General features: G+C 39.5%; 1 protein-coding gene across 2 annotated transcripts; it reads right to left on the reverse strand.

Moving 5' to 3' along the window:
* Positions 1–19,563: 19,563 nt before the first annotated feature.
* Positions 19,564–233,944, reverse strand: LOC126480995 (phosphatidylserine synthase 2-like). 2 transcript variants are annotated; one of them, XM_050104440.1, is made up of 11 exons: positions 233,673–233,944; positions 222,132–222,233; positions 218,723–218,873; positions 204,197–204,328; positions 190,042–190,206; positions 178,181–178,299; positions 153,386–153,500; positions 132,924–133,069; positions 32,552–32,662; positions 23,397–23,486; positions 19,564–22,904 (listed from the first exon to the last, which is right to left on the reverse strand). In XM_050104440.1, exons 1-11 carry the CDS (start codon positions 233,852–233,854, stop codon positions 22,841–22,843), a joined length of 1,377 nt encoding a protein of 458 aa, XP_049960397.1. In that variant the 5' UTR covers positions 233,855–233,944; the 3' UTR covers positions 19,564–22,840. The 2 variants fall into 2 exon arrangements, 1 of the variants encoding a protein (XP_049960397.1); XR_007587496.1 differs by lacking the exons at positions 19,564–22,904; positions 23,397–23,486 and adding an exon at positions 73,058–73,141 and having other exon boundaries at positions 32,627–32,662.
* Positions 233,945–288,358: the final 54,414 nt, after the last annotated feature.

Consider the following 288,358-nt stretch of genomic DNA (forward strand, 5'->3'; position numbering starts at 1 on the left):
ACTAGTACAGTGTATATCCACCTTTCGCAGCAATGCAGGCTGCTATTCTCCCATGGAGACGATCGTAGAGATGCTGGATGTAGTCCTGTGGAACGGCTTGCCATGCCATTTCCACCTGGCACCTCAGTTGGACCAGCGTTCGTGCTGGACGTGCAGACAGCGTGAGACGACGCTTCATCCAGTCCCAAACATGCTCAATGGGGGACAGATCCAGAGATCTTGCTGGCCAGGGTAGTTGACTTACACCTTCTAGAGCACGTTGGGTGGCACGGGATACATGCGGACGTGCATTGTCCTGTTGGAACAGCAAGTTCCCTTGCCGGTCTAGGAATGGTAGAACGATGGGTTCGATGACGGTTTGGATGTACCGTGCACTATTCAGTGTCCCCTCGCCGATCACCAGTGGTGTACGGCCAGTGTAGGAGATCGCTCCCCACACCATGATGCCGGGTGTTGGCCCTGTGTGCCTCGGTCGTATGCAGTCCTCATTGTGGCGCTCACCTGCACGGCGCCAAACACGCATACGACCATCATTGGCACCAAGGCAGAAGCGACTCTCATCGCTGAAGACAACACGTCTCCATTCGTCCCTCCATTCACGCCTGTCGCGACACCACTGGAGGCGGGCTGCACGATGTTGGGGCGTGAGCGGAAGACGGCCTAACGGTGTGCGGGACCGTAGCCCAGCTTCATGGAGACGGTTGTGAATGGTCCTCGCTGATACCCCAGGACCAACAGTGTCCCTAATTTGCTGAGAAATGGCAGTGCGGTCCCCTACGGCACTGCGTAGGATCCTATGGTCTTGGCGTGCATCCGTGCGTCGCTGTGGTCCGGTCCCAGGTCGACGGGCACGTGCACCTTCCGCCGACCACTGGCGACAACATCGATGTACTGTGGAGACCTCACGCCCCACGTGTTGAGCAATTCGGCGGTACGTCCACCCGGCCTCTCGCATGCCCACTATACGCCCTCACTCAAAGTCCGTCAACTGCACATACAGTTCACGTCCACGCTGTCGCGGCATGCTACCAGTGTTAAAGACTGCGATGGAGCTCCGTATGCCACGGCAAACTGGCTGACACTGACAGCGGCGGTGCACAAATGCTGCGCAGCTAGCGCCATTCGATGGCCAACACCGTGGTTCCTGGTGTGTCCGCCGTGCCGTGCGTGTGATCATTGCTTGTACAGCCCTCTCGCAGTGTCCGGAGCAAGTATGGTGGGTCTGACACACCGGTGTCAATGTGTTCTTTTTTCCATTTCCAGGAGTGTATGTAGCAATTCCATACACCAAGTGCAGAATATCCAGGAATTCGACCTCGGCTTTGGAATATTTCTTCGCTGGAAACAAGAGTTTCTTGAATGGCGACGACATCGATATTGTTGTCCAGCAAAAATTTTGACAGGTAGTCACACTTTGCCCTGCTAATGCTTTCGATATTCAGTTGAAGGAGTCTGATAGTTGGTCCAATCTTTCTTGTTAATGAGCTCTGAAAAGAACTGTTTCAGCTATTTAGTTGATATGTCATTGCCAGGAGATCCCATGGATAGTCTGGCTGCCTGTAATCACTGTTGCTCAATTAGCACTACCCAGGAGACACGTGTAGGGTATTTTAAGGTTAAACCTACAGACGTGAGCAACGCTACCTGCCGTCGAGCACTGTTAAATAAGTAATAAGGCAGTAACAATGTGCTGTGGCTGCGCGCGCTTTTGTATTTACGCGGTATTGTTTACAGTATCCATAGACTGTAGATACGCGGTATTTAATCCCAGTTCCACACTATTGCCAACTATTTATTTGCTGTGTCACATACACGGTATTGTTTTAGATAATTTATTCATGGCAAATAATTAAAAATTCGGCATTATGATGTTAAGAGCAGATGCGCGTACGGTCGACATCATCTGACTGAAAAACGAAAAATCGGCAATTTGTCAGTTACGCCGTATTGTTTCTTCATCGACGATATGTGAGTTTGACCCCATAAGAAATTATGATCGTAAGAGGAGAAAAATTGTCCTCAGTTTCTTACCTGTTGGTTTAATTACAATGAATCTACTCGTTTCGCATCAAGTTTGGTTAGTCCATTTGATGTAAGGTTCCATGCCACTCTAAAATTTCTTTAGCTAGTCACATTTGAGGCATGAACACAAGAAATTCTTCTCACCAAATGAGATAGGTTGGGGAAGTGACTACAGTTACGCTTTCACTCTCATGTGAATCATAGTTGTCACGTGTCCATTCAGGTGAAATACAAGTCAACCTCACCGGTAGACTGAATATGGCATGACCCACTCCAAAAACAGACTTCTTTTTACAAGTGATGTACTAGAATCTAGAGAATGCTATTATACGTTAGTTGTGGCAAGGCAGAACCTTAGTGTGTTTGAAGATGTGACTCAAGAAGCATGTGCTTCAATTCCAATCAATCCTATTACTGACAAAATTGTATTACACCTGCTAGGAACTTCAGTGTACAAAACATAAATATATTTATTTATTACTTAACTAAAGAGACACAAGAGGAAATACACAGCTGTACCAACACGAATGAAATGTTTGATAAATTCTTACATACCTTCCAGCATTATTTTGCACTATACTTCCCACTCAAAACCGAGAATCATGAAAAATAATACAAAAAGTAGTTGGATCTCTCCGGGCACATAAATTTCACTAAAGGGAAATAGATTTACATAATAGATAGATAGCCAAGCAAACCAAAACAACTCCAGAATTTGATGCTTATTTTAACAGATACAAACAGATCTTAAATAACTTTATCAGGAGCTAAGAAAAAAACCAACAAGTGAGAACTACATGGAAAAAGACACAAATAAAATGAGGTGTCAGTAGAGACATTGGCAAAACACAGGAAAAACACTTAATATTAATCTGCTTGGAAATGGAGACATATTCACTCTTATCATGCAGAGTAGCTGATTGTGTCATGTGTGTTTCAAAAGGAACTGCAAGCAGACTGATAAAAAGGCTTCTGAAAACAGAAATGAGCAAAAAATCTATTTAAATGAAATAACATTCTTTTGTATCAAACAGAAGAAAAGGAAATGCAAATATTATAAAGGAATTGAAATAAAAATTCTCTTCAGGCTTAGACAATGAGCCTGATTATGTAAACATGGCAACAGTATTGACTAAGCTCCCACCTCATCTTTGCAGCTCCCCATTGTGTATTGCTATTTTTCCAGAAAAACTAAAAATGTTGAAGGTAGTAAGACCTGTGTTCAAGAAGGCAGGAAAGACAAATGAAAAATACTACTGACCAAAATATTGGAGACGGTATTTTACCCAGCAGACTTATTATCTTCATAGAGAAAAATAATTTTGTATGAAATTCCCAACATGCATTCAGAAAACATTAATCAACAGAAACGTCCAGCTTTGATTTTGTTAATGAACCTTATGCAGTAGACCACAAGGAACAAGCATCAGCAATATATCTGGACCTCACACAAGCCTTTGATGTGACAGACTACATCTTACTGTTTCAAAACTTGGACTGTGTAGAAATTAGGGGGCTGGCACACCAGTGGGTGATGACATACCTGAAAAGCAGGAGCAGGGAGCACATAGTGTTATGGAAACCATGCATCAGGACGAAAACATGTATTCTTCCTTTCTCTCTCTCTCTCTCTCTCTCTCTCTCTCTCTCTCTCTCACACACACACGCACACACACACACACACACACACACACACACACACACACACAGTGCGCCCCAAGGTTCTTTTTTGGACACAGTTTTATTCTTGATAATTATCATCAATGGACTAGAGTCATCCAGAAACTTCCAGAAATGTCAAGAATTTATGGACGACACAAATGTATTGATATAAGGCAAAACTGTTCCAGAACTATAATATGAAATACAAAATTACATGTCACACATTGCTGGATGTTTGCCCACTAACAATCTTGCTGTTACAGTGAAAACTGTCGCAATGCACATTCATACCACACAAAATAACCATCCATTAACCCCCACTATAAGTCTATTTAATGAACAATTATACATTGTAAATTCAACTAAATTTCTAGGAATATGTATTTAGGAAAACATGAGGTGGGGCACGCAGATCAATTATGTCAGCAAAAAGCTAAGCACTATATGGTATAGCGTGAAACTACTAGCGAGATGTACAACAAAAGAAACATTAAAAAATGTATATTACATTCAAGGAGAATCACTGCTGTGATATGGTATAATTTTTTGGGGCAACTCGCCAATAACCAAAAGGTGTTTCACAGCACAAAAGAGGATTGTACGGACAACTGAAAATACAACAACCAGAAAGTCTTGCAAACCCATTTTTAAAGCACTCCGGATGCTACCATTACCATGCCTATATATTCTTAAGGTAGTTACCAACATAAAGAAAATTTCAGAGACTAAAAACAACTTACGATGTACAAATCAAGCTGACCACAAATATGACACAAGGCAAAAATTGCACTTTCACAGTTAGAAAACAAACGCACAAAATGGAACGTTGCAAACTGGAAAAAATCTTTGGAGTAAACTTCACAATCACATCAAGACAATAACAGAAACACAAAAATTCAATGTGGCTCTAAAAACAGGTTTATATGCTAGATGGTATTACGCTATAAGTGAATAACTTTTAACATAATTTAAATGATTTACCTTTATTATTAAAAGGACAGATGGCTGCTCATTGTAAACATGACACATTGAGTTGCAGACAGGCATGATGTACAGATTTTTGCAAATAAGCTTTTGGTCAAAGCCTTCTTCAGAAAAGAGAAAGACACGCTCATTCACACAAGCGTGTGCATCTCACACACACACAACCACTATCTCTGAGAACAGGAATGCGTTGAATGGGAGCAACAGTCCAGGGCAGGGCGGGGAAGGGGGAGGGGGAGGGATAACAGGGTACGGGTGTGGAAGAGGAATCAGCATTGCCTGGTGGAGCATGCTGGGACTAGATGCGATCAGGAGGCTGTGGAGGAAGGAGAGCGGAGGGGGGGGGGGGGGGGGGGGGGACAGGGAGTTGAAGAGAGAAGCAGAGAAGGACAAAAAATCTGTGGATGTGCCTGCAGAGAGCAGCACACAATATCTACATCTAGATCTACATCCATACTCCGCTAGCCACGTGACGGTGTGTGGTGGAGGGTACCTTGAGTACCTCTATCGGTTCTCCCTTCTATTCCAGTCTCGTATTGTTCACCGAAAGAAGGATTGTCGGAATGCTTCTGTGTGGGCTCTAATCTCTCTGATTTTATCCTCATGGTCTCTTCGCGAGATATACGTAGGAGGGAGCAATATACTGCTCGACTCCTCGGTGAAGGTATGTTTTCGAAACTTCAACAAAAGCCCGTATTGAGCTACTGAGTATCTCTGTTGCAGAGTCTTGCACTGGAGTTTATCTATCATCTCTGTAACACTTTCGCGATTACTACATGATCCTGTAACGAAGCGCGCTGCTCTCCATTGGATCTTCTCTATCTCTTCAATCAACCCTATCTGGTACGGATCCCACACTGCTGAGCAGTATTCTAGTAGTGGGCGAACAAGCGTACTGTAACCGACTTCCTTTGTTTTTGGATTGCATTTCCTTAGGATTCTTCCAATGAATCTCAGTCTGGCATCTGCTTTACCAACGATCAACTTTATATGATCATTCCATTTTAAATCACTCCTAATGCGTACTCCTGGATAATTTATGGAATTAACTGCTTCCAGTTGCTGACCTGCTATTTTGTAGCTAAATGATAAGGGATCTATCTTTCTATGTATTTGCAGCACATTACATTTGTCTACATTGAGATTCAATTGCCATTCCCTGCACCATGCGCCAATTCGCTGCAGATCCTCCTGCATTTCAGCACAATTTTCCATTGTTACAACCTCTCGATATACCACAGCATCATCCGCAAAAAGCCTCAGTGAACTTCCGATGTCATCCACCAGGTCATTTATGTATATTGTGAATAGCAACAGTCCTATGCCACTCCCCTGTGGCACACCTGAAATCACTCTTACTTCGGAAGACTTCTCTCCATTGAGAATGACGTGCTGCGTTCTGTTATCTAGGAACTCTTCAATCCAATCACACAATTGGTCTGATAGTCCATATGCTCTTACTTTGTTCATTAAACGACTGTGGGGAACTGTATCGAACGCCTTGCGGAAGTCAAGAAACACGGCATCTACCTGTGAACCCGTGTCTATGGCCCTCTGAGTCTCGTGGACGAATAGTGCGTGCTGGGTTTCACACGACCGTCTTTTTCGAAACCCATGCTGATTCCTACAGAGTACTTTTCTAGTCTCCAGAAAAGTCATTATACTCGAACATAATATGTGTTCCAAAATTCTACAACTGATCGACGTTAGAGATACAGGTCTATAGTTCTGCACATCTGTTCGACGTCCTTTCTTGAAAATGGGGATGACCTGAGCCCTTTTCCAATCCTTTGGAATGCTAAGCTCTTCTAGAGACCTACGGTACACTGCTGCAATAAGGGTGAGGGGAAGTGAATTGTCAGGAGGTGACAGAACACAGGGGTGGAAACAGTGGGGTGGAGTGTGTGGGGACAGTAGGTTAGCATGGGTTAACGCCAGGATGATTTCAAAAGTGCAGAATGTGCTGTAAGGATAATTCCCATCTATGTAAGCCGGCCGAAGTGGCCGTGCGGTTAAAGGCGCTGCAGTCTGGAACCGCAAGACCGCTACGGTCGCAGGTTCGAATCCTGCCTCGGGCATGGATGTTTGTGATGTCCTTAGGTTAGTTAGGTTTAACTAGTTCTAAGTTCTAGGGGACTAATGACCTCAGCAGTTGAGTCCCATAGTGCTCAGAGCCATTTGAACCATTTATGTAGCTCAGAAAAGCTGGTGATAGAGGGGAGAATCCAGAGGGCCCAGATCTGCTGCAATGATTGTTTATCTTTTTATATTGGTATGACTATCAACCATGAGGGTGACTGGCCAATGCCAAACTGTGTTCGAGAGCAAAGCGGACCATCCTCTGGCACAACATGCAACTGTATGAAACATACTTGATTTCAATGGCTGCTTCACAAACTGGGCCATCTGGATCCTCCCCTTCACAACCAGTTTTCCTGAACTACACAGATGGGAGTTATCCTTATAACACATTCTCCACTTCCAAACTCATCCTGGCTTCAACCTATGGTAACCTACTGTCCCCACCCCCTTCTAACAATTCACCTCCCCTCTCCCTTATTGTGTGCTGTTCTCTGCCAATGCATCCACCGATCCTTTCTCCTTCTCTGCTCCTCTCCTTCCCACTCCCCGTTGTTTCCTCCTGCTCTCCCTCCCCCATAGCCTTCTAATGTTGCAGCCCTGTACTGTATATCTAGAGCCCACATACTCCACCAGGCAACACTGATTCCTCTTCTCTACCAGTACCCTGCTATCCTTCCCCTTTCCCCATCTTGCTCCAGATTGTTGTTCCCATTCAACGAATCCCTACTGCAGTCTGGTGGGAGGTAGCAGTAGTAGTAGTAGTAGTAGTAGAAGAGAGAGAGAGAGAGAGAGAGAGAGAGAGAGAGAGAGAGAGAGTGTGTGTGTGTGTGTGTGTGTGTGTGTGTGTGTGTGTGTGGTGCATGCATTTCTCTGAAGAGTAGCAATCTATCCTTTTCAAGATGTTGATGACATCCCAAGCTGCCCTTTCCATTGTTTAATTATTTCCCTCTTTCTGTTGTATGAGGGTAATCTGGGAAGTAACAGATGTTTCGAAATAAAAAATGAACAATATGGGAAAATCAAATTTTATTATGTACGTTATTTTTCTGCACAATTGCCATCCAAACTGAGGCCCTTATCATACCATAGCACAAGTTTTTTGCTATCATTTCTAAGAGATCTGCTGCCTGTGATTTCAACCACTGGTTCATATCAGCCTGCAGTTCAGCATCAATATCAAAGCAGTGTGTAGCGAGACATGTCTTCATTGCTGGGAAGAGGTGGCAGTTGCTTGGTGTCAAATCTGTGCTCTATGCCCCCATGAACCATGGACCTTCCCATTGGTGGGGAGGCTTGCGTGCCTCAGCGATACAGATAGCCATACCATAGGTGCAACCACAAGGAAGGGGTATCTATTGGGAGGCCAGACAAACGTATGGTTCCTGAAGAGGGGCAGCAGACTTTTCAGTAGTTGCAAGGGCAACAGTCTGGATGATTGACTGATCTGGCCTTGTAACATTATCCAAAATGGCCTTGCTGTGCTGGTACTGTGAACGGCTGAAAGCAAGGGGAAACTACAGCCATAATTTTTCCCGAGGGCTTGCAGCTTTACTGTATGGTTAAATGAAGATGGCGTCCTTTTAGGTAAAATATTCCGCAGGTAAAATAGTCCCCCATTTGGTTCTCTGGATGAGGACTACTCAGGAGGACGTTGTTATCCAGAGAAACAAAATTGACATTCTACAGATTGGAGCATGGAATGTCAAGATTCATTAATCGGGCAGATAGGTTAGAAAATTTAAGAAGGGAAATGGATAGGTTAAAGTTAGATATAGTGGGAATTAGTGATGTTCAGTGGCAAAAGGAACAAGACTTTTGGTCAGGCAAATACAGGGTTATAAATACAAAATCAAATAGGGGTATGCAGGAGTAGATTTAATAATGAATAAAAAAATAGGAGCGTGGGTAAGCTACTATGAACAGTATAGTGAATGCAGTATTGTGGCCAAGATAGACACGAAGCACACGTCTACCACAGTAGTACAAGTTTATATGAGTACTAGCTCTGCAGATGACGAAGAGATTAAAGAAATGTATGACGAGATAAAAGAAATAATTCAGACAGTGAGGAGAGATGAAAATTTAATAGTCATGGGGGACTGGGAAGGTTGTATACATGGAAGAGGCCTGGAGACAGTGGAAGATTTCAGATAGATTATATAATGGTCAGACAGAGATTTAGTAACCAGATTTTACATTGTAAGGCATTTCCAGGGGCAGATGTGGACTCTTGACTACAATTTATTGGTTATGAACTGTAGACTAAAACTGAAGAAACTGCAAAAAGATAGGAATTTTGGATATGAGGTGAGGATAAACTGAAAGTACCAGAGGTTGTACAGAGTTTCAGAGAGAGCATTAGGGAATGACTGACAAAAACGGGGGAAAGAAATAGGGCAGAAGAAGAACGGGTAGCTGTGAGAGATGAAATAGTGAAGGCAGCAGAGGATCAAGTAGGTAAAAAGACAAGGGCTAGTAGAAATCCTTGGGTAACACAAGAGATATCGAATTTAATTGATGAAAGGAGAAAATATAAAAATGCAGTAAATGAAACAGGTAAAAACGAATACAAATGTCTCAAAAATGAGATCGGCAGGAAGTGCCAAATGGCAACGCAAGGATGGCAAGAGGACAAATGTAAGGATGTACATGCTTATATCACTAGGGGTAAGATAGATTCGGATATGGAAGAGGATGTAGATGAAGATGAAATGGGAGATATGATACTGCGTGAAGAGTTTGACAGAGCACTGAAAGATCCAAGTTGAAATAAGGCCCCGGGAGTAGACAACATTCCATTAGAACTACTGATAGCCTTTGGAGAGCCAGTTCTGACAAAACTCTACCATCTGGTGAGCAAGATGTATGAGACAGGCAGAATACCCTCAGACTTCATGGAGAATATAATAAGTCCAATCCCAAAGAAAGCAGGTGTTGACAGGCATGAAAATTACCAAACTATCAGTGTAGTAAGTCACGGTTGCAAAATACTAACACAGATTCTTTACAGACAAATGAAAAAACTGGTAGAAGCTGACCTTGGGGAAAATCAGTTTGGATTCCACAGAAATGTTGGAACACGCAAGGCCATACTGACCCTATGACGTATCTTAGAAGATAGATTAAGGAAAGGCAAACCTACGTTTCTAGCATTTGTAGACTTAGAGAAAGCTTTTGACAATGTTGACTGAAATACTCTCTTTCAAATTCTGAAGGTGGCAGGGGTAAAATACAGGGAACAAAAGGCTATTTACAATTAGTACAGAAACCAGATGCAGTTATCAAAGTTGAGGGGCATGAATGGGAGCAGTGGTTGGGAAGGGAGTGAGACAGGGTTGTAGCCTACCCCCCGACGTTATTCAATATGAATATTGAGCAAGCAGTAAAGGAAACAAAAGAAAAATTTGGATTAGGAATTAAAATCACTGGAGAAGATATAAAAACTTTGAGGTTCGCCGATGACATTGCAATCCTGTCAGAGACAGCAAAGGACTTGAAAGAGCAGTTGAACGGAATGGATAGTGTCTTGAAAGGAGGATATAAGATGAACATCAACAAAAGCAAAACGAGGATAATGGAATGTAGTTGAATTAAGTCGGGTGATGCTGAGGGAATCAGATTAGGAAATGAGACACTAAAAGTATTAGATGAGTTTTGCTATTTGGGGGGCAAAATAACTGATTATGGTCAAAGTAGAGAGGATATAAAATGCAGATTGGCAATGGCAAGGAAAGCGTTTCTGAAGAAGAGAAATTTGTTAACATCGAGTATAGATTTAAGTGTCGGGAAGTCTTTTCTTAAAGTAGTTGTGTGGAGTGTAGCCATGTAGGAGTGTAGCCATGTATGGAAGTGAAACATGGACAATAAATAGTTTGGACAAGAAGAGGATAGAAGCTTTCAAAATCTGTTGCTACAGAAGAATGCAGAAGATTAGATTGGTAGATCACATAACTAATGAGGAAGTATTGAATAGAATTGGGGAGACGAGGAGTTTGTGGCACAACTTGACAAGAAGAAGGGACCAGTGGTAGGATGTGTTCTGAGGCATCAAGGATCATGAAGTTAGTATTGGAGGGCAGCGAGGAGGTTAAAAATTGTAGAGGGAGACTGAGAGATGAATGCACTAAGCAGATTCGGAAGGATGTAGGTTGCAATAGGTACATCAAGATGGAGAAGCTTGCACAGTATAGGGTAGCATGGAGAGCTGCATCAAACCAATCTCTGTACTGAAAACCAGAACAACATCATGGCAGATGATCAAACACCTCTCTTCCGAAACTGCGTAGGAGCTCTCAGGTATGGCTGGCTGCGTGTATACATGCGTTTGTCAGGAAAAAATGACTTTTGTGCATTTTCCCCGAAACTTGTTTTGTATCGCCCACCTTAACTTTCTTGGTGTCTGACAGTATCCCTCTGAGTTTATTATTATGTTATGTTCAAGAAAATCAATGAGAATCACTCCCTTAGAGTCCCAAGACACAGTAGCCATGATCTTCCATGCTAACAATGTTTGCTCTAACTTCCCTCGTTTCTTGGGAGAATGTGTGTGTCTCCATTTCATTGACTGCTTTTTTGTTTCACAATTGACATTCTTCACCTGAGTCTCATGGCCAGTTATGACACAATTGATAACTTTGTTACCATGTATGTTCTAATCTTCGCCAAAGTCATTGCTGCAGCCAGAATCTGCTTTTTGTGGTTTTCCATTTTGGGAACCCACCTACAAGGCCCAAAATTTGTGGTAACAGATCTTCTCTGCCACAATTTCACCCATCAAACTAAGTGAAATTTGGGGAAAATGTTGCAAAGGTCCCGTAATTGTGAAATGAACATTTTCATGCATTTTGACATTGATTTACATCACCATTTTTTCAGTCACAAGGCTAGGCCTACCACTGTTTTCTCCTTCTTGAACACTGGTATGGCCATTTTTAAAATCCATGCACCACTGCCTCAGTCGGCTTTCACTCACTATTTCTTTTCCGTACACATCACAAAGGTTGTGATAAATTTCAGTTGGTTTGCAGTTTTTTGCCAACAAAAACCCTAATTGCAGAATGCACCTCACAAGTGGCAGGATTTTCTATTGCAGCACACATTTTAAAACATCACAGAAACCAAAGCAGCAGAGACACAGAACACATACTACCACCACTGGTTGTGCACTGCATGTAGGAATGTTATGGTACCAAGATGACGGCCCTGCAATAAACCAGGACATCTGTTATTGTCTGGATAGCCCTCATACATCTAAAATTACTTTTGTTATGTATTGTACTATATTTTAGATTGTACTGTTATTTTAATGTATTATATTACAATGCTATACTGCACTGTTAACAGTGCAGTTAACATCGAGTACAGATTTAAGTGTCAGGAAGTCGTTTCTGAAAGTATTTGCATGGAGTGTAGCCATGTATGGAAGTGAAACATGGACGATAAATAGTTTGGACAAGAAGAGAATAGAAACTTTCAAAATGTGGTGCTACAGTAGAATGCTGAAGATTAGATGAATAGATCACATAACTAATGAGGAGGTATTGAATACGATTGTGGCACAAGTTGACTAGAAGAAGGGATCGGTCGGTAGGACATGTTCTGAGGCATCAAGGGATCACCAATTTAGTATTGGAGGGCAGCGTGGAGGGCAAAAATCATAGAGGGAGACCAAGAGATGAATACACTAAACAAATTCAGAAGGATGTAGGTTGCAGTAGGTACTGGGAGATGATGAAGCTTGCACAGAATAGAGTAGCATGGAGAGCTGCATCAAACCAGTCTCAGGACTGAAGCCCACAACAAAAACTGCACTGTATTACATGCCTAAAATCATTTATGATATTGGATCAGTTTTACTGTAATGTACCATTTCTCAACTTCTGAGAAGCATTTAACTCAGTACAAACTCTACACTTATTATCAAAAGTATGATCGTATGCAGTATAAGCAAAATTTGTGATAGGATTGAGGATTTTTTGGTAGGGTGGGCGAAGTGTGTTATCTTGGATGAAGAGTCATTGTCAAATGCAGATCTAACTTCAGGAGCACCTCAGGGAAGCGTCTTGGGGCCTTTGCTATTCATGTTGTATATTAATTACCTTGAGGACAATTTTAATACGAACATCAGACTTTTTGCAAATGATGCAGTTATCTATAATCAAAAACAGCATGAAAGAATAAATATTCAGTCAAATCTTGATAAGATTTCAAAGTGACAAAGTTTTGTAACTTCCTTTAAATGTTCAGAAATGTAGAAATGTGCTCACAGAATGAGAAAACATTAGGTACCCTGTGACTATATTACAAATGAGTCACTGTTGTAATCAGCAAACTCATACAAACACCTGGGTGTACCAATTTCTAGGGATATGAAATGATCACGCAGGCTCAGTCAAGGGTTAAGCAGGTGGCAGACTTCAGTTTATTGGTAGAATGCTGGGCAAATCCAATCAGTCTCAAAAGGAGATTGCATAAAAATTACTAGTGTCACCAATTCTACAATACTGCTCAGGTGTGTGGGACCTTTACCATACAGGACTAACAGAAGATATTGAACTTATACAGTGAAAGGTAGCACGAATGGTCACAGGTGTGTGTGACCCATGGGAGAGAGGGTCACAGAGATGGTGAATAAACTGTACTGGCAGACTTCTGAAGAGGGATACAAATGATTCTGAGAAAGCCTACCTACGAAGGTTCATGAACTGACTTTAAATGTTGTCTCTAGGAATACCCTACAGCCCACTACCTATTGCTCCCACAGGTGTCATGAAGACAAGATGAGATTACTGCCCTCCACATGCAAATGGAACAGGAAGAAAGCCTAATAAGTGGTACAATGGAATGTACCCTCTGCCATGCATTTCACAGTTGTTTGCAGAGGACAGATGTAAATGCAGTTGTAGAAGCAGAATGTACAAATAAACCCCATCATGTATCAACGATTTGATGAAATAGATGTTTAATAATAATAATAATAATAATAATAAAAAGGAACACAGAACTGAAAACATGGCAATGTGTTTCCACATACAATTAGATTTGTGTGTGTGTGTGTGTGTGTGTGTGTGTGTGTGTGTGTGTCGCTTTGTAGTGTTTCGAGAATTTCTGCGTAAATTCTAGAACCACTCAGCCTTCCACCATCTCGAACACACGATATTTTAGATGTGAGAGTGGGATGATAGAATCCTACTTACTGCGCATCACTTGTTTGTGTGGGCAGGTTTTGAAGTTTGTTGTGAGAAGACTGTAGACATGGCGGTCCAACGGTATTTGTTGGTCGATCCATGGAAGTCGTAATGAAAGTGCAAGGAAGAACTATGGAACTTCTGGGTTATTCTGTGCTGTTTTGTAACTGTGACTATCGTTAGTGACAAAGAACAGTGAGTTGAGGAAGACTTTTAAGTAACTCATATTTTGGACCTGCTGGAGGCAAGACGTATTTTACAATTTGTTTGGAATAGAGTTGTGGTTGTTAAGCCAACTCTTTTCTAAATGTACTTAAATCTGTTTCTAATGTGAGATGATATGAGTGACTTACAAGAAGTCAAATGTTTGAATGCAAAGTGTGAATTTTGTTCATTATGAACCTCAGATACACCGATAGTTGTTGAAAAGTATTCTTCGAGTACCTAATTATTTCGCAAGTACAGAGAGAGTCTTTAGGGTTCCTGTAACTAGCATCATTCTTCGAAGTAGTTTACAGAGATTCCAGAAGCTGGCTATTCAGAGAAGAAGATCGGCTGTGTACACCAAGTAAGTCGACTCGTATAAGAGAAGTGGGAAGTTTGCACATACATTTCACACACTCTTAGTCGTCAAATTGTTAGAGCTTCAGCAATATAACTATAAATTTCTAGGACAGATATTTGAAAACTTGAATGATACTGGATATTTCACATTTTCAAGTAAAGAGGATGTAATATCGCCTGATAAAGCGCTACTGTTTTCAATTTTCTTTTTTCAATGACATTGCTTGTGATTAGCAAGGTTATATTAAGAAATACTTCCGTGGCAACCTGGCAGCATTTACGTCGGCTGACATAGAAAACTCTATGAGCTGGCGTTATGGTGAAGACAGCTTTTATCTAAGTCAAACATACAGCAAAATTCCATAACAGTTAATTAGAGACAACACTAATGTAATTATTCTTTACAAATAAGATGAACATATTTTGAGGCTTGTAATCAGCAATCATGTTAATCCTGATATGAATGTTAATGCACTTCTCAAAACATTTAAATGGACATTGGTGAAAATGCAGTTTTCTAATTATAAGCGAAGATGATGATTTAAATAATGAATATCCTATTAAATTTGGTAATGATATTTGTATTTGACATTGTCTGATACATGTGAGCAGTTTCTGTATTGTCATAAATTGAGATGTTTGCTTGTAAGCAGTTCAGACTCAGATCCTCAGCTTAAGCTTCTGTTGTCAACATGCATCTCAGTTCCTTGGTTGAAAGATTAAGTCTTAAAAGTAAGGTGTTGAAATCTCAACAAAATATCTGCATAAAAGTGTCGTTGCGGCACAAAAGGCAATCTAAGGCTCAGTTTGTACTGAAAAAGGTACTTAAATGCACTTCATACTAAAGGGACTGATTCAAGAAGAGCAGCTATTTTGAAAGGAGAAGACCAACCAAGATGAAGAAGATAAAGCCAAGGAAAAAATGTATTTATGAATGGTGGTGGTGGTGGTGGTGGTGGTGGTGAGGAGGAGGAGGAGGAGGAGGAGGAGGAGGAGGAGAAGAAGATTTAATAATTCACAGTGTAACATATCCAGGAATGAGAGGATTGTATGAATTATTATTTACAACCAAACCCAATAAACAGTTTTATAACACAAGATCTTCAAAACTGTGGTAAAGTTCTTGAGCCTATCAATTTTTATAAACAGAACTTTGTCCCCTGTAAACTACCAAATTACAACAGAGGCTATAAATATAGCCATAACATTAAGCCTTCATTAAATAAAAGAGGTGGATCGGTATAGGAGAGAATGAAAATGCACTTGATGTTCACTCTTGGAATACAGTCTCCGATGAACCATCAGCACATATCGATTTTGTTCACTGGAATAATTCAAATGAATTGGTAGAGTGATTAGTCTTCTTGCGAGCTTTAAAAGCAGCAGGCAATAATCGACATGATAGTGAAATAATATCAACTGAATAGGAACTTGAAATGCCAATACTACAAGCTGACCATCACAAAATGTTGGAGGTTAAGAGAATGGACACGTAAGTTGGTGTCCGTCAGCTTTGCCAAGTATATATCTTATCGCACCTTCTGGGACAGTGACCACTCAAAGTTGGCTGTATTAACACCTGAGGTAGCTTGACTTATGACACGCTCACACATCAGGCACCAATAGTTAATTTCCACCATGAAATTTTAGTTATTGCTATGTAAGCCTGTCAGTGTAACCATTTTTATTTGTTATGTAGCTTATGAAAAGGTGACTTCTGTATTTGAAATTGAACCACCAGTTCCTTGAATGTGCTTGTTCTGAGGACCAAACTTGCATTCATGATTATGTCTCCTGTTCCTTGAATGAGTAAGTGTTGGGAGTACATGCGCATATGAGTCAGCTCAGTGAAATATGATGATTCCTTCAAGGCAGATGTTTGTCAAAACAGGACTTGTCCTGACAAGTCACAACTTGCTGACTAATCGATTTTGCTTGTTGGAGCAAATTTCAACTTGTCAGAACTATTTTGAGCTAGTTGAAACTAGTTTGAACTTGCTGACTCAGCAGGAAGGTGGGTTATGAAACCGAAGCATAATGAGTAGCATGTTATTCATGCTTGACCATCATAGACATCACTGTTCAAAAATTTGTTTGTCATTTATTAGTTTCATTCCAGCCTATTTGTTTATTATCAAAGTTGACAATAACTCAAACTGTATCCAAGCTAGGGCAAAACTCACTGCACTTGTGGAAAGAGCAATTCCTTTTACATAAGGATGATGTGACATTTTTATTGTAAATTATTAATTAATGAAAGTATGCAATCATAGTGTTTAAATGGTTCAAATGGCTCTGAGCACTATGGGACTTAACTGCAGTGGTCATCTGTCTCCTAGAACTTAGAACTACTTAAACCTAACTAACCTAAGGACATCACACACATCCATGACTGAGGCAGGATTCGAATCTACAACCGTAGCGGTCATGCGGTTCCAGACTGTAGCGCCTAGAACTGCTCGGTCACTCCGGCTGGCCACAGTGATTAGTTTCTTGGTAATTGTAAACTATTCACCATATAATCTGCTGCAACAACTCTTTCTAAGCAGCTCAAATGTTTGAAACTGCATATGTAATTTGTTTTGTTCTAGATATATGCATACAGAATATGGAAAATTTTACTGGTGTATAGTTTAAGACTAACAACTGTCATTATGGGAGGTCCATCTCACAGCTATATAAATGTGACCAGAGGCTGGAGTGTGACTTTCATTTTGGGACCACAATTGACGAAGGAGCTACATTGGTTTGTGCAGTAATTCAGTCGTATATTTAAAATGGAACATAATTTTACATTTTGCTTTCTCAGCACCTGTCAATTTTTCAGAGTTGACTTGTAGTCCAGACTCTGAAAGTATTTTGTTGTTTCTGAACTTTTTCTTGATTCAGTTAGTGGACTTTAACTTTTACAGTGGGTGTAGAACTTTAATAGTAGTGGCTGAATAAATAAAATTCAATGGTGTTAACAATTTTGTCTTGGCTGCAGTGGTTTGTACAAGCATACCCATGACCAACCTAATGTTATATTGTGCGCTTACAGCTATTTTTAGGTACAGCTTATATGTCCCTTCAAACTGACAGCTACGGATGCAGCCACTTCCTACAAAACAAATAACCAGAAATGTAGGGCATTTAGAATTCAACACTCAACATAACATTAAATTTTAAAATAAAATAAATTAAGTTAATCACTGTTTTTGAGGCTGAATTAGAATAATTATGCCACTAGCAGCAAAACAAGATAAGCAAGCATGTCTCATCCTTGATGGAATGTTAAACCATAATCTTCATTTTTTTGTTCCTTACAAGAAAATAGGAATCTTCTGAAATTCATTCACAAATGTCAGAAAATATTTTTACAAGGAATGAAAAATGACAGGACTTAACATTGACAATGCTGTTACCAAAGATGGGTATGATGTCAGATGGGACAACTGTAAGTAAGAAAATTAGCTGTGTTCTTTTCCAATGAACCCTCCCCCACTATTCAAGCAAATGAATTTAGTCAAGCTGTGAAATGCTTAAATTTAAGATGTGGACAGGCATCTGAATGGCAATCCTTACATAACAGTCCAGAGCTTTAATCATTCTGCCATCTGACTCTTTCTTTCTTTCTCATAATTTTGGAATATGATGGGCAAGAAAACGACCCAATATACTCATGTAGTTTCATTACAAATGATAATGGAAAGTTCTTGGTGGAATGTGTGCCATGGAAGGAATACAAGTAACAACTCACTGTGTAGTTGAGTCTCTAGTTGGTACATAAATGAGACTGCAGATATTGTTAAGCTTCCAGGTTTATCCTTCTTCAGATCTACAAAAATATTTACATACAGCTGCAAAACTACTTTGTGCCAGCTTATTACATTGTTGCCTGAAATGGGCAACAAATGTTTAAATGTTTCATGAAGTTGAGTTGCAAGACTGAGGGGAAAAAAGTCAAATAAATGATTTAGATTGTTTGTCAATTAGAAATGAATCAGACAATGATAGCAGTATGCTTGTCAATGGTCAATGTAATTAACATGTGTTGGATTGGATTGTTTTGGGGAAGGAGACCAGACAGCGAGGTCATCGGTCTCATCGGATTAGGGAAGGATGGGGAAGGAAGTCAGCCGTGCCCTTTCAGAGGAACCATCCCGGCATTTGCCTGGAGTGATTTAGGGAAATCACGGAAAACCTAAATCAGGATGGCTGGACACGGGATTGAACCATCGTCCTCCCGAATGCGAGTTAACATGTGTTTTTCTCTTTTATTGAAGTATATATTTAAAACAGTCTATATACCACAAAATACTAATCATCATCTATTCAGCATTGGGAAGAAAAATTAGGCCTTTATAATTATATTTCCAACAATAACAACAAAGATTACATCAATTTACATACACAAAAATATGTTCCACAACACACAGTTTTGCTATATTTTGGTATGATAACTGCAATCTAGTTTTTAAAACTTAACACTTTCGAAATATAGCATGTGAAACTGATAATATAATGTTTTACTTCAATGGTCCCAACAATAATACTGAATAAAACTTGCTTTTATAACTAAAGCATTAAATGAAATTATATGTATGAGAGCTATTTTACCACAGAAATTTTCATTATTGTATTGTTCAAGTTCTGTAGCTTCCAAACAGTAACAGTTCATGACAGAAAAGCACTTAAGGTCATATTGAGGTACACAGTGTAGAGACAATAGCGAATAACTAATTTTGACAAGCTGAAGAACTTGAGAGAATGATATAACTCACCAAGAAACTGTCTTATTTTTACTAATAACAGCTAACCAGAACATGAAACTATGTTATCATTTTAGCTAAGAAGTTACAACAAATTTTAATGTAGTATTAATTATTTAAAAATATCTACTTCTCTGTTTTTTCCATATCCCTAATATATACTTGAACTTACTGAGCAATTAATAATATCAAATACACAATAAAACAATTATGCATGGGAGGATTCAATTTAGATGGTAAAATATAGTTTATACAATGTTCATTTCTTTTTCCTGTTTCCTTCATTCATTTACAAATTATCTGTAGTTTCGACACACACACACACACACACACACACACACACACACACACACACACACACACACACACACACCCCTTTGCTAATCAAGCAGACACTTTGGTAAAAAATAAATATACTGAGGAATAAGACACACTAAGTTATGTTCCTACAAAATCCAAATTTTATGGTGCTACATTTATCAAAATATTAAACATTTTGAATATGTAAATATTGCAGATTCAACAATTAACTCCACTGATAAAAGCAAGGAATCTCAAGAAGATATTTTATCTTTCAGCATTAAATATAATAACCTGAGCATATGAAACTTCATTTCTATAATTTTTGATCTAACTTTAGGTTCAAGTTTAAAAGTCTTATTCATATGATAACAAGAGTCATTTCTAATTTACATTCCTTGCTGAGCTTGGAAAAAATAAGGCTCTTGTACTCCACAAGAAATGTGAAAATTGTTTCAGTTTTTTTTGATAAAGATATTCTTTTAAATAAGCTATACTGCCATGAATTACCTCAATGGGGACAGTATCTACAATAATTAATTACATCACTAAGTACATTATAGGACATTCATTACAAAATTTGAGACAATTATTATTTTATTTACTACTACAGTACTTATCATGCACTAACGTTTTTCTTTTTAAAGTAATGCTGCTAACTCTTGTTTTGTCAAAACAGGCATAAAATGGAATGCTACACAGAATATAATGATGATGCAGTCAAATACATGACTAGTTTGAAAACAATCTTAACTTTTTTGTATTTTTAACGTCAGAGTACCAACATTTTATAAAGGTTAATGCCAACAAATGTTATACATGTTTAAATAACCACATTTAACTGGGGAATTATGTAACACTTTGCATGTCATACTCTCAATTCAAATTTATATGACAGTAGGTTTCTTACAAAAAAAGTTTCTTTAATGTCTTCTTAAACATAAAGGGCTCAACTGCAAATATCATGCTCCATTCAACACTAAGTGACTTTAAAAGTCTCTACAGAATGTAACTGTATAAAAATCAGAGTTCCTATCTAAAAACTATTTTTAAAAGGCCAATAGTTTAAATTTCATTTCACTATTTCCTCTAACTCGGCTTCAAATATAATTTTACTGTCAGTGTATTGATAAGCAGTTGTTATAGTAAAATCTTCATGTTTCTAGTTGCTGTCTCTCTTTCTAGCAAAGGGTATCAGACAAAAATGCTAGTAGGCACCTCATGTTAAGGCCTGTGCTGATGTGTTGTGTCAAACAAGTACACAAACATTCCTCTCTTAGCACAAAGAGACAGATGTGACTATGATGATGATGATGATGATGAAAAAAGGTGAAAATATTTCATAACCATTTACAGAAAATTAAAGAGATGCTTTCATGGTTAGTTACAGATCACAAGAGAAAGAAGATCTATTCATGTCCAACCACACTATTTCTATTGCATGTGCTGTGCCAATTAAACCTAATTGTGCAGACACTGATTGAATAGTTTGAGGTACTTTGATACATTAAGTTTGTTGAATCATGAAACTACTGGAGTGAAAACTATGGATTAAGTGTGGCAATAGTATTCTCCCTTTTGTTTATTCATGGTATGACATCTGCATGCTGTCAAAGATACTAATGAATCCCTTTTGTAAGCAATCTCATACGTAACTGATAACTGCTACTCAACTTAAAATTTTACATATTTTGAATTAAAATTGAAGCCATCTTCAGAATCTATATGGGCAGGTTTTAACGGTGAATTTCACACATGGAATCTTCTCATGTTGTCACCGGAGTTGTGGTGTTATGTTGCCAAAATATTTCAATAACAATTTTATTTGTCTTCAGTATCTGTCAGATAAAAGGACTATTGTGACGATGAAATATCACACAATGCTATAAAACAAGTGTAAGATGCACATTAGTTGTAAGATGTGGCTTATCTGGCCACAGCTCTGGAGTCAACACCCCAAGTAAACAGGATGGCGACAAGACGGTGACAACACAAATGTACATTTAATTTTAATGCACTTGCTACGTATTTTTGTTACTATGGTACATGATCCTTATTTTAAATAAATTTAATTTTTAAATACTTTTAAAAAGGACCTATGCTTCTTGTATAATACTATATCATATATTAAAATGGTTTCACCAGCAGACTAGTCCATAGAAAATTTTGTTATATTTATAAATTTTATGTAATATAAAATGACTGTATGAGTAATACTCAGAACTATAGATGCTATATTTGAAAGTCTGACAGCATTAACACCACCTAATGGCCACAGCATGTTTTACTTGAGGAACTCGGTGTCACTGAATGGTAGCAATTGTCCCTGGTACTTTTATATGCTGGATTTTTTGGTGAGATACTAGGTATTGATATTCTCTTAATATGGAACATCTCACTTTTTGTTAAATTTCTCAAATTTGTCCTTTTATCTGACAGATTCTGAAGATTGTTTAAAGGTGAAACAAGTAGAATTGTACGGTTTGTACAATAGAAAAGATATCAATACGGAATATTACAGAGTCTAATCCAGCTACGATTGTTGACTCTTTTAATGACTTTATGTTATTCTTTGACAAGAATGATTTTGAATCTATTAGTAGCTGTTAATACTAAAATTTAATTTTTTTTAACATAGAAAATACAAATTTAGAGCATTCCACAACATTAGAACAGGAATGGAACTTGAATATTAAACTACTTTCAAAAGCAGAGTAGCATATTATTAGCATGAACTAAGGATGAATATAGTTACTGCTACTCTGAAACACACACAACAGTCAATGAGTACCCTCATCAGATTTTTCAGTATGACTAAGTAAATTCTGACATAAAAATCGTAATCTAACTGCTGATAGCAGCAATTCATGGTGCTAATAGGCTCTTAAAAACAGGACTGTTCTTAAAATTTTTCCGTTTCTTGTGAATGATCAGAGCTCATAAACCACTTTGACACGAGGAAAATAGTGCAGCAGTCTAATACAATCACTTTTCTTTTAGTCCTCCTCCTTTTCACAACACAAAAGCTCAAACAGCTGTGAAATAGTAAAAGAAAGGCTTTGAATATCATCCCATTCACTTCGTGTCTTAAATTATATAAGGTTTGAACATGAATGACAGGAGAAACTTTCATTCTCTATCAAGGAATGAAACAACTGTTGCTTTGTCCTCATAATGAAAAACAGATCACGTCTCTTCTTTTTATGCCAGCAAATGAGATACAGATTCAAGGAGGTATTTCTTTCTTCCAAAAATGCACAATTCACCTGAATATCAGGTGTAAGTCAATCATTTCAAGTTCTTTACAACCGCCCACCTCATACGTCGCTGAGCAACATCAGCGACACTGCTTCTGGAAATTAAAAATTGTAAATCTATAACATGCTTTTAAAAAGGGAGGATATCTGCAACAGTTATAGTAAAAGAAAACTATTATGATTTGTACTTAGCTATGTGTCTATAAATATTATCACCATATCTTAACATAAATAATGAACAGTATTCTATACTTGTAGTAACACCAAGTATGCTCAGTCAAAATCCGTAGTTATTTACACATATTATATGGGCAATATAATTATGCAAAACACATGCATACTGTACAGGGACTTGTCATTATAAATGATATTACTTTCTGTGCTGATATTACAGACACCATACAAAGTATACTGATTTCTAACAAATTCTGTTATGAAATTAACCAATGCTGCCATGATTCCTTGAAACTCCAAGACAGGTAATATTTAAAGTATTATAATTTTATTTAAAAGTTACTCTTATTTAAAAGATATTCATGAAACTCCTCACAATTAACTTGGAGTTAGTTGTTAAAATCAAAACTCACCTTCTTGCTGTGTTCCTTGATATCAAGAAATTCCATATTGTCCATGCTACTAATGATGACAGACCAACAGCCCACAAAGCAGCTATATGCCTACAAAAAGAACAAAGGAGACATTGCAATTACAATTAATTATATTCTTCTAATTTAATCTCAACAGAATATAAATTTACTACTGATGCAAAAATTACTTGCATTTATTTGGATTAGCAATTTGTTGTGGTCTTCACTCCAGAGACTGGTTTGATGCAGCTCTCCATGCTAATCTATCCTGTGCAAGCTTCTTCATCTCCCAGTACTTACTGCAGCCTACATCCTTCTGAATCTATTAAGTGTATTCATCTCTTGGTCTCCTCCACGTTGCCCTGCCCTCCAATACTAAATTGGTGATCCATTGGTGCCTTAGAACATGTCCTACCAACCGATTCCTTCTTCTAGTCAAGTTGTGCCACAAATTCCTCTTCTTCCCAATTCTGACCAGTACCTCCTCATTAGTTACATGGTCTATCCATCTAATCTATAGCATTCTTCTGTAGCACCACATTTTGAAAGCCTCTATTCTCTTCTTGTCTAAACTATTTATCATCCATGTTTCACTTCCATAGATGGCTACACTCCATAGAAATACTTTCAGAAAAGACTTCCCGACACTTAAATTTATACTCGATGTTAACAAATTTCTTTTCCTCAGAAACGCTTTCCTTGCCATTGCCAGTCTACATTTTATATCCTCTCTACTTCGACCATAATCAGTCCTTTTGCTCCCCAAATAGCAAAACTCCTTTACTACTTTAAGTGTCTCGTTTCCTAATCTAATTCCCTCAACGCCACCTGACTTAATTCGACTACATTCCATTACCCTCATTTTGCTTTTGTTGATGTTCATCTTATACCCTCCTTTCAAGACACTGTCCATTCCGTTCAACTGCTCTTCCAAGTCCTTTGCCGTCTCTGACAGAATTACAGTGTTTTTATTTCTTCTCCATTGAATTTAATACCTACTCTGAATTTTTCTATTGTTTCCTTTAGTGCTTGCTCAATATACAGATTGAATAACATCGGGGATAGACTACAACCCTGTCTCACTCCCTTCCCAACCACTGCTTCTCTTTCACGTCCCTCGACTCTTATAACTGCCTTCTGGTTTCTGTACAAATTGTAAATAGCCTTTCGCTCACTGCATTTTACCCCTGCCACCTTCAGAATTTGAAAGAGAGTGTTCCAGTCAACATTGTCAAAAGCTTTCTCTAAGTCTACAAATGCTAGAAATGTACGTTTGCCTTTCCTTAATCTATCTTCTAAGATGAGTCATAGGGTCAGTATAGCATCACGTGTTCCAACATTTCTACAGAATCTGAACTGATCTTCCCCGAGGTCGGCTTCTACCAGTTTTTCCATTTGTCTGTAAAGAATTTGTGTTAGCATTTTGCAGTTGTGATTTATTAAACTGATAGTTCAGTAACTTTCACATCTGTCAACACCTGCTTTCTTCGGCGTTGGAATTATTATATTCTTCTTGAAGTCTGAGGGTTATACTTACTTCCAACAGGATGGGGCAATATGCCATAGGTGAGTATAGGTTTTTGAATGATGTGTTTTGTTTAAGATGTATTGTGCATGCAGAAATTGCATGATCTGCATAGTGCATTCTCCCAGACTCACACCCATGGACTTCTTTGTATGGGGATTTACCAAGCATGTTTGTTTTACTGACAATGTATCAAGTTACTGGTGGAGCTCCAAGATCAACTTGGAGAAGCTGCTGCAGCTCTAACACCACAAATGCTCTGGAGTGTCCATTATGTCACAGCCAGCAGCTGGGAGTTGTCTGGGGATGTGAATGGTGCTCATGTTGAATGTAGGATGCGATAAAAATATGCCATTATAAATAATTAGAATTCAGTCATTATTTCAACAAAATTGACAATTTATCGACACCCTGTTTTTAATGTCTCCCCTCTGTGAATTTAATTGTAAGAACAATTTTTAGGAAATAATTAAATTTATCATTTCCTTTGTGCTTTCGGTAATTTTCTTTCTGAAGTCTGTTTGGTAAATTCTCTCTGAACAGTATGACACTTGCTCCCCACAGATTTACTTGCAAATGCATTTCACACATTTACTGAACACATCTCCTCCTCCCTCTCTGTACCCACCTCTTCCTCCCCCATCTCTCTGTTCCCTCATCCTTCCACCTCTGTCTGTTTCTTGCTTCCCCCATCACTTTGTCCATTTCCTCCCCCCTCCAACCATATCTTACCACCTCCTCCCTCTGTCCATCTCCTCCTCCCTCCTGTTCCTCCTGCCCACTACCACTTTACCCCTTCTACCTGCCTCCCGCATCTTCCCCTCCCTCCTCCTCCCCTCTTCTCTTTCTGTCCATCTCCTCCTTCCCCCTCTCTAACTATTCGTCTCCTAACAGCCCCATTTGCTTAGCAGTGCCCATCCACAAGTGTAGCCCCTGCAAGACATGCCAACACTACCCACACAACATGTCTCCTCTCATTTCTATCCGTCCGTCTCCTCCTGCGTGTTCTCTCTGTCCATTCCCTGCTCCTCCCTCTCTCTGTGCATCACCTCCTTCCCCCCCTCTGCTCATACATGCCTAGCTGTACATGCAGCCCCTGCAAGGCAGTCCAACAGTATTTGCATATACATCTGTTGTGCAGGACAGCCTACATGACTCGGGTGTAAACACTTTTTTGATCATGTAGGCTGTCTCGCAGAGCAGGTCAATACAGCAAATTGATACTACTCCCATACAACATGCCTGTTGTGCAGGGCAGCCCACCTGTCAGGCTGAAAAAACGTTTTTTTGCCTGACCTCTGCTCCTTTGGAAGCTAGGAGGTTCTAACTCCCAATGTGCTGATACTTGTTTCTAAGCTGTATGCATACCAAATCAATGCAGTGGTTTCAGAGAAGATGCTGGAGATACACATGCTTTTCATTTGACAATCATAGTAGGCAAACTAATTATTGTGATGCTCACATCATTCACGAGAGAGAATGAAGAAACAAAACAAAGACACTAGCAGTAAAATGATTCAATTTATATAATAATTTGTAAATATATTACCAAAATACTTATGTAAACAGTAGTCTGATGCTTCCAGTGTTTTGTTTATGTATATATGATTTTAAGCATGAGCACTGCAATATGACACTGACAGCATGGAAGAAGGTTGCCTAGTTTAGTAATTTGCAGTAAACATTGGCAAATGCTGATGGCAATATACAAGTATGTTGAAAACCATGTACAGCGATGCATCCCAGTTAGCAACAAGGTTATTATTCTGGCAGGTGGTGGAGGTATTCTTGCTTGTGGATGTCTCTATGTGAACGAAAACATGGGGCAAATAGGCTGTATTCTGTTTATTATCTGTGAATGGATAATAAACAGAATACAGTCTACTTGGATCATGTTTTCATTCTAAAAACATGTTGGGGCTGTGAATCCCAAAAAATTTAAGAATGTTTCTACAGGGTGAAATGGTACCATTGTCTCTCACCAATTAATGATTCAGGGACCATCTGTAAAATCGAGTATATCCACTTTTACACCTGAAGAAGCTTTTAAATGCACTGTATCATGGTTATTAGAATACATGGTAGGTATCATGTGCAGAAGTGCTGTGTGCAATGATGTCACTGTTATCCCTCTCATCTCATCACACTAAACAGAAGCTTATAACCACACATTTTTAACTGATGCACAAATGTGAATACAAATGGTGCTTTTCATTTTATAGAGTATTATTGTTATAATTATTATTCATTTATTATTATTATTATTTAAAAGCACAAAAATTACCTTTATTTAAAAACGTAATGCTTTATAAGATAAACAATGTGAACTCGTAGCCTCTGCTATATCTTCAGATGAACAGTCAGCACAGCAGCCTCCATAACCGCTCATTGTTACTACACAGAAAAAGAATCCTCAAGTATTTTGTTTCAAGTAACTCAGCGTTACACAGAGAGAGATTAAGCTTTGGCACAAATGGGTGTTGTCGCATTTACACAACTGTTTGTTCTCATAATTACAGTTTTCTCTACTAGTAGTTTCTTAATTGGTTGGTAATATATGCACCTATAAAATGTCTTGCATTTATGTATGGGAGCTTCATTTTTGTGCCCAAATTTTTCTCTCATTATTAAACCAAATTTGGAGAATACGTGATACACAGTTGGAACAGCATCGTGCTTCAACTTGTGTTTCAGTGGAAGAGTCGACAGGTCACTTTTCAAACCCCTTTCATAATCGAAATCAGCAAAATATATTGAACACACACCAGCAACTGAAAAGAAGTTGACATATTTATAAGCACTTATCCTTTTTTGTTTCCTCACATTGTTCTTAGGAAATATGTGAAACTTAATCCCTACCTTTTTTTGTTACTTGCAGCGATTAGTACAACTAAGAATCACATAAAATCACTGTTTTTCACTGAAAACAATTCAAAACACACTCTCAGAGCCACTCAATACACTGCACTTAATCATCAGTCACTGATACGAACTCTTACTCAAGTAAACCACCTCATATTCATGTTCATCTTCATCTACATCTGTATATACATCGCTGCTCTGCAAATCAGAGCATTCATCAAACCACTATCACAATAATTCTCTATTACTCTGCCCTTGAAGAGCACGTGGAGAAAACGAACACCTGTGTCTTTCCCCGTGGGCTCTGATTTCCTTTATTTTATTATGATGATCATTTCTCCCTATGTAGGTTGATGTCACCAAAATGTTTTTGTATTCAGAGGAGAAAGTTGGTGATTGAAATTTCATAAGAAGATCCCTCTGCAATGAGAAATGTCTGTTTTAATGATACCCACTGCAAATCCTGTATCACATCTGTAACACTCTCTCCCCCATTTCTCTATAATACAAAATGTGCTGCTCTTCTTTGAACTTTCTTGGTGTACTCTGTAAATCCTATCAGGTAAGGGCCCCACAGCAGGCAGCAGTACTCCAAAAGAGGACGGACAAGCGTAGTATAAGCAGTCTCTTACATAGATCTATAGAATCTTCTAAGTGTTCTGACCTACAACTTCTTCACTTTTGAGGGCCAGACATACCAACAATTAAAGGGAACAGCCATGGGTACCAGGATGACCCCCTCGTATGCCAACCTATTCATGGGTCGCTTAGAGGAAGCCTTCTTGGTTACCCAGGCCTGCCAACCCAAAGTTTGGTACAGATTTATTGATGACATCTTCATGATCTGGACTCACAGTGAAGAAGAACTCCAGAATTTCCTCTCCAACCTCAACTCCTTTGGTTCCATCAGATTCACCTGGTCCTACTCCAAATCCTTTGCCACTTTCCTTGACATTGACCTCCATCTGTCCAATGGCCAGCTTCACATGTCCGTCCACATCAAACCCACCAACAAGCAACAGCACCTCCATTATGACAGCTGCCACCCATTCCACATCAAACGATCCCTTCCCTACAGCCTAGGTCTTCGTGGCAAACAAATCTGCTCCAGTCCGGAATCCCTGAACCATTACACCAACAACTTGATAACAGCTTTTGCATCCCGTAACTACCCTCCCGACCTGGTACAGAAGCAAATAACCAGAGCCAATTCCTCATCCCCTCAAACCCAGAACCTCCCACAGAAGAACCACAAAAGTGCCCCACTTGTGACAGGATACTTTCCGGGACTGGATCAGACTCTGAATGTGGCTCTCCAGCAGGGATACGACTTCCTCAAATCCTGCCCTGAAATGAGATCCATCCATCATGAAATCCTCCCCACTCCACCAAGAGTGTCTTTCCACCGTCCACCTAACCTTCGTAACCTCTTAGTTCATCCCTATGAAATCCCCAAACCACCTTCCCTACCCTCTGGCTCCTATACTTGTAACTGCCCCCAGTGTAAAACCTGACCCATGCACCCTCCCACCACCACCTACTCCAGTCCTGTAACCCGGAAGGTGTACACGATCAAAGGCAGAGCCACGTGTGAAAGCACCCACGTGATTTACCAACTGACCTGCCTACACTGTGACGCATTCTATGTGGGAATGACCAGCAACAAACTGTCCAGTCGCATGAATGGACACAGGCAGACAGTGTTTGTTGGTAATGAGGATCACCCTGTGGCTAAACATGCCTTGGTGCACGCCCAGCACATCTTGGCACAGTGTTACACCGTCCGGGTTATCTGGATACTTCCCACTAACACCAACCTATCCGAACTCCGGAGATGGGAACTTGCCCTTCAATATATCCTCTCTTCCCGTTATCCACCAGGCCTCAATCTCTGCTAATTTCAAGTTGCCGCCACTCATAGCTCACCTGTCATTCAACAACATCTTTGCCTCTGCACTTCCGCCTTGACTGACATCTCTGCCCAAACTCTTTGCCTTTGAATATGTCTGCTTGTGTCTGTATATGTGTGGATGGATATGTGTGTGTGTGCGCGAGTGTATACCTGTCCTTTTTTCCCCCCCTAAGGTAAGTCTTTCCGCTCCCGGGATTGGAATGACTCCTTACCCTCTCCCTTAAAACCCACATCCTTCCGTCTTTCCCTCTCCTTCCCTCTTTCCTGATGAAGCAACCGTTGGTTGCGAAAGCTAGAATTTTGTGTGTATGTTTGTGTTTGTTTGTGTGTCTATCGACCTGCCAGCAATTTCGTTTGGTAAGTCACATCATCTTTGTTTTTAGAAATACAGAATCAATTTGAAATCTCTTGTAACTATGACTCAACACTTTGTGTGAGTTAAGAGCTAGTTGTGTTCCACGAGAATGGTGTTTTCTAAATCCTTATTGACTATGTGTAAATAAATCTCTTCAAGCTAATTCATAATGCTCAAACACTATATATGTTCCAAAATTCTGCTGCATATGCAACTGTCCAGTCTTTGGATATGGGTCTTTTGTCAAGTGAGCAGTAGTATATGATTGTTAAGTATGAAGCTATTGCATCAGCATGCACTGAAAGGAACCTAATTGGTATATATTCTGGAATGGAAGACTTGCTTTTATTAAGTGACTGAAGTTGCTTCACTGAGGATATCTACTTCTAAGTTACTCATGTTAGCAGCTGCTCGATTCAAATTTTGGAATTTATTTCATATTCTTTTGTGAAGGAATTTCAGAAGGCTGTGTTTATTAACTCTACTTTTGCAGCACTGTCATCAATAGTATTACCACTGTTATCACACAGAGAAAGCATTGATTGTCTCTTGCTGATAACATACTTTACATACAACCAGAATCTCGTTGGATTTTTTGCTAGGTTTTGAGACAAAGTTTCATTATGGAAACTATTACAAGCATCCCACACTGAAGTCTGCACTAAATTTCGAGCTTCTGTAAAAGATCACCAATCTTGGAGATTTTGTGTTTGTTTAAATGTGGCATGCTTTTTTTGTTGTTTCTGCAACAGTGTTCTGACCTGTTTTGTGTACCACATGGGATCAGCTCTGTTGTTTCACTCAAATTTGCAATGACAATGCAGGAGCAGATACAGACCTAGTAGTTTGGTTGGATGGCATTGGGAGTTGAGGGGGTCCACAGTCTATCACAATATACCCCCTCCCCTCCCCACCCCCCCCCCCCACCCCCACCCCCATCCCCTCCATACTCCTCTACTAAATCCAGCTTGCCTAATCAGCATATTAACATGCCACAGATACCTAAAATTATAATGATAACAAGAAAATATATTAATGTAATAATAACTCCTTTACATGTGACATCAAACCTATTTAACATATTTGGGACTTCTTTGACAAGATGTGCACATCTTGGACTCAGCTCTGACCAGTCTCCCTCCAAGAGTTGCAGCTGGTGGATGAGTAACTGAGGGTCAGGGTGTCTCCCAACATTTTTAATATCTTGTGGAATTCGGGTCGGAATACATCAAATGCATTTAACAGGGAAGAAGGGAATGCATGTGCATTTAACACTGAAGAAGGCAACATAACCCATTTCTCAGTAGGTATGACTAATTAAATTGTTGATGATTGTAGTTATGTTTGATAGTTCTTCAAGCAGTAGAATTAACCACACTCACTTTATATGATACAAAGTGAAATTCTGTTCTGTCTGGGCAGTAATCTTATACATTGTGCACCACAGCTAACGAAAACTTAACCTCCAGCCCTCGCGAACAACAAGCACAAAGTCTCTCCTGTTTACTCCAATAATAATAATCCACCAGGAAAAATTAATCAGTTCACCTCCAACTGTCATTGTATCATTTGTATTACAGACTGATGTAACAGATTTGGAGTGAAATAAGATTCGTAATCATCCTAGACCTGGACAAAATATGACACAAGATTTTGCTTCATTAGAAGATTAGAAAAATGAGGTATGGTGACTACTGGAGAGTAGAAGCCTTGATGTACAATAAAAATTAAACTAAAATAATGCTAATCAGCATGGATTCAAGATGAAAGAAGTCAACACTAACTACAGCTGATGATATCAGTGTAGAAGTTATTCTTACAGACACTGCTAACAAAAGGGTTGTGAGCATGTAAGGTAATCTGTTATCTGTATTCTCATTCAAAAAGGTTATTATATTTTTCATACCCCTGGCCCTCCTCCCCCCAGAGAGAGAGAGAGAGAGAGAGAGAGAGAGAGAGAGAGAGAGAGAGAGAGAGAGAGAGAGAGAGAGGGGAGGGGAGGGGAGGGGAGGAGGGGAAGAGAGGGAGGGAGAGAGAGAGAGAGGGAGGGAGAGAGAGAGGGAGGGAGAGAGAGAGGGAGGGAGAGAGAGAGGGGGGGAGAGAGAGAGGAGAGGGAGGGGAGAGAGAGAGAGAGAGAGAGAGAGAGAGAGAGAGAGAGAGAGAGAGAGAGGAGAGGGAGAGGGAGAGGGAGGAGAGGGAGAGGGAGGGAGAGGAGGGGAGGGAGGGGGGAGAGGGAGGGAGAGGAGGGGAGGGAGAGGAGGGGAGGGGAGGGAGGGAGGGAGAGAGAGGGGGGGAGGCAGGGAGAGAGGGGGGGAGGGAGAGAGAAAGAGAGAGATATTTCACTCACCCCCCCCCCCCTCTCTCTCTCTCTCTCTCTCTCTCTCTCTAGGCTTGCCCATGTGGTCAGTTCGCTTCTCCATTTATTGCAATGCTATAATATTCTCGTGTCAAATAGTTATAAACTCAAAATAGTGAGCAATGTATTGCTACTAAACACTTACCTTGGAATGGGTATGGTAATAGTGTCCCAATCAAATCTGGCAACAGTAAGGAATTCTGTTGACACAATAGCCAATGTTATCCACGACTGCCTCCCAATCTTAGTACAATCACTGAAAAATAAAATTTAAAAAATTTCTATTAGAAAATGTCTCTATGATAATTATAAGCTATGGATGGTCAAATTAATTGTTTACTGATGCCTTCAACATCATCATGACAATGTCATCACCAGATAACTTCAGAATATTTCTTTACAAAATTATTTTGCTTTGTGATGAGCACAAAGAAAGGCTAAAATTCCATATTAGACTGCTTAATCTGTACGACATGGTCCACCTGTACTTAATTTGCTTTGCAAAGCACACCATCTTGGCAGAAATGTCAGTTCAATATTTATTCAAAATAAAGCAATATAAGACATATTTTTAAGTAACAGATAGTCATCAGGACCAATGATGGAATTAAATTAAATTAAATTAACAAGCTATTGTGGGATATGAGAAACTACAATCTTAAAAGTTTATCAGAGCTAATAAATAGTGTAATGGTGGAATGCTATGAAATAATGACATAAACAGTAAACATCGCTCAAGAATTAGGCCTCAGGCCTGACTATTGCCTACAAGGCTTGTAGATTCATCCAGTTCCTCATTTGGCCTCGCAAGGGCTGAATGGACCCTGTACCAAATCGCCTTGCCTCAGAAAAAAATCTGTTGTGGTACCATGAATCAAACTCAGGTACTTCCACACTACAGACCGCAACACTAAGCATTTGGTTACAGAGGGGGGTCAAATAAGGAAGTAACCAATTATCATCATCTGTTATTTTTGTTTTAAGCATTGGTCACAACTGACAACTCTCTGAAGCTGAATGCATCTGAGGGCTGCAAGGAGGATAATCATAAGTAAGTAATATTTACATGTAATATAGAAATTTCATTTAATTATTCTATCTCCATCAAGGTAAGAACATAGGAGGTAACTACTACTGAATTTGTTGACATTAATGTAATTGCTGCTTCATTTCATCACTTTCACGAACATTTGCCAGAGACTCTTTTGATTTAAAGAATATTGATATTAATAAATTTTGCTCAGAGCACCACTTAGACGCTTGTGCAACAGAAGTAGTATTTCACAGTAAGTCCTTTATAACAGTAAGCATATACAGATCACCTTCACAAAATTTTAACCTCTTCATTAAAAATCTGGAAGCTCTGTGTTTGCGTAATCAGTTTCTTATCAGTGGAACATTTCCAGACTGGCAAAAATATGCTGAAGATAAGGCTCTTACAAGAAGGGGGATAAAGAGATACCACCAATTTCACTTTTGCTGCCTTTTTCAAAAATATATGAGAAGGTCATGTTCAAGTGTCTCCTTAAGCATCTGACTGCAAATAATACATTATACAAGCCACAGTTTGGGTTTCTTAAGAGTTCTGATATAGAGAAAGCTATTTACACTTACTGTGAGAATGTACTTAATTTATTAGATAATAAATTAGAGGCTAAGGCTAATGGCATTTCCTATGTTCTGTCAAAAGCATTTGACTTGTGAACCACAGCATTCTCTTAAGTAAATTAGAATATTACGATGTCACTGGCAATGCTGCAAAATGGTTTGAGTCTTATCTAACTGACAGGAAACATAGGGTGTCATTGCAAATTACCTGTGCAGTAAGCAGTCAGTCTTCATCTAACGGGAATTAATTGTATTTGGTATTCCTTAAGGTTCCATCTTGGATCTCTTGCTTTTTCTTACGTACATTAATGACCTCTCGTGCTTTACATTGTGAGATGTTAAGTATGTTTTGTTTGTAGCTGATACAAACATTGCAAAAAGTAGCAAGTCAAGTACAGATTTAGAAATAGCTACTAATCAAATTTTCACTGACATTAACAAATGGTTTACAGCTAATTCACCACCATTAAACTTTGAAAAGACTAATTATATGCAGTTCAGAACCTGTAAGAGATTTCCTTGCAGCATGTGTATAACATATGAAGATATGCAGATCGAAGAGGTTGACAGTGTTAAATTTCTGGGATTACAACTTGATAATAAATTCGGGTGGGAAGGACATACCAAAGCATTGCTGTGGCACCTAAACAAGTGGGTATTTGCAGTGAGAATTATGCCAAATGTAGAAGATATAAAAAACTTGTGTATTTTGTTTACTTTCATTCTATTATGTTATACGAGATCATATTCTGGGGTAACTCATCAAACCGAGCAAAAGTTTTTTACGTGCAAAGGCATGTAAATTCAATATCATCATGTAGAAACCTGTTCAAGGAAATTTGTATTCTAACCACTGCTTCTCAGTATATTTATTCCTTAAAGAAATTTGTTGCAAGTAATATACCTCTATTTCCAACCAATAGCTCAATGCATAGTATCAATACTAGGAACAAGAATAGTCAGCATAAAAACCTAAAATCACTCACCTTGGCCCAAGAAAGGGTCCAATATTCAGGAATACATATTTTCAATAAATTGCCAGCAACTTTTAAGAATTTGGGTTCAGATAAAGCAAGGTATAAATAGAGTTTGAAAGATCGTTAGGACGGCAACTCCTACTCTTTCTATAGACAAACATCTTAGCAGGGACGGTTAGACCAGCTTAAGTAAAGATGTCTGTTAGATTTCAGTTCCAACAGCTTTTGGTCATAACAGTCAAGATTAGCTATTTTCTGCGTGATAAATTTATTAAAAGTGCATAACTACATTTCATTCTGACAATGTATTAATTCTGTAAATATTAGTAATTCCAGTTTACTGTTATGTATTCACATATTTTGACAATATCATGACAAATGATCAGGGTAGTATCATACTCTAATACTTTATGTTTTTTCTGTTATATTTTCTGACAAGTCCCACACCCACGAGAATCATCTAATTTTCTGTGTCTATGAAACGAAAACTGAATCTAATCTAATCTTCAAATATATGGGGATGGGGATGTGTATGAGTGAGTGCTCCAGCACAGCTGTGGCGTGCTAGAAGAAAATCTAGCCGAACTTGAAATGTACAGAGGAATACTATGGGTATGAGACATTCCTAGCAACCACCTCATGAGACATCAGTAGTAATTTCACGAAACAATATTCACAACATACATGAGTAAATGATAAACAGGTAACAGATGGGTGCAGTGTTGCTGAACTTTTCAATAAGCACTTCATAACTGTTACAACAAGATGGGGTTGTCATGTTCAGTATATGCTGCCATGGAATGTCCTAGACCAGTCACTACAAATAACTACAATAATATGAGTATGACCCTCACACCACCACTAAAAGTAATGTCCACCGTAAAATCCTTAAAATATAAAAAAAATGTAGTATCTATGATAATATAACTGGTTAACCAGTGTGCTTCTGAGTTTAGTGACATTTTAAGTTATTTGTGAAACCTGTCTTTTATCAGAGGAACATTTCCTGAATGGTTGACATATGCTGAAGTTAAGCCTCTGTACAAGAAAGGAGATAAAGAAATACCACCAAACTTCTGTCCAATTTCACTTTTGGCCCCATTCTCAACAATTTCAGAAAAGATAATATACAGTCATCTTTTTAATCATCTGACCACAAATAAAATATTAGTCAAGTCACAATTTGGATTTCTAAAAGGTTCTGATATTGAGAAGCCTATCTACACGTACAGTGAGAATGTATTTAATCCATTAGACAATAAATTACAAGCTACTGGTATATTTTGTGATCTGTCAAAAGCATTTAACTGAGTAAATCATAATATACTTTTAAGTAACTTAGAATATTATGGTGTAAGAGGAAATGCTGCAAAATTGTTCAAATCCTGTATCTCTGACAGAAAACAAAGGGTGCCAATAGGAAAGAGTCGTGTATTAAACTATCAGGCATCATCAAACTGGGAACCACCAACATGTGGTTTCCCCCAAGTTCCATCTTAGCGCTCTCACTTTTTCCAGTGTACATAAATGACCTTTCATCTTTAACATTGCCAGATTGAAAGTTTATTTTGTTTGCAGATGATATAAACATTGCAATGAATAAAAAAATCATGTATGGCCTTAAAAAGGTCACCTAATGAAATTTCCATTGGTCAGTTCTGTCACTAAACATTGAAATAATGTACTATATGCAGTTCACAACTTTCTAAAAGGTGTCCTACTAGTATATGCCTAAAATATGATGATAAGCAGATAGAAGAAGTTGACAGTGTTGTTATATTCTTGGGATTAAAGCTTGATAGTAAATTTAACTGGAAGGAGCATTCCACAGAACTGCTGAAGCACCTAAACAAATCTCTATGTGCTAGGCGAATGCTGTCAGACGTGATATAAAAATAAAAAAGCTAGCATACTATGCTTACTTTCATTCCATAATATGATACGGGATTATCTTCTGGGGTAACTCATGAAGCCAAGCTAAAGTTTTACGAACCCAAAAATGTGAAATATGAATTATTTGTGGCGTGAAATCAAGAATGTTCTCCAGAGGTTGTTTGAGGGACTGGGGATACTAACTGCTGCTTTATAATATACACTCCTAGAAATTGAAATAAGAACACCGTGAATTCATTGTCCCAGGAAGGGGAAACTTTATTGACACATTCCCGGGGTCAGATACATCACATGATCACACTGACAGAACCACAGGCACATAGACACAGGCAACAGAGCATGCACAATGTCGGCACTAGTACAGTGTATATCCACCTTTCGCAGCAATGCAGGCTGCTATTCTCCCATGGAGACGATCGTAGAGATGCTGGATGTAGTCCTGTGGAACGGCTTGCCATGCCATTTCCACCTGGCGCCTCAGTTGGACCAGCGTTCGTGCTGGACGTGCAGACCGCGTGAGACGACGCTTCATCCAGTCCCAAACATGCTCAATGGGGGACAGATCCGGAGATCTTGCTGGCCAGGGTAGTTGACTTACACCTTCTAGAGCACGTTGGGTGGCACGGGATACATGCGGACGTGCATTGTCCTGTTAGAACAGCAAGTTCCCTTGCCGGTCTAGGAATGGTAGAACGATGGGTTCGATGACGGTTTGGATGTACCGTGCACTATTCAGTGTTCCCTCGACGATCACCAGTGGTGTACGGCCAGTGTAGGATCGCTCCCCACACCATGATGCCGGGTGTTGGCCCTGTGTGCCTCGGTCGTATGCAGTCCTGATTGTGGCGCTCACCTGCATGGCGCCAAACACGCATACGACCATCATTGGCACCAAGGCAGAAGCGACTCTCATCGCTGAAGACGACACGTCTCCATTCGTCCCTCCATTCACGCCTGTCGCGACACCACTGGAGGCGGGCTGCACGATGTTGGGGCGTGAGCGGAAGACGGCCTAACGGTGTGCGGGACCGTAGCCCAGCTTCATGGAGACGGTTGCGAATGGTCCTTGCCGATACCCCAGGAGCAACAGTGTCCCTAATTTGCTGGGAAGTGGCGGTGCGGTCCCCTACGGCACTGCGTAGGATCCTACGGTCTTGGCGTGCATCCGTGCGTCGCTGCGTTCCGGTCCCAGGTCGACGGGCACGTGCACCTTCCGCCGACCACTGGCGACAACATCGATGTACTGTGGAGACCTCACGCCCCACGTGTTGAGCAATTCGGCGGTACGTCCACCCGGCCTCCCGCATGCCCACTATACGCCCTCGCTCAAAGTCCGTCAACTGCACATACGGTTCACGTCCACGCTGTCGCGGCATGCTACCAGTGTTAAAGACTGCGATGGAGCTCCGTAGGCCACGGCAAACTGGCTGACACTGACGGCGGCGGTGCACAAATGCTGCGCAGCTAGCGCCATTCGACGGCCAACACCGCGGTTCCTGGTGTGTCCGCTGTGCCGTGCGTGTGATCATTGCTTGTACAGCCCTCTCGCAGTGTCCGGAGCAAGTATGGTGGGTCTGACACACCGGTGTCAATGTGTTCTTTTTTCCATTTCCAGGAGTGTATTTATTCCTTAAGGAAACTTGTAATTTTTCCTACCCCCCCCTCCCAACCAACAGGTCAGTTTGCTCATCATTACTAGAAATAAGAATAACTTTCACAAAGATTTAAAGCCACTTACTGTAGTTCAGAGAGGTGTCCACTATTCAGCAATACACATTTTCAATAACATGCCAAAAGCCATAAAAAGTTTAGCTGATAATAACATCCAGTTTGAGAAGAGTTTAAAGGATTTATTGGTGGTCAACGCCTCCTACTCCATTAATGAATTTTTTAGCAGAACCAGTTGACGTGTGTATGGTATTAATAATATCACATAATATGAATATTACATACACTCTGACTGTTGTACAAATTTCGTAGTAATGTGGCCACTGTAAATAAGTACTGTAAAATGTTGTTTATTTTATTTTCTTTTATTTTTTAAATTAATGAAGCGTGGCTACAATAGCATAAGAATTATCATATGCATCTAAGTGTATCGAACATTTAATGTTTGGCAACAAGTTTTATAACCTTTTAAATGGAAATATGCTTCAGATTTAGGGTTTTTTGACCGACTTCACATCCACAAGGGCAGTTTCATTTGTAATCTGTGACAGGTACATTAGCATATTTGTTGTTATTTTGTAAAGACACACACACACACACACACACACACACACACACGAGACTACATTGTCATGGCCAACCACCCTGTCCCAGCATTTACGCATGAATGTGGTGAGCGGTCGTGTCGGGTACAGTAGCTGAGAGAGGCAATGAGATAGAGAGGTCACGGGAAGGGAGTGGTGGGGAGCAGAAAAAGGTTGAGGAAAGGGAGGCTGACAGCTGGAAGGGAGGGACACCAAGTGAATGGGATAGGAATGAGGCTCGAGTAAGTCCATGTTGGTGCAGGTAAAGGAAATCGAGTGTAGTCCACAATGAAGCGAAGGAGATAACTTGAAGGGAGGGGGTAAAAGTAAAACAACAGAGAATGAAGTCGACTACACATAGGTAAAAAGGGTCATTATTGATTAATGGAGTGATGTGGAGACTGCAGTAAGGGTGGGTGTGGGTCAGGGGTTGGCGAATATTAAAACTGGGAGATGTCAGAATCGAAGGCTGTGTTGTAATGACAAAATGATGATGTGCATCGTCATAATCACAGAAGCTACTATATGAGAGGAAAGAGGGGGGTGGGGGATGGGGAATCCAGAAGACAGAGCAACAGGTTCCACCATTGGTTAGTCAACTCTTCTCTTGGCCACAGTTTAGCACTGACCATTGATTTTGGAGGATAAGTGGTAGGTCATACCTAGCACTCACAAAGACAGACTATATAGAAGTGTGAAAGTCCCAATGACGTTTTACATCTAGCTGCAATAGTGGGTGGGCAAGAAAATGGAAAAAATGAACACACATTAGTGTCAAATTTACACTTTTTGGGGTCAATGGACTAACTAATGATAGCCTTGACGACATATGTGTCAAATTATTTTTATAGTGAATATGAAAGTGTTTTTCCTTCTTAATTTATATACTGTATGTCTACTTCTGAAATATCAAACAGTGGAAAATCCAGGACGGAGTGTAACAATATTATGAAAAGGGAATTTTCTACTCACCATATGGTGGATATGCTAAGTCACAGATAGGCACAACAAAAAGACTGTCACAAAAAGCTTTCGGCCAGCAAGGCCTTCGTCAAAAATAGACACCACACACACACACACACACACACACACACACACACACACACACACAGGCACGTGCGCGCGCAAACGCAACTCACACGCACGACCGCAGTCTCTGGCAACTGAAGCTACAGTTTGAGCAGCAGCAGCATCAGTGCATGATGGGAGTGGTGACAGGGTGGCGGTGAAGAGGAGACTGGGGCGGAGAGTGGGAAGGATAACAGAGGAGGGGTGGGGGACATTGAAGTGCTGTTGGGGAGCGCGCAGGGACAAAGAGGGTGCAAGGTAGGGCAGGTACGTGCAGTAGGGAGGTTAGACGGATAGGTGCAATGTTGGAATGATGGCTGTGTAGTGCTGCATTGGGAACAGGGAAGAGGCTGGATGGGCGAGGACAATGACCCAGGAGGGTTATGGGAACATAGGATATATTGCAGGGAAAGTTCCCACCTGCGCAATTCAGGAAAGCTGGTGTTGCTGGGAAGGATTCATATGGCACAGGCTGTGAAGCAATCATTGAAATGAAGGATATCATGTTGGTCAGCATGCTCAGCAACAGGGTGGTCTACTTGTTTCTTGGCAACAGTTTGTTGGTGGCCATTCATGCGGACAGACAGCTTGATGGCTGTCATTCCCACATAGAATGCAGCACAGTGGTTGCAGCTTAGCTTGTACATCATCAAACTGGTTTCACAGGTAGCCCTACGTTTGACGGGATAGGTGATGTTTGTGACCGGACTGGAGTAAGTGATGTTGGGAAGGTGTATGGGACAGGCTGCAAGTTCACGAGTATTTCACTCTCATTTAAGTATATGGCCGAAAGAGTCAGCCTTCAGGAATTGTGAAACGAACCCTGTCGTCCAGAGTCAGCCTTCAGGAATTGTGAAACGAACCCTGTCGTCCAGGGCTGGATGCCACAAAGGGGGCAGAGTCACCAAGAGAGGGGAAACTCACAGGCGTCTGTTGTCTATTGATGCCTAAGTGCTGTAGTGTGCGAGTGAGACAGACAAGAACCTATGTCATAGGGAAACCCAGTAGAAGGCTTTTGTGGCCAAGGAGACGTAGCATATATATCTATAATAGTTTAGAATTTACTGTTCAAGTGAAATTAGCAAGTTGTGTAACAAAGACTTGAACGCTGAATTCTGAACATTTTGGTTGACCTTAACGATCGACAATTCATATAGAAGCACGTTATTGTTGTAAATATCAATTCTGTAACTTTATTTGTTTAAAAGATATAGAAAAAATAAATTATCAGTATTTTCAGTTAAGCATCAGATCATCATTTCCTCCACACAAAACACAATGAACGATGACAGCATGACACCTTGTTGAATCATTGGGTAATAGAATATTTGTTGTAGGGTTTAGTGCATAATAGTTACTTTTGTTCTTTATTTATTTATTTATCAGAAAGCACATTGGTGCAAGGCTACTGGCCGTGACATTCAAAGTTAAGAAGGAAACTGTATTGGCTTTATGTGAAAGAATTTAACATTTATTATGTAATAGATATTATTGTTACTTTATTTAGAATGTGAAAGTGGTAAAGCTTTTATTATTGAAACACGTTAAAATGTAAAGCCCACGTGGAATGTTTCCTTCTATTATATAAAATGTAAAGTAATGTAGAATAAGCTGTAGCGAATCAGATGGACGGCTTCAGGAAAGGGAACTGCACTAGTCAGTTGAGCTAAGATGTTTGGTGTGCAGGAAACATGGTGGGAGACAGGCAGAGGGCAGTTCTGATCAAGACACCAAAGGGTACAGTTCGGATTGAGACGTGAAAGCGGACAGTCAGTCTTTAGGCAATTAGGAAGTTGAACGACTTAGAAAATTTTGCATTGTGTGGTATCTCTGAGCAGTGAGCACCCGCGTGCCTGGTGTGAATTCTAACTTTTCGTGTAAATATCGAGGTGGAGTATTGGACTTGTTCTGTGATGAGAATGTGAATGACCGAACTGTGTCAAATGGATATGCACTCGAGTGTAATAGTAATTCTAAATACGACCACTTTCGCTATTAGTTTTCTTTCTGAATAAACATTATTCTAACCAAATCGGAACTGTGTGGCCTACATCATTTATGGGTTGTTAATTTAGTTCCCGATATTATTATTACAGTTATTATATGTTATATTAACTGTGCATTTCGCAAACTTGCCATCAGCCAGACAATTTAACCAAAGGATCACAAGTGTCTAATTTACGGCAACATGTGTGGTTCAACCCCTAGACGTGTGTGAGCCAAGACATTCTGATGAAGAGGAACCGCATGCAAGCTCGAACATCTATGGGATGTTAGCTTGCAATGTCTTGCATCTAGGTCTATTACAAGGATATGAGCCATGAGATAAGGGGTGGGGAGCAGGGGTTGCGTAAGGGTGGATGAGTATATTGTGTAGGTTCAGTGGATGGCAGAATATCGCTGTGGGAGAGGTGGGAAGGAAAGTGGGCAGGGCATTTCTCATTTCAGGGCACGACGAGAGGTAGTCGAAGCCCTGGCGGAGAATGTAATTCAGTTGTTCAAGTCCAGGGAGGTACTAAGTTACGAAGAGAATGTTCCTCAGAAACTGGACAGGAGACTTTGGGAGGTTGTGGGAGAGGGATAGATAAGGTACGTGAGATTTGTTTTAGTATATGGTTGGGAGGATAATTATGGTCTGTGACGGCTTCAGTGAAATCCCCGGTGTAGTTCGAGAGGGACTGCTCATCACTGCAGATGCGATAACCACAGGTGGCTACGCTGTATGGAAGGCACTTCTTGGAATGGAATGGTTGGTAACTATCGAAGTGGAGGTATTCCTGGTGGTTTGTGGGTTTGATATGGATGGATGTACTGATATAGACATCTTTGAGGTGGAGGTCAACATCTAGGAAGGTGGCGTGTTGGATTAAGCAGGACCAGGTGAAGCAAATGGGTGAGAAACTGCTGAGGTTCTGGAGGAACATGGATAGGATGTCCTCACCCTCAATCCAGATCGCAAAGATGTCATCAATGAACCTGAACCAGATGAGGCTCACCTGAGCACCTTGCTGGCCAAAAGCTTATTTGTGACAGTCTTTTTTTTATGTGATTATCTGTGACTCAGCATGTCTGCCATATGAGGAGTAACAACTTTCCTTTTCATAATACTGTTACTCTGAAATATTTATTACTTTGATGTTGGACAATAAATAAGATATATTTTTTTTCCAGATTGAAAAGAGATTGCAATAAATAAATAAATAGCCACGTAACACATGGAAATAAGTTAGTACTAAATAAATAAAGAAGAGCTGTTTTTACAAAGATGGGGGCAGGTTGATGAGATGACAAAAATAAAAAAATGGAATCTGCCTTGAGCTGATTCCTCTAATCCTTCCATACTGCTTTTCCTTTCAAATTAACGAACATTAAATCAATAACATTTAAATCAAAGCTCTGGATTAAAACAAGCATTAAAATTCCCTACAGAAGGAAAATATTTGTGATATGGTACATGAAATATATTTCCCCTTCCCTCTCCCAGGGTAAGTACATAAAAATATGTCAAAATCTACAAGGAACTTAAAACACCTGCCCAGTGAATAGGTAATAATGATTAAGTAGCAAAATAAATAAATAAAAAATAAAAAGCAGAGTGAGACATTATACGAAATGGAACAGGCTGTCAGCTGAAAATGACGATTCTGATTTACAATAGTTCCAAGGTCGAACAAATACAAGAAGATGCAAAAATATGCTCCTACATCTACATTTATGCTCTGGAAGACACTTTGCAATTTTGTGGCATTTTGGCAGCTGATTTATTCCATTCGACTATAGGATGGTGTCAGGTAGTGTAGAGGGCAGCTAGGAAGGGCTCACTTAAAGCTAGTCCTTTCATGAGATAATCTCCATCTACCTAGATGTGTCTGCTAGCTCAGTTCTTTCATCATCACCTAGATGCTCTCCATGGGTCAGACAAATCTCTCACCATTCAAACTGCTCTTCTTTGTATATGCTTGATAGCCCCCATTAGTCCTATTTGTTACAGGTCACACACAGCTGAGAATATTCTTGGATTGGTCACATGAGTGTTTTCAAAGCTATCTCTTTCATGGACTGATTGCATTTTCCAAGTATCGTACTAATGAACTAAAGCCTGCCAACTACTTTGCTTAGAGCTGAGCCTATGAGATCATTCCAGTCCAAAATCCTTCAAATTTTTATACTCAGGTATTTGTGTGAGCTGACAGATTCCAGTTGGGACTCAATGATATTGTATTCAAAGGGTACTATATTTTTTCATTTTGTGAAGTGCACAATTTTATACTTCTGAAAATTTAATACACTCTGTCAATATCTGCATCATTTTGAAATAATACCAAGGTTTTTCAAACAGTAATTCACTCAAGACAACTACATCATCTGCAAAAAATTTGCTGGTACCATTAATAATCACTGCTATGTCATTAATATTCAATATGTACAGCAAGGGTCGTGACATACTTCACCTGAAGTTACTTCTATCTGTGTTGATGACTGTCCACCCAAGGTAACAGCGCTGTGTCCTTGACAATGAGAAATCCTCATTCCAGCCACAAATTTCTCTTGATATCCTACACAACTCTACTTTTGATAACAAGCATAGGTGTGGTACTGCGTCGAGGTTTTTGGAAATTAAGAAATCTGCATCTACTTCACTATCTTGAAGAGATGTCATATGAGAAAAGCAAGATACTGAATAGAAAACTAGAATATGGGTGAGCTCCTGTGAACAGCATAGTGAACACATTATAGTGGAAAAGACAGACACACAGCCAATGCCCATTACAGTAGTAAAAGTTTATATTCCAACTTGTTCAACAGATGAAGAAGAGACTGAAAAAGTATGACGCAAAAAAATAACTGATTAAGACAGTTAAGGGAGATGAAAACTTAATTGTGATAGGGGACTAGTATTTGACAATAGGAAAAGGAAGAGACAGAAAAAAACCACAGAGGTGACAAAAGTCATGGGATACCTCCTATATCGTGTTGGACTTCTTTTTGCCTGGCACAGTGCAGTAACTTGATGTGCCATGAACTCTAACAATGGCTCGAAGTCCCCTGCAGAAATACTGAGCCGTGCTGCTTCTACAGCCATCCATACTTATGAAATTGTTGTGGGTGGAGGATTTTGTGCATGCACTGATCTTTCGATTATGTTCCATAAATGTACGATGGGATTCATGTCAGGCAATTTGGGAGGCCAAATCATTCACCTGAATTGTCCAGAATGTTCTTCAAACCAGCTGCACACAATTGTGGCCTAATGGCATGGCACTCTGTCATCCGTAAAAATTCCATCATTGTCTGGGAACATGAAAAGTCCAGGAATGGTCGCAAGTTGTCTCCAAGTAGCCGAGGATAACCATTTACAGTCAATGACCAGTTCAGTTGGACTAGAGGATCCAATCCATTCCATGCAAGGACAGTCCACATCATTATGAAGCTGCCACCAGCTTGCACGGTGTCTTGTTGACATGGCTTTGTGGGGCTGCAACACACTCAAACCCTACCACAGCTCTTACCAACTGAAATCAGGACTCTGACCTGGCCATGGTTTTCCAGTCATTTAGGGTCCAACTGATATGCTCATGAGTCCAGGGGAGGCCCTGCAGGTGACGTTGTGCTGTTAGCAAAGACACTCACGTCGGTTGTCTTCTGCCATAATCCATTAACGCCACATTGCACTACACTGTCCTAATGGATATGTTTGTCATGTAGCCTACACTGATTACTGCAGTTATTTAATGTAGTGTTGCCTCTCTGTTAGCACTGACAACTCTACACAAACACCACTGCTTTTGGTCATTAAGTGAAGGCAGTTGGCCACTGTGCCACCAGTGGTGGAAGTTAATGCCTGAAATTTGGTATTCTCGGCACAGTCTTGACACTGTGGATCTTTGAATATTGCATTCCCTAATGATTTCCAAAATGGAATGTCCCATGCCCCAAGTTCCAACTACCATTTACACATTCAAAATCTGTTAACTCCAGTCATCAGGCCATAACCACTTCGAAAACCTTTCACATGATTCACCTGAGTACAAATGACAGTTCTGTCGATGCACTGCCCTTTTATACCTTGTATACACAATACCACCATCATCTTTAAATGTGCATATCACTATTCCATGAGTTTTATCACGTCAGTGTAGTAGCAGAACATGGAGAAATTAATTAGCAGGTGTACCAGTACGAAATGAGCGTTAAGATACAAAGTGTCGATAGGAAACATTTGTTGAGAATGAGGCTTAATATTTTTTGTTTGGTTGGTATGACATCTGTCAAAGATATTTAGTATACATCAAGTCATGGAACATCACATGTTTCCATCGTGTTAACACTGTTGAATTTTGTACCAGAAAGTGATGATTTGTGGAAAGCATTAATTTTTTGTTTTCATTTGAAAAAAAAAAAAAAGGGCTGTAGAGTCGCATCGAATGCTTGTCGAGGCATATGGTGATCATGCTCTATCAGGAGCAACATGCAACAGATGGTTTCAACTTTTCAGAAATAATGATTTTGATGTAAGAAATGATTAACGTGGAAGACCACCATAAAAGTTCGAAGACGCCGAATTGCGAGCAATATTGGATGAAGATGATACTTTGAGTCAGAAGCAAATGGCAGCAATGCTAAATGTTGCACAACAAACAATTTCTGACCATTTGGAAGCTACGGGAAAGATCCAAAAGTGTGGAAAATGGGTGCCACATGAATTGAATGAAAGACAGATGGAAAACTGAAAAACCATTTGTCAAATTTTGCTTCAAAGACATGAAAGAAAATCAATTTTGCATCAAATTGTTACTGGCGATGAAAAATGGATTTATTTTAAGAATCCTAAATGGGATAAATCATGTGTTAATGTGGGACAACCATCAACATCGACTGCAAAACCAGATCGATTCGGCAAGAAGACAATGCTCTGTGTTTCATGGGATCAGAAAGGTGTGGTGTATCATGAGCTTCTAAAACCCAGTGAAACTGTGAATACTAATCGCTACAGACAACAAATGATTGATTTTAGCTATACATTGACCGAAAAAAGACCAGAATGGGCCAGAAGACATGGCAAAGAAATTTTTTTACACGACACTGCACATGCAGACAAAGCAGGATACAATCAAAACACTTGGCTGGGAGCTGCTACCCCACCCGCTGCATTCACCAGACTTGGCCCCTTCTGACTACTATTTGTTTTCAACAATGGGACACGCATTGACTGAGGAACACTTTGATTCCTAAGAAGAAGTAAAAAATTGGGTGTCTGATTGGTTTGCTACAAAAGACGAACATTTCTATTGGCGTGGCGTCCACAAATTGCCAGAAAGGTGGTCAAAATGTATAGAAAGCAATGGTCAGTACTTTGAATAAAATGTTTTTACTTTTCAATTCAAAATTAGTGTTTCATCTTCACAAAAAAACTCTCATTTCATACCGGTACACCTCGTAAATGAGAAGCCACCTGGCAAAAATTTGCAAAGAGCACAATTTAATCATTCCGCACTTGCTATGTTGTTGTTGTTGTCTCCAGTCCTGAGACTGGTTTGATGCAGCTCTCCATGCTACTCTATCCTGTGCAAGCTGCTTCATCTCCCAGTACTTACTGCAACCTACATCCTTCTGAATCTGCTTAGTATATTCATCTCCTGATCTCCCTCTACGATTTTTACCCTCCATGCTGCCCTCCAATGCTAAATTTGTTATCCCTTGATGCCTCAGAACATGTCCTACCAACCGGTCCCTTCTTCTTGTCAAGTTGTGCCACAAACTCCTCTTCTCCCCAATTCTATTCAATACCTCCTCATTAGTTATGTGATCTACCCATCTAATCTTCAGCATTCTTCTGTAGCACCACATTTCAAAAGCTTCTATTCTCTTCTTGTCCAAACTATTTATCGTCCATGTTTCACTTCCATACATGGCTACACTCCATACAAATACTTTCAGAAACGAATTCCTGACACTTAAATCTATACTCGATGTTAACAAATTTCTCTTCTTCAGAAACGCTTTCCTTGCCATTGCCAGTCTACATTTTATATCCTCTCTACTTCGACCATCATCGGTCATTTTGCTCCCCAAATAGCAAAACTCCTTTACTACTTTAATTGTCTCATTTCCTAATCTAATTCCCTCAGCATCACCCGACTTAATTCGACTACATTCCATTATCCTCATTTTGCTTTTGTTGATGTTCATCTTATACCCTCCTTTCGAGACACTGTCCATTCCGTTTAACTGCTCTTCCAAGTCCTTTGCTGTCTCTGACAGAATTACAATGTTTTTATTTCTTCTCCTTTGATTTTAATACCTACTCTGAATTTTTCTATTGTTTCCTTTAGTGCTTTCTCAATACACAGATTGAATAACATCGGGGATAGACTACAACCCTGTCTCACTCCCTTCCCAACCGCTGCTTCCCTTTCATGCCCCTCGACTCTTATACTGCCATCTGGTTTCTGTGCAAATTGTAAATAGCCTTTCACTCCCTGTATTTTACCCCTGCCACCTTCAGAAATTGAAAGAGATTATTCTAGCCAACATTGTAAAAAGCTTTGTCTACAAATGCTAGAAATGTAGGTTTGCCCTTCCTTAATCTATTTTCCAAGATAAGTCGTAGGGTCAGTATTGCCTCACGTGTTCCAATATTTCTGCGGAATCCAAACTGATCTTCACCGAGGTCGGCTTCTACCAGTTTTTCCATTCACCTGTAAAGAATTCACGTTAGTATTTTGCAGCTATGACTTATTAAACTGATAGTTCGGTAATTTTCACATCTGTCAACACCTGCTTTCTTTGGGATTGGAATTATTATATTCTTCTTGAAGTCTGGGGGTATTTCGCCTGTCTCATACATCTTGCTCACCAGATGGTAGAGTTTTGTCAGGACTGGCTCTCCCAAGGCTGTCAGTAGTTCCAATGGAATGATGTCTACTCCCGGAGCCTTGTTTTGACTCAGGTCTTTCAGTGCTCCATCAAACTCTTCACAAAGTTTCATATCTCCCATTTAATCTTCATCTACATCCTTCTCCATTACCATAATATTGTCCTCGAGTACCTCACCCTTCTATAGACGCTCTATATACTCCTTCCACCTTTCTGCTTTCCCTTCTTTGCTTGGAACTGGGTTGCCATCTGAGCTCTTGATATTCATGCAAGTGGTTCTCTTTTCTCCAAAGGTGTCTTTAATTTTCCTGTAGGCAGTATCTATCTTACGCCTTGTGAGATAAGCCTCTACATCCTTACATTTGTCCTCTAGCCATCCCTGCTTAGCCATTTTGCACTTCCTGTCACTCATTTTTGAGACGTTTGTATTCCTTTTTGCCTGCTTCATTTACTGTGTTTTTATATTTTCTCCATTCATCAATTAAATTCAATATCTCTTCTGTTACCCAAGGATTTCTACTAGCCCATGTCTTTTTACCTACTTGATCCTCTGCTGCCTTCACTACTTCATCCCTCAGAGCTAACCATTCTTCTTCTTCTGTATATCTTTCCCCCATTCCTGTCAATTGCTCCCTTATGCTCTCCCTGAAACTCTGTACAACCTCTGGTTCTTTCAGTTTATCCAGGTCCCATCTCTTTAAATTCCCACCTTTTTGCAGTTTCTTCAGTTTTAATCTACAGTTCATAACCAAAAGATTGTGGTCAGAGTCCACATCTGCCCCTGGAGGTAAAATAGTCCCCCATTCAGATCTCCGGGCGGGGACTACTCAAGAGGACATCGTTATCAGGAGAAAGAAAACTGGCATTCTACGGATCAGAGTGTGGAATGTCAGATCCCTTAATCAGGCAGGTAGGTCAGAAAATTTAAAAAGGGAAATGGATAGGTTGAAGTTAGATATAGTGGGAATTACTGAAGTTCGGTGGCAGGAGGAACAAGACTTTGGGTCAGGTGAATACAGTGTTATAAATACACTTGCTATAGAAATTATGAAAGAAGTACATATTATTGGAAGAGACCCGGAGAAACCAAAAGGTTTCAGATGGATTATATGGAAATAGGGGCAGATGTGGCCACTGACCATTATGTATGGGTCATGATTTGCTGATTAAAACTGAAGATATTCCAGAAATGTAAGAATGTAAGAAGATTGGGTTTGGATAAGTTACAAGAACCAGAGTTTATAAAGAGTTTCAAATTGAGCATCAGACAACAACTGTCTGAAATCATGTCCAGGAATACAACAGAAGAGACAAGGCCCATTAGAGGTCCTTGGATAGCATGAAAGAATTTGAACTTAACTGATGAAAGCATAAAAATGAAGAGTAGAAATGACAGAGACAAATATCTGAAAATGAGATTGGCATGAAGACACTACATGAATATTAAGAAGTCAGATGGCAAGTCAGATGGCAAGCCAGTGTTAGCAAATGTGGGAATGCTGAAAGGTTGAAGGAACATATAGAAAGCCTATACAAATAAACCACGCTATGTTGCACAACAGAAATAATAATGTACTGGACGAATGTAAACATTTTAAAGTTTTCACAAGCCAGCACTGAGCCAAGTCAAGACAGACTTGAGTGCAGTGTCGCAACCAAAATGGCAAACAAGAAGGAAAGTCGATACTGCAAATGTCGTGGCACACAATACACAAGGCCATTGCCAAACATCACTTGAGCTAGACGTCTTAATCACCAATTCAGCAATATGATCTCACTTTGAAGGGCAGATAACATCATTCTGACAGCACTGCATGGAGCCATAACATGCACGTCTTGCACAAGAATGCCTCTCAGCCCACTGACCCTGCAGAAAATGCCAAGCTGAAGACCTGAAAGCTGCATTGAGACACTGAGGTGCAGTGAAGAATTGCCTCTGACAAACAGCTACAAATACTCGGGCTCACAAAACCTTCTCTGTTCCAACTGCAGTGAGGCAGCTTCGATGTAGTACCTGCGGTGTGCTGACTAGCATTCGGCAGATGCTTACTACCTTTGAGACTGCACTGTTGGCCTGTCACTGTACCAGGGATGCAAGCTATCTGCTGCTACCCCCCCCCCCTCCCCCTTCTATGGGTGAGTGGATACTGATGTCCATGGCCTTCCTTTGGTGGAGTGGTCATGATGTGACTCTGAACCATTAACATTGTCCTGTGCAGAGCTGTTGGAGGTTTAGTGGAGCATATCAATGAGTGTGCCCTAAAGAAGTCAACAAGCTGTTGGGCAACACTGCCAGATGAGTAATGCATGCTGCCAGTTGGCCTAGCTACCCTGCATGATGCTGCTCTGGTTGTGTTAGCTACTATTACCTTACCAACGGCCTCAAGGGACTGCAAACGTAGATGCTTCAGCACATTTCAGTTCTATGTGCTGCAATTCAACTGTAAAACCAAAACTAATAAATGTCTACATGGCTAATGATGTCTCATTAGTGCCCAGGGCACCTGACACACTCTCACCGCTGTGCTCCATGCTACATCACCCTGCATCCGTAAGGGCCACAGCCTACTGACCCTTACAATATTGTGGAAATGGAAGAGGAATTGGGCTATGATACTGCAAGAAGAATTTGACAGGCCACTGAAGGACGTAAGTCATAACAAGGCCACACAAGTAGCTGACATTCTCTCAGAATTATTGAGACCTTGGGACAACATACCTCAACAGACCTCTTCTACCTAGTAAACAAGATATATGAGACAAGTGAAATATCCTCAGACACATAGGAAATGTAATAAGTCCTGACTCAAAGAAGACAGGTGCTAAACAAAGCACAAATACACTCCTGGAAATTGAAATAAGAACACCGTGAATTCATTGTCCCAGGAAGGGGAAACTTTATTGACACATTCCCGGGGTCAGATACATCACATGATCACACTGACAGAACCACAGGCACATAGACACAGGCAACAGAGCATGCACAATGTCGGCACTAGTACAGTGTATATCCACCTTTCGCAGCAATGCAGGCTGCTATTCTCCCATGGAGACGATCGTAGAGATGCTGGACGTAGTCCTGTGGAACGGCTTGCCATGCCATTTCAACCTTGCGCCTCAGTTGGACCAGCGTTCGTGCTGGACGTGCAGACAGCGTGAGACGACGCTTCATCCAGTCCCAAACATGCTCAATGGGGGACAGATCCGGAGATCTTGCTGGCCAGGGTAGTTGACTTACACCTTCTAGAGCACGTTGGGTGGCACGGGATACATGCGGACGTGCATTGTCCTGTTGGAACAGCAAGTTCCCTTGCCGGTCTAGGAATGGTAGAACGATGGGTTCGATGACGGTTTGGATGTACCGTGCACTATTCAGTGTCCCCTCGACGATCACCAGTGGTGTACGGCCAGTGTAGGAGATCGCTCCCCACACCATGATGCCGGGTGTTGGCCCTTTGTGCCTTGGTCGTATGCAATCCTGATTGTGGCGCTCATCTGCACGGCGCCAAACACGCATACGACCATCATTGGCACCAAGGCAGAAGCGACTCTCATCGCTGAAGACGACACATCTCCATTCGTCCCTCCATTCACGCCTGTCGCGACACCACTGGAGGCGGGCTGCATGATGTTGGGGCGTGAGCGAAAGATGGCCTAACGGTGTGCGGGACCATAGCCCAGCTTCATGGAGACGGTTGCGAATGGTCCTCGCCAATACCCCAAGATCAACAGTGTCCCTAATTTGCTGGGAAGTGGCGATGCGGTCCCCTACGGCACTGCGTAGGATCCTACGGTCTTGGCGTGCATCCGTGCGTCGCTGCGGTCCGGTCCCAGGTCGACGGGCACGTGCACCTTCCGCCGACCACTGGCGACAACATCGATGTACTGTGGGGACCTCACGCCCCACGTGTTGAGCAATTCGGCGGTACGTCCACCCGGCCTCCCGCATGCCCACTATACGCCCTCGCTCAAAGTCCGTCAACTGCACATACGGTTCACGTCCACGCTGTCGCGGCATGCTACCAGTGTTAAAGACTGCGATGGAGCTCCGTAGGCCACGGCAAACTGGCTGACACTGACGGCGGCGGTGCACAAATGCTGCGCAGCTAGCGCCATTCGACGGCCAACACCGCGGTTCCTGGTGTGTCAGCTGTGCCGTGCGTGTGATCATTGCTTGTACAGCCCTCTCGCAGTGTCCGGAGCAAGTATGGTGGGTCTGACACACCAGTGTCAATGTGTTCTTTTTTCCATTTCCAGGAGTGTATTACTGAACTATCAGCTTACTAAGTCATGGTTGCAAAATACTGACAAGAATTATTTATAGAATACTGGAAAAACTGGCAACCTACAACTTATCTTAGAAGATATGTTGACAACAGATGAACCTATGTTTACACACTTTGCAGTTTCTGTGGAAGTTTTTGAGAATGTTGACTGGAATACACTCTCTGAAAATCTGAATACAGCAGGGATAAAATACACGTCTATTACAAAGATCTATATGTTCCAAAGTATTACATGTACAATAGATTTGATGTACGAATAGAACCATAAACTCATAAAATTTGGATTCTGCACTCTACAAATGTTGTGTGAGTACGCCTCTGTTCACACAACATATAGTTCGTTCCATACCTTATGTAGCAACAACCTGTTAATGGTTGATGCATTCTCTGAGCTGTTCCAGTGTTCTTGGCAGTGGGGTACGCAAACATGCTCCTTAATGTACCCTCAAGGAAAAAATTGGTGACCTGGGATACCAAGGGAACAGAGAAACATCGTTCCCACCTCTACGCCCAGTCCAGTGAAGCAGAAATTAGTCGTTTAGGTAGTAACTATTATTGCTCCAATGAGGGAGTGCCTCATCTCATTGGAAGATGAAATTCTCAGAATCAGTAATCAGTTGTGGAGACAGTCACAACTGCAACTTATCAAGGTACGAGGTACCCATCACGATCTTCTCATAAAAGAGAAATGGCCCATACAACTTTGTCTGTGACAGCGCACAGAAACCATTAACCTTCAGCAAATATCATTTGTCCGTCCCAATTTAATGAGGATTTTCAGTGACCCATATTCTAATTGTGGTGATTAACCTTTCCAGAGAAAATAAAGGTTGCTTCATCATTCAATGTCTACTTGTGGGCAAAATCATTGTCTTTTTTCGTCTGCATTTAAAACTTCCCCTAATCCTCTGTTGCATCGGCACACTTGGTTGACTGGTACTTTTCCGTTTACAGAGACAACCAATGTTCCTAAATTGTCACTACCAATACAAAATGGCAGTTCTTTTCCTTAATTCTTTCTGAATGCATGCTGCACTGTCATTACAGATAATCATGTTGCAGATTCCAAAACAAACAAACTCTTTTATTGCTTTGTCACCATTTTGTCAGTGTACTACACTCATAACACAGTTGGTGGACACAACGCAAACTTGGTGATTTTACCATTCTATTCATGCAGCAATCACATTTGTATATATAATACTTTGGAAAATGTAGAAATTTGGAAATGAATGAATCATTCATAACAGCCTTGTGCGGGAAGCAAAAGGTCATCTACAACTTTTGTATGAACTAAAATGTAATTGTACGGGTCGAAAGGCATAAAAGGAAAGCACTAATCGACGGTGGAACCAGACAGGGAAGCCTTGATGTTATTCAATCTGCACAGTTGCAAGGTGTGAAGTAAACTAAGGAGACATTTGAATGGGAATTAAAGTTCTGGGAGAAGAAATAAAAACTTTGCGTTCTGCCAAATTACATTGTAATTATGACAGAGACAGTAAAGAACTTAGAAGATCAAAATGAGTAGTGACTTGATAAGAGGTTGTAAGATGAATATCAACAATAGTAAATTGAGGGTAATGGAATACAGTCCAGTTAAGTCAGCTAATAATGAGGGACTCAGATTAGGAAATGAGACACAAATAGTAGTAGAGAGTTTTAATATCTGAGCAGCAAAACAGCTGATGATAGCTGAAACAGCGGCCAAAATAACAAAGCATTTGACAGTTGAGTGTGGGAGTTAGCAATGTCAGTTCACGATTGTCTAAGCACACAATACAGCAGCAGCAGTAACAACAACTGGGAATTTCCATTCTGTATACATTCAAATTCCACACATTAATAGGCTGCGCAAGCTAGTAACAGTTTTGATCACTTTTCTGTACATTTTCACAACTCTTAAGACAATGTGTCATGTAAAATAAACAGACCTCACAAATAAAAAACAAAAACAAATCACAACTGTTACATCACTGAACACACGTGTCGTCTGCAACTGGCTGTGGCATATGGTACCTGAGGCAGTATGGTGATATGACAAAAATGAACAGAAGGTGTGACCAAGCTCATCCTCTTATTAGTAGTTGTTATGCTAAATGTTGTATAAACAACTATCTGTGTCATTTTATTATTATAATTATGGAATGTATGGCAGTATTAATTGTAGAGCTGCATGACAAATAATAATGTATTTGCAAACAGTACTCTGTATTCACAAAAACAGTTAGGTATTTTATTTGAAAATAAAAAATGTAACCCAATCATTGCTAAATTACCAACAGGAGATAAACAGCAGCTATTTAATATAACTAAGGAAGCAGCATCTTTGTTTCTACATTACTTTATTGCATTTAGCTTACATAAACATATGATATATATCATTAATCAGCGTAGTACACATACTTCTTGATGTGTTCTGTCTTATATAACCCTCCTCAGTTCGAAACAAATAACCAATACAAGGACCTGTACAAAACGAGGTGAAGCATGCTGGTGTTGAGGTTTTCAATTCACTACCAAATTATATCAAATGTACAAGAAATAATAGACCTTTATTTAGAATTAATTTAAAGAAGTACTTGCCTGACACCCCATTTCACATCATGGAAGAATTCTTTAACAGTAGTAAATAAAACACTTTACATCAAGCTTTTGTATTACACACAGAATTAAAAATTTCTGTTGCTTGTCTGTAACAACACGAATTTTAATCTAAGGTGGGAAAAAGGAGTACTGCAGAATGTACACTGTTTGTAAACTTATTCCATATACTGACTCATTCCACATCCATGTAACGTGGCCATGTGTACGGTTCTATGAAACCGATGGGAACTAGAGGGCGTGATGGATGGATGTTCTGTGGCAAGATAAGCCAAAGCACTTGTCAAATCCATTCTCCCATTGGAGACCAGTACAAAAACCTCGTATTGGAGCACAAAAAAGGCAAATATGTTCCTGATTAAAAGACTAACTGTAAAGTGAGGTACCAGCTATCTCGTTATATCTTTCTCAGCATCTTTAAAAATTTTCCTGAAAATTTTAGCATGTCAACATATTCATGCTCTTTTTAACATACAACACACCTCTCACTTCTGCAAGCTGCCCTAACTGTATGTAAATCAGTAAAGCCACTAGCCCATTGCCGTAAGACTTTCATGCCCATCCACTCTTAATTGCTCATTTTCAATCATTCAGACCAACTCATTGTCACTGTCTCTTTGTGGCTTTCAAACTGTCACTGTCTCCTGTCGCAGCCACAGTCACCTTTGTTCCTTCCTACTAGTACAGTCTCCTCTCGCTGTCACTGTCTCCCTGCTGTCCTTTGTTACTGTTACTATCTAATTCATTCATTCCCACTGCTTATCTCTCTCTCTCTCTCTCTCTCTCTCTCTCTCTCTCTCCCCCCCCTTGTTGTCATTGCCATAGTCTCTGCCTCTCATTATCACTGGCTCCCACCCACTTCCATTTTCTCCCTTTCTTTATTCTGCCTCCCACTGGCACTGTCTCCTTCATTCATCTCCTAGCAATGTTACACTGTCTACTATGTTCCACTGCCACCGTGTACCTCTCTTTCTCTCACAGTACCATTGTCTCCTTCACTCTTTCTAAATCATAACCCCTGCCTACTCTCTACCATCATATATTACTTCTCTGCCTCTTTCCCACTGCTACTGTCTCCTTTTTAATTCAGGTTGGTCTACTCCAGTTTGCCTAGAATATGAAAGGCAGTGATGGATTTTTATTTTACATTTGAGTGACTCATTGGCGTTAAATTAAAAAAAATGTCGCAATCCAGTCACAGTAATGTTGTCGATCTACAAACTGTTATTAACGAACAGCAAGAAGAGATTCGGCAGTTAAAAGCGAGCGTCGGCAGTTAAAAGCGAGCGTAACATCCCGAGAGACTTGTCAAATGATAGTTCATGCAGTACAACTACAATAAAGAATTTTTCATTATTGCCATCAGTACCAGTGTTTAGTGGGAAACCCGAAGATGATGTGAAAGTGTTTTTTCATAAACTTGAAGGTGCCGCCCTGTTAGGATCATGGCCAGATTCCGATAAGCTAGTGGTTGCCAAATTAAGAATTCCGGGAGCATCGCAAGATTTCATTAGTGCGGAGGCTGCTTGCGTGAAAACAGAAGATTGCAATGAGTTTAGAACGATTGTTGTTCAGAGATTTAAACGTAAAAACACGATCAGATTTGACAGAGAACAACTTCACAGTTTGCGAATGCGATGAGACAAATGTAACGAGCAGTTTGCCGACAGAATTCAAAACATTAACGCTCAAAAGTATGAGTTAGTAGAAGATGAAAATGAAAATCGAATTCAGTTGTTCGAAGCCAACCAGAGAGCCTTGGACACATTCATTCATGGGTTGCACGGAGAGGAAATAAGAAAAGCAGTTAGATTGGCGCGATGTAAAATGTTTCAGGAAGCAGTAGAATCAGCTGTTGGTTTCGTTGAAGGACTAAGACGACTGAATGAGATGCAGAAACAAGAGCGTAGAGTTTTCAACACAACAGTACAATGCTACAGATGCAATAAGTTGGGTCACAAGTGTAAGGATAGTAAAGAGAATCGAATCTGCTATCATTGCGGGATGCAGGGTCATGTTTTGAGAGATTGTTGCAACAAGAAGAAAGGTAAGGCAAACAACAGACAATCTGCCAGATCTTCAATCGAGTACAGGGACGTACGGGCCACCACTCCATCCGCCCCATGCCAGAGACAGTGATTCCTGTTAGTTCCAGCAAAAATTAAATCAAAAATGACTTCGTGATAGGTGCTGTATAATGCGGGAGAAACATCAAGCTAATTATTGACACAGGAGCACAGACCTCATTAATGTGGTGTTGCATAGATAAACGGGACAAACTGAAACTGCCGCTATTAAAAGTGTGAGGGTTAAATGGAGGAAAGCTACGTAACTATGGAGAAGTTGATGTCGAATTTATTCTTGGCCAAGGCCAAGATGAATACACATCAAGGGTTCAAGTAGTTTCAAATAACGAAACATGTTATGACAGTGTACTTGGATTTGACTTCTTGTCCGCTAACGAGGCAGAGATATTTGTCGCAGAAAGAAAGATCAGACTAGGCCGTAGTAATTACAACCTAGGAAATCGTTCTTCAGATCGTACTCAAAGGAGCAGCAATACTGACGTCGTGGGAATGGACCGCCCAAATGATGCATCACTTCAAACCGTCCAAGTTGATGTTCAAATTGATCAGCCTTAGCAAATTCCCACGGGAGCAGGAAAGACAATCTATGTTGAAGTTAAGTCACTCCAAAGCAAGGAAGGAACTTTGTTATTAATTGAGTGATCTGAGAAAAGTGAGTTATTGGATACAATGCATTGTTATGTTGCTAGAAGTGTAGGTGTCGCTACAATGGTGAGACAGAATGTCGCAAAAGTCCCGGTTACGATAATGAATATGAGCAATGAGGATGATGTTTTGCCATGAGGAATGAAAGTTGCTGAAATGTCAAGAGTAAGTAAAAATGACGTAATACAGATTCCAGATGAGGTAACACATGCGGCAGTTATAAACAAAGATTTTGGTAACAATACCACAAAATTGAAACAAGGAGATGAAGTTAATAATGAACTGAAGTGCAAGATTTGGGAAAAGATAGAACATTTTACAGTTGATGAACAGATGATTTTAGTGCCTGTTTTGCTGGAGTATGCAGATTTATTCCAAGAACGTGCAAATTTACCTGTCACTCATTTAGTTCAGCATCGTATTCATACAGGGAATGCTGCCCCAATCACACAGAAACCTTACCGAATACCATTTAGTCAAAGAGAGTTGGTAGAAGACATGGTTAAAGAACAATTAGAAGCTGGAATTATAAAACCAAGAGATCCTTCAGATCCACCGTGGTGCTCGCCTGTTGTCAGGAGAACCACAGTTCCATTTTTGTGTTGATTACCGATCTTTGAATGCTGTGACCACACCCGACATTTACCCCTTACCAAATTTAGTGGAAACCTTGGATTACTTGGGCAGATGTTGAATTTTTCAGTATGTAGTTTAACAAGTGGTTATCACCAGTTAACAGTACATCCAGATGATCAACCAAAAACTTCATTTGTAACAGCAACAGGAGTATACAAGTATCTTCGTATGCCGTTTGGACTTCGTAATGCTCCAGCTACATTTCAATGCCTGATGGATTCAGTTTTACGAGGGCTCATCCCAACAAAAGCACTTGTTTACCTTAATGATGTAATAATTTTTGGTGAAAACATGAAGCAGCATACTGAGAGACTACAAGCTGTTTTTGAGCATATAAGAAGTGCAAACCTGTCTTTATCAATAGACAAATGTTTTGAACAAAGTAAAGTTAACTACTTTGGTCATGTTATAAACAGTGAAGGTGTTCAACCTGATCCAAAATTAATAGAAGATGTAAAGAATTTTCCTGAACCACAGAATTTGAAAGAACTACAATCATTCTTGGGATTGTCAAATTCCTACAGAAGATTCATAACCAGTTATGCGAATATAGCACACCTAATCAATGACACAGCTACTGAAGAAAGGAGCCACATTTAATTGATCAACAGAATGCAAAAAGGCAATGGAAGAGCCAATTTTGCCATAGGTGCAATCTTGTCTCAAGAAGTTGATGGTCATGAACATCCAATCTCATTTTGCTTCCAGACAATTAAAGCAGAATGTAATTGTACTACAACTGAGAAGGAGCTTTGTGCTTTGTTTTTTGTATAACACATAACAGATGTTTCTTAACAGGAAGAGAATTTACAGTTATTACAGATCATGCCACACTTAAATGGTTATTGAGCTTAAAGGATCCAAGTTCCAGATTAACAAGATGGACATTAAGACTGAGTAAGTACCAATTTTAAGGTTATTCACCCACCTGGTAAACAACATGTGAATGCTGATGCAATCAGTTGAAAAGTCAATTTTTGTGTTACAATAAGTCGAGAAGAAGAGTTAAAGCAGCTCAAGCAGAAGATCCACAATGCAAATTATGGAAAAATGATAAACGTTTTGTCGAAATAGATGGATCATTGTACAAAATCACTAGTAAAGGAGACCACTTAGTTATCCCAGAAAGCATAAAAGAGTAAATCATGAGAGAGCAACACGATTCTTTATTCCCAGGACATTGCGGTAAAAAAGCAACAAACATTACAATAGCTCAAATGTTTTCGTGGCCGAGTCGCAAAGCTGACGTTTTCGAGTTTGTTTCACAATGTGATTCCTACAACAGATGAAACAATGTAGGAAAAAGTAGAGTGCCACTGCAAGAACTGCCAGAAACAAGTGAACCATTTGCACGAGTAGGACTAGTAGTCGTAGGACCGTTGCCTAAGACTAAAGATGGAAACAAATACATATTGACCATGTTAGATCATTTCTCTAGATATCTTCTCATGAAACCAATACCTGATCAGAGCACTGAGACTATAGCTTAAGTTTTTGTAAAATAATGGATTCTGAAGTTTGGATCACCATTAAGTATAATTAGAGATCAAGGAACGAATTTTATGAATGAATTACTTAAACAGACTTGTAAGCTCATGCAAATGACTCAGTTAAGGGCTACACCAGCACACCCTGAAGGAAATGGAAGAGTCGAGCGACTCCACAGAACAATTATTAAAATGGTTAGCCATTATGTGAGAGCAAACATGACAACTGGGATGTCTGTTTACCGTACTTGGTAAGTTGTTACAATGCCAAAATGCACAGCTCAACTGGCCTAAGTCCATATGAGATCATCTACGGAAGAAGAATGCATTCACCCTTGGACTTTGCACGATTGACTGCTGGAATCAGCAATGAACACGTAAGGGATCTAGCATGCAAGCTAAAGGAAGCATGGAGGGGAGTGAAACAGCGGAATCATCAATCCTTTCTTAAGCAAGCAAGACAACACGACCGCCAAGTAGCAGTGTCACAGTATTGAGTTGGAGATCTTGTGTATCTGAGCAATGTGGTGTTAAAGAAGAGTCAAGTCAAAAATTTTAAGAATTTTTGGAAAGGACCATATCCAATACTGGTGGCGTTGTTGCCAGTCACTCTTAAGCTCCAACTGCCCTTTCGTTCGATTGTCGTTCATGTCAATCGTGTAAAGCCATTTATGGATAGATTTCCAGTAGTATCGCAAGACAATGAGGACTGACCGAGAGGCAGACCTGCTGTTCTCAAACCCAGGAAGCAAGAATCGCGAGGTCGCAGTCTGGACTTCGAGGCCGAGACATTGTCACGTTCCAAGCGATCCTGTTCCAGATACCCCTACAATCTGCGTATACGTGTGTAGTGTGTGAGTGCAATGCGTGTGTTTATTTCAGCCATGTACTTATGTGAATGTGTTGTGAAGATTTTCTATTGAAGCTATTGCAAGAGTGCACAAGTGAAAGTAAACCTTGTATTCCACAGGTTACCCCAAGAAACTCATTATTTCCTGTTCACTGTTAACTCTAGTATTTAGAACTAATTAACCATGTTCATTTTTATTCTAATGCTTGCTACGATAGTGTATTCTACTAGTGCCGTAGTAATGTATAGTAATAGTACCACAGAGTACAGGTGTTTTGTTTGAACCATGATCAGACATGGTAGTTTCAACAAGTAATACAAAACTTGTTCTCAAGTACAATCCAGCAACAGTTCAGTTCTGTAGAGAAGCAAATTGACCTAATTCGTTCTGCTAAGGATAATGATACAATTTTGGAAATGGGTACATCTTGGTATAATAACTAGATCACAGCCAAAATACAGTTAGAGTCTACATTTGCTAATTATGAACAAGAGATTTACTGTTTTTTAAAGCTTCTGCCACATAAAACTTTAATCAGGCATAAATGAGCCTGGTTTGATTTTGGAGGGAGTATCCTTTGTTCTGTATTTAGGACTTTAACTAGTCGAGATCTACTGGAAGTTAAAGGCAAAATATTAGCTCTTGAACAACAGTCCAGTACAGATTCAACTAACCTCTCTAATGAAATTATCGTATTAAAGAATATGCAAAGAAACATTACTAACCACACAGTTTTCATTGAACAGATTGTAAAGCAATTTATCTCACATTTCCATGTAGTTCGTAATGAAATGAACGCAAACATCCAAGAACTATTCCAAGGATTAAATGCTGGGAGTGCACGCTTAGATTTAAACACTCTTTTGTTAAGGATTACTAATTTTTTATCAAATGCTAGAATTGATGCCCTTAACTTAAGAACTGCCTTAGGAAGTAGTTCAAATGATTGTCTGAGCAGCATACTACTACACCCAGAACAATTTTTACAGATCCTACTATCAATTGAACGAAAGCTAGATGCAACATATACTATGATTTACCCTGTTAACTCTTACAATTTATATGCTTGCTATAAGTTAACCACAGGCGAAATACCCTCAGACTTCAAGAAGAATATAATAATTCCAATCCCAAAGAAAGCAGGTGTTGACAGATGTGAAAATTACCGAACTATCAGCTTAATAAGTCACAGCTGCAAAATACTAACACGAATTCTTTACAGACGAATGGAAAAACTAGTAGAAGCCAACCTCGGGGAAGATCAGTTTGGATTCCGTAGAAACACTGGAACACGTGAGGCAATACTGACCTTACGACTTATCTTAGAAGAAAGATTAAGGAAAGGTAAACCTACGTTTCTAGCATTTGTAGACTTAGAGAAAGCTTTTGACAATGTTGACTGGAATACTCTCTTTCAAATTCTGAAGGTGGCAGGGGTAAAATACAGGGAGCGAAAGGCTATTTACAATTTGTACAGAAACCAGATGGCAGTTATAAGAGTCGAGGGACATGAAAGGGAAGCAGTGGTTGGGAAGGGAGTAAGACAGGGTTGTAGCCTCTCCCCGATGTTGTTCAATCTGTATATTGAGCAAGCAGTAAAGGAAACAAAAGAAAAATTCGGAGTAGGTATTAAAATTCATGGAGAAGAAATAAAAACTTTGAGGTTCGCCGATGACATTGTAATTCTGTCAGAGACAGCAAAGGACTTGGAAGAGCAGTTGAATGGAATGGACAGTGTCTTGAAAGGAGGATATAAGATGAACATCAACAAAAGCAAAACAAGGATAATGGAATGTAGTCTAATTAAGTCGGGTGATGCTGAGGGAATTAGATTAGGAAATGAGGCACTTAAGTTAGGAAAGGAGTTTTGCTATTTGGGGAGCAAAATAACTGATGATGGTCGAAGTAGAGAGGATATAAAATGTAGGCTGGCAATGGCAAGGAAAGCGTTTCTGAAGAAGAGAAATTTGTTAACATCCAGTATTGATTTAAGTGTCAGGAAGTCATTTCTGAAAGTATTTGTATGGAGTGTAGCCATGTATGGAAGTGAAACATGGACGATAAATAGTTTGGACAAGAAGAGAATAGAAGCTTTCGAAATGTGGTGCTACAGAAGAATGCTGAAGATTAGATGGGTAGATCACATAACTAATGAGGAAGTACTGAATAGGATTGGGGAGAAGAGAAGTTTGTGGCGCAACTTGACCAGAAGAAGGGATCGGTTGGTAGGACATGTTCTGAGGCATCAAGGGATCACCAATTTAGTATTGGAGGGGAGCGTGGAGGGTAAAAATCGTAGAGGGAGACCAAGAGATGAATACACAAAGCAGATTCAGAAGGATGTAGGTTGCAGTAGGTACTGGGAGATGAAAAAGCTTGCACAGGATAGAGTAGCATGGAGAGCTGCATCAAACCAGTCTCAGGACTGAAGACCACAACAACAACAAGTTAACCACCACACACTCCTTAATGATTGAAGATGAATTAACTGTTATTGTTTCTATTTCCATTGCTAGATCAAAGCATAATTTTGAAACGTATAAGATTTATACTTACCCTGTGAAATGGAGACAGGCAGGTATTCATGTAAAGTATATACTGAATGATTATCTTCTGATAAGCAAGGATTGAAGATATTTTGTGTCCATAAATGAAAATGATTTGCATATGTGTAAAAATATGTCATAAGCTAATTTGCCCTGAATTGGAAGTATTCTTAGACAGTAGAGTGTACAGCTGTGAGAAAGAATTGTTTATGAATCATCCCCCACGAATGATTGCCCTAGAATTTTAACGCATCTTTATCATCCATTTCTCAAACAATGTTCTGAAGGTATAATTTTCTCATTCAACTCCACCCTTGATGTCACATTTACATGTAAAAACTATGATACACCTGAGCTATCCTTTACACTAAAATTGAACAATAGTGGATTAAACTTGAATTCCACACATTGTGATTTATCATGCGAACTATTTGATATGCCTAGTGTGTTGCCAACTATATTTCATGCAACTGGACATTTGCCATTAACTAGAATGTTATCTGTTTATTACAATGATTCATATATATATTAACATATGGAAAGCATTCCTTATCAAGTTTTCCTGAGGACAATAATTTGATTAAGGACATCCCTGAAAATGTAAGCTCTTCAAATAATGAGTTAAATTTCATTGAAGTAGCAAACAGAATTAAGTCCTTCGATTCCTCCAGTAATGTTAATGCTTACTTGATCGTCAGTATTGTGTTTTTATTGCTTTTATTGTCTTTTGTCAACAGCATTTGTTATGTTGAAATTGTCATCTTGAAGGCATGCTTCTCTGTACTGAATGTTACTGTGTCTGCAAATGAAATACATGTTGCAATGCCTTCTGATGCCACAAATGGCAAAATAGATTCATAATGCCCAGGAGGTCATTTTGAGCCACATGTGGTTGCTCTTTTTCTCTGGAGAGAGTGATGTAAGGGTCTACGGATTGCGCGCAGACGTACGGTGTGTTAACACGCACTCACCAGCTGACCTGTCTGGAATGATGACAAGTTGCTTGGTCAGTAGATGCACGTCCGGCTGCACTGCAATGGGGAGTACCGACTGGCCGCCATCCGCAGTGGGCAGTATTAACTAGCGCGGCCTCGGGCGCGAATACGTCTCTTTTCTTAGCTCACCATGGAGCCTTTCAATACGACCATAACTAGCCCGTGTTAGCATGTCAGACACAGTGATGATGGGTGCGCGTAGCGTGCATGTTTTATAATCCGCCTTTGTTAATAAAATTGTTTAAACTTACTTCTCGTGTTCGCATATTGCCGTACCTCAAGGACCCACCGCTTACAAATCCTGATCGTGTAATCATCATCCAGCACAACAAACAGACTAACCCCCTTATACATGTTATCAACAAAAATCCCTACGTCAAGTGAAAGTACATTGAATTTCCTACAAGAAACATCTGTAACATTCTATATACTCAAATGAGGGGAGGTAACAAAACAGCAATTATGAAAAATGCCATTGTGCTGTCTCCCATTGGTGCTATAATTTCTGTGTATTATGCTTTAAAGAGGTTGAGAGATGGTTTTAAATATATTGAGGAGAAGTGTTTAAAATTTTGTATTTGTTGGGATCCACAGCCTCCAGATGCTTAATAAATGTAAACATGCTCTGTAATAGGCTGTAATGTGATGTTTATTTAATCGTGTAATTAGCTGATTTTGACTAAGTGTCTTGTTAAGTACATTTTTAATATATGTATTTCATGTCATTTCAAATCAGTCTTAATTACAAGTAACAAGCAGTAATATTCCATCATTTTAAAAAAGGATCCATACTACAGTGACACCTTTTAAGATCGTATTCTGAACTTAACTCAACTTTGTATCATGTTGCACATAGAACGAAGTATAGAATATGATCTTAAAAGGCGTCACTGTAGTGTGGATCCTTTTGTAAAATGATGGAATATGGGTCACTTGTTACTTGTAATCAAGAATGATTTGAAAATGACATGAAATACAGATGACACAAATGTGTTTGACAATAATGCTCAGTCAAAATCAACTAGTCGTACAATTAAATAAACATTGCATTATAGCCTACTATGGACCATGTTTAGATTTATTGAGGGGAAGTATGTTTGACAAAAACATTAACAAATTATATCTGTGACATATTAGATACATAACACTGAACAGAAATATGAATATGAAATCAGCATGTTGTAATGTACATATGTCATGAAAGAGTGAAAGTCAGGTCCAGGATTGAGTCATCACTTTGGGTAGGTTCTCCATCTGGGAAAGAAAGAAACCATTTAGCGACAGAATATGGATGCAAAGGCATAAGTGAACTATCACATGAAGAAATGCCTGCACTGATATCAAGCAGCAGATCTTTTACTTGTCTCTGTTTGGCTGCTGGTGACCCAGGCAATGTTTCTTGGGCACCAGAACGTCCAGGTGAAGGGCCTTGTGAAATGGACGGTCTATATAAATTCTCAGGAGCTGCAGAAGATCCAGGCTGAACAGTGAGTCGTTGCTGTCCTTCAACTGGAAAATAGCAAGTGAATGATACAGAAAAATGGTTAAGATGCATAATGCTGAAAAATATTGCAGCAATTAACCCCTTCTGCACTTCAACTGCTGCAGACAGTGGTACTGCAAGGGCTTGTCCAAGTTGTCTTCATTTCCCATATCAAAATTGATGTTGATGTTGGAACAAGAACTTTCACATTGCTGGCACAGCTTCGGTGGACCAGTCCTGACTGCCTACATCCACATCAACTGTATTTTTAGGATATAAGCTGAAGAAGCATCTGGGGAGGTGGGAGTTTCAATGCGGTGATGAAAGCCAATCCATTTGTTGTCAGTTTCCACCCCTCATTACTCTGGATCCAAGTAGTACAGTATATGTGACTGACAAGGACTGTTTGTCGCATAGATTTGTATGGTTGAGTGGGTATACTTTCAAACAAATTTATGACTCAGATATCCACAATGTACGAAGCAAGTACAATCAAAGTGTGACAGTTGTGTTTTATGGGACAGACAAAAGCAGTTCACAGAGATACAATTGAGCAGCACCATGACAGCAGCAATTTCATATATAACATTGTGAATAACGATGATAGACTAACCATCAAAAAGTGCTGCTAACCACACACACTTCTTCCACACAATGAGTGGTTGTAGCTCTGTGTCTGTGTTATTCAACAAAGTCAAGGTTTAATTTCTCAAGAACCTTTCCAAAAATCCGGATCTTGAGTCATACATTACTAAATTCCCTGCTCCTTCAGACCATCCAAAGGAAATAATAACTTCTAGCAAGAAATTTTTGACTGCCCTTTATGGTGGCAACTGTAATGTTGGCAGTTTTTGCCAAAACTGTCCACTAACATACTTCAGAGGGTGGTATACAAATTTCCTGGATTAAGTAATCATTCAACACACTGCTCTGTAATTGCAGACACAGATTAACATTCCCAGTGGCTGTTTTTGCATCACTTCTGCCTTACTTATGTAGTTGGTGGTGCATCCGAAGACTGGAAAGCTCATAAGACAGATGCACAAGAAAAAGAGTCTCTGTTACGAGAAGAAATTTGCTGCTACAAAGCTGTAACACTTTGGTCAATGGCCAGTCAGCAGGTAGTGAGTCCAGCGTTATCATAGCCCTACAAATTCTCCAGAAGGGTTGGAGGAGATCATATTACTCTATCAAAGGAAACACTGTATTTTCTGCCCAAGCCCTTTAAGCCACGTGAGAGACCTCTAAGCAGGTGTGCTTCTCTATGGACATCTTATAATGTTCAATGTGCCTTGGAGTAGTGTCCTGTTTAAACTTTTATAATACAGCTTCCTGATTGTCTCACACTGTCATTTTGGCAGTGCCCACATTTTTTTGCTGTGCTTACATGCAGAGTTTCTCATTTGTACATTTCAGAATCCCAGCATGGGGTGGGAGAAATCTCCTGGCTCTAGTGGCTCACCTATGAGCAATTATACTGTATGATGTGATTGAAGAGAGTAGGAGATTGTTTAATGCTATTTCGTATTTTTCATTTGCCGAAACTCAGAATCTCTATGACACTTCTGGTTTGGTTGTTGTAGAATAAGCACTTTGCTTTAGGCCTTCATTCAGTGATGAACTTGTTTTAGGCATCTGTAAAGTTCATTTCTGCTCAAGCTCTTGTAGAGTATAAACACCCCAGGTTGGCACAGGAACATGTTGGATGAAATTAGTCTTACAACCATTGGAAAGATTAAGTATTAAGTGCAAAAGAAGGGCTGAAATAACGTACTCCAGCCACCACTGCCACCAGCTTCTTTTATCATGCACTGTCTGACTGGTAAGATGGCACATCATCATGACCACTGAAGCAGTTAGAAATTAATCAAACTTTCTGCTTTCAGGAGCTGAGCTTGTGATCTTAAGGTCACACATCCAGCTTGTGGCTTTCAATGCGCATTATAGGCAACCTGATGGTGTTTGTTCCTATCTTTCCATTTACTCTCTACATCTAATTAACAACTTACACAGTCAGTGACTGTGTCTGTGAAATACTAACATAACAGTGTTTCATTCTCCCTACCCGCCCTGCGCCACAGTTATTCTTTAAGTTGTATTCACTTGTCCAATTATTAACGGTTCTTTCTAAGATGTCACTGGGAAACTTTCATGCCCAAAGTCAATAAACATACTTGTTAAAGTGTCCATTTGTTTCTATTCATAGCTAGAAGATCCCTACTCCCATTAGTATTTCTATGAGAGTCATATCCACTTGTTTCATGCTTATTTTAGACACTCGTATTAATACTGTTTTCATTTAAATAAGGTGTTTCCATTGTGCAACAGTAGCCCTGCTTTCAATTAATCTGCACAATCATCCTGTTGGGCACCAAATCTACTTTTGTGCACCCTAGGGGTCTGCTTTGACCACAACCAACACCTCACATAACCACCCAAACCACAACACTCAACAAGCTGAGGTATAAGCAATACGTGACATCAGCCTACAAGCCCTCATCAAACACAGCTACTACACCCCCACTGTACCTGGAGCCCAACAACACACCTTCAGAGTTTTCCACCAGGTGCAGCAGTGTATCAGTGTACCAGAAACTACTTCGATCCAGAGCAGTGCAGGTGAAAGTTGACAAAAAATAGGTTGGATCCCACAGTAACACTGAAACCCGAACTTCATGCTTATTTTAGACACTCGTATTAATACTGTATTCATTTAAATAAGATGTTTCCATTGTGCAACAGTAGCCCTGTTTTCAATTAATCTGCACAATCATTCCGTTGGGCACCAAATCTACTTTTGTGCATCCTAGGGGTCTGCTTTGACCACAACCAACACCTCACATAACCACCCAACCACAACACTCAACAAGCTGAGGTATAAGCAATACGTGACATCAGCCTACAAGCCCTCATCAAACACAGCTACTACACCCCCACTGTACCTGGAGCCCAACAACACACCTTCAGAGTTTTCCACCAGGTGCAGCAGTGTATCAGTGTATCAGAAACTACTTCGATCCAGAGCAGTGCAGGTAAAGTTGACAAAAAATTGGTTGGATCCCACAGCAACACTGAAACCCGAGGTCCCCTAGAGGATCTTTCAACTTAAATCTTGCAACTGCAAGAGACAGATTGCCAAGGTCATTGTGGGTGTAAGTGAGCAGGACTGTTCTGCATGAAGCTGTGACAGCAATGTAAAGATTAATGTTCCAACATTGATGACAATTTTGATACAGAAGACGAAGATGGCCTGGATGAGCCCCTTGCAACAACATTGTGTGAAGAAGTCGAGGTGCAGAAGGTATTAATTCGTATAATACTTCACAGCATTATACATCTTTCCTACTCACTTTTTCTCTATCACAACATTAATCATTCAAATACAATTTTTTCAACTGACGAACAGCAACCATTCATTGTCCTGCCTGGATCTTCCACAGCCCCTGATGCTCTGCTTGAACCTTCCTTTGTCCAAATGGAGATGAGTAAAAGAATTGTGCATGGCATTAGTACACGTATTTCTTCACACACTGATAGTTAACTTACCTGTGTTTTGTATCCATAATTTGCCACTAAATGTCCTCTTTGTTTTGCAGATGGAGAAACTGTTCAAAATGATGATGCAATCCTGGGCTCATATCTCTAATTTTACATCCCATGTAAATCAGTACATACATATTTGATATTAATCTTTCTGTTCAGTACCATGTATCTAATTAGTTGAAATATAATTTTTAATGTTTCATCAAACATACTTTCTCTCAACTTGTGGTGTCACCGTCAGACACCACACTTGCTAGGTGGTAGCCTTTAAATCGGCCGCGGTCCATTAGTATACGTCGGACCCGCGTGTCGCCTCTGTCAGTGATAGCAGACAGAGCGCCACCACACGGCAGGTCTAGAGAGACGTACTAACACTCGCCCCAGTTGTACAGCCGACGTTCATAGCAATGGTTCACTGACAAATACGTTCTCATTTGCCGAGACAATAGTTAGCATAGCCTTCAGCTACGTCATTTGCTACGACCTAGCAAGGCGCCATAGCATTTGATATTATTTTATGAAGCATGTACAATCAAGAGCGATGTTCTACAATTATGGATTAAAGTTAAGTATTACAGCAACTGCGTCCGTTTTTCTAAGTTCTCATTTCCTTGTAACGTTCCAGACCTCACGCCAGCCTGCGTGAGCTTAAACGCGTGCCTTTCGGCTTCCTCTCATAGTGACTTGGCTGTCTGGCCAAGTCACAACACATCTCATTCAAAACAATCTCTTTTAAACATAATACATCAAAAGTGTATCACCGATGACAGACAGAGAAGTGAGAGAGGTCATTTGGCTGTAATACACAGAAGGCATTTTTCATAATTTCCGCTTTGTTTCCTCCTCCCTCTTGAGAAAAGTGAATGTTATGGGCCTCTCTTGTAGGAAATTTAATATAATTTCACATGGTAGAAGAGTTGTTGTTGGTGACATGAAAATTTTTATGGTTGTATGGGATGAGAGTGGCTACTTTTCAGTGCACCCTAGTGCCAATATAACTTAGCAGTAAATCAAACCTGACAACTGGATTTAGTAGAAAATTTTGTCTCCTTTAATGTCGTACAGAGTGGTCATCTCCAAAATATACATAGTTTTTTTGAGATATAAGCCGACTTCCTCTTAGGCAGAAAACATGAAATTCAGATTTAGCACCCCAAAAAACATATAGAACCACTGATAAAATAACTTCTGCAATTTTGTTACAAAAAAGTTTGTTTCAAACAACAATTAACTAGACTAAAAACAAAGACACTACATTCCACATTCACTCATCACAGTCACAATAAAAGAGTTACACTTGAGAGGCCTTCAGATGTGTGAGTTTGAAATGAGGAAGTCACAGTTTGGCTAAAAATGCTTTTGCCATGGGACTTTACATACGCATGTAATTACAGAACAATTACATTATTTACCAGTAGTAGTTGATACTTGAAACAGCTGATTTGTATCTCAGAAAGTAACAAAGTCGTGAAAAAAAGTTTTAATAATTCACTAGTTGCATGCAATTTTCCATGTAAAACTTATCCATCACATAAAAAATTAGAAGTAATATAACGATCATCCTGGAGGAAAAAGGGGCCCACTTTGCAAATTTATCAGTTTATTTACTGACTTTTTGACATATACCCATGTAGGACCAAATGTAAGGTCTTACCACATGAAAATGTCAAACAGTAAATTTTACAATCACCTGAAAAGAACAGATTGTGACATAGTCAAGCATAACTTAAAACAATGAAAAACTCAATCTCCTGGAATAACAGATTCCTTCTTTCAGAACTAGAGAGAACCATAATTATGGAAAATGGGCTGCTAACATCGCTTTTCCAACACCATCTGCTAGACTGAAATAAAAGCAGATGATCAAGCTGTAAATACAAAGATAATGAAGAGCAGAAGGTTTTGTATTTTAAAATTTCCCCTCTTAAGTTGCACTTGTTATCTCATGGGATCCCACTATCCATTTTTAGGACCTATCAGTTGATCTCTCTTTGTTTTCCCCAGCTAGTTTACCATTCTTCACACAAATTTAAGTTTCTTTTGATGATTCAATTGAATTTCTAAGTATATGTGATTAACAGAGATAAAATTGACTGGTGGCTTACAATATATCATTACCAGAAAAGCTTTGTTCTCAAGAGTGTGGGATCATAACAACTTGGCCGAGTCATCTTCACCTGTATACTGATTGTGTATCATATATACTGCTCCACACGAACTCCTGTCTGATTGGTAGGTTTTTCTGAATTCCATTCCCCGCTCATCCCCTACTGTTCTATGGCTCTATTTGAAGAGACCTTTGCATCTTTTCATTCCTTCTTTCTTCTCTCTAGTTCAGAGGAAAGGAATCAGTAATCCTGAATTTGCAAGATACATGGCTACTGCATACTTTGAAATGTGCATACCAATATCACCATCAAGTTCTCCATTTTTACCCTTTGACTTCTACGATATACGAGTTTTTATTGTCTTTGTGCTCATCTTATATAAATTAAATAGCTATCTATGGAAAAACTCTTAAAAGTTAGACATCTAGATTACTGTTCCACATGAATAACATTTAACCTTATATTTCTTCGCAACTATAACCTCTAATCCAATAAACTCTGAGTTTACATATTTGCAGTCAATAAACCAATTTTATTTTTCATATTCGACATAATTATGTGGTTGGTTTCTACTCAAATTTTTAACAAGTGCATATTACATCAGATACATTTCATTCCATAGGAATATCTGAATGGTTTCTCAAAGAAGTAGAATGTTATGTTACACAGATTTATTGTCATCAAGTTACAAACCATGTAACTTACCCCAGGTTGTCAATTTCTGTGCAACGGGTCGATTTTAAACCTGCAGGTGGATGGGATGGCTTCATGTGAGATCAGAGTGGTTTCCTGTTTAAAGAGGCAGCCTCATATTGGTACTGCATGTATTTATTTAGAACAAGAGATAATTCAACACCAAAGCTTCACACTGTGAAAAGTTGTGAAATTGAGAAACAGAATCACTGATGAATTAATGAGTGAAAGACTGAATAAAATCTGCAGGTGATTATACATCCTAGACACAGAACCATGACCAAAGCATTTCAGCATGCAGAAGATAACATGCTCGGCTGGTACTGGCACATTCATACTGATACTGCAGTTGAAAATAAACCAACTGTACCAGTGAAGTTAGGATCTAGACAGAAGCATATAAGTGAATTAAGGTTCTATTGAGAGCAATGCCCCACTGAATTATCTTAAAGAGAGAGAAAGCATAGAATGAAAGATGACATGCACAAGGCAAAAGGAATGCTGAAAATACGGAGGCTACTTTTAGAATAAATGCAGATAATATCAACAAGGTATCCTTTGCTGTTGCTCTGCTGGCAACCAGCACCTACACCATATACCACTCTGTTCACAGATTTTATCACCTCTTAAGAACTGCTATTTCCTTTTTTTTTCTACCATGATATGGCTGTTATGTTGATTAAAAAACAGTAAAACTATACTGCCTGACAAAAAAAGCATCCAAAAGAAGCGGAGGAGGAAACTAAATAAAACTTCACAGGTTGAGAGGTATGTGATGTTATTTCAGGGGTTATGAAATCAAATCAGGTTTGCAAAGAACTTGGCAGTAAGAGCTCATATATTAGTATGAGGTTACACAGCCTCTGGCCTTGATGCTTGCACTGATTCAGATGAGAAGGGTGTCATAAAGCCATTACATGTTCTTCTGAGGCACACACCTATTTTACACCCCAGATGTTAGCATTAGGATGGAGATGATGTCCACGCTGGTCCCAAACAAGATCTATCAGGAAAGATCTGGCTATCTTGCTGGTGACGTTAGTATCTCAACATCATGCAGGTCATAGAGACATGTGCCCTGCGTGGATGGGCATTGCCTGTTGAAAAATGGCATGATACTGTTACATGAGAGGTAATACATGAGGATGCAGGATGTTCACATCTTAGCGTTATGCTGTAATAGTTCTCTAATCACTACTAGCCATGACGTGAAGTCATATCCGATGGCTTCCCACACCATGACGCCAGGAGTAAAACTGCTGTGCTTCTCCAAAACATGGGAAGAATAGGATTTCTCCTCAGATTGCCACCTTGCTCACCAATGATGTCCCCTACTGTAAATCAGAATCATGATTCATGATGAACACAATGCAATGCCAATCATCGGCAATCCATGCTTCCTGGTCACAGCACTGCTCCAAATACAGTATTGACAGCAGCCTACACATGGGACAATAATTCCCTAGTTTGGTTGCTGTTAGTCTCTGACTAATGGTGCATATGAGAGTGCAGATGCAAAGGGGTGAGAATGCGCTTGCTGCACAACACAGCAATACTCCCTTATGCATTCAAACATTGGACCACTGTCACATCCGAATGCCCACAAATCTGGATATTGCACAATTTGACCAGCTGAGTTTAAGGAGATCCACAATCAGGCCTCTTTGAAACTCTGGCAGGTGCTGATAAACCTGTATCATACGGTTATGTAGCATCTCCGTGTCCCTCACAGTAACCACTCAACATGAGACTTATACACCCTACCAGGCCTGATAACAACACTAAACATGAACAACACTAAAGCACTCATTTCCCTGACATCTGACCATGTCTTCTCTGTGCTTCACTTTTTTTGTCAGGCAGTGTTTTAAAAATTAAAATTCTTTGACATACTTGTTTTAGCTCAGAATACTAGGTATTTGTTTTGAAATAATTCAGATTGTTCTGCTTTTTCCTCCTCCAGTAGACTTTTCAAAATATCTCTTTTAGTTTAATCACCTAGTATTACAAGATACAGTTATTTTTTGAAAAAAGAACTATTATACCATAATTTAATATCCTTCTACATATTGCTATTAATGCAACTACCAGTTTGCTCACTGTTACTGCACAAATTATATTATTTCCATGAACATACTTTTGCTATAATCTCAAAAGTTATTTCTTGTTCAAAATTCTTATGATTATTTTTGTCATGCCTCAATCAGTCAAGTTCCCTTTTGAGAAATGAGTGTATAGGTGGACCTTCATGTCCAATGGGAGTCAAAAAACTAAAATCGAAACATACACAGGTGAATGGATTTCTTGTCACCCATGCAGGGAAAAAACTGCAAATTCAAAGGCTTCCTTTCATTTGCTGATAGCACATTCTCCTACTGTACAGTCTTAATTCCTTCTACTGGCACCTTAGAGTGGTCAGTGAATCCTAAGGTGTAATGATAATTAAATGGACACCCTCGCTGCAAACAGGCGTTGATGTACTTCATTGGGGACATGTTGAAAATGTGTGCCCTGACCGGGACTCGAACCCGGCATCTCCTGCTTACATGGCAGACGCTCTATCCATCTGAGCCACCGCGGGCACAGGGGATAGTGCGTCTGCAGGGACTTATCCCTAGCACGCTCCCCGTGAGATCCACATTCCCAACATGTCCACACCACTACACTCGTAGTGCGCCTAATAGATGTTTGCCCATCATACTCATTACTCGTGGCAGATTAATCTACCAATTCCCGTACGAGTTCGGGCATAGCGTGTGCGTTCGCACAAGAAGGTCAATGGCCAGGAAGCCATATTTTAACTATATACGACGGTAGTATCTGTTCCCGAAAGAACAGTTACCGTGGATGACCATGCAGCTTTGCTAGAAATGAAATGATAATTAAATGGACACCCTAGCTGCAAACAGGCGTTGATGTACTTCATTGGGTACATGTGGTGGCTCAGATGGATAGAGCGTCTGCCATGTAAGCAGGAGATCCCGGGTTCGAGTCCCGGTCGGGGCACACATTTTCAACATGTCCCCAATGAAGTACATCAACGCCTGTTTGCAGCTAGGGTGTCCATTTAATTATCATTTCATTTCTAGCAAAGCTGCATGGTCATCCATGGTAACTGTTCTTTCGGGAACAGATACTACCGTCATATACAGCTAAAGTGTAAGTTTACCAGTACTGGTGTTATTGAACCACTTAGAATTGTGTATTAATTTTAACAACACAGGGAGAAAAAAAAAAAGAAGAAAAGAAAGACATGCTATTGCATTTCTACCCATTTATATGAGCTTCTACATTCTTTTCATCTGCTTTCACATCATTTGTCTGTCATTACAACACTGTTCGTGATACGATAATTCTAATGAATTTTTATGTTCCTTGTCTGATTATATTTCATGCTCTGTGACCAGTTATGTCGTCAGTGAACAGGGAAGTCTTGCTAAAGAAGGGATCATGCATATCGTTATGTATGGTAAAACTGGAAAAGTGATTTAAAAGTCTAACGAAATATAAATCAAATCAAATAATATAAATCACTATGCTTTTAAATACTGAAATTCAAGAGTGTAAAAACAATAAATTAATACTCTTTCCACCACATTGGATTTATCTTAATTTTAGTTTTCTTTAACGGGTTTCTATTCCCAAGGCTTAGTTACTGGGGGGTTCACTATATCCTGTTGGCTGAAATCACTGACTTTATGCTTCTACTCTGTAAATCCTTAGTTAATATACACATACCAAATATCTATTTTCCATGTGTGTGTTCATTACTTTATCTACTTTACTACTGCATTAAATATACAGGGAGGTCCATCTGAAGTTTCGGATGAGATTATCTCGAAAACTATACATTGGGTAAAAAGTGGGCAAGACAAGTTCATAAGCTCAAAGGGGACATCAAATGATACTACATGTGACCCCCAGCTCCACCCCATTGGGTGGGGTGCTGGGCAACTTTTAAATCTTAAATGGAAACCCCCATTTATAATTGCAGATTCGGTTTCTCCATAAAAAAGTAATCAAGTTTTGTCTGAAATATTTTTTTAAACCATTGACAGATGGCGCTGAAATTGAGAAAAATTAAAATTGGGGATGAACTCTGATTTATTTAGACTGATCTGAGAAGGATGCATCAAATCGATACAAAATGTGCACCAATTCTTTCATTACATCAAATTAAGCTATTTTTTTACAAAATGTATCCTACCCACCACAGTTTTGATGGAGGGACGTGTAATGATATTAAAATCTTGTTAGGGAACTCTTCACAATTGCATTACTCACCTGACTGTGGCACTACCATGGCCAAACTGCAAACTATGGCTCAGTATAAAGGTCGGTGCAATGCGATCAGACGTCACCTCACTTTCAGATTGTGAACCATAAACAAGCAACTGACGAAAGTAAATTATTCTTTAGCAAAGCATGGCTCACTATCCTCCTACAGAGATTGTTGATAAGATGTTAATTTTAGGTGAATGCCATAACAATTACGCTGCAGCTGCACAATTGTATGCAGATCGTTTCCCAAACAGACGACATCCAAGTAAAAACATTCGAAATTACATTCAACAAGCTCAAAATGGATACATGCACTGTCAATCTCGTCATCATGAATACAATGATGACGCTTGTACCCTTACTGTTCTCGCCTGTGTTCAACCGGGTCACGAAATTAGTAGTCGTGCGATTCAGAGACAAACTGGAATACCGAGATCAACTATTTTGAGTATTTTGAAGGCACATAAATATCTTGTGTATCATATCACACTGACACATGCATTAACGCCGAAAGATATGCAAATATGCGTGCATTTATGCCAATGGGCCTTTGAAATGATAACAGGTGACAATGATTTTTTTTAGATACATTATGTTCACAGATGAAGCCACATTAAAAAACAATGGCGAATTAAATTGTCATGATTGTCACTATTGGTCCCCTGTCAATCCACACTGGCACAGACCCATTGACAATCAACACAAAATGGTCATTAATGGTCTGGTATGGAATTTTAAATGGTTACTTGATAGGACCGTATTTGACTGAAATGTGACTGGGGAATCTTATTTACAACTTCTCCGCGATGATTTGTTGGAGCTAATGGAAGATTTTAATTTAGAAACTAGGCAACGAATGTGGTTCCAACAGGACAGAGCAGTTCCCCATTACGCTAAAAATGTGCTGAATGTTTTAAATTTATGGTACCCTGGTTGATGGATAGGATGTGGCGGACCAATTCAGCAGCCTCCACATTCACCTGACCTAACAACTCCTGATTTTTTCTTGTGGGGTTATTTAAAAAATATTGTTTATGAAAGACAGTCCACAACATGAAACGATATAGAGCAATGCATTCAAAGAGTGTGTGCAGCCATACCACAGGATGTGCTGCTCAAAACTGTGGACAACTTTCGCAGACGATTGACTTTATGCATTGAAGCAAATGGGGACAATTTTGAACAATTTATTTGTGGCTAATTTCATTAATTAAGCACCCCAAATTGTGAGAGACAAAGAGACACACACTAATGCAGCACCCCAACACATGAGAGGCAAGGCGGACTCTCACTAATGAAGCAATCCATGGGAGCATCATTCTACTACATCCATGTCGTCATTCCTGGGCAACGCTAAAAGTAGGATACAGTAATTTTGTACAAAAATAGCTTAATTTGGCGTAATGAAAGAATTGGTGCACATTTTTTATCCATTTGATGCGTCTTTCTCAGATAATTCTAAATAAATCAGAGTTCTTCCCCAATTTTACTTTTTCTCGATTTCAATGCCATTTGTCACAGGTTTAAAAACATGTTTCAGATAAAACTTGATTACTTTTTTATGGAGAATCCAAATCTGCAATAAAAAATGGGTGTTTCCATTTAAGGTTTAAAAGTTACTCACCCCCCCCACCCAAGGGGGCAGGGGTGGGGGCTGGAAGTCACATGTAGTATCATTTGATGTCCCCCTTTGAGCTTACGAACTTATCTTACCCACTATTTTTACCTGATGTATAATTTTCGAGATAATCTCATCCGAAATTTAGGATGGACCACCCTGTATATGCTTTACTAAATTTCTCTATACATTTTATACATTAAACAGAATTATGTATGAGCATTAATATTTCTTATTGATGGAAATGCACACACCTTTTTAATGCAATGCAGTATATTCTCTCAATGAATGGCTCCCCTAATCCAGTGCCCTTGTCACTCTTTTCCATAGTGATGGAATTCATTCAGTGAAATTTAAATATTAAACCAGATTAAATTCTTATGACTGATTTCAGTCAAGTTCATATAGCAGAACTCAAACTTTTGCACACTTTGAAATTAAAATTTTATGGCCAATGAAGTGCAATGGTAAAAATTATTTTTCTTTTTTTACAGTATTCATTACATCACTTTTATTCTGCTTGTCCTCTCACTGGCAGCGTGAAAAAAAGTGATATTTCTCTAGTGCTACAATTTACTTGAAATTTTTATGTAGGCTTTTTATAATAAAATTTCCACTTCCAATACAAAAAAAAAAAAAAAAAAGATTAAGTATTATTTTCCATCCAAAAGACACAAAATATGCCTTTATTTATCATGTCACTTTGATTCAAACAGTTAACTCTCATAATGATTCACACCTCTGTCCGATACACAAGTTAACTAACAACTACAGCATATAATACATTAGTTAGACATATTTATATATTTCCTCGAGATAAGTCTAAGTTTGACAGTTGCCAGAGGCATTCTTCACTGGAAGAGTTTTTCTGTGGATACACTGCTACAATACAACTAAGAAGAAGAAGAAGAAGAAGAAGGAAACAACCAAATTAGATGTGTTCATTTCATAATCAAATATATGTGATTCTTGTCCTTTAGAAGATGTTTCACTCATTTCTCAGGGAGGGGTTGACTGCTGTGTATTACTTCATTTGTCATCATGTACCACTACAGTGGAACTGAGGCCATGCATTACAATGTAGTTATTTGTGAAATGAACTGAATGCTGGTTGTTAATTAGTTTTACCATAGTCTGTTGGATAAATCCTACCAAACTTTTTTCAAACTAAATGTTCTTAAAATGTAAAAAACTTGAGTGTGCTACCAATAAAGTTAAGTCCTTTGGTGCTCACAAGTTCATTCTTAAGGAGGTGGTTTAAGGCTCTACAAAGCAAAATGCATGTTTCTTAACAGTAACAAGCAATATACTACACTTACTTTTCTACATTCATATACACTGCCTGTTTTCCAGAAAAAAAGATAACGACGTTCCTCTTACTGGACACTATGTAACAGAAAATTATATGATGGCACAGAATGCCTCAATTTATTTGCTTTACTGTGCTTATATGCTTCAAGAATGAAAATTGGAGTGTTTTCTTTTGTTCTCTACACTTTCACCCAGCCAAAACGTGTGCAGAGCCACTTCTGCCAGAGATTAGCAAATTCTTCTGATACACGGTGCCTAACCCTCATTTACCGATGATCATGCCCTCTCAATTCTCTGTATACAACCTTTCCTTGTATATCAATATAGTAAGCATTATCATTAAACAATTGACAATAGTATGAAGATGATTAGCTAAGAAAATCCTCACACTGTATAAGCAGTGAAATGATAACAAGCACATACCATTCCTCAAACTGTAATGAGCACTACTAGAAGAGGGTCATGTTTAACCTGAAATCATTTGCCATCATCAAATGATGTAATTCATTGTTCAATTGTGGTCAGGCTGACCAAATCATACACAATATAAAGTTAAATGTCTGTTGCATCCAAAAGTGATTAAAACAAAAATTGTAATAGTAGAAAAAGAAGAAAAAGTTGAACATAGTCCGCAGTATTTACCTATGATTCAAAAGGGAGGAAGCATACAGATCAACATCATAAGAAAGACAGACTACCAAATAATTAAAATATTAAACAGTGTTCCTCAATGTTCTTAACAATTTAAGATGTGATGTAATGGCCCCAAAGAATAAATGCAGATTTCAAAGCAAACATTCGAAACTGTCATAGGCCGGAAGAAGTGCTGACAACTGAAAAGTACGCCATAACTAAGAAATTCTGACCGGTGATTTATACGTTAGGCACAATACAATTTATAGTTACCAAGAAAAGGATCACATTTCAAACACTACCTTCGGTGACAGCATTCCCTTATTGAAAATGATTCAGTAAAACATCACCAAGTCACACACAAAATAAGACAAGGAAAGAAAGAATTGTAATAAAACATGGAAGATAATTCCGTCAACCCTATGTGTTTAGCTTTCTAAGGATAGTATACTCAAAAACACTCATTAATTGATACCTGAAACAGAAAGCATGTCGTACAGATGCCTCCTATATGGTCAGAAAATCAAAGATGGATTGACAGCTCCTGAGCCCACACTAAAATCAACTGAGGAGCACTCTAGATTCTAAGATTGTGTTACGGTGGCAATTGATCATCACCTCCAGATCTTTTCTTCTGTTGTGCTGAGGTTGATATAATGACAGCAATATGAGGATATATGGTTTACTATCCAACAATGATTCAGATTCCCCAATCATAAGGAGAACACATCAAGGATACGATAGCTCCAGGCGAAAGCTGTGGTTTGCACCTGTGCAAGTTTCAGCCACTGCAGCAAGCATGTGAAATGGTGCTGCCCTTTGATGAGTGTTTACCATTAAATGCCACAGCCTAGCTATTACCAGCCAATCTCTCATTACTCACTGAAGCCTTTAGTTACATACCATTGAATGGCAATGGTCTGACCTTGTCTGGTTTATGTTTGTGATTTGGATTGCTCTGTGGATTGTTGTCTATGCTTAAGATGACTTTATTATGCTCTGAACTTGTTTTGGTTATTCATTCACTTTGTGATCTCTGCTGTTATTTACCTTTGGAACCACCTGTTTTAATCTGCTGGTCTCTACATTACCACCAGTGCAGGTTATCATAAAATGCATTCTACATATGCAGAGCAGGATAGAAAATATGATGCTGCTCAGGTTTGTAAAGGAGGATTAAAACAGACTTTTTCCAGGAGTTTGTTTAGCATTTTCAGTGGGTTGCTACAATATGATATAGTGAGTTTTGTTGTGACTTTGTGACTTGCTGTGTGCTGCAGACTGCATGAAATCCACATTCAGAAAGAGAGGTTGAAAACTTCATTAAACAAAGTTCCAGTCAACAAACCTTGGTGGTGGCAGAAAGCTGGATCCTGTCTTGTGGTGACAGTGATTCAAGTTACATGCTCTGTCACAGTCTGGGCAATATCTCCGTTGCTAGCCTTGAGAAATCCATTACTCATTGCTGCATTAATAAGGTACTTGCCACTTCATCTTAAAATCCTACTGTTGGTCTTTCTAAAATTACAGAATTTAATGGAACAACATGTAAAATTCTAGAACATCTGTGGTATTCTCCTCACTCCCTTTTATTATACAGTGGCATTTTGCCCTCACCATGAAAAAGTTTGCAAGTTTTTGTTCAACCTCCAGAGAGCCAAACACATCATAGATTGCAAAGTAGCACTCATCTTTCTACAAGGGAAAAGGATGAATTTTAGGCTATCCAGAATATCTGGACATGGATGAATTTGTTGCATTGTGGATTGTGCTTATTATGTGATTTACTCATTCTCTGTCACTGTCTTTACTCAGCACTGTACCAACAATCATTAATTAAATGTGCTATCATATGGGATATCAACCAAAATTTGTGACTATCTAAAGATTCCTTGACAGGGAGGATGCAGCACATTATATTAAATGGAGAGTCATCAATATACGTGGAAGAAAATTCTAGTGTGCCATACAAAATTCTGTTGTGATTCTTACTGTTCAGTACAGCAATGATGTAACAGCCAATAATAATAGTAACCACAGACTTTCTGGAGATGATGCAGTTATCTATAAAGAAATACTAAACCCCCCACCCCCCAAAAAAAGTTGCGGTCAGAGCTTGATAAGATTTTAAAGTGGTGCAACCTGCTTTAAATGTTCAAAAGTGTAAAACTATGCACTTCACAATAAGTAAAAATGTAGTAGTCTACGACCTATAACTACAAAATCAATGGGTCACAACTGTGATCGTCTATTCATATAAACTTGGTGTACCAGAGTGCAGGAATAGGAAGTGCGTTAATCCCACATACTTAATTTTACGTAAATCTGGTGAAAGATATTGGTTCATTGGTAGGGTACTGGGAAAATTCAGCCAGTTAATTCACCACACAGTGGAACTGTTGAATCGTAGACAGACCCAGTCTGACCTTGGCAGCCACAGACAGTGGTCACGTGTGTGAGAATTGCATTTGCGTGCGCGCGCGCTCTTCCAAATTACACACCTGAACTGGCAGATGCTTGAAGATAGACCTCAACTATTCTTTTAAAGCCTAATTACAATGTTTCATGAAACAGTTTTAAGTGAGGAATCAAATAACTTTTGCCCCCTAGATATCATCGCACAGGCACTGAGAACACAATATTAGACTTATGACAGCACATACCTACCGCACTACATACATGAAAGGAATGGGGAAAAAATCTTAGCGCTTGGTACAACAGGAATTCTCCCCTGCCATGCACTTCACAGTCGTTTCCAGGATTACGAGATAGGTCCAAACAGAGACAGTTGGTTGCACAGCTTTCAGTTTCTCTTGCTGATTATCAATATGGACAATTTACTTTTGGGCACTGCTGACTAGTGAAGTGTGTCCTGATTGGGAAAAGGTCTTGAATTGTTGAATTGTGCCACTCCCAGTTGATCAAAGTGAGTGAGTGTGTGTGTGTGTGTGTGTGTGTGTGTGTGTGTGTGTGTGTGTGTGTGTGTGTGTGTGAGAGAGAGAGAGAGAGAGAGAGAGAGAGGCACACACAGCCAAAGGTAAATGGTAACAGGTGTGTTCCTAACAACATTGAAGTTATGTTTCTATCCCATACACAGAAAATGCACCTTTTCTAATACAAGGCTCACATCATTTTGATCACTGATGCAGGTTGTAGGAGTTGCTCCATTGCAATTCGTGTGTATTAGAACCACTAACGAGGATTTATATATATATATATATATATATATATATATATATATATATATATATATATATATATATATATATATATATTGATTGGTCTTTAAATATGTCTGCTTGTGTCTGTATACGTGTGGATGGATATGTGTGTGTGTGTGTGTGCGCGCGAGTGTATACCCGTCCTTTTTTCCCCCTAAGGTAAGTCTTTCCGCTCCCGGGATTGGAATGACTCCTTACCCTCTCCCTTAAAACCCACATCCTTTCGTCTTTCCCTCTCCTTCCTTCTTTCCTGATGAGGCAACAGTTTGTTGCGAAAGCTTGAATTTTGTGTGTATGTTTGTGTTTGTTTGTGTGTCTGTCGACCTGCCAGCACTTTCATTTGGTAAGTCACATCATCTTTGTTTTATATATATATATATATATATATATATATATATATATATATATATATATATATATATATATATATTGTGATGAGGTTATTGTGAGCACATTTGTCAACAGATTCTTGAGGCAACAGAAAGACACAGCTTGCAATCAATCTACAAAGTTACAGGTACCATTTAGTAGTGAATAGCCAAAAAGTCTGTTTTTGAGCTAAGCGATTCAAACATAGAATAAGAATGAGAACACTCCTAAACTACGATACATTCATTTAACAGTATTATGAAAGTAAATGCCCTTAAGCAAGGAATCACTACAACTCCCAACACAAAGGGCTTTTAGTGATGAAATCTTAAACACAGCAATCTATATATCCATAAAACTGACTTCCTGCTGCATCTATCATCCTACACATGCACCAACGAAGGTATTGTTCAACTCATTCTCTGTTAGTATGTTACCAACAAAAATTAGACTAAATTTAAACAAATTTTATAAATGTGCAGAGAATTACAAAATGAATAAAATGATGCAGTTATTCAGTACTTCATATCATGACTTCAGTTTTACAAAACTATAACCTGAAAAATAACAAGTTCAATTGTCTTCACTGTTGCAGCCACTATGGAAGGAAAAAAATCTAACATACGTCAAACACACACAAAATGCACATATGAGACTAAAAATACTGCTTAAATAACAATGTCAGTCAATAAATTTCATAATGCTTCTGTATGCCAAATGTTAAGAAATTGATAATCTCATCAGCAGAATATACAGAAATGCACAGAAATATAATTTCTGTACAGACTGACTGACACAGTATCAGCAGTGACAATACTGCAACAGCATGCTAGTACAAGGTGAAGCTATGAACCAAGACCACTAGGATGGATGACCTTTGCTTCATGTAACTTGGGTATCTAGTAAGATATTATCCTACATGTTCTTATACCACCCCCGAGACCTATATTATATTTTTTTAGTCTTCTGATTTTTGTTAATAGTACATATGTGATAGCTGTATGAAAAAACTTACATCTCTTTTAAGAGTATTTAATTAGATTTCATTATTTGCTGTATAATTTAATGATTGCTCATGACAACAGTATGTTTGGTCGAAATGAAAACATTTTATTTAAAGAAATATTTCTGATATGGTATACCTGCCAACTATGAGAATGTAAAAATTCTATGGTGCTAATTTCTTTTTCACTTTTAAGATTCACATAGTTCATTTAAAAGCCTTCAATCTCCTTTTGCAACAAATGCCTTACTTTTCCAGAAAATGTAATACTTCAAAAGTCAATCGTATTCAAAATTTTTGTGTTCCAGAATGTTTCAGTCTTAAAATGATATTCTTTCCAAAACCCAATACCACAGTTCTGGAGCCTTGACTTTTCTGTTTCCAAAAATATATGCTTTTATTTAAATAACTTGTTAGTTTGTTAATTGCTCCAGTTACAAAATTTCACTTCATAGAAACATTGTGGCGAATTTTGGGGATCCCTCTCCACATTAAACTGCTCTCCTATAAAATAGTACTGATAATTTTGCCATTTTTCTAATCATACAGCTATTAGTTAAACAAACTAATTTCTCAGCCTACTGCATCACTGTCCCTTTTAATTCTCCTGTCTTTTGAGTAAATGCATAACATATAACATTATATTTCACCAATTTTTAATTCCTGTAATAATACAATAGACAACATTCCATTAGAAATACTGATAACCTTAGGAGAACCAGTCATGACAAAACTCTACCATCTAGTGAGCAAGATGTATGAGAGAGGCGAAATACCCTCAAGACTTCAAGAAGAATATAGTAATCCCAATCCCAGAGCAAGCAGTTGTTGACAAATGTGAAAATTACTGAACTATCAGTTTAATAGGTCATGGCTATAAATACTAATACGAATTCTTTACACACCAATAGAAAAATTGGTAGAAGCCGACCTCGGAGAGGATCAATTTGGATTCCTTAGAAATTTTGAAACACGTGATGCAATACTGACCCTAAGACTTATCTTAGAAGATAGAGTAAGGGGAGGCAAATCTGCATTTCTAGCATTTGTAGACTTAGTGAAGGCTTTTTACAATGTTCACTGGAATACTCTATTTCAAATTCTGAAGGTGGCAGGGGTCAAATACAGGGAATAAAAGGCTATTTCCAATTTGTACAGAAACTAGATGGCAGTTATAAAAAGTCGATGGGCATGAAAGGGATGCAGTGGTTGGCAAGGGAGTGAGACAGGGTTGTAGCCTATCCCTGATGAAGGGAGTGAGACAGGGTTGTAGCCTATCCCTGATGAAGGGAGTGAGACAGGGTTGTAGCCTATCCCTGATGAAGGGAGTGAGACAGAGTTGTAGCCTACCCCCGATGTTATTCAATCTGTATATTGAGAAAGCAGTAAAGGAAACAAAAGAAAAATATGAAGTAGGAATTAAAATGCATGGAATTGTAATAAAAACTCTGTGGTTTGCTGATGAAAGTATAATTCTGTCAGAGACAGCAAGGGACCTGAAAGATCAGTTGACCAGAATGCACAGTTTCTTGAAAGGAGGATATAAGATGAACATCAACACAAGAAAAATAAGGATAATGGAATGTAGTCAAATTAAATTAGGTGATGCTGAGGGAATTGGGTTAGGAAATGAGACACTTAAAGTAGTAGATGAGTTTTGCTATTTGGGAAGCAAAGTAACTGATGACGGTTGAAGTAGAGAGGATATATAACGTAGGCTGCCAATGGCAAGGAAAGTGTTTGTGAAGAAGAGAAATTTGCTAACATTAAGTGTCAGAAAGTCTTTTCTGAATGTATTTGTATGGAGTTGGGCCATGTATGGAAGTGAAACATGAATGATAACTAGTTTAAACAAGAGAATAGATGCTTTCAAAATGTGGTGTTACAGAAGAATGCTGAAGATTAGATAGGTAGATCACATAACTAATAAGGAGGTACTGAATAGAATCAGGGAGAAGAGGAATTTGTGGCACAACTCGACTAGAAGAAGGAATCGGTTGGTAGGATATGTGCTGAGGCATCAAGAGATCACCAATTTAGTATTGGAGGGCAGTTCCACACTGTAATAGTAGAAGGAGACCAAGAGATGAATACACTAAGCAATTACTGGGAGATGAAGAAGTTTGCACAGGATAGAGTAGTATAGAGGGCTACATCAGACCAGTCTCTGGACTGAATACAACAAACAACATGTGAGTCCGTAAATAGGCATCACACATGAAGCCTGAGTCAATGACAGGCACTCTAGTTCATGACTGCTAGTAAAAAGATGAATAGACATGTAATTCATATTAACACATTGCCAGCCTAGAGGTTGGCGGTGGACACAGAACAGGTTCACACCTGTAGTCATCTGCCTGCCAGCAGCCACATGTTCCACACTGTATATGTTTGGCTGATTTATAGCTGCAGAAAACAAAGTTTAACACTAAAGTGACCAGTATGGATCAAGTTTGGGAACAACTTCAGAACCAGTGGTGGCTGCCTGAGAGTGCTGACTGCAAGTCACCAAAGAACAACAGATGCACAACATGAAAGAACGACAGACAATACAGACAGCATGCAGAACAATAAGTCCAATGGGCAAACAAGATTGTATACTAAGATGCACCAAATTCAACACCAAGACAATGACTTGTAATGAGCTCTATATGGTAATGCAGAGAAATCACAATTAACGGACAGAATGGACGCTCTTACATCCGTGCCTGCTGTGCCCACAACTGCGGCCATCATTGATGTCCACACCATCTGGAAAATATTCAAACATGCTGGCCCCAACACCAGAAAAATGTTGAATAAAATATTGTACATGATATGCTGTAAATACGCATCAGCTCAATCACGAAATACAAATTAATGCATCACTTTGAACTACACATGGGCATGCAGCATCAAATGTGAACCTCTGTTGTGTCTGCCTGAGGCCTCAGGCCAGTCAACATTTTAAACGTATAGTTACTGTGTATCTGTCTGTAAAAGTTAATAGTAAATCTCTAACATGTACAGCTAATTTATTAATCATTGCCACACAAACCTTTTAGAAATTGTTCTAGTACAGAGGACTTACTGACCTGTACTATGATATAGATGTCCTATAGCTTGCAAAGCTGATCAACGAAATAAGCTATGTGTTAATAAACATGAAAATAAATTAAGACTAAATTCCACAGTTGTGTGCATCACTTAACAGCAGATCACCATCATCAATAACAAGAGAATGAGCATTAAAGCACAAAATCCATGACACGTATGAGTTAGAGGCTTATGAGCCAGGTTGCTAAGTTACAGTCTGTATGTTTGAGGGCCCTAAATCATGCTGTCACTTGCAGCAAACTTCTCCGAAAGTTAAGTACATCTACTTAAAAACAGAGTCAAGAAAACATATTGCCACTCATACTTATTAACACGATGACTGACATGGAGCCGGCAGTGGATGCAATAAAGGCTCATGCCAGATTCTATATGCCTTCCAGTGGCACAAGCACCACTACATTTAGTGCAATATATAGTTCAGTACTCTGCATTGATTTAATTTTGGCTGAGGGGAGGCTGGTGTGCAGGAAAACAGTTACAATATCTTTCTCAACATTTTGAACGTGATTTTTTGCAACTTTACCTTCAACAGCCTTTTTATTACTAATTCTTATAAAATTTCAACATCACTCTACATCCATTATAAAGTTGACTTCTAATTTATACTTTGGTACAAACAGTACAATTTGCTTTGTCATATATCACAAGCATAAATGGTTTTAACTCAAATGGGTCCCCTACCCTCAACTAGCAAGATGGTACAACACTCTATAATGCGAGCATAAATGATTTTAGCCCAAATGGATCCTCTACCATCAATCTGTGGATGGTATGATGTTGTAAATGTCAAAAAATTACTCGCTTCACTGATGAAGAATTACTGAGGATATTGAAAGACTTGGCTTTTAGTGTCCGTTATCCAGCACTGTCAAAATTATCTAATGAAGAAGATGTGTTTCTGTGCACATCTTATAGAGACAGCAGTGATGACAATAATGATTACATTGGCCATGGTGAGGGCAACGGACTGCAAGAAATTCGCAGCAAGTAGATCTGTAGACCACAACTGCAACCAAGGCTACACTGATAATACTTCACCAACACAAGATTGCATTTACAGGCAACATTCGTCTATAGTATGTGTTTCATCAGCAAGCAGCATGTGACTGTGATTGTATTACAAACACACCATTTAGAAATATGATGTACTAAACAGAGTGAAGTGTGTGGTCACTGGCAGGCACACAGCATCGGGTGTAAAACTTTGTTGTGTCTGCTGGTTACCTTGTGGCAGTCGACATGTTTAATAACAATTTCTCAAAATTACATGACAATAATTTTCACAGATCATACAAAGGAGAAATTTTAAAATATCAATTCTATATCATATCACTTCCTGTTATTCAACATGCAAACAAACTAATTTTAAATATAGAGGTGTACCTCTGGTTTCACACTCTGTGTGCTCCCTATGATCTGAATTCACATAATCTGAGAATTGTAAACAACCGGTTGACTGTTTAAGAGACCGAACATGTCAGTATTGGTATATCATAAAAGATGATACACTGTTATGAGATATGTCTAATATATCACCCACAAAACAGCTATATCTAAATGTAACAAAAATGAAAAGAAATTTGCTTTTTCACTGCCATAGGTACTGACATTTCCTCTGATATCTGCAAAACACACCAAAATTCACCACACATCAGTGGAGACACTGCGGTGCTTAAAAAATGAGTTCAAAATGAACATACTCTCCTAAATCTTGGCAAATGTTAAGCAGCTACTGTATCTTATTTTTTGAGTGTAGAACAGGGAGTATTTACTGGAATTCACTGACAATTTAGTCCACAAAATATTTAAGAAAATGTTAATCATTCAGAAGTTAATATAACCACTTGCCAAATAGTCACAGTGGTGAGTCATGGACATGAACATGAACAAGACTAAAAACTTTGTTATCTTTTGACTGATTCTGTTGTCAAGGTAGAGCATGCACGCACATATTCTCCAGGCATTCGCCAGACCGAAACACTTTCATTAGATTACGTACATCTGCATCTACATACTCACCAAACCACCATACAGTGCGTGGCGGAGGATACCCTGTACCACAACTAGTCCTTTCCTTTCCTCTTCCACTCGCAGGTAGAGCGAGGGAAAAATGGCTGTCTATAAGCCTCCATATGAGCCCTAATTTCTTGTATCTTATCTTCATGGTCCCTATGCAAAAGGTATGTTGGCGGCAGTAGGATCATTCTGCAGTCAGCTTCAAATGTCAGTTCTCTAAACTTTCTCAGCACTGTTCTTTGAAATGAATGTCTTCTTCCCTTCAGAGATTCCCACTTGAGCTCCTGAAGCATACCCTTAACACTTGCATTCTGATCAAGCCTACTGGTAAAAAATCTAGCAGTTCACCTCTGAATTGCTTTGATATCTTCTTTCAATCCGACCAGGTTGCACTAGAGTCCTATATGCCGTCTCCTTTACAGATTAACCACACTTTCCGAAAATTCTCCCAATAAACTGAAGCTGACCCTTCACTTTCCCTACCACAATCCTCACAGGCTTGTTCCATTTCATATCGCTTTGCAACATTATGCCCAGCTACTTAAATGATGTGACTGTGTCGAGCAGGACACTACTAATGCTGTATCCGAACATTACAGGATTGTTTTTCCTACTCATCCACATTTTACATTGTTTTACATTAAGAGCCAGCTGCAATTCATCACACCAATTAGAAATGTTGTCTGCATCATCTTGTATCAACCTACAGCCACTTATCTTCGACAATCACCTGCACACCACAGCATCATCAGCAAACAACCGCAGGTTGCTTCCCACCCTGTCTGCCAGATCATTTATGTATTTAGAAAATAGCAACAGTCCTATTGCACTTCCCCCGTCTCCGATGAACATCCGTTGTTGAGGACAACATATTGGGTTCTATTACTTAAGAAGTCTTTGAGCCAGTCACATATCTGGGAGCCTATTCTGTATACACATACCTTCACTAACAGTCAGCAATGGGGTACCATGTCAAATGCTTTACGGAAATCTAGCAATATGGAATCAGTCTGTTGTCCTCCATCCATAGTTCGCAGTACAAGGTCTGTTCAAAAAATTCTGGAACATCCATAATTTCGCGTCAATGGCATGTTGGAGCAGAATGCTGTTGGTATCTCTGCACATGCCTGTGTGTAATGTGAAACTTCCAGAAGTTTCGCTGTTGTATGTCCGTTAGTTATTGTTCAGTGCTGTATTGAGTAGAACATTGTGTTGTACAGTTTGTGAATTTTGAAATGGCAGAGTTAGAGGAGAAACACGTCTGCATTAAATTTTGTATGAAACTCAAGAAAACCATTACAGAAACACACCAAATGATGAAGGAAGGCTACAGTGATGAGTGCTTAAGCCATACTGGGTTTTAAAAATGGTTCACATGGTTTAAAAATGGCCAGACAGAAGTTAAAGACGATGCTTGTTGAGAGCCCCCTTTGACGCCTATCAATGATGCTCACGTCAGGATCATCAATGAAACTATGCATGCCAACCGAAAACTGACTGTCCAAGAGACTGCATAAGAATGTAACATTTCAGTTGGATAATGTCATGAAATCCTGACACAGCATTTGGAATGCACTTTGTTGCTGTCAAGTTTCTCCCAATCTTCACTATCTGTGAAGAGTTTTTGGATCACACAAATGAGAACAAGATGTTCCTTAAGAGAAACATAACTAGTGATGAGATGTGGGTCTATGGTTATGATGTTGAGACCGGGGTTCAATCTTCACAATGAGTGAGGAAAGGTTGTCCAATACCAAAAAAGCTCGTCAGGTCAGGTCAAATACCAAAGTAATGCCGATAGTTTTCTTTGACTTTGAAGGACTAGTTTATAATGAATTTGTGCCATAGGGACAGATTGTTAATCAATGGTACTATCAGGACATGTTGCAATGACTAGGAAAATGTGAGAAGGAAACAGATTGAAAGGTGGTGAGAAAATTCATGGTTCTTGGACCACGATAATGCACCCACACATTTATCCCTGTTGGTGCATGACTATTGCACAAAAAACTGAATTACTGTCGTGTCTCATCCTCTCTACTCCCCAGACCTGGCCCCAGTGAACTTTTCTTTTCATTTCCAAAGTTGACAACCCCGTTGAAAGAATGAAGAGTTGCAACAATAGACAAGATAAAAGAAAATTTTCAGATGGCGCTTAGCATGATCCAGTGAGAGGCATACCAAGACTGCTTCTGCAAGTGGAAACGATCTTGGGAGCAGTGTATCAATTGTAGAGGAAAGTATCTTGAAGAAGACCATGCACAATAAGTAAAAGGTAAGTGTAGAAAAATTTTATGGACAAAGTTCCAGAATTTTTGGAAGAGACCTCATACATCATGTGAGGAAAGAACAAGCTAGGTTTCACACGAGCGATGCTTTCTAAATCCTTGCTGATTCATGGACTTGAGATTTTCAGTCCTAGGAATTTTTTACATTCAGACTCAGAATATGCTCTAGAGCTCTGCAGCACACTGATGTTAAGGATATTGATCTGTAATTTTGTGGGTCCGTTCTTTTATCCTTCTTATATACAGGAGTCACTTGTGCTTTTTTTTTCCATTTGCTTGGCACTTCGCGCTGATCAAGAGATTCTCGATAATGCAAACTAGGAGCCAGTGACATAGAGTACTCTTCGTAAAACTGAACTGGGATTCCATCTGGACCTGGCAACTTATTTGTTTTCAACTTTTTCAGTTGTTTCTCTATGCCATGCATCTTATTACTATGTCATCCATATGGGAGTTCATGCGATGGTCAAATAGCATGATGATTGTACAGTTCTCCTGCATGAACGATTTCTTAAATGTGGAATTTAAAATTTTCACCTTCCTTTTGCTATCTCCTACTCCAAACCGGACTGGTCAACGAGTGACTGAATGGAAGCCTTAGACCTGCTTAGTAATTTTACATAGGACCAGAATTTTTCCGGGTTCTTTGCCACATCTTCAGCCGAAAATTCAAAGTGTTTGACTTTGTCATCGGGTGTCAGGGCTTGTAGCAATTGTAAGCGGTAAGGCTTCTGCTTTAGCCTTTTCCGTAGGATTTTCCAAACCGTCGGCTGTGGTACGTTTAGCTCCCTGCTTGCTTTATTCGTCGACTTCCACGGGCTACGCGTGAAAATTGCCCGCACGCGTTCAACCGTTTCTTCGCTCACTGCAGGCCGGCCCGTTGATTTCCCCTTACAGAGGCATCCAGAAGCTTTAAACTGTGCATACCATCGGTGAATGGAGTTAGCAGTTGGTGGATCTTTGTTGAACTTCGTCCTGAAGTGTTGTTGCACTGTTATGACTGACTGATGTGAGTGCATTTCAAGCACGACATAGGCTTTCTCGGCTCCTGTCGCCATTTTGTCTCACGGCGCTCTCGAGCGCTCTGACGGCAGAAACCTTAAGTGCGGCTTCAGCCGAACAAAACTTTATGAGTTTTTCTACGTATCTGTAGTGTGTCGTGACCATATGTCAATGAATGGAGCTACAGTGAATTTATGAAATCGCTTCAATCATTTGTAATAGCCCTGTACTTTGCTACCAGAGTAGCTGCTTCCTTAGTGTAGTGAACTCTCAAGGGGAGTCCTACAAATCCCCATCTGACAACGCAGGTTCAGAAATCTGCAGCCACGCATCTGGTTGAGACCCTTCACTCAGCTACAAACCAAAGGACCCCTATCAACTCTGGGAATGATGCTGCAAATAGTGAGCTCTGCTTGTACCCTGTGTGTACGGCCAGCAGTCTTCAGCACCTCTGTCAGCTACCAGTGAGAACTGAGGACGGCCTCAGAACCCATGCAACAGGCATTGTTGGTGCCAACATGGGCCACAACTTGCAGACCCCTGCACTCTGCAAGCTTGAAAGCCACAGACAAGGCCACCTCCACATCTCGGATGAGGTCCTCCCACCAGCAAATAGACTGAGTGCATATTGGCTTTCTTTCCAGCCCTGAACGCTATCTTCCTAAGGGGCTCCATAACACACCTAATGCTGGAGTTCCCAATAACTAGCAAAACCCCTGCCCACATGTTCCTGCTCAGACCCTTTCAAAAGAATGGCCATCTGTCGACTCATAGGGTGAATAGGCGAGGCCATACCACCAGACTCCACATTAGCCCTCTGTCTCAAGTGACGTGAATGCTTTAACCACACATCACTACCCTGCGGGTCCACCACATCAGGTACCCTAGAAAGTGCCTCAGAAGTAGAGACCTTGGGCCAAACAAGAGACACCTGAGGCATCCCATGTGATGCTCCAGAATCTCCAACACCACTACACCTTGAGGTGATAGGCTGAAGGCGACAGATTACAGCCAAAAACCACATTCAACAGTTTGCGAACTGTTGCCAGCTCCTCCTGCGTCTGCACACAGCACACACACATCATACCCTTTCTAGCAAGACTAACTGAAGAGTAAATAGTAAAAGCTGGCAGAAACCTAGGTAAACAACTTGTTACCCTCCTGACATGTAACCAAGGGGTGCTGATACCTCAAACTACGTAGCTGGCTGTTCAGAAGAAATGATAACTGAGTAACAGACTGCCTGAATTTGCACTTACAGCTAAAAAAAAAAAAAGGAGATTAAATGTCATAAATACCAAAACACGCAAGCAATTGAGCAAATATATATAATTAAGAAAACCCATGGAAAGCTAAATATATAACTTGATACCCTGGAGATGAGTCACAGGCAACAGCTGGCTTTCGACTTAGTGGCTAATTAGAGATTGATTACAATGGTCACTAGTCTTGGGAAAAAAAAGGCTGACTAACTACTACACTACCAATTTATTGAACATAGACTTACAAAATGCGAGATTAAACTCTGAGTATCTGAGGCTAGAGGTCTACTGAATATTTACTATTCACAAGGATCATGGAATCAAGTAAACAAAGTGGCACTAGTGACTTTGGCAGTGGAGAGCTATACTAGAAAGTAAACTCACTGAAGACAAAAGATCGAGAAACACGCAATTCTTGCAACAAAGATATATAGCAGTACCAAAAACATTTAAATAATCAGCTACTGTCCACTTCTGCTCAGAAATAAGTTAGAATAGCACTAAGTAAATGATATAAACAAACTTTGTACAACCAATAAGCTGCTGTTGCTGCTCTGTGCTCTGAGGCTGAAAGTCTTCTCCATAGGGGATAACATGAATCATCAATGCAAATAACTTGTTTCCTTTCCTACAGTGTCCAGTGGCATCACTCTTTACACTATCTTGAGCATCGCTTTAACTGACTAGAGATATCTGTGGCTTATGAGGAACTACTCAACCATGTACCCCATTTTTTTAAACTTCCTATGCACAGTCACTGTGTTAGCTGCACTGCTGAAGCACTTTGGAACTCACGAGTATTTGTTATTCTGATTTCATGTGCTTCTTTATAGCCACCCTCTGCAAAGCTTGACACTCTCAAGTCTGTCAGTACATGAGATATAGCTTGTGTTGATTTAGCTGTGATTGTTACTTCATGTTTCCATCTCAAAACATGTTACAAAAAGTTAACTTAGGCAGCTTTAGAAAGGTTGACATGCCAAAATCACTGACCCGCTTGTCTGTTGACAACACAATACTCCATGTCTCCTTTTATAGTGGTGGGTCTGCCTTTCATGACATTTGGTTGTGAATTCCGCAATACGTAGGGGTGTCTGGATACTTTTGATCCGATAATGTAGCTGCCCTCTATTCCCACCCATGGCCTTTCTATGATCCATTTTGTACAGGGTTTACCCACACAGACACCATATGATGTCTATGTGCTCCAGAACATGCCTGTTCCCCCGTCCCTGGGCTGTGTTGCTGCAGTTGGAGCTTATATCATGACCATATAAATTCCTCAGCATTATTGTTGCCATCTTTTGCCACACCTGCCACTTGAAGGGATGCTTGCTTCATTTCCAGAATATCAAACCACATTTGCTGCATGTGTGGGTAGACATAATCGTTCCTTCAAATACTTCACTATGAATTCTCAAGCACAGCTGAACTGGTGGCCAGCATCTCTCCTGATAATGTGTTCCATTCACTTGATTTGAGTTTTTTCCCATAATGACACTGTCTCATAGCCTACGAATATAAGTTGTGATTCTGTCTCATAATAATTCATGGCATGTTTGTACTATAGACAGTGCTCAGCTGCTGCAAGTCCTAGCTTCCTTATGCATAAAATATCCTATACACTGTGTGCCCAGCAAACCACTTGGCCATCTCTGTGAAGATCATCTGTCTCTGTAAAGATCACCCTCAAGAAACACTGTCAAATGTGTGGCATATCCATTGACCAAACAAGTGGCCTAGATAGCAGCATTCAGGCTAATAAAGGCCAGGTATTTACAGTACTTATGCAAGTGTGATATGTCATATATTGGTCAAATCAGTGGAAGTTTGATACATGGACAACCTTCGTAAATCTGCAGTGGGAGAGCTCAATCTAGTGTACAAACACTCCAAAATTATGATGAGACAGCATCTTGGTTTGGACTCCCAGGTTGCAGGGCAGTGTCAAACAACTATTGTGGAATGGTAGCACTTTCGGCTTCTTGCTACATTCTATCCAAAGCTCTTTTCTACCAAGCAGAGGCACAACCAGTCTCAACTCAGCCAACACAAAGGTGAATTCAGAAAAGGGAAACAATGCACAGAACAAATTATTAATTTGACAATTCAATGAAATATTCCTGTATTACACCAAATAAAGGTGAAGCCATTACATTTGTCATTTTGAAAAAGCATTTGACAGCATGGATCGAGAATCTCTTTTTGGAATACTAGCTGAATTTGGTTTAAAGACTACATAAATCATAAAGAAAACACACAAACTGACAAAATCAAAGTAAAATTTATGAGAGAACTGAGCAAAGAATTTAAAACAGAAACAGGAATGTAACAAGGGGATGGTCTATCCTCGTGTAACAAGGCGATGCCCTATCCTAATTTCTATTCTACTGTGCCCATGAATAATTTAATAATAATGGAGAAGAGTGCAGATGACATACTACTAATTTCCAAAGACATCACTGATGCACAAAAACAACTTAAATATTGCACGAATACACCGAGAAAATTGAACACACAATTTCATCCTGAGAGAGGGGAGGGGAGGGGCAGAAGAAAGTGGGGGAGGGGGGGCAAGGTGGTGAGGGTAGGGGTGGTTTGGTGTAGAGGTTCGTGTCACTGACTGACATGCTGCCAGTCACCAGTTCAAACTCAACACCAGAAACTATTTGCTATTTCATATTTATCACTTCTGCAAGATTAAAAATTTCTTGTGTCTATATATTTTGGAATATCTGGTATGACCTTGAAGCTTTCCATCATAGCATCCTTGTACAAAACCTTCTCAACATTCAGACTGTATCAAGTCTTGAACTTTCAAATATTAACGCTGTCTCCTTTGTTAGGAGATGACTGACTGCCGGGAGTGAAGACTGCTTACTTTATAGTGGTTTTCAATCATGTCATTGGTCAGGTGATGTCACATGGAATTGTAACTTCTATTGATGACAACATCATCTGTAGGGCAGGAGTCACATGAACAAATCCAGGGAATCATTAATGTATGAATCTATGAAAGCTCGAGTTTTAGCTTCATAAAAATCTATGGCTGTATAAGTCTCAGTAGTCTCCATCCGGGATTTCAGTTCCATTCTGTTCTGGCTATACGTTGGTGCTCATAATAAATATGGTATCAGTGGTAAGTATTGTCCTTGATTAATCACCCTGCTTTCAGATTTGTACTTGATTATGGTTATGATGTAACCCTATTTAGGCGGAAGTCACAGGTTCTTCAAAACAACTACATCACTGTGGCTCTAATTAGGCAACATAAAAGCCATCGCCAAAACGGACAGGAAATTGAATACAAGCAGAACATCATTCGCACAGTCCTTATATTCAGGAGACCAATGGATTCTAAAACTGCTGTAAGTTAGTTGCACATCAGACACCCATCAATGCTTTCTGGAGATGCTGGTCAGGATCCAATGAAAATGGCTGAGAGAATCTGACCACGTCATTTAGATACAAATAATGGGATGGGATGACATAATTTGAGTACTTTTACTTGGACAGGGCAGAGTAGCAACGATGCAAAAAACACATTTGGGGACTATCAGCAGCAAGTTTACTTAGTGAAAGAACAACTGAACAAAAGACGTATGAAAGTCACCTCTCTCTCATATGCCAGGTTGTAAGAGATAAGAGATAGCATTTTAAGCCACACAGACTGACAGACTGGTAAGAAATAGGTAGGAGCCACAAATGTCAACACCATGCATCAAAAAGTCATAAGGAATGTGGAAGATAAGGTGTATTGATCTATAGCACCATTCTCTGCCATCGGTTGAACACAGTAGGAAGAATGGACTCATTCAACTCTGACTTATCAGGCACCTGTCAAACTATAAACCAGCACACAACCTATGCAGGTAAAACCAACTCCTCCACCATGTATAACACCCCACAGATACCAGACATTTGAAGGACAGAGGACAACATGCTGGCATGTAAGTCTGTAGGCTTTCGTGGCCATTGTCACTGAAGTTAAAATCTTCTGGGTTATTAGGCCGCATCAATTTCCTCTAAAATAGACTAAATATGATGCGGCCTAATAACCCAGAAGATTTTAACTTCAACATCCAGGTATGTTTCCACTGTGGATGCTTTAGAAAGATTTCACACTATCTCGGAGAAAGAAGATAAGATTTGATAACTAACACACCACCAAACATCAACCATCACAACAGCTCTATTCACACCCAGCCAATGTCAGATGATTAAAGTCAGCCTGTGGGAGGAAACCAATCACTGTACTCAGGACAAGGTCACTCCCCATATGCTATAACCATTTCCTGTCATAAGAAAATCTTACTGATGCCAACATTAATGGCCAACCTGCGCTAGTCCTATTCAGGGCTTCCATTTCTTTTGCTAGCTAAAGAAGACTATGTTCCATGACAAAAAAGCAACTGTGCTCACAGTCACAAATGGGGAGTTTGTCCACCCTACAGGAACATGTATTGCAAGAATAACTATCAATGACAGAACAGAGGCCTTCGGATTTGTCATTCTAGCAGAAAGTATTCATGTTATTCTTGGACGGGGCTTCTTGCAGACACAACAAGCAGTCAGACTGTGGGAGATCAGAGCTCCAGACTGACGAAGCTATTTCAACAAGACCAATAATAATGATTGCCCTGGGCAGCTGTTTGCCACAAAAGATATTATCCCACCAGCATATAAAAGATGAGTATCCCACTGTCATTTAAGAGATGAGTTCCAGTGTCAATCTAGATGCTCAGTTTAACTTAGAAGCAATTGCAAAAAGCTATGCAGGCTCACAAAAGGATTTGGAACATTGTCACTAGCAGGTACAATTTATTCCGAAAGCCAAACCAGTCCACAAAGAGCAACTCAGTGCCACTGACAAAGAACTGTGCTCTGCTATCACAACATAGTGGAGGAAATTACTACTGAACTGCCAATAGGACCTGGCCTAACCAAGCAACAATGTTGGCGAATATTAGCCATTCTGCACCAATTTTTGGATGCCTTCAAATCTGGAGAGGAGTAAAGACAGATCAATAGGTCCATGGCAAAACACTGTACCAGTACTGTCGATCATTTACCAAGTAACCACTTCCTGTGTAGAGTATCTCTGGCTGAATAATGCACAATTCAGGAGAAAGTGGATAACATGCTGTAAGATGACATTATTAAACTTGCAGAGTGTCCTTGTGAAAAAAAAGAGGACAGCACATGGGATTTATGCATGCACTACTGATGACAGAAGCAAATGATGAAAAAAGATGCCAGCTCTTTGTCATGCACTGAGGACTCCCTAGACTGTCTGATAGGATCAATGAATTTCTCAACTGTGGACATTCAGAGAGGCTATTGGCAAAATCAGGGTTGACAAGGCTGTCCAGGAAAATACTGTCTTCATAACTCCTGATGCCTCTACGGGTTCAAAGTTGTGTCCAGCCACCTTCGAGCATGCAATAGATGCATTCCTTTGCCACCTTAAATGAATTACATGTCTTTGTTATCTGGATGACATTCTTGTTTTTTAAAAGACATCTGAAGAACATCTAAGCTGCCTGACAATCATGTTCAGAGTGCAGTTCTCTGCCTGAATATGAAATAATGCCTCCCACCCAATAAATAAAAATCTTGCAGGATATAATGGATGATGATGGGGTCCATACCAATACAAAGACTATAAGAGCAGTCACAGATTTTCCAACTCCTCAGCACATTTGTGAAGTGAAAACCTTTCCTGGAAGGTGCTCTTAATACCAACGATTTATAAAGATCTTCTGTGGCGAGGCATGTCCCTAGCAAGAACTGCTTCAGGCACATGCCACAGTGTCCTGGAATTATGTGCAAGAAAGGTCTTTCCTTGTCCTTAAGGAGGTACTATCATCATCTCCAGACTGTATGATGAGAATGCTAAGACAAAACTTCACACTGACTCTAGCAGTTATGGGATAGGTGCAGATCTAGTGAAAATTAAGGAAGACACTGGAAAGGTGATGGCTTATGTCTCCAGAGAACTTTCCAAGTCTAAAATGAGCTACTCTTCAACTGAGAGAGAGTGCCTTAGAGTGTTATGGGCGGCAACACATTCCACCCATACCTATTTAGCAATTCACTTACCATCGTGACAAACTGCCATCCTCTATACTGGCTGATATTCCTGAAGAATTCATCAGATCAACTGGTGAGATGGTCATTAAGGCCTCAGGAATATGTTAAAGTGTACATAAAAATGGATGCAAACACAATGATGTGAACTGCCTACCCAGGAATCCAGTGGAGGGAACACAGCAGCATGGGAAAAAATTGCAGTCTTCAATGCATTAAATGACATTGCTATTGAAGAGAGGAAAGATCCAAAATGGCTGAAAACCATAACACCCGTGAACAATGAGGAACCAAGCAAAGGAGAATTCCAATTAACAAATGGAACAATGTATAAGGGAACTATGATCCAGTAGACTGGAAATGGATGCTCATCACCCCAGCTCACCTGCGGTCAGCTACCTTCAACTATGCTTCAACATATGGTCACCCGGGATTCAAGAAGACTCTATAGACAGAATCAGGTGCAAGTATCATTGGCGGATCTCTACCGATACATTACACATTATGTGAGCCTACAGTAAGGAATGCCAGTGATGGAAGCAAATGATAAAATTACCTCTGTGGCATTTAGTACTAATCCCCATCCCATCAAATTGCAATCAACTTGTTGGTGATTTTCCCGAACTCAACAAATGGGACTTGATGGAGAATTGTCTGCATTGACTCCTCACCTGTTACACTATCACTAAAGCTGTGCTGACTTCTGAAGCTCCAGAAATTGCAAGGTTCCTTGTAGAAGGCATCATTCTCAAGCACAGAACACCTTGTGTTATGGTCTCTGATTGTGGAAAATTTTTCTAGTTGAGTTTAGTATCTGAGGAAATTTCACACTGAGACATCAGTCACAGAATGACAACTGCCTATGATCCACAGACAAAGGGTCTCACAGAACACTTTCATAAGATGTTGACAGTTATGCTGTCAATGTATGTAAATGTCAAACAGAGACATTGGGATTCAATATTGCTTGTCATGACATTATCATATGACACAGTAAACCAAAACACTACAAGTTTCATGCCATTCTTCCTCCTCCATGATCACGAAAGCATAATGACAATAGATACACTGATGTCGCTTCAACAGATGATGTTCAGGATAACTATATGAAACCCCTAATCACCAAGACCAAAGAAACAAGACATATGGCTTGCATAGGGACCCTGGATACCAGGGATTTTTGCCCAGGGGGACAAGTTTACAAATTTAATGCCCCTTCTTTCACCCTCTTCATCAAAATCAGCTGTTTTATAACAGTAATTTAGGTACCATATTTTGAAATAAATGTCACATCTCATAATGTTAACTTTTTATACTAACTGAATTAAGATCAAATTAAAAACAAACAAATAGCAATTAAAAACGTTGTTGTTGTGGTGTTCAGTCCGGAGACTGGTTTGATGCAGCTCTCCATGCTACTCTATCCTGTGCAAGCTTCTTCATCTCCCAGTATCTACTGCAACATACATCCTTCTGAATCTGCTTATTGTATTCATCTCTTGGTCTCCCTCTACGATATTTACCCTCTACGCTGCACTCTAATACTAAATTGGTGATCCCTTGATGCCTAGGAACATGTCCTGCCAACCGATCCCTTCTTCTAGTCAAATTGTGCCACAAATTTTTCTTCTCCTCAATTCTATTAAATACCTCCTCATACCCATCTAATCTTCAGTATTCTTCTGTAGCACCACATTTCAAAAGTTTCTATTCTCTTCTTGTACAAACTATTTATCGTCAATGTTTAACATCCACACATGGCTACACTCCACACAAATACTTTCATAAACGACTTCCTGACACTTAAATCTATACTCAATGTTAACAAATCTCTCTTCTTCAGAAACACTTTCCTTGCCATTGACAATCTACATTTTATATCCCCTCTACTTCGACCATCATCAGTTATTTTGCTCCCCAAATAACAAAACTCCTTTACTACTTTAATTGTCTCATTTCCTAATCTAATTTCCTCAGTATCACCTGATTTAATTCGACTACTTTCCATTATCATCGGTTTGATTTTGTTGATGTTCATCTTATATCCTCCTTTCAAGACACTGTCCATTCCGTTCAATTGCTCTTCCAGGTCCTTTGCTGTTTCTGATAGAATTACAATGTCATCGGCGAACCTCCAAGTTTTTATTTCTTCTCCATGGATTTTAATTCCTACTCAAAATTTTTCTTTTGTTTCCTTTACTGCTTGCTCAATACACAGATTGAATAACATCGAGGATAGACTACAACCCTGTATCACTCCCTTCCCAACCGCTGCTTCCCATTCATGTCCCTCGACTCTTACAACTGCCATCTGGTTTCTGTTTATATAGTAAATAGCCTTTCACTCCCTGTATTTTACCCCTGCCACCTTCAGAATTTGAAAGAGATTATTCCAGTCAACACTGTCAAAAGCTTTCTCTAAGTCTACAAATGCTAGAAATGTAGGTTTGCCTTTCCTTAATCCATCTTGTAAGATGAGTCATAGGGTCAGTATAGCCTCACGTGTTCCAATATTTCTACAGAATCCAAACTGATCTTCCCCGAGGTTGGCTTCTACCAGTTTTTCCATTCGTCTGTGAAGAATTCTTGTTAGTATTTTGCAGCCATGACTTATTAAACTGATAGTTAGGTAATTTTTACACCTGTCAACACCTGCTTTCTTTGGGATTGGACTTATTATATTCTCCACGAAGTCTGAGGGTATTCCGCCTGTCTCATACATCCTGCTCACCAGATGGTAGAGTTTTGTCAGGGCTGGCTCTCTCAAAGCTATCAATAGTTCTAATGGAATGTTATCTACTCCCAGGGTCTCAACTTAGATCTTTCAGTGCTCTGTCAAACTCTTCATGCACTATCATATCTCCCATTTCATCTTCATCTACATCCTCTTCCATTTCCACAATATTGTCCTCAAGTACATCACCCTTGCATAAACCCTCTATATACTCCTTCCACCTTTCTGCTTTCCCTTCTTTGCTTGGAACTGGGTTTCCATCTGGGCTCTTGATATTCATACAAGTGGCTCTCTTTTCTCCAAAGGTCTCTTTAATTTTCCTGTAGGCAGTATCTATCTTACCCCTAGTGAGATAAGCCTCTACATCCTTACATTTGTCCTCTAGCCATCCCTGCTTAGCCATTTTGCACTTCCTATCGATCTCATTTTTGAGACGTTTGTATTCCTTTTTGCCTGCTTCATTTATCGCATGTTTATATTTTCTCCTTTCATCAATTAAATTCAATATTTCTTCTGTTACCCAAGGATTTCTATTAGCCCTCCTCTTTTTACCTACTTGAGCCTCTGCTGCCTTCACTATTTCATCTCTCAAAGCTACCTATTCTTCTTCTACTGTATTGCTTTCCCCCCATTCTTGTCAACATTCCCTAATGCTTTCTCTGAAACTCTCTACAACCTCTGGTTCTTTCAGTTTATCCAGGTCCCATCTTCTTAAATTCCCACCTTTTTTCAGTTTCTTCAGTTTTAATCACCGTTCATAACCAGTAGATTGTGGTCAGAGTCCACATCTGCCCCTGGAAATATCTTACAATTTAAAACCTGGTTCCTAAGTCTCTGTCTTACCATTATATAATCTATCTGATACCTTTTAGTATCTCCAGGATTCTTCCATGTATACAACCTTCTTTTATGATTCTTGAACCAAGTGTTAGCTATGGTTAAGTTATGCTCTGTGCAAAATTCTAACAGACGGCTTCCTCTTTCATTTTTTGGCCCCAATCCATATTCACCTACTATGTTTCCTTCTCTCCCTTTTCCTACTGTCGAATTCCAGTCACCCATGACTATTAAATTTTCGTCTCCCTTCACTACTTGAATAATTTCTTTTCTCTCATCATACATTTTATCAATTTCTTCATCACCTGCAGAGCTAGTTGGCATATAAACTTGTACTACTGTAGTAGGCATGGGCTTCGTGTCTATCTTGGCCACTATAATACGTTCACTAAGCTGTTTGTAGTAGCTTACCCGCACTCCTATTTTTTTTATTCATTATTAAACCTACTCCTGCATTACTGCTATTTGATTTTGTATTTATAACTCTGTAGTCACCTGACTAGAAGTCTTGTTCCTCCTGCCACCGAACTTCACAAATTCCCACTATATCTACCTTTAACCTACCCATTTCCCTTTTTAAATTTTCTAACCTACCTGCCCGATTAAGGGATCTGACATTCCACACTCCAATCCATAGAACGCCAGTTTTATTTCTCCTGATAATGACATCCTCCTGAGTAGTCCCCGCCATGAGATCCGAATGGGGGACTATTTTACCTCCGGAATATTTTACCCAAGAGGACGCCATCATCATTTAACCATAGAGTAAAGCTGTTTCATTAAAAACATACAAAAAATAAAATGATTGCTCACTATACAAACAATGATTTTAAAATTTGGCTTTCAATGCTTTTTTTACAGTAAAAATGTTTATGATCCCACCATTGTTTACAGAAGCATCTCATTTGTGCTCTGTGGACATTATAGACTGTAGTAAGGTTGGGATATTCCTCTACTAATTTACTTTTATAAATTAATCTTTATGTGGATGATGTAGAGTCACCTTGCAAACCTCTCTGCTGCCACAACATAAAAAATAAATTTTCTAGTTAAGATCATCTACATTGGTACCTGTTTAATATATTATTATTGATTAGTTAATTAAAAATATTTTTTATTTATTTATTATTATAAATAAATATTCTTTGTGTGTGCTTTTATTTTAATTATTGGTTTAGTTATTGGTTTTAGTTGGTTTAGCATAGTTCCTTATTTCCTTTTATCTTTACTCTCCTGAAAATCTGGAAAATATAAATATTTCAAATACCACAGGAGCACAACAGACATATTCTGCAGTGGTGATCTCATGGAAATTCCTTGCTGTTATTTGCCCCATCTGCAATCTCTTTACTCGCTATACAGATCGTTCGGCACAACTGTGTGCTATGTTGTTTGATGAGTCAGGATGATAGGACCAACAATTTATCAAGTTAAAGTTTATTAATTCGTAGATAATCTCTCGATGAATTCTGACCGTGGATAACGCAGGTTTGCAGTATTGTTCCAAATTTCACCTCTGAGTGATCTATGTTTCGTAATATCTGTACCATGATAATTAAGTAATTTCGGTATGGAGATATACATACCTTGAATACTTCAAGTTAGTTATTGGATATTAATTTGTGAAAAAAACTATCTGAACATTTACTGTATACCTTAATGCTGTCTCACAACAATACAACGTCTCTCATCCTCTCAGATGTCCGATCTATCCATTTCCTTCACAAAGAGTTCCAAAAACAAATCTTTGCTTCGGTATGACACAGATATGCGTTCGTAGCATGGAACGTCCAATTCTCGCAATCGCTATATGCCGTTCACCACAGTATCAATTCGTTGCACTGAAATTAGAGTTTTGCATTCATTAGTATACCATACGTGCCATTTCTGCTACTTTGGCCTTTAAGTGCTCCACTTCCATTTCTTTAATTTGGGCGTCACACAAAAAACTAAACTTTGCACTAATTTTCTCCAGCGCCTTAAAACTGGTACTCAGCTCCATCATCACTCAGCAAAATTATTTCTAGCAGGGACGTCCTGAACAAACCTTCCTGTGAATGTTAGGTACTTCAGCAACAAAAAGATTGTTGGCCATTTTTTTCCTTTCCTCTAATCTGTCTTTTTGAAAATTTCATTGATATCTCATTATCTTCTGCTAATACTTTGGCCTCAGAAGTAGCTTTGGAGGTACAGGAGGCTCTAAAGCTTTAAGAAAGGTCAAAATGTTTTGTATATTTAGAGTAGCTTTATCAGTCGTAAGGTCTTCTCTTTGCACAAACTAATTAACATAATCTATTTCTTTTAATACTGCATACTATAAACTAGTTGAAGCAATGAATTTGAATTTTTTTCACTTTCATTAAAATAAATTTTGCATCAGTTTGTGTTTCTGGTGTTGACAAGTTAAAACTTTAAACTTCTTGAGCCTTTACCAGTTTATAAAAATGATTGTAGACAGCTTCGATACCTTGTACTCTTCCAGACCACCTAAGCCATTACAAATTACATTTATATTATATAATCTTACTTGATACTTTGTTTTCATTAGTGGCAGCAGTCTTTGTGAAAAGCAAATCCTATTTTCATGTTTGAGACAACACCTCACTTACTTCATTCCTCTTTTTTTCTGCTACTTGCCTGTATGTTGCTCCTCCACTTTGTTTTCGACCATCCACTATTACAAAAGTTATTAAACAAATTGAAATACACAACTATTAACAAAACAGAAGAAATAAATAAAACAGCATTAGCAATTAGCATAAAATGGAATCTCGTCTGACAGGAGAAGGTAGGTTGCACATGCAGCCATTTCCCTGCCAACTTGGAGGAACTTTAATGTTATTGAATCGTATCGCTCTTTTACTGTACTTGTTTTCAGCTGTACAATCCATGGTGATTATTGTTATCAAAATTAGCAGAAAAAAAATTTTATACTTTACCTAAAACAAAATGTCGAATGTTGCCCATGATTTGCCACCTACTACATTCTACCACCTGGGGCAAGCGACCGACCGCCCCCACCCCAATCAGATTATGATGGATGTCCAGGAGAGAGACTAAAAGTATTATGACACCAAGAGACTTGTTATGGATTTTTGCACCTGTGTGGAAAGTAGGACTATTGCAAAAGTTACTGAAGTGCTACTCTGGATAGTAACGTATCCTTCGTCATTTGTCATATGTCACATAAGAAGTCAAGGATGAAGGCCCTCCACTCAAAAGGCAAAAGAACGGAGACATCATACATGTCCTCTTTATAAAGCCCAACTACCATCCTGAGGTGAAAATCGACAATTGAGGGCTTCTTGTTCAAGGAAATTGAAGACGCTCTCGACGATCATGAAGCTTTGATGGGAGGGGCTCCTTCTAGTGCTTGTCATAATGAAAAGGATGTGACAACATGACCACAATGGGAAGATCTGCCAGTGCTGCCATACAGAGGACCACTGACAAGATCTACATCCAAGGTGCTGAAGTCAGCTCAATGACATCTTCTGAAACAGCAGGTCACTGTTTCTCCAGGAGAGGGAGTAATTCCGCGAGCCATGCGGCATGCTGTGTGGTGTAGTGGTTAGTGATGCTGGCTGGCATGATGGAGGTCACCATTTCACACCCAACTAACAGCAATTATTTGTCACTTCGTATTTATCATTTCTGGAAGGTTCTCAAATTTCATGTTTTTACAGGGTGTGGCAGAACCAGTTAAGCAGTTTTGAGGAGTTATACAAAAGAAATCAGTGTACACAGAGAAAAAAGTTTTCATTTTTGAAGTTAGTGGTTCATATCATTTTATATTCATTCACTGTTGAAAATGATGCTCTCAAGGTGGTTGCCGTTAGCAGCAATAGACTTCTGGAGAACATTTCTGAAGTTATGAACAGCTCATTTGTACATATCATCGGGTATGGTATTCACTTCTTCAATAATCTGCTCCTTTAGCTTTGTTAGGGTGTGAGAGCAGATGTAAACACCTTATCATTCACATGCCACCAACGAAAGGAGTCACATTATGTTAAAATCTGGTGACTGTGTAGGCAAATCTGCTGACTGTGTAAGCCACCCCACATCACTCCTCAATAAGACCAGACATCCAGGAAACATTTTACTCACAACATTAAATGAATTTTGGCCTCTGTGAGCTATAGCACCATCATCTTCAAGTCTCCAATCCCTCATCTTCAGTAATCTCTTCCATTCTGGGCTACAGAAAATTTTGCAATATTGAAACAAAGTACAGAATTCATGGTCATACCTTCCTCCACAAACTGTTATAAGGCACACCACACCACTAGTTTACAGGAATGTTGTGGTCTTTCATGAATAATTCTGATGTTATTTTCAGCCCAGTAGTGAAAATTTTATTTATTCACACTCCCACTGAGACACTGAAGAAAGCTGTTTCCAGAGGGATGCACAAGCATTTGCTCACATAGATTTGGCAGTTGGCATAGTTTGCTGGGCTCAATTCATGAACCATCATTATTTTGAAGGGCTGGAAATTCAAGTTGAAATGCAGAATCCTCCTCAAATTGTGGTCTGAAACCCCCAATGCAACAGCATGCCTCTGAGCAGTACATCCTTGGTGATTGCTCAAGTTAGTGTACTGATGGACCTGTGTCAGCCATGTTTCTCTCTTCTTAGTGTGTTGTTATTTTCCTTCAACTGTTGAATCCAGGACCAAATTGTGTTCACATTAGGAACGGCATTGTTGTGTGTAATGTTGAACCATCACTGAAAAACTCTTTGCGGCACAATTACAGATCAGTTGCTTTCAAAATATGCAGACGTGGCAAAGCCCTAACATTCTCTGGTCCACACCATGTTGGCTACTGAAATGAGTCACTGAAGGTTTGGGGAGACCATGTGCAATTTTCTGCCACCATCACTGCCTGGGCAGTTATCTCTTGAAATTGTTTAGTCGTTCTTGCTACACCCTGCACATCGTGAAACATTCAACTTTTTATAAGAAGCAACACTACCCATCCAGGAGTTTATTTCTGTTCTGGTTGCACATTAGTGTTTATAAAAAAAACAATGCTTTCAGTGCTAAGTGTTGCACTTCATTGTTGACATTGCTTTGGATAAGGATATGAATCTGGTTTTGACATGATGTTGTTCTTGTGATCTTCAGTCCTGAGACTGGTTTGATACAACTCTCCATGCTACTCTATCCTGTGCAAGTTTCTTCATCTCCCAGTACCTACTGCAGCCTACATCCTTCTGAATCTGCTTAGTGTATTCATCTCTTGGTCTCCCTCTACGATTTTTACCCTCCACGCTGCCCTCCAATACTAAATTTGTGATCCCTTGATGCCTCAGAACATGTCCTACCAACCGACCCATTCTTCTAGTTAACTTGTGCCACAAACTCCTCTTCTCCCCAATTTTGACATGAGAGTATCAAAACAGCACTGTGTGTGCTCAAAATCAGTGATAACAAAGTATTCATTGTTAAATAATTTAAAAATTTACAAGAGAGGACCACTGAAAATTGTAATGAAAACTAGGCAAAAAGGCCACAATTCAGTTACAAAAAATGCCTTTCCAGGAGTTGCAAAATCCAACACCATATAACAGAGATCAAACCAGAAACACACTACACATCAGACACACTTACTCTCACACACAAAACATTAAATAACTATTAGAAGTTAAAAAATATACAATTTTGAAAAAAAAGTCTTGAGGCCAAGAATAAAAGCTGGTACACATCATCCAAAACTCCAATGTAGAAATCTACAGGTAAAACCCTAAAATGCAGTTACTGTGTGTGTGTGTGTGTGTGTGTGTGTGAACAGTAGTTTGCAGTGTGGACATGTAGATGTAGACAAAGAAGTGCCCCAGGGAAGTGTGATATGACTGTTACTTTTTCTATACACATAAGTGATCTAGCAGACAGGCTGTGCAGCAATCTGCATTTGTTTGCTGATGATGCTGTGGCGTACAGGAAGATGTCAAATATAAGTGTCCTTAAATTGATGCAAGTTGATCTAGACAAAATTTCTAGCTGGTGAGATGAATGGCAGCTGGATCTTAATGTAGAAAAATGAAAGTTGATGTGGATGAGTAGGAGAAAAAAAAATTCGTAATGTTTGGGTACAGCATTAGCAGTATCGTGCTTGACAGAGTCACATCATTTAAACAAATGGGCATAACATAGTGAAGAGGTATGAAATGCAGTGAGCATATGAGGACTGTGATAGGGCAGGCAAATGGTCAACTTTGGTTCATGGGAGAATTGTAGGAAAATGTGGATCATCTGTAAAGGAGATTGCATACAGGATGCTAATGTGACATATGCCTGAGTACTGCTCGAGTGTTTGGAATTCACACCAGGTCAGATTGAAAGAAGACGTACAATCAATTCAGAGGCCGAACTGCTAGATTTGTTATCGGTAGGTTCGATCAGCATGTAAGTGTTACAGATATGCTTCAAGAGCTCAAGTGGGAATCCCTAGAGGAAAGAAGAGATTCATTCTGAAGAACATTAAAACTGAGAAAGTTTATAGAACTGGCATTTGTGGCTGACTACAGAACGATCCTACTGCCGCCAACATACATTTCACGTAGGGAACATGAAGCGAGAAATTAGGGTTCATGTGGAGACATACAGACAGTCATTTTTCGCTTGCTGTATCTGTGAGTGGAACAGGGTACCATGCACCATATGGTGTCTTGCAGAGTGTGTATGTATGTAGATGTATAACTAAAATCCAGCTCATGGGGCACACAGAAATAATTGACTAAAGAAAGGAATAGACATTACGGTCTAATTTCCTGTCAATAACAGGGTTATCATGTAAAGTACCATCTTCCACAATACAAATCGTGTCTTACCACCACACCACCTCACCCAGTAACAGGAGGATGAGATTAGTGTTTAACATCCCGTCGACAACGAGGTCATTAGAGACGGAGCACAAGCTCGGATTAGGGAAGGATGGGGAAGGAAATTGGCCGTGCCCTTTCGAAGGAACCATCCCGGCATTTGCCTGAAGTGATCTAGGGAAATCACGGAAAACCTAAATCAGGATGGCCGGACGCGGGATTGAACTGTCGTCCTCCCGAATGCGAGTCCAGTGTGCTAACCACTGCGTCACCCAGTAAGAAATGGATAGAAACAAGATAACCTGTCAGATCCACTCACTCTTGAAAAACAATATTACTAGACCCACCCGGTACTGACAAACACAAAAATACCTTAAAGAATAATGATCACTGAATTTACAAGACCAAGATGCAATGAATAGAGTCATACAAACACGGGATTTTGAGGAATAAGGGAAAAGGCCTACATAAAGTGTCATGGGCAGAGCTATGGAAACATATTCACTTCATACACATGTAAAAACTCTGGGTTAAAATGAAGGGCAACAAATGCTAATTTTGCACAGACTGAAGTGATACATTTGTGACAGAAAAAAGGAGAAGAAGATATCACAAGGAGAGGAAAGTAAAAGAAATATGTGAGAAAGAACAACAAATGCCAAATAAACAGAGTGAAGGGAGCATTCTCAGTGTGTGGTGGTGGTGGTGGTGGTGGTGTTATTGGGAGGAAGTAACAAAACTGCTTACAATACATGCTCTGATGAAGGAAATAGCATCAATGATGGAAATCTCCATCAGCCACAGATATCCACTTAAAAATGAATTTATCAGAAGGGTGCTTATTGAACTTCTTCATGCAGATCTGTGCAATGTTTCTTGATGTATAACACATGAAAGTAGCCCAAATAATAAACTTGCTGAGCAATCAGATATTTTTGTATGTGTGTCCAAATAAAAAATAAAGTAATTTGCTGTATTCCCAAAATAACACTAATACATAATGTTAGTTTCTGTGACACACACACATTACCACCATCTCTGGGAAGAAAAGGATGAGCTGAACACAAAAATGGTATTCTACAACCGACTACACTAATGGCTGCAAGATCCACAGCAAAATATGACAGCACAAGTTAGGGCTTCACTTCTAAGCAGTTGTGTATTATAATATTGAAAAGGAAAACACTTCAGGCGACACATGAAGATGGCCTAAGAGGCTGAAAGCTGGTTCATGATTAAATAAATATAATATTAAAAAGGAAAAAAAACTTCCTAATGTGGTGCAAAATTAAATTTATTTGGTCATGAACTGGATTTTGGCTTCTCAGGCCACCTTCAGGTGACAACTGAATGTCGCAAACACAGATAAATGTGATGTGTGACTTACATTGATAATATTTGAACAGAAGATACAAAAATGACAAAGTGTTTACATAGGAAAACATTACAATGATTATGTTAACTAAAAAAGGGTGCAAACAAAATTTTTATGTGAGGATACATTTAACAAATGATGAGAAATGTGATGAATTTACACTTTGAATTTAGTATTTGTAATGAAAACTTAACAAAGAGGAACATTGAAATTGAGTCTGCTCATTTAGGCTGGCATTCTGTGTCATGTGTTTGTTGATTTTCATTATTTCCAGTAGTGTCAGCGCTATGGTTTTCTCGACAGAATGTAAAACTTCACATTCTACCACATATGAATGATTTTCTACAGAAAGATGGTCAGCAAAGGTCAAATCTTTCTTCCTTAATTGCTAGCTTCTCTGGTGTTAACATAGCCTAATTGTCAAAGATCTGTTTGACTGACCAATACACACTTTTTCACAATGCTTGCAAGTGATTTTACAGGTTGGCAATTATTGAACTATATGAAATACAATTGTCATAACTTCTGAATGGTTTGTGTTAGGACATTCAAACTGCATGGTTGGCCACAGGCCATGTTGGGAATTAGTGTGAGCATGTATGGTCTGGTTTAGTGATGTAGCCAACTTTCATTTGGATGGATTCATCAATAAACAAAACTGACACATTTAGGGGACTGAGAATCTGAATTTCATGATCGAGAAGTCTCTTCACCCTCAATGGGTGGCTGTGTGGTGTGCAATGTCCAGTCACGGAATGATCGGTGCGATATTTGGTTTTGGAAGATGACTTTATCCTCATTATCCAAAGTTGCCCTAACTTTGTCAAGATGTGGTTCATGCAAGGCGGAGCTCAACCCCATCAAAGCAGGAGAGTGTATGACGTCTTGGAGGAGCACTTTAGGGACCACATTCTGCCTTTACAGGACCCAGAGGCCACTGGTATAGACCTCTATTGGCCACCATATTCTCTGGGTCTGAACACCTGTTACTCCTTTTTGTGGGGCTATACTAAAGAGACTAGGTGTACAGCAATAGCCCCAAAACCATTGCTGAGTTGAAAACAGCCACTCAGCAGGTCATTAACAGCACTGACGTTCCGATACTTCAGCGGGTCATGCAGAATTTCGCTATTCATCTGCGCCACATCATTGCCAATGATGGCAGGCTTACTGAACACATCATATCCTAAATCCGAACATCTGTAGTGATGTTTACATGTTGAACACAGTGTGTGTTCATCATAGTTTGTTACTAATTTACGATTTTTTTTTCATATAGCTCAATAATTGTCACCATGTACATACACTACTCTGTGCCAAGGGTTGCAATTTGTCTTTACTATTGCATAAAATTTTTGTTATGTTATATGACCTTGAAGTATTACTCGGTTCTTTCAATTTGACACCCGTTATTGATTTTCCTACTCGGGTGGTAAAGGATAGCAGCTCACTGATAGATAACTTCTTTATAGACCAAGATAAGTTTAACCAGATAAATGCTCAGCCTGTTGAGAATGGTCTTTCTGATCATGGTGCACAGCTAGTTACAATATATGACATAGCTCCATTCAGCAATACTAAACAGTCCTTCAAAGTAGTACGTTCAGTCAACAATTTAACAATTGCAAATTTCAGGGAAAGCCTACAGCAGTTAGACTGGGATGAGGTGTACCGTGAACCTGATGCCAATTTAAAATATAATTTATTTCATGACATTTTTGTAAATGCATTTGAAAACTGCTTCCCCAAGAAAATAGTTAAATATACTCGTAAGAAACCTTGTAACAAACCATGGCTTACTAAGGGTATAAAAATATCTTGTAACCGGAAAAGGGAAATGTATCTGACAGCAAGAAAGAGTAGTGACCCAGAAACTATCAAAAATTATAAAAACTACTGTGTTATATTAAGAAAAGTTATTAAAAAATCCAGGAGTATGTGTATCATGTCTGAAATCAGCAACTCTGATAATAAAATTAAAACAATTTGGAATATTATTAAAAGAGAAACAGGTCAACCAAGAGCAGAGGAAGACAGTATTACCATCAAATTGAATGAAAACTTTACGAACAAAAAGTCAGAAGTTGAAAATATTTTTAATAATCATTTTCTAAATGTTGTGGATATAGTAGGATCCAGGTGTTCATTAGAAGATGCTAGGCTGTTAATGGAAGAGGCCATACCTATGCAATTTGATACAATTGAAATCTCACCCACTTCTCCCTCTGAAATTAGGAAAATAATAAACTTGCTTAAAAGCAAAAACTCACATGGAATTGATGGCATTTCCAGCAAAATACTAAAAGCTTGTTCTCAACAGATAAGTAAGATTCTCAGCCACCTGTGTAATAGCTCTCTGGAACAGGGCATTTTCCCTGATAGACTGAAATATGCTATTGTTATACCTTTGCATAAAAAGGGGGATAGATCTGATGTCAACAATTACCGTCCAATCTCCCTTCTAACAGCTTTATCCAAAATTTTTGAGAAAGTAATGTATTCAAGAGTAGCTTCACATATCTGTAAAAATGAAGTACTAACAAAATGTCAGTTTGGTTTCCAGAAGGGTTTTTCAACAGAAAATGCCATATATGCTTTCACCAGTCAAATTTTGAATGATCTGAATAACCGAACACCACCCATTGGGATTTTTTGTGATCTCTCAAAGGCTTTTGATTGTGTAAATCATGAAATTCTGCTAGACAAGCTCAAGTATTGTGGCATGAGTGGGACAGTGCACAAATGGTTTAATTCGTACCTAACTGGAAGAGTGCAGAAAGTTGAAATAAGTAGTTCTCGTAACATGCAAAGATCAGCACATTCCTCAAACTGGGGAACTATCAAGAATGGGGTTCCACAAGGGTCAGTCTTGGGTCCTTTGTTGTTCTTATTATATATTAATGACTTGCCATTCTATATTCATGAAGAGGCAAAGTTAGTTCTCTTCGCTGATGATACAAGTATAGTAATCACACCTGAGAAACAAGAATTAACTGATGAAATTGTCAATACTGTCTTTCAGAAAATTACTAAGTGGTTCCTTGTAAACGGACTCTCACTGAATTTTGATAAGACACAGCACATACAGTTCCGTACAGTGAATGGTATGACGCCATTAATAAATATAGACCTTAATCAGAAGCATATAGCTAAGGTAGAATATTCCAAATTTTTAGGTATGTCCATTGAAGAGAGATTAAATTGGAAGAAACACATTGATGATCTGCTGAAACGTTTGAGTTCAGCTACTTATGCAATAAGGGTCATTGCAAATTTTTGTGATAAACATCTTAGTAAATTAGCTTACTACGCCTATTTTCACTCATTGCTTTCATATGGCATCATTTTTGGGGTAATTCATCACCGAGGAATAAAGTATTTATTGCACAAAAGCGTGTAATCAGAATAATAGCTGGAGTCCACCCAAGATCATCCTGCAGACATTTATTTAAGGATCTAGGGATATTCACAGTAGCTTCTCAGTATATATACTCTCTTATGAAATTTGTTATTAACAACCAAACCCAATTCAAAAGTAATAGCAGTGTGCATAACTACAATACTAGGAGAAAGGACGACCTTCACTATTCAAGATTAAATCTAACTTTGGCACAGAAAGGGGTGAATTATACTGGCACTAAAGTATTTGGTCACTTACCAAATAGTATCAAAAGTCTGACAGATAACCAACAAGTATTTAAGAAGAAATTAAAAGAATTTCTGAATGACAACTCCTTCTACTCCATAGAGGAATTTTTAGATATAAATTAAGAAAAAAAGAAAAAAAACAAAAATATAAAAAAAAAATAAAAATAAAAAAAATAAAAATAAAAAATAAAGAAAAACAAAAAAAACACAAAAAATAAAGTTGTTATATTAACTTAAGTATGTTGTTAAATTAACCTAATTATGTCATGTATTGGAAAATTCGACTCGTTCCACATCATTACGAAATATCGTATTCATGATCCATGGAACTAGTATTAATCTAATCTAATCTAATCTAATAAAATACAGGACTGTGCTTGTAAGACTTTAACTTTCTTGCAAGATTGTCTCAAATGTTGCCAATGTACGGAATTTTGCACGAGGCTTTGAAACTATGGAGTGGCTGCAGTTGGGCTGCGTACAGAAGTGGTGTAATTTTATTATTTTTCTTTATTCGTAGAGTACTGTCAACCAGAACAAAGCTATAGCCATTGGTGGATATGTCGATATGTCGATGTGTATTTGTTTGACAGTTAGTAGTCTTGGCAGAAAGACTGATATGGATAATGGGACAGATATGAGGCGATGCACCATCAAATGGCTGCGTGGATGCTGGGAGCTTGCAGGGATCATCATATCAGTAGTTATGTTTCTTCTGTAAATACGAGATACTTGTTTTGTTGCACTAATACCTATATCAAGGTCCAAGAAATTTATAGAAGAATCTCCAAGCTCCATTGTAAACTGAATTGTGAGTTTAAATGTTGTAGTTGGTTGGTTGGTTGGTTGGTTTGGGGAAGGAGACCAGACAGCGTGGTCATCGGTCTCATCGGATTAGGGAAGGATTGGGAAGGAAGTCGGCCGTGCCCTTTCAGAGGAACCATCCCAGCATTTGCCTGGAGTGATGTAGGGAAATCACGGAAAACCTAAATCAGGATGGCCGGACGCGGGATTGAACCGTCGTCCTCCCGAATGCGAGTCCAGTGTCTAACCACTGCGCCACCCCGCTCGGTCAAAATGCTGTAGTAATGTATTTAACTGTCTAGTGGTACTGCTCCACACACACACAGCAATTCATCGACATATCTGAACCAGTACTTAATTTTACAATTCAATGGCTCTTTCTGTAAGAAAATTTATTTGAAATTGACCACAAAAATTTCAGATAGTATAGGACTAAGACGTGAACCCATAGCTAGGCCATCAGACTGACTATAATACTTCCTTTGTTCAAAAGAACTAAACAGCTCAATTTATTCGCTTGACAATTACATTGCTGAAGATTATATTCCTTTTAAACTTGCTTAATGTACTGATTTCATTGCGTAAGAGTTTGTCACTAGAAGCAGCAGTAGCTTTTAAATCATGGGCTACCAAATGTTTTTTTAGAAGCATCATCACCTATCATGAGCACGAGATCCAGTTTTAGCACATCTAGCTGTTTTTCAGAAACCATGCGTGATGGAGCATATTTATTACCTTAATTTAACACTTTGAGCTAATCCTCAGTAACTGGTACATTTGATAAGTTTGTTATCTGATGAGCAAACAGTTGTTTACGGGCAGGTGTTCTCAGTGGTTTATATTTTGTTAACTGCAACAGTTTTTCTTCTTGGCAGAGATACATTTGGTGAACAGTTGCATTTACATCTTCATGCATATCATGATCTAAACTGCTGACATTGCATGGCTGTGTGACGGTCGTAATAAGCAAGTGACAAACTTTTAAATGTGAACTTATGTTATCACAGATTCTGTACCAGCTTCATATTGTCCACATTCGCTCACTGATGTGGATAGCTCTCATTGGAGCTGATAAATTACACTTTGATTTAATGCTGACATTAACACAGAATGGTGTATATAAAATCAGTTGCAAGTGAAAAAGTGCATACTGGCCCATCAGACAGAGCTGTGGGAATTGGGCTATGTGAACATGAGAGAAGCAGGTGATTAAGGAACAAAGATTTGACTTTTGATGATATCTTATAGCAGAAAACCAACTGTTCATATGATGTAGAAAGTGGTGTTTTACAATTTGTCAAGAAAAACAGAAAGATGACCCTACTGGAAATCAACAAACACATGATGCAGAATGCCCACCCTAGTATTAAATGACCAGATAGAATTTCCATTTTCTCCTTTGGTAAATTAAGTTTTTTTACAAATACTGGATTCAAACTGTAAATTTATAATATTTCTCATCATTTATTAAATGTATCTCCACACAAAAACTTTTTTTTGCCTCTATTTTTTAGTTAATGTAATTACTGTAATGTTTTCCTATGTAAACACTGTCATTTTCCTATCTTCTGTGCAAATAGTATCTGTGTTGTACACTATGTTTATCTATGTTTGTAACATTCAGTTGTCACCTGAAGATGGTCTGAGAAGTCAAAAGCTGGTTCGTAATCAAATAAATATAATTTTGCACAGCATTATGAAGTTTTTTCCTTTTTAATATTATTATCATGTTCCACTATGCACAAATGAAAATTTAACAAATGAAATAAATATAATTTTGCAGAACATTAGGAAGTCCTCTTTTTTTTCCAATTTTATCATCACGTTCTGCCAAGCACTGACAGAAAATTCAACTAAAATTACTTTAATACACTCTAATGAATCACAACACCTAATAGGCACCAGTGTGAAAAATGTACATAATATACAACTGTACATAAAATAAGAAAAATCCAACCACTCCCCTATAGCAGACTGACATGGGGCACATAGATAAACATAACAGAAAACAGTATTCACACTAGCTTTTAGGCTCTTACTCTTTTTGTAGAAAAATAAGAAAAACACACACACACACACACACACACACACACACACACACACACAGGGACAAAGAATCCAGTGAAATTTTTTAAAGTGCTTTATCTGAAAACTACCTTGAGCAGTTAAACAGAGAACCAACTCGTGGCGATAACATATTAGACCTTCTGGTGACAAACAGACCCAAACTATTTGAAACAGTTAACGCAGAACAGGGAATCGGCGATCATAAAGCGGTTATTGCATCGATGATTTCAGCCGTAAATAGAAATATTAAAAAAGGTAGGAAGATTTTTCTGTTTAGCAAAAGTGACAAAAAGCAGATTACAGAGTACCTGACGGCTCAACACAAAAGTTTTGTCTCAAGTACAGATAGTGTTGAGGATCAGTGGACAAAGTTCAAAACAATCGTACAATATGCGTTAGATGAGTATGTGCCAAGCAAGATCGTAAGAGATGGAAAAGAGCCACCGTGGTACAACAACCGAGTTAGAAAACTTCTGCGGAAGCAAAAGGAACTTCACAACAAACATAAACATAGCCAAAGCCTTGCAGACAAACAAAACTTACACGAAGCAAAATGTAGTGTGAGGAGGGCTATGCGAGAGGTGTTCAATGAATTCAAAAGTAAAGTTCTATGTACTGACTTGACAGAAAATCCTAAGAAATTTTGGTCTTATGTCAAAGCAGTAGGTGGATCAAAACAAAATGTCCAGACACACTGTGACCAAAATGGTACTGAAACAGAGGATGACAGACTAAAGGCCGAAATGCTAAATGTCTTTTTCCAAAGCTGTTTCACAGAGGAAGACTGCACTGTAGTTCCTTCTCTAGATTGTCGCACAGATGGCAAAATGGTAGATATCAAAATAGACGACAGAGGGATAGAGAAATAATTAAAATCGCTCAAAAGAGGAAAGACCACTGGACCTGATGGGATACCAGTTCGATTTTACACAGAGTACGCGAAGGAACTTGCCCCCCTTCTTGCAGCAGTGTACTGTAGGTCTCTAGAAGAGCGTAGCGTTCCAAAGGATTGGAAAAGGACACAGGTCATCCCCATTTTCAAGAAGGGACGTCGAACAGATGTGCAGAACTATAGACCTATATCTCTAACGTCGATCAGTTGTAGATTTTTGGAACATGTACTATGTTCGAGTATAATGACTTTTCTGGAGACTAGAAATCTACTCTGTAGGAATCAGCATGGGTTTCGAAAAAGACGGTCGTGTGAAACCCAGCTCGCGCTATTCGTCCACGAGACTCAGAGGGCCATAGACACGGGTTCACAGGTAGATGCCGTGTTTCTTGACTTACGCAAGGCGTTCAATACAGTTCCCCACAGTCGTTTAATGAACAAAGTAAGAGCGTATGGACTATCAGACCAATTTTGTGATTGGATTGAAGAGTTCCTAGATAACAGAACGCAGCATGTCATTCTCAATGGAGAGAAGTCTTTCGAAGTGAGAGTGATTTCAGGTGTGCCGCAGGGGAGTGTCATAGGACTGTTGCTATTCACAATATACATAAATGACCTTGTGGATGACATCGGAAGTTCACTGAGGCTTTTTGCAGATGATGCTGTGGTGTATCGAGAGGTTGTAACAATGGAAAATTGTACTGAAACACAGGAGGATCTGCAGCGAATTGACGCATGGTGCAGGGAATGGCAATTGAATCTCAATGCAGACAAGTGTAATGTGCTGCGAATGCATAGAAAGATAGATACCTTATCATTTAGCTACAAAATAGCAGGTCAGCAACTGGAAGCAGTTAATTCCATACATTATCTGGGAGTACGCATTAGGAGTGATTTAAAATGGAATGATCATATAAAGTTGATCGTCGGTAAAGCAGATGCCAGACTGAGATTCATTGGAAGAATCCTAAGGAAATGCAATCCGAAAACAAAGGAAGTAGGTTACAGTACGCTTGTTTGCCCACTGCTTGAATACTGCTCAGCAGTGTGGGATCCGTACCAGATAGGGTTGATTGAAGAGATAGAGAAGATCCAACGGAGAGCAGCGCGCTTTGTTACAGGATCATTTAGTAATTGCAAAAGCGTTACAGAGATGATAGATAAACTCCAGTGGAAGACTCTGCAGGAGAGACACTCAGTAACTGGGTACGGGTTTTTTGAAGTTTCGAGAACATACCTTCACTGAAGAGTCAAGCAGTATATTGCTCCCTCCTACGTATATCTCGCGAAGAGACCGTGAGGATAAAATCAGAGCGATTAGAGCCCACACAGAAGCATACCGACAATCCTTCTTTCCACGAACAATACGAGACTGGAATAGAAGGGAGAACCGATGGAGGTACTCAGGGTACCCTCCGCCACACACCGTCAGGTGGCTTGCGGATTATGGATGTAGATGTAGATTCTGCTACGATAAACAAATGTACAGTGTGCCTAGCAGATGACACGTAGGCCTGGCTATGAAAGCTGGAAAAATTTCATTTTCACAAACCTATTACATACTTTGTATTACTTAGAAGGAAAATATTCATTAGGTATTCTACTTTTATGGTGACGCATCTCTGTTATACAGACAAGTAATTCCAAAGTAGAAGAGCAAAACTAGCCTTCAGTTTTTACTCAATGAGAGCCCTCCAATTATTTTTCAATGTCAAAACTGTTTTAGCCTAATAAGGCATATGCCATGTGATCCACAAGCTTCATGAGAAAATTTTTTGTTTTGTTTTAGCCTAATAAGGCATATGCCATGTGATCCACAAGCTTCATGAGAAAATTTTTTGTTTTGTTTTAGCTGATGACATCATTTTGTACTCTAAAATACAGATTTGCAGTCATACTGGTGTACATCATTTTCTGGTTAACTTCAGATGAGTGCAGTATGAGCTGAACTGCATGAGGGGCTTAGTTAGTTAGTTGGATGCGTGTTCCATTGATCAATTGCACAGTACGGTAGCCGTTATGATGTGGAACGTGTCGAGGGCATCCTGTTCAGCTCAGTGTTAACATGCCTTACAGCAGTGTTTACCCAGGGCTGATCATGGTGCTGAAAGACCTCCACAAACCCCACATTTGTGTGTTCAGTTTCTGCTCCTATTTTATCCAAGTCTTGCCTAATACTGTATCTTGGATTCATAGCCAGGCTGTTTCCTGCCCCCCAACTATAATTACCTGATGTTCGTTCTCAAAGTCCCTGCATAGCTGATCTAAGTTTTCTGTCACCTGGCTAGGGCTAGCACTTGGTTTCACAATACTTGTGACCTAGTACACTGCACCTAATTTCTCCTGAAGCTGCTGGCCCACGCCCCTCCCTTGGCTGCTGCCTATAAGCAGAATTCTTCTTTTCCTATTCTGGTTTGATCCCGATCTGTCTTTTTTCTTTAAGCTAATATTCTGCTTCAACCTACTCTCAACTACATCTGGATGAGGCCCTTCCTCCACTACAGATAGCAAGCCAAACTGATTTACTAATTGAATTTCTAGAGTTTTTTCAAGCGTTCCCCTTTTTCGCCCTTTGCTTGCTACCTTTTCCCAGTTCCCAGTCTCTTTTTCCTCCCTTTGTTCTCCTCTTCAAATCAGTGACTACATGTACATAAGATCCACAGAGAAGAAACTGTCGTGAAATATTCCATGATTCAATAATGAAATACATTTATGCCACAAACTACTTCACTATAAACAAACAGAAAACAGATCACAAACCAAATAATCTAATGATCTAAGTGTGATACTGAATACACTGTTTCTTTGCAAGGACCAAGAGAGGACCAACACATAGAGGTCTTGGAAAGCGCCATATACAGAGCGTCAGAAACAAGTGAATGAAAGAGAATGAACTCACAAACCATGTAGCCAGTAGTGAGAGATCAAACTGATTAAAATTTACAATACAATACAATCAAATCTCTTCCACTCTACTAGAAGGAGAAGACAACACACAGAACATTTATGACAAAGTAGCAATGAGAAACAAAGCACCAAACTTGTAGAATAAACATCAGTACTGCAGCAGATGAACGAGGGTGATCAATAGGATTGGGGTCATGTGACCAGATGCACAACATAAGCCACCTCATATCCATACGGTGTTCTTTATATCATTCTGACATAATTTGACTGTGTTGGTATAGCATCCTCTCTTGTTAAAAATGCATGTCACATACAGGGTGCTGTAAATAACCACACAGAGCCACATGTGCAGACAGTAGGTTGTAACGTTCCCTGGCAGCACACACACACACACACACACTGTTAATGAACTGAAATGACATTTAATTGTACTATGTGCGCCGCTATGAAGTGTGTGTATGTGCTGTAATTGTTTACCAAAAAATATTGTTTAATTTTGTATAAAGGACGTTGGTGGTTGTTGTAATATTTTCTGTAATAATATTCTCGATGTATTTATGATTGTAATATTTCTATACTCATAACGTAATTACGAAATATGTTAATATCTGCGATGAAAATATGTAAAATATAGCCACAGAGGAAAATAATGTTGTAAGATTACAAAGAGATAGTCATAATCAGCAATAGTATAAAAAGCACTACATAATGTGCATTCTTTGTTGTCTTCTTCGAGAGCTGAGAGAGAGAGGAACCTGTGACGTAGCATTATATGAATGAGTAGACTTCTTTTGTCTGTATCTATCTTTAGCCGCCATTAGAGGAGGAATTATAAAGGTGTGCAATTTTAATTATTGTTATGGTCTAAATACATTATAATTTATCAAAATTGTGTATTGGTGTTGCTGGGCTGTGCCGCGACCGAACGATTTGCAGCGGCGGCTCATTTAAAAAATTGTTCCGCTATAAAATTAACCAAACCTGTAAATCGGGAGCAGGTAAAATTAGCAGTGAATTACGAAATATTTTTCTTTTACAGCGATCCTGAGGCTGACTGAATTTATTACTGGTTTTACATTTTGCATTCATAGGCGGATAATTAACGTTGAAGTTGTTTATCTGTTGGTTCTTTCAATTTCTAAAGCAAATAACTTAAACGTACAGTGAAGTGTGTTTTGTCAATGATAATTAAACGTTCAGGTCGGCTTGGCAATATTTAACCATTTTATGCTAACAGAGACAGTCTTGTGTTCCATAGCTAACGTCGGGAAAGAATTCAGTAAATATTTAAAAACCCACTGCATCTAGAAAATATGTTCCAAGGCCGAAATATGTAAAAAATTTAATTTAAATAATTTTCAAAGTCAGTCAGTTTGAATTTATCAGCATGAGAGGGTTGCTAAAGTTCACATAATATTAAATGTGCTTAATTCTGTCTAAACGAATTTTTATTACCACACGTAAAAAAAGGGGTTCTGCAACAAAGTTCGTACTGAAAGAGTAAATAACAAAAATATTTAAACCCATTTCTTCCCCATTTTCATCCATTCATTTAATAATTTTTTTTTTTCTCATTAAAAGATCCACTACCAATTGCTGGCAAAAGACGATGGCAGATGTGCCAAGGGGGATGGACCCATTTCATTCCATGAAATCATATGAGGTAGAAGAGTACCTCCACCACCTGCCTGAAAGATAATCTGTTGGCAGAATTCATCACTATATGTGGTTTCCAATACAGTCATACACCATCACCAGTAAGTATCAATATGACCACAACTTGTCCAGGTAAACTTCAAGTGTCCAATGTCAGTGCTTCTGCACCCATGCTAATCTCTGTGCCTTATGAGACGTGGCAAGCAAATGTAGATACATAGGGGTGGTCAGTTCAGTATCACATAGTGGGGTCTTGGTTCTGGATGATCTGGCTGATCACAGGCAGCTGTCGTCATCAGTGCTAGTGTCCAGTACTGTAATGGGGAGTGATACTTCACTGTAGCCAGTCTATCTGTCATTGCCATATGCAATACTTGATGATGACCTCTTTTATCAATATGTTGTTTGGCTACAGCAGCTGACACTCTTAGTGATGGTTTCCCCCAAATGATGGTTCTTCTGATACATTTTTGACACAGTAGCACATGACAAGCCCTGTGCCTGAATCTCTGAATTTCTCTAGAAATGCATGATCTGCCCGTAATGAAATGCACAGATATTGCGCATATTGTTTATCGTATGCTTGACTGCACACAAATTGGTAATACAATTTCTGATATTATCCCAGTCAAGTGACATGCTGAACTAACCCGTTATGCCATGGCAACAGGAACAAAGCATTCTCTTTACTCCTGCTCCTGCTGCTGCTCCCCCTCTCCCTACCCCTGTCCACACACAACGGCAGTTGGTTCTGTCTCAATAGATCAGTATTTTATACACCACCTTATGGAGAAGATGCAGCATACTACTAGAAAATTCAACTCTAGATCAATTGTTTGTTAAGTGCAGAAACAGTTGTTTGAAAATAATAGAACTACCATAATGCTGGGCACATACATTTACAATGAAGAACACAATGTGTTTATACACAGTTAGGTTTATGTTGAACTGGTGGTACTGCACACAAGGACTAGAATTTCTATGTACAAACTGTTTTTATACAACTGACAAGGCATAATAAAGTGCTGTAACAGAGACATAATGAAAGATACTAGAAACAATTTTAAAGCTTGACTGTCCTCAGCATCTTCCATAGCATTAACTTCTGCACTCTACTGTTTTAGTCAGGCAACCTGATAGTACAACTTTGTCATTTCTTCACTGTCTGTGCACAAAAATCTGTCTCCTAAGCTATATTTCTCTTGTTATTTCTGGCTACATGTTCCCATTGTTGTTGCAGAAAATATACATACAATCATGCCAAGATCAAATGCTAATAATTTGTCTATAACATGCATTTACTAATAACTGAAAATGCAGAAATCAACACAATTAAATTATTGTGATGGCGATGGTGGTGGTGGTAGTGATGATGCAATCATAACACTGGTAAATGATAATACTAAATAATGTAGATTTTTCAGAATCTGAAGTAGTGAACAGGTTCATGGAATAAATATAACTAACATCTTATGAATATAATAGAGGGAAACTTTCTATGTGTATGTTTGTGTTTGTTTGTGTGTCTATCGACCTGCCAGCGCTTTCATTCGGTAAGTCACATCATCTTTGTTTTTAGATATAACTAACATCTTATTTGGACTGATGGCACAGAGACTACAAATAAATTCAATATCATGGATAACAGCTAAACATACAAATCTTTGTAAAGAAATCTACAAGGTTCCTACAATGTGATACTTGTAGAGTCAATCCCTCATATATGTTACATAAACATTACGGAAAGACTTTGAAAGTAAGTAGTTTAGTGAAAGAGACCACTCACCGAATAGCTGAAGCATTGAGTCATCGACAGGCAGGCACAAAAACGAAGGAAAACTTGCTAGCTTTCAGAATGAATACTTTGATGAGCCAGATTAAAATTCACACACATGTACACACAGTGAAGCCCTACTTTTATACTTCTCAAGAGACTTCAAAAAAGGTGAAATATTAAGTAAAATGTAAAATGTGGGAAATAACTTTTTAAGTGGTAGTAGTTATGTATTGGATCCGCCCTCGCATTGTCATAGTTTATTTTGATATCGGTACATAATAGACATGAAAATACTTGTTAGAGACTTGTTTATTATCCAATAAAGGTTTCCTGAATTTCCTACTATGTTTACCCGCTGATGTAAATGGAACTAGTTAACTGTCTGGGAAGTAGAAACACTTTACTTAATCTCATTCACCACATCGATGTTTCGGAAAGGTCTGCAATTGTGTCATTCATTATCTAACTAATGAAATGCTGCGTCACTTATGTATTTTTTGATGCTTAGAAAGGCGTTTTCCTTGAATTTATTCCTACTGTCAAGTGCAAATTTTTACATAGGTATTTTGTGTGATGGTTGCATATGTGATGGTCTGCATCTCTTGCTATCTAGGTGCCATACAAATAGGTACTGCGAGAGCACGCGCACACAAGGTTTTTGTGTGAAACATCACAAAAAAAAAATGCGCAGGTGTCAACTAGCGCTACACAAGTGTCCAAACAACAAAACACGTGAAATGTGATTTTCAGCCATCATGACGACAGCAACAGTCATGAAGTTGCAGATGTGCAGTAGAGACTAAAAACTTGTCATTGGTCATTACTCGAATGAATGTAGTTACTCCCACCAGTCACTATGCCAATTAGGGGTTGGCAGCAGAAGGAAATAAAGTACGAATTGTACCAACTCTTACCAATTCATATCTTTTGATTAGAGTGTCATAGTTTCAAGAAACTTAAATGTATAACGATTGTAAACACCGCTTAAAGACCAACGCCATGCCTGTGTCATTTTATATCAATTACATCAGTTTTCTCTCCATGAACACTGTTTCATAAAACATAAATTCTGGGAAAATTATAAGTATGTTAACATAAAATTGGATGAGAATTAACAGTGTAAACATAGGAAATTTGCCAGGAGTGAAAAAAATGTTGTAAACGGTGGAAAAACGTTAATTCCAGGAACATAAAAGCGATGTTATATTGTATGTCCAGCTAGCATAATGTAGGGACAGAGGTGTGTGTGTGTGTGTGTGTGTGTGTGTGTGTGTGTGTGTGTGTGTGTGTGTGCGCGCATTAACGTGTTTTGTTTTGTATGTGTATTTTACTCTATCTCATCAAAGGATTTATTCCGAAAGCTAGAAGTTTTCTTTCTCTTTTGTGTGTGTTTGTTGACAACTCAATGCTTTTGATATTCAGTGAAAGGTCCCCTTTACTCCTAAATTATTTACATTCTGTCAGAACTTTCCTTATGGTATTAGTAGTTTAAGAGATTTAGAACTACGATAACCAAATTCTGAAACTGAAGACACAAAGGGATTAAAAGAGAAGGCACTGATAGTTTTGGATGTAAGAAAACAGACATTTGTCTAACTCACACATAATCCTCAGGTATGCTGTGTTTTTTTACTCTCTGCCTTGTGTCCTATTACTCTGACCACCATTTTAATTAAAGCTAACTTGTCAGCTATGATGTACACTAATTTCTTTATCCCTCTCTCTTGACACTTTGTAAAGAGTGACCGAAAGCTTTTATATCGCCTTTCACAGCTCTTAGTGCTCCTCAGTTTTCATTGCCAGTCATTATCACTGCCCGGAAAAAAAAAAAAAAACTTCCATCAGATATTTACATATTTTTACTGAGTGTACAGCATACTTATTGACACTTTCACAGTCTAACCAACTAAAAATGAACAAAAATTGAAGAAAGCAGCTGTTACATCACCTTATTATGACATTCCACTATATTTTTTTTTATTATGAGCCCACATGAAAATTCACACAATGCAACATGCAAGAGAAGGAGAAGAGGATAGAACTGGATCTGATCATAGAGAAATAACACATAATCACATTTCTGTAAGGTTACTACATGCCGTTCTTTCTCGGAGGGATATACAACTCAAGCTTATAATCATTCTTCAGAAGTTTCTACTGACATATGCAAGTGTCCAATACTAACAAGAAATCATTTTACATTATGAAAAGATTCTTTGGTGTTCACTTGCAGAAAATCATTGACATGCTATTTATAAAAATAAACTGGCCATGTTTAACTCTACTATTCAATGCTCGTTTTGAAAAAAACATTAGTGTAATAAAATCACATGTTCATTAATTATTTTTTACAATAAAGAATACTGAAATCTTAATGAGCATTAGTTTTTCAAGACAAATTTGTTAATGGTGTTCTGTTTGCTACGTGTTTTGACTGCCAATCTTTTTGATGTTATCTCTCATTCTTCCATTAATCAACCAATTTTCTTCTCTTAACTAATTTTTTATTTAATCACTCAACCACCTTGTGTTGTTTCCTAATACCACCAGCTGAGCTATGTCTTCTGTATGTCCTTGCCTGACCAACATTCCCACCTTAAATATGTACTTACTGCCTTTGTTTTTACCTGACAACCTTCCAAAATATTTAATGGCTTACTCCTGCTTTATCGATTTATAGTAACATGTATTCTTCATTGTTTTACAACCACTTACTATTTTCCAGTTCTGATGTTGTGCATGCCTACTACACGCTGTGTACCTTACTCTAGCAACAGGGTAGTGTCTTACAGCATAGCATTCCTGATACACTCAGTGAGTATAAAGGAATACATCCTAAAATAGTGCTGTCCCAGGTGATCCTTATTTAGTATGCATTTTTCTTGTTACGGGTGAATTGTGCACTTCTTGTACATTCAATACTGCCTCTAGTCTCACTGCAGCTGTTTTACTCTCTTCTTTTTTTATTTTACAACAGCAGGTGTAAGTGAACTAAATGCAGCTGTGAAATTCTGCTTCATCCTCAAGAAAAAGTCACAAAACTGTTGTGATGTTGAAACCAGCTTAGACAGATGATAATATGAAAAAAAATTAACCCTGTGGTGCATGAATTTCACTGCAGTGGACAGCTTTCAATGGTTACTTTTCTGGTATTTTCAATCAGTCATGAGGCTGCAAATGCATGTAGGGCACAACATTAGCAGGAAGTGCCCACTGCAGTTGACTGTGTGCATTTGCCTGATAGAAAACACTGAAGAAGCAACCATTACCAACTGTGCACTGTAGTGGACGCTATGTGCCAGAGGGTTAATCTTACAAAAATGGCAACTTGACAAGTCTCATCCCGGACACGATTAATTTCTAAGACAGACAAAAAGTCTACTAAATTTGTGGAGTATGCTTGAAGACCAACAACTGATTATGAACACATGACAGAGTTAACTGGCTTGTCTTCACATTTAGTTCAGCAAATTTTAATCAAAGATCTGGGAATGAGAAGGGTCATTGCTAAATCTGTGCCTTGGCTTCTAACTCAACTACAAACAAAGTTGAGTACACGCAAGCTGTACTTTGAAAGAACAGCTCCAAATTGAGCCAGAATTTTTCCACAAGTTCATTAATGGTGACCACTCTCAGCAGTTATGATTCTGAAACCAAACAACAATCAAAATAGACAACATCATTGTCACCTAACAAAAAATGGCTTGCTAAATGTCAGGAGAATGTTCATGTGGTTTTGTGAAGTCACACTATGTAAAGTTATTAGTGCTTCATACCTGTACCATTAATAGTGTCTCAAGAAACTCATACCTTTTAACTGTGCTCTCAAAAATCACAATACAAACACTGTCTAGTTCTTGCAAGTAATATAATGTACCAAATACTTTTTCTCAGTATTCAAACATAAGCTACAAATTAATTAAATGTGTCTTGAGGATAGCAAGTATGTATTTTGTTTAGGTTTTGCATAGAATGATAACAAAATAGATCTTTGGTTATAAAAACGTTCTTTCAGTATCACTGAATCACTCTGCAGTACATTACCACAAGTGCATTAGCCAACCTCCTACATTATTGAGCAGCTACTAAAAGGAGTAAAATGCAGTTGGACCAAATAATATGAATACCTCATTTCTGAAGCTTGATTTCTGTCATATCTAGAAGGGAATGGTAATGAGGGCTTTTGAAATAATTTTGAAAGACTATATTCAATGGTGCAGGTGTTGCTCATCCACTTACATGAGTGAAAGAAGTCCTGTTTCAATTCTATGCTTCACATTATGTTCTTCACACAGGGTAATTGCAATTAAACTTTTGCTACTTGAAAAGGGCCCCCATGAAAAACGAATGATCATAAAACAATGAAACATTGTATAAACCTCTGTAAGAACACACAGAAGAGAAATAATGAATAAACAATTGAAAGAGACATTTTAATTTCCACATGACAAGGTAATATTTATTGATTGTGTACCATATTTACTTTCCAGGTTACAAATGTTGCTCAATCTGATGACTATCTGCATCCATGAAACCCTGTAACTGCACTGGACACACCATTTCACAATTCTTTGCACCACTTTTTGCACGGTGACTATGGAAAGTTAATCTGTCATGACACAGCTCGAGCACTGCTTGAAGATCACACACTGCATCCAGAATTCTCAGCTATGCCAAAAATAACTTCAACAATTTGTGGTGCAATAGCCCATCGGCCTCTCCCAGGAGCAATTCACAAATCACCTGTTAATTTGAATTTCCAAGTCACGTTCTTCAACCCTGTGCAGAAAGAGGACCACTAAAACTTTATGAGTGAAACCACACTTACCTTCCCCAGACCTATGTTGACTGTGCAGAACTGTAATGCACACTGATGCTTATATTTCAATCCTACATTGCTCTTCCAGTACCAGCACATAACGACAAGTAATGACATGAACACTACTAACAACACAACCACTGGAGTGCACAGCGTGAATATCATTCCTATAAAGTTGATTATCCATATGGTAAATAATTATCCATCTACACTGGCTCAAGCAATGAAAGTTCCATTATAACCATCCTGAACATTGACACATTCTCCAGTAGGGAACAGCAAAAAGTAGAATAAATCGACCAAAAGTTTCATTGCTCTGCAGCCCAAATGCTGTACTCTTTGCACTAGTGAATCCTATTCTTTGAAATCACCTGATTTACAAGAAGTGTGGCAAAAGCACTTCAACCACAAATCCTTTGTTTGTGCAGCTGCTGCCACTCTAGTGTTATTTACAGTGTGTGCACTAGATTGATTTAAGCTCAGCAATCACATTTCTATTCCTCTTTAATTCCCCATTGTCTGTATTATTACATCTACCTTCTTGACCACTGTCATGTTTAGCAAGTAAAAGTTATCCTATAAACTCTGTATGCTCACATAAAACTCAATACATTGGCTCTAAATACTGCTGGTAAACACAAGTACAATGCTAAAAATATATAAACTCATTACACCTCATTTGGGCAATGGGAGCACCAACTGCATCACCATACACTTTACAAGGACATGCCCATCATAGCAGTTTAGCTGGAAACAAACTCCTTTGCTTACACAGAACTATCAAAAGTCAAAACAGATTTGGAATATCCGAGGCAAAAACAACCTATTTCAATGTAAAAACAACAAATTACAATAACAATGAAGAGGAATGAGTTGGTTTCTGACTGGAGCCATATTTTGCTTTTGTGGACTCTACAGATTATGTAGTGCACTCTGATTGGGATCTGCTATTATTGTTAACTCGAGAGAGAGAGAGAGAGAGAGACTCTGTGTGTGTGTGTGTGTGTGTGTGTGTGTGTGTGTGTGTGTGTGTGTGTGTGGATAACTGGATATCTTGTCTCTGTTTTTACTTCAGGCTTTCTGTGCCTATGTCCAAGTTCTTCTAATTTAATGGCATACATACTTGTTGCAGAATTCCACGCATATCTGCTACAAACTTAAATGAGGCTGTAAACCACAAACTAATCTCAGATTATACATTTTCAGCAGAGCATACAGCCTATCCATTTTTAACAAAAGGTTTACACAGAAATGAACTCATGGGAAAAAAATATTCGTCACACAAGTACATGTAACTGCAGTTAGAAACTGCTTTAAAAAAATGTAACAGCTATATGTACTCACGGATCATCCAAATACTGGAAGACTTCCCGCATTGATACAGCACCCCAAAGTAATATGAAAAACAAGCGTACAAGGTTAAAGTAGTGTTCTGGTGGAATCCACATCACAAACTTCAAGTAAAACGTATTCAGTTCTGCAACGAGGAACTGAAAAAGATGAAAAAAGATTAAATGTTAGTTAAATTTGCAGTATTCATTTTAAATCATCACAAAGGAAAGTCTATACTAAGTTTATTTACAGGAGGAAGTAGTGGATGGAATTCTCATGTGAAACACCAATTTTCAATTTTATGCTACTTCTGTGACTTTCATGTCACTGTTGCAGCTTCGTACTTCAAAGGTCTTCGCAAACCTGACTTAACTTAGAGAAAAAAAATAGGTTCTCACTAGAAAAAAAACCTTATATTAGTGAGCTTTATTAGCCATTAATCCACACAGGCAGTCCTGAAAAATGATGCCAACAAAAAAGAGAACTTTCAGCGATATACAAACAGTACACACACTCAAAATAAACAACACAAGGTACAAATATTAGAATACTTAACAATCTACTTAAAAAGGTGTTAATAAAAAGCTAAGCACACACAGAAAAACCTAAGAAATATACTAGAAGATAATCAGACTGACTGACATTTTTTTAATTGCTGTCTTTAAGACAATGAAGGCCTGCTGGAATGTTACGTGACAGTCGTCCTCTGAGGTCATCTACATATTGCTAGCACAGTAGTAATGACATCACGCTACATTAAGCTCCCTACTGTATGATCCCTGACAAAGAAATGTAGGAAGTGAAGCATATTTTGCGAGACAGAAATGAGTGGATAAGTGACAGATCTCATAACTGTTTTCTGCACTGTGTATAAACTGAACAGAAAACATGCATATTTTTCTCTACCCGCATGTTATTGCCAGTTTATGCAACATGCAATATCTTCACTCAGAAAAGAGGGGTCAGACTGTAATGTAACAAACATATCACAAACATATACAACTTACATTGTCCTCTTATTATTAGATTAGTGTCTTCAGAATTTTGATTGTGTTGAAAACATTAACAACAGCATCCATACTAACATTCATTAACAGAAGAATGTCTCATTTTCACATGTAGCTAACAGTAAATTCCTTGTATTGTGTCGGGGAATAGTGTTATGTAACAACATTACTGTCCAACAGTCTTATAATGTTAGCACTGGGTGACAAACATACAGGTTTTGTATAAAAAGTACATGGAAAAGTTTTGGAAAAATGGATTTATTCAAGACACTGGTACAATGACTTAAAATTCTTCGAAGTACAGCCCTTGAGTGTTGAAACACTTTTGCCAGCAGCTTTTCCACAACTTTAAGGCTACCTGATAGGTGGATTCCGAAAGGATCTTAAGAGTATGGGTGCAAGATTCTGTGACGGCACTCAGGGTCCCCATAGTGATGTGTAGTCAGCTGGTGCCAAGTTGGGACTGTAAGGGGATTGGGGAATCATCGTGATGCTGTTTATCATCAGGCGGTTGGTCACCTTGGAGCATACATGGCTGGGTGCATTGTTGTGATGGAGTTTCCAATTTCTGGCAATGGCTGGCCTCACCCGGTTGACACTTCTCTTGTCTTCTTAGCACTTCTAGGTAAAAAGCACCATCCACAGTCTGCCCTTCACATACAAATTTGTAGTGGATCACTCACGTAGCATCAGAGAAAACAATGGCATTGCTTTCACTCTGGATCTGCTCATTCAAGCCCTTTTCAGATGAAGCGATGGAGCAGTGTGCCATTCGGAACTTTGCTGCTTTGTTTCCAGGTCATATTTCAACATCCAAGTTTTGTCTCCCAAGATTATGTTGTCCAAAAAGCCTGGGTCTTCAACAAATTACGAAAGATCTTCACAAGCAGACACTGGCCTCTGTTTTTGGTCGTATGTCAAGACCGTAGGGACAAGTTTAGCACAGATTTTTCGCATCACCAAATCTTCAGTGATAATGGTGTGTACTATCTTATCAATGACAACTGCATCTGCAACGATGCGCACACTTGACTTATAGTATGAATTCAGTTCTTCAAGCACACCGAGCACATTGCTGTCAGTTCTAGGTGTCAATGTCTGTCCGGCACGGGGCTCGTACTCCACACTCTCTCGGCTGTCTTTGAAGGGCTTGTTGTTGTTGTTGTTGTTGTGGTCTTCAGTCCTGAGACTGGTTTGATGCAGCTCTCCATGCTACTCTATCCTGTGCAAGCTGCTTCATCTCCCAGTACCTACTGCAACCAACATCCTTCTGAATCTCCTTGGTGTATTTGTCTCTTGGTCTCCCTCTATGACAATTAAAAAATTTCAGTTTGTGAGGTGCTTTCATAGTTGAACACTTGTCAAATCATGGCCGATGTCTCCATATCTGATTTCCCAGACCAACACAAAATTTGATGGTGTACTGCCGTTCGATCGTTCACTGCATTTTGCACTTGCACCAATTAACTTGACAAGGTTCCACTAAAAACACCATCTCTCCTCAATGAACGCTTGCATGTGACTGGTGATTGGTGTGTTTTGAAGGCCATACCTCTCCCATCATTGAACATGAATGGTTATAGTGCAGTGCACTGTACAGTCAGGTCAGGAAAAAATTGTTCCCGATACTTTTTATACAGACTCTGTGTGTTCTGAAAGATGGCTTATTTTGTAAGGCAATAGTCAGGTCTAGTGGTATAGTGTGTGTCACAGAGCGAGGTGGTGCAGTGGCTAGCACACTGGACTCGCATTCGGGAGGACGACAGTTCAATCCCGCATTTGGCCATCCTGATTTAGGTTTTCCGTAATTTCTCTAACTCACTCCAGGCGCAAATGCCGGGATGGATCCTTTGAAAGGGCATGGCCAACTTCCTTCCCTAATCTGATGAGACCGATGACCTCGCTGTTTGGTCTCTTCCCCCAAACAACCCAACCCCAACCCTTGAAGACAGAATATAGTGTGTGTCTGAAAACTGAGCGGTTGTGGGATCAAATCCCAGTCATATGACAGAAACTTTTCTGTCTGCCTCTAAGCAACCTTTTACTCCTCAATAAAATTAACTGTGAATATTTGCCATGAACAACATGTTATTCGAATTGCATCATAAACTGTACGTCCACTTTCCCTGGTAGGATTACTGGGGTAGGTTCAGGACATGTAACTCGCCAAAGAGGTGTTCAATCGAAAGGCTTGCCACACAAAATTATGTAAGACAAAAACAGTAATATGTTTTCCTTCACGGATACGATTGTTAACTAAGCACTCCATTAGGAAAGTAGTTTAGAAACTTTTAATGTGATCACAACAGTAAGAGGAACAAACATATTTGATTAGTCCATTATAAGCTGACATGTAAATAGACATTATACTGAAGTGACACTTCAAAGCAAAAGTTTATGGTCTGCAAAGTGAGAAGTAACCACATGAAAAGGGAAGCTATTACTTTGAGTAATTATTACCATGTAACTAGAAGCCAAATATAGGGTTCATTGATGTAACCTGTGATTGAGGCTTTTTAGGGAAAGACCACAGTACAGTACACCATATATTACCTGGGGTTGCAGACAACAGTCTGAACTGTAATCCCAATATACATCTCTAGATGACACCAGAAACATTTCTGAGAATACTTCTCATACTAATGTGAAGATTGTGTCACACTTTCTGTGCTGTAATAAGTGTTGATTGTTCTTTGGGAAATATTAACACAGAGCTGGAGAGTTGCTCAGGAGAATGGGTCTTTCATTTGGTAGCATAAAAAGTGATATAGTCTGCATCTGCATATTCTTGTACGACAATACTTACATGCGTCACTGCTACATCCAGTCTTACAATAATAGTATCAATAATATTGAAGCAATTTTCCATATTTTCACTACACCTGTTTTAAGGTAAATTCTTCCGACAGACAGAGCTGCAGAGTAAGTGTACCTACAGTTGAAACCTAATAGCAAAGCATAAAACTGCAAGTTGGACAAAATCTTGGATCTCAAAGAATTCTCATTTAGTGTGTTCAGTAAACATATATAAAAGCTGAAAGAAAATGTATGAACTGCTAACATGAAATGGAAGAACATATGCAATGTCAGCTGATACGTTGTGCTTATAAGAATATCATGTGTAAATCACTGATGTTAACACACACATCTAGATGGACACGAGGTAATGTCACATTACAGCAGAAGTACTGAAGAAAATGGGGAAACACCTGTATACACGCAACCCTTACATGGGGTCCAAGCCCAGAAAAATAATATACACAGAGTTTAGAAGCTCTTTTATAGCTGTGTCAGTATAGCCGATCTGGAAACACACAAGTTATTAGCAGTGACTGTTCACAGGTCTCCATCAGGAAATATCCAGCTCTGCATTATTTCTCACACTAATGTTTCCAGCAACATGAATTGAAGGTCATGGTGCAATGGGCATTGTTTTTAGGACCAAAAACTTTGTGATTTAAATGTGTTGGCTATAATAAGTAGTTTATCTGACAATTATGGTCACATGGAAATCAAGAATATCATGTGTAAATTCCCCAACCATGCCACAGTCATAGGGGATTGCTGTAGTTGGGAGAGAAATGTACTTAGAACAAGAAGCAGGGACAAAGAATCTTGCAATGCTATATTAAATGTTTTTCTTGAAATTTATTTAAATCACTGATTAATGATGAATAAAAAGTTAAGCAAGGTACAAACACATAGGGCTATTCTAAATGATTCATTTGTTTTCAGAGTTCTATATTTTACAAAGTATTATATTACTGATGCATGAATAGAACCATAAACTCACTGAATTTGCATTGTACACACCAGTGTAATTATACAGTGTCTTCACAAAATGGTGAGAAAGCAAGAAAAGAGTTTTTGTGTGTTCAGTGATGAAGCAACCTGCCATTTATCTGGAAAAGGTAAATCAGCACAATGTGAGAGTGTGGGCCACTGTAAAACCTCACAAAATTTTGGCACATGAACAAGATTCACCGAAGGTTAATTTTTTCTGTGTAATGTCACAGGTGAAGCTGTACTGCTTGTTTTTCTTCTGTGACAGGCACTTCTTATCTTGATATGTTGAACTTTCCAACAAGATGGGGCACCCCCTCATCGCAACAACGATGTATCCCTACCTATACAATGAACATTCGCAGCATTGGATTGGCATAGTGGTGAAGGTGGTGTGGCTCTGTTCCTTGGCCCCCAAGGTCTCCTGACCTAACATTTTGTGACTTTTTCCTATGGGGGGTCCTTCAAGGACCATGTTTACGTACCTCCACTGCCAAGAACACTGGAACACGTTAATGGTGCTCTGATGGCCACTGATATGATGATGTTACGTAAGGTATGGAATGAACTTCACTATCACTTGCAAGTGTGTTGTGTGACCAGAGGGGCACTCTGAGTCATTTGTAGAGTGCAAAATGCAAACTTGGTGGGTTTACAGTTTTATTCATGCATCAATTTGTACTTGTAATACTTTGGAAAATATAGAGCTTTCAAAATAAATTAATCATTTAGAGTAGCTCTGTGTTCCTACTTAACAAGTGTTATGGGAAAATCATTAGAAACTTCCTGAGCAGTCAGCAGCAAACATTCACTCTGTGGAAGATGTCTGGCAGATATTCAATCATATTACAGACCATGTGCTTATTAGTAGATGCCCTAAAAGGTAGTGTGTGACTGGTATGACCCACCAGGGTTCAGTGTTGGGAAAATGTTTTGTATCAGCTACTTATCTGCAAATATGTGTGGGATTAGATTCAATGGCAGAAGGAAATGAAAGAATAAGCTTCTTTTTTGGCAGGGGGTGGGGGTGGTGGGTTGTACAATTACCCTGATATAAAAATAAAACAACTAAAAGAAAGGCAATCAGTTAGAAACTACACATCATTGCACATTTGTGAACTAAAAAGCAGTTGCTGGGAACACTCAAAACAGTGTTGCTTCACCCCATGCATTGTAACACAATTGGAACTACCTTGTATACCATTCATTTGGTCGAGATGTTGCTGCTCAAGCTTGTCCAGATCTTTTACAGTGACCTTCCTGAAGTCATCCAGACTGTGAGAAATGTTCCTGTAAAGATGCAGTGCCAGTTTCAGCCAGCATGAAGCATGCTCAACTGGGTCACACCAGCAGCTACAGTAGTCTTCTAATAATTTCCGGGTATGCAGCCGGATCCCGTCGACATTCTGCCACGATATTTCAGCCCAGAGACGTCCGGCCATCATCAGGTGAGTACACAACTACTGAAGAGCCCAGGTGCAGTCGCGGTATTTATGTCGAATCTCACACATGCAAAATGTACTGGCATCCAACAGCGCATGCGTAAGGTGTTGACATGCATGGCATAGCCGAGTTGTACGTGCTGCCCTCAGTGGTGAAAGTAAAAGATCATCTAGTCATTGAGTACCAAATGACGCTGTCGATTCCATTGTGATTGTATAATTTTAATAATAGGATTCCAGTTTTTATTCAGCTGAAAGCTGTCACGATTTATAAGATTATCGGCAAGACATATTTCCACTGATTCTTTGATTACGGAATCCCAAAATCCGGAAACCGGAGCTAAATGCAGAATTGAAAAGGACCCAACAAGCTGAATATAAAGGAAAACTGCTACTCTTTTGAACGACTGTTCTCTACCTGAACAAGTTATCAAGAGATTGAGATCACACAATGCAGTACCACCAAGACTCTATGGTCTTCCCAAGATACACAAGGATGGTGCCCCGCTACGATTAATAGTGAGTAATATTGGTGCTGCGACCTATTCTACAGCAAAATATCTAGCCTCACTAGTAAAGCCGCATGTGGGTAAGTGTTGCCACCATATACGTAATTCTGAGGATTTTGTCAATCGCTTGAAGGAAGTCAAGCTTAGCAGCTCGGATTTATTAGTTAGCTTTGATGTGGTCTCACTTTCTACCAAAGTGCCTTTAATGGAATCGTTACATCTCATTGGTAACTTATTCAATGCAGAAATGACGGCCTTGTTTGAACATATACTCTCCTCAACGTACTTTTTATTCAATGACGAATTCTTTGAACAAACAGACGGCGTCGCCATGGGAGCCCTTTGTCCCCTGTGGTAGCTAATCTCTTTATGGAGGACTTTGAGGAGAAAGCACTTGAGTTTGCTGTTTTAAAGCCTGCGGTCTTCTGGCGGTACGTAGAGTAGATGATACTTTTGTTGTATGGCCTCATGGCAGACAGGAACTGGAGAAATTCCTTCATCACAACCTCATTACACGAGAATATCAAATTCACGATGGAGATTGAAAAAGATGGCACTTTACCATTTCTAGACATGCTAGTACGCCGTAAAAATGATGGGTCATTAGGACATTCTGTGTACAGGAAACCAACTCACACAGATCTGCATCTCCAGGCATCAAGCTGCTTTCACCCAGCGCAAACAGCCGGTGTTCCAGTACCTTACTATATCGAGCACATGTAATATCGGATGATGGAAACCTCCATGTAGAATTAGAACGCTTGGAGAAGGTTTTTAAAGAGAATGGCTACACTTCGCACCAAATAAGGAAGGCCATGCACAACTGTCATAACAAGAAGCAACACACTGAGCACGATGATGACGAAAACAAATCAACTGCATTCCTTCCATACGCCGGGAATGTGTTGTCGAAAATAGGGCAATTACTGAAGAAAAATAAAATCGAGGTTATCTTCCGTCCACCAGCAAAGAACCAGGCCCTCGTTGGATCCGTTAAAGACGATTTACAACTGAAGAAAGCAGGCATCTACAAAATTCCCTGTGAATGTGGCTCTGCATATATTGGCCAGACGACAAGAACTGTCCATGAACGATGTACAGAACATGAAAGATACACCCGTATGTGGCAACCATCAAAATTGGCAGTAGCAGAGCACTGTATTTCTTTGGGACTTTCAATGGAACACAATGAAACAAAAATTTTAGCTCCGGTTTCCAGATTTTGGGATTCCGTAATCAAAGAATCAGTGGAAATATGTCTTGCCGATAATCTTATAAATTGTGACAACGGCTTTCAGCTGGATAAAAACTGGAATCCTTTTATTAAAATTATATAATCACAGCGAAATCGACAGCGTTATTCGATACTCAATGACTAGATGATCTTTTACTTTCACCACTGAGGGCAGCACGTACAACTCGGCTATGCTGTGCATGTCAACACCTGACACATGCGCTGCAGGATGTCAGTACATTTCGCATGCGTGAGATTCAACATAAATACCGCGACTGCATCTGGGCTCTTCAGTAGTTGTGTACTCACCTGATGATGGCCGGACGTCTCTGGGCTGAAATATTGTGGCAGAATGTCGACGGGATCCGGCTGCATAGCCGGAAATTATTAGAAGAAGAAATACGCCAGGAAAATTTCAGAAGTCACAGCTACAGTAGTGTTCACTTTTTCCTTCAGGAGGTGGACAATGTGTGCAATGTGTGCATTGCTTTAATGTCTTTGAAGGCACATGCATTGCCACAATGTTGACTGTAGGGATGGACAATGGATTGGAGGATCCTGGCCCAATACTGCACAGTCCTCAAATTACCCTCAATAGCAATGAAGGCATCTGACAACCATGCAGGACAGTATCCCAAAACATGACTGATCCACTTTCCTACTGCATCAGTCACACTGGATGCTCAAGACATGTATTGGTACCTGCCTGCCTACACACTCTTCCATTACAGAGGTGACTGTACTTTGTGAGGAAGAGTGTTAAGGAAGAGGTTTCTGACTTTTTTTAAATCAGAAAGAAAAAAGAAGAGCCTGTTTAAGCCATTACGGCGAACTGTTTTAGGAAGCTAACATGAAAGCAAAGAGAGCCATAGAAAATTCAAACAAAGCTAAACCTCGGTCAACAAACAAAACTGAAGGAAGTCAAAACCGGTGTAAAGGCAGTTATACAGAAAGCATTCAATGAATCTGAAAGCAAAATCTGAATTGTCAGAAAATACTAAACAGTTTTGGGCTTGCATAATATCAGTCAACAACACACCAATTACAGCAATCTGCCCAAAGGTTTGTTGACCATGATGCCATTAAAATGTAAGATGATAAAATGAAGGCCAAAATACTAAACTCTGTCTTTGAAACTGTTCCACCTAAGAAGATTACAGCACATATTGTGTGTTCACCTACCACATGGATGCGGAAATGACAGATGTAGAAATAAGGGGGAACAGAACAGAAAAGCAGCTCAAATCACTTGATAGTAAAAAGAAGAGAAAAAAGCCATAGGATCCAGTGAAGTGCCCGTAAGATCTATATTGAATATGCAGAGGAATCAATCCCTCTATTGATGTAAGTTAATTGTACATCAATGGAATAACGGTGCATGCCATATGATTGAAAAAAGATGCACATAGTTACAGTCCATACAAAAGGTTTCAATATCTACTCGCAAAACTGTAGACTTATCTCACCGATGTGAGGGGGGAGTGATAATGGTACAATATGTACTCTCCACTACACCCAATATAGTGGCTTGTGGGGTACTGATGTAGACGTAGATGTTGATGACACAGCTCAGTTAAGATTATAAAATGAAAACGGTGTATAACTGGGACTCAATCAATGACTCTGTCACATTATTATTATAGGAAAAACTCTGGGAAGAAATTTACAAAGCACAAGGTGGTGTTGAGAAATATCTTTATTTTATAAAAATACTTCTACAAGACTCTGAATTCTGTTCCCTGTTGAAACATCTGAGAGGCAAACAGAGTAGAAGCCAGGATATATACTGATGATACCCAACATTATAACCACCTGTTTAATGGCATGTTGGACTATCTTTGGAACAAAACACACCAATGATTCTGTGTTGTATAGATTTTACATGTTCTTGGTACGTTTCTGGAAGTAAGTGACACCAGATGTGTATAGCTGAAGTCACAAACAATGGTGTTTGAGGTTAGGGTCAGTCTACAGACCTACGCCACGTGTTCTCTGACAGCCAGTGAGCATTCAGTGGTATCCTGAGCACTTTGCTGTGAACAGCAAACCTAGTGTGAGCATTAAACGTGATTGTAGAGTGTTATTCAGTGAATTTTTATTCCACTTGCTGCAAGTTGTCACAGCTGATGGTGAACAACAAATTCTACACAAGCAACTGAGAGACATAATTTGCAGGCTACATGCTTTCTCCAAGCGCAAAGCACATGTGTGCACATACCACAATTATCGCTTGCAACAAGAAATGCTGCAATCACTGTATAAATCCCTACCTGTACAGGCCACCATAGTTCATGAATCAGACTATATGCACAGGGCATGCAACTGACTTGTTGGTTGTGTGGATGGAGCTGATAGCATCCCAGATGTGTTCCATTTATGTACAGGTCATACAATTAATGTAAATTATGAGTCAGTTGTTTCTAGACAGAGAGTCAGTAGTGTCCCACACGTGTTACACTGGGTTCAGATCAAGTGAATTTGGTGGCCAAGACATAGAAGTGAGTTCACTATCACGCTCTTCACACCATGATTCTGGTTTTGTAAAATGGATTTCTCTTGCGCTGCAGAGCATATTTCCCAATGTACCAGCTGGTGCTGCTGCTTCTCATTTCATCCACATATGGAGCATGGGTAGAATGATTGCTTGCTTGAACACCTCTGTGTGGGCTGTAATTAATCTAACCTTGTCATCGTGGCCCTATGTGAGAAATATAGTGTATACTTAGATCACTCACTTAAAGCTGTTTCTTGAAACTTTGCAATTAGGCTGTCTGGGATAGACTGCAACTATCTCCAATATCTGCCAGCCTAGGTTTTTCACCTCAGTAATGTTCGCTTATGGACCCACAAACCTGTGACCATATGTGCTGCTTTAATATCCCCTGTTAGTCCTACTAGTTATTGGTCCCATGCACTTGAACAGTATTATAGCATAGGTCACAAGAGTGTTTTTAAAACTATCTCCTTTGTCATCATTAACGATGTCACTGGGTCAGAATAGTAACAAGTAGGGGTCATCTGCTGTGGTGGCCCATCATCAACAATGTACACTGAATTGTTTGTTCTGAACAGTGTTTTATGAAGCACCTGCACCTATGACAGCATTGTGCTATGCCACATATCACTGACCATTCTGCTTTACAGGGTAGGCAAGCCTCTGGTTTCCCCATTTTTGGATGGGACACGAATGTCAAACACATTGTCACCCGCTTGTGGTGTCACCAGCATTCAACCACTTCCTGCCGCTTGTGGTGTCACCAGCCTTCGACCACTTCCTGCAAATGCTTGTGACAGCAGAATTTAACCAACTTTGTCATTTCTGAGATGTCAGGCCGTAACAATCTGCCATTTGTCAAAGTTGCATATGTCAGTGGATTTTTCATTTACAGCCTGTATCATTACTGGAACGATGCGCCACTCATCTATACTATGCTTAACCCTTTGACTGCTGTTGACGAGTTTACTTGTCATGCTGTGTGCCGCTCCCTGGGTGCTAATGACGAGTATAGTCGCGGCCGCCGGTTTTCCCCTGAGCGCTGTTGACGAGTTAAGTCACACCCGCTTGCCGGTCCCTGAGCGCTGATGATGAGTACAGGCGCGCCGCTACCTGAGTGCTGATGACGAGATAACTCGGACAGTGGACTTCCCATCCCATATCTCAGTAGCCTTTCGCAGTTCTGGCCACTAGCTTGTCTGTTGTGAGCCTAGGTTTCACACTATAGTTCACTGTTCATCGGAATTTACATCAGTGTTCTTTGCGTCCTGTATTTTAAAAGGAAAATGGTGAGACCTCGTGGTTGCACTGAGGAAGAAATCATGGAGATTCTTACGAGGAGCGACAGTGAGGGTGAACTACTTGATTTTGACAAAAGTGGGACAGCTCTATTCATAAACCGTCCACGTCAGCAGGGGTGTCAAAGCAGTCTCATGTTTCAACAAGAGATGTTAGTTGTTCTGAATTTGAAGAATCAGAAAGTGATAGTGAAACGCCTACGAAGAAAGCACGTCATAGTGATATATTTGGCTGGAAATAAAATGACTTTCAGCCAGTTAATCACGCATTTGATGATACGCTGTCAGGACATGTGTGTCAAATAGGGAATTAGTCAAGTATTCTGTCAGTTTTCATGTTATTCTTTACACAAGAACTGATGAAATATATAGCTGACAAAACGAACTGGTTTTATTTATTCACCAAGAAGAATACTCCCGAATCAGTGCATTCTCGAATCTCAAAGTGGAAAGATACTAGATATGAAGAAATGTATTATTTTATAGCTGTTTGTCTTCTGATGCCTTGAGTGAAAAAACTGAAAATTAGTGAATACTGGACCAGAGATGTTCTTCTAAATACACCAATTTTTAGTGAACTCATGTCAAGAGAATGCTTTTTGTTACTTAAGAGAATGTTACATTTCAGTGAAAACTCTGCCAATACTGGAGGAGACAGATTATTCAAAATTAGGAACATTGTCAATAAAGTTCGTACAGCTTTCTGTTGTGCATTTAATCCACATCAGAAACTCTGCATTGATGAAAGAAGCCCTATTTAGAATGTGGACATACCCTCTATGCCGATAACTGGTACTCAAGCCCAGACTTGTTTGCCCGGCTTCACACTCATGGGATGAACGCATGTGGTACTTTCTGTAAGAACAGACGCAACATGCCAAAAATTCAGAAGAAACTGGAACGTGGAGATATTCAATTTATGTGTACTGATACAATGCTTGCTATAAAGTGGTGTGACAAAAGGGAAGTGTGGATGTTGACCACATGTAACACCACAGAAATGGTTGACACAGGAAAGATTGACAGGAATACTGGAGAAAAAATTAAGAAACCACAAAGCATTGTAGATTGTAACTTGAATATGGGAGCAGTTGACCGTTCTGATATGCTGCTTAGCTCTGTCGGATGTATACGGAAAACAATGAAGTGGTATAAAAAGTTCTTTTTTCACGTTCTAGATCTGTGTGTTTTAAATGCTCATGTCCTACACATATCACTAACAGGTCGTAAAATGACGATAGCAGAGTTTCATCTGTCACTGGTAAGAGAACTTACGGAAACGTATGCATTAGAGCACAGAAAAGCTGGCAGAGGAAGGTGTTTTGATGATAATCCTCTAAGATTTGTGGGAAGGCATATTCCAGACATTATAACAAGTGCGCAATCCAAGAAAAGTGCGCTAATACGTAGATGCATTGTTTGCTGGAAACAAAAAATGCGTCGAGAAAGCAGGTACGAAAGTAAAACTTACAAGGTACCATTGTGTGTCACACCCTGTTTTGAAAAATACCACACAAAACAGAATTACTAATTGCAGCATAGAATGAATACAATATTGCTATTAGAAAAAAACTTCGAAAAAAAAAATTATAAAAAGGGAAAAACAAAATAAAAATATTTTTAACTTCGTTAGAGCCGGTCCAAAGCCCAGATCAAAAAGAAGGATGGGAAACATATTCACAAAGTGTAAAAGTAACGCCTAAATTGACAGTTCATGACTCTGAATTTTCTCTATAAGTGAATTTAATGTGACAACAAAATACAGATTTCACAGCTTTGAAATGTTGGAAAATCTGTTGAATACTTATGTGCAACAATCACAAGTATTGTACAAATTTCGTCACAGAAACAAAATTATGCATAATCGGGTAATTACAAAGCGCAACAAATATTCTGGCAATTCAGCGATACAAACAGTAGGCTATGTGAAATTTCTTATCACACCAGAATACAAATTTAACGACGTGAAGTCAAATTGTTCTTACCGTTGCTCACAGTAAATTCCGATGTTGTAGTGCAATATGAAAGATGATCTGTATGTCGCTTTCTCCTATAAACGACGTAATATGATGTTCTGAACAACAAAAATAACATACAGTAATCTATAATCTATGGCTTATTTTATTTGTTCTTGAGTTAGTATGGTGAGGAACGCATAGACAAATGCAGGCATTATAAACGGGTATCCAAGAAAGAACAATAAACTATTGATGTAAAGCTAATGAATCACGTCGCTTTCAGCATAATCTACAAAAATAGGGCAAGAAAACTACAAGCAAGATATCATTCTTGGTGATGGAAAATAGTTTTACCAGACAGTTTGACCCTGTAGTAATTAACTTGCAGGGGAACTATGTAGTGAGAGCATTTACGAGTATTCTGTATCAGCTGTGAGAGGACACAATATTTCAAGTGGAGTCGCTGTCACTGCAGAAATACTCAGCACAGGGCAGGTGGGGCAGCGAGGGGCGCTCCGCCCCAGGCGGCAGCTCGAGGGTCAGGAACATTAGCGCAGGTATACGGATGACAGTGCAGGCCACAGCGCCTCAGCGTGCCAAGCGGATCGTGCGCCTCCAGCAGTTAACATACTTTACTTAGCTTGTTATGTGCCTCCAACTCCATCACAAGACAATCGACCTTCTTGTGGGCAATGATCACAATGTTTTGTCTCATTAGTTTATGATGGATAACACTTTAGATGAAAGTATCTTCAAAGAGAATGAAACTTCTACATATCCAGTAAGCAAGCTGTGGTCAAGACTTAATGCTCCTTTGCCAACATTGTAGTAAAATTACTAAATACAAAAACTCTTGAAATCAAGCCAACAAAAGTAAATGTGATGTGAATGAAACTGCCTTCCCAAACAATAGTAGTATGATGGCACAGTGCAACCAAATTAAATCCTTACTTACTTGCTGTGTCTACTAATATACAACGAAATGAATATGCCTTAATTTTATCCACTGTGGTTCTCCATTCGGTTTATTCCACAAAAACTGAACATAGCACTTACAAGAATTAATTACAAAAATAAAAAAAAACCTAATTCATTGCCCGATATAACGTTTAAAACTCACCCAGCATGTTGATTGCTGCATAACATTTTTGGAATATTGTTGGATGTTCATATGTAACTATCCAGCTATTTTGGTTCAGAGTATTTTGGCCATCTTCAGGTGCAAAGTGACAGAAGCGCTCCGAGCTCCTCTATTTACGTCAATGTCGACACACAGTATATAAGCTGCTGCACATGGATTACTTGAGAGTATACCCTTTTACTATAAGGCGACAGGTTGTTCAAAGTGTGCTGAGTGGTGAAGGCTTGCTTTTTTGACAACAGATCAATGAGCTCTGCTTGTTGTACTGAGCAGAGAACTATTAATCATGCAGAGAGAATGGAGTTACCTAAAGGCAAGATTTCATGCATTAACCAAATGGAAATGCCAACTCAATTTATGAGATCTTCAAACTGTCTTATTTCCACCAACTCCTCAACGATATTATTCCCTAACTTGGAGATTAGCTCTACAATTTTTGTTATATTATATTTCATCAAAATATCACTAGAAATGCAATATTCTGCAGTAGAAGATTTGCTGACTTGAAAGCAGTGAGTATGCTGCTGGTTTTCCTTAACATGCTATTGAACGGTGTGTGGTAAGCTTGTCACATTCATACAGAATCCTGTAAATTCATGCCTTTGATGACACTATATTGTCAGGGGTTAAATAGAGAAGTTTAGGATGCTTTCATCAGTTTACATCTAAAGACCATCAGAAGGCTCTACACAAAAATGCTGGGACAGGAAGTTACGGAGACCTGGAAGTTTTCCCAAAATTTTGTGGAACAATTGGTAGGGGATTACAAAAATCATTAGATTTAGACCTTCAGTGAGAGCAGCACCGCTAGTTCCTGCTACTAATAAGATGAGTACACCGTTCACTTGTTACATATTCTTATGAGCTTCAAACAGGAGCAACTCATTTTCAGTTATCTGTGTAGTTACTAGTTTATTTTTGTAATTTCTTGCGTGTTTGAGTGCAGTCATTCTGGATGTGAAAAGCATGCTTCTGGATGCCATGGAGAGTACAGGGTGCAGCCAACTGCAGGTGGTGGCTCGTGTCGATACCAATGACGTGTGTCGCTTTGGATCGGAACAGATTCCATTTGGTTTCGTGCGGCTAGCGGAAATGGTAAAGACTGCCAGTCTTGCTTCCGAGATTAAGCTCACCATCTGCAGCATCGTCGATAGAACCGACTGTGGCCCTTTGGTGCAGAGGCAAGTGGAGGGTCTGAATCAGAGGCTCAGGCAGTTCTGTGACCATGTAGGCTGCAGATTCCTTGACTTGCGCGATCGGGTGGTGGGTTTCTGGGTTCCGCTTAATAGGCCAGGAGTCCACTACACAGGTATCGGGGGCTGTGTGGAAGGGACTTGGAGGTTTTTTAGGTTAAGGGGTCTCAGGGAACCACAGAATGGGTGTTCGTCTAAAAGTGGGCAGGTAAAAAGCAGTAAAGTAGTTGTAGAAACAATTGGTATTGTAGTTGTAAATTGTCGTAGCTGTGTTGGGAAAGAACCAGAGCTCCAAGCCCTAATAGAAAGCACTGAAGCTCAAATAGTTGTAGGTACAGAGAGCTGGCTAAAGCCGGAAATAAGTTCAGCCAAAATTTTTTTCAAACGATCTAACAGTGTTCAGAAAGGATAGATTAAATACAGTTGGTGGTGGAGTATTTATTGCTGTCAGAGGTAGTTTGCCTTGTCGCGAAATTGAAGTAGATTGTTCGTGTGAAATAGTATGGGCAGAGGTTATACCTTACAATTGGACTAAACTATTAATTGGATCGTTTTACCAACACCTCGACTCAGAAGATATAGTTGCTGAACATTTCAAAGAAAATCTGAGTCTCATTTCAAATAAGTACCCTGCTCATACAATTATAGTCGGTGGTGACTTTAATCTACCCTCAATATGCTGGAAAAATTACACGTTTAAAGCCAGCGGCAGGCATAAAACATCATCCGAAATTGTACTGAATGCTATCTCAGAAAATTATTTTGAACAATTAGTTCATGAGCCCTCTCGAAGCGTAAATGGTTGCGAAAGCATACTTTACCTTTTAGCAAAAAAATAATCCTGGACAAATAGTGAGTATTGTGACGAATACAGGAATTAGTGACCACAAGGCAGTTGCTGCTAGGCTGAATACCGTAACACCTACAACCATCAAAAAGAAGCGCAAAGTATATCTATTTAAAAAAGCTGATAAAAATGCTCTTAACACCTTTTTAAGAAACAGTCTTCACTCCTTCCGATCTGATCATGTAAGTGTATAAAAGTTGTGGAATGTTTTCAAAGAGATAGTATTGACAGCAATTGAGAGATATATACCACATAAATTAATAAGTGATGGTACTGATCCCCCATTGTACACAAAACGGGTCAGATCGTTGTTGCAGAAGCAACAAAAAAAGCATGCCAAATTTAAAAGAACACAAAATCCCCAAGATTGGCAAAGTTTTGCAGAAGTTCGAAATATGGCGCGTACTTCAATGCGAGATGCTTTTAATAATTTCCACAATGAAATTCTGTCTCGAAATCTGGCAGAAAACCCAAAGAGATTCTGGTCATATATAAAGCACACCAATGGCAAGACACAATTAATACCTTCACTGCACGATAACAATGGTGAAGTCACTGATGACAGTGCCACTACAGCAGAGTTATTAAATGCGGTTTTCCGTAACTCCTTCACCAAAGACGATGGAGTAAATATTCCTGAATTCAAATCAAGAACAACTGCCAAGATGAGAAACATAGACTTAGATATCCTCGGAGTAACGAAACAGCTTAAATCACTTAATAAAGACAAGGCCTTCGGTGCAGATTGTATACCAGTCAGGTACCTCTCAGAGTATGCTGATAAAATAGCTCCATATTTAGCAATTATATACAACCACTCACTCACAGAAAGATCCGTACCTAAAGACTGGAAAATTGCTTAAGTCACACCAATACCCAAGAAGGGGAGAAGGCGTAATCCACTGAATTACAGGCGTATATCACTAACGTCGATTTGCAGTAGGGTTTTGGAACATATACTGTATTCGAACATTATGAAGTACCTCGAAGAAAACGATTTATTTACACATAGTCAGCACGGTTTCAGAAAATATCGTTCTTGTGAAACACAACTAGCTCTTTATACTCATGAAGTAATAAGTGCTACCGACAGGGGATGTCAAATTGAATCCATATTTTTAGATTTCCAGAAGGCTTTTGACACTGTTCGTCACAAGCATCTTCTAACTAAACTGCATGCCTACGGAGTATCGTCTCAGTTGTGCAACTGGATTCGTGATTTTCTCTCAGAAAGGACACAGTTCGTAGTAATAGATGGAAAGTCATCGAGTAAAACAGAAGTAATATCCGGCATTCCCCAAGGAAGTGTTATACGCCCTCTATTGTTCCCGATCTATATTAATGACATAGGAGACAATCTGAGTAGCCGTCTTAGATTGTTTGCAGATGATGCTGTCATTTACAGTCTTGTAAAGTCATCAGATGATCAAAACGACTAGCAAAATGATTTAGATAAGATATCTGTATGATGCGAAAAGTGGCAATTGACCCTGAATAAGGAAAAATGTGAAGTTATTCACATGAGTACTACAAGAAAGCAGCTAAATTTCAATTACGTGATAAGTCACACAAATCAGAAGGCTGTAAATTCAACTAAATACTTAGGGATTACAATTACAAATAACCTAAATTGGAACGATCACATAGATAATATTGTGGGTAAAGCAAACCAAAGACTGCGATTCATTGGCAGAACACTTAGAAGGTATAACAGGTCTACCAAAGAGACTGCTTACACTACGCTTGTCCTTCCTATTCTGGAGTATTGCTGTGCGGTGTGGGATCCGCATCAGGTGGGACTGACAGTTGACATCGAAATGTACAAAGAAGGGCAGCTCATTTTGTATCATCGCGAAATAGGGGAGATAGTGTCACAGATATGATACGTGAATTGGAGTGGCAATCATTAAAACAAAGGCGTGTTTCGTTGTGACGGGATCTTCTCATGAAATTTCAATCACCAGTTTTCTTTTCCGATTGTGAAAACATTCTGTTGGCACCCACCTACATAGGAAGAAATGATCATCATGATAAAATAATAGAAATCAGGACTCGCACAGAAAAATTTAAGTGCTCCTTTTTCCCACGTGCTGTTCGAGAGAGGAACTGTAGAGAGACAGCTTGAAGGTCGTTCATTGAACCCTCTGCCAGGAACTTTATTGTGAATAGCAGATAATCACGAATATGTAAATGTAGATCACTAGAAGGTCACTGGCTATGACAGTCCCTCTATCAGAGTATTAAAAGATCTTGTGCTAACTTGAAATGGCCACTTTGGAGCAAACTTCACAGTCAGTCAGTGATTCAAAGCTTATTTCAGATTACAGTGAAATATCTAGTAGTTAAATCCACGTACAAAACCTGAGGTAGGCAATACATTTCCAGTTAACATCAATTTCAATATTTAGATCATTTTTCAAATATTTTTAGGAAAGTGATTTACACCAAAATTCTTTCTCTTTTTTCCAGGCACAATTTGCTCACTACTTCTTGGTTAACCTAATGTAAAATATTCTGCACTGTGAAATTTTTATTGACCTCACAAGTGCAAACCTTAAGAAAAACTGTCTTTTCGATATATTATGTGACTTTATCAAGACCTTTGATAGTGTGGACTATGAAAATCCAATTAAATGAAACTACTTGGTTCCAGAGACCTATGCAAAAATCAAACATCCATGATGAATGTATGCAGAATGAAGTGACAAATGAAAATTTGTACAAAGGCTGGGTTTTGAACCTGGGTCTCCTGCTCACTAGGCAGACGCGCTAACCATTACACCACCCTGGCACAGTTGTTTTGCACACCTCTCTCCTTAACCCAAATTCCCATTCACACCTCAGCCCACTCATTATTCTCTCTAAACTCAAACAGCATTGCAGAGGCTTTCAATTGTATTGGAATAGCACCTCAGTATGTGTGTATATATTTCTATATGATTCCAAAGACCTTTGCAAGTCTCAAATAGTGTTCGAGTTTAGGGAGAATACCAAGTGGGCTGAGGTATAAATGGGAATTTGGATCGAGGAGGAAAACATAGCAGAGTAGCCCATGCAGTTGTGCAAAGACTCTGTGGCAGAGTGGCATAGTGGTTATTGCATCCACCTAATAACCAGGAAATCAGGATTCGAATCCTGACTTTAAATAAAGTTTCACTCACTGCTTTATTCTGCATCCACAAAAACTACTTACTAGCTGTAACTTTAAGCTCCTTCTCTCTTTCATCTGAATTGTTTGAACCTGGAAAAATTCATTTATTCTTGCGTATCACACTGAGACTTAATGCTTCCTCCCATTGTAAATCTTATCTTGCATTTCTTTTAAGGCCAGCAATCTTCAGAATTTGTTTGTCTGTTTAATACTAGAGACTCAACATTTCTCCTTTAGAACAGCATGTTTAAGACACTCATGATAAAGATAGCTATTAAATTTCAGCATTTCATCTATACATGAGGTAAAGCATAGCACACTTTTCTGTAATAGTCTCTGTGTCCTACAACAATAATTAGTTTCTCTAATGCTTCTTTATTAACTACTTATAAACTACAACCACTAGCTTTTACTTACCACCAATATTATTCCCAACATTGCAATCCAACGACCAAGACTAGATGTGGCTTTCCAGTCAAAATCAATCCAACTATATGGCCCAAACTGAGCTACAACTCGCATCAGCTTCCCCCTGCAAAGCAAATTTCAAAGGTTGTATTAAAATCCAGACTATGATACATAATGAAATAAAATAAGAAACGCCTAAGATCCTTAAAAATTACATAAATGAAACTTTGAAAAATTGAAAATACATAAAAAAGACAGAGCACATAAAATTCAATGCTAGGAAAAACAGAGAACACACATCTCAGTGAAAGTATGAGGTAAATTAACTACCATACCTGTTCAGTATGATACACAAGTGATCAACACCCCTACACCCCTCTATGGGAACTGGTAAGTTAGTTGTTTCAATTATTTACAATAAAAATACATAACATATGGGATACAAAACCTCTCTTACAAGGATCAGCTATAATAGACACAATTTACAACAAAGTCTACTTAGAAGAGAATTTCAGAAAAAACTGGCAATGTATTTTGATAATTTGTATGTGGAACATAACTCATACACTGGATTCTGAAAATGTATGAAAATATTATAATATTCTATCAGAACCTTTACCACAAACAAACAAAACTACTATTTTCACTACAACTACATTTACTTAATGTTTTCTGGCGGCAGGTTACAAAGGACTAAATGGGATCAATCATCCACATTTTGCGAACACTTGACTTAAAAACTTTGAATGTGACTTTTTTTCTCCAAATGACATTTGATTGATAACTGTGAATTTTATTTCTGCCCAGAAATATAAAGGCTAAAGAACTGTTACAGAGAAAAAGGCCAAGCAATCACCATATAACAATTAATTCTTTCTTTCTTTTGCTTGTGCCTTTATCCTGCAGTTTTGAAGAGTCGGCATGTTCAGGTTCGGATTTGGCAAGGTTAATGTTAAGGGGTGGCTGGATGAAATTCCTGCCGCCACCCTGAATCCCCGGGATGGAATTAGCGTACCCTAGTTGTCTGCGTCTAGTGTAATCCATGGAACAGTGTGAAAGTGTTCAGATGTCTGCGAGTCACATAACTGAGGTGGGACATGGGGACCAGCCCAGTATTCACCAAGGAGGATGTGGAAAACTGCCTAAAAACCACATACAGGCTGGCCGGCACACCGGCCCTCACCATTAATCCACCGGGCAGATTCGATCCAGGACCAGCGTGCCTACCCGAGTCCAGGAAGCAGTGCATTAGCGCCCTTGGTGGGTCACCACACAACAAGGAATCAAACAAATTTGAGATTGTTTATTCCTGTTGACAAACATGCAAATAAGAGGGGCCACTCAAAGTTTTGGGAGCATAACATAAATTTCTGTTTTCCAGAGTTTCCCATCATATATTCTCAACCCTCTCGCCTTTAAGTTCTATGTACAAGCTGAAATATAACTGACTCAGCTCAGGACTATGTAGTGTACGATGGCTTAGACTAGTGAAGCACAAAATACTTGTGTATTTCCTAATCAGATGCCTGACTCTTCGGAAGTTTGGTATTTTAATGTGCTTTTGGATAGTGACATGACATTTTTTGAGATAAAAGAGAGGATGTTGGCTTTACATAAATGTCCAAATTAATAAAGTAAGGTAAAAATATGTTGGTAGTGGATACTTTATTGTTGAATCACACATAAATGAACAATTAACATATGAAAACAAGGTTATATGAAGAAGACTAGATTGTACACAGCTGAATGCAACAAAAAATTAATGAATATGTGCACATGGCAAATGTAGCAAAACCAATACAGATAAAGCCAAACATAATTTAGTAGATATCATCTTCAATTATTCACCAAAATACAAAGTATATTTTCTTCTGCAGCAGCTGCCATTGGGTGAATGAACTAACTTCCACCATCAAGAGAATTTCTTCTGACCCTGTCTTGAAAGATCTAATTTAATACCATGGCCACAGAGGAAGACGATATCTGAAATACCAGCTGCTCAAGCAGGGTGCATACGTGCCAAGAGAAAAGAATTCTCTGATCTTTCCCAGATTTCCTGGTTGAAAATACACTTTTTCCTGGGTGAAAAGACACTTTTCTCGGGTGAAAGTGCATTTTTCCTGTGTTAGGTGACAATATACTTTACCTCAGAGCTGCAAAACTTACCAGTCCTCTGAACAACAAATGTTTCATGCATTGGCATAGAGATTCCCGGTACTACAGGAAATAAAGTCCAGCATAAAACTATGCATTGTGAAAAGATCTTATGCATTATGAAAGTAAAATATGAATTCCATGCAATACAGCACTGTAGTTTCCAAAGCACTGAAATCAAGATTGCGCTACACGATGTGCCTTTGTTAAACAATCATAGCTCACATCACATGATCCCACAAGCCAATGACAGCAGAGATTCAGAGCTTAGGACATGTGATGTAGTCAGCCAACAGCAACATCAATATTAAGTAGCTTGAACACACAAATAGGAAAAGTTAATAGTTTAAATTAAATACACATGTAGTATTAATATACATACAATATAGGTGCCACCCACCTACTTCCCCCCCCCCCCCCCAAGAACCATGGATCTTGCCACTGGTGAGGAAGCTTGCTTGTCTCAGCGCAGATAGCAGTGCCATAGATGCAACCACAATGCAGGGGTATCTGTTGAGAGGCCAGAGAAACGTGTGGCTCCTGAAGAGAGGTAGCAGCATTTTCAATAGTTGCAGGGGCAACACTCTAGATGATTGAGTGACATGCTCTTGTAACATCAACCAAAATGGCCTTGCTGTGCTGAATGCAAGGGGAAACTACAGTCATAATATTTTCCAAGGGCATGCAGCTCTACTATATGGTTCAATGATGATGGCATCGTCTTGGATAAAATATTCTGGAGGTAAAATAGTCCCCCATTTGGATCTCTGGGTGGGGACTACTAAGGAGGATGTTCATATTAGGAGAAACAAAACTGGGTTTCTACGGATAGGAGTGTGGAATGTCAGATCCCTCAATTGGGCAATAGGCTAGAAAATTTAAAAAGGAAAATGGATAGGTTACAGCTAGATACAGTGGGAATTAGTGAAGTTCGGTGGCATGAGGACCAGGACTTCTGATCAAGTGAATACAGGGTTATAAATAATAAATCAAATAGGGGTAATGCAGGAGTAGGTTTAATAATGAATAAATAAATAGGAACGCAGATAAGCCATTATGGACAACATAGTAAGTGAATGATTGTAGCCAAGATATACACGAAGCCCACACCTACCACAACAGTACAAGTTTATATGCCAAATAGGTCCACAGGTAAGGAGGACATTGAGGAAATGTATGATGAGATAAAAGAAATTGTTCAGATAGTTAAGGGAGATGTAAATTTGATAGTCATGGGGTACCAAAATTCGATAGCAGGAAAAGGAAGAGAAGGAAATGTAGTAGGTGAATATGGACTGGGGAAAGGAATGGTAGAATTTTGCACATAGCATAATTTAGCCATAGCTAACACTTGGTTTAGGAATCTTGAAAGAAGGTTGTAAACATGGACAAAACCTGAGAGACCAGAAGGTTTCAGAAAGATTACTTAATGGCAAGACAGATTTCGGAACAAGGTTTTAAATTGTCCAGGAGCAGACGTGGACTCTGATCACAATTTATTGGTTATGAACTGCAGATTAAAACTGGAGAAACTGAAAAATGAACAAATTTAAGGTGATCGGAGCTGGATAAACTGAAAGAACCAGAGGTTGTAGAGTGTTTCAGAGGGAGCATTAGGGAACGGTTGACTAGAACAGGGGAAAGGAATACAGTAGAAGCAGAATGGGTAGTTTTGAGAGATAAAATAATGAAGGCAGCAGAGGATCAAGTTTACAAAGAGATGAGGGCTAGTAGAAATCATCAGGTAACACAAGAGATATTGAATTTAATCCATAAAAGGATAAAATATAGAAATTCAATAAATGAAGCAGGCGAAAGCGATTACGTATGTCTAAAAAATGAGAGTGACAGGAAGTGCAAAATGCTTAAGCAGGAATGGCTAGAGGACAAATGTAAGGATGTAGAAGCATGTATCACTTGGTGTAAGATAGTTGTTTCCTACAGGAAAATTAACGAGGCTTTTGGAGAAAAGAGAACCACTAGTATGAATACCCAGACCTAAGATGGTAAAGCAGTCCTAAGCAAAGAAGGGAAGGTCTAAAGGTGGAAGGAGTATACACAGAGTCTATACAAGGGAGATGTACTTGAGGGCAATATTATGGAAATAGAAGAGGACTTAGATGAAGATTAGAAGGGAGATATGATACTGCGTGAAGCATTTGGCAAAGCACTGGAAGACTTAAGTCGAAACAAAATTCCATTAGAAAAATTCCATTAGTTGACAAAATTCCATTAGAAATACTGACAGCCATGGGAGAGCCAGTCCTGACAAAACTCTACCATCTGGTGAGCAAGACATATGAGATCGGCAAAATACCCTCAGACTTCAAGAAGAATATAATTATTCCAATCCCAAAGAAAGCAGGTGTTGACAGGTGTGAAAATTACCAAACTATCAGTTTAATGATTAATGGAAAATCTCACGTAAAGATGTGAAACAAATACTAACAAAGAGATAGAGGGGCTGGCTAGTACTTACCTCAGCTCAGTACAGCTGATAGAGACACAAAACAGAACAGAAAATGTACGTTCTTAGCTTTCAGAACTTTGTTCCTTCATCAGGGAGGAGAGAGGGGAAAGAAAGGGAACAAGGGAAAGCGGATTCAGTTACTCACAACCCAGGTTATGAAGCAACTGGGACTTGAAAACAGGGAGGGTAGCAAGGATGGAGGCATGGTTGTCAGAGGGAAGCCAAAGATATTCTACTGTAAGTACTGTGCCAGCTTCAAGCCAAAGAGGATGAATACAGAAGTAACGAGGTATATAGTATAAAGATAAACACAACTATGTAGGATGAAAAGACGTGTGAATGGCTAAAGAGGAAAGGAAAAGAGGAGAAGACTGAAGAGTGAATGGGTGTGAGGTTGTTTAATGTAGGTTCAGTCCAGGGGGATGGCGGGATGAAAGGATGTGTTGGAGTGCAAGTTCCCATCTCCGCACTTCCGAGGGACTGGTGTTGGGTGGGAGAAGCCAAATGGCACAGTTTAGACAAGAAGAAAAAAGAAGCATTTGAAATGTGATGCTACAGAAGAATGCTGAAGATCGGATGGGTAGATCATATAACTAATGAGGAGGTACTGACGAACTGGGGGAAGAAGAAATTTGTGGCACGGTTGGTAGGACACATTCTGAGGCCTCAAGGGATCACTAATTTAGTAAATTTAGTACTGGAGGGATGTGTGGGGGGTTAAAACTGTAGAGGTAGATCAAGAGACGAATAGATTAAGCAGATTCAGTAGGATGTAGGTTGCAGTTAGTTACCTGGAGACTAGCATGGAGAGCTGCATCAAAGCGGTCTTTGGACTGAAGACCACAACAACATAGTATAACTACAAGGAAAACTAATCTTTCACATATATTATTTGTCTTTTTTAGTACGTATTATCCTTTACAACATGTCAAATACAAATGTGCCAGTAAATGTTTAAATAATGGCATAAATGAGTAGGCTTCTGGGCCCAAAATTTTTCTTAGTGGCTGGTCCTCAAAGTGGTAAGTTTCAGCATAGGAATCACAGAGCCAACTGGTTACAAATTACTGTCTGGTACAATGACCTAGGTTTCGACACCTCAAAGGATGTCTTCATCAGAATGAAATTTTAAGAAACCTTATAAAATAATGAATAGAAAATTAAGTTTGACACTATTACTTGGGTCATCCACAAAGTAAGTTCTGTTTCTATTTCATTCTGCAGCAGTGCTACAATCGCAGTTACGAGCATGTGCAGCAGTCACTCTGACTCAAGGAGAAGACATGTACGCCATTTTCAGATCGCTGCTGCTGACATGTGCTTTGTAGTGCTTCTTTATAATGTCAGCCGTAATTGAAAATGCCGCCACGTGTGAAATCAGATCTGTGATTCATTTTCTAAATGCAAAGAAAGTTAAACCAAAGGAAATTCACTGGCAAATCTGCGACGATTACGGACAAAATGAGACTGTTCAACGAAGGACATGATCAAGTGCATGATGAAGAACAAAGTGGATGCCCGTCTGTGATTACTGATGAACTGGGACATGTTTGATCATCCTCCATACAGCCTGGACCTCGCTCCTAGCGATTTTCATCTCTTCTTACACCTAAAATCTGTCCTTCAAACAATGGAAAATCCAGGATGGAATGTGACAAAAGCTATGATTGTGTGAATCTTTTTATTGTGCCTATCACGGCTCTGCATCTCCCCTTCTCACATAAAATCTGGCCTTGGTGGTCAACATTTCAACGATGATGAAGAGCTGAAAGAACTTGTTACCACATTGTTGAATACACAGGTGGCAACCTTCTATGAAGAAGGCACACAAAAACTTGTGCCATACTATGACAAGTGCCTACAAAATTTTGGAAGCTTTGTGAAAAGCAGTTTAACAGTTGTAGATTTTTGTACAATAAATATTTTTTCTGTATCTGTACACATTTGTTTTATATAACCAAATGGAACTTACTTTGTGGACATACCTCGTACTAACCAAGATGACAATTTTCATGGCATACAAAAGTTACTTACATAAAATTATATCACGTGAAAGCAGTGGCCAAAGTTTTGAGCGCATATGCTCGAGTCAAAAATTTAAATTAAACGCGTTCAAGTCTTTGGCATATATGCCTTGCTAGGAACATCGGACTGATCAGCCCAATGGCTTACAGTGCTGCCATGAAAGTAATATAAATTGCGCTGCCTATCGGGTGCAGACAGTGAAATGTGCCCATTTGAGACATTATAATAGAAATAACTGAATTAAAAAACAGTTAATTACGAAAACAAAATACTGCTTTTAAAAGCAGTCGAGCAAATGAAGTATAACAGAGCCATACAGAAATTACTATTATGTAAAACACAGGACATTAAAGAATATTTATACAAGCTGCTGCGCAATCAAAGAAATATATGCATGAATGTAACTTTAGTAGCATACATCTACGAGATTTGAAGAAAAAGATGATTTGGGAGTAGATGCAGGAAACCATAGTAAAAGATAAAGCGATCACAATTACGCAACTGGTGTATTAGACCCACTGAAAAAATTTTAGTTACGTAATTGTAACTGTTCACTGAGGATGCGGCCATCGTTCTTAGAAATATGCTTGAAAATCTCCAGCTCTTCGAGTATGTCGAGCCTATAACCTTTCTTTTCCCTAAAAAGACATGTTTCTGTTCAGCCAATTTCTTTACCTTTGTCATGAGACAAGCTTAATGTAGAGATGAATTTAATAAAAACTATTGCAGTTAAAAATGACTGTGACCTCTCGTTAGTTAAAAAGATCTTCGAAGTTAAAACGGATGCTAAAGTGAATTCTTTAGGCATCAGTGCTGTTTCTGACAATAACAAGCACAAAAAAAGTTTTTTCTATCCATTTTAGGCCCTATTTCCTATAGAATGCAAAGTTACCCTTTCCACTAACAATAACTTGCAAAAATATCTTATTCACAATCTCAAGCCCACAGTTGCTACTATACACAGTTCAGGGATTTATGAAATCACTTGTGATATTGTCCTGTTAATTATATATGACAAACTGGACGATCTTTCAGCATCAGGTACAAGGAACATTTATTGGGGACAAGAGGTACTAATCTACATCATTCCACTTTTGCTGATCATCTGTTAATTTCCGGCCACAAACTGAAAAGTGCTGAAGAAATTTCTATTTTGCATACATAAAGGAAAGGTCATAGGCTATATGTACTTGAAGAGGTGGAGATTTTCAAACCTATTTCCAAGAACGATGGGCTTGTCCTCAATGAATAGTTACAACTATGTAACAAAATTTTTTTCCATGGCTTTAATACACTACTTGTAGAATTTTGATTCCTTTATTTTTTTTACTATGGTTTCCCACCTATAATTCCAAAACATCTTTTTCTTCAAATCTCATAGATGTATGCTGCTAAAGTTAACTTCATGCAGATATTTCTTGGATTGTGCAGCTGTTTGTATAAATATTCATTAATGTCCTGTGTTTTACATAATGGTAATTTCTGTATAGCCTAACAGATGGCTCTGTTATACTTAATTTACTTGACTCCTTTGTATTTACAAAAGTACTTTAAGCTCTCTTACTTTGTATTTTGTTTTTATAATTAAGTGTTGCTTAATTCAATTACTTCTATTACAATGTCTCAAATGGGCACATTTCACTGTCAACGCCAGATAGGCAGTGCAGCTTGTATTGCTTTTGTGACAGCAATGTAAGCCACTGGGTTGATCAGTCTGATGATGTTCCTAGCAAGGCATCAATGCCAAAGAATTGCACATGTTTAATTTTTGATCTAACCATATCTGTTCAAAACTTTCACCACTGCTTCCTCACAATGCAATTTTATGTAAATAACCTTTTATGCCACGAAAATTGTCATCTTGGTTAGTAATTTTGTCAAGCTTAATTTTCTATGTATTGTTTTATAGGATTTCTTAAAATTTCATTCTGATAAAGACATTCCTAGAGGTGTCAAAATCTACGTCAATGTTATTTACAACTGGTTGGCCATGTGATTCCTATCCTGAAACTTATATACGGTTGCTGAGAGACACCCATGTTTAAAACTGTAAGTGATAAGTTTTGAATGACTGTCGAACACTCTGTGGTTTAAGAAATTCACTGAACACACTCACATGTAACATAATTCATTCTGTACAAAAGAAAATTTATTTTGAAAGTAATTCCCGCAAACCACCATTCACAATGTTTTCCTGTGACCTGTTCAAACTTTAAACAGTTCAGCTATCATATTAATCGAAAACAGTTTGTTGTATTGCACAGTCTTTGCCCTAATGCCTTTGACACATTTTCCTGTCAGCAGACACTTTTGTGTGTACTTTCTTTTGTTGTTGTAAATGGTGTTTTATTTTGGTATTATTCTCTCATTTATGCTTTATTGCTGCAGTATTATTCTGCACTTTCATGCTAAAGTAAAATTCTTTGTGAACTGTCAGTTCTCACCAGTCACAATTACAAAAATTTAAATGAAAACTAAAACAATGAAAAATTCCTGGAATTCAACAAATTCCTGGGTTTCTCCCGGATGAAAAAATTTCCACACTTCTCTTGGATTTCCCTGGGCATATACACCCTGTCAAGACTTGGATTTTCATTCTAACTGCTGAGCCTTTAGAAAAGTAACACTGTTCAGGAAGACACTGGATGCTCAAGTTTTTCCATAACAACTTCTATCACACTACTTAGCACATCCAATTCTTAATAGAGGATTTTCTTATTCCATTTCCATATGTGTCCTCTTTGCACAGCAACTAACGATGATACCTGACCTGCCCTCATAATATAAGTGTATTAAAAAAATATACAACTTTCAATATAGTATGCCAGTCATTACGATGTGCTTTCTGGTGGTGCCTCCAGCAGCAAGTTTTCAGCACATTCCACTGCCTTCACTTATTTTTAAGCTGCAGACATTGAAGTAAGTGTCTACACATACCTAAAGGAAAATTCAGTTGAAATAATAATAATAATAATAATAATAATAATAATAATAACAGGAGAAAAAGTGGTTGACCAGTACTGCTGAAACGAAATGATGTGATCATATGACATTATTGGGCACGAGATGTCATCTGGAGTTGCTCGTCTGCCTACTGCAACACTTTTAAATCTGACACCACTTTGGTGACTTATGAATTGGTGGTGATGAAATGATGATGAGAACAGTACAACACCCAGTCCCCAAGAAGATAAAATCACTGACCAGACATGGAATCGAACTCAGGGCCACTACACGGTAGAGAGCCAGGCTGACCACTAAGCAGCTGCTAATACACACATTTAAAAGTGAAAACGCAAATCCTAAATAACAGAATTACTAGTCCTTTTCTTCGGATGGAAAGATGAGTTTGTTGAGGAAGGTTAGAAAGAAGCAGCACGCCACTTACATCCCTGAATGAGAGTGATCCACCTGTCGCGAGTATGAGGAGAAACAATGAGTGTTGATGAAAATGATGAAAAAAAGGTTTATAGCAACATTTAAATTACTTAGAAATAAAAAATACATGAAAGGTTCAGTGAGCTGCAAACCTACAAGCAGTTCAAGTATTTACAGGTGATAGAACAATAGTCAGTGAGGACCTGTGACTTGGACAAGCTTCCACATCAATAGATAGCTAAACAATGGAAAATAGAGGATGGAATGCAACAATATCATGAGAAGGAAAGTTGCCACTCATCATATAGCCGAGATGCTGAGTCGCAGATAGACACAACAAAAAGACTCTCACAATTAAAGCTTTCGGCAAATGGCCTTCACCAACAACAGACATATTTACGCGCGCGCACACGCACGCACGCACGCACACACACACACACACACACACACACACACACACACACACACACACACACACACACACACACACAAAAACTAACCTTACATCTGCACAAGGAACTGCAGTCCACCATCCAAAAACTGATCCCGACCTTATAACCCTACCTACAGACAAAGGCGCCACCACTGTTGTTTTGACCCGCAAGGATTATCTGGTGGAAGGACTCTGCCAGATGTCAGATACTTCCACCTACAAACCTTGGCACAGTGACCCCATTCCATTAATCCAGCAGGATCTCCAGTCACTACTCAAATCCTTAGGCCCAACCCAGAACCTCTCTCCGGAGTCTATCTGTCTACTCACCCCTACCACTCCCTGCACTCCTACCTTCTACATCCTTCATGAAGTCCATAAACCTAACCACCCAGGACGCCCCATGGTGGCCGATTACTGTGCCCCCCCCCCCCCCCCCCTCTGAGAGAATCTCTGCTCTCACAGACCAACATCTTCAACCTATTACCCAGAACCTAGCCCCCTATATAAAAGATACCAAGCATTTCCTCCACCGACCCTCCACACTTCCTGTCCCTTTACCACTCAGAGCCCTGCTCGTCACTATTGATGCCACCTCCCTGTACACTAACATTCCTAATTCCCATGGTCTTACCACTATTGAACACCATCTTTCCCAACGCCCTTCCGAGTCGCCATGACCAACTATATCCTTACCCACAATTATTTCTCCTCTGAAGGCATTACCCACAAATAAATCTGGGGTACAGCTATGGGCACCCATATGGCACCATCCTATGCCAACCTATTCATGAGCCATCTAGACCAATCCTTCAAAAAAAAAAAAAAAAACAGAATCCTAAACACTTCATTTGATTCAGATTCACTGATGACATCTTTGCTATCTGGATTGAAGGTGAGGACACACTATCCATTTTCCTCCAGCACTTCAACTACTACTCCCCCCCCCCCCCCCCCCCATTTGCTTCACCTGGTCCTACTCAACACCTCAAAGATGGCTACATCAGTACATCCATCCATATCAAACGTACTAACCACCAGCAATATCTCCACTTAGATAGCTGCCATCCGTTCCATACCAAGAAGTCCCTTCCGTACAACCTAGCTGCTCATGGTTGTCGCATCAGCAGTGACAAGCAGTCCCTCTCAAAATATACCGAGGATCTCACCGAAGCCTTCACTGACTGTAATTATCATCCCAACCTACAAAAACAAATATCCCGTGCCTTATCTTTAAAGTCTCGCACTAAACCCCCCCCCCCCCCCCCAAGTCCTACCGTCTGGACATAGAGGAGCATTCCCCTTGTAACTCCATACCACCCGGGACTGGTGCATCTGAATTACATTCTCCACCAGGGTTTCAAATATCTCTCGTCATGCCCTGAAATGAGTAATGTCTTGCCCACTATCCTTCCCACCCCTCCCACATCCAAAACAAGAACAAGATTTTCGCGGAAATAATCAACAAAATAGAGAACATTTTAGGGATCAAAATCACGGAAATTTTGATAGAGATCAGTACAATAGAAACTACCAACAATCAGGTAATGTTTGGCACAGGAATGGGAACAGAAATGTTGATCAGAGACATTGGCAGAACCACAATCAGCAGTTCAAACAGGAACCAGTTGTAATTCAGGAAATAAAAAACGAGCAGACGTCCCCTTGAAGGTCCGCAAGGTTGAGGCAGAAGGTGAGCATGATGAAAGGGCCAATGAATGTGACTATCATAAACCCAAACATGACAGTTCCAAACCTAAGCTATCACATGAGGTTATTAGTTGTTACTTATTGAAAAAATTTCAGGAGGAAAATAATGATGATATTGATAAAGATAAAATTTTCAGTAAACAAGAACGTACAGTAGATAAAAGTAATTGTGATTCATTTAATTTGACAGGGTTTTACACTTGGGCAGAAAAGAACAACACTTTGTCAGATGATGTAATTTGTAGTAGTTCAGAGATGTGTGAGAATGAAAGAGAGAATGCATGCTGTGAGAATGAAAATATTGGTGAAAGGGATCTGGTAACTTTAGAAAGGGGAAATAATATTTTAGGGGATAATTTGAATGTGTACGACCTGAATATGTATAATGATAATGATGTTGATGATAAAGTTGATAATGATGGTAATGGTATTGATGATGATGTTGAGGAAAGGTGTTTCATTAGCTTAAATAGGGAGTTGGGTATACACATGGTTGAAAATGGATTAAATAGTGAGAATATTATAGAAATTCCCAGGGATGTTACCAGGATGAATAAGGCTCGCAAGCAGGGTGTATGTGAAAGTGTGAATTTTGATGTTGTTGGTAAGGAATCTGACTACACAGATAATGATGACACATGTATAACTTCTAGCCTAAGTGAAACATTTACAGATACTAATGACACACACACATTTCTTATGAATCTATGGCTGAACAGTAAACTATTTCTTTTGACAAGAACTTTAGGAAGATGCTTATTAATGTATGTGAAACTATATGTCCTGAGTGGTGGAAAAAGATGAGACATTTTATTTTTGAAAAGCTGAAGGATAAGTACTTCAATAGTATACAATGTGATTTGGATGAAAATTCTTGGCTATTCGAGATAATAGAGAGTACTAATGACAATTTTGTATCTTGTGCAAATTTTATAACTGTGACAAATAATACATGTAATGATATACCATATGATTCTGATAAGTATAGGTTTGGGGAAATTGAAAGTGATTTATTACATGAGGATACAGGTTCCGAGAAAAGTGATCAGTTTTGCAGTCCTTATATAAAAGTTCAAATTGGGTCATGGATTGGTAAATGTTTAATTGATACAGGAAGTGAGATCTCAGGAATATCTGAAAGGTTAAGCAAGAAATTGAAAGTGGGGAAAGATTATGTTGAAATGCCAGTTGTTGGGGTAAAGATAAAAGGTGCTACTGGGAAGAGCAATAAATTGATAAAAAGCCAGGCTTTAGTGACATTTTTAATTGAAGGCAAGTTGTTCACACATGGATGTTTTGTAATTCAGGAATTTAATGAAGATTTTCTTTTGGGTATGAATTGGATAGTAAAAGTAAATACAGCATTTGATTGGGTTGGAAGAAAACTTTTGATGGAAACTAGTGAAAGGGAATACATTCAGAAAAATTTTGTGAACACACTTGGTGATCAGAGTAATGGAAATTTTGACAGTATCAATTTACTAAAAGAAAATAGATTGGAGAATATTGAAATTCATAGATTTGATACTGATGAAGTTGAATTTGGGAATTTAGTAAATTTGAAAATTTCAGAAACACAAAATTTATCTGGGGAGCAAAAACAACAGTTAGAAAATCTGCTGTGGGAATACAGTGATGTTTTCAGTGACATACCTGGTAGGGTAAAGGGTTATCAGTGTGAGCTTCAGGTAAAACCTCATGAACCATTTTTCATAAAACCATACAGTATTGCAATATCAAAAAGACCTGCTGTTGAGAAAGAGCTGAAAAAGATGGAAGGATGTAATATAATAGAAAGGAGTATCAGTGCATATAATAATCCTCTAGTAGTAGTTTCGAAAAAAGATGGTGGAGTAAGATTGGTTTTGGACTCTAGACACTTAAACAAAATTTTGTTCAGACAGACAGACCATCCCAAAAATATTGATGAGTTACTCTATAAACATACTGATATAAAATATATGTCAAGTTTGGATCTAACTTCGGGTTTTCATCAGGTACCACTTTCTGTTAATTCTAGAAAATATACTGCTTTCTTGTACAATGGTAATAGTTACCAATATTGTGTTGTGCCATTTGGGTCAAATTCTTCTGTTTCCGAATTTATAAGAGCTTTGGATCATGTACTGGGGCAAAGAACTTGCATCTAAACTGATAATTTATGTAGATGACATTTTTGTTACAGGGCAAAATTGGGAGGAACATTTTTTGATTTTGAAGTCAGTTTGTGAAAAACTTAGAAAAGGGAGGATGACATTGATATTAGAGAAATGTAAGTTTGCAGTTTCTGAATTAAAATTTTTGGGTCATGTTGTCACAGACAAGGGAATTTTGGCAGATCCAGAAAAAATTAAAGCAATTTCAGAAATTCCTGTTCCTAAGACAAAAAAACAATTAAAGTCGTTCTTTGGGTTATGCGGTTATTACCGAAAACATGTAAGTGATCAGAGTCTGAATGCACCATGTTTAAGTCAGTTACTTAAGAAAAACACTGTTCGGGTTTGGGATAAAAGTTGTCAGGAAGAGTTTGATAAAATTAAGCAAGAGTTGAGGATGCAACACTTATTACACAGACCTGATTTTAATGTACCATTTTGTTTGAACACTGATAGCAGTAATTATGGGCTTGGAGCAGAGTTATTTCAAGAAAGAGTAGAGAATGGAGTTAAGATACATTGTACCATAGCATTTGCAAGCAGAATGTTGCTCAAGCATGAGAAAAATTATACAGTCACAGAGAAGTAACTTTTGGCAATTCATTGGGCTTTTACAAAATTTAGAATTTACCTTATTGGACATAAAACCATAGTATTTTCGGATCACATAGCTTTGAGTTACTTACAAGAGTGCAAATTATACCTCAGTAGATTGACCAGATGGGCAATATTTCTGCAACAGTTTGACTTTGAAATCAAGCACATAAAAGGTTCTGAGAATGTAGTAGCTGATTCACTTTCAAGGTTACCAATTGGGGGAGAAAAGGAGATTTTTGAAAAAGAGGAGGAAAAGCAATTTAAAAGTAGATACCTGAAAGGGGTGGAAAATGAGAAAACAATTAGAACTATGTGTAACAAAATTAGGAAAAATCAAAATTTAGATCAAAGTTGGAAATTAATCAAAGAATGTATAGGCAAGAAGCGGTATGAGAAACTTGATAAATTTTACAAATTACATAACGGGATTTTATTTCGGAGAACAGGTGTAGATTCTGATAATTGGAAACTGTGTTGGCCAGAGGCAGATGCAGAAACGCTGATTATTTACATACATGAAAGTTTTGGTCATTGTGGGGTACAGAAGCACATTCAAAAGATACAAGAAAACGTTTATTTTTACAATATTGGAAAGAAGGTAAGAAAAGAATTGGCAACCTGTGACAAATGTCAGAGAGTTAAAGTGAGCAATCAAAGACGTGGTGGAGACATGCAAAACATTATTCCGGAAAAACCTTTAGATCTTATCGCTGCGGACTTATATGGAATGTTACCAAAGAGTAAAGGTGGTCACTGTTACATATTTGTTATGGTAGATGTATTTTCAAAATTAATTAAACTATATCCAGTGAAAAAAGCTACTAGCCATGAAATTATAATAAAAATTGAAAGAGATTATTTTGCACAGGTGGGAAAACCAAAAGCTACCGTATTTACTCGAATCTAAGCCGCACTTTTTTTCCGGTTTTTGTAATCCAAAAAACCACCTGCGGCTTAGAATCAAGTGCAAAGTAAGCGGAAGTTCTGAAAAATGTTGGTAGGTGCCGCCACAACTAACTTCTGCCATCAAATATATGTAGCGCTACGCAGGCATGCTTTGCATGCACAAAGCTAAATACTGGCGCCAAAACCTCTGCGTCAGTAAATAAATTAAAAAAGAAAGTTGGAGGAGGAGCTTTTTTTCTCCGCCACGAGTTTCAACCACTGCATTTTCATACATTATCCAACGAACTAAATACAAATTCCGTTTTGTTCATCTTCAAATGCAGCAGCATTTCAATGTACTACGAAAATCCGACTGGCAAGACTGTTTGGGATGTTTGTCAATATGGCCAACTCTACATTCTGATTTCTGAATTTTTTTCCTACCTGTGAGAAGAGATGTTGCTAATAGGAACTATTATGAATTGTGAATCACATGCAGTATTCTCTTTACCATAAGAATAATACGAATATAAACATTTTGCCATGTATTCTTTCATGTTTGCTGCTATCTCATTTAAATCCTGTCTGCCTAATAAACTACGAAACTAGAGTGAGACAACAGCAAAGGCGGAAGAATATAAATATCATGTCATGTTTATATTCGTATTATTCTTATGCCTAATAGTGATACAGTCTGAAATGAAGCACAGCAATTGACTAGATTTTTAAATCTAAGATGACTCTAAGTTCTGTGCAGAATTTAATGTACTAAAGAGGCGTCTGCAAAGATTTTCAAATGGAGAAAAATTTCCGCTAAACTCTCATTCAGAACATCTTCTATCATATGCAGTCTATTATTTGGTTCTTGTTGATCATTATCAAAGAAAGCAGTATTGTAAGTAACAGCAAATAGCAGTCTCTTGCCATTGTTTCGCCAATAAGACGATTCCTTTAAAAAAAAAAAAAAAAAAAAAAAAAAAAAAAAAAAAAAAAAAAAAAAAAAAAAAAAGCAGCGGTAGCATGCACAAGAGCAAGCCATGCCGCGAGCGGCGACAGGTCGTAAACACTCATTATCAGCATGCGACAAACAATGCATAACACAGCACAGTAATGCATTTTCAGCTTAGAGTGACGTAAACACCTATAACAAAGAGAACGGCACTTATCAGATCAAAAAAAATAAGCAATCAATTCAAACCAGACGAAGCACGCGAAAAAGGAAGGGTACCCGTATAAATACAGACGGAGCGCCTGACGCATAGCAATGGCTACCTGGTAAAGCTAACTGCTAAGCTTACGACTCAAACCAAACAACTGTAGCTGTATTGTCATTCATTCGACCTAAATTGTGTTTCATATTACAATGGACCAACTTTGTTTCGATTTGGAGGTGCGGCCTAAAACTTTTCTCTCCCCTTGAATTTAGAGTCTCAAATTTCAGGTGCGGCTTAGATTCGGGAAATTTTTTTTCCTTGATTTCGAGTTTCATTTCTCAGGTGTGGCTTAGATTCGAGTAAATACGGTATATTATCAGATAATGGTTCACAGTTCACCTCTAAAATTTGGAAAAAGTTTATTGAAAGATCAAAATTGAAGCATATACTTATATCTGTTTATTCTCCATCCACCAATCCTGCAGAAAGATATGAGGGAAATTGGGAGACTTTGTAGAACCTATTGTAGCCATAAACATCCAACCTGGTTTGAGCACATTCGAAATTTTGAAGATATTATGAATAGCCTACAACATAGTTCCACAGGATTTTCACCGTATGAGATTATGTTTAATATCAGACCTCCAAATCTTATATCAGAACTTATTGAATTTCCTAAATGTACACCTTTAACTATGCAAGAGAGAGAGAAGATATTGTCAGGGAAACTATGAGGGAACAAGGGGAAAAGAGGAATAAAAGACATAACAATAGGGTAAAATTAACCACTTTCAAAATTGGGGATCTTGTTCTGGTCAAATCTCATGAAAAATCAAGAATGTTACCTTCAGAAATTAAAAAATTCTTTGATATCTATATTGGACCTTTTGAAATCATAGAAAATCCACACACTAATGCTTATCATTTGGTGTACTCTAAGTCAAAGAAATAATTTGGTCTCAGGAATGTTGTCTCTTTGAAACTATATAAACAGAAAACATAATTTCAAAATTTAAATAACCTATTATCATGTAAAACAAAAGTCCTCCACTGGAATATGCTTGTTAGAACAAAAACTACCTGTACAACCAAGTATGTATATTTGCATGTATAAATTAATAATTTGAAGTCACATGTTAATTGAAACTGATGAAAAAACACTGTTGTAACAAAGAATGAGAGAAAGATTTATTTTTACTTTTTTACAAAAAGAGTCTCCATAGTGAGCATTTCTGAATTTTTCTATTTTTTTGGAAGATAAGTCTTCCCTGTGGGTGAAGGCATGCATGTGAGGACATGCATGCAAAGATATAAGTTTCAAAACCAATTTTAGATAAAGCCTCATGATATATGAGTAATTTATTGTTCTTTATACTGATGTTGTGGGGAGCGAAAGTACTCTTCACAAGAATGTGACTTGTAGTAATATTGTAGTAGAGAGGCAAATGTACATAAATAATTGCAAAATAAATAAATAAATAAATACAAAATAAAAAAACATGAGTAAAAAATATATATAAAAAATTTAAAAAGAAAATCATAAGCAAAAAAATATACAAAACAAAAAAAAAACAAGAAAAAAATACAAAAAGAAAATCAGAAGTAAAAATATATAAAAGGCAAATATATAGAAAAAAAACACTACTCTATATATGTCCAGTATCATTTTTTATTGTACAATATGTAAGCAAAATGAAATTAATATTAATATGGAAAAAAAAATTAATTGTGAGAACCAGTTGGCACAGTGTGACCAAGGAATTGTAGATATCTTATTCTAGCAAATGAGTTTTACCTTTCTATTATTTTCATACCTTTCTATTATTTTCAATCTGTATGCTGTATGTTAGAATATTTCTCATGTATGTTTTATACCATGTATATTTGTCATGTTAAATAATTTCTTTACTTGAATTTTTGTGTATGAGATTGATGGGGAAGTATCATTGCAACAACAGCCAGTAACAAGTCCACAGGTTCAAAGAGTCCAAAGTTGGAAGAGGTTATCAGACTGCATCATTAATGTACTAATTGTGTAATACAGATCCATTACTGAGTGTGGTCGGGATTTTGTTGTATATGTTCATAACAACAAAAGCCCTGGGGAGCAGTTGTAATGGATCTGGGAGATGTGTTATTTTCTACCGGATTTGTCAATACCAAATTGTAAATGTTTTCTTATATTTTTTGTCAGAATTTTTTATTATAATTTGCCTTATTATATGTTAATTTACTTATATTTTTGAGAGTGAAAGCATATTGATTACTATTAGTAAATGTGACGAAGAATATCAAAGAGACTGATTACAAGTGGAAGCTTGTGTGTTGTGTAAAATGTCTTTGACGCTGGAGTCGTCTTTGACTGTAGTCAGCCGGCAGTGAGCTCGGCAGTGAGCTCTTGGTTTGTGTTGACGGTAGAACAATGTGCAGGTCGTCGTCATAAATAATTTGCTAGTGAACAGGAAAAAGTGAATTATGTTACTACTTTTTTTTATATAAACTTTAAGAAGAAACCACATTCGAAGAAATGGTATTTGAAGCACCAAAAATGAGGCAAACGCATTGAACCAGGTCGTTTCTGCAGCCGACGAAACTGCATTGTGGAATCATACTTCCACTAGACAACTGAAGCCAAGACAAGTATCACCTTGTAAACATTTCACAGAAAAGGAAGTGTCATGAAATATGCCAAATTTAAGTAAATAAAAAATAGTGAGCATATTTCAACACCCACCACAATAGTACAAGTTTATATGCCAACTAGTTCCGCAGGTAATGAGGAGATTGAGGAAATGTAAGATGAAATAAAAGAAATTATTCAGAAAGTAAAGGGAGATGAAAATTTAATAGTCATGGGGGACTGGAATTCGATAGTAGGAAAAGGAAGAGAAGGAAACATAGTAGGTGAACATGGAATGGCGGTAAGGATTGAAAGAGGAAGCTGACTGGTAGAATTCTGCACAGAGCATTACTTAGTCACAGCTAAAACTTGGTTTAAGAACCATGAAAGATGGTTGTATACTTGGAAGAGGCCTGGAGACACTGAAAGATTTCAGATAGATTACATAATGGTAAGACAGATACTTAGGAACCAGGTTTCGAATTGTAAGGCATTTCAAGGGGCGGATGTGGACTCTGACCATAATTTATTGGTTATGAACTGTAGATTAACACTGAAGAAACTGCAAAAAGGTGAGAATTTATGGAGACGGGACCTGAATAAACTGAAAGAACCAGAGGTTGTAGTGTGTTTCAGAGAGAGCATTAAGGAACGACTGACAAGAATGGGGGAAAGAAATACAGTAGAAGAAGAATGGGTAGCTATGAGAGATGAAATAGTGAAGGCAGCATAGGCTCAAGTAGGTAAAAAGACGAGGGCTAATAGAAATCCTTGGGTAACAGAAGAGATATTGAATTTAATTGATAAAAAAAGAAAATGTCAAAATGCAGTAAATGAAGCAGGCAGAATGGAATACGAATGTCTCAAAAATGAGATCGACACAAAGTTCAAAATTGCTAAGCACAGATGGTTAGAGGACAAATGTAAGAATGTAGAAGCATATCTCACTAGGGGAAAGATAGATACTGTCTACAGGAAAATTAAAGAGACCTTTGGGGAAAAGAGAACCACTTTTATGACTGTCAGGAGCTCAGAAGGAAGGCCAGTTCTAAGCAAAGAAGGGGAAGCAGAAAGATGGAAGGAGTATAAAGAGGGTCTCAACAAGGGCGGTGTATTTGAGGGCAATATTATGGAAATGGAAGAGGATGTAAGTGAAGATGAAATGGAAGATATGATACTGGGTGAAGAATTTGATAGAGCACTGAAAGACCTAAGTCGAAACAACTCTACCATCTTGTGTGCAAGATGTTTGAGATAAGTGAAATACTCTCAGACTTCAAGAAGAATATAATAATTCCAACCCCAAAGAAAGCAGGTGCTGACAGGTGTGAAAATAACCAAACTATCAGCTTAATAAGTTACGGCTGCAAAATACTGACACAAATTCTTTACAGACGAATATGAAAACTGGTTGAAGCCGACCTTGGGGAAGATCAGTTTGGATTCTGTAGAAATGTTGGAACACATGAGGCAATACTGACCCTACAACTTATCTTAGAAGATAGATTATGGAAAGACAAATCTACATTTCTAGCATTTGTAAACTTAGAGAAAGCTTTTGACAATGTCAACTGGAATATTCTCTTTCAAATTCTGAACGTGGCAGGGGTCAAATACAGGGAGTGAAAGCTATTTACAATTTGTACAGAAACCAGATGGCAGTTGTAAGAGTCGAGGGGCATGAAAGGGAAGCAGTGGTTGGGAAGGGAGTGAGACAGGGTTGTAGCCTATCCCCAATGTTATTCAATCTGTATACTGAGCAAGCAGTAAGGGAAACAAAAGAATAATTTGGGTCAGGACTTAAAATCCATGGAAAAGAAATAAGAACTTTGAGGTTTGCCGATGACACTGTAATTCTGTCAGAGACAGCAAAAGACCTGGAAAAGCAGTTGAACAGAATGGATGGTGTCTTGAAAGGAGGATATACGACGAACATAAACAAAAGCAAAACAAGGATAATGGAATGTAGTCTAATTAAATCATGTTGTGCTGAGGGAATCAGATTAGCAAATGAGACACTTAAAAGTAGTAGATAAGTTTTGCTATTTGGGGAGCAAAATAAGTGACGATGGTCGAAGTAGAGAGGATATAAAATGTAGACTGGCAATGGCAAGAAAAGCATTTCTGAGGAAGATTAATTTGTTAACTCCGAGTATAGATTTAAGTGTCAGGAAGTCTTTTCTGAAAGTTTTTGTATGGTATGTACCCATGTATGGAAGTGAAACACGGATGATAAATAGATTAGACAAGAAGAGAATAGAAGCCCTCGAAATGTGGTACTGCAGAAGAATGCTGAAGATTAGATGGATAGATCATGTAACTAATGAGGAGGTACTGAATAGAATTGGGGACAACAAGAATTTGTGGCACAACTTGACTAGGAGAAGGGATCGGTTGGTAGGACTTGTTCTGAGGCATCGAAGGGTCACCAATTTGGTATTGGAGCACAGCGTGGAGGGTAAAAATTGTAGAGGAAGGCCAAGAGATGAATACACTAAACAGATTCAAAAGGATGTAGGGTGCAGTAGTTACTTGGAGATGAAGAAGCTTGCACAGGATAGAGTAGCACCGAGAGCTGCATCAAACCAGTCTCTGGACTGAGGACCACCAGACATGAACTTATTTCTGTACTCAAAACTCAAAGTCACATTTAATGAACATTATTTTCGAAGCATATATAACATGTATTAACATCTGAAGAGGGCACTGTGTCATCTCAAATAATGCATAACAAGCGGCATTCAAACAAGAACAAATGCCACGAACTGTATGTCACCAGATAAGGGCATAATTTTAAAGGGATCATGCATAAAAATCTGTAAGATAATATTTGTACATGCCAGTTTGTCTTTTCTGACAAATCTCATGCAAATTAAATAGTTCTCATATGCAGTGTTGTTCTCCCTACAACTATTTCATTTTCAATTTCTTCGTACCCTTTTCTACAAAGTTCTTCAATAATTTTATATGGTTTGTTCATTCACAAATAAAATTATGTCTTACTAATTAGCACAAGCCTCTTCCAATCTAACGCTGAGCAGCATATAAATACCCACAATCATTTATTTCTTACCAGAGTGGCACATCTTACATTACACAGCCTACTGGAACTGATGAATTCTGGTGCGTGAAATACAAACAGTACATGCTACTGCTGCAAGCTGATAATCACTGAATGCTGCCTCAAGCATGGGCACACTATAAATTATGTATTATCAGACAAAGTGAACTGGTAAAATGGCCACAGTGGCAGCATTGTCATGTTTACACCAAATAAGCAGGGAGAGGAGGCAGTAATAGTACACACTCAATTAATCTTTCAAGTGGCATACTGTCACACACTACACATCTGTACATGCCACTGAATGAAGTGCCCATTTAGAACAAGAACAGAAATGGGACATACAATACAGCTCTTCTTTGCTGCTCACAATACTTCACTGGCATCATGAGAAGAATTGATAACCAGAGTTAACAACTATTTTGCAGGCCTGTTGGAAACTCATTTTCGAGATGGGATCAAGGTACTGGAACATCATTGGATGAAGTGTACTAACCTACAAGGAGACTACATTGAAAAATAAAATGTTTCAGTGATGTAAGTATTTTTTTCTATTCAATTCCGAGAACTTTTACCCTCATATAATCACATCTTTCTCATTCTCATTGTTGATAAAATTAATTATATTAACTGCAAGTTGTTACAGTCTTCTAAGAAGATATTTTCTGCAGTTACTTTAGATGCCCGCACTATAAGGTAACAGTGTGCACTACTTTGAACTGGAACATGACTGTACCTCATCAGAAGACCAAGTCAATTCATGCAACAGCCAGATAATCGCTTAGCCTTGTCAAGCAATACAAAGTAAGGTTATGGCATATGCTGACTAACCGTCTGCATGAAATAAGGACAAAACAACAACGAACAACATGAATTCAGAACAGACTAACATTGTGATCTACAGAGCTCTTGATGATGGAAGCTGGATAAAATTAGATTTCTCAGTTTATTTTCATTTTCTGGTGGTCGAAAAGTCATAATTACACATCAAGGAGGAAGCAAATAAATAAAACACATGGAACAGGGCTGGTCTGAAAATCCTAAGTTTTTAAAATTTCTTCACAAGAAGAAATGCAAGAAACAGCAAAAACAAAGAATAAAATATGAAGGTGGCAATATGACACAGGGGCAAAAATTAAATGAAAACTAAGATGTATATTCCATGCAACTAGTAATGATGAGTCATTGGGAATAGAGAGGTCAAAGATAAGTGATGAAATCATCATGAGGTACAGAATAACAACTTAAGTGATGTTGTTTCAGAATACATTTTACTTTTCTTAAAAAATGTTTATCTTTGCTTGCAGAACTGTTATAACTAAATGTTTTGTTTTAATCTGTTATGTTCCAAATAGGTTCATCTTATTAAGCTTTACTTTGTTCTACAGCCACTCCATTACCTCGGTCAGAAAAGGAGGAGATTGGTGTTCAATGTCCCAATGACAACGAAGTCATTAGAGACTGAGAACAATCTCAGATTAGGGGATGATGGGGAAGGAAATAGGCTGGGACCTTTCAAAGGAACCATCCTGGCATTTGCCTGAAGTGATTATGGGGAATCACAGAAAACCTAAATCAGGATGTCCAGATGCGCGTTTGAACCGTCATGCTCCCGGATGCGAGTCCAGCTAACCACTCTGCCACCTTGCTCGATTTTGGTCAGAAAATACGTTCTCATTGCTTCATTATACTGAACTTTTTTTACACTAGTGTCTATAGGTTATGAAATAATTTATACACAATGCCTTATAAGCACTTATTCTGATGGCAATGGTTTTATCAAGAATTTATTACCATTTGTGAAAATTCATAAAACAAAGTCAAAAAATAATAATAAGATGACTCCATAAAAGTCTGTCATGTTCTAGAACAAACTCTACAATATTTTGATTTTATTTTTTGTGACAGTAGCCTCTGTGGTCATGTAACTACTGCAACACGCTGCCTTCTATGTGAACACAATATAAATGCTGCAAGAAATCATAAGAGATATAAGGAAAACTTTAGACAGGTGTGCTCCAGTCTATACAGCATTTTAAAAGAATACACAGAAACGGGGGCCTTGTGTCTCTAACATATATCACTTGTGCATTAAAATAAATAGCTCCATTGCAAAGTTATACTTTGAAGATTTAAATGTATAATATTTTCTGCCAAATACCTGTATGTTGGGATGCCCCATAAACCTCGCCAATGGTATGTCTTCATGGAAAAGTAGTTTAATGTTTTTATTCCAAGATAGATGCCAAGTCCATTACAAACCAGGGCATCTAATATCCACTGTTAAAATAAACAAAAAATACATGAACATAAAGAAATATCTAACAAACCTAAAAAAAAAATAAGCTGAGCTTAGTGTTACAATCATTACTTCATATTAACAAACTATAACAACGGTACAGCTTTTAAATTAACATTGCAGCATTTAAATTATGATGAAAATGATTGGGGGACGAAATTAATTTAGAAGCTCCTAGCAGTAATGTCTGAAAAGCTAGAAATAAAATAAAGACAAAAGACTTTCAGTTATTCCATAAGAATGTCAAAACGGTTTAGCACTTTTCCCAGATAAAAAACACTGAAAGGCAACAAAACAGAAATTCCACACACACCATTAGAGATTTGCCAGTATTTTTCATCTTTGCTAGTAGGTGAAGTAAATGCACTTGAGCAATATTCTAGGATGGGTTGCACCAGTGTTTTGTAAGCATCTTTTTTCTGACATGATTGCATTTTCCTAATATTCTACCAATGAAGCAAAGCCTGCTACCTACTTTACCTGTGACTGAGCCCATGTGATCAATGGATTTCATATGCCTAAAATTTTTACACCTAGGTATCTGTATGAACTGACTTATTCTAACTGTGAATTATTGATATTACCATACTACAGAATGTTTTGTTTTGTTTTGTGAAGCACACAAATTTACATTTCTGAACATACTAAAAAGTTGCCAATCTCTGCATCATTTTGTCATCTTAACAATATCTGACTGAATATTTGTGCACCTTTTTCTCAGACAGTATTTCATTACAGATACATGCATCATCTGCAAAAAAAAAAAAAAAAAAAAAAAAAAAAAAAAAAAAAAAAAAAAAAAAACTGACTGCAAGGTCATTAACATACAGTATGAACAGCAAGTGTCCCAACACATTTCCAAGATAACATGCTGTCTCCTCCCTATCAAGAAATGTTTAATTCAGTCACAAATTAATGTAAACTATCCTTTTCTTACAAAGCACTGGTGCAGTAATGAGCCTAAATTCGAAGGTTAAGAAATGCTATATCTACTTGACTGTCTAGATCCATGGCTGCAAGGACATAATGTGAGGAAAGGCGAGTTGCATTTTGCTTGACTGATGTTTATGGAATCTGTGTTGGTTGGCATGGAGGAGATTATTCTGTTTTCGATATCTCACTATGTTTAAACTCAGAATCTGTTCTAGGATTCTATAACAGATGGATGTGAATGAGATAGGACAGTAGTTTTGTGGATCACATCTGCTACTCTTCTTGCAGGGCTAACTCAGCTGACGTGATTGGTTCAGTTTCAGTGACTTTAGTTGTTTCTCTGTGCTGCTAGCACAACACATCACTCATCTTTGAAGTGGTGCACGAATTAAACTGGGGTAGTACTGGATTTCCCTTTCATCAAGGAACATTTTAAAACCTCTGCTTTTGATTTCCTACTATCAATTTGAGATCCTGTGTCATCCATGAATGTCTGGACACTAACTTCAGTGCCTCATACAATCAAAATTTATCTGGGTTTTGTGAGTGTTTTAGAGGTCCCACCATACATGCTGGTCATAATGGAAGGGTGCATCTGCTTTCGTAACACGAAATGAATTTCTGGTTTGTTCTAGATGCTTATCAAAGCTGCTTTAAAATGGCTTTATGTTCAGTTATTTGCTTTTCTTGTGTGACAATTATTTCATTGTTCTCATTTCATTTTTCAGAACCTAATTTACTGCACTAATATTTATAGAAATTCTAGTCTCAAAAAGCCCGCGTGTCTGAAATGAAAGTTATACCACAAATTAGATATGTGACAACTTACAAATGATTAGGATTATTTAACAGTATGTGATCCTTATGAAAGCCCAACAAATATCAACAGAGGTTGCTGTATGATTATTGCGAAAATTAATTTATTCACCCATTGTGTTCTCTAAATTCTATTATGAAGGGAAGTCTTCACTGCTGTAGCATGAACCAAATTATACACTAACTGGTAGAAGCAGCCATCACAGGCAACTTCTGTAAAAGATTCTATCAATCAGTTATGACATTAATAATTATGGGAATTACTGTACTTCTAGATTACTTTACCACTGCACAGGGTAAAGCAGCTAAGGCAGATCCCCCAAATAAAGATTAAAAAAACTAAAACCTGAATCCCAATTAGCCTCGGAAGACCCAATGGTACTGACTGATCACCATGTCACCCTCAAGTGACAGTTATCACGGGATGTGGATAAGGAGGGGCATGAGGTCAGCACACTGATCTCCTGGCTGTTGTCAGCTTTCATGACTGGAGCTGTTAATACGCAATCAAGTAGCTTCTCAATAGGCATCACAGGGGCTGAGTGCCCCAATGGCCAACAGTACTCGGTAACCCAAATGGTCGCCCACCCAATTGCAAGCCAAGCCTGACAGCGCATAACTTCAGCGATCTGATGGGAACTGGTGTTACCACTGTGATGAGGCCACTGGCTCCAAATACAATCCGAATGACTAAATTTTTATGTAAAATTTTTACTAAGTTATAGGAGACAACGCAGCAAATTTTCTGATGTACAGAAGCAATTTTTAATGATAGCTGCCATATTATAAAACTGGCTTTTTTTGGTATGGAATTGTATACGTTTCTGTGGAATTGGAAAGAGACTACAAAGAGGTTTCAACAACACAATCTGTGGAACCTGATGAAACAGTAACAAGACAAGAGCACGGCAAAGCAATATCCTGCCATCATGAGAAGTCCCACAAATGTCTGCCCTTCTACATCAAATGTAAGCAAACACATAATTCAGGAATGTGTTTCTCTGTGTGCTTCAAGGGAAAAAAATCAAGAAACTCATAAAGTAAAAAATAAAATACACTAATGAAAAGGAACAGCAACTGATACGAGAGATGCGAAAAATATTTTAGCAGCAGCAACACGTAATATAAATGGCAGTATGCGGTAGTTTGAATGTGTAGATGGGATCAACCACAAGATGTTCTGCAAATATTGAAATCCAAAACATTTCATCTTTTCCACATTTCACTACATTAACAAGTTTGTGGTGAACGGCTTTCAAAATCATTTCCAGTTCTCTGAATGATGTCTATGAAAACTGCAAAGTGATGGAGTGTTTCTATGCAAGATTTTGTTTACAAATGAAAATCATGGAAAAACTGCAGGCAAACAAATCCTCATAAAATGAAATTGTTGTGACTCGCCGATCATTCAAAGCACTGCCGCGCAATTACGCGCGTCCTCTACATGTGGCGCTGTCTACCAGCCATGCAGCAGCTGCGCCACCTAAGCGGCCAGGCGAGCAGCGGCCACTAGACTGGGACTCAGTGCTCATTCGAATGCTAACGTGTACACATGTCTTGCTTGTCAACTTACTCTGTGACTCATATGTGTTGTGTCGTTCTGAAATATGTGTGTTAAACTTGATGTTATAACAATTGGCGATGAGGTAGTGGATTTTTCCTTTTCACCGTTGACCCACAGGTTTCCATGGTTACTGTCAAGCAACTATTGCAAAATCTCCTTGAACAGCAAACGCTTCAAACAGCGGCGATTCGCGACTTCGCTGCGGCGTCAAATGCGGGGCGTTTCTTGTCGTTGGCTATACCTCCTTTTCCCCCTTACGACGAGACGGTGGAAGACTGGTATGATTATGAAAAACGTCTTCGACAGCACTTCTTGGCATTTCATGTCACGGACGAACAACCATGTAAGTCTCTGTTCCTTTCCTGGATTTCACCTCAAATGTATCAGTTGTTGTCGCAATTGGCGTCTTTGAAGGATCCTGCGTCTTTGCCCTTTGCTGAAATGTGCTCACTTCTGTCTGTCTATTTTCAAAAGCAAACGCATGTGGTAGCCTCTTGTGTTGCCTTTTATCGTTGTCAAAAACAGTCACATCAATCCTATCGTGCTTGGGCTGCTGAACTTCACGGCCTCAGTCAAAAGTGTCAATTTGTTACGGATGTTCACAAAGAATCCTATGCCGACTCCATGGTACGGGATGCTATTATTCGGTCGGCGCCCGACAAAGAAGTTCGGCAACATGCCCTTCAATTGGCAAATCCGACTCTAGATGAAGTTCTCTCCATTGCGCAGTCTTTTGAAATTTCTTAAGCCGCTGGGGCGCAAATAGAGGTGTGGGGTGATGCTGGGGAAATACAACCTCTGTGCGCTGTTGACGACGCATGCTGCGCGTCCCCGCCGGCCGACGTGGCCGCAGTGCGCTCCCACGCGCAGCCTCGGCCTAACTGTAAACAACCCGCTAAGAAACTGCAGCAAAACCCCCGGCAACTTCCTTCATGCCCGCGGTGTTTTACGAAACATTCACGAGAGGATTGTCCCCAACGTTGGGCTGTGTGTCACAACTGCAAAAAGAAAGGTCATGTGTCTTCCGTTTGCAAATCCGACCGCATACATGATGTTCATGAACATGACGCTGATTCTGATTCTGTGTTGTCTGTCAATTGCACTTCTTCCCTTTCAGAGAAGTTATTCCTCACTGTCCAAATCCTTGGTCGAGATGTTCGCATGCAGGTGGATACCGGTTCTGCTGCCACTATAATTAATTCCTAGACGTATCTTCAGTTGGGTTCTCCAGTCCTGTCACCTGTCACTCGGCAACTATGGACATACAATAAACAGAAGATTTCTCTCTTGGGACAGTTTAATGCTGAGGTATCTTACAAATCCGTCGTTCGCACTGTTCCCATATTTGTGGTCGACCAGAGTAACACAGAGAATCTTTTTGGTTTCGATGCCTTTCGTGTTTTTGGGTTCTCCATAGATGACTCTGTCAATATCATCTCTGATGCTATTCCTTATGCCCAATTGGATTCCTTGTCGACAACATTTTCGTCCCTTTTTTTCTCCTGGGTTAGGCCGTGCAAATGACTTTGAAGCTCGTATCACGCTCAAACCCACTGCTCGGCCTAGGTTTTTTCAGGCTCGACCCATTCCTGTGGCCCTTCGTGATCGGGTAAAATGGGAGTTGGATCGTCTCACTACTTCAGGGGTCTTGCTTCCTGTCACTTCCAGTGAGTGATCCTCTCCTGTCGTTGTCATTGCTAATCCAAATGGTGATATTCATCTCTGTGGCGATTTCAAAGCCACTGTAAATGCTCAATGCCTCATCGACACTTACCCTATGCCCCATCCTGAAGAACTGTTCACTAAACTTGCTGGAGGCCAGTATTTTTCTAAAATTGACCTGTCAGAAGCTTATCATCAACTTCCTCTCGACACTGCTTCCCGCCAGTTTCTGGTCCTTAACACGCCTTTCGGCCTCTATCAATACCAACGCTTGCCGTTCGGGGTTGCTAGCGCACCTGCTCTCTTTCAGCGATTCTTGGAACAATTATTGCTCCCTGTCCCTGGGTGTATCAATTACATGGACGACATTGTTGTCACTGGCTCCACCACTGAAGAACATCTTCAAAATCTCCGCACACTTTTTCATGTCTAACAGACTGCCGGTCTTAAGTGTAATCTTCATAAATCACAATTTTCTCAGGCATCCATCATGTACTTGGGGTTTCAACTCACTCTGGATGGTATTCGTCTGCTTCAGCAAACTGTCGCTGCCATCGATGCCCTTCCTCGCCCTACATCTGTTAAGGAACTGCAGGCCTTCTTGGGGAAAATAGCATACTATCACAAGTTTTTACCATCTGCGGCTTCGGTGGCTCAGCCTTTGCATCGTCTGTTGCATAAAAACGTGCCTTTTCACTGGTCTGCGTCATGCAATGCGGCTTTCCAGAAATTGAAGACTATGCTGAAACAGGCCCCGTGCCTGGCTACTTATCGACCTGGCCAACATCTTGTTCTTGCCACAGACACCTCTCAATACGGGGTCGGTGCAGTCCTTGCACACCGTTTTTCTGACAGTTCGGAACAACCCATTGCTTATGCCTCCAAAACGCTCACGGATGCCCAACAAAAGTATTCTCAAATTGAAAAAGAAGCTTTTATGCTCTTCATAAGTTTGGTGTTCTTCTCTATGGCTCAAAATTTCATCTTTTTACACATCACAAACCACTTGTTTCCTTGTTTCATCCATCAGCGTCACTTCCCGACAAGGCTGCACACCGCCTCCAGCGTTGGGCTCTTTACTTGTCTCGTTTCAATTATGAGATTCATTTCCGGCCAACGGCTCAACATGCAAATGCTGATGCTCTGTCTCGCCTTCCCATGGGTTCTGATCTGGCATTTGATAGGGACGAACTTTTGTGCTTCCACCTGGATGTTGCTGAGCAGCGGGTTGTGGATGGGTTCCCCATCACTGGGGACAGGCTGGTGGCTGCTACGGGTTCTGACCCTACCCTCTCCCGGGTTTTACGCTGTATTCAGAAAGGTTGGCCAGATCGCCCGTCTGCTAAGACTTCTGATCCATTGGGGAACAACTACGCTTTGTGCTAACGCCTCACGGCTAGGGATGGTGTTATCCTCCTTTCCACTGACAATGCTTCGCCGCATGTTGTGGTACCTGCGTCTTTGCGTGCTTCAGTCTTGCGCCTCCTTCACCAAGGGCACTGGGGTGTGTCTCGCACAAAATCTCTGGTGCGCCATCATGTGTACTGGCCTGGCATCGACTCTGAAATAGCACACATGGTTGCTGCCTGCGGCCCTTGTGCGTCACAGGCCGCTGCCCCAAAGTCATCTTTGTCACTGTGGCCTTCGCCTGAGAAGCCCTGGGAGTTTCAAACTCTTTGCCTTTACAAATGTCTGCTTGTGTCTGTGTATGTGCAGATGGATATGTGTGTGTGTGCGAGTGTATACCTGTCCTTTTTTCCCCCTAAGGTAAGTCTTTCCGCTCCCGGGATTGGAATGAATCCTTACCCTCTCCCTTAAAACCCACATCCTTTCATCTTTTCCTCTCCTTCCCTCTTTCCTGATGAAGCAACCGTTTGTTGCGAAAGCTTGAATTTTGTGTGTATGTTTGTGTGTCTATCAACCTGCCAGCGCTTTTGTTTGGTAATTCTCATCTTCTTTGTTTTTAGATATATTTTTCCCGTGCGGAATGTTTCCCTCTATTATATTCAAGATATATTTTGGTTGACTTGTCTTAGCTGCCTCACCCTGTATGTATTAGAAGGATAAAAAAGAGCACTCATGCTACTTTTCCACTGCTCTGCTTGTGATTTTATATAACACTTTATACTAAGCATTTACGTAACTACACACAAACTAACTGCTATATACCACGAAGTGAAAACCTGTTTAAAATGAACATTAATGCTTACCAAAAATTACGTCCTCTAGTGAAAATATTCCAATAAATTATAGGAGTAGTGGCTCTTTTACTTCATTTTTAAATATTTGCGTTTTTCAGACAACTCTTACAACCAATTTTGCACAAGAATACAGAAATACACTGAGGGCAGAAGAGAAGAGGAGCAACACCCCCAAGGATAAGGTCATATCACTTACATGTGAAGTGACAGGTGGTTCATCACTGTAGGAGTATATGACAACATATTCAGACCAAATGAAACACATACGCCAGAGTAAAGGGAGCCTAAAAAGTTGCATGAATGCAGAGTGCACCCATCCCTCTCACAAATGCATGTGTCTATTCTTGCACGCAAACAATCATAAAGGTGCTGAATGGCACCTTACAACAGAGTGTCATAAGGATCTTGCACCTTTTCTTGTAATTTGGTGATGGTTCTTGCAGACCCTGGATAACGAGGAACTTCCCACTTCATCGTGTCCCACAGTCGAGACATCTGGTGATCTTGTTGGATAGGGCAGTTTTTGTTGACCACATAAAGAATGTTACACTGCTGCAGCCATGTGCGTGCATGCATCGACCTGCTGAAAAAGCACATCATCTTCCTGTCAAAGAAATGGCAGTAACACAGGGATATCAGCCTGTGCAATGTAGTGAGCACTGGTAACTTCACCCTGCAGAAATGCCAAATATGACAGCAAGCTGTAACTGATGGCCCCCCATACCATGATGACTGTGACAGGGCCTGTGTGTTGTGGGCGAATGCACTCTAGAATAGGCAACTCAACAGGTCTGCACCATACATGTGTATGTCCATTACTCGCATAAAAACAGAATCTACTCTCATCACTACCACTCTCCAGTCAACAGCTCCAGAGTAACCACGCTTAGCCGTGTCGTGATGTCAGTGGTAGCCTGGCCGTAGCCACACATTGTCTTAAGCCTGTTGTTTCAATGGTCCCTATACCACAGCAGGTGCAATATGTGCCTGGATTTGATTCCTGGATGATGATCACTTGGCCACCACTGCTCACACAATGTGTCGAGCTTGACGTATGTCTGCACTACGTGGACATCCAGAACCTTGTCTACAAGTGTGGGATGTTCCACAGGCCACTGTTGGAAGCAGCAACACACCACCAGTACATTGTGTCTGACATGTGGAACAATCTGTTGATATGTCTATCCAGCTTCCTGTTCAAATGGCTGAAGCTGGTCGAAAAGTGTACATACTCGTCAGTGGGGCATGGTTGTAACCTAAATTGAATGTTGCACACACTCCGTATCTCAACTCAGCACAGTTACTGCCTACAGAGTCAAAACAGAGGACACACATGCAGGCCTCCTGAGTGTCATCTGATCACCAATGACCATGACAAATGAATCACTAACAATACTACCCTTCAGTATGAACATACTATAGCCTGGTGCCACTGAACACAGTCCCTGAGGGTGATGATTCTTTCTCTGGCAGTGTACATTCTTAACTCTTGGCAGGGTTGCATACTCTACACAAAAATTATTTTTACTTCTTGTTAATCCTACATTCACTGTTATTTATCTCAAATACCTTTAGGGAGTGAATATATTGGCATTTGAGTGAAAGGATTTCAAAGACCCTGAAGAAGCTTTGCAAGATGTTCGATTATCAACATTACACAGTATTCTTAGTTCATGATTCTGCAGATTAAATAATTGCATTTCTCCAAAAATTGCACTACAAGACAGTACTGAGTGAAAGAAAATTAACACTATCACCCACACGTCAATGCATTGAGAAAGATTTTGAGGTACAGAATGGGCAACACTAAGTTTTTTGTTAATTTTGCCATGTGCTACTGCCACCTCAGTTTGCTATCCATCTGGAAGCCCCGAAATTTCAAACATGCAGTTTCATTTAGAGGGTGTCCACTTCTCTCTACTTCTGTCATCCAAGTGTAAGAGGCAATCAAGGGGAAATGAAAGAGATGACAAGAAAGTAAGTAAACTATTTATTACTTCAAAAATAATTGCCATAAACGTTAGTTACATTTATCCCACTGTGAGACAATATCATCAATGCCTTCATGGAAAAAAGTTTACGATTGCCAACGGATCTATGGTTCTACCCAGGTGTGCAACCCTTCATCTGAAACAAATCAACAGCCATTAATGTCTTCCCTCAGGGCTCCAAAAATATGGAATCTCATGGTGAGAGATTGAGATTGCTTGAAAGCTGTGTAAGGACCTTCCAGCAAATCTACTGTAGTGTAGTCTAAACAACAAGCACACCAGCTCCAGGAAAGTCATGATTACCTTTTCCTTTGACTGCAAGGGCCTGCTGCTCACCGACTTTCTAGAACACAGTGCCACAATCAACACATCACGATATGTGAAAGCTTTGCAAAAATTGAAGCTCACCATCAAGTCCAAATGACCCATCAATGTTGATGGACTGCGACATTCTGTTGTCAAGGTTGTTTCGACTATGCTGCAGAAGTTTTGCTGGGAAGCCCTTACAAATACTCCATACAGCCTTGATCCCTCTGTCTGTGACTTCCATACTTTTAGAGCCCTGAAGAGGGACGTTCGTGACTGTCAATTTGCTTTGGGTGAAGAGGTGCACGCCTGGGTGCAATCACAGTTCTATAGGGAACTGCAAATACTTTTACATGAAGGCACTGACCACCTCGTCTCACAGTGGGACAAATTTATTAACAGTTAAGGTGATTACTTTTGAAATATTAAATAACTTACCTTTTTTACACCTCCCTCATTTTTATTTGGGTGCCACTTATAATTTTTATTTGGCTGAAATTTCATAATGTAATAATCTGTGAACAGTTTCCCACTGCTGGTAGCATCTGCTTGGAACACAAGCCTCTCCATGTTCTCCAGTCTTCCCAATATCTCCCTACCATTACTCTGACCCAGTCTTCACCTATATTTTAAATGTTTCTTACATTTCTTCTGGCCACTTCCCATTCATTCCTTACATTCCATCCTCATAACATCTATTCTCCTACAAACCGCAGAAGATGAAATGATGACAATTACGTGCTTAATGAAGAGTGAAGTCTGTTTTCTATGACCCAGTTTGAGGCTTGCTGCATTATTCTCCTGGCCACGTGTGGTACTGATGTGTTGTGAACCTTTATTAGTACACTTGTATCATGAGCAAATATGACTGTCATTATCCTTGACAAATCATTTGTGTAGCTCAAGAACAGGAAGATAAAGTACTGAACATTGTGGGATACAATTAATGTATCCCTACTCTGAACATTTTATTCCTGTTTTATCATTTGTTAAGGTCACCCTCTGATTTCTGTTGATAAGGTATGACTATTCATGCAAGGTGATGCATTTAACACCATTAGATTTTAATTCCCTAGGTACAATTTTATGAGCAACACAACTGGAGGCCTCGGCAAGGTCACGGAAATAAATTTTCAAATTATCGTATCATCAACATATTTGTTGTGTGTGATGTCATCTGGATGTGTAGCCCAGGGATGCAATAGTACCTACCATTCATTGAAAGATGTTAACATATTGCTTGTCACATGTGTCCAAGTATTACCCTTATGAAAATGGTATGTAGAGTTCCCATAATGAATAGCAAAGACTTAGGCTCTATGTTACCCTGGCACAGTGGTCACTATTCATATTATTCACAATTAGTAGGTGATAAAATTGCATGTTGTATACAGTGAAGTACCATCACAATTGAAATTTATCTGCTTTGCACCTCAACAATGCAACATGTGAGATTGCAGACAGCATGATAGAGTCTAAGACATATGTGGCCTGCAGTATCAGACAGTATGCAGATGAACTTGCCCAAAAACACCATATTCTGCTATTCAGCATACCAACAATGGCTACTTTCTAAAGCATTTACATTTTCTGGACAATAGTAGTCAATGCTATTGTTATGTCATGTGTTCCAATGGTCTAAGTAAAACGCATTTGGTGCAAAATTGTCAATGCAGACAGGTCCACACACACCACAGTGTGTCAGTGTTGGATGGTTCCCTAGGGGATGTAAACAAGATGGCTGCGATTGCTTGTTGTCACTTTGTGGGATTCCAGTAACTACTTGACACTGATTATAATTCACTTTTATCCAATGGCTCTACACATGCACTACTGCTGTGGCACCATTCCCTGGACAAGATGCGCTGTCACAATAAGACAAATACAGCTTCTGGCAACCAATGGCCCTTTCTCATTGATATTCATTTACATACTGATATTGCAGTCTTCTATGTTCAAGAAACATGCTAGCACTTGCTTTCACACTTACACTTCCCCTTCTGGTGACTCATCAGTGCCTAGGTTTGCATAACACAGACCTTTATGATGACAAATGGGAGTGCAATACTGAGCTTGTGTATATGACATCTTTCTGATATCTTAGTCACTTATTCGTCATATGCATCTTCTGAGTTTGGTTTCACCCATGCAGTTCTTTATGGGAGTTAATATTTTCATAAACACTTGTGTAGTCTTAGCAGATAACAACCTCTATCTTGTATGCCATGTTATCAAGATATTTCTACTTACATGATCCCACCAGCATTCACTGAAGTTTGGCAGCTGGTGTTCCAAAGTGTATTCAAGAAGCTCAAACATAACAGACAAAACGGTACATAGCCACCAATCTCTGAGAACCAATGTCTTCAGCCACCAGCCAATAAAATGAGTAGGAACAAATATATCAAGTTTTTCCTGAAAAGAATAAAAAATATTTTATCACTACTTGCACAAACTAAGAAAGAGACAAATAAAAATTTATTAATGTGTTAAAATCAGTGATAATCATGTCCACTGTGCAGTAATGTTTGAAATGATTAAATCCTGAGTTATGTTTCACCACTTGGCTAGAAATAAGAATAATTTCCACAAAGACAAGTCACCTGTGCCTTCTACACTGAAGTGCCAAAGAAACTGGTATAGGAATGCATATTCAAATACAGAGATATGTAATCAGGCAGAATACAGCAGTGCAGTTGGCATGCCTATATAAGACAAGTGCCTGGCACAGTTGTTAGATCAGTTACTGCTGCTGCAATGGCAGGTTATCAAGACTTAACTGAGTTTGAACGTGATGTTATAGTCTGCGCATGAGAGATGGGACACAGCACCTCCGAGGTAGCAATGAAGTGGGAATTTTCCGGCACGACCATTTCACAAGTGTACCATGAATACCAGGAATCCGGGAAAGCATCAAATCTTCAACATCACAGTGGCCGGAGAAAGATCCTGCAAGAATGGCACCTAGGACGACTGAAGAAAATTGTTAAAGGTGACAGACGTGCAAACTCTTCTGCAAATTGCTGCGTATTTCAATCCTGGGCCATCAACAAATGTCAGTGTGCAAACCATTCAACTAAACATCATCTATATGGACTTTCGGAGCCAAAGGCCCACTCATGTACCATTGATGACTACATGATACAAAGCTTTACACCTCACCTGTACCCATCAACACCAACACTGGACTGTTGATGACTGGAAACATGTTGCCTGGTCAGATGAGTCTCATTTCAAATTGTATTGAGCAGATGAACACATACGGATATGGAGACAACCTCATGAATCAATGGACCCTGCATGTCAGCAGGGGACTGTTCATGCTGATGGAGGCTCTGTAATGGTATAGGGCATATGCAGTTGGAGTGATGTAGGACCTATGATATGCCTAGATATGACTCCGACAGGTGACACGTACGTAAGCATCCTGTCTGATCACCTGCATCCATTCACATCCATTGCGCATTATGACCGACTTGGGCAATTCCAGCAGGACAATGTGATACTCCACACATACAGAATTGCTACAGAGTAGCTCCAGGAACACTCTTTTGAGTTTAAACACTTCCGCTGACCACCAAACTCCCCCGATATGAACATATCTGGGATGCCCTGCAAAGTGCTGTTCAGAAGAGATCTCAACCCCCTCCTATTCTCATGGATTTATAGATAGCCCTGCAGGGTTCATGGTGTCAGTCCCCTCCAACACTACTTCAGACATTAGTTGAGTCCTTGCCACATCGTGTTGTGGCACATCTGCATGCTTGTGGGGGCCCTACATGATATAGCCAGGTGTAACAGTTTCTTTGGCTCTTCAGTATAGAATGATAAAGAGAGCCATAAAATTAGTTTTATCAACATTAACATTTTCGAAAACATTTTTTTTTTAATTTATGTACAACCATGTTGAATGTCACCTCACATAAAAATTAAAACAATAATGGACGAACTGTGAAATTTACAGAATAATAAATAAATAAAAGTAATAATTTCTGTTGGTTTCACTGTGGTTACTTAGTGAAGTATTATTACAAGAAGAAAACACTTTTTTGCCACTCGTTTCATTCAGCATCTCCCCATCCATACCCCTTTGCTTTGTTTTCACTAACTGTGAATAGTCGCTGTGCTGTTTCCTCAGAAGTTTCTTTACTGTGACTGGATACTACAGATTGTCCCTCCCATCATGAATTGCTCTAGAGAATCAACTATACTTTTAAACTTGAGCCACAGCTCTTCTACATGCTTCAGAAGTAGATGTTTTGAGTTACTCTACAAGGTACATCATAATTATCTCTTCATCTAATTTCCTGAACATGTAAATATTCCTACTTGTTTCAACTGTGCTTTGTTCTTTAGTAATCATTGTTTCTACACTTGCCTCATGGGCACTGATACTGCTTCCAGCATGGACATCCCCTAAGAAGTCGTCAGGTCTACTTGTCGCTGTTAGATCCAATATACTTCCATCATGAGATGGATTCTGAACAATCTGTTCTAGGTACTTTTCAGAGGAGGCGTTTATTATTGTTTTACACGATGTCTTGTCACACCCACCGCTTCCAAAATTTTGATTATCCCCTTTAATTGCTGGTCGATTTTTTCGATGATGAGAGTATGACTGGGGAACATTCACACTAGCAAACTTAGGATTTCTTGAAAGTTTTCAGCTATGCCTGGGGATGAAGGCTGATGGTCCATAGAAACATCCAATTACAATATTATGCCCACTGTTGCCCAAAAGCTTCAATTTTTATCTCAGTGGATTAAAGCTTCTTGTCTACTGTGCAGAGCCATGTGACATGAATTGCAGCAGTTAAGATGAACACCAACTGTTCACAGCCCAGTGGGCCAGCCCAAGTAGAGCGGGACCCGGCAATACCAGACTGGACAGAGTCTGCATGAGCTACATGAGCTAGCGAGTCTGCAACTCTAGTACAGGCTAGCAGAATGTGCTGCATGCCTCTGCTACTGCAACAAATGCATCACCTCCATTTCTGATTAGCCTAGCCTTTCAGTATATACTTAGGTTCACTCCAAAAATCTTGCTTCTCTCAGTTTCTGGTTTTAGCTTTCTGTACTTAGGATTATAAAATCTCCATGCCTTTTTACGCAGTTGTTCCCCAGGAAAGAGCCTATAGCTAAGAAATGAGTAGTATGTAACTAAAAGGCACTGGCTATTACATACCGATGACACAACTCTAAGTGCACAAAATTCTGATGAAATTCTGTTTGGAAGTATCTTTGTTTGTTCACACCACTTCAACTGAGAATCAATATTAATACCTCAAAATTTTGTGTGTTATGCAGTCAACAGAGGTAACATCTATATTTAACATAACATTGTCATTTCTCTCTCTTCGAACTAAAATTCACAGCATTTGTCTTATTTACATTTAACATAACTTTACTGCACATCGATCTATTGTCAACTTCCTTGAGGATTTCATTTGCTTCCTCTGAATGGAGTTCTCTTGTTTTTGATTCAGTGACTGCAATGTTGCTGTCATCAGCATACAGATTTTTTTCCAATGACTAAAACTAAGAGGAAGATCACTGATGTTTATCAGGAACAGTATTGGTCCTAATATGCTACCACAAGGAATTCAAATATTAATTTGTTTAGGTTTGGATAAGAGTATCACTACACATTTGGACTGCACTGCAGTTTGTGTCATCTATACTGTTTGTAGTCTGTGCAAGTGCTACTCAGTTTCATCTGATATTTGTGTTCATGTACATTTTTGGTGTTCAGACTATTTATAACTTCTGCCATTTTACTAAAAAGGTAGCCATCCTACCACTAAGTGATAAAAACACACACACACACACACACACACACACACACACACACAGGGAGAGGGAGAGGGAGAAGGGGGGGAGGGAGGGAGAGCTAATTTCTTGTCAATATCCGAACCTATTCAGTGAGATTAAACATCATTACTTCAATGCTAATGTATCTTATCACCACTAATGTATCTCAACACAGGCCAGCAGTTCCTGTTGTCAACCACCACAGTAGAATGCAATGTGCTACCAGTACCAATTCAACATATGTGGGGGAAGAGGAAGCACAATAAGTTGATAAATGAGACACACAGAGGCACCAAATCTTATTTCAATTATGTAATAAACACAGGAAACAGGGAGATGGAATTAGAATTGATTATATAAGCAAATAAGAAGATGCAGCAGCATTGGTGTTCACAGGCTATGCTGAAGGCATCCATGAAGCCACAGTCAACATCTCACAGGTCCCTTTTGTTCCTGCTACCCTCGACTGCAGCCTCAAGCTTTTCGACAGTGGCGAACACAGCTTCTACCAATTTGCGGAATGTGGCTAATTGTCTCTCCATTCATACACAACAAGCTGTAAAGTAAAGGAACAGACTAACTTTTAATGAAAGCTACGATTCCTAGCCAACTGAATCATTCGATACCACTTCAAAATTTACATACGATGTAACCAATCTTAATGAGCACAAGCTGTAATGTTATTAACTGGTTAAACTGAGGAAATTATGGTGCTTTGAACACAGTTATGATGAACTATAATGAAACTGTTATGAAATATAGTTCTTATTCAAACAAGTACTCAATGAGTGTAAGCACACAGTAAAACTCACACTTATAAAACTGTTATAGAAAAACATATCTGTTATTATTTGACACGTGTATTGATTCTTCTCCACAACTGCAAATCTGGCACAGAGATATTAATTGGAGTCCTGGTCTAGGGGATGGGCAGTGTGGGGAGAAATGGTTGTTAAAGTGATGACTTCAGTTTTGTGTCCACCTGCCGTGAGGTCAGAGAGATGGTGTTGTAGTGCAGAAGTGAGAGGCCATTTTCTGCTGTGACTGGACTGACTGACTGGACTGTATATTGGGGAGCAGGAGAGCGATAGTGTGTATCACTGCTTTGGTCTACTACATGTGGCATGGGATGTGCATGCTATTTTAACACCGAGACTTTCCTCTGACCTTGTGTGACTGCAGTGGAATGAACGGTGAGCAGCACTTGTGCATTGTCTAGCAGTCCTGTTTTCTGCAAAGGTATGAATTGTGTTCTATGGTGTCAGTGACATTCACCTTATACTCTCCAGGTTGTAATTCCAATGGGTAGAATAAAGTCTGTTTTGGCCTCACTTGTGCACTGCTTAGCATTGACCTGTAAGCTCAGCTCCTAGTGTAACAATGGGTTGAAGCAAGATGTTTTTCTAGTAGCCCTAGTCAGTCTATGGTAGTTGCTATTAGTGTAAGTATAAGGTTCAGAGATTATATAAGCTGGATGTGCCTGCCATAAGTGTAAACTAATCTGGCTCTCTGTCTGTTTTAGGCACCAATTTATTACTTTGATCTCTAGCATTACTAGTGCAGAGTGTAAAGGGGCTGGTGTGTGGCACCAACGACAACCAAAAATAAAAATATCAACAATAAGCCAGTGCGACTGAGCCAATGTTGGGCCAAGGAATAGTGTCATGCTTACTCAATCTGTACTTCTGATATTAAATTTTATGCAGCTGTTTTATTGATGCTGTGATTTTTTCACAAGTTTTTTTTTTTTACATGAGATTTTCATAAACTACTCTGATTATAGTTATTTTCTATGAGTTTCTGCCTTGAAGTACTTAAAGAACAGATGCAATTTGGCTGTTGGCCCTCATAGACAAGCTCTGTGTATAAATTTCACTGCCTGCTACTATAATCTGGACAAAGAAATTTAGTATTTCAATTCCTTTAACCTATAACCCTTGTTTATGTTAACTGCTTCAGTGAGCAGAAGACCTTACATGTGTAATGGTTTGGGCAGTTGCCCATTAAAATTTTGAGAATTCCTTTCAACTGTAAGATTATCTTTCACTGATTTCCGGACAGTTCTCTATGAAGGGTTCTTAATGTCTGCTAACTTAAATGTTGCTTGCTGCTATCAAGTTTTGGTGATCTTTCTCAGAATACTAATTGACTGATCTTACAGGGCTGTAACAGTGTTAATTGTTCATGTGGGCAGACGCACAATGGGTGTGTCCAACTGTTTGGCACAGGTGCCAAGTGAAAGTCTTTTAATTTTAATTGTTGTTAAGGTATTAGATGAACTTTATAATTACTGAAAGGACAAGCCCCATCAAAGCTTTCCAATTGCTAACCCAAATGTTTGGAGGCAGAAGCCCAATAACTTCTTGGAGAAAAAAAAATCTTTCACGTTCATCAAATTCTAAATGGGTAGATAGAGTCCTTTGAGATTTAAAAATTTACATTAGAAAAAGGGGGGGGGGGGGAGGGGGGGAGAATGATTTTTTTCTTTTAACTTTATTGACTAAACATATTGCAAACAAAGTGTGTGTCTAAATGCCAATTAATAAGAAATTTTTCCTGTAATAACGGTTGTTAATAAAAGTGAAAAGTTGTTTTTTTAATAAAAATTCTGTGGCTTTCCATTTAGTGATCTTTGTATCCAAGTAAACCGACTCTATGGTTAATTTTCTATAGTCAGTTTCATTACCAATCAGATTAATGAAAAGACAGGAAACATGCTAGTAACAAAACCAATTCTGTAATTAAAGAGTTATTTAATTTTGTAAATTACGTAATATTGTAAAATTACATTTTCTGGTGTTTTGGCAACTTTAATGATATTCTTTCGATCTGTTTGTTATTCCGGAGTGTTTGCAACCATTTATTAATCTAAATTCTGTAACTTATCCTCTAACAGTGCACAACTTTTAATTGAAATCATCAACATTACAACATTAAACAACGTAATCAGCTATTTTCCAATTGTTTGGATATATATAAACCTTGGTGCCAACAGCCTGACTCAGTAAGTTCTGTAACATGTTTCAAGTCAGTTTTTTTAGAGTTCAGTTGTGTGTGACATAATCTTGTGATGCAATAAAAGTGTTATAGAACAGGTCTGTGTATTGTGGCTACACCATTGTATAGAAGAAGATTAATCATGACATAAACTGCCTGATTATATGGGAAATCGAGAATCTATTTTTGAAGTGCAGCAAACTGAAGCGAAGAGATACTACTCATCGACAATAAAAGCTGAGTTGGGTTCCCTAAAAATTAAAGTTATGTTACAAAGCACAGTCCCACTACTAAACTAAGCAATCTATTTAACCTAGAGTACAGAAGCAAACTTTTCACTGCCAGAAAGGGTGAAAGTGAAAGCTGCCACAGAATAATCAGGAATGGGAATCAGTGCAAGGAATGTTAGTATTGTTTTGAAGCAGGGTTATGTCCTGCAATGCACAAGAGGAGTGATGCCAGTCATTTGAAGTGTTTATTGCAAAAAATACTAAAAAAGGAGCCACTAATATTAATTTGGCAGTAACACAGAAAAGATTAAAAGAATTGTGAACTACAGTTAGCAGTAGTAATGTTAGTTTCAGATCAAAAAGCCGGAATGTAGTAGGGGAGTTCGCCAAAACAGTAAAAAGGCACAGGAGATGCAGCACTAGCTCATTGCTAGACATCTCCAACAACTTCAGTGCTTTGGAGACTGTGGATAAAAGCATTTACACAACATAACATATTCACAAATAGTGTTACCATATAAGAAGCAACATGTAGGTTATTTCTAGGAAGAAGAGGGTTAAGAACACCAAATAGGTCTCACTGCCAGGTGGTAGTCATGGGAGAGACATGTCAAAATGGTAAAAATCTCTGTATGATGATTAACAGTTAATTAGTATTATTAAACCAAGTGCAGGACTTCATGATGTCACCTGTAATTTTGCCTCTTTGGTGAAATATCTTAGAAAAGGCAAGTACTGTATTTGCCAGGCTGTAAGACTACCGACTACCCCAAACATTAAATGACCCCCCCCCCCCCCCCCCCCCCCCCCCCCCCCCGTCTTTTTACCCGTAATGCCATGAGAAATTTTTATTTTTAAAATATTTTGACTATACAAAATTATAAGCTGTTTTACTGATAAAACTTCTCTGCTTGAAAAGTTAATATTACACCCATTCTAAAGTTTACCACTTACTGATTGCCTACATTTTGATAACACAAAGGAAAATAAAATAAACAAAAAGAAATGGTTTACATCAATTTTTTATTTTCACTTTCTTTTTTTACTTTCTGTCTAAGCCAGACACGCGTGGTATCACTATTTTTGATGATGATAATGTTGTTAATAATAATAATAATAATAATAATAATAATAATAACAACAACCACCATCACTGGTATCACTGTCTTTGGTTTTAAGCCTACTGCCATTTCTTGCTTCTTGACACTCTTCTCACTGTACATCATTCTTAGAGTTACCTACAGTATTGGGTATGTAAGCATTTTTTCAATCCTTTCACAATAGATTCACTTGAAATTCTGCTCCAGACTGAACGTATCCTCTGGCCCAGCAGGGATATTGAGTGTTTCTCTAACTCCCCAAACCCTGGAATGAGGGCATTGTATACTTCAGAGCTTCAAAGCAAACATGCTCTGTGAGCAGTGAGCACAGGCCTATAAACAGCAAGTAGTGTACACCTTCCACTGTCAATGGAATAGGGTGGGGAGCCATGTGGAGACTGATGTGAATGAGGAAATCGATCCTGAGGGAAATGTCTGGAGTATTCTGGACTATCTTTGTATTCACTGTCATATTACAGACCAATTACTTTTAAGCTGCTGATCAGCATGGATTGGGTACTGGAAGCATTTTATTATTCCTATTCAGATGGACTATGAATCAAGATTTTTTTGCCACAGAACATAAACTAACAAATTCCATAACAAACCCATATTTTCTACACTTTCTTCCAAGCTGCAAAGAGTGCTCGACTGGAAGTGAACATAAATGTTCAGCTGCAACTACCAGGTATTCTTTTATTAAATCATCATTCTTGAATGTGGGCAAAGACTGTGCAATTTTGTAGCTCATCCAATCAGCATGCTCACTCATTTTTCCTCCTCCTTTCTTTGTCTTCAGGATTGTCACACTTTCCATTTAAGTAGTCTTTGGCATGGTAAGACACGCAGTGCCTTGACTTCCTGAAATTTTTCTTTTGTTAAGCAAAGAGTCTGGTATTCTGTTCCAAACAACCTTAAACCAATCCAGTATTAGATCATTTGTCATCCAACCCTTTTCTTGGCATTTAAATTAAGCCCTGCAAGCAGTTTTTCTCTTGATCTGGTTTTCCTGAGATGAATCCTGTGTGGGAGGAGCCACCTTCCATCTGACAGCACCTCTAACATTACTGTTATTCTGGCCATTTCATTGCCAGAACTTCGTATAGAACGCTTTTAACTCCCTTTGCACTGACAGTACCTTTTGTCAGCATATCAAAATAAACAGGCATCTTATTGGCATTGCCCATATTGCCTGCCCAATAATCATGCAGTTTCCTAAGATTGATTACATGATGCTGATACACAAGCCTCAAGATCGTATCGGCATGCATTATCAAATGCTAGAACTTACATCTCTTATGGCACCAACAACGTAAGCAAACTAAATGACAACAATATATTGCCCTCTTGGCTCCCTAGAGCTGAACTGACAGAACTCTTACCATTTCCTATTAACATTATAGCCAACCTTGGAAATCAACAGTGTTGTAAAACAGTAGCAGCTTTAGTGGCATTTGATGTGGAGAGTCAAGTGTTCTGAGGGAATATATTTTTGTTGGCATTAATTTAGCTCCTGTAGAAATGTATACTGTTGTTGAGTATTTGTCCAAGTTCAAAGGCAATACAAGTCTGACTACAAATGGATTCAAGCAAACTGCAGCTTAAACATGGTAGACATTCATAAAAAGCCAAGGTACTTGGTATAGATTCTCATGGTTGGTAGCACAATGAAATTTGTTGCCTGCTCTCCATTCCCCTTCCCAAGTTCGTCCTAGTGCTCAGCCGAGCTGGTGTTACACACTGTAACGGAACGTAATGCAACAAAACAGACAAATCTAAAGGTAATTTCTGTTTGCTTCTTGAGTACTCTTCATCAATCTGAGATTCTTACTGGTAGGAGTGATAGAAGAGAGAGAGAGAGAGAGAGAGAGAGAGAGAGAGAGAGAGAGAGAGAGAGAGAGAGAGAGAGAGAGAGAGAGAGAGAGAGAGAGGGGGGGGGGGGGGGGGGAAGAAGAAAAAACACACACACAATGAAGAGGAACACATTTTGTCAGGGATTATTTAGTCAGCATGCGAGTGTTGCAGAGGTGCTCAATGAACTCCAGTTGCAGACATTACAAGAGAGGCATTGTGCATCATGGACAGATTTACTACTGAAATTTCAAGAGAACATTTTCTGGGAAGAGTCAGAGAACATATTACTTGCTTCCAAATACATCTCAAAATGACCACAAGGAAATTCAAGAAATTAGAGCTATTATAAAGGCTTACTGACAATCTTCCCATGCACCATTCGCAAGTGAAACAGGGAAGGGGGAGTCAGTGAGTTGATGGTACTGAAAATACCCTCCGCCATACAATGTTAGGTGGCTTGTGGGTATGATGGAGATGGAGATGTTGACCTCAGCAGCACCAGTTCAATGTGTTAATGTAACATGGCACTGTATTGTTCAAGTGACAAATTTGGTAAAAAAATCTCATCTTGTACTCGGGTAAATGTGGCATATTATAGTTGGGATGCAAGCAGTAGTTTGGACTGCAACCACAATAATACAACTTATGACGAGAACAGGCACACCAATAAGAAAAGACCTCACAGAAGCAAGAAGTCAGTTGGGATAAATTGTTATATGGAAGACGTTAATGCCAAATCTGGAATGTCACTCACAGGAGAAGAGCATTTATACACTGATGAGACTGATTTCTTGGCCCTTAAACAGTTGCATCATATGTGTCATGATCTACATCCAAATACTGCAGGTCAACAGCTACTTGCACATTTAACTGCCGGCAAAATCCAGTGTGACCAAAACAGTAGACTAATTCAATGTTTCAAATCTGTTCACTAGGTTGTTTCTAGAATATTCGTTTTGAAAATATTGAGCCGTAGAGTAAATGTAATTACAGTCGAAACAAAACAGTGAGGTAAAGATAAACTGAGTTCCCAAATTATAGCTACAGGGGAAATGTTGACACACTGAAGTCACTGGCCAGCAATTTCAATGACAACCGTATTTACTAAAACCTAAGCCACACTTGAATCTAAGCCGCACCTGAAAAATGAGACTCGAAATCAAGGAAAAACAATTTTCCTGAATCTAAGCCGCTCCTGAAATTTGAGACTCGAAATTCAAGGTCAGAGAAAAGTTTTAAACCGCCCTCCAAATTGAAACAAAGTTGGTCCATTGTAACGTGAAACACAATTGAGGTCGAATGGATGAAGATACAGCTACAGTTGTTTGGTTCGAGTCGTAAGCTTGACAGTTAAGCTTCAGCAAGTAGCCATTGCTGTGTCAGGTGCTCCGTCTGTATTTATATGGGTACCCTTCCTTTTTCGCGTGCTTTGTCTGGTTTGAATCAATTGCTAATTTTGCTTTGATCTGATACGTGCTGTTCTCTTTGTTATAGGGGTTTACGTCATTCTAAGCTGAAAATGCATTATTGTACTGCGTCATGCATTGTTTGTCGCATTCTGATAATGAGTGTTCACGACCTGTCGCCGCTCACGGCATGGCTTGCTTTTGTGCACGCTACCGCAGCTTACAATTAAAAAAAAAAAAAATAAAAAAAAAAAAAAAAAGAGGAATTGTCTCATAAGCGAAACAATGGCAAGAAACTGCTGCTTTCTTTGATAATGATCAACAAGAACCAAATAATAGACTGTGTATGATAGAAGATGTTCTGAACAAGAGTTTAGCGAAAAATTTTCTCCGTTTGAAAATCTTTGCAGATGCCTCTTTAGTACATTACATTCTGCACAGAAATTAGAGTCATCTTATACTTAAAAATCTAGTCAGTTGCCGTGCTTCATTTCTGACTGCATCACTATTCAGCATAAGAATAATACGAATACAAACATGACATGATATGTATATTCTTCCGTGTTTGCTGTTGTCTCACTCTAGTTTCGTAGTTTATTGGACAGACAGGATTTAAATGAGATAGCAGCAAACACAATAGAATACATGGCATAATGTTTACATTCTTCTACCTTTTCTTTTAATTTATTTACTGACACAGAGGTTTTGGTGCCAGTATTTATCTTTGTGCTGGAAAAGCATACCTGTGTTGCACTACACGTATTTGATGGCAGAAGTTAGTTGTGGTGACACCTACCAACATTTTTCAGAACTTCCGCTTACTTTGCACTCGATTCTAAGCCGCAGGCGGTTTTTTGGATTACAAAAACCAGAAAAAAAGAGCAGCTTAGATTCGAGTAAATACGCTACTTCCTCACACTATTTCTTAGTAACTAACCAAATACAAGTGCGTTAAATTTAATTCAGCACACAGTTTCCAGAGCCAATAACTCAAGACTATAAACGGAACCCCTAAGGGAGTAACAGAAATAATTGTGTCTGTAACAAGGAATAATTCTTTTGGTTACAAAAATGTTACTAAGAAAGTAATAAGCTCTGGTGGAAGGTTGATAGCACCTCCATGGGGTCAACCAAGCAATCCGTCAATGATTGAAGGCACATTTCCTGGTAAAATGAAATATGTATTGATGATGTCCATGTATAAAAATGGAAACAAATACCTCCTCTAATTACAGACAAATTCACTCCTTCAAGTCTTTTCAAAATTGTTTGGCTAAGTGGATAACAACGTTTCCACAACATAACTTGCTAACTGCTTCTGTTTGGATCTTGTCAAAGATTCTTCACAGAAAATGTCATATACGACCTCACAAATGAAGTCCTGGAAGAGCTAAACTAGAATAACTACCCTGTTGTCATCTTCTGTGACTTTGTTACCTAGAAGACAAATAGCAATGTTTATTACAAACTGATGTCTGCTACTATGGCACACATACAACTATTGTTTCATGATATACAACCAGTCATGTAGACATTAAGCTACAGAAAGGTGATAAACCGCAGTTATTTAATATAACTGAGAAAATAGTGGGATATTTTTCCAAACAAGTGGCATGTAGACATTAAGCTACAGAAAGGCAATAAACCGCAGTTATTTAATATAACTGAGAAAATAGTGGGATATTTTTCCAAACCAGTGGCATTCTTGTTAATTTTAACATGTTAACATTAGTTTCAGCAAAAACAAATACAAATCAGTGCCCCTGAAATTGAAAGTCTGGCTTCACATTACAATTTTTATTTTTGTAAAATAAGTAAACGAACTGCCTACAGAACAAATTGTGAATTTTTTTTAACATATGATGCATTTTGATCAGATGTTTGATTAGTCTACACCATGTTTTCAATTTAGGTTACTACCGGTTCTGTTAAGAGTACACAGATATATTACAAGGTGGCACACTGTGACTACAATTTTTACAAAACTAAGACAAAATCCAAAAATTACTTACTGTTTCAAGGTGTAGTCACATAGTTTTTAAGCACAGTGTGAGCAGACATATTTACATACATATACAAAAGTTTTTCATCTCACAACACTTTTGTAAACAAAATTGAAACAAGTCCAAGAATATCCAAATGTATATTTATACACACACATGCAAAACAAGTATTTGTGCAGATATCAGATTCGATCTAATGTTATGAAATAGCTGCAGCTATTAAATACTTGTTCCTTTAGGAAAAAATAAGCTTTAAAATGTGGTGAAATACTGTGGTTATTAAACTCTGTTCATTTCAGATGTTTACATAATTTTTTTGTGTAACAGGACTTATAATTTTTATAGCAAATAGAGTTCTACCATTATTTTCTGTGTGGAAGAAACTTAGGCTGTCATGGATGTCACTTAGTCTGTGTCTATTAAGACACTCAAGGTTAGCTACTGAGGATTTATGGAAGTGGAACCAGTAAGTCATTTTTTGGTTTTGTCTCAGTGTTATAAAAATTGTTTTCATAATCTGTCACCTTGTAATATAGCTACATACTCTCAACAGCATCACTAGTAACCTAAATTCAAAAAATTATGTAGACTGATCAAGCAACTGACGATGAGCCCCCCTGGGCTCAAACTGCGTTGTGGGCTGAAATAAAAATCATGATTTGTGACTGAAGGCGCTTTGTTTTCTTATTTCATAAAAGTAACACAGTTACAGAAACAACACAGAGCAAAGGATAAAACTAAGACATATTTGATTGATGATGATCATACACAAATATGCTAGTCTCATCTATAACAAGAATCATTGGCAGATTCTAAATCAATATGACAATGGAAAAAGACTGAATGAAAAATAATAAGTACTTTCAATTTTATTTCAAGTACATCCACAAAATTAAGATTTCCACAACAGATTTTAATCTGAGAAATCTTGAAATTTGCACGAAAACCACTTTTGCTTACCTCATAGCAAAAGAAATCATGATTTGAGCTAATGAATAACTTACCCATACATTGTGGAATGGATCTGATGCCTCTGTGTCATATATGCGACAATTTCCACCATAACTTTTTTCTTCCAGTGGTTTCCCAAGAGAAGAATCAATATGGCTCAGGAGACTAATTGCATCTTTCTTGGTCTACAAACAAAAAATTAACTGCACAAAGAACCTCTTACAATTTATTTTTATATAAGAGATACAGTAATCATTCACTTAAAGAATATTTTCAAGGATTGGTTTTTGCCTGTAACAAACAAGTACCACTTGTTTATTGTCCGTATGGACCATTTAAATCAAATGCTTTCTAGTCATCATACTGCATTGGGCAGGTATTTGGTGCTATTACTCTCAAATAAACTGAGGAAAGTAGTGTAGAGGAGGAAGGAGAGGAATAGAGTGTGGTATGGGTGAAAGGAGAGCAGCATATTGCAGGGTAGTGAAATGAGGGGAATAGATTGCTATATGGCAAAAGGAGATGAGGAAATTATAGAATGGAGATGCGATGGGATGAAAAAAGAGAGAGAGAGAGAGAGAGAGAGAGAGAGAGAGAGGGAGGGAGAGGGAGAGGGAAAGGGGGAGGGGGAGAGGGGGAGGGGGGAGGGGGGAAAGAGGGGGAAAGAGGGGGGAAAGAGGGGGGGAGTGGGGAGAGAGTGGGGGGAGAGTGGGAGAGGCAGGGGGAGAGATGGGGAGGGGGGAGAGGGGGGAGGGGGGAGATGGGGAGAGATGGGGAGGGAGGGGGGAGGGGGAGGGGGAGAGAGGGGGGAGAGAGGGGGAGAGAGGGGGAGGGAGGGGGAGGGAGGGGGAGGGAAAGGAGGGAGGGAGGGGGAGGGAAGGAGGGGGAGGGAAGGAGGGAGGGAGGGGGAGGGTGGGAAGGAGGGGGAGGGAAGGAGGAGGGAGGGAGGATGGGAGGGAGAGAATGTGCACACGTTTACATTTGCAGGGATGGGGGGCTTTCTGATAACTGATAAATGTGCGAGATGTTATTTGTAGCATTCATAAACATCAAAAAGTCCTGCAGGTTGCCAGGGTTATCTATACTATTAGCTTCTCGCCATTTACATCTGTATCACCCACAGCTCTTCTTCAATATTTTAAAGGGAACGTGAACATGAATTAACAAATAGGTAGCTGGAAGGAAAAAGATTGACAGGTAACAGTGAAACATAAAGGAAAACTAACCTAACCTAACCTAACAAAGACATAGAAGTTGCTTGTCAAATTTGTACATCTCAGCAATATCAGTTCAACAGTCAACCACTGTCTTAAATATAAAACACTGAAGATTTGCCTCAAAGTAGTTGCTTGCTTGCAGTCAACAACACCAACTGAGAGCTACCTATAAATTATGGTTCACAGATACCCCACAGAGACTGCAACCCAACTGCAACCCAACTGTACCCTGCTCTTTTGGAGATAATGGGAAGATTACATTGATCCACACAGTATGCAGCCATACACACATAATCAATTCAGCCTTTAGGAGCCTTTCATCAGCCTTTCATCTACAACAGTACTAATATCCCCACTCCCAATCCCTGCCCATCTCTCAGTGTCACAGGGCACAAAGTAGGTGGCCACACAGGGGTGAAAGCTATACGGGCAAAGAAGCAACAAGCCACATAGTTCCATTCCAGACCACTAGAGGCGCTAGGGGTCAAACGAAGCTGGAATTGACCAATGAGAGCTGTCTAAACTCCAATGGTGGTTGTTTTGAAATATTCTATCATCTTGCTCTGCACTGAGGTCTGTGGTCCTCGGTTACAGTCGTCTTTGTATTTGTTTCATATTTACATACTACTCATCTTCATTATATACAGATTTTTTACTTTAAATTCATAAAGCTCACCGTGGAATTGAAGAAATTTCCTGCTGAAAAAGTCCACATTTAATTGTAAGGTAAGACATTTAATTTTTCATTAAATAATCTCGTAGTTTATAAATGAAATGTATTCTCTTCTATCGTGAATTAAGCAGTGTGGTTTCCGTTTGTTTATTTAATTAACTTTGATATGTCTGTAGTAGTTTTATTTAATGAAGACGTTTATGATTTTACAGAATATTCGTCACAACAGATTGACGTTGAAATACTCCTGCAAGTTCCCCGGCTGTTCATCTGGCTATTACGAGTGTTCAACGGAGAACATTTGCAACAAGCATTTCTACAGGTTTCCAAAACAACCTCAAAAGTAGCTTCTAAAGTGGAAGAGTGTTTTTAAACTGTCACCAGATGTGAACTGTGCTTCTTATTTTGTTTGTTAAGATCATTTTTTCGAAGGAGATTTTATGAATAAAAGTAGGCATAGGCTAAACAGGGGTGTGTTTCCAAATCATGTGACAGGTGTTCCTTGTGAAATTGCCAAAATCGGTAGTGAATCAGGTGACACTGTTGATAATAGTGAATTGGGCCTACCAAGCACTAGTGGTGCTGGCAACTGTTCATTTTACAGCTGCTAATACCAGAAGTGAAACTGGTGTTAATGAACTACAAAGCCTTAGTTGTGCTGTGGCAAGCAGTTCTCATGTAGGTGTTTGTACCAGAAGTGGATCAGGTGAAACTGGTGTTAATAGTGAATTAAGACTTACCAAGCACTAGAGGTACCATGGAAAATCTTTATTACACAGGTGCCAATACCAGAGGTGAAACTGGTGTTAGAGAATTACCTAGCACTAGTTGTGCTGAGCAGAGTAATTCATTGAGTGATGCACCTCTTAAATTTTTTATCTCCCCTCAAAATGAATCTGCAGATAGTGAGTACACATTCTTATCTGAAACATTTTGTAATGAGGAAAGTGTGGTTTTAGGTACAGGGGTTTCAAAAGCAAACTTAACTCCAACAAAATTAAAAATGTATAAGATTCATAGGAATACTCTAACAAGGCTATCAAAACTGAAAGCAAAGCTACATCATGAAAAATCATAACTGAAAGCACTTAAAGATTTCTATGACAGCAATACTTTCTCTGTCATAGAATCTAATTTAAACTCTGTTGCCAAAGATTTCATAAACAGCCAATTACGAAATGCTCATCGATCAGCAAATGCAAGGCAATGGACACCCGAGGACAAAGTATTTGCTTTATACTTATACAAACGAAGTCCCCGCCTACACAAATATTTGTCAGTTGATTTTTATCTTTCTTCTGTGAGGTATCTGAAATGTCTGTTGTCTTCTATACCTTTTGAACCAGGATTGAATACTTCGGTCATGAATGTAAAGATAGCAGAAGTTGAAGTAATGAACAACAGTGACAAATATTGTGCTTTGTTGTTTGATGAAATGTCTTTAGAAAGAGGGTTGTATTATAATACAAGCAAACAAGAAATTTCAGGGTTTCAAGATTTAGGGCATTTAGGGAGGTCAGATGTTCATGCAAATCCTGCATTAGTTTTCATGGTTAGAGGCATACATAAAAGTTGGAAGCAGGTTGTTGCTTATTATTTCACTCACAAGTCAGTTTCAAGTATCACTTTAAAAAGTCTTATTACCTATGCCATAAGGCAACTGCAAGAAATAGGGCTAAAGGTAATTTGTGACCAGGGTGCAACCAACCAGAGAGCACTGAAGGAACTCTGCTGTGAGAAATCTACTGAGTCCAATCCTTTTCATTTTGTAGTCACAGGTGAACCTATTGAAGTCATTTATGATGTCCCACATCTATTAAAAAATACTAGAAATGCTCTGCTAGGAAATAAAATACAGTTTGGGTTTAAAAAAGAGGCCAGTTTTGAATATATTCACAGGACTTTTCTTCTGGATCAGCAGAGGACGTTTAAGACATTGCCAAAACTACATAGGAATCATTTTGAATTAAAGGATTCTTTTACTAAAATGAAAGTCAAGGTAGCTGCAACCCAGCTTAGTCATACAGTTGCTGCAGTTATTGAAACTTATGTGGCATTTAATATCTTACCTACTGAGGCAATATACACTGCAGAATTTGTTGAAAAGATGGATTGTTTATTTGATTAACTGAACAGATCCTATTGTTATCCACAAGATGGCAAGTCTTATAAGTGTGCCCTCTCTGCAGAGTCCCCACATATTGAAATGTGGTACAGTCTGTTAAAGGAAATGGAAAATTGGAAAGTGTTGGAGCTAGGCACAGGGGGAGATCAAACAAATATGTTCAGTTTCATAAGTGGGTGGCAAACTACAATGAGATCACTGATGTTCATTTGGAACAGATTTTTAAAAAAATGGCTTTAATTTTTTAAGCATGAGGGCTTTCAATCAAGACCCAGTGGAGAATGTATTTTGTTGTGTGAGGCAGCATGATGTTGCAAACACCAACCCAACTTGCTTTCAGTTCAAAGCAGCATTGAAAACAGTTATAGTCAATAACATGTCCTTACCTACAAAGACACTAGGTAATTGTGAGGATGATAGATGCATGCCATTAAGCAATTTAAGGCAATTTTTGGGAGCTAGTGATGACAACTTTCTTGACTCCACAACAGACCATTCCATTACAGATCAAAGTGCTTTATATTGTGCCCTTGCTGATAATGAAGCTGCTGCTGGTAGTGGTGGGGCTGATGAAAGAAATGACAGACAGCACTAGCATATGTAGCTGGTTACATTCTACGAAAGATGGGTGTAACACCTGAAACCAACTGTAGTGACTGTAAAACAACTCCGTTCTCACCAACACCCACGGAGCATCATTTATTTACAAGTTTCAAAGAATATGATGCTTTAAACCCAAAATTATTGTATGCTAGTGACAGCTTAATGTTCTTTGTAGCAAATGTTCATAGTCAGTTGTATGCATTCTTAGATAAATGTGGACAACAGGGACAATTGGATAATACATTCTATTCACTGTTTAAGTTTCCAGAGGAAATAACATTTTGCAAGGCCCATTTTTCTGAACAGTATATTTTAAGACAATGTGTACCTCTATTGATTTACAAGTATGTGAAAGATTGGAAACACACCATCAGTAATATATTGATATTGTTACAGACAAATTCAGTAAATGGATTAAAGCTTTATAACAGTTAAAAGAAAATTTTTCTTGTGTGCTTGAGAAATAAAAGGTCAGTTTTGTTTTCATTTCACTGTTTTTATCCACCTTTCCTGCTTTTGGTACTTGGTATTGATGTTTTCTTTTTTGTGTTGAAGCATTTACAGTAGTAAGATGTAGGAACCTTTTTAAGAAATTAATGGTCAGTAGTGCAAGTTTGCTGGGCAGTTACTCAGAACTTATAGTGCTGAAACATATTTGTAACAAATTTTAGAATTCTTCATTAATTAATACTGTGATAAATATTTCTTAATTGAACCTCTTTAACTACTGCTTATTCTCTTAATAATAGGCTTTTTTCCTCCAATGATCCAGCAGCTTGTATGATGTAAAAATTATGACATTATTCAGGAATATTTGTAGTCCAGTTTAGGTGCTACAATGTTATTTTTCTTTTGCTCCAATTATTTACACTACAAGCTTGTTTCGACTTACTCTCAGTTTCAAGTGTTGCATTTGGTTCTTATGAGCCATAAAACATGGTGGAGCTTTTACATGTTGATAGATAACAATATAAGCATGTCAATTTAAAAGTCTATTTTTGACGTATGCGCCTGACAGTTGCTGCTCCTATCATGTTTTCTTGTCTGTCAGACGCAAACGTCAAAAATAGACTGAAAATATTACTGAATAAGTTTCTCTCTGCTGTAGTAAAGTGTGCTATAGCTGTGTGTCAATTATTTTATTATGATGCCAGCCAAAATAATAACATAGCACGCCTAGAAAAATAAGGTAATAGAATTAAAATAAAAATAAAAACCTACAATGTAAGTAAACTAGGGGGGGGGGGGATGCAACCCACAATGTTTTCATATTTTAGTTCATCTCCATACCACTTGAGGCACTGCTGTCGGTCTGTGTTTCCCACTTTTAACATGGGAGATGCGTTTCTCTTTTTTCTTGTTCTGTGGGTGGCCAGGTGAACAATCTCAGATGCTGCTCATTGCTATTGAGGCTACACTGAGGGCTCCATAGTATTGGAATGGGATCTTCCAATCTATGTCTAGTACACTAGTCAAAATTTTTGTGATGGGTTCATCTTACAAGATGATAATGCATGAGCACACTGTTCAGGAATGAAGTGAGGATAGTGCCTGCAATATCTGCCGACATGGATCTAACTAAGCAAGCTGGGATCCAGCTAAAACTTGTATTGTTTTGTTACATGAACCCTTCGCACAACAGGATATCCTCAGGGAAGTCACTGCTAAAGAGTGGGATATGGACCTTACAAGCACCATCTTGAATAGACATTTTTTTTTCATAAGGCTTGTTACTTCATTTGCTGCTTCCACTGAATCTAAGCACACACCTATTCACAGGTATGAAAGCAGTTAAAATTTATTGGAGCAGTTTATCTGGTTTGCTTTTCACCTAGACTCACACACTATCTAATTTCAGTTGTCTTGATTTTCTGTTGAAGATTTATACGGTGTTCCTTGTACGTGCAATCATGCACAAATTGGAACCAGTAAAAGAGGCAGTAACGCATGAGGCAGGCAACACAAGGGTAGCTTATCCAGTCAGTACAGATACGTCACTAGTAGCAGATCATCTTTTGTGATCAAAGGACCACCAAATATGATTTTCTGAAATGAAAGTTTTATTCCAGGTCAAGTCATAACTACGTAAGAACACAGAGATGCCATATAAATTCACAAACACAAGAACAAATTCAACAAGAAAGATAAACAATTCAAAGTAGACAAGTGAGGGCCGTGGGGTTACATAAAACAAACAGCACTAATTCGTGCTCCGAACTCCAGGATGGAAATAATCTCCAACTGCATTTTAGTGGGGTCATAAAAAGATGATTGTTATATGGATACAAATAAACAAATCAACAGTTCTTGCTATTGCTATCTTTAATGTGTTTGCATTTTTTTTTTTTGCTAAGCAATTAATATTAAATGTCTGCCCCCTTGGCTGTATGGTCCACGCAGTCACTGCCATGCAGCAGGCCCAGGTTTGATTCCTGGCAGGGTCCGAGATTTTCTAGGCTCAGGGACTGGGTGTTGTGTTGTCCTTACCAAGCACCAGCAATACCCACACTTTGACAGCTGCCACCCATTCCATACAAAGAAGCCCCTTCCGTACAGCCTAGCCACCCGCGGATGTCGCATCTGCAGTGATGAGGAGTACCTCTCAAAATATACTGAGGGTCTCACTGAAGCCTTCACTGACCATAATTATCCTCCCATCCTTGTACAAAAACAAATCTCCTGTGCCTTATCTTTCCAGTCTCCCACCACCTCCCAAAGTACCAAAGTCCGGCCACAGAGGAGCATTCCCCTCGTAGCTCAGTACCATCCGGAATTGGAGCAACTGAATTACATTCTCCACCAAGGTTTTGATTACCTCTCATTCTGCCCTGAAATGAGACATGTCCTGCCCACTATCCTTCCCGCCCCTCCAACTGTGGTATTCTGCTGTCCACCGAACCTACACAATATACTCATCCATCCTTACACAACCCCTGCTCCCAATCCCTTACCTTGTGGCTCATACCCCTGTAATAAACCTAGATGCAAGACCTGTCCCATACATCCTCCCACCACCACCTACTCCAGTCCAGTCACTAACATCACCTATCCCATCAAAGGCAGGGCTACCGGTGAAACCAGTCGTGATTTACAAGCTAAGCTACAACCACTGTGCTGCATTCTATGAAGGGATGACAACCAACAAGCTGTCTGTCCCCATGAACGGTTACCGACAAACTGTGGTCAAAAAACAAGTGGGCCACCCTGTTGCTGATCACACTGCCAAACATGATATCCCTCATCTCAATGACTGCTTCACAGCCTGTCCCATATGGATCCTTCAGCTTTTCTGAATTGCACAGGTGGGAACTTTCTCTGCAACACGTCCTACGTTCCCGTAACCCTCCTGGCCTCAACCTTCGTTAATCACTGTCCTCACCCATCCAGCCCCCTCCCTGTTCCCATTCCAGCGCTACACAGCCGCCACTTCACTGCCACACCCAGTCTTTTAATTTCTTTTTATTTCTCTCATTTCTGATACTTACCACCTTCCCCCCTCTGCACCTTCTCTCCTGCCCTCCATCTAAACTGCAACACTTCACTGTCCGCCACTCCCATCATACTATCCCTCCCCCTCCCTGCCCCAGCCTCCTCCTCACCCCCACCCAGTCGCCACTCCCATCATGCACTAGTGGTTTCAGTTCTCTGAGACTGCAAACGTGTGTGCAAGTTGCATTTGCATGAGTGTGTGTGTGCGCGCGCGTGTGTGTGTGTGTGTGTGTGTGTGTGTGTGTGTGTGTGTGTGTGTGTGTGTGTGTGTGCGCGCGTGTGTTTATGTGTGTGTACTGTTGACAAAGACCTTAATGGCCGAAAGCTATAATTGTGTGAATTTTTGTTATGCCTATCGCAACTCAGCATCTCTGCGCTATATAGTGAGTAGCAACTTTCCTTCTCTGGTATTGTTACATTCCATCCTGGATTTTCCATTGTTTGATTACAATCATTTCTTCATCATTGACACACATCACCCAATGTAGTGTCAACTGAAAAGACATGCAACTCAGTGGACGAACTTCCCCAGAGGGGGACTCCCGGCCATCAATGCCATATGATTATCTCCTTTCAATATTAAATAATCAAAATAAACTATCAATGAGTACATATTGCTTAGCAAGAGAAAGTATTCTGTGCAGAAAATTATGCATACAACCATGACCTACATTCCAAAATCTGTATGTCACTAAGGGTACTGCTGTGTTTACAAAACACTTCATATTTTTATAAATTAAACAAAAATATTTTAAGTATTATATTTACCAAACAACAGACCATGACAATAATTGATTGAGAGTAACATAAAATTTAAACACACACACACACACACACACACACACACACATGGGGGAGAGCACGCATGCACTCGGGACCTGAGTGTCACGCGTTTCAGCAATATTAGCGTATGTTTTCATAGTCATAGAAGAGTGACTGTCATCTAACTGCTCAAGGAAATTAAAGCTAACTGGGTACAATTATTTAAGTGGATTAGTATTTGCTATTACTATTGTGGGACACACATATTTTGAGAAAGCTTTTGTTTCTTTTTAATCTAGCCTAACAGCTATCGAAAAAAGAAGTCATTGATTCAGTCTATGTTAGTATACTGAAGAATGTATATAGCAATGCTACAGCTTCTGTCAGATTTCTTAAGAACAGTGGAAAATTTAGAAGTGAAATAATAGTCAGACAAGAAAGTCCACATCATTAAAACTATTCTCAGCAGCAGTTGAAAATTATTGTTGTTGTTGATTGAGCTCAGTTCACATACTAAAACCTTTGCTTTCAATACGTCTTAATGACAGTAATAGTAGTCAACTATCTAAACATATTACCCAATAAACTATAAAAGTACTTTCAACAATTTTCTCAGAGGTGTATGAGTGGCTCACCGAAGTGGAAAGAGGCGGCCACTCTGATACATTAAAATATTTTGATATGTATCAGAGTGGCTGGCACGCCATGCGAGTGTGTGCTGCCCCTACCCCTGCGCGTACCCCCCACACCCATGCCCCCCCCCCCCCCCACACACACACTCACAAAAGTTCTAAAATGATATTTGGACAAAGATTGTAAAATACAGAGTAAAATTAATTATGCATATCAGTGTCGCTGATTGAATGTAAAATATATAGGATGAACCAGCCACTCTGTTACACATTAAAATCTCCCATCTAACATCTTATGGGGTAATTCCAATTACTGAGAAATGTTTCAAATATAGAGTATGACCATTCTATTGTTATGGAAAACTGTGAGCAAATCAGTATTTAAACTAAGGATTGTAATTATATAAAATACAATCAGTAAAATATGTTTCTTTGCAATCTGATCTGAGCGGAGATTCAGGGAGAATGAATGTAAAGCCAACATAATCTCCTAGCTTAGATCTGTGTGTGTCCAAAGCTTTAAAATCATACTTATGAAGTTGCTACTCATCATATAGTGGGGATGCTGAGTCGAGGCGCCTTAGGATTTTTATCTTTTTGGTAACGAAGAGGCACTTTTTCTGATTCATGTGGAGACCTACAGCCTGAACACAATTCAATACAGTTGTCAGGCAGCTTAGACATTCTTCAAACACCTTACAAAAACAAGTGACACTGTCATCCAGATAGCAAAGATACAATATCTATTTAAGGTGTTGAAGCAGCTTGTCCATCACACATTCGAAGGTGGCTGCAGCATGACACAGGTCACATGACATAACTATACACTTACAGAGGCCTTCAGGAACTACGAAGACAGTCTTTTGCCAGTCAGCCTCATAAACCTCAATTTGCCAGTAGCCTCTCTACACGTGCATAATTGAGAAATACTTTGCTCCTTTAAAGGAGTCTAAGGTGTCACCAATGGGCAGCAACTGATAGATGTGTTTCTTTATGATTTTGTTCTGTCATTGGTTGTCAATACAAAAATGCCTCGTGTCATTACTCTTCTCCACAACACCACAGGAGAGGACTTAGGACACTCTTAAGGTTCAATGATGTTATCTTGCAGCATCTTTTCTGCTTCCTCCCAGATTATCTGTCATTTGGCTGCTTACTTCCTTGTGAGTGATGGCTAATTGATGGATAATCCCCAGTGTTGATATGGTGTCACATCATGGACCGCATGGCCTGTCTTTTCTCCACTCCTGATTTCCACGCATCTGAAAATTGATGCAGAATGGCTATCACATGCCACCATCATTCCTTGGTCATGTTAGATTATAACAGAAATTCAATAGTGCATGCTGGAAAAAAATGCAACACCATCAAGGATGGTGGTGGTTGTTGGGATGTTTAAGGGGGACTAAACAGCTAAGGTCATCAGTCCCCCAACCATCAAGGACAAGGTCATTATACCGACAAGTGTGGTGACAGGTAGTTCATTGTTGTCGTAGTATATGAAAACAAATTCATGTTACAGTAAAGCGTGTCCAAACAATAGCATCAACACACTGAGTAACGCCCTCTGGCAGCAATGTGGGCATGTATTCTTATATGTAAACGACCATAAAGGCGTTGAATCGCTTCCCAAAGTAGACTGTCCCGGACATCTTGCACATTTTGTTGCAATTTGAAAATAGTTCTTGCAGGCGTTGGAGAATGAGTAAGGTCTTCATTCATCATGTTCCATACATCTTCAATTGCGGAGACATCCAGTGATCTTCCTAATCAGGGCAGTTGTACACCACAAAGAGCATTGAAGAAATGGCAACAGCACAGGGATAACAGCATTTGCAATGCAGCAAGCACTGGTTACTTTACCTGCCAGAACCATCAAATGTGATTGTGATATATAACTAATGGCCCCCGCACTGCGAATCCTGAGATGGGACCTGTGCTTCATGGGCTTATGCACTCTGGAATCAGTAGCTCACCAGGCCTACATCATACACATGCACGTCCATCACTCACATACGAACAGAACCTACACTCATCACGGAAGACAACAGAGTGCCATTCCACTCTCCAGCAACTCTTTCACAGCACCATAGCAGTCCTACTTGGCAGTGTTGTAGTGTCATTGGTAACCTGCCCAAGGGCACACATGAACTTAGTTCCACTGCACACAGCCAGTTTCCAATGATCCCTGGCGACACGGCAGGTGCTACACATCCCTGAATTTTGTCTCTGGATAATATTCAGTCGACCACTACTGTTCACACAATGCATTGATCTTGTGCACAACTGAAGCTGTTTGAATGGTACACATACTCATTGGTGGTATATGGCTATACTCTAGAACTATGTCATGAACACTGTTCACCTCTAAACTCAGCACAGTTACTGTCTGCAGAGTCAAAACACAGGGTGCACAGGCAGATCTCCTGAGCTCCATCTGATCGCCAATGATCATGATAAATGGATCAGTAAGCCCTCAGTACTGCACAATAAACCTAGTTTTGGTGCGGGCAGTGGCGGGTCAGACCTAAGCTGTTTTAGCTCCCCTGCTAAAATCAATCAAAACCCCTCAGTATGCACATATTGTACCCTGATGCTACTGAACACAGTGTTTGAGGCTGTTTCATTTTTTCCTGACATTGTAGCCCCCCCTGCCCTCCCTGCATAGTCCATTGTGATAGCAGAGCACAATTCTTTGTCAATGACACTAAACTGCCCCTCCATGGTTGTTTTGGTCGTCCCTAAGCACATATACCTTTAGGAATGATTTGTGGCTGCTTGTGACAATGCTTCAAAGTTCTACTTGACTACCTAAAATTTTTATGATTGTCACTGGCAGGTAGATTTCTTGCATGAAACTGAATAGTGTACGCAACCAACAAATGCTTCACCAACAGAGCATTTTGATTGATGACTGTAACTCAAGTTATTGATGACAGTGGGCTATCTGAACTTACTGAAATAGCTTCGTCAGTCTAGAGTTCTGATCTTCCACCATCTATGAATGCTTCTGCCGCCTACAAGAAGTCCCCTCCAAGAATAGCCTTACAAAACTATATTCCAATAAAACAACAAATCCAAGGGCTGCATTCTGCCATTGATAGTTATCTTACAATACATGTTCCTGATGGCTGGACATATTTTCCATTTGCGATCTTCAGTACAATCTCTTCTGTATCATGGAACATAGTCTTCCATAGCAGACGACAATAAGCATTCACTATTACAGAAAAAAAAGCCACTAAATAGATTAGTGTCCAGACACGTTGGCTGTCAATGATGACATTGATGAGATTCCCCGACATCTTCGTGACTGTCATCCACAGAGGATTCTCATCCATGATGGCCTCACCTCCATAGATGGTGACTGGCTTAATTTTCCTGAATTCAGCAGTTATGTGCGCAGATGGTTCTTTCGTACAGTGACAAAGAATGGGTATACCATGTTGGAGAGCAATTTCGTCCACGGTACTGTGACAGGCTTTGTTTCACATTTAGACTATAATTATCTGCAGTGAACTGGTATGAATAGGACTGTTGTGATAGTTGGCATCTTGCAGCATATCACTCATTAAAGAATGCCAGGATGCCACAGTGAAAACATACTGGCATGTTGTTGCCCATCCTCCAAATGTCTGTACGTGTTGTACTCAGTAGAGGAGTTGGTTGATCTGTGCTGATTGGTTACTGTGTTCTTTGAAAGTTGGGGCATAAGTTTGAGTTGGCCGAGTCCATTCTTCATGATGCAGTCACCTAGAGCTAGAGATTGGTGCCAGAGATTGATACACTTCTTCTCTGAGATTCTCTTTTAGCTCATGGTGTATGGGGTCAACACGCATGGCTGCTTTCTGTTGTGCACTCAGTCTGAAATTTCTGACTGGTAAACACATCATCCCTCTTCTCTTATCATCTGGTGTATGTGAGAGGCGAGATCAGGGTGGTCTTCCACAAGTGGAACAGAGCAACAGTCAGAAGTCATATCTCTTGTCTCTGTTTCTTTTCTATTGAATTTCCTTGAGTCATTGGCACTACTTGATGAGCTCTGTCACAGTGGCGTACTTCACCTAAAGAGATCGAATAATGTCTTCTACAACTCTTTCATCATGTGCGAGATTTGGTCAGCTTCTATAATATTTGGATTTACACTCAGGCATGGGGCTAAAACACTGTTTATGTATGTCTGTATTGTTTCCTCACAATGTTGGGCACTATTCTTCAATTTTTCTTCCATCAAGTGGCCTTTCTGCTGATTGTTGTCAAATATTTTCTTCATTTCGGACTGGAATTTGTCCCAACTAATGAGCTTCTCTTAGTTTTCGCTGAACTACCGCTGGAGTGTGCGGTTCCAGTAAATGTATACATGTGCCAAACACATCTTGCCCACTCACCCATTGTACTTGGCAACTCGATCAAATCTCTTCTGCCATTTCATCAGGTCTTGACCATCATCTCCAGGAAACACTGATGGGTGCCTGATGAAAAGCTCACTTACTGCTGTTTCGAAATCCATCTATCTCCTCAGTAATTATATCTTAGGAATGTTGTAATTCTTGCATTCTGGGACCTGTCTGTGTAAGCAAAGGCTTTTAAACTACATAATTGGAGCCACAGTGAGGCAGAGGTTTTTGTAGTAGCCAGCGTCTCCACCAAACAATATAACACTGAAACCACAATCAAGCCCATACTCAAAGGCAGGACATCAAAGAAGTACCCTTGGACTTGAAAGCATGTTTATCACTGACACCAATCTAAAGTCAGAATGGAACTAGCTTGAGGACAAAGGTGCAGCTATTTACACAAACATCGAATATTCCAGAAGGCTGGTATTTATACAAACATCAAATATTTCAGAATATATAAACATTAAGATATTTCAAGAACATTTCAGAAACTATAAATACTAACTAACATATAATTGCCAGCAGTTGGGTCTGAACTGGTGACCCCAGTATGCCAACCAGCAATGCCAACCACTACGCCACACTACTTGCATCATAGCCAACGGTAATATTGAAATACAAAAAGATAAGTTCAAGAAAAAAAAATAACATTTTAAGTCACTATTTAAAACACCATACCTGAAATAACATAAATATCAGGCCCAGTTCATAAACAATACTGCAGCAGAATGTGAACCTCCAGACAGCAGGGTGAGGACGTTGAAACACACCGTCCGGGGTAACAGTGACCCCCAGGAGAATGAAAACAAGCACACATGCTAAAATCCCCCTGAAAGAATGTTAGTAATGTGTTAATAATAACCAAATCCTTAATTTCAAGTTACTGTTCTTATTGATAGCATTACTAATATTAATTTTCCATGTCATAATGATAAATAAAGGACCACAGTGATATTACTGAGCCATGCAAAAACAGAGCATTATTCCAAAACATATTTCAGCCTAAAAGACCTCAACTGCTACTACTACTACTATCACAGCCACCACCACCACCACCACCACCACCACCACCACTTCACTGTACAAAATTGCCTTTTTTTTTTTTTAGTACGAGCGTATGAGTATGTGAATAAGACAATATTGCAGTTAGTTTGTATGTGTAAGGGGGTAGGGGGCTTACAGTTAGTTTGGGGGATGATTTGTTTCCTGCTAGGAATATTTCCTGTAAATTTTCAAAAATTTAGATATTTTTGAAAAACTGAAAGGAAAACTGGGATTGTTAGGGCAATGCATCTATTTTTATTTTATTTTGCCTCTTCCATTGGAGTTTGCATTATATGGCAGGGAAGTGATCCCTGAATGGTCCATAATGCTTGAGAAGCATTCACAAATAAGCCACTCCCAAGTAATTTCCATGCATGTGGCAGCAAATAGACTGACATCACTGGTATAAATTTTTTCGGAGTAAACAAACTAAGAACATTCTGCCTTTGTGAGTGTATTGTAGATATTTTAATAACAATGATGGACAGTGATCTTCAATGGAGCTGCACCAAGGCACTCTGGATCTCATGTAGAAATTTTTGTTGTGTGCATTAAAGCTTATGTCAGGTTGTGGACATAAGTTAACTGTCATGTGAGAATCAATTTGTTAAATAAGATGACTGAACAAGTTGTGCAAGATTTTTTATCAGAAAAAGGTGAAGTAAAGAATCATTTTGTCAACTTCTCATTGCTTCATATCATCTTGTTGGGCAACACAGTCAACTTACAAGTGATCTAGCCTCATACAGTTATTATTTGGCCTCTCTGATGGTCAACACCACTTCTATTGGTCAAGTATTAATCTGCCCTTGTGTTGTTATTTACATCCACCCTGGATTTCCCATATGCAACACTTTTCTAAAATAAAAAAAATCTGAATGTAAATTACAACACAAATATGTCATTTCTGAAATGAAGATACCATAAATTCTTAAATTACATTTACAAGCCTATGGCTTGCTAAATTTCAATAGTTACTATCTACCAGATATTACACCTAATAGAGAGTAACTTTACGTCTACAGTAAGCAAATAACTGCCTAGGGCTTGTGATATCTTCTTTACTCCCTATTTCACTCAAGGATGGTACAATACTGTCATTGCACTTTTACAGTTACAGAATCTGAAGCATACATGAATAATGCAATATTTGTTCAATGCTCGTCAACATGGTCTGCATTCCTTACTGGCTTCCATAGTGAAGGTTAAAGTTGTTACTTTTCTTGCGAAGAAGCTGTGAATCAGTGTGAGAGTTGTATTTTGATATCAGGGCAGTTCATCCCGCAAAAAGCAAGCTTTCTGCAATATTGTATAACTTCAGGCTTTGAAATGCAATGCCCACAGTAACTGCAGTGAAATGTGTGCTGAAGACAGACTTACAACCGCAAAACATCTTTTAGAAACTAGTTTAAATCCTGCTTCAGTGCAACATGTTTTAATATGTAATAGAGCACATCAATGTATACTAGTGGCAAAGTCTACATCGTAATTCTCCTGCTACATCCGAGGTAGATCTAATGTTACATGACTATCCAATGATGACTTCCAAGAAAACTGGGACTGCAAATTTGTATTCTGCAACAATACGTGATAAATAATTACCTGTGTTCTTAAATAATTTGCAGTTCCTTTAATCAAATATGGAAAAGTCATTTACAATATAGTTGTCAATAACATCTGAATATTAAATGTGCAACTGTTGGAAAAGAAATAGTACTTAAGTGAGTGACATATTACTGCAGATTAATTTGATAGCAACATCAAATGGTCCCCACCATAATGAATTACTGGATTCAACTATTTTCACTGTCAGGACATATTCCATGTAGCAATTAAAACCTAAACATGAAAATTTTTCATTCATTTTTCTTGTCTTCATCTTCATTAAATGATGGACCAGTAATGATACATCAAGAAGCACAGCACCCAAACTAAAGGCAGTTTAACATCCCATTTGTAATTAATGGTGTGCTTCCAGGTAGTCTGTGAGTTGTTGTTTACATTTTATGTGCAATATTTTGACCACCAACCTAGTCATCTTCAGCAGGTGCTGCAAGTTTTGCTGTTATGTGAACTCACTGCCCAGCCTACAACCACACTGTGAACTATTGTTGGTCTTGCATCACTATTTATAGTTGAGTTCAATTCATGATGCCCACTATGTCCTATGATGATGTTTTGTTTTCTAGAGCCCACACAGATATACCATGAAAAACAAATTTTCTTAGCATTTTGCAGCTCTGGCAGATGCAATGGCCAGTGAGATCTTAGTAAATTGAGTGCTAGACTCCAAGCCTTGTTTAAATTGAAACCTCCATCGTGGTGCATTGAGTTTTCTGAAATCTTTATTCTGGCACACTCCTTAATTATGCTGTCCCAAAAGCTTGGCATTTTCACTACAATACTGTTCTCACATTTGGCTTCTTGATTAGATTTGAGGCATATTTGGCAACAGATAACTTATTTGGCTGTTTTAAGCAGGTGTGTCACTGACGTTCCTTGCATTTTGTAATGGAATTGGTCAATGCACCTCTTTTTTTGTCAGTTACCGGTAAACCTGCTGCAACTTAGTTCACAACACAATCCAGTGAAATCGAAACTGTAATTCCCCATTTACTACAATTTTGATGTTACAACCAAAATGAACACATATCTTATAAACAAAAATAAAGCATGAAGTTAACATAAGATTAATTATCTTATGCATTTTCAGTGTGTTTCTCTTCTATCCATATTGAAGTCATGAACAACTAAAATTCGAATTATGATCATACTTATTGTCTCTTGTATAATTATTCTGAAAGATACATTAATAGCACACCATTAATCAATCATACCAAGAAAACCTGAGAGATTTCATCATTTTTGTAATAATTTAACACACCTTTCAAACTCATGTATCTGCAGCTTTAAACTACTTACATCTGAGAGCTTATCTAGTATGCTGTTGTACACCAATTTTAGAAAATTGGAAACATAACTGGTGTAGTAACAATTATTATTGTTGAAACAAAGAATTCATAGACTAGTCAGAATATCTTACCTTTTGGTGTTGTATGTTGTATCATTGGAAACAGGCTCAAACACAGCCACATAAACCAATGAGCAGATAAAAATAAAAAGAACAGTAAGTGTATGCGCTCTCCTGTGAACATAAGATAAAGAATAAAACATTCAAGAACATTTATCACGGACACAGATAAATAAAACACACACACACACACACACACACACACACACACACACACACACACACAATCAGAAGATGCCTTTTAATATAAGTTTAGGAATAAAAGAATGTACAAGCTCTCTTAGTGGAAATGCAACTATATAAATATTTAAAAACATTGAGAAATGGTTCAAGCAAGTGGATTTATCATTAAATTTTGACAAGACTCAGTAACCTACATGCAATTCAGTACCTCTCATAAACCTGCAGGATCTATAACTAGTTTATTCAAACTATGAAATAAATGAAAAATAGTTTTCAGTTTTTGAGACTACAAATGGATCATAATATGAACTGGAAGTCTCATACAACAGACTTAAAGACAAGCATTATTTCATTTGGCTATGTATGAGTACAGTTGCTGGTCATTGAAAAATGACGTATGTTAAGAGTTCCAATTGGTGTTTGTAAGAGGACATCCTGTATACACACAACAAAAATAAATAAGCCAGCTATTTTGCCAGATATGCCCGATAATGTAATTTATTGTCAAAACTGTTTCTCTTTTTTCATAACAACATAACAATAAGACCCACAACAACCTGTGTTAAGTCTCAATACAGATGCATTCAACAACCTGACAGAGTATATTGGGGTAATATAGTTGAGTTTAAAAATAAATTAAGGAACATTCTTATATAAGAACGTAGGTTTCCGTGGCCAGTGTCATAATGATTAAAATTCTTCTGGGCATTATGCCGCGTCATTGCTAAAAAAACTAACAACAATAATAAACAAACTGACGTTTCGGCCGAATTGCAACAGCCTTCCTCAGGGCATGACTGGTTTTGCATGGGGATAGGAGCTTCTATTTATTACGGACTGTCGATATCTGACGTCACTGTTGTAAAACTTTTAATTGGCCCTCTAATATGATTGGCTAGTCATGACGTAAGGGAAGATGGAAGGAAAGAGGCTATTCATGGGTGTCCATGTCATCAATGACTTTAATCATTATGACACCGGCCACAGAAGCCTATGTTCTTATATCAATGACCTGTATGGGCAGGAAATCTACCAACACATATGGAAACTGGAGCTGCTGAGGAAGAGGAAGGTGAAACTGCCGAATGATTTGGCGTTCCTTAAAAGGTGTCGAGATCATCATGTCATCCCGAAATTCATCAGGGTACAGCTTCAAATCGATACGAGAAGAGCAAGAACCATTTACTATTGGGCCAGCCATGCATTATTAAGGGAGAGGATACAACACCTCCAGAGCTTCATAGACTACAACAACAGGCAACTGTACAGCATGCATTTATGGCTGTCAACTACGTTATCAGCGAAGGACTGGGATAACATTGACCGAATAACCCACAACCAGGCCTGCATGGAGGAGGACTTGGTCAGCAGTCAACAGAAAAAGAAATTTGAGGAGCTAATGGGAAACAAACACTATTCACAGCTAAGTCTGGATACAGCTCATACCGTGGTTAACATCTCGACACAGACCATCAGTGAGGCAGCGACATCAATTCTGTCCAAATGGTTAAACTTCGCAGTTATGCCCACAAAGATTCCCACAGAAGAGATCATTTAATCTGTGGAGGCGTCACTCCACCAAGTACATTGTGTTGAAACAGAAAAGATAAGGCAGGAAACTGTAAGAATTTTACAAACAGCAAAACCACCCAGAGCCAAATCACACATGAAGAAAGACAGGCCATAAAGGAGCTCAGGAATAACAAGGATATTGTGATCTTACATGCGGACAAAGGAAACGCTACGGTTCTGATGGACACTTCTGAATATGAAAAGAAGATGGCCGAACTACTAAGCGATCCCATTTACAGAGTACTAAGGAGTGACCCGACAGTGAGGATAGGCAGAAATATGAAGGCCCTCATAAAGAAATCGAGAATTGATCCTGACACAGCCAAGAGACTAATCACCAAGGTGCCTGTTCCTCTTAGAATCTACGGAGTACCTAAGCTCCATAGGGAGGGTTATCCGCTGAGACCCATAGTGAATGGAACTGATTCACCTACGTATTATGTTGCGAAACATCTGGCACCTAAGTTATGCCACCTTGTGGGACAAACGGACTCCTACGTGAAAGACTCTTCCCACTTCCTATAACTGATAAGGGAACAGGGAATAAAGCCATCACACATTATGGTCAGTTTTGACATCAAGTCTCTCTTCACTAACGTACCTATTGAGGAGACTATGCGCATTCTACAGGATTGGATCCCAACAGATATCTGCGATCTGGTGCACTTATGCCTGTCATCTACGTACTTCACCTGGCAGGGAAAATATTACGAACAGTTAGATGGAGTGGCAATGGGTTCCCCGCTCTCCCCTGCAGCTGCAGACATCTTCATGGAAGCCTTTCAGCAAATGGCCCTGGCCCCTGCTCTGTTACGTCCCAGTTGTTGGCTACGATATGTGGACAACACATTCATTGTCTGGCCTCACAGTGAAGTGGAATTGGGAAACTTCCTCCAGCAATTAAATAGCCTGCACAAAAATATAAAGTTCACACATGAGACTGAAAACAATGGTACCTTGCCGTTTCTGGATGTGGAAGTATACAGAGCTGCCGAAGGTAAACTGGGACACAAAGTGTACCAGAAACCAACGCACACTAATTGGTACCTGCACGCGGAGAGCCACCACCACCCAGCTCAAAAGTATTCTGTTCTGCATACATTAACTGCCCGAGCCTACCGGATAAGTGATGAAAATAACATCAAAGAAGAATTAAAGGAACTACAACACACATTTAGTGCCAACGGCTATGATGACATCATCATAATAAAGGTAGCTAAAACCAAAGGGAGCAGAACACAAAGGAAGGCAAAGAAGAGAAGCTTCCACTGGCACACTTACCATATATAAAAGGCATCAGTGAACGGCTAGGCAACGTCCTCTGCCAACAAGGTTTCAAACTGATTTTTCGAAGCGGTCACAGGATCCACAAAATGATAGGTCCCAACAAGGATGTAGTCAACAATCTTAACACTGCAGGTGTTTACGAACTACGGTGTGAGTGCGGAGCTGCCTACATAGGAGAAACAGGGAAACCTATCAGCTTACGAGTAGAAGAACACGAACGCTATGTACAACTACAACAACATAATAAATCGGTGATAGAGGAACACCACCGTGACTGTGGACAACCTATCAGGTTCCAGGAAGCCTGAGTATTAGCAAAAGAATCATGGATGTGAGAGCACAAAATACGGGAGGTGATCAAAATTATTAAGCAACCTGACAACATCAACAGAGAAGATGGCTACAAACTCCCAGCGTTCTGGCTGCTGGCCATCCCAGTCCAACAGGCCGCGAGCAGTCGCAGGGCAGAAGCTACACACGACACGGACGTATCTGCACAAACAGCTGTAGAGCAACTGTCAGTCCACTTCCGCGAACACCAGGAGGTAAGCTTGCTGACCAGAAGCCGAACGCTGATTGGCAGACAGCTACCAATCGTTGACGACATGGACATCCACGATTAGCCTCTTTCCTTCCATCTTCCCTTACGTCATGACTAGCCAATCATATTAGAGGGCCAATTAAAAGTTTTACAACAGTGACGTCAGACAACGATAGTCTGAAATAAATAGAAGCACCTATCCCCACGCAAAACCAGTTGTGCCCTGAGGAAGGCCATTGCAACTTAGCCAAAACATCGGTTTTAGTTTATTATTGTTGTTAGTTTTTTTAGCAATGACGCGGCATAATACCCACAAGAATTTTAATCATTATAAGGAACACTCTGTTGTGCAACTACTTTCACAATGTCAAAATAGTCATATTAGGTACTAATAAATTAATATCAGCACTGTACTGTTGTAATTATTCACAAAGTCAGTCTATTGTAATGCACCTAAATAAAATGTGAATTTTTGATTGTATCTCACATCAAACACATATCCCCCAGTGAGATCCACGAAATGATTCACATTCCCAGATTGTTATGAAAATGAAGGTCTTAAATAATCAGCACTTCATAACAACAAATTAACTGAGCAGCGTTTTATAAGTGTAATGAAAACAATGTGCTGCAAGACAGACAAAAAGGGTAGATGTCATGGTGTAAGCTTGTTATTTGTGTTTTGCAAAAAGTGATTATGAAATAGTGGAAGTTGATTACAGAACATCTTACAGCAGTGTCATCATGGACATAGCAATTTTACACTTCCCTGTGTTAACACATTTACTCACTGATGCTAACTAACAATAGTGAATTTAGAATGAACAGTGAAATTTACAATCATAATAGTAAAAGTAATTTCCATACAGACTGTTGCAGTCCCTGTCTAATGTACAGACTAGTTTATATTCTGAAGTAAGGTCCTTATCAGATTACTTGCAGACATCTAACAGGAACTTAAAAATCCTCACACATTCAAACCTGAAGTACGCAAGTGACTTATTAGACCCTCATTTTATACCTCATCAGGATTTTTTTTAATTTAGCAGAATAATTTAGAATTAACATTAAAGCTAATATTCAACAGCGTGTAGTATTCCATGAAAAGTTCAGTTACACAAAAGCTTAGCTGAAGTATTATATCATGGGTAGTTAAATGAAAATGACAGATGGAAAAAAGTAAGTAAACTGTTTATTATGTTAAAGAAATTACGTAATTGTTAATACGACTATCCCACTGTGAGACAAGATGGTCAATGCCTTCATGGACAAATGTATGTGGTTGCCTACAGAACCATGATCGTGCACAAATGTGCACCTCTTTGGTCAAAGCAAGTCCACGGCCATAAATGTCTTTCTTCAAGGCTCCAAAAAATACAGAAATTGCATGGGTAGAGATTGGGACTGTATGGAGGATGTGTTACGAGTTTCCCAGTGAAACTACTGCAGTTTAATCGAAATAACCTTGGAAACAAGTGAGTGGAAATTATCCTGCAACAGAATGATGCCGTTCATCAGCATCGCTGGGCCTTTGGACTTGATGGAATGCTTCAACTTTTACACAGAGTCCACATATTACTATGTGTTAATTTTGGTGCCTCGTTCCAGAGTGTCAATGAGCAACATGCCTTTGCAATCAAAGAAAGAGATCATCATGATTTTGCTGGAGCTGATGTGCCTGTTGTTTAAACTACGTTACAGAAGTTTTGCTGGGAAGCCCTTACACATCCACCTTACAGTCCCGAGCTCATCCTATGCAAATGTCCATATTTTTGGAGGCCTGAAGAAAGACATTCTTGGCTGTCAATTTGCTTCTGATAAAAATGAGCAAGCCTGGGTACAATCATGGATCCATAGGCAACTGAAAATATTTTGCCACAAAGGCGTTGACTATCCTCCCTCACAATGGGAAAAGTATATTAACAGCCACAACAGCAATTACTTCTGTTTAATTACTTTTTCCATTTACCTAATTTTCATTTGACTGAGCCTTATATAAAAAAAGAGGTAGGTGAGTAGTGTAACAGAATGTGTGGTGCCTTTTTTCATGTAGCTGCTCTTTTGCATGCATGTTTGGGCAAGGCGGGGGCGGGGGGGGGGGGGGGGGGGGGGGGGAGAGTGAGGGTGTAATGAGGAAATTCCCATAACTATTAATATAAATAGATTAGCACTTGTTGCGGTTGATTGTTAGTATCCTTTACAAAAGTAGCCAGTAGTGGCTGCTTCATGAAGACACTTGTGGAACTCTAAGAGCAAATGAAAGAAAAAATAGTGAAGGTGCAACATTCATCTATTTTCTAATTGTTGCCAAAAGCCTTTTTAGGCCACATACTCATAACTCTTCAGAGAAAAATCTCGGGTTATGGCACCTCTCTCTCTCTCTCTCTCTCTTCCACATGAAGAATGGTAGAAATTTAGTACTAGCAAGCAGTGTCAACCTATTTTCACCATTAGACAAATGTTGAAATTGAACAGTATTTAATAAGCAAAGGTGGTCCCCCAACATAGTATCCCTCAAAAACCCATAAAGATCATTAAAAAAGGTAAATGAATGTGGAAAATGTCTTAGCTCTGCATAAAAAACTGGCAATTGTTCCTGCATATATGCCACTTCCCAACAGAATTTTTATTCTTGTTCATAGTCTTCCTGCTTAACACAGTTTTGACAGAGATTTCTACTTACCAGTATTTAATCTAGATATGGGCTAGTTTTATTTATATTTATTGACTTTTTGTCCAGTGAGAGTCTACAGTCATCCTGTGTTCAGAAACAAAAGAGCCAAATACCTAATAAACACTTCCTTTGTGTCTGTTTAGTAGTTTACAGACACTAAACTATTAAATTTTGCTGGAAGGAAGATGGGTTTCATGTCCTGGCAACAATAAAATAGTAGAAGATGAAGCACAAGTTCAAACTAACAGAAAATGGGGAAGATAATCATATCCTTTTAAATGGAACCAATCAGCCTTTGCCTTTGTAGGCTTGATTTTGGGAAACCAAGGAAAATCTATACCTATATGGCCGTATGATAATTTGAATCGAAGTCTGCCCCAATGCAAGCCCACTGTCTAAGCTATAGTGTCATCTCACTTAGTGATCTTGCTGGAGTTTGGCTACATGCACTTTAAATGTATCTATGTTTTAATTAAGCTGTTAGTCAATGGACCAACACAGTTATTTATAAGTTCTCTAGTGACTTTGTGATGCATCTGGTGTGGCTCCATGCACGAGAGGATAAGTGTCAACCTACAAATCAGAGCTTCAGTTTCTGATTAATTCTACTTTTTCCCAGTATCAAAAGTTAAATTCACTTGAGAAAATTACAAAATTCTGAAACAATTGCTTGCCAGTACTTATCTTCATGAGGGCAAATTCTTAATACAACTGACAGACATATTTAAAAGTATAAGCAACCATTCCAGTTCCTCACTTGGCAAAAAATGAGTGTTGGGTAGGGAAGGTTTTTTTTTTAAAAAAAAAAAAGGAAGGTCTCTCTCAGACCCACAATGATAGCAGCTGACAACAGCATCCTGGGGTCTCTGTGAGCTGCTCTTCCTTCTTAATCTTCCCCACCCTCTTGGTCTCCCCTAAAAAGAAACTAATAACTATGTATGCTAGGATAGTTTCCTGTATTTTTATATGTGTACCAGCAGTACTAAGAGTCTCTCCTCCTCAAAGTAATTACTGGCTAGGATTTTTCCTGGCTCTTATCACTTCTTTCATCTTGATCAATTACTAACACACATGAAAAATGCAAAATGTACCATAGTTTGGAGTTTTGCCAAATGTCAACTAAGCTCAGTCAGGAACTGTTAGGAGTTGTACTACATGCCAATGGCGTGGTACTTCGTGTATCCAAACTGTCAAGATTCACAAAAAAGTAATTATAGCAAATTCCTTGGAACCATGCACAAGAAGTAGCTGCAAGGTAGGATAATGAATAAAATTATTAGTACGGGACAAAGGTGGTTCCATTTGCAACTGTGGGCTACAGTGCCACTGTTTGGGCACACAAGCTATGAGCAAGCAGATCTGCCGCTAATATGAGAAAGAACAGTGAGGAATTAGAGAATCATCAACAGATCTTTTAGTAATAATGAATTAAGAATTTTTAGAATGTTAGCAGAGGCCGAATTCCTGAGACGCAAGAATGAGAATGTTTCAGTTTCTTGCTGAAGTAAATGAAAGGCTTCATAAAACACATTTCAAGCCAAACAGAGGACTGGTTCACTACCTTACTGCATACGAGCCATATCCCACATACCTGAACAGAACTGGTATGAGAGCAATGACCAGCTGTGAAAGAGACAGTCCAAAATGAAAAACTAAATACAGAGTCAAGCAGGAACTGCTGCGTATTTACTGAAATTGTGAAACAAGAAAGCGAAACTGGCACACCATGTCTTATGAGAATGTTAGCTGGAAGACATAACAAGGACTACTAAATAGACTTTAAGAGGTAAAACTGTTTATGACGTAATTGCACTAGAAGAGAACTTTGATACCCTAAAACTTATTGTTGATGATACAGTAAAGAGAAGTAATTAACCTACACATGACAATACTCTATTTAACTGTCAGCAACCATAAGATTATCATATGTAATCATAGTAGAGGTAATTATATTACTAATGCGATATTCAGTTGTAGTAGTTGTGTCATTGCTGTTATGGAAAGTAACACTAGTGCAAAAATCAACTTGCCCTTTTCTCATATTATATTCTGTGAATTATGGATGAAGGGCAACAGGTGCATTCATATTCTCTTGTTCTCTATATACATAAATAATCTGATGGATTGAACAAGCAGTAACCTGTGGCTGTTTGCTGCTGATGCTGTAATATAAGGAGGGAGGTATTGGTGACTCTGGAACAATAGAGGATGACTTGAGAGAATTTATATTTGGTGTAATGAAAGGCAGCTAGCTCTAAATGTAGAAAAATGCAAGTTAATGCAGATGAGTAGGAAAAGCAATCCTGTATAGTTCAAATACAGAATTAGTGGTGTGCTGCTTGACACATCATGCTGATTAAATATCAAGGCATAACGTTGCAAAGTGATATGAAATGAAACACGCAGTTAAGACCAGTTGTAGGGTAAGCAAATGGCCAACTTCGGTTTCTTGGCAGAGTTTTAGAAATGTGTAACTCGTCTACAAAGGAGAACAGATATAGAACAGTAGTTCAACCATTTCTTGAGTACTGCTTGAGAGTTTGGGATCCTCACCAGAGTGGACTGAAGGAAGACACTGAGCAATTAACAGGTATCGAGCTAGGATTGTTATCATTACCGACAGGTCCAATCAGCATGTGAGTATTATGGAGTTGTTCCATGAACTCAAATTGGAATCCCTGGAGGGATTTTGTGTAGGGTCCACAAAGGCAAGGTAATAGAAACTAGAACTTGTACAGACATATTTCGACAGTGGTTCTTTCCTTGCTCCATTTGAGAGTCCAACAGGAAAGCAAATGACTAGTACTGGTACAAGACATCCTCTGCCATGCACTATATGGTGGCTTGTGGAGTGTGTATGTAGAGGTAGAGGTGGTGGTGGTGGGAGGACTTTTTATGTATCTCATAGTTATTCTGTTTGTTGTTACTGTAGCAGTATGTGTTGCTGTAACAGTACTGACAGCAGTAGGCATAAAAATAACTGTAAAATTGATCAAGATAATTTGAAGTAACAAAAATCTATGGATCTTTTTCTGTTGCAGTAAAAGAACAGCCCTCTGACAATGGAAAAAACATGACTCACAAAAACTATATGTAAGTTAAAGTAGGTCAATGTATAGGCAGCTCTCTAAATGTTATAGTGATAGTAGTATAAAGAAATGACAATAAGGAAAAAATTAGGCACTGTAAATTTAATTCAGTGTTCAGAACAGGAAAAAGGAAAACAATAAATAGAATAATGTGAAGTAATGTAATTCTGTATTTAATGGTCTATTGGTGTCACCAAGAAAATAGGCTATGATGAATAAATAAACAAACAATAAACTAATAAATAATCCTTATTAAACAGTAGGTCAAAGTAACTGGATTGATAAATCCACCCACAAGATGAACAAGGGCAATGCGACACCACTTAAAATAAGGCTGTGCCTAGTACAGGTTTGTGGTGTACAAATCAACCTTCAGTAACAACTGCAATGAAAGCACAGTTGAAAGTATGTGGAAAATGTGGAAAATTACTGACATACACTATGAACATCAAATACTGCATGGTCTTTAGCTGTGGAACAAGTACTCAGTATAATTGACATTTACAACTATTGTGCAGTCCATATAGCAGTTTTATCAGCAAGAAAGCTTCAATCGGATTACATTTGTTTGTTTGTTCACCCAGGGCGCATCTTTCAGTGATATTTGATGTGCCATCATTATACAATGAAAATAAATAGCTCAATAACTCACTCTCCCTCAAGCTTTATAAGGGCTATGAGGTATTCCTAAACGTATTTTTCTGAAATTTTAAGCAAACAAATTCAGGGAACCTTTAAAAGAGTGTCTTCAAAATATAGGAAATTCAACATAAGATCAGTAGTGTTACTTGCAAAAGGAATTTACTTTTGGTGCTTTATAAAGCTGAGGCATATGTCATGAAGAATATTTTTCTTCTATAAAGACAGACATTTTATTCGAGAGGTAAAGTGGAATTCTGTTTATGAATTCAAGCTGCATCTGCCTCAAGTGTACATAGTAATTTTATTAGCCTTCCTTGAGCCAATTTTGGGGAGCATCTGGATACCCACATGAGTAACAAAGGCATTCACCTGCCCATCCTGTTACAAAATGTGAATAAGCACAGTCCAACAGACAGAAAGCCCACTGCAATCAACTGTAAAGGTAGTTTTCATTTTACTATGGGCACATGAGACTTTTCCTTTAAAAAAGTCTGTCGAGGAAAATGTGCAACTTAATAGTATGTAACCCAATTACAACACTAGGTACGAAGGAGCAATAGCAATATTGAGAAAAAGACTACAGCACATAAACATAAGATGCTGCCAGCACCAAGGCCAATCAGATTGCTGTAAACATTTGATGAACAGATATTGTAGGAGAAGTTGTGGTATTACAGTAGCAAAAACATTTATTTGCGCTTCTAAAAGGTGCATGCCACTCCCCCCTCCCCAAAGCTGGCCATTTTACAAACAGAAGCTATCTGCTGAAGTACAGTTCAATTTGAGCCCATTACTGCTACTCACTGTACAAGGGTTGAGATACAAACACTCAGTTTTGAAGATCCTGAAATTTTCGCACTCTTGGTACACAATGCAAAAAAGGAGTATCGGGGTTTAATACTGTATTGATACTGTTCTTAGTCATTATGAAAGAAATCTGCATCTACACCTACACTCTGCAACCTACTGTGCAGTGCATAGCAGAGGGCACTTCCCATTGTACCTGTTATAAGGATTTCTTCCTGTTCCGCTCACATGTGGAGCGCAGGAAGAATGATTGTTTGAACGGCTCTTTGCGTGCAGTGATTATTCTAATCTTATACTTACAGACCCCATGTGAGCGATATGTATGGGATTTCAGTATATTCCTTGAGTAATAACTTACAGCTGGTTCTTGAAATTTTGTTGCGAAACTTTCTAGCAAGTGCGTTAGTTTTAATACATGAATAACACCAAAGAAAACTTGTTTCGAGTTAAGAAACTACAATTAGATACCAGTGATGTGGATAGTGGCCGGGAGGGGGCCGATTTACCTACACCGTGTTACGTACAAAAAAAAAAAACTGTGTAATGCAGTATAACACTCATAACAGATAGAGTGATACCATAACAAACAACGCTAAGATGACCCAACTACCACATGCCAGTAAGTCCAAAATACGTTTAACAGCAGACAGTGATCGAAATACCCCTGCAGGGAGGCTAAGGCAGTTTATTGTGAAAATGTGAATAGCCACAACCGCTCATTCAGTTTATACTGGTACATTTAAAATGAAAGCACATACCAGAAAAACGTCAATGTGCCATCATCTGAAAATTTCTCTACGGGAGACGTTTGCGAACATTTCAGATTAGAGGAATTAACACCTTTCTCGTATGTTTTAGCAGATAGATGAGCGTCTTGCAAATCATTCGATGTCTTGGAATCCAGTTCTTTCAGTTTCACAGATTTTCTTAGGGTTGCCATTACTTATTCTGTTTGTCTTTCGAAGATTTTCGACTCTTTAACATCTTCCGTCACTCAGACATCGCCGCGCACTTTCCGCATGCCGCAAAAACAAACAACGTAGTTCCTTTGCCGTATGAATTCCAAAGATGTAAAATTCCTTCCACATATATCGACATACAACAAAAACTTTTTAGAGCTGAGGGCTAGATTTTCTTTCACTGTGTTTAACAGTTCGTTGGTGGAGATGTTCTGACAATGCAAATATGTTTATTTTCTCTGAAAACTAAAGAGCAGCGCGCGGTTCCCCCACGTTTCCCTTTTCATGTTTCTCAAATTCTCAGTATGGTATGTTTCACGGCGCAGGAGTCAAACGAATACTCGAATTGCATCTATGGGAGACAGCGCAACCAAGTACGTAAGTTTTCTTACTTCAGAGAAAATTAAATTTCCTTTTAACTACCCATTTCCTTACACAGGTTTTCAGCTTACTGCATTATTTAAACCACCAAGTTAGCACCTAATTAATAGTATAGAAGATTATCATTGCTATGTACTTATTCAAATCAAATATATATTCATCATATACTTTTTCATTCATGTAAAATTTGGATATACTACACACAATGTGAAACTTGAAGAAAATATGTGTACTTCCATGCCTATCTATAGTGGAAGAGATAGTCTCTTTATTATTTCACATTTTTGCTCTCAAGACTTGAATATTACTTGATCATTCAATTTTTTCTTCTTTCCTTCTTCTTTTTCTCTTCTCAAATCTCTTCATTCTTTGACTGTGGTCATGTTTCCTTTGCTTTGTCTATATTTTCCTTCTTTTCTTCGTGTATTTTCTTCAGAGTTCGTGTTCGTAATTTTGTTTCTGAGTTTGTCTCCTTCCTTTATCATTTCCTACGTATTTGTGCTTATTTTAGGTGTCCTTCTGTTTCTTCATTTTCCTTGCTTGAGCTGTTAACTACATCAAAAATTCTCTTTGTGAGGCTGCTGTTCATTCTGCGTATGCGTCCATAGTGTGGACAATATATTTCGTGTGAGACGGCGTCAAAGTGCATCATGTGGATTATAATAGACCTCTCTGGTGCTATTGTATGCTCTGAGTTTGATGTGTGTAACGTAATGTTCCTTGGTTGTTGTGTTCGATTTATTTTACCTGCAAGTGCAAATATAGTTACTGGCACTAAATGTCTTTTACTCACTAATATTTATTCAACTGTGTCTACTCTAATAGGCTATGGGCCCAGCGATGTATTTGGAATATGTACCTACATAATATAATAGTGAGAAAGTATTAGAAAAGTTAAAAGTAGTGCACTTGCGTCAAGTACGAGTAATCTTAAAGACGAACGAAACTCTTTTGTATAATTCTTCGGTATTATTCTTTACGTAAAGAAAGATCACAGTTATCGTGAAGATGATCGTAGCTCAAATTCTGCAGATTGAAAGACTTATGGATCGCGAAAACTACGCAACTTGGAAATTTGCAGTAGAAGCGTATTTAAGTTTGGACGACCTATGGGATGTGGTGAATGGCACAATGAAATCCACAGATCAGAATTATTCAAGTAAGGGCAGGAAAGCAAAATCGAAGTTGACATTACTAGCTGACCCAGTGATGTTCACGTTGAAAAAGCTGCGACAGTGAAAGAAGTCTGGGACAAATTACAAAGTGCATTTGAGGATGGAGGTTTTATAAGGAAAGTGGGTTAATTATCACTCAGCTGGACAAATGCAAGAGTGTAGACAAATACGTCAACAAAATAATAGCTGCATCGAACCGATTGAGACCTATTGGGTTTGGGATCGCTGACGAATGAATAGAGACATTACTGTTGGCAGGACTGCTCGAAAGGTATGCGCCTATGATTGTGGGGCTGGAAAGCTCAGGTATACCTATTATCGGCGACAATGTTAAAGTGAAAATCCTACTGGATGTAAAGAGTACTTCAAGCTGTCATGTATGGAGAAGGAAACTGCATCTGCTCTTTAGTTTAAAAAAAAAAAAAAAAAAAAAGAGGAAGAAATCAGTGAGATGTCCGAAGAAGGGGCATATTGCATCTCAGTACAGAGAAAAAGTAAACCCAAGGTCAGACACGCAGCAGAAGAGGTATGTTGCTGATAGCCCAAAGAGAAGGACCAATAAAAAAGGCACTCTCATGTTTCTATTCTTTTGGCGATGTGGGTAATCATCAATGGGAATGGAGTTTAGACTCAGCTGCATCTGTACATATTGTTAAAGACAAATCTCTTCTTTGTGATGTTAAAGATAAGACTCATATGGGAATATCTACTGTTTATGGCAGCAAGCTCCAGTGTCATTTAGCTGGGTAACTAGACCTACATGTAAAGTGTAAATAGTGAACCCAAAATGCTTACGGCACATGATGTTTATTATGTAAAAAATGTTGCAACTGACCTACTGTTTGTAGGGGAAATTGTCAAGCAGGGAAATACAGCCATTTTTGACATGCACAAAGCAAGAGTAATCAACGAAAATGGTAAAGTTATAACTGCAGCAAGTAACGAAAGGGGAATTTTTAAGTTGGATACCACTGACAGAAACACAAAATGTTAGTCATTCAGTATACTCAATAGAAAGTTTTTTATGGCACTGCAGACTTGGACACCCAAATAGAAAGACTACGTCTTTAATAAGGGATATGGTAAATGGGATACAGAATTATAGTGTATCCAAGGACCCTTGTCAGATACGCATAAAAGGAAAACAAGCAAGGCTATACTTTAAGACTAGTAAAAGTAAATTTACAGAGGTCTTACAGTTAATCCATATAGATGTATGTGGCCCGATGGAGTGTGAATCCATAGGTGGGAGTTATTATTTTCATACGTTTATTAATGATTATTCATGATATGTTGTTGTTGTTGTGGTCTTCAGTCCTGAGACTGGTTTTATGCAGCTCTCCATGCCACTCTATCCTGTGCAAGCTTCTTCATCTCCCATCTTCTGCAACCTACATCCTGCTGAATCTGCTTAGTGTATTCATCTCTTGGTCTCCCTCTACGATTTTTACCCTCCATGCTGCCCTCCAGTGCTAAATTTGTGATCCCTTGATGCCTCAGAACATGTCCTACCAACCGGTCCCTTCTTCTTGTCAAGTTGTGCCACAAACTCCTCTTCTCTCCAATTCTATTCAATACCTCCTCATTAGTTATGTGCTCTACCCATCTAATCTTCAGCATTCTTCTGTAGCACCACATTTCGAAAGCTTCTATTCTCTTCTTGTCCGAACTATTTATCGTCCATGTTTCACTTCCATACATGGCTAAGATCCATACAAATACTTTCAGAAACGACTTCCTGACACTTAAATCTATACTCGATGTTAACAAATTTCTCTTCTTCAGAAACGCTTTCCTTGCCATTGCCAGTCTACATTTTATATCCTCTCTACTTCAAGCATCATCAGTTATTTTGCTCACCAAATAGCAAAACTCCTTTACTACATTAAGTGTCTCATTTCCTAATCTAATTCCTTCAGCATCACCCGACTTAACTTGACTACGTTCCATTATCCTCGTTTTGCTTTTGTTGATGTTCGCCGGCCGAAGTGACCGCGCGGTTCTGGCGCTGCAGTCTGGAACCGCGAGACCGCTACGGTCGCAGGTTCGAATCCTGCCTCAGGCATGGATGTGTGTGATGTCCTTAGGTTAGTTAGGTTTAACTAGTTCTAAGTTCTAGGGGACTAATGACCTCAGCAGTTGAGTCCCATAGTGCTCAGAGCCATTTGAACCATTTTGTTGATGTTCATCTTATATCCTCCTTTCAAGACACTGTCCATTCCGTTCAACTGCTCTTCCAAGTCCTTTGCTGTCTCTGATAGAATTACAATGTCATCGGCGAACCTCAAGGTTTTTATTTCTTCTCCATGGATTTTAATACCTACTCCGAATTTTTCTTTTGTTTCCTTTACTGCTTGCTCAATATACAGATTGAATAACATCGAGGAGAGGCTACAACCCTGTCTAACTCCCTTCCCAACCACTGCTTCCATTTGATGTCCCTCGACTCTTATAACTGCCATCTGGTTTCTGAACAAATTGTAAATAGCCTTTGGCTCCCTGTATTTTACCCCTGCCACCTTTAGAATTTGTAAGAGAGTATTCCAGTCAACATTGTTAAAAGCGTTCTCTAAGTCTACAAATGCTAGAAACGTAGGTTTGCCTTTCCTTAATCTTTCTTCTAAGATAAGTCGTAAGGTCAGTATTGCCTCATGTGTTCCAATATTTCTACAGAATCCAAATTGATCTTCCCCGAGGTCGCCTTCTATCAGTTTTTACATTCGTCTGTAAAGAATTCGCGTTAGTATTTTGCAGCTGTGACTTATTAAACTGATAGTTCAGTAATTTTCACATCTGTCCACACCTGCTTTCTTTGGAATGGGAATTATTATATTCTTCTTGAAGACTGAGGGTATTTCGCCTGTCTCATACATCCTGCTCACCAGATGGTAGAGTTTTGTCAGGACTGGCTCTCCCAAGGCCGTCAATAGTTCTAATGGAACGTTGTCTACTCCCAGGGCCTTGTTTCGACTCAGATCTTTCAGTGCTCTGTCGAACTCTTCATGCAGTATCGTATCTCCCATTTCATCTTCATCTACATCCTCTTCTATTTCCACAATATTGTCCTCAAGTACATCGCCCTTGTATAGAGCCCCTATATACTCCTTCCCCCTTTTTGCTTTCCCTTCTTTGCTTACAAGGGAACCTCCCCATCGCACCCCCCTCAGATTTAGTTATAAGTTGGCACAGTGGATAGGCCTTGAAAAACTGAACACATATCAATTGCGAAAACAGGAAGTTGTGTGGAACTGTGAAAAAATAAGCAAAATATACAAACTGAGTAGTTCAATGGAAGATATGCAACATTAAGGACGATGGCAACGCAGGAGTGCCATGGTCTCATGGTAACGTGAGCAGCTGTGGAATGGAAGGTCGTTGGTTCAAATCTTGCTTCAAGTGAAAATTTTAATTTGTTATTTTCAGTTTATGTGACAAACTCTTATGTTTTCATCACTTTTTTGGGAGTGATTATCATATCCACAAGAAAACCTAAATCGGGCAAGGTAGAAGAATCTTTTTACCCATTCGCCAAGTGTACAAGTTAGGTGGGTCGACAACATATTCCTGTCATGTGACGCACATGCCGTCACCAGTGTCGTATAGAATATATCAGATGTGTTTTCCTGTGGAGGAATCGGTTGACCTATGGCCTTGCGATCAAATGTTTTCTGTTCCCATTGGAGAGGCACGTTCTTTCTTCTACTAATCGCACGGTTTTGCGATGCGGTCGCAAAACACAGGCACTAAACTTATTACAGTGAGCAGAGATGTCAATGAACGAACGGACAGTTAATAACTATACAAAAATAAGAAAGTAAAATTTTCACTCGAGGGAAGACTTGAATCAAGGACCTCTCGTTCTGCAGCTGCTCACGCTACCACGGGACCACAGCGCTCCTATCCGTTATGATGCTTATGTCGCCCATGGACTACTCAGTTTGTATATTTTGCTTATTTTTTCACAGTTCCACACAACTTCTTCCTGTTTTCTCAATTGATCTGTGTTCAGTTTATCAAGGCCTATCCACTGTGGCAACTTATAACTAAATCTGAGGGGTGTGTGATGGAGAGGTTCCCTTGTTAGAACTGGGTTTCCATCTGAGCTCTTGATATTCATATAAGTGGTTCTCTGTTCTACAAAGGCCTCTTTAATTTTCCTGTAGGCTGTATCTATCTTACCCCTAGTGAAACAAGCCTCTACATCCTTACATTTGTCCTCTAGCCATCCCTGCTTAGCCATTTTGCACTTCCTGTCGATCTCATTTTTGAGACGTTTGTATTCCTTTTTGCCTGCTTCATTTACTGCATTTTTATATTTTCTCCTTTTATCAATTAAATTCAATATTTCTTCTGTTACCCAAGGATTTCTATTAGCCCTCGTCTTTTTACCTACTTGATCCTCTGCTGCCTTCACTACTTCATCCCTCAGAGCTACCCATTCTTCCTCTACTGCATTTCTTTCCCCCATTCCTTTCAATTGTTCCCTTATGCTCTCCCTGGAACTCTGTACAACCTCTGGTTTAGTCAGTTATTCCAGGTCCCATCTCCTTAAATTCCCACCTTTTTGCAGTTCCTTCAGTATTAATCACAGTTCATAACCAATAGATTGTGGTCAGAGTCCACATTTGCCCCTGGAAATGTCTCACAATTTAAAATGTGCTTTCTAAATCTCTGTCTTACCATTATATACTCTATCTGCTACCTTCTAGTATTTCCAGGATTCTTCCATGTATACAACCTTCTTTTATGATTCTTGAACCAAGTGTTAACTATGATTAAGTTATGTTCTGTGCAAAATTCTACCAGACGGCTTCCTCTTTCATTTCTTAACGCCAATCCATAATCACCTACTATGTTTCCTTCTCTCCCTTTTCCTACTGACGAATTCCAGTCACCCATGACTACTAAATTTTCGTCTCCCTTCACTACCTGAATAATTTCTTTTATCTCATCATACATTTCATCAATTTCTTCATCATCTGCAGAGGTAGTTGGCATATAAACTTGTACTACTGTAGTAGGTGTGGGTTTAGTGTCTATCTTTGTCACAATAATGCGTTCACTATGCCGTTTGTAGTCGCTTACCCGCACTCCTATTTTTTTATTCATTATTAAACCTACTCCTGCATTACCCCTATTTGATTTTGTATTTATAACCCTGTATTCACCTGACCAAAAGTCTTGTTCCTCCTGCCATTGAACTTCACTAATTCCCACTATATCCTACTTTAACCTATCCATTTCCCTTTTTAAATTTTCTAACCTACCTGCCTGATTAAGGGATCTGACATTCCACAGTCCAATCCGTAGAACGCCAGTTTTCTTTCTCCTGATAACGACGTCCTCTTGAGTAGTCCCCGCCCGGAGATCCAAATGGGGGACTATTTTACCTCCGGAATATTTTACCCAAGAGGACGCCATCATCATTTAATCATACAGTAAAGCTGCATGTCCTTGGGAAAAATTATGGCTGTAGTTTCCCCTTGCTTTCAGCCGTTCGCAGTACCAGCACAGCAAGGCCGTTTTGGTTAATGTTACAAAGTCAGATCATCAGTCATCCAGACTGTTGCCCCTGCAACTACTGAAAAGGCTGCTGCGCCTCTTCAGGAACCACACGTTTGTCTGGTCTCTCAACAGATACCCCTCCGTTGTGGTTGCACCTATGGTACGGCCATCTGTATCGCTGAGGCACGCATCCCTCCCCACCAGCGGCAAGGTCCATGTTTCATGGGGGAGGGGGGGGGGATTCACGATATACTGATGTTTATTTTCTTACCTTAGTTCCAAAGACCAAGTGAGTGATATTTTTGAGGAACATTGTAGTATGGTTCAAAGGTGGACGGGAGAAAATACATTAACCAGAAATTGATGACACTTCTGGTAAAAATGGGAATCAGGCATCAAACTACCATAAGGTACAGCCCATCTCAAAATGGGGTCGCTGAATGGGCTAACAGAACCATTGTCATAAAAGCAAGGAGCATGATAACTGCTACTAGATTATCAAAAGATTTTTTCACAGAGGCGGTATCAATGGCAGTATATTTGAACAATAGATCACCTACAAAAGCATTAAGAAATAAAACCTACTATGAGATACGGGTAGGAAGGAAGCCTGACCTAAGCAATATAAGGGTTTTCGGATGTGATGCAATGGCGCACATTCCAAAACAGCTGAGAGGAAAATGGGATCCAAAAGCTAAAAAGTATACTTTTGTAGGCTATCGTGAGAATTCAAAGGGCTACCAATTAATGGCTCCGTTGAATAAAAGGATAGTTACAAGCAGAGATGTAGTATTCTTTAAAAATAGAAAGGACTCTGAAGAGGTCAAGACTACTAAGTTAACTGCACATAGTTCTGAGAGTGAAACTTCATGTGAAGAAAGAGAAAGTGAAGAATTGGAAGAGGATAGTCAAAGGAAAATGGAGACTATTTATGATGACAATAAGTTTGAGGATGAACAAAATGAAGCTGTTCTTCTCGCATACCAAAACCAAAAGAATATCCGGATTTTGAGATTATGCAGCCCTGTCTTTTAATGATGAGCCAGCAACAGCAGAAGAAGCAATGAGCAGCCTGAACTCTCAAGAATGGAAAAGCGATGGAGAGGTAATTGGAATCTTTATCTCAGAATGAAACCTTTCAATGGGCAAATATGCCACCAGGTAAGAAAACATTACAGGCAAGATGGGTATTCACTTTGAAGAGCCCTGAAAATTCATCACCAAGATGTAAAGCATGACTTGTAGTAAATGGATTTTTGCAAAAACAAGGAATAGATTACAAAGAAACTTTTTCGCCTGTAGTCAAGTGTGCCTCACTTAGATATCTTTTAGCCTTGGCAGCAAAACGAAATTTAACAATTCATCATATAGATGTAAAAACAGTATATTTAAATGGGAAATTAGAGGAGGAGATATATGTCATCCCACCAAGAGAAGCCATGAAAATGAGATTGGAAAGGGAAAAGATTCGGCGTTTGTGAAAAGGTATTTATGGACCTAAATAAAGGGAACATTGCTGGAATCGATGTCTATATAAAACTCTAATAAATATGAATATGAAGCAATCTTAGGCAGATCCCAGTCTGTACTATAAAAGGCGAAGAGAAGTGATAATAATAATGGCAATATGGGTGGACGACTTCTTTACTCTGACTGAAAATGAAAGCCAAATGAGAATTTTTAAGAAACAGTTGCAAACCATGTTTAAGGTGCATGATTTGGGAGAAGTTAAAAGTTATTTAGGTATGCAGATCACTAAGGATGAAGAGAGACAAGAACTGAGTATAAATCAATCATCATATACAGAAAAAATCTGAAAGAAATTTGGCATGAATGATTGTAAACCCATAACTACTCCAACGAAAGTAGCAGATGTGGAATGTGATAAGAATGTTCCATATTTAGAAGAAGTAGGGAATCTGTTGTATTTGTCTCAAATGTCACAACCTGACATTGCTTTTGCAGAGACCGAAAGGAAAAGCATTGGAAAGCTGTGAATAGGATATTCTGATATCTAAGAGGAACTTCAAACCACAAATTAGGATATTATAGAGATGGTAACACAAAACTAGAAGTCTAGAGTGATGCGGACTGGGGGAGTGAATTGAGACCTAAGCACTCCACTACTGGCTGCTGCTTTAAATTAATGGGGGGCCTCATTTCATGGTCCTGTCAAAAGCAAAAAACTATTGCATTGAGTACCGTAGAGTCAGAGTATATGGCGCTATCCTACACCACAAAGGAAACACTGTGGCTAACAACATTAATATGTGAAATAGAACTCAGTTTAATTTTGGAACCTATAAGGATCTTCTGTGACAATAAAGGAGCCATTAACCTGGCTAAAATGGTGTCACTAGTGCTAGGACAAAAGATATTGATGTAAGGCACCATTTTATTAGGGCCCAGGTAGAGCGACAGAACATGGACTACCTGTGCGCAGAAGACATGTTGGCTGACCTTCTGACAAAACCCTTGGACAAAGAGAAGTTGATTGGGAGGGTATTTCGTTTATCTTGTGAAGGCAAGCTGCAAAATATATGTCCAAAAGGGGGGTGTCAGAATTGTGTGAACAATATTTTTCGTGTGAGATGGGGGCAAAGTGCATCATGTGGAATATAATAGACCTCTCTGGTGCTATTGTACGCTGTGATTTTTGTGTGTGTAATGAAATGTTCCTTAGTTGTTGTGTTCGATGTATTTTACTTGGAAGTGCAAATATAGGTACTGGCACTAAATGTCTTTTACTCACTATTATTTATTCAACTGTGTTGGCTCTAATACGTAGAATACTCATCTGTGTTTTGTGATCATGTCTCTGAGTCTGTCTGTGGGTTCATATAATTCTTTGTTTGGTCTCTTCATCTCTGCATACTGCTCCAAAAATTTTTCTGATGATTTTAAGTTCTATTTTTTTCTTTTTAGTGATGCCTGATGTAAAGAGTGCTTTTGGTAGAATGACTACATTGCAGTGCCTGAGTTTGACCTGACTTGAGGTGTTACTTCTATTGTAGTGTGTCCATGTCAGTTTGTACATTTTCTGAAGTTTTTCTATTTGTTCTATGTTGGATGCCTGGTTACATCCTCCTATTTGTGTATGTACTTCCAGATACTTGAATTTTTCCACTGTGTTAACATTTCTGTATTTTGTGTTCATGGCTTAGATGTTGTTGTTCTTTCAAAGTACTGTGCTTTCTCCTATGATACCTGCACACTTGTTTATCAAAGTCGGTGTATTTACTCACACGTAATTGTGTAGATATGTAATCTGATATATGGGAATGTAAATTATGCAATGAAAATCATAAATTTGCAAATGCCTTAAAACTGTCTATTTATTTAAAAGTTACCTGTAAATGTATAAGTTCAATTGACAAAGCCAACTGCTTGTTAAACACGCAGGAAGCCTAATAAATAAACATCTAAACATTCACCAAATCAGATGTAAATATGACAGCATTTGTATTCACTGTGATTAACAGAACAGCAGTGTTTTAGAGTAGGCTACTCCAGAAGTAATAATCACCTTCTAAAAGCAATTCATAACCAATTTAGTACTAAGAGAGAACCTCATGAATATATATATATATATATATATATATATATATATATATATATATATATATATATATATATATATATATATATAATAGAGGGAAACATTCCACTTGGGAAAAATTTATCAAAAAACAAAGATGGTGTGACTTACCAAACGAAAGCGCTGGCAGGTCGAAAGACACACAAACAAACACAAACATACACACAAAATTCTAGCTTTCGCAACAAACTGTTGCCCCATCAGGAAAGAGGGAAGGAGAGGGAAAGACGAAAGGAAGTGGGTTTTAAGGGAGAGGGTAAGGAGTCAATCCAATCCCGGGAGCGGAAAGACTTACCTCAGGGGGAAAAAAGGACGGGTATACACTCGCACACACACACATATCCATCCACACATATACAGACACAAGCAGACATATTTAAAGACAAAGAGTTTGGGCAGAGATGTCAGTCGAGGCGGAAGTGCAGAGGCAAAGATGATGTTGAATGACAGGTGAGGTATGAGTGGCGGCAACTTGAAATTAGTGGAGATTGAGGCCTGGTGGGTAACGGGAAGAGAGGATATATTGAAGAGCAAGTTCCCATCTCCGGAGTTCGGATAGGTTGGTGTTGGTGGGAAGTATCCAGATACCCAGACGGTGTAACACTGTGCCAAGATGTGCTGGCCGTGCACCAAGGCATGTTTAGCCACAGGGTGATCCTCATTACCAACAAACACTGTCTGCCTGTGTCCATTCATGCGAATGGACAGTTTGTTGCTGGTCATTCCCACATAGAATGCATCACAGTGTAGCCAGGTCAGTTGGTAAATCACGTGGGTGCTTTGATCGTGTGCACCTTCCGGGTTACAGGACTGGAGTAGGTGGTGGTGGGAGGGTGCATGGGACAGGTTTTACACTGGGGGGGGGGGGGGCGGTTACAAGGATAGGAGCCAGAGGGTAGGGAAAGTGGTTTGGGGATTTCATAGGGATGAACTAACAGGTTATGAAGGTTAGGTGGACGGCGGAAAGACACTCTTGGTGGAGTGGGGAGGATTTCATGAAGGATGGATCTCATTTCAGGGCAGGATTTGAGGAAGTCGTATCCCTGCTGGAGAGCCACATTCAGAGTCTGGTCCAGTCCCGGAAAGTATCCTGTCACAAGTGGGGCACTTTTGTGGTTCTTCTGTGGGGGATTCTGGGTTTGAGGGGATGAGGAAGTGGCTCTGGTTATTTGCTTCTGTACCAGGTCGGGAGGGTAGTTGCGGGATGCGAAAGCCGTTGTCAGGTTGTTGGTGTAATGGTTCAGGGATTCCGGACTGGATCAGATTCGTTTGCCACGAAGACCTAGGCTGTAGGGAAGGGACCGTTTGATGTGGAATGGGTGGCAGCTGTCATAATGGAGGTACTGTTGCTTGTTGGTGGGTTTGATGTGGACGGACGTGTGAAGCTGGCCATTGGACAGGTGGAAGTCAACGTCAAGGAAAGTGGCATGGGATTTGGAGTAGGACCAGGTGAATCTGATGGAACCAAAGGAGTTGAGGTTGGAGAGGAAATTCTGGAGTTCTTCTTCACTGTGAGTCCAGATCATGAAGATGTCATCAATAAATCTGTACCAAACTTTGGGTTGACAGGCCTGGGTAAGCAAGAAGGCTTCCTCTAAGCGACCCATGAATAGGTTGGCATACGAGGGGGCCATCCTGGTACCCATGGCTGTTCCCTTTAATTGTTGGTATGTCTGGCCTTCAAAAGAGAAGAAGTTGTGGGTCAGGATGAAGCTGGCTAAGGTGATGAGGAAAGAGGTTTTAGGTAGGGTGGCAGGTGATCGGCGTGAAAGGAAATGCTCCATCGCAGCGAGGCCCTGGACGTGCGAAATATTTGTGTATAAGGAAGTGGCATCAATGGTTACAAGGATGGTTTCCCGAATTTCTCCGTCCTTTAACGTGTTTTGGCGGCAACACAACCATTTAACCTTTGTGCACATCGTTGTCTACCAACCCAAGTCCAACATAGCCTAGCTGTAACCAACACCTTTTCGCCTTTTTTCACACCAGATCTCCAGTTACTTTCCAGTCCACCTTTATCTCTCCCAATATATTTTTATTTTCATTTTCATTTCAGCCTCATGTTACACTTTCCACCTTCTAATACCATGTTACCCTCTCAACACCCCCACAACGACCCCATTAAGTTTTATTTACATTCCCTCCACAAACATGCCTTCGCCCTAGCCAGATTACGCTCCCATATTCTATTTTCTCAGGCTTGTCTGACATTTGGCATTACCCCCAAAGGCCTCACACTTAAAGTTCCCATCTCTGGCTGCAACCCTTCTTTCCATCAGTCCCTATACCAGTTCCAAACTGAACAATCCATTGCCCTCACCCACCTAATCCTTCACCTACACATCAACTCAGCCAATGAACACACCCGTCAACTCCTATCCTTAATAAAAGTCCTTCATCTTTCCTCTCCCACATCCACACCGGCTGTTCAGAGCATCCTCCTACAGGCCAACCGTAAATTAGAACAGCATGCCACCCTCCACCTCAAAAAACTATCCAATCTCCTGGTTTCCCACCTCCGGAAAGGCAACTCACTTACCCTTCACAACCTTTCCAGCAAACCTCAACCTCCTCTCATTGCACACAAACCCAGTCTCTCCCATCTACTCAATCTCCCACTTCCAGCTCCACTCCCTCCAAAACCTCAAAATTCCAATCAACACAATCTGGAACCACAACACCCTAATTCAGTAGTTAACCTTTCCTCGAAACCTCTCTCCCAATCCGAAACCTCTGTCCTATCCAAAGGCCTCACCTTCAGCCCCACTCCCAGGTTCAACCAAACAGCCCTCGTCAAAGATTTACTGTGCTACACTCGTACTCTCTGCTGGAAATATCACTTTGCCACGAAGAAAAATGATCCTAATCCTACTCCCAATGATCCAACTCCCCAAGACACCATCCAAATTGAACCCTGCCTGGACAGTTCCGTCCTCCGTCGCAGCGGAACCCACCTCCTCTTCCTCAAAATCACCCTCTCCAAACCTTCCAGGAATTTCTGACTTCCAGCCTTGCATCTCAATCCTTCTTAAAAAACCTTAATCCTACTCCCAACATCACCACTGCTGAAGCCCAGGCTATCCGTGATCTGAAGGCTGGCCGATCCATCGTCATTCTTCCGGCGGACAAGGGTTCCACGACCGTGGTACTTGATCGTCGGGAGTATGTGGCTGAGGGACTGCGTCAGCTTTCAGACAACACCACATACAAAGTTTGCCAAGGTAACCCCATTCCCGATGTCCAGGCAGAGCTTCAAGGAATCCTCAGAACCTTAGGCCCCCTGCAAAACCATTCACCTGACTCCATCAACCTCCTGACCCCACCGACACCCCACACCCCTACCTTCTACTGTCTTCCTAAAATCCACAAAACCAATAATCCCGGCCGCCCCATTGTAGCTGGGTACCAAGCCCCCACAGAACGTATCTATGCCTACGTAGATCAACACCTTCAATCCATTAGATGCAGTCTCCCATCCTTCATCAAAGACACCAACCACTTTCTCGAACGCCTGGAATCCTTACCCAATCTGTTACCCCCGGAAACCATCATTGTAACCATTGATGCCACTTCCTTATACACAAATATTCCGCACGTCCAGGGCCTCGCTGCAATGGAGCATTTCCTTTCACGCCGATCACCTGCCACCCTACCTAAAACCTCTTTCCTCATCACCTTAGCCAGCTTCATCCTGACCCACAACTTCTTCACTTTTGAAGGCCGGACATACCAACAATTAAAGGGAACAGCCATGGGTACCAGGATGGCCCCCTCATACGCCAACCTATTCATGGGTCGCTTAGAGGAAGCCTTCTTGCTTACCCAGGCCTGTCAACCCAAAGTTTGGTACAGATTTATTGATGACATCTTCATGATCTGGACTCACAGTGAAGAAGAACTCCAGAATTTCCTCTCCAACTTCAACTCCTTTGGTTCCATCAGATTCACCTGGTCCTACTCTAAATCCCATGCCACTTTCCTTGACGTTGACCTCCACCTGTCCAATGGCCAGCTTCACACGTCCGTCCACATCAAACCCACCAACAAGCAACAGTACCTCCATTATGACAGCTGCCACCCATTCCACATCAAACAGTCCCTTCCCTACAGCCTAGGTCTTCGTGGCAAACGAATCTGATCCAGTCCGGAATCCCTGAACCATTACACCAACAACCTGACAACGGCTTTCGCATCCCGCAACTACCCTCCCGACCTGGTACAGAAGCAAATAACCAGAGCCACTTCCTCATCCCCTCAAACCCAGAATCCCCCACAGAAGAACCACAAAAGTGCCCCACTTGTGACAGGATACTTTCCGGGACTGGACCAGACTCTGAATGTGGCTCTCCAGCAGGGATACGACTTCCTCAAATCCTGCCCTGAAATGAGATCCATCCTTCATGAAATCCTCCCCACTCCACCAAGAGTGTCTTTCCGCCATCCACCTAACCTTCATAACCTGTTAGTTCATCCCTATGAAATCCCCAAACCACCTTCCCTACCCTCTGGCTCCTATCCTTGTAACCGCCCCCCCCCCCAGTGTAAAACCTGTCCCATGCACCCTCCCACCACCACCTACTCCAGTCCTGTAACCCGGAAGGTGTACACGATCAAAGGCAGAGCCATATGTGAAAGCACCCACGTGATTTACCAACTGACCTGCCTACATTGTGATGCATTCTATGTGGGAATGACCAGCAACAAACTGTCCATTCACATGAATGGACACAGGCAGACAGTGTTTGTTGGTAATGAGGATCACCCTGTGGCTAAACATGCCTTGGTGCACGGCCAGCACATCTTGGCACAGTGTTACACCGTCTGGGTTATCTGGATACTTCCCACCAACACCAACCTATCCGAACTCCGGAGATGGGAACTTGCTCTTCAATATATCCTCTCTTCCCGTTACCCACCAGGCCTCAATCTCCACTAATTTCAAGTTGCCGCCACTCATACCTCACCTGTCATTCAACATCATCTTTGCCTCTGCACTTCCGCCTCGACTGACATCTCTGCCCAAACTCTTTGTCTTTAAATATGTCCGCATGTGTCTGTATATGTGTGGATGGATATGTGTGTGTGTGCGAGTGTATACCCGTCCTTTTTTCCCCCTGAGGTAAGTCTTTCCACTCCCGGGATTGGAATGACTCCTTACCCTCTCCCTTAAAACCCACTTCCTTTCGTCTTTCCCTCTCCTTCCCTCTTTCCTGATGGGGCAACAGTTTGTTGCGAAAGCTAGAATTTTGTGTGTATGTTTGTGTTTGTTTGTGTGTCTTTCGACCTGCCAGCGCTTTCGTTTGGTAAGTCACATCATCTTTGTTTTTTGATAAATTTTTCCCAAGTGGAATGTTTCCCTCTATTATATATATATATATATATATATATATATATGTGTGTGTGTGTGTGTGTGTGTGTGTGTGTATATGTATATATGTATATATATATATATATGTGTGTGTGTGTGTGTGTGTGTGTGTGTGTGTGTGTGTGGTGTCTATTCTTTCAGACATGTCTGGCTGGCATAGTGGTCAGCACATCTGCGTAGCAAGCAGGAGGATCCTGGTTTGGCATAAATTTTCAACATTCCCCACTGATTTACATCAATGCCCGCTCACAATCAATGTCTGTAATTTCTTTGTGTCTTAACTCATGAAGATACACAGAATGAAGTGTGATCTTATGCAGCCAACAGTAATGTTAGCTACAAGCGAAGTTCTAGTTACAGGAATAGACATGGCAGATGTGAACAAGCGTTAAACACAAAATAGAACCCTAAGTATTCTGAGCAACATTTTCGTTAAGTTTTGATGCTACAGATATGTATGTAAAGATGGAATGTGGTATAGTGTTGGTGATGAGAGGTAAGAAACACAAGTAGTTTTTGTTGTACACAAGTATGCCTTTGTCAGTGGTGGATGGGTTCTCATAAGTGGATAGACCAACAACATCATAGGTTGCAGGGGGTTGGAGATAATGATGTGAAGTCACTGGGTCAGCATTGTTGAATTTCCAGGCTGAGGTGATTCAGTTTGAACAGTGTGGGCAGGCAGTGTCTCATGTAAGTGAAGATAGCTGTATGATAGTGGGGTTGGAGGTTCTGTTAAAATATCTCTACCTTTAGTGATGTTTGGTAGAACTTGGAGGGCGGGATTCCAGCTAGGGGAAACTATTGCAAGTACTGTCACAAGGTTCATCTAAAGTAGAAGATGTATCAATAAAACTGCAGACAAAAATACCAAGGATTTATTCTAATGATATTGTGCTGCAGGACACTAGAAGTTACTTTAGCTTTGCAAAGAACCTGTGCTATGTCATGTGTAGTAGTCACTAGAAGAGAAAGGTGTATTGGTTACATCACATTGTTCTGAGAGAAGGATCATTGTACGCTAATAGAAGAAAGATGGTAGGAAAATGGTACACGTCAATATGTATACTTTTGACCCCAGTGAGATAAAACTAAAAAAGGGACTGTTAGTAGCGATTCTGGACATCCTGAAGGAGGAAGATTGGGGCCTGTTGGATATGGATTACAATCAGATGCAGACCATTAGAGGATTTATTTTATTACCAGGGCCATTTGCTGGTAACATCTGCAACACAACACCAACTCACAACAGAAAACGAAGCTCCAGTGTAACGGAAGCCGTACTGTATGCCTTGGCTATTACAACCAATTATGGAGGATTTCATTAACCAGCAACTAGTTTATAGTATGATAGAGGACAGCATTATCCCTGGAGGGGGTGGACAGCCATAATGGTCATGCCAAAGAAGTCAGCAGATGGTCATAAGAAGTTTAATTCTGCTGTGATTATTAACATCTTAATAGTAAAACAGTAACTGATGTGTACCTCATACCCAATATCACAAAACGGGAGAGTGCTGGTTTACGGAGTGGCTACCATCAGCTGCAGGTGCTTCCAGAGGATCTACCAAAGACAGCAGTCATACTCCCCTAAAGTCATTATCAATACTGAAGATTGCTATTTGGGTTGAAGAATGTACCCAGTGCTTGCTGGATGGAGAACTGAGAGAATTAAAACCTTGGCAATGCTTAGTGTACCTCAACGACATAACTGCGTTCTTGAGGGATATGAAAGAGCTCTGCATCCTTCACTGAGTACAGAAAAGTATCATTTTATCTTTGAGGAGACAAGGTAAATAGGTCCTGTAATTAGCAAAGAAGAGCTGTGAACAGATCCAAAGTTGGTACAGGCAGTTCAGAATTTTCCAGTTCCTAGGATGGGTAAAGAGTTACAACTGACTTTAGGGTTCTCAAATTATTATAGGAAATTTTCTGAAGGTATTTGTAGATATTGCACGGCCAGTCTCACAAATGATAAAATGTGTGAAATTCGAGTGGACAAAAGAGTGCCAAGCTGCGTTTGGGGGACAAAAGAAAGCTTTGACATCAAGCCCAGTGTTAATTTTCTCAGATAAGAAGGGGTTTGTGCTGTATGTGGCACTTCCAGTCAAGCATTACGGAGTGAAGAACATCCTGTGGCTTATGCATACTGACAGTGGAATAATGTAGAAAATAACTATTCCAAGATAGAGAAAGAGATGCTCTGTTTAATATATAGTGTCACGCGTTTTTGGTATTATTTATATGGAAAGAGTTCAAAGTAATGAACCACCATGCAGTTCTAAAGTGATTGTTTGGGTTGAAGAACACTTCTGGCAGTCTTACAACGTGGGCATTGAGCTTGAGTGAATTTGACTATGAAGTTGCATATAAGCCAAATAAGAAGCATATAAATGCAGATTTGTGAAGCAGAAAAGTGGCAGTAATGTAGGTGCTGGGACATGGCCTTTGTGAGCATGCATGATGCAACCACAGTTCAGCATGTGTGACGGCCTGTTATACAAGAAAATTAGATTGGGACCACATGCAGTGTTGCCAGCTAAGTTCAGAAAGAAGTGTTAAGGGAAACACATGACCACTTCCTACCTGGGAATGGTGGTCAGAGGACAATGAACTGAGGAGCAGCAAAACGGTACTGGTGGTAGGGGAGGACATAGGGTGTAGACCAATATGTAAGGAATTGTGAGCAGTGTGCACGGAAAGCAGACATGAGCTGTAAGTGAATACCATTACAAAGGATTCCAGGAGTAACAAAACCATTTCAAAATGTAGGGATGGATGTATTAGATAAATTTAACCAACCTCCATAGGGAAACCGTTTCGTTTTAGTGGTTATTGACCACTTCACGTGGTAGATGGAAATGATCGCAATCCCAAATCAACAAGCAGTGAAGGAAGTGCAAGTTGTGGTTAACTACTGGTTCTTCAAAGTGGTGTACATGAGATGGAGGGGACAACTTTCACATCGAGCGTGATGAAACAGCTGGGTCACTTACTATGCATTCGGAAATTAAGAACTAATCCACTGCATACACAAACCAATGGGAGAACAGAGGTTGTGCATCGAACAATGGTAAGTTGCTGAGTTACTATATGTACTTTCAGGAGAATGGCTGGAATACAAATTTGTCATTTGTCATGGCAGTGCACAACTCGAATGTTCACACTGGTACTGGACTATCCTCTTATAAGGAAGTGTATGTTAATGTGTTACCCTCACCAATTGAAGTGATCAGACCAAATATTGGTTTTGATAAACACCTTTGGAAAAAATAAATCTATCGTGAGGGGTAACTCCCTACTTTATCAGCAGCATGTCAACTTTCTATTGGTGACAGTACGTCACTTGGAGGTGTACATAGGCATCAGGTACTGAGCCTTTTTTTCGGGGCTGGAGCAATCGCTTCTGCAAGAAGCGTGTCTCCACCATAAGTATGGCTGATGGCCTTGGTTAATCTATATTCAAATGATAAGTGATCAATTACCTATCGAAATGATATCAAGCAGAATTCGGCTATTATACATTTATTTTACAAAGATCTACACACATGATGAAGTTCCCTTTAAAAAATAACAAGAAATACATGAAGCATTAAACTGTCTCAGTTACAAGTATGCACATATGGTGGGTCCACAAGGTACAGAGAAACAGAGTAAAAGAGGCGTCGCTTCCAGAGATCGCGATTGAATGGAATTTAAATTATGTGACAGAAATAATTCCGTTACCCGTGGTATTAAGGAGAGGTTGGATGTGCACCAGAATTAATTGCACACCAGGGGAGTCAATCAGCAAGTCAGTGGTAACTCAAGATACCTGTAACAAACATTGCGTCCCGAAATGCGAAAGAATTTAAATTAAAAGTTAAAAGTCGTGACTACTGGTGTGAAAGACTCTAAATTGGTCACAAAGTCCCTAAACTTCACACGACACCAATCTCTCCACGGTTTGAAGGACGTTCACAGGTCCAGTGACTGTTTGCACAAAAAGAGGCAGTTTAGCGATCTATCGTCACAAACCTTTAACACTGAATGGAAATTGGAGAAGGGAGGATGAGAGTTATATATATTATGCAGTGGCATAAGCGATGGTTATTGCTGATCTGCTATGAAACGACAATACAATACCATGCAGAAAGAATTTTAAAGATTTAATTACAATGAAAGAGCAAAAAGTTACAATGATTAAGAGACAGAATTTATTGTTCTGTACGTAAAGAAGCACTCTGAGCTAACGTTACAGGCATGGAACGTGAAGAAATTGGTAGTACAGTTAGTAAAGTTTGCTAAGTCGCACGCTTTATTCCAGTTCTCAGTTGCAACAGTTTTTGTTGGAACTGTATGAAGAGTATGAAGACGTTATATACTATGACATACGTTGGCTATGTCAAGGGACATGTCTGGAACGATGTTTCGACTTTGAAACCCGCTATTGTCGAATCTATGAAGGAAAAAGGAGTGAAGGAACGAAAATTAGAACATCTGGAATGAACTGCAGGATTCTCATTTTAAATGGACTCTCCACAGTAAGGCACTGAAAGGTCAGACACAACTTCTTTGTAATCTGATGGGGATGCATTTACGAAGAAATTCGTGTTGTGGAAGGGACACATTCTGAAACAGTCCAGTTCACTAAGCTAAATGGCACTAAAGAGAACGTGACGTTAGAAGAATTCATTGTGGCCATGAAAGAACTACCAGGATGGCTTCCTAATCGTTTTGAGGACACTACCAAACTTACATCTGTTCTCGATACGGTTTTCCATTTCAGCTGAAAGCGCCCCTGTGCAAGTGCAGATGTAACTTATTGATATGCTACGTAATTCTTGTTTTAAACACAAATTCCTTTAACATCACAACTGTCCATGGCGTCTACATTGCTTTTCTCAGGTAGATTTCCACGTCTCCATAAAGAGGTTGCAAAGTTGCCGCAGTATCTCGATCAACATATGTGTGTGAGAGAAAGTTTTCCGATCATGAAACTAGATAAGTCACAATTATGTAGGAACTTGTACAAAAATCTGTGAAATTGTTTGTGTCTGTCCGTAAGCCAACATTTTTACCAGATAAAAAATATATTAGGTCTTCAGTGTGCCGAAAATAATTAAATAATACTGAAAAATTGTTTTGACTGTGAACCATGTTGTTGATGAATGTGAAATATAAAAACCACTCTTTAAATGCAGCGCGTTCGCTGTCTGTCCCCTCCTTGCGCTCAGCTGTGGGGGAAATGTGACGGGACACAGCTCGTCAGCTAAATTCTTGGCAACCCCTGCCTGAGGCTATCAACTTATTCAGCAATCTTTGGCTATTTTCGTGGACACAATTTTTATTTCATTTCTGTTGTATCGATGAATGAAGGTGTATCGAATAATAAAAGACTCGAGGAAGCAACACAGTTTATTTCTCCACAAGAGAATACCGAAACAGAAATATACATAATTTCGGTGGTTGGGCTGAGTGCTGCAACTGGGACAGCGATTGGCAAAGTCTGTGGATAAATCTACAGGTTCACTGGCATGTGTTCATACCTGGAACGTCTCACATCAGAACAGCCTCATCATTCTGGCATTATCACCATGAATGAGACAGCAGGCTTGGGGTAACAAGATACACGCACACACACACACACACACACACACACACACACACACACACACATACAGACACACATGCATACATACACACAAACACCATCAAGAGCAGGCTGCAACGTGTGTATCATCACTTTCACAGATAGTGCAGTGCATCTTTCCTGGTGCCCACGCTCCTGCTGTGTGTGTTTGCCCTGCCCCTCCAGATTCATGTGTACTATTCAGACAAAGTGCTATCCACAACGAAACTGTTCATAAAATAAATGCCCACACTGAGCCCTCCAGTCCGCGACAAGACATTCAGATTAACCATGGATAAGCTGTACACAGCCATGTTGTTGTTGTTGTTGTTGTTGTTGTTGTGGTCTTCAGTCCTGAGACTGGTTTGATGCAGTTCTCCATGCTACTCTATTCTGTGCAAGCTTCTTTATCTCCCAGTACCTGCTGCAACCTACATCCTTCTGAATCTGCTTAGTGTATTCGTCTCTTGGTTTCCCTCTACGATTTTTACCCTCCACACTGCCCTCCAATACTAAACTGGTGATCCCTTGATGCATCAGAACATGTCCTACCAACCGATCCCTTCTTCTAGTCAAGTTGTGCCACTAACTTCTCTTCTCCCCAATCCTATTCAACACTTCTTCATTAGTTATGTGATCTACCCATCTAATCTGCAGCATTCTTCTGTAGCACCACATTTCGAAAGATTCTATTCTCTTCTTGTCCAAACTGGTTATCGTCCATGTTTCACTTCCATACATGGCTACACTCCATACAAATACTTTCAGAAACGACTTCCTGACACTTAAATCTATACTCGATGTTAACAAATTTCTCTTCTTCAGAAATGCTTTCCTTGCTATTGCCAGTCTACATTTTATACCCTCTCTACTTCGACCATCATCAGTTATTTTGCTCACCAAATAGCAAAAGTCCTTTACTACTTTAAGTGTCTCATTTCATAATCTAATTCCCTCCGCATCACCCGACTTAATTCGACTACATTCCATTATCTTCGTTTCGCTTTTGTTGATGTTCATCTTATATCCTCCTTTCAAGACACTATCCATTCCGTTCAACTTCTCTTCCAAGTCCTTTGCTGTCTCCGTCAGAATTACAATGTCATCGGCGAACCTCAAAGTTTTTATTTCTTTCCCATGGATTTTAACACCTACTCCGAATTTTTCTTTTGTTTCCTTCACTGCTTGCTCAATATACAGATTGAATAACACTGGAGAGAGGCTACAACCCTGTCTCACTCCCTTCCCAACCACTGCTTCCCTTTGATGTCCCTCGACTCTTATAACTGCCATCTGGTTTCTGTACAAATTGTAAATAGCCTTTCGCTCCCTATATTTTACCCCTGCCACCTTCAGAATTTGAAAGAGAGTATTCCAGTCAACATTGTCAAAAGCTTTCTCTAAGTCTACAAATGCTAGAAACGTAGGTTTGACCTTCCTTAATCTGGCTTCTAAGATAAGTCGTAGGGTCAGTATTGCCTCATGTGTTCCAATATTTCTACGGAATCCAAACTGATCTTCCCCGAGGTCGGCTTCTACTAGTTTTCCCATTCGCCAGTGAAGAATTCGCGTTAGTATTTTGCAGCCGTGGCTTATTAAATTGATAGTTCGGTAATTTTCACATCTGTCAACACCTGCTTTCTTTGGGATTGGAATTATTATATTCTTCTTGAAGTCTGAGGGTATTGCGCCTGTCTCATACATCTTGCTCACCAGATGGTAGAGTTTTGTCAGGACTGGCTCTCCCAAGGCTGTCAGTAGTTCTAATGGAATGTTGTCTACTCCCGGGGCTTTGTTTTGACTCAGGTCTTTCAGTGCTCTGTCGAACTCTTCACGCAGTATCATATCTCCCATTTCATCTTCATCTACATCCTCTTCCACTTCCAAAATATTGTCCTCAAGTACATCGCACTTGTATAGACCCTCTATATACTCCTTCCACCTTTCTGCTTTCCCTTCTTTGCTTAGAACTGGGTTTCCATCTGAGCTCTTGATATTCATACAAGTGGTTCTCTTTTTTCCAAAGGTCTGTTTAATTTTCCTGTAGGCAGTATCTATCTGACCCCTAGTGAGATAAGCCTCTACATCCTTCCATTTGTCCTCTAGCCATCCCTGCTTAGCCATTTTGCACTTCCTGTCGATCTCATTTTTGAGACGTTTGTATTCTTTTTTGCCTGCTTCATTTACTGCATTGTTGTATTTTCTCCTGTTATCAATTAAATTCAATATTTCTTCTATTACCCACGGATTTCTACTAGCCTTCGTCTTTTTACCTACTTGATCCTCTGCTGCCTTCACTACTTCATCCCTCAAAGCTACCCATTCTTCTTCTACTGTATTTCTTTCCCCCATTCTTGTCAATTGTTCCCTTATGCTCTCCCTGAAACTCTCTACAAGTTCTGGTTCTTTCAGTTTATCCAGGTTCCATCTCCTTAAATTCCCACCTTTTTGCAGCCATATTGGATATATATGAGTTATTACAAGTGATATCGTCAGGCAGTCTGATAGTCCTTGGTCCTCACCCATTCACCTCATACTCTAAAAGGACTGCAGTGACTGCCGGGCTCTTAACACCTGCATAATCACAGATGGTTATCTAGTCCATAATTTTCAGGACGTTACTCTTAATCTAGCAGGTATTGGACTGTAGAAATGCTTGTCTGCAGATTCCTATGAATCAAGAAACTATATCAGTGATAGTTATTACCACCCCTTTTTGGACTTAATGAATTCATTTACATGTCCTACAAATTCAATAACGCCATGCAGGCTTGGCAGAGGTTCATAGACCAAATTTTTTTCGTTTTTCTTTAGCTATGCTTACGTAGACAAAGCTTTAGTCTTCTTGATTACTCAACACGAACATGAACAGTTTCTCAAACTAGTTTTCGCTGTGGTAAATGAATTCAGCGTTGTAGTTAATGATGGTAATTGTCAGCTCTAACAATCAGAAGTTACATTCCTAGGCCATTCAATGAGCAGTGATGGCATATGACCTACAACACAACAGACAGAGCTCATTAGTCAACTCCCACAGCCATGGAACTTTCAAGAATTATGCCAATTTCTCAATGTGCTTAATTTTTGTTGCATACACCTACCTCACACAGCTGCCATCTAGGAACCACTGCCGAATGTGGTAGGAGGCAAGCACTCAGTGAACAAGGAAGATATTGAATGGACCCCACAAATGCAACAGACATTTAAGCAAATTAAAAGACTGCCTTTCTCAGGCACTGCACACTGCACATCTGTCATTCACTTATGATGTGAGCAATTCCACAGTTGGAGTGATTCTCCAACAGTCAGTGGCAAGAATACAACAACCACTATGCTTGTATTCCAGGAAGTTGACCAGCTGCCAGCACAAGTGGTTGGCGTATGACAAGGAATTGTTGGAAATATATGAAGCAGTATGTCATTTCAGAGACAATGTTGGGGCAGGTCTCTGACCATCGTCAGCCCCTGGCAGATTTCATTCCTAATCCACCGAAAGATTGCTGTCCGTGTCGGTTTCGCCATTTAGATTATATTGCGCAGTTTACAACTGATATTTGACATTTGCATGTCACAGACAACATAGTGTCAGACTGTCTCTTTCAGATCAACACTCAGTGGATACTGGTTATGAGAAACTGGCAGAAGTACAACTGCAGGATACGCAAATTCCTACATGACACAACAAACAGTTTGCACGTAGAATGCTTCATCATTCCCGGCTCATCAACACAAGTTTTGTGTGAAGTTTCACAGAATCGTATTCGACAACTCGTACCTCTCAGCAGGAGAAGAGTCGTCTTTGATAAATTACATGGATTGTCCCATCTATGGGTCCATAGAAAAACAAGACTTGTCACAGACCGCTTCGTGTGGCCAAATTTCAAAACATTCTGAAACTTGGACACTAGCATTCAAGCCTTTTCTGCTTGCCAACACTCTAAGACAGGATGGCACGAACAGCCACAGCACAGCTGTTACTGAACACAAGGGCCGCTTTCAGCCTGTGCATCTAAACCTCATCAGTCCCTTCCCTGAATCAGCTGGTTTTTGTTTCATCTTTTCAGTAATTGACAGTGTAACTCGTTGGTTAAGGGCACCTGACATCATGGTGAAAACCACGGCGAAGGCATTTGTCTGTTTGTGGTGTCCCAAGTTCGGCTTTCCTGCCTCCATAACGACTGATCAAGGCAGACAGTTTGAATCAGCACTTTTTATCGAACTCTGTCATGTGTGCACCGTTCAGCCCTTCTGAGCCACAGCACACCAGCCTCAAAGTAGTAGCCTCATGGAACACTGGCACTGCACACTCAAAACAGCCTTCAAGTGCCACAGGGGTGAGTGGATGGGGGCCCTACCATGGGTACTTTTAGGTGTGCATTCAGCGTATAAGGAAGTTCTCCACTTGTCCCTAGAAGAAATTCTATAAGAGGAACCACTAACTGTCTCGGTGGATTTCATAGAGCCATCTGAACCACCCATAGATAAAGAACTTCCTATTGCAACGAGTTTACTGCAGGATATGAGTGGGCGATTGGTTCTCTGCTGGGTTGGGGAAGAAAGGAGCCAGTCAGCTGACAGAACGCTTTATTGATGTACATGATCAGACATGGTTCAGCACATCTGAAACAGACATACTGCAGACTGTGGGAGGTGATCCTCAGACACTGGAAGACTGGGCTGGGTGTGTCGACGCAGGCGTTTCCAATGGACGATAGTGGTGGCCTGGCTACTACAGGATGCTAGCGGATGGCGGCTGATAGCTGTGGGATGATGGTGTGGCAGTGAGGTGATGTCCTTGTGCCTGGGTTGGATATGCGGGCAGTGGTTGTTGCTTCATGGCCCAGTACATGCAGTGTCATAAATGGTCCAACTGTAACAAGTCACTGACGGGCTGTTCCTGGTGGTTTAAATCCCAAATCCCATTTCCGCACGATAACAATTACACAAGGCTCCCTGCATCGAGACTGCATCGAAACATCTGCTGTGGAGTCGATGGCCTGGCGTGTTGTGATCTATAGGTCGGTGGAACAGTTGGCTAGAATCCACACGATGTCCTTCACGCGGAGTTGCCAGCTGTTGAAGCGATGCCTACAGATGCTGCTGAGCTGGCAGGGCATTGACCGGTAACTGCGACCTCGCTTTGATTGCCGGGCTGTGGTACCAGCTGCTAGTGTTTGAGCAGTTGCATTTCTCCCCTCCATAGATTAATCCAGTCTTCTAACAGAGACACTTTCACATATATCATTATTTCTTCATGGTTTCAATAAGAGTATGGCGTATTCATCTTCCTGTTTTATTTTACACTATATACAATATCTCAGTCTCACGATGCTTAAGCACTCTATTGCTATGACCGTCTTTGTTTTTTTTCACCTCTTTTTCTTTCACACTTCATTATTGTTCACTGTGGTTGGGTCACTTCTTCACTGGTACCAGCAAGACTATTGTGGACCAGTAGGTTGAAGGAAGGTAAGGGCGGGTTTTTGGGAGCTCTGCCCCTCAAATGACAGCACACAGTACTTATTATGCTCAAAATTACATATATGGCTGATATGCTAGGCCCTAGGTTTATGAGCTGGTTGCTTCATTCACTCTGATGTTTTCTTATATGATCGAGTATATGTTACATCGTCACACGACCGATTTTTGCTGCTCTCATCTGGTCCACGGCAGCCAGAAGAGTTGGGTCTAACGTGGTGTTCAGGAAAGTCAGTGTTTTCTTGAGCAGGATTTCGAAAGACAAATCCGGTAGGTAAATTAACGAATAGCTGGTGTTTAGATTTGTTGTTCAGGTAATGGTGGGAGGTAACTGGAAACAGGGACTTGAAATGTCACGTTGTCCACTCATTAGCAATCCCTGGCCTTGTACCTTTATGCACTGGGCATTGCAGAAATGTCCTTGTTCATAGTAGGTGGCAATGACTCGTATCGTCTTCTGTATTAAGTGTAGCCAGTGTGACCCTATCTTCTGGAAAATTTCGGTTTCCCTTGTCATGAGCTCCCAGTGGCAGTTAGTTGCAGGCTTCTCAGAGTTAAACAGAATACATTTACATGACTCACGTATGGTGTGTATTCGCTTTGTGGAGGATACACTCTGCCCACTTCTGCACTGTAGCAGTTATTCGGAGGTGAGCAGAGCATGGAACTTTCTATTGGGTGATATGAGTAGTATTTCATGTACCCGTAGACACACGAATTTCCGTAGGGATTCCTAAGCTACTGGACAGGCATGGATGGCAAAGCACTCGAATCAGTCATCTTTATGGGTCAATAGTATCTGTATCCGCACCTGTGAACTGGTTTCGCTATCCTCTGCTTTCCTTTAACTGCTACTGGTCTAAACCTGATCTCCCATCTATGGGAAGAAGAAATTCCCCTTCAGCTTACTTGTCCCTCTCACGCTCGAAAAGCGTCCTCAAATTCATTATCTTTATGGACTAAATTGCCCTATGAAACATCCGTTATAAATTATCTGGCGATACTGGAAATGTCCAAATGATACCGAAACTGCTTTATTAAGCAGATCCTCTGCTGCTACTTCTAATTGCTGGTAGCTGCTGCGTAAATATAAGGTGGAGAAGTATGTTAATGGCATTGCCTCAAACTGTCTAACGTCTCTGTAATATTAGGTATAGGGTATGCATTGGTGACTGTTCAGCGGTTTACAAGTAGATATCTGTAAACGCAGCATACAACTGGAGCTGACCATAGGCTAGTATTTTCTTCTATGATTCCATCCTGAAGCTGTTGGTCACTGAGTTGCACCATTACTTGTTGCAAATAGTAGGGAATACAGTATGGTTTCTTCTATACTGGCGGCTCATTCTCAGTGGGACTTCTGCGTTGTACCAGAGGAGTAGCTGGTAGTGGTCCAGGTGGGTTAAACAATCCTGCATATTCTTCTTATAGCTTCACCATATCTACTTTGTCTGCCTGTCGCCCTCTCTCCCTCTCTCTCAATCTCTCTCTCTCTCTCTCTCACACACACACTCGCGCGCGACACTTTACCCTCAGTCAAGTTAAATCGACAGACTGCCCAGCTTTTGATATTCTACATTTAAACCCCTTTCTAATTAATCCACTAAAACCTTAAAGCTAGCGACCAGGGTTGCTTTTGATAGCCTCGCCCCCCCTGAACCAAAATTATTTATACTGACGGGTACTATCTGGCTACCGACTAACTCTTGCACGTACGGCAAACTCTGCCATACAAACATTGCACTTGATCCGGTACCTCGTTCTCTGGCAATGGTTCTACCACACACTCACAATATTAACATGCAGATGAGCACCTACGTTCATCCAGATCGGCATTCCTGTACCTTTCGGTATAGTATCCCACGAGTCGAGTCTCAGAGACTGTGTTTGCAGTTAACTAGCACGTCTTTGGTGTTCCTCACGGCAGTTTGGCTCTTTCAGCCGTAAAACTGGGACGGAACAATGTCCCATCCAGTTGCACTGCTGCAGATAGACTGTTGCTTGATGTTCACTCAGGAAGTCCAGACCCAGAATGACGTCGCAGCTAACGTCCACGGAAGGCAGAACTTCCACAATTAATCAGAAGTCTCTCCCTCCCGTTCGGACACCCAAAAACGAGGAACCGAGACAATTCACATTTCTATCACAATTCACATTTCTATACCCGCACCACTTAAGGGGAGCTGGAGGTAGTCAAATCCAAAAAATTACGATTTTTTTGTTTTGCTACCGAAAATTAATTGGAACATTCCTCTTTAATGTAAACTTTGAATTATTGTTCTACTCGCCCTGAAAGTGGAGTTATTACCATTTTCCCCCACGCCTGCAGAGGAAATGAGCGGGCGCTGAATGCATCTAACACCCTCTCGTGACTTCCTGGCGAACTGCTTGGGATTTTCTCCGCTTGTTACGCATACAGCGCCTTATGTTACGCATACAGCGAGTGTGCAAGGGTTGGCTACATTGTTTTCTGTGACAAATGAAGCGCTAAGAGCGCGGAACATCGTCTCTTTGCTGTTTACCGTTTCGAATTAGTTCAGTGTTGCGCCTATTGTTGGTAGTATTATACTTCTTGTGTAAAGCGTTGTTCTGGTTACGATGCCACGTTTTAGTAACCGTGTATATAAGAAGAGGAAGAACGTAGGGAAAAGAAAATTAACACTAATACCAAGTTGCGATACTACAATTACTGAAACAGTGTGTTCTTCTGCTAAGCAACACATGGCTGGCCATAGCCCTGTGACATCTTCTAGCAAAAAGCTGACTGGTGGAAGTGACAGATTTTGTGAATATGTTAGTGACAGTGATGATATTTTTCATGACTTAGCACAGCCAGAATTGTTACACAAATGTCTACACGGAAAGACGCAGAATCCTAATGAGAGCGTAAACAATTTTATTTGGAAAGTGATTCCTAAAAGGGTGTTTGTAAGCATAAAAACACTGCACTTTGGCATTTATGATGCAATAGCAACCTACAACTAAGGGAACAGTGTGAAGTGTGAAGTTCTGAAGGCATTAGGATTTACAGCTGGGGTGAACACTGTACGAGCACCAAGAAATATTGACAGAGAAAGGATAAGAGGAGCAGAAAGAAGAGAAAGGCATATGAAGTACGATGGAACAACAGGCCAGAAAAGAAGGCAGAAGAGGAAGCTTTTTGAGGATGAAGAAGAAGACCCTGATAATCCATCCTATAGTGCAGGAATGTATTGAGAAACTTTGATAGCCATTTCCCGTAAATTAGAATTTTTCGAATATAAGAAACATTTTCTCAAAATCCACTCAAGCTAGAGAGATGAAATTTTTGTACAGTACTCCTAGTGGTCAAACTTACATTGTAACACAGCCATTTGGCAATATGTTCAGTAGTTTCATTTCAGTTTAATTATAAAGCAATTATGTGTAAAAAAAATTGGGTCATTAATAAAAAAATAATTGGAAGGAAACTAGAAAAGATACTCCAAAATCCCTCTGTCATAACCGCAATACTAAACCACTCTATATGTAAAAAAAATTTAAAATTTTTCTATTTGGTAGTTTATTCATAAATGTTCCTCAAACTTAGTGATTTTAACATGGGCAGCATAGGCACCTCCGGCTCCCCTTAACATACAGCGTAGTGTGTTCGGATTCAATGTACTCAAGATACTCTCGCTAGCCATGGATACCTGCAATCCTCCGTCCAGCAACAATTTACATGACATTCCCTTTACATAGCCGGATAGAAAAACTCTGTCTCTGATATTGCGCCGGAGTGTCCCATAGTCTAAATTACAGTGAGTATTGTACAGTGTCCTCTTATTCCCGTGTACTGTTTAACGCAGGGATGCAAGTGTTTGTTGAGTCCACTGTCCATACGCCTGTGGACATATTTGAACAGAGTGCCCCGCTTGCTTGCACCTCTGACATTGTGGTTTCGTACAGAAACATTGAATGTGGTCTGGGCCACCACATCTATAACATCTTATCTCTACAGTAAACATTTTTGATCTAGTTACAGAATCAGTTTCAGTCACAGCTACCGCAGTTGCCACTACCTCGTCCAGGGTTCTTGGAAACTCCATTCGCACTTTCCGTCACATTTCGGACGGCAGGCCCCGCAAAAACGCAACAAGCGCCCACTGTTCGCCTCCTGCAAAATGGCTTTACTGGAACGATAACTATTCGTTAATAAATGGATATTGACACTGATTTGCCTGATGGAGTCCACAAAACCTTCTACTGATTCCCCCTGCTTCTGCACTATTCTATCACTTATCCCACAGTGACGCAGGGTCAGCCATTGTTAATCGGATTTGGCATGTTAATGTCTAAGGGGTGGCCGTATGCCCTTCCTGCCGCCACCCCGTACCCCCTGGGACGGAATTAGTGCACCCCAACTGTCTGCGTCGAGTGTAATCCATGGAATAGTGCAAATGTGTTCAGATGTCTGTGACCTGTATAACTGAGGCGGAACATGGGGACCAGCCCAGTATTCACCTAGCGGGATGTGGAAAACCGCCTAGAAACCACATCCAAGCTGATCGGCACATCGGGCCTCGTCGTTAATCCGCTGGGTGGATTCGATCCAGGAAGCAGCGCGTTACCGCTCGCGGCTATTTTGGCGGGTTCCCCTGCTTCTGCACTATACCATTAAGCTATTCATGACAATTCCACGATGTATTCTTCTTCCTACAACGATCAACTAACCCTACCTGAAAGTTTGTGAAGGACTGAGCGTCCTGCAATTTCTCATTGTACATTACGTGTGTTCTGGCAGTCCTTACCAATTTCATATCAGCTATACTTAACAATAGCTCATCACTCTATTTACCTAATTTCGTGGCAGTATGCAAATTATCAACGAATAAAAAAATATCTTCCCCAGATTTACCGGAGAATGGTGTCAGCAATGAGGCCATACCAGCATCAAGTCTAGGTGAAGACGTGCCCAAAGATGCACCGATTCACTTCTCTACACAAAACTTCATTGTCAGCTCTAACCTTATCTACTACATTTTGTAGATGCTGAATTGTCTCCTGGGGTTGTTGCTTTCTCACAGACAGCCATTTCGCTTCTGTACAAGTGTATAGAATAACCAAAACAGAGAGGAAAGGACGAACACAACGAGTCCAAAATAACACACTTGTTTCTGACACTTGCTTGAAAACTTATGTTGAACGCCATTACTGCTACACCTCCTTCCCTTCTAGGATCCGTTGGACGACCTTCCCAGATCCAGTAGGTATCCTGACACCATTATTGTAATCAGATTTATAGCAGGGTAGGAATGGGCGAGTGGTTCTCTGCTGGAGGTTGGCGATGGAGCAGGCAAAGAAGGCAGCCAATCAGTTTATAGAACACTTTATTGATGAACAAGAACAGACATGGTTCAGACATGTGAAATAGACAGACTGCAGACGTTGGGAGGTTATCCTCAGACCTCTGTGTGGTGTGCCGAGGCAGGCGTTTCTCTTATAAGGAAGCGGCGGCCTGGCTACCACAACATTCTTTTGGATGGCGGCTGACAGCCAGCAGCGTAGCGTTGTGGCAGTGAGGTCATGCCCCGGACTGGACACTCACTCGTTGGTTCACATCATGGCGGAGTCAGTGTCATAGATACAGCAATGACTGACACAGGCTGTGCGTCATCAGTCTGGTACTGGTGGTTTAAATCCCATTCTAAATGCTGACAGCTGCAGAAGACCCGCAGTGTCGACGCCGAATCGAAACATCTGGAATGGAGTCAATAGCGCGGTGTGGGGTAATTGGTAGGTCGGTCGATCATGTGGCGGGATTCCATGTGACGTTCGTCACGTGGAAGTGCTGGCTGCGGAAGCCATGCCTGCTGACGCTCCTGAGCTGGCAGGTCAGTGGCTGGTAATTGCAGCCTGGTTACAGTTGCTGGGCTGCAGTCCCAGCTGTCGGTGTCTGGGCCATTACACTATCGTCATCCGGAAGATGAAGTATCACACTGCTCATCTCAAAATACTAATTCTGCAACTAATTCTGTTCACACAAAATCTCCATCCATACCATCAAGGTCTAAAGGACTGCATTACATAATGCTGAGGGTTGATACTGTCTGCCCAACCTGGCAACTGCCGTACTCTGGCCAAGACGGAATGATCAGGCAGACCAAAAACAAGCTTGATATCCTACTTCAGAAATTTGGCGACTTGCGCGCCAGTGATGAGGATGAAATGATGATGAGGACAACATAAAACCCAGTCCACGACCAGAGAAAATCTCCAACCCGGTCGGGAATCGAATACGGGCCTGCTTGCATGGGAGGCGAGCAAGTTACCACCCAGCTAAGCAGGCGGACTATTGAACAATTTATTAGCAGCTATGAGCAGCGGGGCAGTATTATCCGGAGCCTACCCGCAGTCCTGAAGCTATTGGCCTCCTTGGCATTTGTTCGAAACTATCTTTGGAAACAGTTTAGTAAGTGCTATACTTAAAGATTGTTAATTCTGACTGGTGTGAGCTGGCCAGGAATTCGGTTTCTTTATGCCTTCAGTGACCCCTCTGGAACTGTGTGTCTCAATCTGGAGGTTTCTGTATGTGCCAATCCAGTATTTTGCAATTTTAATCTTGTACTTGAAATCATGGTTTGTTATTATTGGGTATTTGATACCACTGATTGTAAGTTCTGTTTGTTGTAGATGTCATGGCCCTTCCTGGGGCAAGTTATTGGATTTGGCCTGTAACTTAAGTTGTGTACACACAGCCTAAAGTTATGCACATGTGGACCATGTGTGTGTGCATACTTGTATTTGCACACTCTTTTACTCCATGTTGAGGAGCCATTCGGGTTATTGGGTGTACAGTTTAACTGACCACCTGCCGTTTGGTACGTATCCCAATTACAGTGTCTATTACCCCTAAGAGGCCCCAGTAAAGGTATACTTTGACCTTTTAAATCTTGTTTGAATTATTATGTAATTATTCTTTTAAATGATCTTATATATTGCTTCTTTATACTTCTGGGAAGGCAACTTTCAATGTTATGAGTGGGTTGCTCTCATACTGAAGTTTTAATAGTTGAATCTTTCATTGCCCATTTAAGTATTACTGTGTATGTTAATTTTTATCAAAATTATTTTGCTATTTGTTGTTTGGTATATGTTGACAGCCTTGTATCAGCAGTAGTTGACATGTTGCTGTTCTGCTGGTCCGTGCCAGGATGCATTTTTCTTCTGCTTCAGTGGCTTTCCCGTCATCACACGAGGCCTGAGTGTTAGCAGGTTGTGTGCGATTCCGTGGAGCTTCTGTCCTAGCCTCAAGTTGAGTAGGTTGTTGTAATTCTTTTTGCTTATCATGCCACAGCAGGGATGTCGCCAGATTAGGAAGTAATTGACTCAGTATTTCTGTTGTTTTAAGGCCCTCGTGAGCATGTGATGAAAGTCTTTGGGGAAACTGAGCACTGAGTTTCATGAAATCTTTAAAACAAATTGAGGGTTTAATCGTCATCATCATTTTAATTGTGTTTTAGGTGCCCGGCACTTTATTTACGTACTTAACGCGATTCATGTGGAACAGGCTTGTGGCCAATCAGTGGGGTACTACATGTGGGTAGCCTGCAGGCAACTTGGCTGTATCTTGTCTATTTAAGAGCAGAATAACCAGTGGAGATGTAAGCCTTTTATTTAATGTTTGTTGAACTTATATTCGAGCCCTGTTGTGGGTTTAGTCCACAGTTGTGATCTAATTGTTTGTAATTGTTATACATGGTGAATGTAATTTAAAAATCTTAACTATTTGTCTGTATTTGTATTTTGCAAAAATCTTGATAACTGTCAGCTGGCTCCTGATGGAATTGTTATTAAATAAAAATATTTGTTTGGGAATGATAAGTGACACATAAAGTTAGGCCACCATTCCACATGTTTTCCTTAAATTAATCCTGATCGTTGTTCTTTGTTTATCTCAATGGAGTAGGTAAAATCCCCAGAGTTCTGAATAGATATTTACAATGACCCTGATTACTAGTTTTGATTCTTATTCATATAGCCCTTCACAGTAGTTTGAAAACCGTGTTCATATTTTGTGCATTTGTTCCCCCCTACACCCCCCCCCCAAAAAAAATTCTGTAACTAAGAACTGTGTGTGTATATATATAAAATGTAACTGAAAGACACTGGCTGTTAAAAACTGGTCATAGATTTCCAAGGACATAACATGCTGATGACATTCTGTTTGCAAGTATCTTTGTGTATTCACACTAGTTCAACTGAGAATCAATACTTATTGCTAGACACTCTGTATTTGTTGCACAGTTTTAGAGAGGTCCCATCTCTGTTTAATTTAATAGTATCTTTTTTCTCTTCAAACTGAAATTAATGACATTTGTTTTCTTTATATTCTATATCACTTTATTGCATATTGACCATCTGTAAAGTTCCTTGAGGGTTTCTGCTAGTATACCTCTTCTTTTATTAGTGACTATAACGTTGCTGTCATCAGCAAAGAGAATGTTCTCTCCATGACTCACACTACCGGGAAGTCATTAATGTGTATCAGAAACAGTATTGGCCCCAACATGACACCCTGAGGAACACCTATATTAAGGTATTTTCCTTCCGGTAAGTGGTTTACTAAAAGTTTATATTCACTAAGGTATGTGCTATCTCTACTCACTACAGTCTGTCTGCTAGGAATTACCAGAAACACTCACAAGCTATGCTTCTTCTTCCCAAAGCTGCAAGCATATTAGTGGAATCTCGCAGTCAACCTTATAAAAAGCCTAAGAAAGATCTCTCATTGTTGAGAGCTTCAAGTACCACTGATATGTATTCTACTACGATTCTCTACTTCTACCCATTTGGAAATCAAACTGTGATTCACTTAAGTGGCTGTAATTATTTAAGTATTTCATTAATCTGTCTTTCATAATTAATACTGTTGTTTTTGAAAACAATAAAACAGTGACATGGGCTGGTGGTTTTCTATGTCCTCTGCATTACATTTCTTTAGCAAAGGTACAAGCCTTGTCTGTTTTAAATCTTCTGGAAATTTCCATGATATGAATAGTTAACTTATTATGTTTCTTAAAGGAGCTTGTATGCCAACACCCTTGCCACAGTGGTAACTCTGGTTCCCATCAGATCATTGAAGTTGAGCACTGTTGGGCTGGGCTAGCACTTGGATGGGTGACCATCTGGTCTGCTGAATGCTGTAGGCAAGTGGGGTGCACTCAGCCCTTGTGAGGCAAACTGAGGAGCTACTTGATTGAGAAGTAGTGGCTCCAGTCTCATAAACTGACATATGGCTGGGAGAGTGGTGTGCTGACCACATGCCTGTCTATATCTGCATCCAGTGATGCCTGTGAGCTGAAGATGGCACAGTGGCTGGTGGTGCCATTGGGCCTTCATGGCCTGTTTGGGCGGAGTTTAATTTTAAAGGACCTTGTGTATTCCATATGCATTGTTTCTGCACCCACACTGGTACTTCATTTACAGACTTTTTATGTTGTATGTTTTGTACAGTTTTACTGACTTAATCCTCAGTGCTTGCTAACATCATCATTGTACTTAGTGCTTAATTATCTAAAGGTAATATGTTAATTTTTGAGAATTTCAATTGTTATCTCTCTGCAATACTTGAAAAATGTTCATTCACATAACATGTGTGGATTATCCCCCTCCCTTACCAGTGTGTTATCCTAGCTCTGTTTGTCTCTCCTTGTTTCCTTTTTAATGACTTCCCAGATTGATTTGCTTTTATTGTCATTGTATATTATGTTGCCATTACATGACTTTTTTGCAGCAATCAGCACTTTCCTATAAATCTTTTTGTATCTACCATAGAAATTTGAGAGCTCTGGATCCTTACGAGTCTTTTCCAGGATACTGAGGTACTTAAAGGTTTCGGAGGACTTTTTAGTGCCTGCTGTTATCCATTTGTTTTTGTGAGATACTGATATTGTTATTGGTACTTTCGGAAATACCTTTCTGAAGTTTAATTTAAATAATGTGGAGAATTTCTGATTTACTTCGGTTTTTCTATACACTTCATCCCAACTTTGGTTCCATGGTTCCCTTGAAAAATTTTATATTTTGATTTCTGATAACTATCTTTTTTATGCCAGGAGTTTAGCGGTTCTTTCCATACCAAATTTTATTGTTGTTATTTGGCATAAAAGGTCTGATAGTCGAAGTTCTTTTCCGACTACACCACGCTTTTCGCTGTTCATATTTGTGGTCATGTGTTAGATCATTATAGTAACCCCTGATGCACTATTGACCAGAAGGGACATACCAGAATTCTTCTTCCTAACATTTTGCTCATTTATAGGCTTTCCAGTCTAGGCTGAAGTATGTTGCAGATTTTCTGCTCCTATTTTTACCCTCTATATATAACTCTGACAGTGGTAGATATTTGTTTTCAGAGTTGATACTAAAACTATTTGATCCAGTTCTCTGACTCCCTGCCTTCCTACTGACTAATAGTTCCCAATCACGCTTCTACCCTCTATCTCACTTGCTCCTGATCAGTTGCTTACTTGTTTCCTCCAGCTGCACCTAAGTGCACAGATTTTCCAATTCTGCTCCTCAATGAAAATATTTCTGCTGCATACTCGGCAGTTCCAGGAGAGAGCCTCTTCTCTTTTCTCAATGTTCTCCCCAATGCATCTCCTTCAGTGAAAATATTTCCTCAATGGCAACAAATTCCCCTACTCACTACCCTATAACGGCTCTCGCAATTCTCACTTCCAGTCAGTACCGAAATAAGAATTGAATCCAATTTTAAAGAATGTATTAAGTTTATTAAGGACGCGAGTTAGGATATCTGTAAAGAAAACCTATGCTTAAGTATTTTGTGCTGTAGCTACTGTTTTGGACTAATTTATGAAAATGAAGATAGAAGAATAAGATAGTACAGTATGGTAGTTGATTTACTTTAGAGAAATCACGCTACCAAGATTGTTTGGTTAGGGTTTACAACTTGGAAAAATTACGTCTAGATCGTGTCTGTGTAAATAATATGACATGTTTAGATATGATTTAGAAACGTTTAATCACACTTTGATAGTGCGAGTAAATGCTACCGAAAATATAATCTGCCGTGTTTTAAAGACATTTAAACTATTAACGAAATTTAAATAGAACTTTCGATGTTTGTGTATCAGGCAAAATCTACCTTCGACTATCAGGTTTTCAAATAGCGAGGTTTTTTTTTTTTTAAGAAAAAGCACAACAGGTATGCTAAATATTTACTTATGCAACAAGAACATACACTACAGGAAGTATATAAAAAACTTTCAATGAAAGACTATTTACTTGTAAATAAGAACTTTTTTGGAAGAAATATACCTTTGTATCTCACTCGGTGGATATCTTAGAAGTCTGTTCCTCATTTCACTTTCAGCAATATAAGTTGTACTCTTTGGTTCCTGAAAAACCACACTCTCAGAAATCGCGATATATTCGGAAACAAACAGCAGTTTAATTTTTCGTTTTGTAATCAGACTGATGTCACCAAATAGAAGACACTCACTCATGAGAAAAATCGCTGCTATAAGTAAATAACGTTCAATGTTGCAAAACACACTTTTATTAAATTGATAAGAAAGTCCCAGAATCTATTACAAACGTGAAAGTAAAAAAAATATTAGAGTACAACAAGATGCAAATCTACTACCTTCAACTCTGTAACTCCATCCTACGGCTCAGTGCATGGCGGTGCATTCATGCAACTTTGGACTTTTATATTTCATCTTACGTTGTCCTGAAAGCTGATACCACTGGCATGTCAGTGACTGACATTTCATTACAAAAAATTGTACTAAGAGTGACGTGTTTCTAATAAGTCTTCAATGCACTGTTACGCTGAAACGGCATACTTTCATAACACGTAACTTATAGTACGCAAACAACGAAACACTATTTGTGGAAACCACATTCCGTGCGGTGGCCGATGGGTGCGATCATAAATGGAAAATGCCTTAACAGTCGCTCCCTCCAACCACCGCACCGGGTGTAAACTCGGTAGTCGCAAACACTATATGAATACAATACGGAGTCTCCAAAGTCCTACATTTACCGACTGCTATCGAGTTTAGTGATCGAATCGAGTGTTATGCGAGGCCCACGAGAAGGACAGGCCGGAGCCGTACGTCACAGCACATGACACTGCAGTTCTTACTAGCGCCGGCGGGAAGCGAGTAAGTATTTCAGACCATTTTAATAATTCTTAGCCTGCACGTTGAAATGCATACAGGCTCTTGACGGCACACGACCAAGTTAAGACCTTTATTGGATACCTTCTCCATTGTACAGGGTGATTCAAAAAGAATACCACAACTTTAAAAATGTGTATTTAATGAAAGAAACATAATATAACCTTCTGTTATACATCATTACAAAGAGTATTTAAGAAGGTTTTTTTTCACTCAAAAACAAGTTCAGGAATGTTCAATATGGCCCCCTCCAGACACACGAGCAATATCAACCCGATACTCCAACTCGTTCCACACTCTCTGTAGCATATCAGGCGTAACAGTTTGGATAGCTGCTGTTATTTCTCGTTTCAAATCATCAATGGTGGCTGGGAGAGGTGGCCGAAACACCATATCCTCAACATACCCCCATAAGAAAAAATCGCAGGGGGTAAGATCAGGGCTTCTTGGAGGTCAGTGATGAAGTGCTCTGTCACGGGCTGCCTGGCGGCCGATCCATCGCCTTGGGTAGTTGACGTTCAGGTTTGATAACTAACCTTTTTTGTAAGACTCTCCATACAGTTGATTGTGGAATTTGCTGCTCTCTGCTAGCTCTGCGAGTCGATTTTCCTGGGCTGCGAACAAATGCTTGCTGGATGCGTGCTACATTTTCATCACTCGTTCTCGGCCGTCCAGAACTTTTCCCTTTGCACAGACACCCATTCTCTGTAAACTGTTTATACCAACGTTTAATACACCACCTATCAGGAGGTTTAACACCATACTTCGTTCGAAATGCACGCTGAACAACTGTCGTCGATTCACTTCTGCCGTACTCAATAACACAAAAAGCTTTCTGTTGAGCGGTCGCCATCTTAGCATCAACTGACGCTGAAACGCCTAGTCAACAGCGCCTCAAGCGAACAAATGTACAACTAAATGAAACTTTATAGCTCCCTTAATTCGCTGACAGATAGGGCTTAGCTCTGCCTTTTGTCGTTGCACAGTTTTAAATTCCTAAAGTTGTGGTATTCTTTTTGAATCACCCTGTATATTGATTTCCCATGGCCCCTGCACGGAGCCGAGCGTTCGTGAAGTGCGGCGGACAAGCCGACTAATGTGACGTCACAAGTTCGTTGCAGGGCCCGTATTTCTCGTGAGCCCCGAGTTTTACGAAAGGTACGTTATAGCAAGAGTCGAGTGAAAAGAACATCTTCCTGCTCAACTGTCTGTCCAAAAAGGAATATCAGTCTGACAGTCGCCCAAAAGCCCAGCACACAGTCACTTGGTCAGTGGGCCTAAAAGTTGGTGCATGTGTAGAGCCCTTTAGATTAAGTTCAAATGGTTCAAATGGCTCTGAGAACTATGCGACTTAACTTCTGAGGTGATCAGTCGCCTAGAACTTAAAAATAATTAAACTTAACTAACCCAAGGACATCACACACATGCATGCCCGAAGCAGGATTCGAACCTGGGACGTAGCGGTCTCTCGGCTCCAGGCTGTAGCGCACGGCCACTCCGGCCGGCTTAGATTAAGTACCTCGATGAGAACAGAGTTAACATAAGAAAGTTTAAGTGCGCACTGACAGAAAAAACTTATATCGTGAAGTGTTTAAAAAGTTCGAGTGATCTTCTGACTAAATTAGAGCCCTCTGCGGTTATAATTAACGACAATACTTCATTTCTTATCATCAAGGTATAACTGAGCCTAATAAAATCTTATAGAAAGGAAACTATAATACAATAACTGACAGAAAAATCAACCGGTTAGGAACTTACTGCAGCTAAGTTCGAATCGCTTTTAAAAAAATGTATAATTTGAAGGTAACGCTGAACACTGGTAAACTTTTGAGATGGCAAAGGCTGCGATCTTCAGGTTACCGTTTAGGCCGTCCGCATACGAAACGACTGAAAAGGAACGCAAAGGGAAACTGGTTGCCGACTAGCTGGCAACCCAGTTCCGCACACGAGGCGGCTCAGAAATGAGAAACTGTAGCTACTGTGTACGAGCGTGAAGCAAAGGGAGTATTCTTTGTTGCACTCGAGCAAGATTTGGTTGCACGCAGCATCTCGAACACAGATTCAAGTTCAGAGGAAGATGTGGTTCTTTGTTATTATTATTACAAACGAATAAGATAACGAAGAAATTTCTGGATTCAGCCATACCGGTACATCCAAAGAAATGTAAACTGCAGTTTTTATGTAGCACCCAAGGAGCTGTAACAGACAGGTTCGGAATTCACAGCTTTTCACAGAACGACGAATTAGTGTTACAGTGATTTGGCGCAGTTGATTTCTTTAGCCATAACCATAACATGTCGTTACTTTAATTCTGAAAACTCATATATACCGAAACTTCCTGGCAGATTAAAACTGTGTGCCCGACCGAGACTCGAACTCGGGACCTTTGCCTTTCGCAGGCAAGTGCTCTACCAACTGAGCTACCGAAGCACGACTCACGCCCGGTACTCACAGCTTTACTTCTGCCAGTACCTCGTCTCCTACCTTCCAAACTTTACAGAAGCTCTCCTGCGAACCTTGCAGAAGTAGCACTCCTGAGAGAAAGGATACTGCGGAGACATGGCTTAGCCACAGCCTGGGGGATGTTTCCAGAACGAGATTTTCACTCTGCAGCGGAGTGTGCGCTGATATGAAACTTCCTGGCAGGTTAAAACTGTGTGCCCGACCGAGACTCGAACTCGGGTCCTTTGCCTTTCGCGGGCAAGTGCTCTACCAACTGAGCTACCGAAGCACGACTCACGCCCGGTACTCACAGCTTTACTTCTGCCAGTACCTCGTCTCCTACCTCCCAAACTTTACAGAAGCTCTCCTGCGAACCTTGCAGAACTAGCACTCCTGAGAGAAAGGATACTGCGGAGACATGGCTTAGCCACAGCCTGGGGGATGTTTCCAGAATGAGATTTTCACTCTGCAGCGGAATGTGCGCTGATATGAAACTTCCTGGCGGTTTAAAACTGTGTGCCCGACCGAGACTCGAACTCGGGACCTTTGCCTTTCGCGGGCAAGTGCTCTACCAACTGAGCTACCGAAGGACGACTCACGCCCGGTACTCACAGCTTTACTTCTGGCAGTACCTCGTCTCCTACCTTCCAAACTTTACAGAAGCTCTCCTGCGAACCTTGCAGAACTAGCACTCCTGAAAGAAAGGATACTGCGGAGACATGGCTTTGCCACAGCCTGAGATTTATGTACAAGGAAATGTGGTAATGATCTTTTGTGTTCGTTAAATCTTTTGCGTGTGGACACCGCTGTATTTACACTTATCAGAGATTTCCTGCTTTTTTACTGTTCGTTTCCACATGTCAACGTCATTTTACAGATTGACAAAGGCTGCTAGTGACACAAAAGAATGCTATCCGTATGAATTACAAGTTTTTATACATCTGCTTTCATTTTCGTGCTGGAAATTTTATTTTAAACAATAGATATAAAGTCATATGAAATTCTTTTCCCACGTCATACCCCATTTTCTCCGTCAAAACTCCCCTACAGTAGCCTGGGGGCTGTAATTGGGTAAAATGAAATGATTTTCGACTTCTCGCGCAAAGCTAATATTCACAACCTGCATGTTCATCTTCAAATTAAACCATGCAGGGCCGTGTCCGAAGACAGGTCGCAACTCTGGTCTCTTGGCAACGCGGGCGCGGAGTCGCTGGCAAAGCGTTGCAAGAGTCACTATGCAGTCGCGTCGCCTGCGGTTACCTATTCGACTACACGGGAAGTGATTCACTGCCGACCCGTTACCAGCGCACATAGGTAGCAATTTGCATTCGAGTCGTTCCGTGTGCGGAGGGTCTTAACTTTGCAACTTTAGTAATGTAGAACCTCTTTGGAAAGAGATTAAAGAATACGCTTCTGCAGACTAAGATATTCAAGCTATCGGCATACTGAAGTAGATCACGAAGCTCTTTCAGATGACGCTTTCGAATGCTTGAGGCATTCAGTGAGGCATATTTTTATATAAAAAAGTGCTTCGTGGATGCTGTTGTCTACATCTACATCGTCTTCTCATAAATGTAGTAGGTGACTGTTCCAGCCATGGAAATATTTCAGAGATTAGACTTACAACACGTTTACATGTACAGAGTGAACATAAAGCCTGGGAACACTTTCAATTATTTAGTGCACAAGAACTAAACATTGTACAGAAGTCATACATATTGCAATCTGAAGAGAGACTCTGAAAGTTTTTTTTACAAACATTCGATATGTGAACCATGAGTGACCCGGCAGACGTCAATGTTGTTGTTGTTGTGGTCTTCAGTCCTGAGACTGGTTTGATGCAGCTCTCCATGCTACTCTATCCTGTGCAAGCTTCTTCATCTCCCAGTACCTACTGCAACCTACATCCTTCTGAATCTGCTTAGCGTATTGATCTCTTGGTCTCCCTCTACGATTTTTACCCTCCACGCTGCCCTCCAATGCTAAATTTGTGATCCCTTGATGCCTCAAAACATGTCCTACCAACCGATCCCTTCTTCTAGTCAAGTTGTGCCACAAACTTCTCTTCTCCCCAATCCTATTCAATACCTCCTCATTAGTTATGTGATCTACCCACCTTATCTTCAGCATTCTTCTGTAGCACCACATTTCGAAAGCTTCTATTCTCTTCTTGTCCAAACTGGTTATCGTCCATGTTTCACTTCCATACATGGCTACACTCCATACAAATACTTTCAGAAATGACTTCCTGACACTTAAATCTATACTTGATGGTAACAAATTTCTCTTCTTCAGAAACGATTTCCTTGTCATTGCCAGTCTACATTTTATATCCTCTCTACATCGACCATCATCCGTTATTTTACTCCCTAAATAGCAAAACTCCTTTACTACTTTAAGTGTCTCATTACCTAATCTAATCCCCTCAGCATCACCCGATTTAATTTGACTACATTCCATTATCCTCGTTTTGCTTTTGTTGATGTTCATCTTATATCCTCCTTTCAAGACACTGTCCATTCCGTACAACTGCTCTTCCAAGTCCTTTGCTGTCTCTGACAAAATTACAATGTTATCGGCAAACCTCAAAGTTTTTACTTCTTCTCCATGAATTTTAATACCAATACGGTAATCGAATTCTTGCCATACCCGTCCTACCATGGCATCGTCGACTGTGGCAGTCGCTTCCCGCTTCTCTCCCGGAGCTCTGCTACATCACGTGGTAGATTTTTAATGAGTCCCCACAGAAAAAAATTACGGAGTGAGATCTGGCGATCGGGGAGGCCATAACTCGCCATGTTTGCGTCTAGCGTTGACTATCGGCAAATTACCAAATTACGCTGTGGCGGTATACATGAAAGAAAACTTTCAGGGTTTCTCTTCAAATTCCATATGTATGATATCTGTACAATGTTTGGTTCTCGTGCAACAAATAATTGAAAGTGTTGCCGGACTTTATGTACACCCTGTAAGTAATGCTTTCATTGGCTTCAGTATTTGATAATTCGATGCAATCTCTACGATACGCTAGTTAGCATTTTTGTACTGAAAATGAGTACCGATTAGGAAACCTAATTTAGGATTACGTGCTATATTTTTAAAGCTATAAAGATAATGTATTGTTAAATTGTATTTTCGAGTCTTTCAAGAATACATTAATCGTAATTGTAGTTCATTAAACGACATTTTACGTAATACGAATCAGTCAAGGGTTTTATTCACATGTTCTTTTCTTCTCTTGTCCCACAACATTATCGACAGAGGCTATTTGCTTTACATTGTTAACAAAGCTCACCTACAAACCGTTGGTTTATAACCTGGAACAAACGATGGAGTCCGCTGAGCAGTACACTGTAGCAACGAGAATACTCCTGAATTCCGACAGCTACTGATTTCAATTAAGGTGAGTGGTGATCTAGCTCTGTTAGTGATGTTTTTAAGATACAGTTGTGTATGGCTTCAACCGATTTCTATATAATTATCATGCATGCTATAATGTTTAACCCATCCTTACAACGCAAATGTCAGCTTCAGCGGCTAACATTTAGCATGATGTAGATCAGTCTTTCCCCACCGTTTTGTAACGTTTTACTGTGTGACATGGCCCTATGGGTATGTTGCGTAACTTTCTTTTATCCAGAAAAGCTAAACTTCATAACACGACGAATTTCACTTTTAAACGTATTTGTAGTAAATTTCGAGATAGTCAACATAAATCAGCGTTTGCAATAGTGAATGATTCTATGTGAAACTTCTTCGTAATTCTAGCTATGTTCAGAACCTGGGCAGTGATCATCTCCCCCTTACCCACTTAATGAAAACCAGAGTAAGAACACGTTGATCACTTGATCAGTTTCAGTATATATACAGCCGAACTATGTGAGGCGCAAAAATTATTAAACTAATTAAACTACTTTAGAGGAATCTATAAACAGTTTCCATTCCTGCTTTTTATATTCAATTCCCAATTCATTCATTAAACCGAACACTGTATCCCCTTCTTCTTTGACACACAGAAAAAGTCTCCTCTCTTTTCCGATATACATGAATGTTTGTACCTGTTGCCAGCAAGTTCTTCCCTTTGATACGTCTGTTTCTTCTGCCATCTTCTGCAGCAGCTGCTCTATAAAGTAAAACTTACTAGTTGGACGATTCCATTCTGAAGCGCTTTGCTCTTTAAGAGAGTGTTACGCTAGACGCGTTTCGCTTTAATTGACAAAACATCAACAGTGTTTGTTGCCGTTTACTGTTCCTTTCTACCTACATTGAAGTCAACAGGTTTCTCCCTCATTGCAAGCATAGGTTTCGTAGTCTAAAAAGCTTGGATTCAACTTCAGCCTTTGCGGTTTCCTGAACCTACTCTTTCTTTTACTAGGTTTGGTATCTCCGTACTCCACTTTTGCAAAAGTGCTATCTTTGTAGAAATGTGTTTACCCTCATGTAGTTTTCGCTAATGACTAAATACTGCTCGAATTAGACCCACTGTGTCTTTCTAAATGGTTAATTACATACTTTGCTTCTGCAGACTTATTTAACTAGTCATTAAAACTTTTGTTACAAAGCATGTGAATGGCGTTCTTCGTGTAGTCATGGGTGCTGAATACATCAGGTTTTCACTGTCGGGCAGTTTTCTTCTGTCACGCCACCTTCTATCGATCGAAATCCTTGTGAACGCTGTATAAGCTTATTCTTCTAAAGGTTTATTTAAATATCCTACAGATTTAATTATTGAATAATAATTAAAATATGGGCAAAGAGTTACTAGACATGGTCCTCAGTTCAGAAATCTACCTCCAGGAAACGAAGGTGGTTTTGCAGAACTGCCGAGGAGTCAAACATGAAGAATCACGTAGGCCTACTTTTTTTGTAACTTGCATTTCAGTATTGAGGGCTCTGACAGCTGTTAGAAGAGATTGCTTATGGTTCTAAGTTCGTGAATGATTGTGGTTTGTGTTCTGTGCTAATTCCGAAGAAATTCCTAGTACTTGTGTTTATATTTGTGGAGAGTTAACTTTGAAACAGTGAAAACTGAAACACGATTTTCTTGTGAAGAAGTATAAGAATTTCATTTCGGATGTGTTGGTGAATAGTCAACATAAATCTTTTTGCACTTTATTTATCGAGTCTTGGTCAACATTTTCTGATTTTTTCAAGAAATTCAGTCATCATTAAATTCCCCCATCCGAAGAGTTAAAGTTTCTCTGTCCAAAATGAGGTGTGTGCATGGCAGAAGCCCTGTAGTCTGCAAATATTATCTGAAATAACAGAAAACCAACATTTTCTTGCTATATAAGATATTGCACACGGATTAATAGCAATTTTTTGAAATTTAAAAAAAAATAAGAAAATGGCGGAACTTTAAAACAAAGATGTAGTTTTGTGGTACGTGTTTGGTCACGTTTTGTTTTACAATATCTAACGAGTAAATTAAAATTAAAAAATATCCTATTACTCATTTGAGAGATGCTCGAGGAGTAATTCAGCCAATTTCAGAAAGATTACGTATAATTAATTTACCCGCAACCCATTCCGTCAGCTTGAGATACAGTGTATCGACGTCTCAGCTTTGTTTTATGCAAAAAAAGGGACCAAAACACATGATGTCTTTGTTTCAGACGTCCGCCATTGTATAATTTTTTCAAGTTAAAAAAACTGTTATTACTCAGTGCGCAATATCCTCAATGTTATGATTTTTTTTTTTTAAATTTCAGATAATATTTGCAGATTCAGGACTTCGTCATTTGGACAGAGCAACTTTAACTCCTCGGATGGGGGATTTAACAGTGACTGAATTTCGTAAAAAAAATCGAAAATGTTGTCCAAGATTCAATAAATAATTTGCAAAAGGATTTACGTTGATTGTTTCATTAGGGCTATCTGCGGGGAATGTACCCTTAACGTCAACTGTCAGAAGAACGACGTGATATGTAAGTTAACTTCAGGAAGAAATGGTGGTAGCATATAGATTTGCATGGGGGCGGGGGCTTTACATTCATTTATGGAACACGGGAAGAATGACTCCCTAAACGGCTTTGTGAGCAGTGCAATTAGTTTCATCTTGTAATATATTCCTATACTCCGTTCATCATAAGAATAAACATAATGTAAACAAACACAAACGCGATGGATCGTCAAAAATTCGAAGCTACGTTGTTTCTTTGCTCGTCTCTTTTTACTTCAGAACGGGAACTGCTTTCACCATTGCAGGTTAGTTGGACCGCTGTCTGGCCAGTGCTGTCGCAGTTAAATGCGACTGTAGAGCCATTGTTTCGCATTATGGCTTGGTCCATGTGCGTGTAACACAGCATAAAACGTATTCTTATGATCGACTTGGCTGTACTGGTCACAGCTCCACGTCAAACGAACTCTATTGAGATTGAAACAAATGCGGAAGAATACATGGCGTAATGTTTACATCAGGTTTACTCTAATGATGAAGAGAATATAGATTCATCACTTATATTTGGTTGTTGGAACTTGCTGAATAGGCTTTCACAAGGTAGTGACATACTGCGAAACGAAATGGCAGTGGGCTTGATTTCCGGGAGATATATTCTCTGGGACCGATTATGTAACTTTTTAGGTTAGCTGTTGATACGCACAAGACCTCTGCCACATGTGCGTTGTGAATCGAAACTCAACCAGGGAAGTTACGGTGCTTGTTCAGGGATATTTTCTCGTATTTTGATCTTGTAAGGGGAGGGTCTGATATATGAGCCACCTATTTTGACCAAGTTTTGGAAGGACTCTCTCTCTCTTTTTTTTTTTTTTTTTTTTTTTTTTTTTTTTTTTTTGTCATCAGTCTACTGACTGGTGTGATGCGGCCCGCCACGAATTCCTTTCCTGTGCTAACCTCTTCATCTCAGAGTAGCACTTGCAACCTACGTCCTCAATTATTTGCTTAACGTATTCCAATCTCTGTCTTCCTCTACAGTTTTTGCCTTCTACAGCTCCATCTAGTACCATGGAAGTCATTCCCTCATGTCTTAGCAGATATCCTATCATCCTGTGCCTTCTTCTTATCAGTGTTTTCCACATATTCCTTTCCTCTCCGATTCTGCGTAGAACCTCCTCATTCCTTACTCTCTATATGCAAAATAAAAACACACGTGTTTTGCTAGACATTCCCTACTTTTTCCAAAAAAAATAAAAAAAGATCGGTGTCAAAATTGATGTCGGAAAAGCATCTTTTCAATGCTGTAGATCGAAAGATTTTCTAAAAGCACACATTTCTTAGTAATATAATATGGGGTCCAAAGTTAGTAGTATTCGAGTTATTAAAGTTGCTGTGTTTTCATGCTGTAGCTTGGGCACCTCTCATTCTACTTGTCTATCAGAGCGAGGTCCGCGGTCGAGCGGCCATAAAAAAAAATAAAAAAGTTAAAAAGAATGGTCATGGCGTTAGACTACCAGACTGGTGGTCCGTGTTTGACTCTTGATCGCGGTGGCTTTTTTCCATACGACATTTTTTTCGGTGTATCTGATGATATTCTATTATTCGTAATACTTGTCTTTGGCTTTTTTTAAGTAAAACATGCTGAGGTGTGAGTAATAATCAAATAAGTATATTAATGTAATGACAGCTATTTTTATCTTGATGCATATCAAAAAAATACTCCTAAAGTATATTTATTGCCTTATCGTAATTGATCCTGTATTTGCGAGCGTTCTCGTAATCATCGAGATGAAACTCATCATAGAAACAGGCAAAACAAATATTTCTCGCAACACACGAACGAAATCTCGCTGCATTGACATGTTTTCAAGTACTGTACATCGTTCGTGGAAAACATATCACATTCACGTTCCTAAACACAGATCTTTCAGATATCAGTTTGGATGCATAAAAGCGTATCTTGAAAGACAGGCGTGGACAACTGGTTGTCATTAACTCTGACCTCGATTTTTTTTTTCAAAAACTAGGGAATGTCTAACAAAAAGTCGAAAAACGTGTCTCTTTACTTTCAATACAGAACATTGTTGCAAATGTTGATCAAGATCGGCGACCCACGTGTCGGATCCTCCTCTTGATGAGGACTCGTCTTCTCCAGTCGTAATTGCATTTCGTTTGATTCCTTAACCCAATTTATCTTTGTGTCTAAAAATACAGGGTGGTTATAATTAAACGTTCGCTATTTGAGATGGCCACCATGAAGAACGAGTGATCTTAGCACTGGGAAACTTCGAGGAAACGTTTGTAAGTACATTCGGAAGAAAAATAAAGAGTAAACCATTGAAAGAAAAACATCTTAATTTCCACATGAGAGGATACCATTTGTTAATTGCGTACTATGTTTTCGTTCCAGATTACAAATGTTGCTCAGTGCGACAACCATCTGCATCAACAGCCTACCGCTACCATTTCAGAACTGTTCGCAGCACCTTTCGTGCGGTGGAAAATGGAATATTGAACTGCAGTGACACAGCTCATGCACTGCTTGAATATTGCACATTACGTGCAGCGTTCTAAGCCGTAGCAACAGGAACTACAACAGTTCGTGACACAACTGACCGTTGCCCTCTCTTAGGTGCAATTCCAAATCTCCAGTTAATTCCAACTTCCGAATCACATTCTTCAACCGTCGCTGCGAAAAAAGACCTCTCCGTGTTCCTGTAATGCGTCGATGCTCGTGAAAAGTAGCAGCACTGATACTGTTGCTTTCATAAAACAGCTTTAACCTCTGCTCATCTTTTCCAGACCCATCTTGACTGTCTGCAACTGTAACGCAAACTGATGCTTGTGTTTCAAACGTACGTCGCCATAACAGTACCGGCCCCTAACGGCAAGTCATGACGCTAACTCTACTAACTGTGAAAATCCTGCAGTGCACAGTCTGAAAATTATTCCTATAAAGCTGCAATATTATGAAAAGGATAGTTGCCACTCACCATATAGCGGAGATGCTGAGTGACAGAGAGGCACAACAAAAAGACTGCCAGAAGTGAGCTTTCGGTCAACAAGGCCTTCGTCGGAAATGGACAACACACACACACACACACACACACACACACACACACACACACACACACATACACAAACGAAACTCACACACGTGACCACAGCCTTTGGCTGCTGCTCACAGTCTGTCCCCAGCAGCCAGAGACTGTGTTCACATGTGTGTAAGTTTCATTCGTGTGTGTGTGTGTGTGTGTGTGTGTGTTTGTGTGTGTCCAACGAAGGCTTTGTTAGCTGAAAGTTCACTTTCTTTCTGTTGTGCCTATCTGCGCTTCAACATCTTCGCTATATGATGAGTAGCAGCTATCCTTTTCATAATATTGTTACAGTCCATCCTGGATCTACATCTACATCCATACTCAGCAAGCCACCTGACGGTGTGTGGCGGAGGGTACTCTGAGTACCTCTATCGGTTCTCCCTGCTATTCCAGTCTCGTTCGTGGAAAGAAAGATTGTCGGTATGCCTCTGTGTGGGCTCTAATCTCTCTGATTTTATCCTCATGGTCTCTTCGCAAGATATACGTAGGAGGGAGCAATATACTGCTTGACTCCTCGGTGAAGGTATGTTCTCGAAACGTCAACAAAAGCCCGTACCGAGCTACTGAGCGTCTCTCCTGCAAAGTCTTCCACTGGAGTTTATCTATCATCTCCGTAGCGCTTTCGCGATTACTAACTGATCCTGTAACGAAGCGCGTTGCTCTCCGTTGGATCTTCTCTATCTCTTCTATCAACCCTATCTGGTACGGATCCCACACTGGTGAACAATATTCAAGCAGTGGGCGAACAAGTGTACTGTAACCTACTTCCTTTGTTTTCGGATTGCATTTCCTTAGGATTCTTCCAATGAATCTCAGTCTGGCACCTGCTTTACCGACGATCAACGTTTTGTTTGATTCCTATAATGGTGGATACCTTTACGGGAAATAGTGTTGCGTCTACACTGGCTCAAATAGCTAATGTTTAATTATAACCATCTGCACAACAATGCAAATGTCGGCGGTGTACGCGATGTGTCTTATTTGGAAATAGACTTGTTCCACCCACTTGCGTTCATTCTGTTAACAACAGTAATGCTCACTTCACTGTTTGTCCTCAAGCTTGATTTATTGCTCGGTTGGGTCTTGGGTTTGTTTTTCCAGCAGCATTAGTTGTACGTTAACACTGATACACAGCAGTGCGAATAGGTTTATTAATGAAAAGTTGGTCGACGAATACCATGTCTATGGGTTCGGTGAAGGCAATGGCAAAATAACGCTACGCTGAATGATCAGTGTACTTTTACATGTGTCCAAGGACTTTTTTTGATAAATGTAAAAAAAAGATAAGTGTCATATGGCATTGTTGGCTGACAAATCCCACGGGATGGATTCAGCCGCCTACCGAAAAGAGTGTTTTACCTCCGTGCGCATTGGTCCTTTTCCTTGCGGGCATGTAAGAGTTGCTGTTAGTCTACCTTTATCCAGGATGGTTGCGGATTTCTGTTCTGGTTGCGGATCTCTGTTCTGGTTGCGGATCTCCGTTCAGTATAAAATGTCAAATCAGAACACCTTCAACCGTCTGTATTTCAATATAATTTTATGTTACTATCAGTTTCGGCGTTACATTGCGCCAGCTTCAGGCCCCTGACCGACGTGTAGGATGAATACCACCTCTTGTACAATCGAAAACGGGATAAAATCGAAGACTGCTTTGTAAAAACACGATCCCTTCGATTAACGGATCTACGGATACCAGTGACTGTACACACGTCGGTCAGGAGACCTGATGATTTACATCTACATCTACATGGATACTCTGCAAATCACATTTTAGTGCCTGGCAGAGGGTTCATCGAACCACCTTCACAATTCTCTATTATTCCAATCTCGTATAGCGCGCAGAAAGAATGAACACCTATATCTTTCCGTACGAGCTCTGATTTCCCTTATTTTATCGTGGTGATCGTTCCTCCCTATGTAGGTCGGTGTCAACAAAGTATTTTTGCATTCGGAGGAGAAAGTTGGTGGTTGGAATTTCGTAAGAAGATTCTGTCGCAACGAAAAACGCCTTTTTTAAAATGATGTCCAGCCCAAATCCTGTATCATTTCTGTGACACTCTCTCCCATATTTCGCGATAATACAAAACGTGCTGCCTTACTTTGAACTTTTTCGATGTACTCCGTCAGTCCTATCTGGTAAGGATCCCACAGCGCGCAGCAGTATTCTAAAAAGAGGATGGACAAGCGTAGTGTAGGCAGTCTCCTTATTAGGTCTGTTACATTTTCTAACTGTCCCGCCAATAAAACGCAGTCTTTGGTTAGCCTTCCCCACAACATTTTCTATGTGTTCCTTCCAATTTAAATTGTTCGTAATTGTTATACCTGCGTATTTAGTTGAATTTATGGCTTTTAGATTAGACTGATTTATCGTGTAACCGAAGTTTAACGAGTTCCTCTTAGCACTCATCTGGAGGACTTCACACTTTTCGGTATTTAGGGTCAACTGCCACTTTTCGCACCATTCAAATATCTTTTCTAAATCGTTTTGCAGTTTGTTTTGATCTTCTGATGACATCATTAGCCGATAAACGACAGCGTTATCTGGAAACAACCGAAGACGGCTGGTAAGATTGTCTCCCAAATCGTTTATATAGATAAGGAACAGCAAAGGGCCTATAACACTACCTTGGGGAACGCCAGAAATCACTTCTGTTTTACTCGATGACTTTCCGTCAGTTACTACGAACTGTGACCTCTCTGACAGGAAATCACAAATCCAGTCACATAACTGAGACGACATTCCACAAGCACGCAATTTCACTTCAAGCCGCTTGTGTGGTACCCTGTCAAAAGCCTTCCGGAAAACCAGAAATACGCAATCGATCTGAAATCCAAGATAACGCAATGTAGCGCCGAAACTGGTAGAAAAAATAAGACTGAAATATAGACCGTTGAAGGTGTTTTGATTTGACATTTTATGTGGCAGTTGTGTCGTATGTGTATTTGTGGAGGAGATGAGTATAATGGATGCGTGTACAGTTTAGTGCTATGTTCGTGTTATAAGAAGTCGTTGAGAGAACGGAGAGAGTGAATGCAGTGCTGGCACGTAGCCTACCACTCTCGAATAGCACCAAGGGAACCGCCAGGCTTAACGTGCACGTTCTACGAATGGATCGTAGTTAACAGTGTCACATATCTTCACTTCATGAGACACTGCGTAGAGTTTTGGAACTTAATTCAAGCCATTGGCGCAAAGATTGGTGATGAGGAACTTCATGCCATCACCTGTTCTCCTCTAGTCCGCCAAATAATCCCTGAACAGCTCCCAAAATTTCCATCAGATTACCTTCCATTTGGAAAGTGAGTGCACTCAGCGACTGTTATGTGACTTATAAATTATAGAGTGCAGCTATCAGTCACCCTTTTTTTAGATTTTATTACGCAAATCCAGATTTCGGCTAGTAGCTAGCCATTCTCAATGCTAAAAATACAAGAAGTGCGTAGTCAGATGATATAATAAAAAGTTACAACTAATGGCATAGCTTATATGACTTGTATATTACATACCACTATTTTCTATTCTCAATGCATATCCTGTATAAGTCCCTGTAGTTCGGGCGTCAGTCACAGTTCTTTGAATACTATTGTATAAGAAGGTAGGCTGTGTGGAGAACACCTCGGTTGGTTGTATGGCGCCCTCTATAAGAATTACGTATATAATATTTAGGGGAAGTAAAACACTTCAGATTTACATGGAAAATTCTTTACATTTCTGTCCGACTTATTTCATATTTGCCAGTAAGTATAGAAAATATATATAAGAAAA

Source organism: Schistocerca serialis, chromosome 5, assembly GCF_023864345.2.
Source record: "Schistocerca serialis cubense isolate TAMUIC-IGC-003099 chromosome 5, iqSchSeri2.2, whole genome shotgun sequence".
In the NCBI taxonomy this organism is placed as follows: Eukaryota; Metazoa; Arthropoda; class Insecta; order Orthoptera; family Acrididae; genus Schistocerca; species Schistocerca serialis.

What these genes read in the sequence shown, in the direction of transcription:
- LOC126480995 (XM_050104440.1), bottom strand. Translation starts at nt 233,854, where the DNA reads ATGGCAACCCTAAGAAAATCTGTGAAACTGAAAGAACTGGATTCCAAG. An exon ending in GTGAATGCTGGTGGGATCAT is followed by an intron (nt 178,300 to 190,041) that starts GTAAGTAGAAAT and finishes TTATTTTAACAG; the next exon opens with TGGATATTAGATGCCCTGGT. An exon ending in ATTACCATACCCATTCCAAG is followed by an intron (nt 23,487 to 32,551) that starts GTAAGTGTTTAG and finishes TTCTTTTTGTAG; the next exon opens with GCATATAGCTGCTTTGTGGG.